The following is a 288,358-nucleotide window of genomic DNA, read 5'->3' as shown; positions in this document are numbered from 1 at the left end:
CCTGATTGAAGTGTATTTAAACAAACCAGTGCATTTGAAGCAAAAAAGAAGCATGTAATGTGTGAATGTGATAACTGTGTATCACACACACACACACACACACACACACACACACACACACACACACTCATCAGGGAGCCATGATTTTCTACAGCTCTCTGTTGGGTGCACAGGGTGTGGATGATAATCTTGAGTTTGCCTCTACATAAATGTATGAAATGGTCCAGATATTCCCCTAAACCTGGATGATGATGATGATGTCAACAACAGAAATTCAGATTTTGAAATGTCTGTCACTCATGTTTCAATGCAATTGTGCCAGCCTGAAGGATGCAGAGATTTTAAATTGCTCAGCATCTGTGGTTCTGTTATCTTATATCACTAGCATGATCAATGTGATATCTGCGATTTCATTTTCATTGCCTCCTCAGAACGTGCCTGCTTGTAAAATATTTCCTAGAAAAACACATACATTACAGATCTTATCAAGAGTGGCTGTTGACATGCAATGAGAAAGTCTTATTTTCCCCATCAGTATAGTCAAGCAGAAACTGACTCAAATTAGGAAAAATATGGATTTGGATCTGATCTAATATGGATTTGGATCTGATCTAATATGGATTTTGGATCTGATCAAATATCAATTTGGATCTGATCATATATATTGATTTGGATCTGATCTAACATATTCCAGAACTGATATATGTTGATCCTACAGGAAAACTGGTATAAAATTATGATGCAATAGTATCTTGCACAAATAGAAATCTGCTTGTTCTGCGAGGCTTTCCCATTCCCCCCTATCCACAGTGTCCTCTTGTGCTCCCCAAAATGTCTCCTGAAAGTCAGGAGATCTTCTGGAAGGGGATAGGCCATAGGGGGGAAACCCAAATATCAGTCATGAGCATCTTGTGTGAATGGAGCTCTGTTCATGGAAAGTGCCTCCACTTTGGAGGCTCCAGGGTGGTTTTTCTAGCAATCTCTCTCCTCCACTGCAGTCCATCCCACTGCCTTCCAGAAGATAAATTTTTCATGGGGTTTCAGAGGCTGCTGTGGGGAGGTTGGGGCAGAAAATCTCCATTGCACAAATGGATGTCCACTTGCACAATTCTAGATTCAGCCCACTGCTCAGACTGGATCACGCACAATACTGGAAATGTAATAAAGTGCCAGGAAGTTGTATGTGCACATGGTTGTACTCTAAAGCAGAGAAAACCATAGGGGGTTCAGGTTGTTATTGCTGTAATATGATATCTATTGGGAAATGAATATTCAGTGCATCCTATGGTGATGGATTCTGTGGTATCCTCCTGAATTACCTGGGGAGTCTAACTGAATGAAGTATGTGATATATTTGTGACAAATTCTGTGCTGCATCAATATAGCAATAATATACAACAAGGAAGTTTAGGTTACAAAAAGACCAAAAAAAATATTACATATTCTTTTGTGTAATGTACCCTTTGCATATAAAAGCAGCTGAATTCTTGGCTGTTCAGGGGTTATCCTTTGACAGCATTAAATGCATTTGAGAAGCATGGGTCTTGTAGTGTCTCATTTTAATGATACACCCGTGCCTCTGTAGCACCAAAGGACATTAATAAGGCTAATAAAAAGTACTTTCAAATGCTTCCATTTCACTGTAATAAAATGATATTATTTCAACACTTCTCTGTGTTATCAACCCTTCAGTGAAACTTGTGTTTCTGTCACAGCATTAAACTGTCATTAGTAACCGGTGATAACTGAAACCACAAGCCATAACTACAATGTATCAACACTTTAATGACTGCTGGCCAATTTTCTAGGCTGAAAAATGCTGCTTATTTATTCACTGCTATCAGAGAGCAGCTGTAAGATGAAGAATGGGAACACACACACACACACACACATAGGACAGGCACTTCTGATGCTGTACAGACCTAAAATGGACCTGCTTGCTCTGACGGAGTTCCTTGAGAATCATAGCACCTCTTCCCAGTAAGTAGCTATAATATTACTGTTACTTCTGAATGATTTCTGCTTCCTGGCTGCAAACGTATAGGAAATATTCATAAAATAAAGATATTTGTAGTATGAAAAACAATTGGTCAACCAAGATACACACAGCAAAATTTATTCTAAGCTATTGCACAGGCCTGGGGTGCAGATCCACCCCTAAACAGTTGAGGAATTCACCCTCATTTAGCTGAACTCCCCCTGACTGCACTTAATAACTCTCATTTTCACCTTATATCAGTGTTTACTTTTTTGGTGAGAGTTCCATGTATCACTTCTTACAAGTTCTGTTCAGGAATGGGGGGAGGCACTCTATATAGTACTTGTGTACAGCACTTCTGGAAGACCTGCCACCAGCACTGACATGCTGAGAAGCCTCGCCCTCCCTGTGCTCTTCCCACTTATGGCATTTGTCTTAAAGGTTGAGGGCAAGGCCATGCTGGGTGTTTCTGTGAACAGCAGGCTGATAAGGAGATCTAATAATGCAGGGGTTCCCAACCAGTGGTACAGGTACCACTGGTGGTCTTTTGAAGATTCCCAAGTGGTACTCATCAGATATCCAAGATTCCCAAGTGGTATTCATCAGAGATTGAGCTCCCTGCCCCTGTACACTGCCCCATGTCTCCTCAGAGGTGCACCTAGGTAATTTTGGAGCCTGGACCTAAATGCCTTTGGAGGCCCCCTCCCCCCTGCAAATTAAGCATCCTCATGCTCCACTGGGTGACCACACCACCCAGGACAGACTAAAGAGGATTTGGGGGCTCCCACGGGCTGTGGAGGCCCTGGACTTTGGCCCCGAAGTCCAGGGATAAGAGAACCTCTGTGTCTCCTCCAGAGTTCTCTGCTGCCCCCCACATTTCCTCTGGAGTCCTCCTCTGCCTTCACATCTGGTCCGAAATCCTTCTGACATAGCTTGGCCAATTGTCAGCTCTGTCAGTGAGCATGAACAGCCAGCTTGGCAGTGGATGGGCTGGCTGACTTAGCAGCAGAGCGGCCTGAAGCATATCACAGGTGCTTGTGTGTATGTTTGCTGCCACTTCTTTCCTTCAAGGCTCGTTGCTCTTCCTTGTCCCTGTGTCATCCGGTGCCAACCTCCTTCCTCCTTTTCTCCTCTCCTGCATGTGCATGTGTGTGTGCCCCCACTTGCTGCCACACCACTCCTTTCCAAGGTTCCTTCCCTCTTCAAGGCTTTCTCATTCCTGCTTCCTCTCTGCACCCTCCTCCTTGTCTGCTCTCCCTCTGCTTTTGTTGAAAAGTGGTATGTAAATATTCATAGACTAGTAGTCTTTGGTTGTGGGTGGGTGGAGAGTAATCTTGGTTGGGGGAGCCTTTAGTAACTCCCTTGCTACAAGCAGATAATTACATTGATTATGGCTGTGTTGTTTTATTTGGGTGGAAGCGGGGAATAGCTGTCACCCTAACTGTAACATTCAAATTTCTGTGCATTTTGTGTGTGTGTGTGTGTGTGTGCGCGCGCACTTCTGCAGCATAAGTGGTATGCTTGTTTAAAAAGGTTGCGGACCCCTGTAATAATGGGGAGAGAGAAAATAACAAAGGAGGGAGGGGAAAACAAGAAAGACCAAGAAAAATAGTCATTCAAAGAATGAGACAGAGTAAGGGAAGGCTCGAATACACTTTTTTGGATAATGGTATGATGACTGAAAGGAAACAGTATTCATCTTTATTTTCTGTTTTATTTTCTCTTCTCTAAGAAACAGCCTACTTCCTCACTAAACTCCGTAGGCCCAACTGCACAAAAAACTTCATTTTCACCACACTTTAAAAAAAAATTGTACTTCATTAAGTGTGTCCAGGTGCCCGTTAGAAAATGCCTTCATACACACGCATGTGGAGAAAGAGGGAGAGAGAGAGAGAGTCTATTTTTAGCTTCTGATACTTAGTCTTCTTAATCTTCTGCACCCTTGCATCCTCCACCCCATAACTTCCATCACTTCTCTGGGAGTCTTTTGGTATGTAGGCCCAGCTTGTGAACTTTTCTTCCATCCGACCTGACTTTTCATTTGCCTCACAAAATTCATTCTTACAGAGTCTCCCTACATTTTTAGTGTTGAGCACCAACAAATATGACTAAGAAGCTTATTCCATAAGAACAGGGCCATGTGGTCCAGCATGGGCCCCCCATGCCCTTTAATCCAACCCTATCTAAAGCTCTCCCACTGGAGACTTTCTGTGTACCTATGCAGAGTATGACAGACACTTGTCCTAGAAGTAGTTGATATTTTTGCATATTCTCTCCTGAATACTTATGCTAACAAAATACTTCATAATGATAGACAGAAAGATAGCATGGAGTAGGCTTTTTGCATTCTAATGCCCAGGGATGAAGAAATGTTGCCTCAGTTTATCAGCCAGACACAATATTTTACTCATCAAGCTTTTTTAGTATATTGCTCATCAGGACTTTTTTCACTCGTCAGGCATAATTTTTCACTTGTCACAGACTAGTAGACTAGTGAATTTCTGCAGCCCTGCTAATGCCCATCCTTTGGAATAATCCGTTCAGGAAGGCTCATTGTGCCCTATCTCTTTATGTCTTTCACAAACAGGTAAAGAAATAACTTGTTCTCAGGGGCACTCAGGTTATCAATATTATTATCTTCATAGTGAAAGGACAGACTTGAGGCCAAGAAGTTTTTGCTTTGTTGCTAATTTTTCATTATTTAAGCTTTCTTTTCCTTAAATATCCCTTTCTTTCTGCTTATGTTCATTTTGTTTCTCATTTTGTTATGTTTGTTTTCATGATTCCCATTAGTTAGGTGTTTTTGGTTTTAGTTTTGGTTTTTGCTTGTGGAGATAACAGTGACAACTGCAAATTGATGGCCACCATTTTGGTTTGCCCATAATGCTCCAGATGCAACATTATTCCAAGGCATTGAGGGAGGGGTTGTGACTGTCATAAAAAATGGCATTTACACTGGCTCTCACTGGCAGCTGCTAATTGTTCCACAGTGCCCTGGAATGACACTGTGGGAAAGGTAAGCCCTTCCTGGCCACTGAGAAAAGTAAAATCCCCACATGAATGGGAATGAATGGGATTTCAAAATGAATTGTACCTCACAATTCATTTCACAATGAAGAAATATTGACCTAAAGTGGGCATATTTAGTTCAATGTTTTATTTTCCCCCAAACAAAGGCACAGCCCAACAGAGGTGAGATTTCCTAGCTCACACTTTAGCCACTATATTGCACCAGCTCACTCATGCCTTATAGTACTTCTGCTCCCATTGCCTTTTTGCTGCATCAGAGCAACGCCCAGCCCATGCTAATAATTAGCTTTAAATACCAACCCACAGTGCAACAGCTTTCCTTTTGGCCAGCCCCTTCCATGCCAACAATTAGCCATGGTTAGCCTCCAATGCACATCCATGTGGGGATGTCTCTGTATGGTGCACCATTCATGTGCAGCCCACATGCAGAAAATTGCTTGTGTGCAATCACATGGTTCTTCCATGGTTCACCATGTCACCCCAAACCACTATAAAAAGGAGCTGGCACTGCTGAAAGTTGATGAACACTTATGATGAGCAATTTCATATGCATGTCATCCACTTTCCATGTGGAGCTGCTCCTCTGGTGGCTTCCAGAGGGAGCAGCTTCTACTGAATTGGAACATTAGCTTAGTATGGTCTACAGCAGTATTGTCTGTTCCACTTTGGCCCTTGAGCTGTTTTTGGACTATAACTCCCAGGATTCCCAGCCACAGTGGCCAATAGCCAAGGATCATGGCAGTTGTAGGCCAACATCGGCAGGAGGGCCGATGTTGAGCAGCCCTGGTCTACGCTGATAGGCAGTGATTCTCCAGGGTTTGAAACAGGGGTCTTTCTCCCAAGTCTTACCTGGAAATGTCAGTGACTGAACCTGAGACGACGACTACCAAGAATATATTAATATACTGTTCTTCAACCAAAGTTCTCAAAGTGGTTTACATAGAAAAATAAATAATACCTGAATACATAAATAAGGTAGTCCCCAAAGGGCTCACAATCTGAAAAGAAACACAAGGTAGGCACCAGCAACAGCCACTGGAGGGATGTTGTGCTGGGGTTGGATGGGGCCAGTTGCTCTCCCCTGCTAAATACAAGAGAATCACCACTTTAAAAGTTGTCTGTTTGCTCAGTTAGCAGGGGGTCTTCATGTAAAGCAGGGGCTCCACCACTGAGTCACTGCCCATGCCCCAGTGGTGGCTTCATTTAGAGGGGCCCCTAGGTGGCTTTTTGCTTGTATTATTTAGACTTAACATGGCTGCACAATTGAGATTCTTTAAATGTATTATTAATAAATAATAAAGAGCTGTAAATACATTCAGAGGTGGGCTGATGATAAAGATGCCAACCCATAGATGCAGCACTTCCATTAATTTTTGAGTGAAAGACTGAAACAAAAAGGCCTACTGAAATGTCAGATAGGATGGGAAGTCTCAGAGCGGGCGATTACATTTCACAATGAATTTTGTTTTTTCTTCGGAGAAACAGTTATAGCAATTTTATTCTCATGTTTTCCTCTAGAAAAATAAATTATAACAAATCTTCTACATTCAGATCATTTTTCTTTTCATATGCCTTTCCAATTTGATAATATTGGGAATAACACTTCATATTAAATTTCTTTTTGTGTCTACTCCATAATAATCAGCAGCACTAGGGTTCCTGATGATATGCTCCAGAGCTCTGGGAAGCCGACCTTGACCATGATATAGCTCTGGGCACTGTGTTTAACTGACTGGGTCTGCCAGTCACAGAAGGGCTGTGAGCGTTCTCATGTCAACTCTGTTTTATGTAGAATGGCCACGAGGTCCAAATGTGCTACCAATGCACTCACTTGGAGAAACACTGAACTGCCATGTTCTTTACTACATTTCATAGGTAATCTATACAAGCAAATACATGATTTGTTGAATTTACTCTTGCTGAATTGTACCTCCCTACATGATAGATAGTCAGATAGACAGAGTTGGTTCTCAGGATCCCCACAATGCCAGGGAATCAGGAAATTAACAAGACATGCAAGCTTCTGATTTCTGATTGTAAGAACCCTGAAGTTTGGCAATGGCATTTAATTAGGATCAGTAATCTAGGGTTTGATCTAAGGCTACTGATCCTGGTTAAATGCCAGATTGGCACGGTGCCAACCTGACATTGCCAAAAACTTCTAGCATTGTTGGGCTCCTGAGAATCAGCCAGTATGCCGACAGACATTAGGTTCTTGGAGATGCCTAGACCAGCCTTCTCTGACTCGCAATTCTTCAAGTTTTCAAGGCATGTTTTTTCATGGGGGAACATGCAAGCATATGATCCTCACCACCACCTAATCTGAAGTGGTACAGTACAGTAACAGTCTTACCACCTGTTTAGAACAGATTTTTTTTTTTGCGGGGGGGGGGGGAGTAACAGTTTTCTGATCCTTATGAATGTACAGTTGTCCAGCCTCCAATAGTAAAACATATTTCCATAATTATTCCATTCTTTTCCAAGAACAAGTCATTGCCCTTAAAAGTTATGGGGACTCAGTCATGGGGTCAGTAGCCCTTAAAGGTTATGGGGACTCTTATCTTTATATGGAGCTCCTTTGCTTACAAAGGTTTCCCCCCTTCTCACTTTAATAAAAGGGAACATTTGTGTGGACAAAGACACACCCTTTCCATGGGTCACAATCAAGAAAACATGATAAAAAATAAAACAGAAAGCAAAGAATGAGGGTTCCTATTAACAGATGAAGCCTGCGCGTTAGCAGAACTTGCCTGAACAGAATTTCATATCAGGAGCAAAATTTAGCACTTGGGGATCTTCTCCTTTCCCCTCCCCCCTCATTTTTTTTAAAGCAAGCTTCTTCCTATACACTATGGAGGTGATGCTTGGTGGGCTCACAGGAGCCAAAGGTGGACTTGCTATGGTTTAGGGTTAGGTCTTCAGTGCTTTGCTTGCCGTTCCTGATGGTTTGGTTAAAGCAAAATAAAATATGAAAATAAAAAGTTATATCCCCATTGTCTCAATCTGTATCATCAAAAGGTTTGCTGCTTTTTCTTATTGATTTCTCTGCTGCGGCTCTATTTCACTGATGTGTGTTATTGGTGGATATGTTTTTAGTCTCTGTGAGTTTTTAAACTGTTAATCTAGTTGAACATATACTGCCATAAGAACATAGGAAGGGCCATAGTGAGTCAGGCGCAAGGCCTATCTAGTCCAGCATCCTGTTTCCCACAGTGATCCACCAGATGCCTCTGGAAAGCCCATGACCAGAAGATGAAATTGTGCCCCATATCCTGCTACTGCTCCCTGCAACTGGCAATCAGAGTTCTCCTGCCTCTAAACCTGGAGGGAGTCTATAGCCATCAAAATATGCATAGAAATAATAGTCCAGAAATATAAAAAGATATCCAGCATATTTAATTCAGCTTTTTCTTGTCTTTTTTTTGGTTCAGAATTTGAGGCTTTTTTCTTTTTAAATCTCAGCATGTTCCATACTAGTGATGCAGCCCTTGAAAGCTGCTAATGTGTAGTCTAATTTAAATGAAAGGGTTAAATACAGAGTGTATCTCCTTGTTTTAAAACAGAAAAGATTATTTCCCCCCATATATTAGCAGAGCTCCTCTTCCTTCATGATCCCCATCTTAGCCAATAGTACAGCCGTTCTGCTAAAAGTGCTGCCTCTTGTTTCAAGTTTTGATGTGGTGGTTAACATCTTTGCAGGAAATGGTTTGCCTTTCCCACCCCACCCTTTCCTGCATCATTCGCAGTTATCTTCAGAGTCCTGAAGAATGGCTACCTGGCTGCCCTTTGGTACATCTATAGTTTTAGCTCTCTGAAATAGTTATCTGAACTGAATATGGCTTTCAGAATCTGAGTCATCTGGCAGGGCAACATGTGAAACCACCTGCTAAAAGTCCTCACATTCATATGTGAAAAATAACTGTATTAGGCAGACTGAGAAGTTGACAAGTATGTGTACTTTTATCTGTACTTATGGTTTTCTTAGCCCACATTTCTTATAAAGTAGAATGTGGTCTACAGATGCTCGTATTTATATCTGTTAGCTTCCAAACCTCTAGGGCTAACCTCACCTCTCTGGGCAGTTGGTGGGGTGGTAGGTGTCACTCATATTAAAGCCGTGTGTTATTCTCTCTCATGCTTGCTGCTTTTAGCCTGGTCACTGAGTGGTCCTGAGTAATTGTGCTTGGGATTTTGTGCAGGTGGTGCCCAGGCCTAGAGCAGTAGAAAAGAAGTTGTTCTAGTAAGAATGAATCTTCCTACTTTCCTTTCACTATCCCTACAACTGGAGTAGATTTAGTCCAAATTGGTTCGGCAGTTCACAAGATAGCCCACTTCCACCTTAAACATTTATGTGTCTGCCATCTTGAATTGGGATAGGTGACATCATCGCAACCTATATCATTGAGGTGTCCCTATATGTCCCTACAGCTATAGCAAATTTGGTCTAAATCGGTTAGGGAATTAACAAGTTAGCCCACTTCCACCTCAAATGTTTACATGGCCACCATCTTGAATTGGGATGGATGACATCATCACAAATGACACCGTTGAGGTGTCCCTTTGTGTCACTCAACTCAACTGCAGCAAATTTGCATCATATTGGTAAAGGCATTGAGAAGCTGAGGGGGGAACACACACACACACACACACACACACACACACACACACACACACACACACAGAGAGAGAGAGGCTATTCTGAGATTAGGCAAAATCAGGCTAGGAGAGCCTAGCCTGATTTCGCCTGATTGTGTGAGCTACCGGGCTCTCAGGCAAGCCTGGTGGCTTCCAGGTGGTTAACCCGCCTAACTACCCCTCCCCTTAAACCGGGTTTGCAGAGCAAGTGCTCCGCAAACCGGTTTTCAAAATCGTGAGTAGCCGCACAGCTACTCATGAGTAGACCCCCAGCCGGGAGGCTTTAAAGCAGCCTCCTGGCTTGGGGGGGTCTCTCCAGTATGCCCTGCGCACTCGTGCACTACGTCACAGAGCTGGCAGTTGTGTGGGCAGCCGCTGCGGCTACCCAGAGCAGACTGTCTGCTTGTCTGCAAGAAGAGTGGGCTTAGCCCGTTCTCCTCGCAACCCCCCTAAAGGCTCTTCTCACCGATCGTGAGAAGAGCATCATACTCTGTCTGAACCCACCTTGAGGGGTCTTCCAAGCCCAATGACAAGGGGGCCCAAGAATCAGCAGCAGACTTGGGGGTTGAGGATTGGGGGACACTAGCACCTGCAGAGGCTCTGGAACTCCCTTCAGAGCAATCCTCAGAAGAAAACCCTCTTCCAGGGACTTCCCAAGACCCCCCAGGTACCTACCATGGGGAGGACACTGTGGAGCCGCTGCCTCCAACTCCAACCAGCCCCTCTAAGGAAACCCCTTGCTCCACAGCCACCCCATCCCTCCAAGTCCAGCCAAGAACAGGTGTGTGCCCACAGCCCCCCAGATCCATTGTTGGAACTCCCTGACACAGTGGCATGCCCATGCCCGCGAGGAACTCAACCAATGGTGCAGGAGTGCTCACCTGGCAACTAGAACACAAGAAACTAAGGGGGTCTCCTTGGGAGGAGCAACCATAGCTGGATTCCTCATGAGCAAGGACCGTTTGCACTCAGTCTCCAGGAACAGGGTGTGGTGGCCCTTTCCAAACAGTATTTAGGTCACTTCCTTTCCTAGCTGAGTTGCTGGTAATAACTGCTCAAACAGGTCTGAACCTGGTGAGGTTTCACACCAGCTGCAGCCCAGGATTCCTGCTGCTGCCTGCCCTGGATGATCCTACCCTGCTCCTTAGATTCTGCCAAAGTGACCACTTAATTGGGACTCTTGCCTGTAAAACCTTGCTGGAACTTATGCTCCTGGGGGGCTCAACATCACTGCCAACCCTGTGGAACTGCCACCTACTGATGGGTGAGCACTTCTGTGTTGGGTGCATGGCAGACACACAGATGGACACAGACACAGACATATACAATGCTGGATGATCTCTTAAGAATGTTCCTGCACCAAGGACACCTTCAGAGACCCTCCTTCAGCTGCCCCTGGCTTCAGAGGTGAAGCAGAAAGTGATCAGGGAGAGGGCCTTCTCAGGTGTGGCACCCCATGTGTCAGGAGCAGCTGACAAGCCAGGGTGGGGGTGTCAAAAGAGGCACAACTCCACCTCCTTCTAGGAGCTCAGATTGCTCCACTCTCTCCCACCCCACCTTAGTGTAGGGGTGTGCCAAACCAGTTTTAACTGAACCAGGTTCAATTCAAGCCAGTATGAGTTCAGATTGGACCAAGCCATGTTCGAAATAGACCTGGTTCAAGGGCTATGCTTGTAAAGGGGAATCCAGTGAGGATTCCCCTTTACAAACAAAGGGGTGGGATAAAATGTTGTCAGGGCGGTTGGCGGGGGACAGCGAGAGGACACTTTATTGGCTTCTCTGGTGGTGGCACAACAGCTCCTCTAAGCCCCACTGGCGCTCCCCCCCAAATAGTGTGGGCTGGTGGCAGCCCAGTTCCAGTTCCAGCCTCCACACATGCATTGAGGTCATTTGCATGACTACACAAATATGGTCATGCAAATGGCACCCACGTATGCACAGTGGTCACACAAATGGCCTCCATGCAGAGGCCAGAACTGGGCTGCTGTTGGCCCACATTGATGGGGGGAAGAGCCTGCAGGGCTTAGAGGAGGAGCCACTGTGCCTCTGCTGCTGCAGAAGCCAGTGTCCCCTCACTGCCTAGCCCCCGGCCACCCTTACAACATTTTTAAAAGATTCATCCACCGCTTTGCTTGTAAAGGGGAATCCTCACCAGATTACCTTTTACAAGCATAGCCCTTGAACGAGGACATAAGAACAGCTCTGTTTGATCAGGCCTGGGGCCCATTTAGTCTAGCATCCTGTTTTGCACAGTGGCCCACCAGATGCCTCTGAGAAGGCCACTAGCAAGAGCTGACGGCATGCCATCTCTCTTGCTGTTGTTCCCCTGCAACAGAAGACTTTCCAGAAGCTTTTACAACTACTGTTGTAACAGAGTGAAACTACAAAACTGCCAACAGAGGCAACAGCAAAGAGCACCAAGTAAAACTGGGGGGGGGGGGGGTTGCGGGGGGGAAGGGGGGACCATGCAGCAGTACAGCTGAACCAATTTCACCCTGAACACTTGTCCAGTTGCACTAAACCTACTCAAGCCTCGTCCTCCTCTCCTTCCTCTTCAAATTCTCCTTGCTCATCTGCAGTAGCATCTTGATATTTAGAGGCATCTTGCCTCTGAGGCTGGAGATGACCCACAGCCATCAGACTGGTAGCCATTGATAGACCTGTCCTCCATGAATTTGTCTAAGCCCCCTTTTAAAGCCATCCAAGCTAGTGGCCATCACCACATCCCATGACAGATGGGATGAAAAAATACTTGTGGAATTACTTCCTGTGTGAAAAAGTACTTCCTTTTGTCAGTCCTAAATTTCCTGGTCTTCTGTTTCATGGGACGACCCTTCTTCTAGTATTGTGAGAGTGGGAGAAATTTTTCTCTGTATCCATTCTCTATACTCCATGCATAATTTTATACACTTATATCATGTCTTCCCATAGTCGCCCCAAATGCTTTAGCCTTGCTTCATAAGGAAGGTGCTCCAGGCCCCTGCTCATTAGGGAAGTGCACAAAACCAGCTTGGCCTGTTTGGTTCAAATTCTAACCAGCTTCAAACTGGGGTGGAGGGGTTTGTTTTGCTCAAACCCCCCTTCGGTTCAAATTCGAACCCAGTTCGAACCAGTTTTGGAGGGTTCACCATAGGCTATAATGGGGAGTCAAACTGGCCCATTATAGCCTATGTAGAGCACCTAGGGGCACAAAAGTGGGGTGGGTGGTAGGCACCCACCAAATCCCAGGGTAATCAGACACTTCTCTGGTTATTGGTGAATTTTTGAAGATATTTTTATTTGCCATAGGGAATAATGGGGATTCATGGCAGCCCCACCCCACCCCTTTGGGGGGTGTCAGGGCACCCCAAAGTGGGTCTCTGGGCATGGCAGGGCCAGCCTCAACTCTCTCAAGCCACTCCCAAGTGGATAGGATTTATTGTTATTTGTTTATGAATTTTTAAAGAATTAATTTCAGGCTCCATAGGAAACCATTGCTGAGCCTTTTTCATTCATAAGAACACACTTACTACTATGACCTTAAATTAACTAGGTCAGTAGGTGAAAGGTCTAGCAGTGTGTGTGTGTGTGTGTGTGTGTGTGTGTGTGTGTGTGCATTCATTTATAACTATTCAAACTGATTTGGGAACTTCTGTTGAAAAGTGATATGTAAATATTCATCGTATTCATATTCGCATTTTTATTTTCAATCCCCTTCCTAATTATGCCTAGTATGGAATTTGCATTTTTCACATCTTTCAACAAGCTGTTCACCATGACCCCAAGATCTTGACAGTCACTGACAGCTCAGACCTCATCAGTGTATATACAGAGTTGGAGTTTTTTTGCACCAATATGAATCACTACTTTACACTTGCTTACATTGAACCATATTTGCCATTTTGTCACCCACTCACCCAATTTAGAGAGATCCTTTTGGAGCTCCTCACAATCAGTTTTGGATTTCACTACCCTAAATAGTTTAGTGTCATCTGCAAATTTGACCACTTTGCTGGTTGCCCCAACTTCTAGATTATTTATGTACATATTAAAGAGCACTGGTCCCATCATAAATCCCTGCGGGACCCCACTTCTTACTTCCCTCCATTGTGAAAACTGTCCACTTATTCCTACCCTCTGTTTCCTGTCCTTCAACTAGTTACCAATCCACAATTGAACCTCTTGCCTTGTCCCATGACTGCTAAGTTTATTCAGGAGTCTTGGGTATGGAACTTTGTCAAAAGATTTTTGGAAGTCTAAATATACTATGTCAACCAGATCACCTTTATCCACATGCTTGTTGACACTCTCAAAGAACTCCAAAAGGCAAGACTTTCCCTTGCAGAAGCCATGCTGGTTCTCCTTCACCAAGGCCTGCTCTTCTATGTGATCAACAATTTTGTGCTTAAGTATACATCAATTTACTCGGCACAAAAGTTAAGCTAACTGACCTGTAGTTTCCCAGATCCCCCTGGATCCCTTTTTGAAAAGCAGAGTTAATTCGCTACTTTCCAGTCCTCTGGTGCAGAGCCTGATTGTAGGGATAAGTTACATATTTTTGCTAGGAGATCAGCAATTTCACATCTGAGTTCCTTCAGAACTCTTGGGTGGATGCCATCTTGCCCTGGCAATTTGTTAATTTTTAGTTTTGCAAGACAGTTTAAAACATCCTCTCTCGTCACCTCAGATTGGCCCAGTTCTTCAGTCTCCAAGCCTGAAAATCTCAGTTCCAGAATAGGTCAGTATCCTCCACCGTGAAGACAGATGCAAAGAACTCATTCAGCTTCTCTGCAATCTTCTTATCCTTCTTAATAACGCTGCTTATGCCCTCATCACCTAAGTGTCCAACCAAACCTGCCTCCCTGGCAGATTTTCGACTTCTGATATATTTAAAGAAATTTTTATTATTCCTCATGACACTTCTAGCTATGTGCTCTGACCCAGTTCTACTGAATGGCCTGGACCACTGGCTAGTTCGATCTAACCAGCTCGTGGACTGATGGTTTGATGGTTCAAATTCAATTCGAATTTGAACCGAATTGCCTGAACCAGTTCTGTGCACACCCTGACCTTAGTGTTAATGAGAGCCTGTGCTGCCTGCAGGCTGGCCATTGGTCAGCCTGAAGATTTGCATAGGCTGGTTAACCATTGACCAGCCTGCAAAGCTCTACCTGATCAATGGCCAGTCTGTAGGTTGCATTGCTCTCATTAATGCTAGAGTACCTTGGGATGGGAGAGAAGAGCAAACAGAGCTCCAAGAAGAAGAGGCAGCTGTGCCTCCTTTGGCCCCCCCTCCCCGGCTCATTAGGATGAGTGGCTCCTTCTGTGTATGGAATTCCCACCCTGTGGGGTCCTGCTTGGTATCAGTGTTGTTGCCCTTCAATGCAGGGCCAGCCATAGAATAAAAAGCATCCTGGGCAAGGTATCCCTTTGATGCCCCCCCCCCCCGGCTAGTTTATCAAGGAAGAGGGAACATCTTGGGCAAGGCAGTGACTGTGTTTGGGCTTCTGCCCCACCTTTTCTCCAGGTGTGTGCCATCTACCCTCAGCCTCTGCTGCTTTAAAGCTGAGGCTGGGCCAGGGACTGAGGAAGGGAAAAGGGAACATCTTGGGCAAGGCAGTGACTGTGTTTGGGCTTCTGCCCCACCTTTTCTCCAGGTGCGTCCCATCTACCCTCAGCCTCTGCTGCTTTAAAGCTGGGGCTGGGCCAGGGGCATGAGCCTCTTGGCGTGCGCCGAAGGGCGAGGGCACAAGGGCTCTCATCCTTGTGGCTCTCAGCCGTGGGGCGAGATGCCTGGGGCCCTGAAGACCTTTTCCTCCTGCCTTGAAGATCCGTCTTCCTCCAAGCAAGAAGTCAGCAGAGACTGTATAAGTCTGGTCTTGGTTTTAAATTAAGCCAAGAAGCTGTGGTGGGTTAGTCTGGGGGGATGTGTCTGGGAGAGCGAAAAAGTGGGTCTGGAGTGGGGGCAGCAATATCACGGGTAGTGGGCAGAGGGAGTTGGGCAGGCCATTACAGGGGAAAACGGTCCAGGCAATTGAGGCCTGTTCCTTTTTCCGGCCCTTCTCCCAACCCTCTGACCCTAGGGAGCTCTGTGAACACTCCTTCGAGGATTAGGGTGCTGCTGCTGAATGCCAGGTCAGTTAACGCAAAAACATCTCTCATCCATGATTTGATTGTGGATGAGCGTGCTGACCTGGTATGCGTGACGGAGACCTGGTTGGATGCGCTGAGCGGGGTTGGTCTCTCTCAGCTTTGTCCTCCAGGTTTCCAGATCGTGCAGCAGCCCCGCCTCGAGGGTCGGGGAGGAGGCGTTGCGGTCATCTTTCGAGAGACCATCCCCGTTTCCAGGTGCCCGGTCAGGCAATCTCAGAATTTTGAGTGTTTGTCCTTGAGGGTGGGCCTCCGAGATAGGCTGGGGATTTTGCTGGTGTACCAACCACCCCGCTGCACTTCAGTCTCCCTACCTGAGCTGGCGGGGGTGGTCTCGGAGGTGGCCTTGGGTTCCCCCAGGCTTATTGTCTTGGGGGATTTCAATGATCACGCTGAGGCCCCCCAGTGGGTGCGGCTCAGGATTTCATGGCCTCCATGGCAACCATGGGCCTGTCTCAATTGGTATCGGGCCCTACCCACGTGGCGGGACACACTCTGGATCTGGTTTTTGCCGACCGGGAAATAAATGATCTGGAGGTGGGGGAATTTGAGACCACTCCCTTGTCATGGACAGATCATCACCTGGTGGGGTTTAGTTTGACTGCTCCGTCTACCCTCTGCAGGGGTGGTGGGCCGATTAAGATGGTCCGCCCCCAGAGGCTTATGGATCCGCTTGGATTTCAGATGGCCCTAGGGGAGTTTCCAGTGTCCAGAGCTGGTGACCCTGTCGAGGCCTTGGTTGATCTCTAAAATGGAGAGATGGCCCGGGCTGTTGACAAGGTTGCCCCCAAGCGCCCTCTCCAGCTTGGTGGAGCCCGTTCTGCTCCTTGGTTTTCCTTGGAGCTTAGGGCGATGAAGCAACTCGGACGACGGCTAGAACGACGCTGGAGGAAGAGTCGTCACGAATCCGACCGAACACGGGCTAGAGCCCATTTTAGGGACTACTCTGTGGCGGTGGGGGCGGCGAAGAAATGCTTTTTCTCTGCCTCCATTGCATCTGCTCAGTGCAGACAAACAGAGCTGTTTCGTGTGGTGAAAACCTTGCTCCACACATCCCCCCAGACAATGGGGGAGGAGCCATCTACAGCTCTTTGTGATCGGTTTGCCTGTCGCTTTGCAGATAAAGTCGCTTGCATCCGTGCTGACCTGGACTCCAGAGTTTTGGCAGTTCCGGCAGACGTGCCTTTGGTACCATCTGGTCCCGTTGTGTTGGATTCTTTTCGGTTGGTGCGGCCTGAGGATGTGGACAAGATCCTGGGCAGTGTGCAGGCGACTTCGTGCGCTCTTGACCCTTGCCCTTCATGGCTAATAAAAGCTGCCAGGGAGGGGACAGGTAGATGGTTGGAGGTGATCGTTAATGCTTCATTAAGGGAGGGCAGGATGCCATTGTGCCTTAAGGAGGCGGTGGTAAGACCTCTATTAAAAAAGCCCTCCCTTGATCTCTCCAACCTGGACAACTATAGACCTGTGTCTAACCTCCCCTTTTTGGGCAAGGTGATAGAGCGTGTGGTGGCGTCCCAGCTGCAGAGGGTCTTGGATGATACAGATTATCTGGACCCTTTTCAATCTGGCTTCCGCCCTGGATATGGGACTGAGACTGCCTTGGTCGCTCTAGTGGATGACCTACGCCGGGAACTAGACGGGGCAGTGCGTCCCTGTTGGTTCTGCTGGACCTCTCAGCGGCGTTCGATACCATCGACCATGGTATCCTTCTGGGCCGCCTCTCGAGTATGGGAATCGGAGGCACTGCGTTGCAGTGGTTTCGGTCCTTTCTTGAGGGGAGGGTTCAGAAGGTGGTGCTGGGGGACTACTGCTCGGCCCCGTGGCCGTTGGCCTGTGGGGTCCCGCAGGGATCGGTCTTGTCCCCCATGCTGTTTAACATCTACATGAAGCCGCTGGGAGAGGACATCCGGAGATTTGGACTGAGTTGTCAGCAATATGCGGATGACACTCAGCTCTATCTCTCCTTGTCATCTGATCCTAGGGAGGCGGTGGATGTCCTTAATCGGGGGCTGGAGGCCGTGATGGGTTGGATGTGGGGTAACAAACTGAAATTGAATCCGGATAAGACGGAGGTACTGTTGGTCAGTAGGAGAGCCAATCGGGATGAGGAGATTCTACCGCTTCTGGATGGGGTTGGACTCCCCTTGAAGGAGCAAGTACGCAGCTTGGGGGTACTACTGGACCCGGCTCTGCTTTTGGAAGCTCAGGTGGAGGCGGTGGCCAGGGGTGCCTTTGCACAGCTTCGGCTGGTGCGCCAGCTGCGTCCCTTTCTCGAGAAGGCAGATCTGGCCACGGTTACCCACGCCTTAGTCACGTTGCGGCTGGATTACTGTAACGCGCTCTACGTGGGGCTGCCCTTGAAGAATGTCTGGAAACTGCAGCTAGTGCAAAACGCGGCAGCAAGGGTTTTATCCGGAGCTGCCCGTTGGGAACATATCACCTCCATTTTGAAAGAGCTGCACTGGCTGCCGGTTCGTTTCCGGGTCCAATTCAAGGTGCTGGTTTTGACCTTTAAAGCCCTAAACGGTTTGGGCCCGGGGTATTTGAGGGTCCGCCTGCTCCCAAGGGTTGCTGCCCGCTTGACAAGGACATCTGAGGGGGCCCTGCTCCGGGTGCCGACAATGAGGGAGGCCCGGCTGTCGTGCACTCGGGACAGGGCCTTCTCTGTTGCTGCCCCCAGACTCTGGAATGCTCTCCCAGTGGCCATTCGTTCCTTGGACTCCATCACGGCTTTTAGAAAGCTTTTAAAGACTTGGCTTTTTACCCAGGCTTTTACATGATCGTTTTCTACTGCGGCTTCTCTGTGTTTTTATTTGTTGTATTTGTTGTATTGTTTTTATGCCTGTTTTTATATGTTTTTATATTTTTAACATGATGTTTTTATTGTCTTTTTATTGTATGTTTTTAACTTTTGTAAACCGCCTTGGGGTTATCTTTTTAACGAAAGGCGGTATATAAATGCAAAAATAAATAAAATAAATAAATAAAATAAAATGTTGCCAAGTTGCGTGGCTTCTATAAGCTCTGTGCCCCCTTCAGGTAGGCATCCTGGGCAACCGCGCGGCTTACCCATCCCTAAGACTGGCCTGGCCCTGCCTTCAGGGGCCAAAGAAAGACCCTTTTATTCTCCCAGGTTAGAAACAGTTGCTTTCTGTTTTAATCTGTTGTGCCTGTCTTTGTGGTGGTGTTGTCCCCCCACCCCATTCTTATTAATTTCATGGGCCAACATCTAGACTAGCCCTGTGGGCTGCAGAAGTGCTGACTACCATTGTGCTGTCACATGAGTGGGGTAAGGGGCAGGTTTTTATGATCTCCCCTTCCCTCCAAAGTCCATTGTGTGTCACAGAAATAGTCCCTGAGGATCATACGACTCGAAGGGAATGTCTCTGATGCTGGACTCTCTTTGGCCAAGCTGCTCAGGAGAGCAAAGGTGTCAAGGATAGTGACGTAATAGCCCAACCTTGGGTTGCCAAGTCTGACTGAAGCTATTCCTGGATCACTTTTCACAGTCCCCCTCCCCATTTTTTTTAAAAAAAGATTAAGCCATTGAAACCTGCAAAACTGCTTTCAATAGTCAATAGGATATTTCTGTCAAGTCCTGGAGATCCAGACCAGTTTGGGGGGCTGGCAACCATAGTGCCTAGTCTGAAGAAGCTCACCACTTCTGTTTGAAGACAGTAAATCCATTTTTGCTGCTACAGAATAACCAGGAGCTTTCCCAGACAGCAGGCTTTACCACGGATTTTTTTGCAAGACTTTATTGTGAGTTCAAAGTTGCCCAAAAAATCTGATGAAAAAGTGGGTTTTATTACACTGGATATAAATTGGGCTTCACTCTAACATGCAATGGAAAACCTGAATTGTTTGTGAAGTGCTCCCTGATAGCTCACAGGGACTTTGGGGTAAATTTGGCCGATATGTGATTGTACACCTCCATTCCAGTGGAGATGCAAACTAAAATCCCGATGTGAAAATCTTCCTGGCTACTTAAACAAAATAAAATAAGAAGTAAGATGAAGTGTGATTAATAAGTTCATGGTAGTGACTTCCTCATGAAACTAGTAGCTTTCGTTGGACTTCTGTATATGCCAAAGGGTACAGATCCCCTTTTTTCCAGCTGAGATCCAGAAATAGAATGATTAAATACTAACAGGCAGTTCTCCTCATTCAGGGTCTTTCTCCCGTTTTTTGCCTGGACATGAGGTTCTTGGCAACTAGATATTCTAAAAATGAATTAAATAAAATTAAAATGACAGGAGGGAGGGAGGACTTTTGCATTTTTAAAAGCTAAGCCCTATTCAGTCAGTACATTGCATACACTTGTCTATATACATGTATATGCTTTTGTGTGAATGACTTGTACCTGTGTTCATTCAAAAACTGAACCGTAATACAAGCTCCCTCAAATGCAGGGCACAGACAGGAAGTGTCCTACTGTGCATGTGTTGAATATATAATGCGTACAGATCTGATACAGACTGTACATGAATTGAACATGGGCCACTGTGTGAAAGAGCATGCTGGACTAGATTGTCCTTGGGCCTGATCCAGCAGGGCTGTACTTATGTTCTTAACATAAAGTGTGAATAGCCCCCCCCCCAACAATACAGTTGGAAAAAGGTAACCCTCAAAGCTTGAGGCATTTATACCATTGCCAGAGCCTCTGCCAGTGAATAGGGGTGTGCACGAACCACAGTCTTGCTTGTGTGCACAACAGGGTCTGAATTGGTATGGCACTGCAGGGAGGGGAATAGGAACTTTAAGAAAGAGGAGATCATGTCCTTACATGCTCTCCACCACCCCATGCAACTTCCTGCTGGGGCAGCACTCACCCCAAGTACCCCCACATGGCACCAGCACAGACATGGCATCTGTGCATGTGTGGGTGCCATTTGTGTGGTCATCACTTGGGCAGAGTGCTGCCTCCGCAGGAGGCTGTGTGGGGCGGTGGATATCTGTATACACCTGCTCTCCTCTTTCTTAAAAGCTTTTGTTCCCCCTCCCCGCAGCACCAAACCGGTGCTTGAACTGCGGTTCATACACACTCCTACCAATGAGCCCTTCAACCTCATTAGTTCTCATGCAGCAAATCAGCAAATCATGTTCTTTGCCAAGAACATGAAGAAATCCATTCAAATTAAGATTATGATGCTGTTAGTCACTCCATTGCAAAGTTTCCGTTAAAAGATGAGAGGATGTTGTTGGTCCATATCCTCAAAACAACGTTCTGCACTGGCTGATCGCAAGGCCTGTAGAGATGCTAGCACATTTTCATGATCAAAACAAAATGTTCTGAAGTGCAAAGGGATAGTGTAAAGAGACAAAACATAGCAGTTGCAGATGCACATTTACAGAGTGTGTGATGACAGTAGATCTGCAAGGGTGAGTGGGCAGGAGCTAGCTTAGTCACTCCTAAATATTTGCCATGCTGAGGAGCTTTGTTTAGGCTTTCTGGAAGCCTTTTAGTTTAGGGGGAAAACACAACCAAACTGCATTACTCTTATCCCAAGTCCCACATGTGCTCCCATAGGTATGTGGAGCTCTTGCATGCCTGGTCAGCAGAGGCACAGATTCACTTGCACACAAAAACAAATGTACATTCAATGGTTGCTCCTTTCGATTGACAGTGTAGCCTTTGCAGGGCACGGCACAGCAGGGAAAGGGTGGTCTGTAAATGCACCAGAACTCTGACATCACTGATTTGAGGGCATCTGTATGCTTATACAGTAGTACGGCTAGGAGATTAAAATTGGCATGAAAGTATATTCTAAGTTTTGTTTCCTACTGCAGACGTGGTTGGGGCAGCCATACTCAAGAATTTTCTGAGGAAGAAAAATGAAAGGGGAAATGAGAATAAGAAAGAGAGAGAGAGGGAGGGGAGGCGGAGGGAGGGAGAGGGAAAATAAGAATGAAGGCAGGGGCATCATTAGGGGTGGCCCATGGGGTACAGGTCCCCAATTAATTGCATAGAGCCTCAAATCTCATCAACCCAGGGCAAAATATTTTTCTCAGCCTGTCAGATTTCTCTACCTGCTAATGTTTTATGATGGCCAGGAATGTAACTTTCTATTACCCCATCAGGTTTTCTTACCCAGTAATGTTTTCTGATGGGCAAGAACATACTTCTTCATCACCCTCTCAGGTTTCAATACCAGGGTAAACGTTTCTGATGGGTAATAAGAACATCGGAAGGTGCCTTCTACAAAGTCAGACCATTGGTCCATCTAATTCAATATTAAGGCTCTACACACGATCCCTAGGCAGAGCCAAAAGGGGGTTTGCGGGGAGAGTGGGCTTGACCCACTTTCCCCACAGACAAGCAGGGAGTCCTCCCTGGTTGGCCGGATTGGCCACTCAGACAATTACTGGCTCTGTCATGGACAGGAGCGCTCCTAGGTAATTTTGATGCCTGGACCTGAAGGGCTTCAGAGCCCCCCCCCCCGTGGGTTAAAATTAAAAGGGGGGGTTAGTCCAGGGGGGCCTCCTGCCTGACATCACCCCACCCTGCCACTGCCCTTCAAAAATTCAAACCATGCCATGTGCACGGGGTGTGTGGGAGTGAGCCGAGCCCGGGGGGGAGGGGCTCCGAGTTCTACTGGGAGTTCTACTTTGGAGAGAGTGCTGATAATTCTCAGAGTTTTTAATCTTTTTGAGTTTCTCATTGATCCCTCTGGGGAAAGGATCAGATGTGGCCCATGTTCGGTTCTTGCCCACAGGACCCCTCAGAGCTTGTTACACCACAGGCTGTTAGGCTGCTCTTATCACTGCATTGGTGCTTCCCTGCTCTGGATGCAAACTATTCTTTAGTTAGTTTAGTAGGCTTGTATATGTAAGATTTGTGGCTTCCACTCAGCTACAACCAATCTATTTAATTCTCAGTTATTTGATGGATATTCATTTTATTACATTTATCTGGCTAGAACCAGTTTACTGAAATCAATAAGGGAAGATAAAAACCCATGAGCATTCCCAGAGGCTTTGATTCAAACCTTGCATTCCTTTCCTTTAAGAAAGGAAAGAAAAACACTTTGGCTTGCCATTAATGGATTATTGGTGTGGTTCTGCAGAAAAGGCATTTTCTCTTTAGGTTATTGTTTCTATATAGATTATTAGAATTATTAGAACTCTTGAGCATCATGTATTTAAATTGTTAATTAATCAAGTCTGTATTGCTAAGGACCTGATTCAAGACTTTCAAATACCTCTATAATTCTAATCATGTGAGTAGTTATGCTAAGCATGTATAAAAGAATTGTCAAGAAAAATACGGCTGCTTCCCACCCTCCCTTAAAATTATGGGATACTGAGTTCATTGGAAACATTTATGAGCAAATAAGCAAGTCATCTATTTTAGCACCTTTCTTTCATTGCACTTCATTAATCAACATTTAATTTTTTTTTTGTTATAAATCCATGTTGTTTACTGAAATTTTTATGCATCCAAGTGCCCCAATATAAGATATAATTATAATTATCTTATCTATTTTATCTTATCTTATACATTAGTATACCCTATTGACTTACAAGGCTGGTTTTCCAATGAGTATTTTAGTGTTCATGCTTAAAACTTAGAATTTTCTAAACTTCTTCTATACAATAAATTCACGGAAAATAAAATAATTATCTGAAATATTTAAGCATATGGATTTAAAATATTCTGGTCTGTACTTGCTAATCTTTAGGTTCACCGTTAATGTCAGGTAATTCATTACCAACTTGCTATAGAATAAATAAAGGGTGGTCTATATTGAATGTTTTCCCCATTCAAATGAGTCACAAAAGAGGTCAATCCTTCTCCAAAGACACCTTCTAGTCTTCCATCTTCTGCAGCTTGTACTTGAACAGTCTATTTTATGCTACTTGCTCATACTCCGAGGAGTGCTCTGAGATGCTGCCACTGCCGCAGTATTAGCCGGGGGGTTGGTGGGAGGATGATGGGACTGCGCCACTGCACTACCAGAATGGGACTTGGAGTGGCCGCTGGGCTCGACCTCTCAGCCCCCCCCAGCCCTTGAGAACTGTGAGGAGCTTCCTTGCAGTTCTCAGAAGTTCTGGCACTCCATTCCTCGCGAGACCTGCGAAGAAGTTCCTTGCCGTTCTCAAGGGCCGCTGGGCCGAGAGGTCGAGCCCAGCGGCCACTCTGCTCTGCCACACACAGCAAGGCCACAGCAGTGCGGCCCCATCATACCCACTCCCCGTCCCCACTCTCGCCTGGCCCACATCCACTACTGAGGCGTTGGCCTGCGCAGATGGCCGCCGCTAGCACTACTTATTTTGGAGGCTCCCCCAGGCAGTGAAGGACCGGGTGAGATCCCCATGGCCCAGTCCTAAGATCGCCTCTGGTCACAGAGCCAGTTGGGGTGGTGGGGTTTGGGGGCCTCCCAGCCCCTAGAAGTTCCATCAATTGTGGGGAGCCTCCCAACGCCAGGAGGCTTGTTGTCACTTCCCAGTGATGAGGCTACTCGTGAGTCGCTGTGGCATGGATCCATGCTGTGGCAACACACAATATTTCAACTGGGATTTTTGGCACTCTTGCACCCGAAACCCGGCTTAAGCGGCGGGATTCATAAGTGGGCTTGCCACCGAACCGCTGCCAGAAGCTGCGCAGCTCCCATTGCTGCACAGGAGCAGCAGGAATCAGGCGGGGCTCCCTTAGCCCAGGTTCTTCTGCTCATGAGAATAGCCTCATTGTCTACACAGACCAGCAGCGGCTTCTCCAAGGTTACAGGCAGGAGTCTCTCTCAGCCCTATCTTGAAGAAGCCAGGGAGGGAACCTGGAACCTTCAACATGCAGAAGCTCTTCCCAGAGCAGCCCCATCCCAGTGCTCACGCATGTAGGCTCCCGTTCAAAGGCAAATTGCAAACCAGATAGACCCTGCTTAGCAAAGGGGATAATTATTGCTAGCCACCTAATGGCGCAGCAGGGAAGTAACTTGCCTAGGGAGCAAGAGGTTTTGCTGGTTCAAATGCTTATATCAGGCAGCAGTGATATAGGAAGATGCTGAAAAGCATCATCTCATACTGCACAGGAGATGGCAATGACCATGACTTTTCAGTACTCTGGTAGATGAGTGTACTTTCTAGTAATGTTCTGATGGACTGGCTCATAATTTTTCATTGCTCTCTCAGGGTAAGGACACTGGCTACAAATGGAGAGACACTGAGCATGCTTTTTTCTTGCCAGTTCTCCAGGTACTTTACAGCACTTCAAATTTCCCTTAATAAACACCACTGTAGTCATACTGTAGAGGGAACTCTTTGTATTTCAGCGTTATTTGGGTGCCAAATAACATAAGCAGCATAATCTGATGCTTTTCTGTAGAATTTGGAATTTGTTTCAGTTTTGAAGAAGGTAATAAAATCTGACAGGAATTGTGGGCAGAAAAAAAGAAAGCCACTTCCTTCAGTCAGTCATACTGAGCATGCTCCACTGCAGTTGAGCATTCTCAGTCGCACAGGGTAAGAAAATCTGACGGGCTAAGGAAAGATTTCACTACACCGGCTTTGCATCAGCCACCTCTGTGACCTCTTCCAGAAAGGAAGTGCAGCAGTAGAGGCACCTGCACAGAGCACAGGAGAGAGCACGTAGCCCTCCCCCCAGCTCTCTCTGCTGCTTTCACCCTCTTAGTTGCTGTATTATTATATTAGATTTTTTTTTAAGCATACGTAATTATTCTTGGAGGGGATATGATTAATTATCAAAAGGGAGGCTGTGCGCCCAGGCCCCAAATCTTGTACGTGAACTAGCCATGTCCCTGAATGACAGACAGGAAACAAGAAAAATGGAGATGTCTTGCATAGAATGGGAGAGATTAAGGGAAGGTTCCTGTATACTCTTTGTATACAATTATGAAGACTGGAGATAACAGTATTCATCTCTATTGTCTGTTTCTTTTTCTCTTTCTTTCCCTCCTCTTTCTTTTTCAGAAACAACCAATTTCATTAAAGTCCATAGGCTCCACTGCACAAAAACGTCATTTCTACTGCACTTTTTTTTTGCACTTCACAAAATGTGTCCAGCTGCGCGCTAGAATGAATCTTGATGAGTACTGTCCTATGAGATAATGCTGGTGGCCTTGGGCTCATGGTCTATTGAACCCATCAATGCCTCTGAGAGACCATTCCAAACAATATATTCGTATTAATTATTTAAGTGGTGTTATTACCCACCGGGCTGTACAACCTTGCTCACCCTTTACAACTCTCAGGGATGGGGCTGTAGGTCAATAGGAAAGCACCTGCTTTGTATATGGGAGGTGCTAGGTTCAATCCCTCACCTTTTCAGGTAGGGCTGGGAAAGAGCACTGACTGAAACCCTGGAGAGCTGCTGCCGCCAGTCAGGGGACAGGTCTAGATGGATCAATTGTCAGATTCCATGTAAGGCAGACTCTTGTTGTATGCTGTAAGGTAAAGTTATGCTGTCAAGTCAATATTGACTCCTGGCGACCACAGAGCCACGTCTTTGGTAGAATACAGGAGGAGGTTACCATTGCCATCTCCCGCGCAGTATGAGATGATGCCTTTCAGCATCTTCCTAGATCGCTACTGACCGATATAGGTGTTTCCCATAGTCTGGGGAACATACCAGTGGGGATTTGAACCAGCAACCTCTTGCTCCCTAGATAAGTTACTTCCACACTGCGCCATTAGGTGACTTCATGCTGTAAAGTAGGCTAGGGTTTCTTAACCTTGGGCCCCCAGATGTTGTTCGACTACAACTCCCATCATCCCCAGCTACAAAGACCAAGTTGCTCAGTTAGCAGGGGTTTTTCTTCCACACGTTTATTGCTTTTGTATCCCCCCCGCCCCCTGCAAGCTTATTGCTTGCCGCTAGATAGCCCCCAGTGGCTTTAATAACTGGGGGGCTGTGCTGCCCCCCTCATAGCCCCAAGCTGTACCTCTTCTTTGCTGCTGCTGCCTCAATTTTTATTTTTATTTTTATTTGCAGGCGGGTGTGTTGTGACTTCTGTCTGGTGCCCAGGCTCTCTATGACTGTCTACCTTCCCCCCTCCAGGTTCTTATTTGTTCTGATTATTTGGTTGGATGGGTGCCTGACTGGTGCCCAACTCCCCTCTCCCCAACTATTGAGTCTGAGTCAGGCCCGTAGGGAGAGCAGTGGCAGCCCATGCCCCCCACGGCCCTGCCCCCTGTGTTTGACATCAAATGCAGGGAGCAGGGTTTTGCTCAGAAAAGGGGTTTCTATTCAGATTCCCAGCCAGTGCTGTGTTCCAAGCACAGCTGGTAGTGGCTCTCTCTGCTTTAAAAGGCAGGGAGATGCATTCCCAGCAAGGCTGGAAAGCCGGCGTTTTGAGCCACTTGGCCCAGTTAAGCTGCCAAGATGGGGTTTGCGAGGAGAGTGGGTTTAGCCCACTTTCCTCGCAGATGACCCGTCAGTCGGCTGCAGGCAGCCAAACCGGCCACCCAGACGACTGCCGGCTCCAGGGGCGTAACGATAGGGGGGCAGGGGTGCACGTGCCCCGGGCACCACCCCGGCGGGTCACGTGGGGGGCGCTAAAAAGTGGCTTTCCCCCATCCCCCCTGGATTGCCCGCCGAGTGTGGCGGCGTGCGTGCGGCGGTGATTTGGCGGTGGCGTGCGGCGGCGGGTCGCCCGCGGCCCACCGAGTGCAGCAGTGGCTGGCTGGTGGCTGGCGTGGCAACGATGGGCTGTAGCGCGGCCCGAGCGGTGGCGGCAGATCTCCCGCCTGCGCAGTTGGGAAGCGACGCCAGGCCAGGAGGCAGGCTCGGCGTCGCTCTGGGGCCTGCACTTTGTCCTCGGCGGGTGATCCGCTGCCGCCGCTCGGGCCACGCTACAGCCCATCGCCGCCACGCCAGCCACCAGCCAGCCACCGCCGCACTTGGCGGGCCGTGGCCCGAGCGGCGGTTTTGCTGGATCTCAGATTGACAAAGACAGAACATGGGTGTCTTCCTTCCATCCTTGAATTGTAATTTGGTCTGTTTGTGAGTTGGTGTTGTGTCAAGAATTGGACAGTGGCAGCTCAGCTCTCTCTCTCTCTCTCTCTGTAATATTTTATTGGTGATTGCTGTAAGATGAGCTCCATATCTGGCCTTAAGAGTAACTTGTGCTTCACCCACTGCTCTGGTCTGCTCTGCAATCTGCAGTCTGCACTGCAAAGCTACTCAGTCAAACTGTGGCTGAAGGTCTCATTGTAGTTGAGCTTATGGCTAGCTTGCTGGTTGCTAAGGGTGCTGCTGTGGCAGCTGTTGAAATGCTGAAGTAAGGAATCCTAATTGTGTGTGAGAGAGCAACTTGTACTAATGATGCTACTGAAGTACAGGCACTGTGGCTGGCAGTGGATTCTGGGTCAGTGATTCTTTTTTTTTTTTTTTGCCATCTTTGGACTGAGTGTTTGGCAAAACCTGTTCTGTGTTGGGAAGGACTGTGTGTGCTGTTTGTGTTCTACAGTGTTGTTTTTTAATGCACAGTTGCAAAAGATGAGCTGTGTAGTGCACTCTTCTTGTTTTGCTCACAGGGAACCATGGGGAACTCAAATCACCCCATTTTCCCCATGGGTAGGGACACCAAAGTGGGTTGTATGGTAGGGCATGATAGGTGCTACCTAACACCCAGCCCACAAAAGAAATGTGCAAGTGCGCAATTTTTTATTTTTTTAAAACCTAAACCCCCATAGGATCCTATGGGATTCCCCCCACCCCAGAAAGTTTAAACAACTTTTTAAATTGCTGCTTGCCCATTAATTTTGTGAGTTGGAAGGCAGGTATTACCCATTACGTCCTACCACCCAACCCATTTTGGTGTCCCTAGGACCTACTCACGGGGAACAATGGGGTGATATGAGTTCTTCATTCTTCCCTACGGATAAATTATGATTTTTTCATGAATTTCCAATTTGGTTTGTCGAACTGGCCGGCGATGGCTGGCCTGTTCAACCAATCAATTAGATATTTTGCTCTTCAATTTGAGGTAGAATAGAAACATTAAAAAATGATTCATGCACATCTCTAGAAATAAATACATACATAGAATAAAATACTGTTGTAACATGACACAAGCAGGGATGATTTGAACACTAAGCAATCATGTTTGTGTGGCTTTCTTTTAAGGCTAAAGGTATTCCATAGTTTGATGTGAGATGCTATGATCATAGTAGTTCTCTATGATCAAATACTATGCTATTTGAGAGCCCCGGATATCATTTTCAAGATATTTGATGTTCTCATAGACACAATTACTGGTGGCAAAATAAAAATAAGCTCTTTATAGAAGTAGCAAATCACCCACTTTAGTTGGTGCAGGCATTGCTCCACTTCCTTAATTATACATTTGTTGATTGAAATGTACACACCCACACCCACACACACACCCACACCCACCCACCCACCCACCCACACACACACACACACACACACACAAAACCACCACCAGCCGAAAAGGAAATAGGCACATACTATTTTTCTAGTGAGGTTTTGAAAACAGAGCAATAAACGTTTGAACCCACAACTTTGTAAAGAAAATGAAGATGTTTAAATAATAAATGGGAAACTTTGCCAGCATTTCAAAAGAACATTTGATAAGTGCTGCAAGAATGAATATGTGATTATGGGAACATTCCAGGTTGCTTAGACATATACATTGCTACGGAACTATGCAAATGCTCCCATAGAGACAATGAAAGAAAGTTCCTGTTTACTGTGCAGAAACCCAATTAGAAATTGTGTCAATATTATTATGCCTTATGTTCAGAATCCCTCAGATATTTTGCCACCATGCAAACCTCTTTACAAAGGCTGCAGTTGTACCTATTTACCAGGGAGAGTCCCTATTTTCTAGAACCTGCCCTTGGTAAATCACTGTATTGTTGCCTTTTGGGGATGCCTTGTTCAATTTTTTTCACATGGATTGCTAGACCTGTCATTCTTCAGGATTCAGCTCCCTTCCCAGGATTTCTAGAAAGAAATTGAATTTTAATTGGGTGGGTGGATCACTAAAGCACTATGCAATGTACAGCATATAGTAGGTAGAATCCAATCTTCCTCGGTGTCTAATAGTGGCTGGGGGGCTCAGGCAGTAATCCCTGGGATGAGAATTGGCTGTTGCAAGTGTATCCCTGTTATTATCTGCAAAATGTGGTAGGGCATTTCCGCTCAAAATGCCACCTTAGGGTGAAATTAGGTAGCAAAGAAGCATGGTTTCGCCACTGTGGCCCTTTGAACATTGTGGCATTGAATAGTCTGGCTTTAAGACTTGTTGCACCAACAAAGGAATGCTTGCTTGAGATGTGTGGAGCAGGGCAGGGGCGTAAACTTATTTGGGGTAGTGGGGCTCAAGCCCCCTCCAGGCTGCCGGGGGGGGGGCCTCAAGCCCTCCTCCTGATTTCCTGGGGGAGGCAATTCCCCTCTCCTGTCAGGAGGTTTTTCACACATGGCTTTATGCCTCAGGGTATCTGAGGAGAGAATCTACTTCGCAGCTGCTTCGAAGCAGTTTAATTGAGGGGATTAGATGGACCGTTCACAGCCATCGGCTCCCCGCTTCAAGCCCTGCAATCTTTCTCCTTGTGCATTCTCACTGACGGCTCTGGGTTTTTTCTCCATTTCTGGCATGACTGGGCTGGGGGTGGGTGATGTTTGGAGAAGCCGGTGGTGCTCCTGGAGTCTCTCTGGTCCGGCAGGTGAGGCGGGGGTGTTGGTGGGGAGTGATAGCGTGGACGGGGAGGGGGGTGCCTGGCAGGGAGGGCATGCCCGGGACCCCCAACAGCAAGGGAGGACAGCTGCAGAAGTTTCTCTGCTTCAGCTTGGCACTCCTCTGCTGCTACTGTGGCTGCATCCCTGCGCTTCTTGCTCGGTGTAGGGAGTCAGTCCCCAGCATCCTCCTGGTTGGTGTGCCCCAGTGGTGAGTTTTATTGCTGCTGCTGCCGCTCTGCATCCCATGATTCGACACAGCCGGCGGCCAGAAAAACAAAACAGGCACACACTACAGGGGAGAGCAAGGAAGGGAAGGCAGGCAGGCAGGCAGGCAGGCAGGTGGGCGGGACACAGGGAGGTCTTCACAGCCCAGAGGCACTTTGCTCCAAAGGCATTCCGCCACCCCCCTCCGCCAAGGGCAAGCAGGCAAAGCAGTCACATGGCAGCAGCAGGGCTGGTTCTGCTCCACACAGTAGTCCAGAGATGCGGGCAGTCAACTTGCTGACCCTCCAAGACAGCAGGAAGCTGTGAGGAGTATCAGCAGATACTCCACTCACATCAGAGACAGAGGAGGAGGTGAGAGAGCTTGACAGCTGGTTATGGAAGAACAGAGTTTCACCAATCTGCCACAACCCCTTCCCCCCAGCGCTTGCTATTGCAAATCATTCAGAGCAGATCATAACGTGAATTACTGCCAATGGCCAATCCTTCTCCTTCTCATCAAAGGAGAAGTCAATTCAAGAAAGCATTCAAGAAAGCTCAGGTTTTCAAAGAAAAGCTGCTGCAAATAGAGGTTTGTTTGTTTTTTACCCCGGACATAATTCAGGTCAAGCTAGAATGCATAGTAATTTTTAACAGTAATTTGGAGAAAAGCAGAGTCAGTTGTGTACTGGTGTGATAGCTCACAGGGACTACGGGGTAAAGCCAGCTGATATGTGGACTCGCAGCCTCCATTCAGGAAGGGATGCGGGCTAAACGCCATGCGTGGAAAACCTCCAGGTAGCATCAGCAAGCTCTCATGCTCAAGTTCATCAGTCAGTTGAACAACATAGTGAGTCCTGTGTTGTCTATGTAGCAGCTCAGAAAATTCTTAGGAGGTATGGCGGCCTCTCGGGGCCCTTTCACTCTATAATTCTCTGATTAGAAGTAGTATAACAAGGAGAAAAGCTAGTGGGGCTCTATGCATGCAGGTGCTTTGCCCAGAGCGAACCCCTCCCCCAAAGGGAATATCTTAGAGTGCTCACATGTCGTCTCCCATTCAAATGCAAACTAGGGTGGACCCTCTTAGCAAAGGGGAGAATTCATGCTTGCTACCACAAGACCTCTCCTCCCATGTGCCCCGTGCCCTCCCTCTGGGAAATTGAGACATCTACGCCCCTGGAGCAAGGGATTCCCCTTATGCTCATGGATTCTTTCCTTCCCTTGTCAGCTATACAAATACGGCAAAGATAATACTGCTTTCTAACAAAAGTTCCCAAAGCAGTGTACGTAGATATAAATAAAAATGGCTCCATATCCCCAAAGGGCTTACAATCTAAAAAAGAGACATAAGGTAGACACCAGCAACAGTCACTGGAGGGATGTTGTGCTGGGGTTGGATAGGGCCAGTTGCTCTCCCTCTGTTCAATAAAGAGGATCACCACTTTAAAAAGGTGCCTCTTTGTTCAGTTAGCAGGGGACTGGATTCCTATTTTGAGCCATTTCCCTTGGAATGTACCTGGGAATGCAGCTAGAAGTTCTTGAAGAACCACACTCAGTCAGCAGCCAGGATTATCTATTCCCAAGCAACACAATTTAAGATCAGCATAAATCATAGAAAAATGGAAGCAGAGTGTTCACAGCATGTTCTCCTGAAGAGTTAACATTTTCAAGTAATGAGCATTTTTAAAAGTCACAACATCAACATAAAATGGTGTCAAACAGCTGTTGTAATGCTCAACATCCATTTTATGAAGACTCAACTACTAAACAGCAATCAGAATGACATCCCTTAGGAAGCATTAAGGGGCCCATGTGTAGAGCAATTTTGGAACTGCAAAACAACAAAACCAAACAAGGCCATAATATGGATGCGACATTCCTCTTAGCTGTATTCTTCTAGCTCCATCTAGTGGCCAAATTCAATAGTATTCTTTGCAAGATGCGGCAAACAAAATGATAAGGCTAGATGGAGCCAACAGTTAAGTACTTTTTAGTCAATTGATTAGATGTGTGAGTTAACATGTACTTAGATCTCTCCTGTTGAAAACCATGGAGCTCAATAGTGTGTAACACTGGTTAGATCACAGCCACTGAGTTGTGTTTGTTCTTCAGAATGTACTGAGTGACAAGAGTTCTAGTTTACCAGATATGCTAACTGGACATCGAATCCATTGTGGATAATCTCTTTGCTCTTTTCGCTGAAATGTATATGTAAATTCTAGCCGTGAAATGCCAAAATGCCTTAGCAGTATCACAGCTACAGAAAGGAACTGCCAAGACTCATTGTTTATATAATAATAGACTTCTAACATCAGAAAATACTTGAAGGTCATGGAGCCCAATCCTCACTTAATAATGCATAGGCCATTTCAAAGACTACCGTGGTCGCATAACACGACCAACCTCCACGCCAAAAAACCCCTCTATTCTTTATGGCAGTGCTCCATAAGGAAGCAGGAGTGCCTAAAACACCTTTACTGCCTATGCCTGCTTCAAAGTGTGTGAAATCCACATACCAGCACCAGCACTTTCAAGAGGTGTGCAATGTTGGTGTGAAAGTGCTGCATGCATTGGGGGGACTCACAAGGCTGATTTAGACATGATGTTGTACATGTATTTGGGTGTCTATACACATGTACATGTTTGTGTGAATGACTGCACATGTGTTCAACTTAAAAGTGCACCTGGGTACAAACCCCTTCAAATGCATGGTACAGATAGGGGCTTGCATACTCTTCAGTATGCATGGCAGTTCTGAAAATATTGGAACTGGATTCTTGGGGCCCTTGGGGTGTTGAATGTCAGGTCAGAGTTGGATTTCTGGCTGAAAATCCAATTTAACATTGGATTGTCCCCCATAGAGGTCAATGTGGAAATGGGGGGGGGATAAGGAGGGGAAAGGGCTGGGCCTAGGACTTTGAAGTTCAGCAGAGGTGAGGTGTAGGATGGGCAGACTCTGTGTACTGAATGTGAAATGAATTGGACAATCCTGCTATTTAAAATGATTTTTTAAATGAGGTATTCTTGCCCTAGTGCACCATTCTGGCAATGTTAGAATGGTTATCTTGGTAACCTGTAATTCACCTCTGCTGAATTTTGAAGTCCTAGACCCACCCAGCCCTTTATTTCCCCTGAATTTTTCCCCATTTCCCCATTGACCTCTATGGGGAACAATCCAATTTTCTTTGGGTTGCAAAATGGCAGTTGGAGCCATTTTGTGCTTCAACAGTCAACATGAATTCCAATATGGATTCCGACATGAATTCTGGCAATTCTGATCTGATATCAGGAACTTGGTATTGGATTGGAATATGGCTGATTTACCGATTGCAGCGATGTAGGATCAATTCTGATACTGCTGATCCAACTTTGCACAGGCCTACTGAGCAGTACCTTGTTGATCCAAGAGTAGGATGCATATGATGGTTCTGTCCTTTTCAAAAGCCTGTGAGTGCATCATCACTGAAGTAATGATGCAGTCCTTAAGTGCCACAGAGGTTCTCCATGTTTAGTAGCACCTAGATGGGTTTTGGAGAAGGAGGGAACCAGCACATGCTTTCTGGTCTTGGATCAGCTAGTAACTGCACAGTATGTAAGCCAGGAAGTGTACTGCTGAACATGCATTGAACATACAGTAACCTGTTAATGAATTTACATGTGCACAGATGTGCATACACTGTACATAGATCATCTACTGCTCCCACACTTCTAGAAAATAGCACAAGCAGTGATTAAGTGGGGAGGGTCCCATTCATGCTGGGAGGGGTCTGAGCTAAAAAAAGGCCTTTTAGGACCCATCATTGGGGATGCAATAGGGGCTATAGAGTAACCACTCTGATCTGGAAGGAGTCTTCTAAAATTTGAATGTCTTCCAAATGAACCAAGCCCACATGTTCCGCAGCCATATGGCAATGGAATAAAAGCTGCTTGTGCAGCAGACCTGGCATGGAGTGGGAGGAGGCATTATTTTTGCATTTCTCTCCTCTCTGCAAAAGCCCTTTCCACTTGTATAATCTGTTCCTGAGGGTTGCACAGCAAGGGGAAGGCTTTTGCAGAAAGGGGAGAGTCGTGAAAATATGTCCCCCTCCATGCCCAGTGCAAGAAACCTTCCGCAAAGGGATGCTGAAGACTTCCTACAGACCTACCATCTTCTCCCATCTCTGTGCAGCTGCACATCATGCTAGCCCATGTTTTTAAAGGGTCCATCATTATTAGCAATAATAAGGATATCTGGCACCTCATGAGAGAATTCTATATTATTCTCTGGCCCTTTAAATACATTGGCTGACATACTGCTCAATGTTACGCATGTAGGAGAACCTAAGTTTTGCACACATGCAAAAATTGTTGAGTGCTGCAATAGTACTGACATGATATATAAAATTTATTTATTTATTTATTTACGACCCATGGTCAGCTTACAAATCAACTAGAAATAGTAGAATAAAAAGAATCCTACAAGAGGTTAACAGTTGCTAGAAAATAATAAAACATCAATCACATACAATACCAATCAAAGACTTAACTGGCAATTGCTAACAATAAAATATAAATATAAACTAAAAATTCAGGAAGAACATACGCATGAAATAAAAAACTGGCGTAACCACACAGCATTAGAACAAAACTTCGCCACCTTATATGTAATAGATGGAGACTGATCTGCCAGAAGTTAAGAAACACAAGAATCTTCTGAGCATCCTGGAAAGGGTGTCAGACAAGGAGATATCAGGGAGCGTCTTAACTCTCTGTAAAACAGGCAACAGAGCAATACATGTTGGATAGTTTCAATCTCCCTATAACCACAAGGGCAGATAGATAGATATAGATATAGATATAGATATAGATATAGATATAGATATAGATATAGATATATATATATATATATATATATATATATATATATATATACATATATATATATATATATCTCCTAGGTATACTCTTTATTCTCCCCACCAGCACAGTCGACAGGAGCAGGTCATACCTTGCTCTAAAGAAAGCCCTCAGATAGCGTGAGTTCTTGGACCCCTGACAGCAATGCATAAACCCAGCCTCCTTCTCGAACATTCAGGGATCATGGAAAGCTCGTGTTGATTTTCAGTATCCAGGATTTTCTGCTTCAGATTTTCTGCTGGTAGAGCTTGATTATGGCACAACAAAACCAGGTAATCCATGGAGAATCCCAATGGAAGAATTTTAGCATGGATTGCTTGGGCCCAAGAAGGTTGAAAACTATCAGCCAAAATCGCCAGAATCCATCCTTGAGGAAAGAAGTTTATCCTAAGCCAAAATGCTAGGATCAACATCCAGGCTCTAGGCTCAATTCTCAGAACACCCAGATCAAATCTCAACATCACAGAAGGAGCACATCTTGGTGCTCTTAGTATTGCCCTAAGAAATTTATTTTGCATGGCTTCCAGGGGTTTATAAGAAGGATAGGGGCCTACTGTGTGCCATGCAGTAACTGACTCCTAGTTTTGGCTGCAAACAGCTTGAGAGCTGCCGGTGACATATACATACAGTATAATGGCCGTACTGTTGCACAGCTCTATTTGCACAATTTTTGTGCTTCCACAACAGCTGTCTTGTTCAACTTTATTCCATTGCACAGTGTAACATTGCACAGTATGGCAACTGTTGCTCATGGAAGTGTTTTTTTGTTATCACATTTGTTTCATCCGCAGTTACAGTATAATCGTCACTGCTACCAGCAGTTAATAGAGTCTGTGATCCAAGAGCAATAGCAATTTAAAATGCTCTGGGTTTTTTTTTTTAATGCACGCGATGTTACCATATTTGTATGTTTAACATTTTATGAATATTGCTTGTTGAAATATGGATAAAAGATTTCTTCAGAGTTCAAGTATGCTCTTTGAACTCAAATTCTTTTAAATCTTTATGAAGAAGTGAATGCCTTTTTGCATTACAAGTCTCAAACAGGATATCTCCCATTATTTGGGCTGGAGCACGAAAATAAAACCAAAATGAAACTAGAGAGGCAAAATCAAAGCACAGTTAGAAGGGGGGATTACACAGGGAGGTAGGACCCTGTGGGAGTTACTAGAAAGCAGGGAGGTGGGAACATGAAGAAAAGCTGCTGTTTGATCACACAAGTACTCACAGAACGAAAATGATAAGGAAAAAGATAGCCAAGAAAGAAGCAGTCCCATGAAGTTAATCAGTGACACTACAAATGGGGGGAGGGTAGTAAGAAACTGGGCTTTTTAGGGGAACTGGATGTTCCATCACTCATGTGTTTATGGCCTGGAAACACTCTGAAATCTCAGAATATAAGAAGTCCATTCCTGGATCAGCTGATCCATTGAGTCCAGAAGTGCACGACTTTGGTCCTCTACTCGTTGTTTGGCTATACCTCTCATCATCCCCAGCCATGGTGGCCAATCATCTGGAATGATGGGAGCTGTAGTAACAGCCAGAGGACTGAAGTTGTGCAGCCCTGATCTAGTACAAATCCTGTTTCCAGCAATGAACAGCCTGATGGCTCCATGAAGTCTAGAATCAAGGCACGAAGGCAACAACCCTCTTCCATAGTTTATCCCCAGAAGCTGGTATGAAGAAATCTACAGTCCTTGAATATGGAGGACCCATTTTGCTATCAGTGCTATAATACCCATGAAGAGCCCTATATGCCATACATTGGTCTAACCCGCTTTCAAAGCCATTGACATGTATGACTACCTCTACATCCTGTGGTGATGCATTCCATAAGTTAACTATATGTTCTGTTGAATTCAAGAGGGAATAGTTATATTAGTCTGTTACTACAAGAACAAGGAGACTTGAGACACCTAAAATGAGGCTATCATTAGACCATACCTGGAGCGGGGGGAACCTACATTGGACCTCTCAGAGTTATGCAGTCTATAGGCCCATCTCTCCCATGGTTGGACAAGGTGATTGAGAGGGTGGCAGCCTCTCAGCTCAAGACAGTCTTGGAGGAAACGGATTATTTAGACCCATTCCAAACTGGCTTTCAGGCGGCCTATGAGGTTGCCTTGGTCAGCTTGATGGATGATCCCCAACTGGGTATTGACAGAGAGAATGTGACACTGCTGATCTTTTTGTTAGGGGTGTGCATGGAACCATCTGGCCCAGTTTGGTTCGAGGCCAGAATGGCCTTGAATGGAACCAGACCAGTTCAGTCCGGCCCCCATCGCGCCCCGCCCCCGGTCAGGTCCAGCACAGGTCCGTGAACTTTTTTTAAAAAATTAAAATTAAAAGTAACTACCTGTAGCCCCTTTGGGGGGCTTGCTGTAGCCGTGGGGGGGAGGGGGTTCCACGAGGGTTCCCTCTCTCCCCACCGGCCTCCCTCATCACCGCTACGGCCAGGTAAAGGTAGTCTTTTTTGGCCCTTTCAGGCCTCCGTAAAGTGAGCGGTGGCCATTTTGGCTGCAGCGGTGCATGCGCAGATGCCCTCTGTGAGGCCCAGGCCCAGGCCTCACAGAGGGCATTTGTGCATGCACAGCAGCCCAAATGGCCACTGCTCACTTTACGGAGGTCTGAAAGGGCCAAAAAGACTACCTTTACCTGGCTGCGGCGGTGATGAGGGAGGCCGGCAGGGGGAGAGGGAACCCTCGTGGACACCTCCCCCCCCTGCTGCTACAGCAAGGTCCCCAAAGGGGCTGCAGGTAGTTACTTTTAATTTTAAATTTTAAAAAAAGTTTGTGGACCTGTGCCAGACTGGACCGGTGGTTCAGTTCGGTTCTGGTCTGGACGGAACTGGGTGTGTGTGTTCGGTTGGATCACGAATCGTGTGTTCGGTTCGATCATGAATCCCCGGACCGAATCTTCGGACCGCGGACCGCTTCAGACCTCACATCCCTACTTTTTGTATCTCTTGGTGGCTTTAAATACTATCAACTATGGTATCCTTCTGGGTCATCTGAGGGAGATGGGATTGTGTGCCACTGTTTTCCAGTGGTTCCGTTCTTACCTCTTTGGTAGATTCCAGATGGTGTTGCTTAGATGCAACTGTTGCTCTGCAAAGTGAGGATCAAAGTATGGAGTTCCACAAGCCTCCATATTGTCTCCCATGCATTTTAACAGCTACATGAAAGTGCTGGGAGAGATAATCAGAAAGTTTGGTGCAGGGTGTTTTTAATATGCAGATGTCACATGAATCTATTTCTGCATATCAGCCTCATCAGGAAATGGCATAACTTCCCTAAATGCCTGCTTGGAGGTGGTACTGGGATGGAGAGCTTCTCCATCTCTGATAGCTTTTAAAAAAACCTTTAAGACACACCTGTTTTATCAGACTTTCAACTAAAATTTATTTTAAAATTTAATTGTTTTGATTTTGTGAAATTGTTTTAATTGTCTTTATTCTGTTTTATATTTGTTGTATCTGGACTACATACATTGGCAACCTATATCAGACGGTATACAAATATGATAAATAAAATAAAAAGATTAACAATTGTATTGTGGCATCAGCTTTTGTGGGTCAGAGTCCACTTCATTAGAGACATGAAGCACTTACTGAAGTAGGCAGGGATGCATTAAGTGACTTCCTTTCATCCATTCTGTAGGCAGGGCTGCACATTACTGTGTAGAACTTGCATCCTCATGTTGGTTTCTGCTGGCAGCCCCATGATGTGAACTCTCTTCATATAAAATCTCAAGCAGATGCATGAGGGGACAGCAAAATTGCATCCGATAGCCACACCGCTGCCACTGAAATGACCCCCTGGCTACAGCATGATTCATGCTGGCACAAGGCAAGTCAAATACATGGGTGGCAGATGCTTCAAGGGTGTGGCTAGCTGGCATGCTACCAGTGCAGGGCTCTTGAGTCCCAGTCCTTGAAATGAGGACAGTGTCAAGATAAGGGGCCACACAGGGCAAAAAGCCACAAATAACAAAAATCCCCTGTGTCAGACAAAAAAAGTATGTGTCTGAAGAATACTACTAGAATCTGTGCATCTGTAGGGTACAAAGTTGTGCACATGTACCCAATATTGGGAAATTGGTTGCCCCTGAAAATACCATACACCATATAGTATGAACAAGGACATTTACTGCATAAACCAAAACCAAATAAAAAATGGTTACAACACTGTAAAGAATAATGGTAATGTATATAAGCTCCCAATGAAAATCCTAATAATAACCAATAATAAAAATGAAACAATGAATGAATAAATTAATAAATGATGAACAAAAACCATATGTACACATATATCAGAATAAATATGTTTTTGAATTCTGACGAAATGATACCCAAGGCTAATGTTCATGAATGTCCATACTAACTAGTATAAATAATCAAAGATGAACGCATGCTGAATGAATGGCATCTTCAAACAAATCACGTTGTACTGTGTCCAGATATCTGCTCCACCGATGTGGGTGTAATGAGATATCAGATGTGGAAACGCCAACCAATGCCTCAGATGTTGGCAGATGGCAGTAGATGAAAGTGCCAAAATTAGTGCCCGACAGGCACCCGGGACGGGACAGCCAGGAGGATAATCTATTGGAGATGGAGTTCCAGTGCATAGACCTTTTGCACCAACTATCCTAATGACCACTAGGGGCATTGGGAGTAGAGGTAGTCCCTTTAGTGAGGGTCCATTTACCTGTCCCTGCTTTGCCTCTACTCTATGACCCCTGCTTTGACTCCTCAGGTATTTCCTTTAGCGAGTCAGTTCTACTTCCTTTCTCCTTGGAGAGTAGATGGGAGCATATCTCTCTCTCTCTCTCTCTCCCTCTCCCTCTCCCTCTCCCCCCCCCCCTCTCTTTCATAGTTAGGATAGGTCTTCCCTATCTCAAATGTACTTAACCTAATAAATCCTGTTCAGTGTATACTGCACTACAATCTCCATGCTAATTCTTGACTAACTGCAACAATAAGGCTCTGCACTGCTTCATAACTGGAGTGGGCAGCTTCCGCTTGGTGCTTTGCTGAACAACCACAAATTACAGAATAATCCACTACAAATTTCCCCTTTGTGCTGGCACTTTGTGTAATACAAGCATTCCTGGTTGATGCTGTTGCATTGTTGATATAAATCCAAGGATGCATATTGATTCTTTTCTTAATATACTAACAACACTAACAACTTTCATTAACACTAATGGGATGTGTCCGTGCACATCAATCAGGATACATCTTCCTGAGGGAAAATGATAGGGGCTCATTACTGAAGAGAAAAATAAAATGTGTCAATAAAGCATTTTAGGGATAGCACTGGGTATGAGAAAGGCAACCAATCATTTGCTTCCTATCCTAAGCCCGCATTTGCCAATTTTTACTTCCACAAATAGCAAATAAAAGCTGTCAATAAAATAATTATTTAACTAGCTTAGCTTGTACAGAGCATCTGCACGCTAGTAACTGATTATTCCCCTCACCCCCCCCAGCCCCCTAACCCGAGAGACCTCCCCACCTTCACCCGAGCCCTTCACCATGGCTGCTTGTTCCGCTCGGGACACTGACACAGGCTCAGGCCCAGGCCCATCCCTCACCTGCTTGCCTCCTCCTGCCAATGGCCTCGGTTAACCATGCCCTTCCTCACTGCCGCTGTCGCCATGGTCACTCATTCACCTCAGGCCACTGACAGGCCCAGGTCCGTTCCTCATCTGCCTGCCATTCCTCTGCCAATGGCCTTAGTAGCCCTGAGCAGCAGCGGCAGGGGCAGCAGTTGACTGGGCCCTTCCTCATGGCCGCTGCCATGGCCTCTTGCATGGAACAGGGACTTCGCTGCCTGAGCAGCCTGCTGCCCTCAGTAGCCCCGCCCACACAGACCCCAATTGTGCCTCCATTGTCACTGCTAATTGGTTAAGCACTGCATGGGCAGGGCTTCCCATGTACAACCTAAGACTCTCTCTCTCTCTCTCTCTCTGAATTATAAATAATAATTGTCAATAAATTTCACTTTTGATCTGGATTTGCACTGCAGGTTTTTGCTTGGGCAAACAACAACAACAACAAAACAACCCCCTGCAGGAATGTTATGGTGTTAAGACTGGTAAAATTACTCAGGACAGGAGGAGCTCACACAATCCTAGATTGCCAACAAATTTTGCCTAAAGCACAGTTTTGTGGAAAATGTAAAAGATCCTGACTTGGTGAACTGTATCAGGAATTCGGAGGGAAACAAAAAATAATATTGAATGAACGAGATTAGTGAAATGTCTTGGTGTAAAAAGCTCAAATGCCACATTACAGCGGAGCATCAAAGTTGCACAGAATTTGTCTTACTTGATATTCTCTCTTAGCCAGTTCCTTACTCGGTCTGTGCTCAATACCTCAGGAAATCCTTATAGGCAGCTGGGTAGTACAGGGTGAAATGAAACCAACATATTGCATGATTATGGATGAAAACCCCAGTATGAGCAAGCAAGCAACCAACCACAAAAGCAGAACTCTCCTGGAACATGTGTGTTCCAGGTTTCATACAGACACCACCTGGAAGTATCAGATGTTTGTAGAAAGAACAAACACAAATCTTTCAATGATGGCTTCTATAATTCTGAGGTAATTTTAAGTTTGAAGTAACCTTTTGACGACTAAGTGTAAACCACAAACCCTAATTTGAAGTTCTGCTGCATAAGTGTGTGTGTGTGTGTGTGTGTGTGAGAGAGAGAGAGAGAATTAATGTTCCAGGCATACAAATGCAACACATTTTTTCCAAATAAAACATGAACTAACTAAAAGATGTGAGCTTGAGATCACTACAGCAGGGGTATTTTTACAATGACCAGCCTTAACATCAGGAAACAATGAGTTTTTATATGAATTAAACCACAAACATCTGCATTTGACTAACTTAACGGTCTTGCTTAAATACAGAACAATAGGGAAATTTATAGTCAAGACCAAAACCACAAGCTGCCATTGTTTATGGTGGATAATGACCCAGAGTACAGAAACCGTTACATATCGCTCTAGATACAAATATGTCTGTTGCTTATTTTTATGCAAAATTTAGACAGCTAGAAATCCTGCCTCCCATGCATCCCAGTCACATATTTTCCCCATCCTATGCACACTTTCAGTTTTGAAGATTCTCTTGTGCCAGCTTGTTTCACAGTTAAACTATTCAGCCTGAAATTGTTCAGTGCTGCTCTTGAGCATGGATAATGTCTCAAGCAGCGGTGGATCTTATTTATTGGCAAAGTGGGTGGCACACACCTTAAATTACTCAATCAGCCATGTTGTCTCTGCCTCTATTTTGTGTGCCTACTGCCTCCCTCTGTTCTTCTCTACTGCTCTTGCCTGCAGCCTGCTGCTGCTGCTTTAAGAGTTGTGAGGATGGTCAACAGTTGCACAGAACAAATGAAAAGCTCCAGAACTTTCAAAATATTAATATTAATAAGGCAGGAGCCAATAAGCATACTCACTTGTGTTTCCATGTGGCTTTCCATGTAGGTGTGGTGTAGAGAAGAAATTGATTCTGTTGGAAGGAAAATAATTTTAAAAATCAAGTTTGCTATGTAGAGAGCTAATCAGGTTTTTCTCTGGATTGAGGCCAGTATCTGTAATATTAATATGCCCACTGGCAGTTATGGTTCTTTGGGTAAGGATTAAGGAAGCGGTCTCTAAATATTTGTTGCTTGCTAGGATGGACACTAGGCTAAGTGGTGGGCACCCAAGGCAGGCAGGGAGTGGCACCCAGCATGGAGTAGGGAGAGGGTGTCCCCTTTTATCTTTGCTTCCCATGGTATCCTCTAAGTTTCAGGAGATGGTTCATAACTGCAGCAAGCATTATTGAAAAGCTTGTGATTTTTCTATTACTTATGTATGCACTTTTGAAATAAGCAGGCAGAGCTGCCCTTGTAACTATATGCATATACTATATGTATATGCAACTATTGTAACTATATGCAGTATGCATTTGTTCTCCACTTTCATAGCTGGTCTCTGCTTTACCTGTGGCTTATATAGATTTATTTGCTTTTACTTGTATAGCCTGTGCTTCCACCAAGAAGCCCAGAATGGTGAACATGGTTATATTTCTCATCCCAATAGCCGTATGAGGAAGGTTATGCTGAGAGATAAGTGACTGTCCCAGAGTCACCCGGTGAGTTTCATGGCTGAATGGGGATTTGAACTTGGATTTCCCCAGTCTATTCCAGCACAGTAACTATTATACCACTCTGGCTCAGAGTTCTTCTTGTTGTGCCACCCCCCACCCACAAGTTGAGACCGGGTTCCCCCGCTCTCCTGGCTTGGACTCTATCCTGGACTCTGTCCAGATCCACATACACGTGGAACCGAAGGAGGACTTGCATACATTGGCGATGCCTTGCAACTCGTGACTAACTCAGATGGACACTTATTTTCTTATGGCTGTTTTGACCTGCATGTATGTATGTACGTATGTATGTAACCTCCCGCTTCGGGAACGTGATCTATAGCATATCTGCATGCTAAACGAACCATGTCAGCACAGTGGCTGACCACGCCAGGAACTCCTGCTGACAACACCCCTGGAGGACCCCCTGGACCTGGAGAAGACCCTCCGCCGTCAAGGACCCACGCCCAGAGGCTGCAATTGGCAGAAGAAGACTGGCACGGCCCTGCCGGCCACAAGCAAGGTGAGGCTGGGATTCGTCCCTCCCTTGGACCTTTTGGACATTCCTCTCACTGAACTCCTTTAACCGGACTCTACCCAAACCCGTAAGGACTTGTGTACAGTGATGTATTCTCTCTGCCTTTGCAACCACACATTCGTTAGTACGCAGCCGTGTTTTATCGGGAAACTCTATTCACTATTGCTTTTGTAAACCATATGTTAAACATTCTCTAATAAAAGTCAATTCCTTTTTGAAATAATCAGGCAGACAGAGCTGCCCTGATGACTTCAGAATGCATTTACTCTCCACAGAAGCAGCCTTATGTAGCAGGTCTGTGCTTTACTTGTGGCTTGTACAGTGTGTGTGTGTGTGCGCTTGCTTGCTTGCTTGCTTGTGTTTTGATCCTGCTGTGTTAGACACAAATCTATGTACTGCTGTAGTCCTGTTAAGCACTATAAAGTAATTGATGTTTCCCATATTTCTCTGTATTGCTGATAAGCAAGTGAGATATGTGCGCTTGTGTGTGTTTGATCCCAGTCATTAGATACAAGTCTACACTTTGCCAGTTATTGCTAAGGCACCTGCCTAGTCCTGGCTCCACCTCTGCAACTGCCCACAATTGGCTTTGCCTCCTGCAGTGCCCACAGTTGGCTCCACCTCTCACTTCCTGTGGCTCCACCCATCACCTGCCCTGCCTAGCACGCCCCTCACCCCAGTCCCAGGAACCACCAGCTGCCACTGGCCTCAAGAACAGATTGCCTGGCCATCTTTCGATAATTGCTATGTTAAAATATCTCACTGTGGCTGAAACTATTTTAGAGAATTCACAGTTTAAGTATGAGCTTGCCTAAAAGAGTCTCCTGAAAGGCTCAGAGCACAAGCAAGCCGTAATTAGGTCTTTGTTTAAGTACAGAAGCCAAACAGTAGTGAGATCAGTTTTATTCATTCCCTCATTTTATTCATGCCCCAAAGCTCTCTTTTTTCCACTTGCCTCAAAATCACATTTAATTATTGTCTGGCTTCCAGCACTAGCCAGTGAGATGGTTCTTTTGTTGAAGGCCCCCCTCTGCTGCTACTGCAGAACAATCAAGGAGGGGAAAGCAGACCTTTACTGGTAATTGCTGGGAGGTGGAAGAAGGGGTGTGTCTCTGTCAATGCTCTGCAAGCGCACAGTTCCTGACTGGCAATTGGCCCCTTCTGTCTCTAGAAGTTAAATCTCTGAGGAGAAAGCAGATGTGGCTTCTCACCTCTTGCATGATAATGCACTCACTCACTGCCTCTTGAATGACAATACACAGTTACACATGGGCACTAAGATACTGCCATCTAATGACACAGCGGGGAAATGACTTGATTATCAAGCCAGAGGTTGCCAGTTCGAATCCCTGCTGGTATGTTTCCCAGACTATGGGAAACACCTCTATCGGGCAGGCAGCAGCGATATAGGAAGATGCTGAAAGGAATTATCTCATACTGCGTGGGAGGAGGCCATGGTAAACCCCTCCTGTATTCTACCAAAGACAACCACGGGGCTCTGTGGTCTTCAGGAGTCAGCACCGACTTGACTGCACACTTCACCTTTATGAAGATACTATGTATAGTGCACAATCTGTTATTTCAAAACTGGTGAGGTTCCTCTTGAATGGTGGATAACAAATTATATGGCAATTATATGTTCTGAGCATGTGTTTCTCCATAAGAATGTGCGCCCCCATGGGCTTTAAAGTAGCGTAGGACAGGCAGTTGCAAAATAAATGATTGAAGGAAGCAGAGAAAAGCCCACTTTAACAATGCGGCACAGTGGAGGAGGCCCAGGCAGGGCCTGTGTGAGAAGACCCACGAGTGTCCCTATTTTTGTCTGTGCAATGTTGGAGGGCAATAGACAGCTTTTGATAATTTGACATTTATTTAGTACATTTCTATCGTGCCCTATACCAAAGGGTCCCTGGGTGGTTCATAATCTAAAAACCATTAAAACATTAACACAATTTAAAAATACAAATAAAAACTCTAAAACCTGAAGCTTAAATTTAAATTTTTTTAAATAAAAATTATAAATTAAAAGCCTGGCTGAACAGGTATGTTTTTAGGCATGCCTCCTCTTAGTTTGGAGCAGGGCACCTTTTGCCCTTCTACGATGCCCCTGGAAGAGTCAATTCTGCTTATTCTGAATTAGCTGGCCAGATGATTACAAAACATTGTATAAACTACTCTGCTAATTAAACTAGGCTGTATTTACATCTGGGAGGTTTGTGAGGTGTTTTAAACAGGAATTCTGTGGTATGCATATTTTCTCATTTAAAGGACTGTGCTTGTTCCTTCTCTGTAGCATATGGTACACTCAGGATTTATTGTGGGGCATAAAGGTTTTTGCATTCATTTATATTCAGAGTGCCTATCTGGAGTGACGTGCATGGACACTTTGCTATTCAGGACACCAGAATAATGTATCTATCCCACGCTCCTGTCTCTATAAAAACCCTCATACCCTGACACACTATCATTTTATTGTGTAGATGCAATGAATGGTGTTCTATTACATGCTCCAATTCTAACATGTGTACCCCAATAAAATGAATATATCACTATGGTTGACAGCTTGTTCTCTGCTTGATAACCATTGAATTGCTCTCCATTAAACAGGCAGCTATAATGACTCCCGGTGCGGCACAAATCAAGTGAACTCCTCAGGACTGACTTCTGCGTCACCATGCACTGGATTGGACTATCCAACATGTTGTGCAATCAGGCACCTTGAGAAGAACTGGAAAGCTAAAGCACATTCCAACCTGTGCTCAAAATACAGCCAAGATGGCATGATATTTTTACACCCTTTTGGAAGTTACTAAGAAAGACAAAGAGCTGCAGTACATGAGCAGCAGCCCCATGTCACATGTCTGTTGCTGGGCTGTGCATACTGGCCTGGTTTACACAATCATTCAAATCTAGTTTTAATGCGGGTTACCAACAAGCAGAACTAATCTGGATGCTACCCAGTGATTTGAGGAAAATTAGCTTCTTCTGTTATTCAGTGCTGTTGTTTTTCCTGCTTGCTGTTGCTGTCCTCATCCTGGATTAGTTATATGGGTTAACCATTCAAGGATCCTATCATGAACATGACACTGCCAGATTTGCCTGTACAATGACATTGCTGAGGGCAAAGTGGGGACAGTTGAGAGGAAAATCAATCCTTTCTGAACCATTCACATGAATCTTCTCAGCCAATCAGGGATCACATAGAACTCCCCTTCTCAGTATCTGGCATTCAGGAGGGGTACTGCTGGGTGAACTTCTTCCCAGCTCTGATCAGTTGCTACTTCAGTGCCTTTTCTTTGTTGAAATTCATCTTATGTCTACAAACAATGACATCATCCTCTAATCAGAGACATTGCCTTCACCCTGAATTAGCATTGTTTGTCTTCAGTGGCATCATCATATAGTCAAACCTGACTACTGGAAGACATGACTGTTCCTAAGAAGAAGAACAGATTTAAAATGAAAAACAGTGGCAATGCTGCAGCCAACTGGAGTTGCAAACAGGCTGTGACAAGGTGCAAACAAGGTGAACAAGAAACGCTTCTGAGTATTTTCAAAGCAGTTAATTCTCCCCCAGTCCTTGTACCAAAAGAGTTTATCAATGAACATTCATTCCAACCCTGATAATGGGTATTCAGCTACAACATTTATATCATTTTCTTGCACAACCACAGAGGAGTCTGTATAGTTTAGGTGAGTGGGTTTTCAGCTTTCTATACTTATAACCCCTTAAAATTCTATTCATCTTAAAATCAAGACAATACCCCTCCCGACAATATGAGCATCTTCTGCACTCATGCTTACAACTGCAAAAGTCACGGGAGAAGGATCCACCCTGCACTGTCACTCACCCACTCCAGCCAGCCCATTCACACTTACAGCTCCATTCGTCTAAAGTGGGAGGGACCTCAAGTGGTGGTGGCTAGTAGGGATGTGCATGAGCCGATTCAGCAGCGCCACTGGGAAGTGCAAAACTGGCTCAAGCACGGGCGTTCAGAGCAGCTCGACGAGGCAGGGAGCAGTTCTCTTCAACGCAAGTAAGCCATGGGTGTGCATGCATGCCAGACATGTGCATGCCAATGCCAAGCAGAGGCTGCAAGGAACATCCCCTGCTAACTGGGCAAAGAGGAACCTTTTACCGTGGTGATTCTCTTTATTTAGCAGGGGGAGAGTAACTGGCCCTATCCACCCCCAGCACAGTACCTCCAGTGACTGTTGCTGGGGTCTATCTTTTGGGTTTTTTTTTTAGAATGTGAGCCCTGTGGGGACAGGGAGCCATCTTCTTTATTTATTATTTCTCTGTGTAAACCAGCCGGAGTCATTTTTGGAAGGGCGGTATAGAAATCAAATTAATAATAATAATAACAACAGCAGCAGCACTGCAGCCCGCATGGCCATTTGGAGATAAGGCGCCGCCAGCGGAAAAGTGGTGGGGCAGGGATGAGCAGGTAAGGAGCTCCTTACATGCTTTTAAAAAGCCTGGCGGAAACCACTCCCCACCCTGCCAGTCGGTGCACAAACGACTCGTGCACATCCCTAACGGTTAGAACTTCCATGAACTGTAATCTGAGGCTGAGTTAGGGTTGAATTATAGCAGTTTTTAAACTTTGCTCTGGATCACATGCCACACACTGTATGGTCTCAAAAGGCTTTTAAATATCTCCTTTTGGCAGTTTAGATTATGTCAAAATTTCTAGAATATTGCAAGAGTATGCCAGTAGCCTCTTCAGTGAAAATCCATTAGGTTTTCCTAAAGTTACAAGGTTTCAAAGTTCGTATTTGGAATAATTCAATTAACTGAGGGCACAATCTTGCAGGGCATGTCTTGTTTGTCTGATTGAAGTTTCCAAGGTGGAACTAGCTTCCTAGTACAATAATGTCTGCCACTAGAGTGACTAACGTGTAGCACTGTCTGCACTAGTAAATGCGGAAGGAAAGCTATTGCATACCTCTGTTTTTGTCTGTGATGTGCTCCTGCACAACTTACATGTATTGTGCTGCAATATGTATGAGAAGAGAGCTGGTCTTATGGTAGCAAGCATGGCTTGTTCCCTTTGCTAAGCAGGGTCTGCCCTGTTTGCATTTGAATGAGAGACTACATGTGAGCACTCTAAGAAAATTCCCTTAGGGGATGGAGCCAATTTGAGAATAGTACCTGCATGCTTGCATGCTATCTGGCATCTCCATGATAGGGCTGAGAGAGATTCCTGCCCGCAACCTTGGGGAAGCTGCTGCCTGTCTGTGAAGACAATACTGAGCTAGATAGACCAATGGTCTGACTCAGTGTATGGCAGCTTCCTATGTCTCCTTGTATCTGTTGCTGCATGTGTTTGTTTGTTTTTAAGGTCCATGGGGTGATTTTGCACAGTACACAGTATGGTGTTTGTGTGGCACACAAGTTTCTGTATGACATATCCTTGGCATGTTCCAGCATAGTGGCGTGGCACTTTTTGCACGTGATGTGATGCCCTGCTTTTGTGTGGCATGCTGCTGCATGCTGTGGCACATTTCCAGGAGAGGTGCTAAGACATGCACGGTATGTCATGGTGTGCACTGACATATGGAAGTGAGCATTTACACATGTGGCAAACCATACGTATGTGATTTGCATATTCTGGTGTCTGCATGTAGTTAATAATGGCACCTGTTATTATGCAGTGCATCCATGTGTGTGCAGCATCACGTGGCATGTTGCCACACTAATTTGTACTTGCCATGCTGAATCTAGGATCAATACAATATCAGTGTTTAATAGGTGACATACTTTCAGGTTCAGCCCATGCACTATGCGGTCCTCTACTTTCACCTGGAGTAGCAATCATGGAAGGATGCAGGTGGTGCTCCTAGGGATAGATGAGGCAGGGACCAGATGGTTCCCTTCAAAATTCAGAAAATGTTCCGTTGCTGCTGCTCCACCATCTGCACCACTGCCCTGCTCTGTGCAGAGTCCACCCTCGCCTCATGCCACACCCCTGCAATTCAGCTGGCTGATGCACATGCGCAGCAGCCATTTGAGAGACCACTTGGTAAAAAACTTTGCAGGACGGGTTCCACAAATGGCTGCTGTGCATGTGTACCGGCAAGCTGAGTGGCAGGGCATGGAGCTGGGCAGTGGCACAGGGTGGCAGTACATCTTACAAGTTTTTAAAGCGATCATGGTGCAGTATGTAATGTATGCCTTGCTTTTTGGTGCACACATGAATGGGTAAGCACACTAACTCTTATCTGAAACCAGAAGTGTTTTGATCCTTCAGTCTGCAAAAAGAATGTGTACAATATAGACTGTCGAGGAAACCATCCTGTCGATCCTAAAGCATTACAGTGAACTTCCATGTGTACACAAGCAAACCAAGGGAAGTTTGCTACCCCCAGGCTACCCTATGAACTTTCGTTCCATGGCATCTGTTTTCCAGTTTCTGATTGTGACTTGGGAAATCAGTGCTATGATGCTTTGCGCCCAGAAGCGGGGCTCGGTTAGGAATCACCGTCATAGATGCAATCCAGGTACAGAGCCAAACCCAATTGCAAAAGCACTGTGGCATCAAAAAAGTTAACCTCTCTGTCAGAGGCAGCATTTCAAGCCATTTCACCAATGCCTGCAGGACAAGAGAAATGTTTTACACATAAAGGCATTTATTGCCGCTCTCGCTCCATTCATACTTGAAGCAAAAATAAAAAATAAAAATAGCTGTTTTCACATCAATCCACTTAAGGGCTAGGGCTACAGGAAAACAAAGTGTGTGTGTTCTGTCGGCTGAGCCATGCGATCTCGAACAGCAATGGGGTGGTGGGAAAACCACACACGCTTGTGCAATAACAGAGGACAGAATCCGAACTCTGTTGATATAATTGGCAAGCACCTGCACTGCACCAGGGAGCAGTTGGCAGGAGAAAGAGGTCAGTTAGATAAGTCTTGTGAGTGTTTTGCACTACAGGCAGAGACATTTCAACAACCATTTCAAAAAAACTACTATAGGCTTTCGTAATAGACACTCTATATAATTTTGTTGTTCCTATATTAAAGGCAACATTAGTTTGCATGTCATTCTGATGTGTTCAGAAGAAATAATAGTCATGATTACGGCATTCTTGACTGCCAGGCAGTTCAGCCCTACATGTCTCCAGGGTTTTAATATTTGTAATTTAATGCAGTTCAACAAGGCAATGAAGATGAAAGCGAGAAAGCTAATAGAACACAGAGTGAGTGGTTTGGAAGTGCATATGAAAGTGGTGCTCCGTTGGTCAGGTAAGTTCCTCTGTTAAGCCGCAGAAAATGGGTTCTATTTCTAGTGCTGGAACTCCATAAATCAGAAGCCCTATTCGGACACTACGTTGTGTATGTGTACTGGTATCTGCAACATGCAACATGTATATGTGTCAATGTCTGCACATGAGTTCATTTTAAGTGTTAAGAGAAAAGGGCTGCTTTCATTCCACTTCCAGGTTTAAGCACATCTTGTAAAGACACATTCTTCGTCTTGTGCCACTATATACAATAGCTATAGGACAACTCGCATCTTCTAATGGAAGGGTGCAATACAGAGAGGGCCATGCGACTAATTCAAACTCTATGCCAGCCACTGTGCCATGGTCACTTGCCATGGAGAATGACCTGAAAGTCATGAAGCAATCCCATGGCTGACGCAGAGGGTGTAAGCTGCCTGGTTGGGGAACCACCTGGAAACCAAAAAGCCCTAAATGGCTTGGGGCCAGCCCAGGTTCTTCAAGGACCACTTCCTCCCCCATCAGCCTGCCTGAGCACAGTGCTCTGCCTCCGAGGTCCTTCTGCAGTCTCTCTGTCATTGGGGCTGAAATGACAGTTTGTCGCTGGTATTGTCCAGTGGTGACTGGAAGAGGACAGGCACTGCCATGAAGCAGCACGAAGCAGGCTGCTTTAGGGAACAGCTTTCAGGGAATTCATCACACTTGCTTGTAAGTGGAACAAGTAACCTGTGTAGATAGAAAGGGAATCAAGTGGAAAGTCTTTGTTTCACATTTGTTCCCCTAAGCAGACATACAAGAAGGGAGGGTGATTTAATAGTAAATGAAGAAAAGGGGAGACATTTGAAAGAAGGGTGGGATTTAAAGAGAAAGAAAGTGGAACCTGGGAATGTACACAGGAAGCTGCCTTATACCAAGTCAGTTCCTTTGTCCATCTAGCTTAGTAGCCCTGCTAACTGAGCAAAGGTATACACCTTTTAAAGTGGCGATTCTCCTAAATCTAGCAGTGGGAGAGCAACCGGGCTGGCCCTATCCAACCCCAGCACAGCATCCCTCCAGTGGCTGTTGCTGGTGTCTGTCTTATGTTTCTTTTTAAGATTATGAGCCCTTTGGGGACAGGGAACTATCTTAATTAATTATGTATTATTTATTTTTCTATGTAAACTGCTTTGAGAACTTTGGTTGAAGATTGGTATAGTAGTAGTAGGTAGTAGTAGTAGCAGAGGCGGCAGCAGCAGCAAGCAGCAGCAGCAGCAGTATTAGTAGTGTCTACATTGACTGGCAACAGCAGCTCTCCAAGATTTCAGTCAGGAATCTTTCCCAGCCCTACCAGGAGATGCCAAGGAATGAAACTGGAAGTCTAGGGCCTTCTACATGCAAAGCAGGTGCTCTGCCACTGAGCTTTGTCCCCATTCCCATCCCAAGAGAAAGGGGAAGGAAGGGACGGGTGCCACATGGCAGTCCAGCCCAAGAAAATCTTCGTCTGAGACTAGACTGGAGACAGGGTCTTATCTGGGTGATGCCCTGGCTTGGAATTCTTCCCAGGGAGTCAATGGCTGGTCTTAAACTTCTAAAGACAGGTCTTTAAAATTTTAGACACCAGGCAAAAATCTTTTTATTTGCCCAGTTATTTCACTTGATTTTAATTCTAATTGTTTTTCCTTTGCCAGGTATGTATGTATGTATTCAATTTCTATACCGCCCTTCCAAAAATGTCTCGGCGCAGTTTACACAGAGAAATAACAAATAAATATGAGGGATCCCTGTCTCCAAAGGGCTCACAAACTAAAAAGAAACATAAGATAGACACTAGCAACAGTCACTGGAGGTACTGTTGTGCTGGGGGTGGATGGATAGGGCCAGTTACTCTCCCCCAGCTAAATAAAAGAGAACTACCACGCGTTAAAAGTTGCCTCTTTGCCAAGTTAGCAGGGGTGATGTTAGTGATGTTTAGTGATGTTATTAACTGTTCTATGGGTTTTCTGTGTGGTTTAAAATTATGCTGCAAGCCAATCTGGGAATGCCAGGGCTGAAGAGTAGGGTGTTAAATATTTCTTTAAAATATTGGTCTGTTAACAGATAATTCTCATTGATCAAAAGGATCAGGGTCATTGAAAAAAGAAAGCCCTTTCTGAGGAAGCATCAAAATAATGATACTTGTAAGATGAAGTCTACATTTATCTAAACGTTGTGAATCAATGTGGCCTCCAGAGGAGCATGTACTTTCAAGCTGTTCAGTTCAAAGCTGCTAAACGATCATCTCCACAATAAAGCATCAGGGCACATGCCATGTGCAACCAAGATAGAGCTGTAAGCGCCTGCTCTATCATTTCCAGCATCTGATAGCTTTATATCTTCTCAGGGCCATGTTCCAATATAAACTGAATAGTCTGCAAACAAGAACTAAAAAAGCCACAGTCAGTTTGTATATTATATGTTTTAATGTTCACTGGATTTCTCTTGCAAATCCCTTTGGCAGTCTTTCTGGACCAGATCCCAATGATGACACACATTCTGTTGCTCACAAATGCATATGACTCAGTGGAAGCATTTGCTCTGAATGGCAAACTGCATGGATGATCCAGAAATGCATATGAACCCATCCCATTGCTGACCTTGCAACCATAATTCCTCTCTCTTGTTAGTGCATATTTCCTCTCTTTCCTGTCCTTACCTTTTCTTAACTGATCCAGGGAAATGGTCAAATAATGTCGTTTCCTGATCATTGCAGTCAAAGTGAAAGGTATGGTATCCCAAGCATACTTTTCTGTGCATAAAGACCACCTTTCCCCATAGCTTCTCTTAAGGAGGGTGATTTTGGTTGTACAATGCATATTGAAAGTCAAGTCAGCAACCTGCAGACCAGTCTTGTTAGTCTCCAAGGCTCTGAGATTGAAGAGTGTGCTACTTAGCATAGATGTGTAATTGTGGTTGCCAACCCTCCAAGATTCTCCTGGAGTTTCCAGGAACTGGCATCAATCTCCAGGCGACTACTGAAAGCACTCCTGGAGATCTTAATGACTTCATATTGGATTAATCAAATGATTTTTGTGGGGGGTGGGGTTTGGCTGACAGAGTTGGACAAGCTGACCAGGGATGGCTAAATCTAGACTGACAATGCTTCTGGGAATCTGTTCACTGTGTAGATCTTTTCCTCTGATTATCTTCTAGATCAGCCATTATGTGCTGCTACTGCTGTCACCCATTGATCCAGCTGGTTGTTATTTGCAGTTTATGAAACCACACAGCCAAGATTTGGGGACACCATTTGCAGTGACAAGTTTGCCAACAGGTATCCCAAAGGAAGCTTCTCTGCCTTGTAAGATTTGCATGGTAGGAAAACATTCAACAGAGACTTCTTAGCCACTATGGCACAGCTCTGCGCTGTGGCAACTCGTGAAAAGACCAGGGGCGTAACGATAGGGGGGGGCAGGGGCGGCATGTGCCCCAGGCGCCACCCCAGCGGGTCATGAGGGGGGGCGCCAAAAAGTGGCTTCCCCCCGCCCCCCTGGATCGCCCCGAGTGGTGGCGGGCAGGCAGCGATGTGGCGGTGGTGAGCGGCGGGTCGCCTGCCGAGTGCGGCGGTGGCTGGCGGCGATGGGCTGCCTGTAGCGCGGCCCGAGTGGTGGTGGATCGCCCGCCAAGGAGTTCAGGAAGAGCGATGCTGAGCCTGCCTTCTGGCCCGGTGTCACTTCCCAACTGCGCAGGCACGCCTGCGCAGTTTACAGAATGAACTGCACAGGTGCGCCTGCACAGTTGGGAAGCAACGCCAGGCCAGAAGGCAGGCTCGGCGTCGCTCTGCTTGAACTCCTTGGCGGGCGATCCGCCGCCGCTCGGGCCGCGCTACAGCCCATCGCCGCCAGCCAGCCACCGCCGCACTCGACGGGTGACCCTGGCCAGTAGGGTGAAGAACTCCGCGGACATCCACATCTGGAGGGACAGCACCGTCACGCTGTGGGCGGACAGCAGGGCTCCGAGGAACCCGCCAGGAACAGGTTGAGTCAGCTGACGCCTAGCGAGGCTCAGCCTCAGTCCTGGATGTCTTGGCATCATCACCTAGTATCGCCGCCTCCTCCTCCTCCTCCTCCTCCTCCTCCTCTCTGTCTCCTCGTTGCTTTCTTTCTATAGGGAACGAAGGCTCCCTTCGCAGCGCCCCCCTCATCCCACCCCCGCCACCCCGCACTTGTCTCCATGTCTCCCGTTCCTGGAGTCGGCACGGTGCAAATCCCCATGCGAGGTTGGGGGAAAGGGTTGTATCTCCCAACTTTCGCTTTCTTTTCTCCCTGCCCCCGTGTCTTCACTATTTATATGGATGGGGGCTGGCTCCTTTTGCCACAGGATGACGATATTCTCCCTGACCCACAGTACAAAAACCCTTCTGTTCATCTTGTTTACCCAGCAGCCCGATTTTCCCCATAAACTATTCTATCTATATTAAGAGAGACAGCTATTTAGTACACTGTTTCCTTATAATGTCTTGTGTCTTCCTTGTGAATATGGTATCTTTTTTTGGTTTTGCTGGGTTTGACTACAGCGTTCTCATTTGTATCACCATACCTGTCAAAATCTTTCCTGCCTCCCCTTGCTGCATTACGGCTGATGTATAGGCCAGCCGTTCTGAGTCTGCAGGGTAGTTTAATTATATTTGAGCAGTTGCCCTGGTTTGTGTGAGAGGGATAGAAGATCTTTTAAAAAAAATATATGGCTAGAGTATTTTCCTTTTTAATATTGCAACATGGATGACTGTATCTGATCTAGAAAACAGCACTGGACAGCTGGAAGATGTGTGTTTGTGTATTTACCAGAATTTCTTCAGCTCCTTCTGCACAACATAATTTTCCCTTAATGTTTCTTAAAACAACTATCCATAAAGTATAATGTCGTATGTATCATCATTCATTGCATCATAATTCTGATGTTTGAGATACAAGCCAACTTCACAGGGTTGTTGTGCGGAAAAAACACATGTGTGTCAGTCAGATGTATGTTGGGGGCGGCGGCGGGGGGGCGCAATTTCAGTGCTTGCCCCGGGCGCCGTTTTCCCTAGTTATGCCTCTGGAAAAGACCCCCAACTGGGAGGCTGCAGCAAGCTTTCCAGCATCGGGGGTCCCCCCAGAATGCGCAGGGCTTGCTGGGACCCCAATCCCTGACACCCCTATTGGCTTCGTGACAGAGCCGGTAATCAAGTGGGCAGCCAATCTGGCTGCACAGGGAGGGCTTGATGTTTGTGTGTGGAGAGAGCAGGCCCCATCCAGCTCTCCACACTGCTCGTGTGGGGATTACTTATTGTGAGTATCTCCCAGCCAGACTCCTCTGCTTTACCTGCCTACTCTAAGTCCAGCAGCTGAGCAGAATAGTGAACACATGTTTGCTCCATAACTCCATTTCTACAAGCGCTAGAGCTTAGATCTTTCTGTTAATAAACAAAAGTTTGGAATCCTGGCAAATCTGGGCAGGCTAAGTGATCTGGGTAAATTGTTTACAATCCGGGCACTACCTGGAAATCTGGGGGAGATGGCAACCTTACTTACATGGAATGTTAATGCTGTGAAATTAGCTGGAGCCAATCAAAAGCAATACTAAAGCAAAATAAACAATATTCTAAACAATGATTCACTGGTTTGTCAAGTTCAGGGCAGTGTTCTCTAATTTTTTTTCATCTGTGCGTGTTTTGTTCTGGGTGGCAGTATTGAAGCAGTGGTGCACATGTGTATTCCGAGTGGGGACTTCCTGATTGAACCTGAGTGGGATCTAAAATTAATTGAGCGGGCATTAGAAAACATGTGAGCACACACGCACGTGCATGCCATAGAGGAAACATTGGTCCTTCTACAGAACACAAAGAGAGTGCTTGCAGAGTTATTTGTAGTTTGAGAGACAGAGCGATTTATGTTTCCCTTATGTTCTCTCAAGAACCACAAGTTCCTTGCGCATTTAAGTGGGCCCCTAGTGGGAGAGACAAAGCACCCTATAATAAGAGACATTGCTTCCAGGGCAGTGGGAGCCACCAGCATAGTGCTGTGGGTAGGATATACAGGCCCAAAAATGAGTGGGGTGAGTTGGGCCCACTCTACAGATTGCTCAGAGAATAACTGACACACAGGGACTGGGAATAGTGCGTGGAAGGAAGGGACATTTCTTCACCCACACAGGCATTTGACATTATAGTTAACAGAGACGCATGCCATACATAAATATAAATCAGGCAGCCAGAAATGTAAGGCACTTAAGCAAAGGGAACTAAAAGAAGCTTGACTGATCAATCCTTCAATTATTCAAAACATTCAAGAACTTTCATGGGGAGCCAGCGGGGAGGGAGAAAGTCCGTGTTACAAGCTGGTAACAGGCCAAGAGAATTGGTGCAAGAGCATTTCTTAGGAGAACATACAATAACCAAATATTTAAAACAGATTCCAGAAAAGAAATCCATTGCATGTATATATGAATGTGGATCCAAAGCCAGTCAGTGGCATGGTTTCCCAATGTGTCCTGCAGAACAGGGTTACACTGACATCTAGTGGAGATGCAGTTAACTTTTGTGAGATCCCAAAGAAATCTACAATTGTTCAGCGAAAAGCAAAAAACAAAACAAAAACCACATCAATGGAAGATATTCATTCAGAGAAATCAGCATTTGAAATCTGAAAAAACGGCTCAATCTACAGTAGTTCTTACCTTGAGCTAAATGTCCTGTGGGGGTGGGAGTCCATTTGCTGAGCCAATCCTGAAACTCATGCCTTCTCCTGCATGAACCTGCCAAGGTTTTAATATAATCTTTGGTGACTTTTCTCCCTGCTCCCCTACCTTCTGAAGGGAGACAGTGGCTGAAGAAAGGGAGTTTCCCATTGTGTTGCTCCAACTGTGGAGTACAGTCCCCATAAAGGCTTGCCCGACACCAACCCTGATGTCTTTTCGGCCCCAAACTCCTTTCTATTGACCTAGCCCCTTTAATGTTAATTTTTTACACTTGTTATAAGGCTGGGGTTTTATTGCTTTGCTGCAGGGGTTCCCAACCTGTGATACTTCAGGTGTTGTTGAACTACAGTTCCCATCATCCCCAGCTACAATTTATTGTGGCTGAGGAGGATGAGAGCGGCAGCTCATCAACATCTGGATGACCACAGCTTGGGAACCCTTGCTTTACTGTGCTGATGCTGTTGTCTCTCACTTACTGATCATGTTATATATGTTTTTGATGGTAGATCATAGGCTTTGCACTGAAGAGAGGGGTATAAAAATGTATGAATAAAAGTGGACAGAGTAGTGGATGAGGCCAGGGGAAACCTAGATTTAAGCCCTGACTCAATCATAAAGCTCACACTATGTGGCTTGAACAGCCACTAGGGATGTGCACGGAACCGGAGGGGACCAGTTTGATGGTGGTGGGGAAAGGCTTTAAGGGCAGGGAAGGATGCACTTACCCCAACCCTGCCACATTTCTCCCACTGGGGCGCGATTTCCTAAAAGCCCATTGGGGCAGTAGCATACCGCCCTGCCGCCCCATCCCGACGTCCGGATATGACCGGAAGTACTAGTTATGCCTGCGTGTGCTGCGTGCACACACTCGACATACACGAGTGTGAGTGTGACATGCACATGCGTACGCACAGACACCACTAGTACTTCTGGTCATATCTGGACAACATCGTGATGGGGCGGCTGGGAGGTATGCTGCTACCTGATGGGCTTTTAGGGAATCGTGCACCAGCAGGGGGAAGTGCATCCTGCCCCGCCCTTAAAGCCACCCCCACCATCAAAGCTGGCCAGGGTTCGAGCCTATTCGTGCACATCCCTAACAGCCACCTAATGGTGTGGAGGGGAAATGACTTGCCTAGTGAGCAAGAGGCTGCTGGTTCGAATTCCTGCTGGTATGTTTCCCAGAATATGGGAAACACCTATATCGGGAAGCAGCGATATAGGAAGTTGCTGAAAGGCATCATCTCATACTGCACAGGAGATGGCAATGGTAAACCCCTCCTGTATTCTACCAAAGACAACCACAGGGCTCTGTGGTCTCCAGGAGTCAACACCAACTTGAGGGCAGAACTTTACCTCTATGTGGCCTTGAGCACTTTCCATTTCTCAGCAGGGATGCTGTGTGAGGATTGTATGGTGTAACCTCAAGTAGGCTGCCTTGAGCTCCTTGAAAGAAAGGCAGCATATAAATGAGTGGGGAATGATTACTGCCGGCACCTTGGGTCAGCTTCCTCCTTTTGATCTCTGCTAAGAATAAAAACTAGTAATATAATAATGCAGGAGCTTAGCATCAGATATTGTTAGGAAAACAGTGCACTTCTGACTGACTTCCACCTGACATTTCCGGTGGAAGTTGTCTCACAAATCCAAATGAGAACATGAGCAAGAAGAAGTTTGATGAGATGTCATTGCCCATAGAGCGCAAACTCTCTCTTAGGAGCAAACTCACTTCTTTTGGGACAGGGATTAAAGTCCTTTATGCTTTTTTGTATAATGTGTCTATATACTTGCTCCCCCCCCCACTTCATAAGTTACATATTGGGGCTGTTCACACAAGCAGCCCTACCTGGGCTTGCATAGCCCTACCTGGGTAGGGCTGTTTGTGTGGAGCACCAGGATCAGCCACGATTGGCTGCGTGCAACCTCTTACCTCAATCCCCAGTGTCATGTGGCAGCACGGACTGCCTGAAGCCCCACTTGGGCTGCTGGCAGCTAGTCCTATCATAGAGTCCAGGGGAAGGAGTGTCCCAGCCTCTAGAGAAGAGAGTCTCAGCAAGGGTCTCCAGATGTTATTGGACTTCAACTCCCATAATCCCCAGGCCCAGTGGCCTTTGGCTGGGAATTATGGGAGCTGGAGTACAATAACATCTGGGGACCCACCACTGAGAATACCTGCTCTAGAGCAGGGGTGTCAAACTGTGGCCCTCCAGCTGTTGTTGGCCTACAACTCCCATCATCCCCAGTCACCATGGCCAGTAGCCAGGGATGATGGGAGTTGTCGGCCATCAACATCTGGAGGGCCTCAGTTTGACACCCCTGCTCTAGAGTATCCCTAATGCACAGCACTGCTTGTGCAGTGCATTATGGGATATCCGGAGTCCAGACTTCCTTCCCCCAGCCTGGGAATTGCTACACTGCTTGCAAAAATGCTGATCGTATTGGTGCCTGAGTGACAGCGCCTGTGGACAACCAGCAATCGTGTGGGGGGAAGGTAGGTGGATCCTGCCTTCTCTCCAGCCCCAGTGTTGTGGTTGCATGGACAACCATATTGAATTGCACAATAAAATGATATTTGCGGCTCCTTCTTCCCTTTTAAAATACATCTGGTACTCTTCTCTGCTTTTCTCTGGTGATGTTAATTTTGCTGCTATATTCTATAAATTGTAAAAAAATGGAAGTTCAGGTCTGGTTCTCACAATCAAAGCAATGTGCACTTACTGGCAAATCCCAGACTGCCAAGCTGGTTGTGAGCTCCTGTGGAGCATCTTATGTGGGCTGCAAAAGAGCTCCCAATCCCAGATTTTCACTGTAAACAACCAACATTTTACTGGGATTGACTGACAGAGTTCCAATCTGAGATTAACAACTCTGGTTAAATGTTGGTTGGTCAGGCTGCGAATTTGGGATTGGGAGTTTTTTTAGTAGCCCACACTACACACAGCGCACATAGCTCAGTGACCTGGGATTGGCCAGTAAGCACACCACACACTGCTTTGATTGTGAGAACCAGCCCTTAATTTCAAAAATAAAAATAAAATAACTTATGATCACTACCAGTTTGAAAGAACAACTCCCTGTATTCATTCCAGGCCTTTGTGAAGACAACATTGGCCAAGAGGCTGTGCAATATTTGAAGAGGATGTCCACAGTATCAACTATACCATATGTAATACCAGTGCAAATAATGCTATTAGTAATGGGCTCTGTCTATTCTGTTTAACAAAGATGATTTGAATATACAGAAATCAAAGCTTTGATAGGTCTTCCACCATGAAAAGGAAACCATGCCAGTTTACTCACAAGTCACCCCACTGACTTCTGCCAGTCTTACCTGCTTCGTCTGGGTTGAATGTGAAAGCATTTTCCAGATTTGCAATCTTCATGTGCCTACAACTTCCACTGGAAAGGTACAGCAAATAGCCAGAAGTGCACTTTTGATGAAATCATGCCAATTTGCTTGTTGGTTTCAGTAAGTCTTACCTGCTTTGTGTGGGCTGTATGTGTCTTCCAGGTGAATTGAAAACCTATATGCACACAACATCCACTGGAAATAAGAAGCCGATAGCCAGAAATGCACTATTTGTACCTTACCCACACTCCCTGCAGTAGAAATCACACTCTCTATATTTTTCTCTTCCTGATGCATTGTAAAAAGCTAACGTCCCCAAGTATTAATACATGGAGAATGATCCCATGTCCTATGATATGCTCCAGATAGCAGCAGCAGAGGTCACAAAACCCGATTCATTTATTTAGAGATATAATTCTTTATGGTGTAAGACAAGTGTTCTTCCACTACAAGTAGCTACTTTTGTCTGCTGAAAAGATATTGTGGAACTATTCAATTCAACCACTCTTTATTGACCTAATTTCTCTTTCCCCTTATCGTTGACAAGTTCCTCTGATAAATAATGAATTGTTCATGTCTTATTCATTTACTTTTTTTTATGTCCCGTTCATGCATTTTACAATAAAGATTTTCTACTAAACTCAAGAGTTCCCTTGCCTCTCCACTGATGAGGCAGTCCTGAAAAGGGAGCCAAGGCAATACTAAGACCATGCAAAATTGTCTGGAACATTTAACACCTTGAGTTCATGTTTGAATAGCAATATGTCTTGTGTGAATATAGATGGAAGCAAACACTATTTTGACAACTGCTTCCATTTGTACCAGTTGCATATGTGGTATCAGCCACAAGGCCATGAAAATAACCCGCAAAAGAGCATTTTGCAGATCTTTATTTACATCCTTAAACATAACAATATTTCCCCCCCTCCTGCAATACACTAAGGACAATAATCCAAAGGAAAATAATGTTTGCTATCTTCACTCCTCTCCGCCGAGAAAAATCCACTCTAAGAGCCCTCTTCAGTCATTGCACCAGCATTCAGATGTCTGTACACTTGTACATGTTTTTTGTGTGAACGACAGTACCTGTGTCAGTTCAAAAAGTGAACCCTGGTTCAGACTCCTCAAGCGTATGGTATAGATAGGAAGTGTACAGCTGAACCCGCATTCAATGGAACATGTAAATAACTGTGCCTGTGTACAGCTCTATACCTGTGTACACTGCAGAATCATTGTATGAGGGTTGAACATAACATGTGAATAGGGCTAAGAAGGTGAAATTTTATTCTCCACCAAGTGGCAGCAGTTAGGGTTGTTTTTCCATTCCAGAACAAATGGGAACCAACACAAATTGAGCCAGTTTTCATGGCCATTTTAAACCCATATTTGTACTTGTCAATGCTATTTCCCAGGACACATGAGTTAAAATGAATTCAGATCCTATGAATGGATTCTGAAATAAATGGGTAGAAGTGGAGGCTAAATGAACAAAAGGGAATTCTGAAAATGAATGGGACTCCCAAATGGAAGAGGTTTAGAGTACACACCCATAGCAGTCATTTTATAGTACGGGAACAGTTCCAGGTATATAAGGTGCAATGTAGTGGAAGTCAGGCACAGGAAAGTGCTGATCTAAATGTGCATTCTGCAACCTGGTGCAGTCCTCTCATGCAACTGTACCACTTCAGATTTCATGTGTCTGTATATGTGTCAGGGAACTTACACATAGAAGTCTGAAAAGCATTTGTGTAAGAAGTGACCCCATGTTAAAACTAGGCTCCAGGATAGAATTTTCCAATTCAGAGAGAAGGCTAGACTTCTCTTAGGCTAGACTTGATACATGGTGGAATTTTGACAAGGGGGCACATCCAAACAAGCAAGCACCCCCGCTGCAAATAGAGCAAGCCCCCCCCCCACAATAGTTATTTGAGAGGACTGTACCATATCAGATAATACAACTTTGAATTTAAGACTTATGGAAAATTAAGCACTTAAATGTATGTGTAAGTTTATTGGTTTCAGCAAATGTAAGGACATTCCAATAAGCTTTATGATTTGGAAGCAGCAGTCGTTTTCTGGGTGCAGTCTAGAGGAACTGAAAATTTTTGACTTTGAATCAGGATCGTTTTAGCAGCCAAACATTCTGTTAGTTGAAGCAAAAATATACTGAGTCAGCACAGTGGTCGATTTCGTCTACTCTGAGCTGCAACAGTTCCCTAAGGCCTCAAGCAGAGGCCTTTCCCAGTCTTTCCTCCTGAACACCTAAGGTCTTTCCTGCCTATAGCCATACTGCTTGTGGTATTACTGGGAACTACTTGGAAACCACATTTAGCTTTTGTGTGGTACAAACAGGAATAATGTGGCTTGGACTGGTTTATTTATTGTACGTATCCCTCACCGCATGGCCCAGCAGGCCCTGAGAACTTTAAAAAGAAAGTGTTGTGTGTGCACAAGGTCAATGTGGCATGCAGTACACTCGAACTGTGGGTAACTGAAAACAGCGCAACACACCCGTCCACCTCATGCAACCAACAGTCCTGTTACTACCGGCCCATCCTAATCACGTGGGGAGGAATGTGGGCCTGCATGTTTCCCACACCCACCCAGTGTGCAGCCCCACTGCTGCCTAACAGCGCAGGGGCAGTTTGTCTGAAATGAATGAATCGATTTCCCCACATGATTCGGTGATGGCAGGATGGCACACCAGCTGAGGGAAACCATGTGTGTACTCACTCCTGCTCCACCCCATGCGATTAGGAGGGGCCAGCAGCTATACCACAAAAACCAGTTCTAAGGGTTGCATGGACTGCATTTCTTCAGATTACAGAAAGGAGACTTGCAGTTTTGAATGCTCTGCTAGATTACAATCTCCTCTCACCTTCGCCACCAGCACAGGAAGCAAAGAGGCAAGACTAGAGCATCTCTCTTCAATGTGCACAGCTGTGCACATAGGGATAGCCCTGTGAAGAAATGCCCACCTCAAGGATGCCCCAAGCCCCTTCCCTGAATTCTCAGCTACCACTTTAAAGAGTTTTACTTACAAAGATGTCAGGAAAAAATGCTCAGACAGAATTCTACCCAATAACTGAGTTAGGAGTTGACTTCCTCTTGCCTTCCATTTGTTCTAGCCAATAAATCCAAAGGGATGACTGAAAAGCATGAGACAGCTATTTTTAAATGGTCTTACTTACTTACTTTATTTATTTAAACTTCTATATACTGCCTCTTCCAAAGATTCTAGGCGGTGAACAACAGAAATACCAACAACAAACAATTAAAACACAATTATTAAAGGGCAAATGCCTGGCAAAACAGTTGTGTCTTAAGAAGGGCTTTACAAGCAGCCAGGGAGGGGGCTGAACGAATCTGGGGGGTGGAGGAAGAGTGTTCCAAAGAAGAGAGGCGGCCACAGAGAAGGCTCTCCTATGGGCCCAGGCACCACGTGCTACACCAGGGTCCGGGACACTGAGGGCCAGCTGAGAAGACCTTACAGGACGGCATACAACTGGCCGAGAGAGGTGATCCCAGAGATATACAGGTGCTAAGCCCATAAGGGTTTTGTAGCTGAGAACCAGCATCTTGAATTGAACCTGGAAGTGAACAGGCAACCAGAGCAGCTACCGTAAAAGAGGTGTGACACTATAAAATCTATGGCCACCCATGAGGAGGCAGGATGCTTCATTCCGGACTAGTTGAAGATTCCGAATCATTTTCAAAGGCAACCCTAGGTAGAGCGCATTACAATAATCCAAATGAGAGGTAACACAGGCATGAGTTACTGTTGCCAGGGCCTGCCGGTTAAGGAAAGGCCATAACTGGTGAACCAGCCGAAGCTGGGCAAAGGCACCCCTGGCCATGGCCTCCACCTGCTGTTCAAGCAAGAGCCGCGAGTCCAGGAGGACCCCCAGATCACAAACTGTCTCTCTCAAGGGAGGTGCAACCCCATCAAGAGATAAACTCACACACGGCAATTGGCCAGATTGCAAACTGAACAAGAGCAACTTGGTTCTGGAGGGATTGAGCCTGAGCTTGTTTTGGCCCATCCAGGTCCTGACAGCCTCTAGGCACTGAGCCAGCACACGAATGGCATCTCCTGTTTGGCCAGGGGTAGAGATATAAAGCTGAGTATCCTCAGCATATTGATGAAAACTTACCCCAAACCGATGGATCATCAAGCCCAGCGGCTTCATGTTAAAGAGAAGGGGAGCAAGAACTGAGCCTTGTGGTACCCCACAAGAAAGGGGCCAGGGTGCAGAACAGTCACCCGCAATCAACACAGGCTTTCATGTTCTTACTATTAATGAAATCTTCAAATGTAACTGTATTGTGTTTTTCTACATTAATTCCTGCCTCTTTCCCACCCACTCAGGCCCTTCACTACAAGATTTCTGCCTATAAGCCTGCTGTGCTGCATTTGTATCTGCAGTGAGATCTGATGATGATGATTTTTTTAACATGGGGGAGCATTCCTTTGGCTGCCAACTGGAATGGCAGTCCACTGTACCTCTTCATTCTGGGGTTTTTGTAGACTCCTCCTTAGAGTGAGGAGGACCACAGTGGCTCTCTACTGTTACAGTGAAGTCCAGTTTTGGTTCATAGCAGGGGGCTGGAGAGGAGCCCAAAGGGACCAATAGAACAGTGGGCCGAAGAAGCTGTGACTGCAACTTCCCACAGCCTTGGAAGGTACACAACATCTGGCAACCCAACTATTGTCCAGGCCACCAATACAGCTCAAAATAGCTGGCACTGGACTTCAGATGTCCAGTAGATCTCCATTAACAAGGGGCCAGCACCAGTGGCCTTCATGGAATATTTTTTTATTTAAAATATTTCTATATTGCCCAAAACTTGCATCTCTAGGCGGTTTACAATTAATAGCCTCCTAGAATGTGCAGAGTCACTGAGGGGTTCTTAATCCACCTGGGATCACACAGAAATGCAGGTTTATGAAGCAGCATATCCACATGGTGGAGCTGGGAGCCTTGTGGCTGCCATAATTGGGGTGATTGTGGCAGCACAAGAAAGGGCGGCTGCCATAGAACATGTTGTGGGAATAAATTGCTTATGTCTGCCCTCTAGAGGGAGGTGATGGTTCACACCATCTGCACCTCCTTGCCAATCCCAGCCAAGTCATGAGACCACTAGTGCTTCATTTGTTCCCAGAGGTCATTGTGTGGAAGTCACCAGCTCTATGAACAGGCCCCAAAGTCTCACTTACATAGACCCGTGAAGTCAAGTCATTGTGACTCTTGGATGAAGCTGCACGCTGATGTCAATATCAACCACATTTATCTGGACTTCTCATTATCCAAATATTGTGGGCTGATTTACACCATATATGAGGTCCTGTGGAGAAGGAGCGTGTATGTGTTTATCTCTCCTCCATCTAGTATGCTGTCCCACTGCTAAATTACTGGTGGGGTGGGGTGGTTTGAATGAATACAGTAATAGAATGGTGCATCCAGTGTGGGAGGAGAGATGTATGCACACACTCCTTCTCCTCCACTCAATTAGGACAAGCTAGTGCAGTGATTCTCAAACTTGGGTCCTCAGGTGTTATTGGACTTCAACTCCCATAATCCCCAACCAAAGGCCACTGAGGCTGGGGATTATGGGAGTTGAAGTCCAATAACACCTGAGGACCCAAGTTTGAGAATCCCTGAGCTAGTGGATATATCCAAATATTATATTAGAACAAGCTGGTGGATATCCAAACTAGCCATGTGTGTCATTTTTTAGAACTAGGCCACAGATGAGTCTGTGACCTTACTGTCTGTTCCTTAAATGACAAAGCAGGGTGATGCACAGCTATACATTTCTGATTCCGTTTCAATGTGGTAATTAAAGAGATGTCACAGGGGCCCCTTGAGTAAAACCAGAGATGAGAAAATTTCCACCAATAACCCCACAGAAACAGGTACACATTCTCATTTAACAACTAATTGATTTATTTAACAATACAAATTTCTTTCTACTGCTTCGGTGTAAGCAGAAAAAAGTGGAGGAACAAAATTATTATTATTTTTTAGTTTAAATGTTTACACAAAAAAACCCAACATCTTACTTCAGTAAATATAAAATGTACAGACAAAAAAACTACATTAAAAAGAACAAAGTTGTGACAAACCGATGACAGGAAGGGAATTCAGAATCAATAATCAAATGTTTAGTAAAGAAGGTAGCAGGGGCAATATTGAGAAGGCATCCCACTGATATACCAAAGTTTCTGAAAGTTGAGGTGCAATAGGAAATTAAGTACAATAAAAACAAGAATAAGATTTTTAATTATACTATATATTTTGTGATATAAATATTTGAAAGCTTTGTAGGTCACATATTTAATATGTGAAATATACATTTTGCCCCTTACTGTAAATTTGTAGGAGTGTTGAACATGCAAAATATGGATGCATTTTATCAGTGTATGGTAACCAGTGAGGTCTTTGGAGTCTCTCTCCATGCTTTAGTTGCCTGGAAGTTGTCATTCCTTAATTCTTATAAACACAGGGTTAAATCTAGAAAGCGTGAATGCACTGTACCCTCTACTCATTTTTCTGAGACTTGCCAAGATCCACCAGCTGACATCCTAATACTGCATGGATGCAGACAAAGAATGCCTGCCTGCAGCTGCTGCACTCTCATTTTAGCAGCATGTGTGGTTATGTGCAGGGAATGCAATTTTCACCAATCTCCTCTTGACCCAGAAGCACTCTGTGCAACCAGCGAATATGTCCCTGAAGGCCACAAAGCCCTCAGGGATATATTTGCAGGTTTCACAGAGTGCTTTTGGGAAAAGGGGAGATCGCCAAAAATCAATCCCTCCTGTATGCAACCTCCCCCACTGCTGAAGCGAGTGCGCAGCCTCGGGGTTGGTGGTGTATCCATTGGCTGCACATAGGCAGCATTAGGATGTCAGCCACTGAAATTAATGAAGGGTGCAAAAGTGTCCTACATATACATCTATCATGCTTTCCCAAGTACATTATATTATCTCATTACAAAACTAGATGTATGCCTAGTTCTCACCAAGGTGGTAAATCTTTACCTGTGCTACAGACTATATGTAGGACCTCTTATGAGTGAATGTTCCTCCATTAAAAAGGAGCTCCCTGTTCATAGAAAAGCAGGATGCCCGGGAAAAAAGTTTGGCCTAGCCTCCTCCCTGACAACTAGCTAAGGAGCTTTGCATTCAATCAAGAGAGTACCCAACTGCAGTTCAAACCAGACACAGGTTTATCAACTCTGTGAGAAATAGGCAGTAATGAGAAACGAGGTGTACAGCACAATGTTTGCATCTACCAGTTGACTATTAAAGTGTTTGCTGTACCAGACAGAACCCATATTTTTCACTGACTTCAATCTCAGGGTCTGAAATAGAACACAAGGCTAACAAACCCATCGCCAATTACCAGTGAAGATTTGGCTGAGAGATCAATGAATAACTTGTCATCTGACTCTCAAAATCTGTATGTGTATGTAACATTGCTTTAGATGTCATATTCTGGAGCTCTCTTCAGAAGTTAGCTTTCCCATGTTCATTGAGCACATGGAGTTGAGAGTGCAGCCCATGCTAACCAGCCACACCCCCACACTGACTGGCCACATCCTCCAGGCACTCACATGTTGTGTTTATGTTTGCAAGACAGTGCTGGATATAGGGAGGGTTTCTCAGGGGTGGTCCGTTCATGAGGAGAGGTGGCCACTTCAGATGGCGCATTATTGTGGCATCAGCGGGGTGGCAAGATACTGCCATCAGAGTAGCTCTTTGGGAGTGACATGACCACTCTTCCCTCTAACAGGGATTCCCAGATGTTGTTCACTACAACTCCCAGCATCCCCAGCTGCAGTGGCCTTTGGCTGGAGATTCTGGGAGTTGTAGTCAACAACACCCAGGAATCCCTGTTGGGGGAAACAAAGAGCACTTCTCACACTCCCTGCAAAGCTTGCAGGAAGCACAGAGCAAGACTAGGATGCTGCTGGCAACCTTCTCTCCCCCCCACCCTCATGCCATTTTCAAAGCTTGCAAAGGTTGGTTTTGAAAGAGCACTGGCACCCACCGGTCAGCAATTGGGTGCCTTGCCTCAGGTGCCACAATACCTTGGGCCACCCCTGGGGTTTCTGCTGGCACAGGAACCCTCCCTGCATTCAGCAGTAACCTGCATAGAGACAAATGTTAAACTGCTGCACACCTTTGGGTATGGCCAGTAACCACGGTGGTGTGGCTAGCTGGTCTGCTCCCATTCCTTCCCCCATGTATTCAATGAACACAAGGACAATAACCTCTGAATAGGTCTTGGAGGTAATAATCTAAGGCATTGTGGAGCTTCTATATTCAGACAATACTTTAGATATTAAAAATACTGAAATTCTACCATCAATAAATTTAAAGCACAGAACTGTTTGACAGAAGTGCTCAGAAATGTCCAGAAATGCACAGCTGATTTGGTAGGTTAGGAGGACCTAAGCATCAGCAAATTAGTCATAAGAAATCCTTTCCCCCCTCAGCTTTGTCAGTACAACTGTAATAAGGAACAGAAAATTGCTACAGATCAAGTACCCGGAATTCATGCCTCTGTCTTGGGCCCAATTCATACATTATCCTGCTCGGTCGATGGCTTGTATTGGTAATATATAGTTGTTTTGGTCACAAGGAGAACTTCCATGCCAGTCGTTCTCTTTTCATGCTCTGGTCCATGCATTCAATCAACATGAGAGGAGCAGGACTGGATCTTGCCATCTGTGCATTGTGCAGAATATGAGAAAGTGCTTTCTGAACTTTCACCTGTACACACGCAGGGTCTGTACTCACGGTTGGGAATCCTGGTCATGTCATGGTTCCTAACTGTGCGTATAGGCCCTACCAACATAGAGAATTCTTTCTCACATGCCATTCAGTGTCCAGAGACAGTAGCCACATGCAGACCGGGGGACAGGACCAGTGCCCCAGTTCCCACTTCCTTCCAATACACATTGACTGAATGCTAGTGTCTGCTACCCTAATGCCAGGGGAACATTGATGTGAAAAATATCTATCAGAGCCAAACTATTCAAGGGATCTAAACAGTCATATATTACCTGCGTGGTGGTGGAGTTAATCATGGATGGAGAAGGGGGTTTGCAGTGGTAACTGCACTGCAAAACTAATGTATGAGTCAGACAGACGAAGGACACGATCCACTGGGAAATCCTCAAGCAATTCCCATTGAAATGAATTGGAGCTATGCAAGAGTAGTACCCTTGTGGAAATCCAAATCACTTCATTGGGGCTTTGCACAGGAGACCTTCCCATTGGATTGTGTTCAGAATTACTAGTCCATTATACTTGTGTTTCACTTATAAAAGTGCATTTTGCCTCAACAGCGTTTTCCATCTTTTTCTTTTAAAAAATATTACAGTTCCAGATTATAGTACGATTCTTATTCCACTTTGAGATAAACTGGTAAACAGAGCACACAATCATGCTGCTTTGGAAGACAGTTTAGCGTGATTAAATAGGTTGCTATTTTAAACCTAAATCTAAAACCCTGAACTGCCTGCAACCTGATAAGTTAAAAAAAAGTACTGGCAAACTCCATAGCAACTTTTATGGAAACTAAGTTGCACCTGTAGCTTTTGAAGATTTCTTCATTTTATCTTGCAAAAGCTAGCTAATTTATGGTAAATGGAGTGGGGAGGGGATTAATCAAGTGAAAAATACAAAAAGGAAACCATGTAGGTAGTTTGTTAATTCACAATGGCCCTGCCACCTTTCCCACTCCGCCTGCAAGCAACTGGTCCTTCATTGGCCTTGTCAACATTGGGTGAATGCAGATGGCCGTTGACCAAGTGGTAACTAACTCCAGTGTGGATGTAACCACTTGACCAGCTTGCCATGCAAATCATCCTGCCAAAGGAGGAGAAGCATCTCACCACTCTCTTATTCCTCTGGATTTCAGATTAGGTGTAGAAGTGTGGTAAGGCACCCACCATGTATTAGAAAGGCAGAAAGATCGAACATAAATGCTTTTAATAATAACTTCTTAATAATAAAATAGCAAGGTTCTATTTCTCCTCACCATTTGACATGACAACAGGGGACGGATGGCTCATCAAGTGATCATCAGACTGGCACTGTGGTGAGCTGTCATTTAGCAAAGGTGGTCTGTATTCACCCATTGTGCCAAGCATAGCTGAACCTAAACAGCTAAAGATTAAGCATCAGTTGCTCCTCAGCATCCTTCAGGTAAGAATCAAATTGCATGTTATGTTAAACTCTTCATTGAGAACAATATGCTTACATTTTCTTTGGTAAATGGCATTTTCAGGGAAGTGGGGACTGCACTGGAACTGCCGTGTGTGTGTGTCTGGGGGGTGGGGGGGTGGGCTTAAACTTTTGCCCTTGCAGAGTCCTGACCTGGATTGGGTTTGTCCTCCCTCTCCCTATGGCTGCTAATATGGCCACTGGGAGGTTTTCTCCGGATAGCACGGGAGACCCAATTCAGATCAGGACCATGGCAGGGGCAAAAACTCTGCTCCTCCCTGCTTCCATGCCATGGTCCCAATCCTGATCTCTCCCTCACAGATGCTATTTATCAAAGAAAAACTGAACATGTCATATCCAACAATGCCCATAGTTAGACCTCAAAACTGAGAGGGGATATTCTATTGGTCTGAGGCAAACTACAAGTCTGAACAAGACCTACAGGTCTCATGATCTTCCTGCCTTAGGCTCGACCTGCATACAAAGTGCGCTCCATCTCTTTTCTACTGCAGTATGTTCCAACTGTAATGCAAAATATGAAAACAAAGAAGCTATTCCTTGGGGAACATGTTTATTGTGTTTGAGATGATACACTGGATGCTCTCTGAGCTACAAGGTGGTGGTGATGGGAAGGGAGGGGATCAAAGGAAACCCTTTCATTACAAACTGACAAAGGTAAAAGTTTAAAACAGTTTTCACAACAGCATGTACCACATATTGGAAATAGATCTGGGCTTAATACAAATGACATAATTCCTAGTAATCTACAGCTACCTTTAATAACTTCATACAGATAATGAATTAGGCTAAAATGCACTATAATATTTGGTTGACTTCAGGAACGGTATCCTTAGTTACATCACAAAATACATTTTGATATCCCAAAGAAGCAAGACTTGCAAGTAGGCATTTTAAACATAACTAATCTACAGCTACAAAGTTCTACTCTTGATAGCATTTACCTTTCTTTTGGGGGGCAGGGGGTAAGGGAAGGGGAAGGGGGGAGGGAAAGCAGAATCCCAATCTTCAAAAGGATAAAAGCAGAGAGTAGAATCAGTATAACATATACACAGAAGTCCGTATTGTAAAGGCTATAAAGATTGGTTGCACACTGCAAAGCTGCATCCCCGCACCTTCGCACTGCACAAAGTAGTCATGTCACTTATGTTGCGTATCTCTTGGTCCACTGTCTGGCTATCCTGTCATGTTCTGCTCTGTTGGTCAGGTACTGAGTGGCTATGCTTCCCACCAGAGGATCAGCTGCAAGAGTTTGGCAGAGAACAACAGGGAAAAGGGAGGAAGGAGACGGTACGTTAAGAGCCATCCTAAAAACAGACACATCGACAGTCTGTTCTGGTAAAGAAACATTTGACATTCAAGATCTGCAGGAGACCACCTCTTTCCACTCTGATTCCTAAGCCTACTAACTAGGAAGAGCTAAGCCCTATCCAGACATTATGTTGTTTCTGTATTCAGATGTCTGTGCACATACAGGTTTTTGTGTGAATGTGTGTAATTGCTTTCATTTTCAAAGTGAATCTGGATACAGGTCCCTCAAATGCATGGGTCAGACAGGAAGTGTACTGCTGTACTTGTGTTCAACATAACATTTGAGTAACTGTAGCTGCATACAGATCTGTACCTGTGTACACCCTACACAGATTGGACAAGCGTTGAGCATAATGTATGAACTGGGTTCCTAGTCTACACAGAGAGCAGATCACATGATAAACCCGTTCCTGGATTGTGCCATTCTGACTGCAGGTGAGAGTGGAGCTAGATCTAGTGTGGTTGTTGCAGTATCAAACTAGGAGAAGGGAGACCTGGGTCCTAAGCCCATTGGATGATCTTAGGCCAATCACTAGCACTAGCACTCAGCCTAGTCTACCTCATAAGGTGATTGTGAGTATGAAAAGGGGAGTGGGAATAGAAGCACATACATCACTGAGCTCTTTGGAGGAGGAGTGGGATGAAATGTGATAAAACTACACATTTCATGCATGTATATGTGATGGGGGCGGGGGACAGCTTTGAGAAAGGGATTTGGCCAAGTCTGTGGGGGTGGGGTGGGGAGCTGTATAACCCTTTCCCTGTCCCAGCTGCTCCCCACACGTTTTTGCCTCCAAACATGCATTTGGAGCCCAGTGAGGAGTTTGTGGTGGGTGGGAGGGAGAAGACAATTTGAAAGAAGCAAGTGGCAGGTGGAGAAAGGGTTAAGCCCCATCTTCACCTTCTCTGCTCAAATCTCCTTTCTTGAAGTTGCTTTACCCTAGGAAAAGGGTAAAGCCGCACCCCATCAATCATCTCTCATGATAAAATGCTCACCCCTATATAAAAACCCAACTCTGTACACATGTCGACAAGGAGGAGTCTGGCCTACCGTTCTCCCTGACAAAGGAAAATGTCCTAGGAGCAGGGATTTTCCTTTTCCTTGGGAGAGCATTTAAACATGACCCCTCAATCAGATTTATGGTGTGAGCTACTGCTTGTTGTAGATTCACCCCAAGTCCTACGGATTTAAGGGGATCTTCTTTCCAAGCAGGTGTACTTAATACTGCAGCCATGACCACACAGCAGTCACTTTGAAAGAGAAAGTGCACATGTCAGAATGAATTGAACACAGGCATTTCGTCAGTTTAGCCTCTCTTTATGTTTGAAGCAGTTACATTTGTTCCAGAGCTCACAGACAGCTATGTTCAGGGGTTTCTGTATTTTCCTGGAGACAAACCATACCAAAGTCAACTAAAGGACCTGTACTATTTCCTTCTTGGCAAAGATGTCAGTTTTATATTCCAATAATTATATAGCAGCAGCAAGAGTGTTACTAACATATTTATTAAACTCTGGGTGGGAGATGGGGGGAATCCAAATCTTTGCTGGACGACTGCTTCATTGCTGGAAGTTCTTTCCATCAGCGGAAGGAGAACTGCACTACAATTATGAATATTTATATACTGCATTTCAACAGAAATTTCCAGAGTAGTTTACATAGAGAATCAATTAATCAATCAGGATGGTTCCTTGTCCCTAAAAGGCTTACAATCTAAAAAAATAAAATTAAGAAGGGACATAAGACACCAGCAACAGCCCCTGGAGGGATGCTGTGCTGGGGTTGGATAGGGCTAGTTGCTTCCCCCTTGCCAAATAAAGAGAATCACCACTTCCTCTTTGCTCAGCTGGGAGCTGACTAACACACTAACAAAAGCAGCCCTTTCGCAAATGGAAAGGATCCTTGTGTCAGTGCACCTCTCTTTGTATTGATGGAAGGAACGTCCAGTGATAAAGTGGTGCTCTGCCAATGCTGCCCAACAGGTTTACATTTCAAGATGTCACATATTTTTAGGCTTTTGCATTTCATATGCATTTGCAGCCTTCCACCTCACAGACATTTCAGAATATTCATCTGACATTTGTGTGATTTTCAGCACAGGTTTCATACAAAGCTGCCTTATAACAAGTGAGACCATTGGTCCATATAGATTAGAATTGTCGACATTGACTGGCAGCAATTCCCCAGGTTTTCAAACAGGGTTTTCCCCCAGCTTGCCGCATCTTGAGATCCCAGATACTGAACCTGCAATTTCCTGCATGAAAAGCAGATGCTTACATTGGGCTCCCTACAAGATAGCTTTGCTGAGTGCCTCCAAAGCAGGGCTTGAGGTGAGAGGCTGATTTCTTTCCTCAGCGGATGGATCCCTCACTCACTCTGCACTAGAAAGGAGCAGAACATTCCCCGTTGGTATGTTCCGAGCTTGGAATGGGCCGTTGCAGGTGTTCCGAGCTCAGAATAGAATACCCCTAAAAAGAGGGTCCTGTTCCATTTGGAATGTTCAAGCCAATTCCATTCGAAATGCTCTGAGTGTTCCAGCTCTTTTTAAAAAATGCACGGAGGCCATTTGCCAAGTATTCTGAGCTGTTTTTGTGACTTAAATATGCCTGTGCCATTCACCACTGATGGCAGTGAAGGTATATCCTGCCATTTATGAACAGTGTGAAACACCCACTGGACTATGGCAAAGCCCAAGGTGTTTATAGGCTTACAGATTATCTGAACAAAAGTGTGAATTTTCTTCATCCATGCTTGATCTGACATATGCCAGTTTTATGTATTTGTTTACACAATCAATATGCTTGCACATTTTAAAATGACTATGTGTAAGAATTGTTGCACAATTAATAGCTCCTATTTAAAAAAAGAAAAAAAGATCATTGCCTTACCAGGATTGCAGTCTGTCAAGAGGGAACAAATAGACAGCAAAACCTTTGAAATAGTCAAAGCAGGACTCCAGTTGTCTTTCAGAATATCCAGACAGATGACTCCCTGACTATTGATGTTGCAGTGATAGATCCTAGTACGGAATGTAACCTAAAGGTAGAAGTGCAAAAGATGGCGGCGGGGAGAGGAATCATTACATGTTCATGCATAGCTTGTTACCACTCTTTTGAAACTGGTTTTGAATTATTCACACTCAGTAGGATAATTTTGCTATGGAGTCCTTTCATTTTTGTTTCTCATTCTGTAAGACTCATCTGAAAAAGTGACCTCCTCCTCTCCACTCCCTCATAAGCAGCTTTCTTATTCCTGTCTGTCATGTAGGTCTCAAAGTTAGAAGCTTTATTGTGGCTTTTTTGCTGGCATACCTCCATTATGTACTCCCTCTTTTAAAACACCCCAAAAACCGAGGAATATTTTACATTGTTTTCCTGTACTTGGGAGTTAAGAAGAAAAGACTATATAGCTGTTGCTCCTTCCATTAACATTAGAGCAGTTGAAGAAGGAGGAAGTCAAAACATCTTGCCCATATACTGTTATATCTTTGTTACATTAAGGCATATTGCCAATATAGATGCCTAACCCAAAATCATGTCCAATGCAGGTCAGGACCATAATGACATTTTTGCATTTAATGTCTATTTAAAAAGTTATTAAAAATGACATTTAAGTGTTCTCAACCGATTTGTAAGAAGTGAATCCCAAAGTTTCTGTAGAGCATATATTGGTTCAGATGTAAAGGCATACAAGTTAGTGGGCAGTCCCAGAAAGCAGTACCTGAGCATTTCTCTAGGCCACACTTGTTAGATGGGCCCCTCTTCCACCCCCACCCCAACAAAACAGTCTTGGCCGTTCTGAAAAACTGGAGGACTGACTGGTTTCTTTTATCTACTTCAGATCCCTTTGTTTACATTTCTGGCTGTCTGATTTCTATTTACAGTAAGACCTGGCCATGTGGCAAGTAATTATACACAAATGACCAATTCCCTTTAGATGCTGCTCCCTGTTCCTGGGACCTAGTTTCAATTCTTCTATGTATTCTGGAGACTAATTTGCTCACATGTATTTGGGCTTGACTGTCAGCACCAGTAGCACTCACAGCCACTGCCCTTGCGGCCTCAATGTCCCTGATTATTATGGTGCTTGTCCCTCCCTCCTGTTAACACATCCTGTTGGCTCGTCTTGACAGAGCATATCATGCAGTGTGTCACACAATAAATACATCTCTCTTTCCCTCAAGCTACAAGTCTTAGAGTTTCCTGTAGAAGCTCTTTCTGATCTGGAGGAGGGCCTGGACCAGCAGCTCACCATATAGGATGTTGCTTATTCTGTATAGCACTGCTTCAGATTGGCTCCAACAAATCTCACAAGATCTTACAAGATACAGGGGAATTCAGCAGAAGAAGCCTCAGACATGAAAAGCCTCAACTTTTCCCTCATATTAATAGGTTTGCAGTTGATGCTGGGTGCCCTAGACCTCCAGACTAGGAGTCTGCACAGAACCGGCTGGTCCGGTCTAGTTCGAGTCCAAACTGGACCCGAACCAGACCAGACCAGACCAGTTTGGTCCGACACCCCCTCGAACCCCACCCCGTTCAGTCTGGGGGGGTTTTTTCCACAAACATAACAATTTTTTATTTTTTAAAAAAACTTACCCCTCTGGGGGTTGTGTCCATGGAGGCACGCAGGCAGAGGCCCATTGCGCAGGTGTGGCAGCCTCTAAAATGGCCACCGTGCTGGGGGAAATGGGCCGATTTTGGAAGGAAGGGAGGCTGTCGGGGCTGCACAACTGCTGTGCTCCAGCTGTTGTTGGATTACAACTCCCATCATCCCTAACTAGTGGCCATGGTGGCTAGGGGTGATGGGAGTTGTAGTCCATATGGTAGTCCAACATACAAGGGGTGAAAGTTGTACAGCTCTGCACTGAGGCACCACCTTGGAACAAGTGATCAGAGTCGTCGTATCTCCAATGACCACAAAAAGAGTGTGTGAATAGGGGGATATGTCAAAGTTTCTGCCAAACCTGGGGTGCCTAAAATATTACAAACAGAATGTGCTTTTCAGCAGTGAAATGTCCAGAGCCACAATTTTCTTGAAAGTCTTTCAAACAGACTTTCCATTTCAAATAGAATAAAGGGGGGTGTTCATCTTCAAAACATTTGAAAAATGCTACATTCTCCCAACCATCTTATTAGCTAGAACTGTAATGTGCGAAGCATTTATGCTTTAATTTGTGTCATCATGCTACTTTAATTGATTTTAATGCTAATATTCTGTACGTATACAGCTCAAGCTTAAATGTATTAATTACAAGAATAACATTTTGTGCACAAAGTGCAATATACATCTTAATGGCACTACCAAAAAATCCCCAAAACCCTTTTGTATGTTTAAGAAAAATGCCTTGTAAAGAGAAAAGTCCTAACTCTACAGAATTTCCTCTCCAAATTCAAGAGCCAGGTGTAGGCTCTTGGAGAACTGTGAGAATATGCATTATAATCATCTTTTACACTGCACTGCAAAGCTAAGGAAGAAAAGATTCACTGAGAAACAGAGGTGCTGCAAGCATTCTAGGAGGGGGTACTCAGAAAAGCTAGCACCTCTGCTTGAAAGCTTGTGAGCAGTACTAGGCTGAATGCAGTCCTACTCAAGCAAGGCTGCATCCAACCTGATTCTGAAAGCCACATCCAACTCTGCCACACCAGCGCATCCTTCTTCCCTATGACCCCTAGCAAGATATTTTGGGCAGAGGAAGGGGGGATAGACAAGGGGGTAGTGGTTGTGTCAAGTCCCTCTGCCTCCTTTTCCTCATGTCCCAAGCAATATTGCCTCTAACAGGGATTCCTAGATGTTGTTGACTACAACTCCCAGAATCCCCAGCTGCAGTGGCTTTTGTTTGGGGATTCTGGGAGTGCTGGACTAGGACCGGGGAGACCCGAGTTCAAATCCCCATTCAGCCATGAAACTAGCTGGGTGACTCTGGGCCAGTCACTTCTCTCTCAGCCTAACCTACTTCACAGGGTTGTTGTGAAAGAGAAACTCAAGTATGTAGTACACTGCTCTGGGCTCCTTGGAGGAAGAGCAGGATATAAAAATGTAAATAAAATAAAATAAAATAAAATAAAATAAAATAAAATAAATCTGGGAATCCCTGTTAGAGGGATTGTGTTCTAAGGTCCCTAGAAACTTACTTAGGGCAGGGGGAAGGAGAGAGAGCAGTGATGGATCCTCTAGGCTCCATTGGAGCACCTTTTTCTTGCAAGAAGCTGGACTGAAACTAAAAATCCCAGCATCCCTGATGGGAAAATGCTTTTCACACTGATTCTTTCCCAAGCAGTTGGAGATATGGGGGCCCTGGGGGAGGGGCTGTGGTTCAAAGGAAAAAGTCAAAACCCTACCAGGCAGGCATGCCCAGCCCTTGGCATGACTAAAAAAGCCCTTTGGAGCCCAGCCAGAATGCACCATTTGTCTGAGTCTTTCCCCCCAGCCCATCTTGTGCCTGGTCTATCATTTGATTTCAGCAGCACATGTTCAACAGAGTAACTAGTTTAGTAAACCTAAAATTTGGCCTATTTGTTCAAGAGCGGATTTGGAATCTTCTTCAGCAAACATCTGCTACACAGCTGCAATTTCTGAACCAGTGTTGATGCTGGCATAAATATCCACATCATATGAACAATAATGTTATGCCTTGGACAATTTTAAGTATGATATTCAGCATACTTTTTTCTAAGGAACTGGGTCAAACAAATAGGTGCCATAGGCTCTTTAAATAGCAAGTGTAGGTGGCCCTAGTTTTTTTTACGGGGGTTCCGTTCTCATCTATAGGCATGAATATGGAAGCCACGGATAATGAATCCTTGAGTCAATGGGAGTTGGGGAAGAAAAAAGGGCAGTTCCTTATTTTCCAGGTTCCAGCAATGCCCCCCTGCCCCTGATAGTAAAATATTCACCTTTTTTAAAATGAGCAACATGGCTCTCTGCTGTAAAATGGCAGTCAGCAATGACATCAGAAGCCATTTCCGGATCATTCCAGCCACTCAAATCTGGCTGGGTGAGGCTTTGAGGGCTGATTCAATCTGGAGGAGATATGGCTCAATTTGGCCAATGAAGCTGTCATTCTGAACTGGCATACCGATTCAGTCTGAATTGAAACAACGATGGCCAAACTGGGTTCACTCTCTTTGGAAGCAATTCAATTGATTTGCCCCCCTCCCCCATGCCCAGACAAGACACAGGCTAACTCAATTTTAATTTTTATCCATGCCTAGCAAAGTAGCTGCATCTTCTACAGTGTCATTTTAAAATGATTCCTGCAAGCAGTGGTTTTTTTAAAAAAAAATTCTCTGCAGTCCTGGGAAAGGTGCAAGGTTTTCTGGGAACTATAGCCTACAGGAGTTGGGGAAGGGTGGCAAGGCTGGGGGAGGAGCCAACATTTCAGCACCTAATTTGATCAAAATGAAGTGGGCACTCGATCCACCCATAGCATAGGGAAATTTTTTAAAAATCATTAATGGGATCTTGCTTCAGTGGATAATAAGAACAGGCAGGCTCAGGCCAACACCCCCCCCCCAAATTTCCAAACTGGGGTACAGTAATATCAGTATAAATGTAAGAGAAGAATCCCCAGTAGGACAAGTACCTGATCAAGCAAGCAAATCTGGGACTAGCTTGATATATTATCTAGGCATGTGTTGTATGGTCTGAAGTGTGTGTCAGAGCGAGAGTGAGAGATGTGACCAAGTTAGGAAACCAACTAAGGCGGCAAGAGGCAAAAGCTAAGCTACTCATGTAAAGGAGAAAAGGAACAGGGAGAATGAGCAGACTAATTATGAAATAAGCTAGCCATGGGGAGAGGACATGATCGAGGTTGTGTAATGGACCAGGGTGGGACAACATCAGACGTGTACAGTGGACCAAGCCTACGAAGACTCCTCTGGAGCTATTACTAGCAGCTATATAAAGGAACCAAGAGGGATTAAACTATGGAAGATGAGTTTTTGGGACAGTTACAGACAGTTACATGTTTCCACACCTTCAAGTGAAGATTATCTCCCTAAATGCAAGGACTTCAAACTCTGGCCAGCACTTTGTTTAGAGTAGATTGATGCAGTGTGTAAGTCTAGCATAAGTTTGTGTTAGCTGATAACTATAGGTTGGAAACCACATTAACATACAATAGGGTGTGTGCGAGTGTGCATCAGAGATATACATTCTGTTGTTACTGCATGATGGAACACTGAAATGTTATGCATGAACAGTTAATTGGTTTGCAGCAAAACAAAATGAACTGAGTATGTGCATTCAACACCCCAGGTGTGGTCTGGCATTTCCTTCTCTCAGGTGAAAGATCCCTAGTTGAAGTCAATATATGAGAGTAGAGTTACACTACTCTCATAGTATAAGAGAGTATAATATAAATGCTGCATGAAACCTAACACCCCAAATCTCAAATTGGGGAACCCCCTGAAGAATCAAAACAGCTCCCAAATCAAACAGAGGCTGCTTTGCACAGCATTGTTAAAAACCACTGGAATCATTATGGCATAGTTGTCTATGACTCTGCTCAACATTTCATGAAATATCAGATTGTACTGAATATATCAATTTACTAATTCTGCTCAACATTTCATGAAATATCAGATTGTAATGAATATATCAATTTACTAATTGCTTAGTTCATGCCCTCTTAATTTGTGGGTGCTTTATAGTCTGCTCACACCGGTACTTCTGTTTAGGTCACTTGAATATTGCTAATAAAATGTGATCACGGTTGGCATGGTATTTCTCAGCAGCAGTTTTATTTCCATTGGGAAAGAAAAAAACTCCTGTTTTTCCCCAATGGGAATAAATGATTTTCAGTTAAAGGCATTATTGCTTCTTATTGCAAAACTGTTCTGTGAATATATATCACCACCCCTGCTATATGAGCAAAAGAGGCATCTTTTAAAGTGATAATTCTCTTATATTTAGCAGGGGGAGATCAACTGGCCCTATCCAGCCCCAGCACAGTACCTCCAGTGGCTGTTGTTGGTATCTGCCTCAAGTTTCTTTTAGATTGTGAGCCTTTTGGGGACAGGGGACCATTTTACTTATGTGTTATTTATTTTTCATTGTAAACCACTTTGTGAACTTTGGGTGATGAGTGGTATATAAATATCCGTAGTACTAGTAGTATTTAACAGGGGGAGAGCAACTGGCTCTGTTCAACCCCAGCACAGCACAGCATCTCTCCAGTGGTCGTTGCTGGTGTCTACCTTATGTCAATTAAGATTGTGAGCCATTTTGGGACAGGGGACCATCTTATATTATTTTTCTATATAAAAATTGAAATTTTTTTTCCTATTTAGAATTTTTTCTCTATTGAGAACTTTTGTTGAAAAGTGGTACATGTGGACCTTGTAACTCACCATCCCAACAACTTCAGTTTCGCGTATCTGCGATCGGATAATGGAGACTCAACCCTTTACAAAAGGGTTAAAATCAATGTATCCACGGTTCCTAGGCGACTACATTAAAATCAATGTATCCATGGTTCCTAGGTGGCTGGAAATGACCTTCAAGGTCATTTCCGGCCACCATTTTGTTGAAAGGAACCATTTTGTGCTCTTTTGTGTAAAAAAACAATCCCACAATTTTTCACGGAACATTGGCCAAATTGGGGGATGTGGGGAGACCTGAGGAGCATGGTACCTTCCTTCCTTTTTCTTATCTGCCTTTTAAAGCATTTTTTGGTCCTTTTTGCCCTCCAGGAACCTAACCTCCCCAATTCCTAATGACTTCAGGACTCATTATCTGCGGTTCTGTTATTCGCGGTTGTAGTTGAGAATTGCAGTAGATAATAGTTACTTCTATTTTAATTCAATTGCTGTCACATAAGAAGTGGCCCAGCAATTCACTTTTCATGCATGGATAAACTCACAATCTCCAGGAATTGGGTCAAGTCTTCCCCTTGCTCACTCTGAAAATGAAAATATTTTACTTGTATCACTGTACTGCCCTCAGTTGCTGGAGTTGTGCTCCAGTTTGCCAGACCAAGAGAGAAAGAACTGTGCAAAGCACAGCGCTAATTTGTTTTGAGTTTTTTTTTAAAAAAAAGTACAGTTTCTGGGGATTTCTGAATCTGGGAATTTTCCTGCTTTGCTCAGTTAAATTGTCTACATGATCATAACTCATCTAATTCATCTGCTGATTTTCAATTTCCATTTGAAGGTTTAGGATTAGGCTTCTTTTAAATATGCAAATTATATCACTGAAAAAATGTTTCAGAAATGTTAGTTAATATATTAATATGTTAGGGCAGAACCCACGAGTGTGGGCACATGTAGAGTGGGCCACTAAATATCACTAAGGGATGCTCACATGGATCTCTCATTCCATACAGTGTGCCCTCCAATGCACTTAGCATTATGTTCACCTAGATGAGGTCTAGTGGGAAAAGGGGAGGCAAAGGGATCTTTTCAGCCCCATGGGGATACTTTCGTGTGTGTGTGTGTGTGTGTGTGTGTGTGTGTGTGTGTGTGTGTGTTGTACACATGCATGCAAAGGGAATGGAACATAGGAATCTGCCTTACACCCAATCATAAGTTGGCCCATCTAGATAACAAAACAAATATTTATATATCGCTTTTCAACAAACATTTCCAAAGCAGTTTACATAGAGAAATAATAAATAAATAATAAGATGGCTCCCTGTCCCCAAAGGGCTCACAGTCTAAGAAGAAACACAAGATAGACACCAGCAACAGTCACGGGAGGTACTGTGCTGGGGGTGGATAGGGCCAGTTACTCTCCCCCTGCTAAATAAAGGGAATCACCATGTTAAAAAGTTTTCTTTGCCCAGTTTTGCCTCTTTGCCCAGTTAGTATTGGATAAGTATTGTCTACAATGACTGGTAGTGGATCGCCAAGGTTTCAGGCCGGAGTCTTTCCCAATCCTATTTGGAGATGCTGGGGATGGAACGTGGGACTTCCTGCATACAACGTAGATGCTCTACCACTGAGCTATGGCCCCACAGTTTTTCCTCATTATTTCTAGAAAACAAGAGTTCAAAATTGGTAAAAAGTGGTAGCTACAGGAACCTGAAACAAAACTCCTTTCCCCAGGAAATTGCCACTGCTGGGTGTAGCTCTGTACCACACTGAACGTATGTTAATTTGGATTCTTGGGATCTCTATTACAGCTTGACACAACTGCAATTCTACTTGTGATCCTAGGCTATGCATGATATTTAAAATGGTGTTAACATGGAATTGTCCCTTGCTAAACTCTCTGATTTTCAAAGTACAAGCACCTTGTGACCCTTTGTTCTGTTTTTAAAAAGAGACAGTTTAAGACACATACACTGTGAGCCCTTTTGAAAGGTCACTCATTTCTTTTGAGGCTTATACAAATATATAAGAGAGTCACATCCTTACCTTTGGTGGTTTAAATGGATAATCGGACGAAAATGTGATATCCAGAAAAAAGACGCCACCTTCGTATACAGAACCTGGGGGACCAAGGATAGTAGATCTCCATTCATAAATGTTATCACCTTTAGGCCCAGCACTATTGAAATGAGAGAGAGGGGGAAAGAGAAAATAAGCTGGAGGCTTTGTGAGCATTTAGAGTCATTACTCACTCATTTTTATTTCTTTTGAATGGCATCTGGTGCTTATATATGGCTTGGCATTTATATGTGCTTGCGATGAATGAAGAAACTGCACATCAGCTGTGCTGCTGTCAGTGCTTTCAACACAAGACTCATCTTTGTCTTTTGTAATGTTTAGCTGTGTAGCCTTTTGTCTGCCACTCTTTCCAGTGCATGGGCGTGAATGGAAAATAAAATAAAATAAAATAATGCTACAGTCCACACAGATTAGACAGTTAAGACCATTCAACTGCCCCTCCCTCCAAGAAGCCCAGGGCAATGTACATAAGATCATCTCATTTTATCCCCCACCGGCCTATGAAGAAGATTGGGGTAGGAGACAGTGATCAGCCTAGCACAAGGCATCCAGTAAGCTTCAAGACTGAATGGGGATTTGAATCCAGCTCTCAACAACAACAATGTTTATATACCACTTCTCAACAAAAGTTTCCAAAGCCATTTACATAAAGAATGAACGAATGAATGAATGATGGATCCCTGTCCCCAAAGGGCTCACAATCTAAAAAGAAACATAAGATAGACACCAGCAACAGTCACTGGAGGTACTGTGCTAGGGGTGGATAGGGCCAGTTACTCACCCCCTGCTAAATAAAGAGAATCACCATGTTAAAAGTATGTATCTTGCCCAGTTAGCAGGTGTTAACTCCAGTTCTAGTCCAACACTCTGCTCTCTGTCCAGTACAGTACGCCTGTGCTGGGTTGTATCCAGTCAGTGCAATCCAAACACTACTGGAGCCAATGGCAAAACTCTTTCTAAACTACAAATGCATGTTTGAATGAGAGTTGCTTCTCCATGATAACATATTCTCCTTGATTGCACATGAGTCAATAAAATCACTGCTTATGAGTGCTCTGTGCAGTCAGTGCCGAGTAACTTCCTAGAATCCTAAATTTCCAGACACTTCTTGAAGAGCCTAACATTCTTCACTTGCTTCCAGGAAAACCTTTCTGACCTTCAGAATGAAGCTGTGAAAGAGTGGTATTCTGAAGCTACCATAGTACAGAATATAACATTATCTGAAGGTGAGAACTTGGTAGAAATGTATGTTTTAATATAGATCTGGAGGTAATTTTGGATCCCTAGTGTTAGTATACAGCTGGTCATTTCTCTAGATTCAGAGTTATTCAAGGGACCCTCCTATTAGGGATGTGCACGGAACCGGCGGGGGCTGGCAGGGTCCAAAGGTGGGGGGGATAACTTTAATGGTGGGGGAGGGTGGACTCACCCCGCTGCCGCGTTTCCCCTGCTGGCACTCGCTAAAAAAACAGTACACGAGGTAGCAGCATACCTCCCTGCCGACCCATCCTCTCCTTGGACCGAAAGTAAGTGGAAGTAGCCCATGCACATCAGCGCACATGCACATCACGCACATGCCCAACGTGCGTGCGAGTGAGCCCGATGTGCACACGCACTACTTCAACTTACTTCTGATCCGAGGAGAGGTTGGGGTGGAAGGGATGTACAATGCTGCCCCGCTGGACCGGTTTTTTTTAGCAAGCGCCGGTGGGGGAAGTAAATGCACCCTCCCCTGCCCTTAAAGTTACCCCCCCCCTTCCAAACCACCAGGTGTTCGAACCTGGTTCATGCGCATCCCTGCCTCCTATGTTTATTCTCAGGAAATCAATTTTACAGCATTATAACAAAGCACCAGCAACGACATCACCATTACGCTAAACTTTGGCCTCCTTGAAAGGTCAATTTTGACACAGGAATGGCTTCTTTAAAAATATGTCTGTAAAGACTTTGAAACTATGCTTAACGTTGTAAGCAAATGTCTCACTAGGACAGGAAAATATATTTTCATTTTTCTGACTTTATTACATTTCCCCCCAGATATAGCTCACCCCTGCACAGCCCCAAAGCCATTTTGGGATAAGGCCCAAAACCACTTTGGGATAAGGCCTTTAAAAACTATTTATCAGATTTTAGATGGAAACACCAAGACAAACGTATGAAACTGCCCATTTACATACATTTTAATTTTCAGAAACAAGTCAGTTTTACAGCTATAGAATTAGAATTTCTCAGTTCCAGAAGGGATTTAGGTAAACTCCAGCGAACCGTACTATGCTAATAGTGATAACATACCCTCTAACATTTTGCAGAAGGAAACAAGGCTACACTTGTAACAATTCTAACACCAAGGATTACCAACTATAACCAAGAGGCAAAAATAGGGACAGTGGTTTGCCAGGGGCAAATTCCAGAAAATAAGGACTATAACTGCCATAGAGGGACTGTTGAAGCCCATGCAACAGGCCTATGTGAAGCTTCAGGGGCCTATTTGGCTTTGGCCTGCTTCAGCCTGAAGTGAAGCACCATCTGGCTGGGACTGAAGGGAAGCAAATTGGAATGAACACTTTTGCTCTGGAAGCTTTGCTCTCACCCCCAAAACGACTTATGAGGACCAGGCAGGGGCAGGGCGCAAGCCACTTTTATCTCTCTTTGCTCCCAGCTGCAAGAGAGCAAGCAGGAGCTTTTTCTTTCCTTTTCTTTTTAAAATGACCTTCCCTACATTTTCCTGGAGTCCTAGGAACAGTGTGGGTGTTTCTATGAAATGTATAGCTGCAGCTTCATTCTATTCATTCGTTTTCCCATTCATAACCCGCTCTTCGTCTGAGGAGCTCAGAGCGGCAGAAAAGACTACAAATCTCAGGAGCACCTGAGCTACTTTCAGGACTCCAGGAGAATGGGGGAATGGGTTATTTTAAAAGCCAAGCCACAGAAAGTGACTGCCTGCTCCCCCACAGCTGGGTGAAAGTAGGTAATAGGAGCTTTTCTTGCCCCCCCCTCCTGGCCCCCATAAGTATTTCAAGGGATAGAAACCAAAATGAAGCTTTGGGGGAGCTGAAGGGTTTGGCCCGAAGTGAAGCAGGGGCCCCTCCACAGGCCCTTCAATGCCACGAAGCGAAGACTGCTCTGGAGCGCTGAGGTGGCCTCCCAAAGTGGCGCTCCCTTGCACAGGTCTACTATGCAGTGAAACAGAAGGAGAGAAGAACGATTCATACACGGCTGAATGAGGAGGGAAACAAGAATACAATTTCTCCCCTTTAAAGCCATTGTTTCATGAATGCCCCCTCTTGATCTGGGTCTAGGAGGACAAAGGAGAGGATAAGGCACAAATAGGTCCTTCCACCACACCCTGTTCTACAGTTCTAGTCTACATGCACTCAGCAAGTGGTTCTTTTGTGGACTGCAGCAATATTTAGAGTATACATTGAAATATATCTGGCAATATTTCAAACCATCAACACTTAAAAACAAACAAACAAACCGTGTTCCATACAACAGAGGTGATGCAAATAAATATCAGGAAAATTAAGAATGAGAGGAGACTACAAGGCCCAAGTTCACAGGGACCTGGAAAAGTCACTGCATTAAATTCTTCTTCTATTTGCTAAAGGATCACAACAGCATTTAAACATAATAATAATCTGGCGCAATCATGAAAATATGTTAAAAAACATGTATAGACCATCAGGTGTTCAAATTAACTCTTGACATCCATTAAGCACATATCGTTTAATTAGCATTAAGCTTGGAAGCTGAATTTCTCTGGAACAATTCAATTTTGGCACAGGTTTCCTTAATGGCTATTTTATAGCTTAATGCAGAGGTTAGTGCTCCTATATCATCTGTCAGCTACCTTTCCTTCAAACACCTCTAATAGCTGGATGCAATTCAATCAGTCTAATGAAACAGCTGAATTGACTTAGTAACATATTTCAGCCAAATTAATCAGTCACAATTAAGGTTACAGCCTCTAGCCGTATGCCAAACTACCAGGTAATCACTCAAAGAGTCAGAACAAGGGCATCTATCAATTAAATAGTCAAGAATCTAAGAGCAATAACTCCTAAGTTACTATTTACAACCATCTACTACATTACTATTAGTGCCACTTAAAATTATAAGGGTTGTTCATAAAGAAGGGGAGGGATTTTACTGTACAATTTCAAATGTTCTGGCTGTGTAGAGGGCATTTTCTGACTGTGTAGAGGGCTTAGGCCTGAGGTATTTAAGAGAACGCCTTCTTCTTCGCAAGCCCCATTGTGAATTAAGATCATCTAGGGAGGTCCGCCTACAGCTACCACCAGCTCATCCTGTGGCAACTCAGGGTTGGGCCTTCTCTGTAGTTGCTCTGAGACTTTGGAACTCACTGCCTGTCAGCTTCAACATTCCTGGCAGCCATTAGAAACAAGCTCTAGATGCACCTAACAGGTTCTTTGCTAATTTTTAAAAAGCAGGTCTTAAAATGTTTGTATTTTTTTAATTTTTCTGTTTTTAAATTTTGTATTTTAATGTTGTAGGCTGCCTTGGGACATACTGTATTTACCTGAATCCAAGACTAGGTTTTTTCCAAGTTTTTTGATATTAGAAATCGGGAGGTCATCTTAAATTCAGAGTCCTGTTCCTTTTGAGTAAATACTGGTATAACCTGCATTTAACCTCTACTTTTTAAGAGGGGTTAAGGTCTTTTACTCAGTGGTGTCTTCGAGTCAGGTTTAGGTGGTATAGGAAAATGTTAGTTAGTTATACAAACAAAATTTTCTCCACATATTTGGGTAGTTTCAGAAAGGGTGACTAGGAGTGGCAATACTCTTCCTCACTTCAAGTGGTGAGATTCAAGTGGCATTGAGTTGTTTGAAAGGATCCATCCTAGGATGGTCTCTGATGCTCTAAAGGAGTTTATCTAATTTTGTATTCTGGAGTGCCCTGGTTTCTTTGAAACTTCTCAGGGTTATTCAGTAATAACAAGAGTCATGGTAGACAAAACTATCAATCTTCCTCTGAAATAAACAGCTGTAGAGGAGTGTACGGTGTATTTTAAGGCACCTTTACATTTATGAGGGGCAACAGTGAGGCCTGGCTAGGGCCCTGTTGGAAATGTGTGTGCATCCCAGGATTCTATGCAATGCACAGCAGTAACATGGCAGACAAGCTGATGTGGAAAGCGGTCTCTGAAGACAGAACGTCTGAAAAGCACTACCTTGAAACTGGTAGAACATTATAGTCCACTAGCACACTGATCCATTCAGACACCACTATGTCATGTACGTCCTATTTGTATAATGTATATCTTGCTTCTGCTCTCTAGTTTGGGAAGCTCAAAGTGACCGTTCAAGTCGCTAGATTCCTAGAAATACTCCATAGTTTAGAGCAGCTGAATTCTCACATTCAAACGATTATCCTATAGAACCACTTATTCTGTAAAGGCCTGCTCAAATAGGAAACCAGAGACAGGAGAGCTATACCTATCTGATCCAAAAAATAAATAAATAAGAGGAATTGTATCCAAGGCGCTTTATAAAGCCACTTTTATTCAAAACTAAGCTTTAAGGTAAAGTCTTCTTTGGGGATACTTTCCTTCTTTAGCTCTTTCAGGCTCTCTTTTCTAATATTCTCCTCTTAGAAAAATCAGCAATAGTCTAAAATCATACTCTGGATCAAACTACACCTTTGGGGTAAATTGTCTTTGCTAAACATGTGAAGTCACACAGTAGTAGTTTATATGGTTGTTATTTACCTCTGGATCTAAGTATTGATTCATGGAGCCTAAGGTCCTGTGAGATTTCTTCTACCAGGAAGATGATTCCTATGCTGTCTCTGCCTGCTTGTCCCTGCTGTGTCTCAGATTGGTGGGGAGGGAGTCCAATATCATCCTGGTCCTCCTCCATCCCCTGGCCACTGTTGCTCCAGCTGAGTTCCTCTCCCCTGGAGCTTCAGCTGTCACTCTAGTAGCCTCCTTCACTTCCATGGTGCTGTTTGCCTCTCCCTTAAATAGCCCTGTGCACTGACTGCAGACATGAGACGGTGCTGCTTGCCCTGCCACAGGAGAAACCTGACCCCCTGTTGGCCTGTGTTTCCCCTGCCTAATCCCTTGGTGGCTGCATCAGCTGTTGGTTCTTCACCCCAGATGCCATTGGGAAACTGTTGGGCATGCTCACTGAGGGGCATGTGTGTTTGCTCACCCTCACTCCTGGTTCACTCCCCTGGTGAGTGCTCCTCCCCTAACAGCTCCCTGGGTGCTTTCCAGACTAGCTGCTCAACAGCAGCAAAATGCCTCCATTCAGGCAAGTTGCACTGAAAATGTAAACAGCAGGGGGAGCAGTCTCGCAGCAACTAACAACCCGAAAAACCAGCAACTTGCTTACGCTGGGTATATGATGTCCTAGCTCTATATCACAGCGATTAAATTCGAGACAGGGCATTGGCAATGTGAACGGCACCCTGCTGTCCACGTAGGGACTGCGGTGTCACAATGCAGGAAGTGTGGAAGCACACTTCCGAGATCCGACGTGACCCCATTTCAGGGTCTAATCTGGAAAGTGCCCTGGAGGGGGATATACCCCAGTCTTGACAACTTTTTTCAGATGTTCATTAAATATGCGGAGGGGAGTGGAATGGGGATGATACTGCCCATGCTCCCAGCTTCCATGCCTGGATAGAGCATATGCACAACTTGTAAACATGGAGGCTCTGTTTGCACAATCAGGAATCTCATATTTCTTAAGAGTTGTATGCACAGGGGCTCCATTCAGACCTTGAAATGGACATACACAAATGGGGGAGGGCCTTGCTGCCACTAACACTACAAAAACTGAGCACATTGAGTCTGCCATCTATCTGGAACAGAATTCACAAGATTAAGATCTGGCTGAAACGGTGACAGGCTACGTTCCTATTCTGCTGAAGAATACGAATACCATGAATATTTATATAGTGCTTTTCAACCAAAGTTGCTAAAGCGGTTTACATATATACTAGCTGAGTGTTTCTCAACGTATTTGGAGTCATGGACCGGTACATTATTCATGTGCAGTTTCCCAGCCCAGCAGTTAGTAAGGGCATCGCCCCCAACCCCGGCACCCCACCCAAAAAAACCAATATCGGGCTGCTCTCCAGAGTTCATTTCTGGGCAGCCCACACGGCTGGATAATGTTCATTTCGAGGAAGTGAAATGAAAATTATCCAGCAACAAGGGCTGCCTGGAAATGAACTCCAGAGAGCACCTGCTGGCCCCCGCCGGCCCAAAATTGTTTTTTTGTGGGGGTGACTTTTATTAGTGATGCCTCATGGACTGGTACCCAACACCTTGCAGACCGCCAACACTGTACTAGCTTAACTCATGCAGATTGCTCCCTTCACCCCCTTCCACAGCCCCCCTCACCTCAGAGATCTCTCCATCCTCACCAGAGCTGCACTCCTGCTTCTCCTCCATCTCATTACTTTCTCACCCCTCTTGGTCACTCCTCCATCCCTTTACTTCAACGCCCTCACCCCTCTTGGTTGTCGCTGCAGTGTTGCTGGCGCCTGCTGGACGGGCCTTCTCCATTGCTGCCCCGAGGCTTTGGAACACACTCCCTGCTGAAATAAGAGCCTCCCCATCTCTAACAACTTTTAAAAGGGCAGTTAAGACACATTTGTTCACCCAGGCTTTTAATTAGATATTGTTTTAATTGTGTTTTAATAGTTTTAACTTTTTAAAATTTTAATTGTTGAAATACTTTAATCTTTTTATTGGTTGTTTTTATTTTCCTATAAACCACCCAGAGAACTTGCATTTTGGGCGGTACAGAAATATGCTAAATAAATAAATAAATAAATAATTGGCCAAGCTGCAGCCCCCTATCCCCGGAGATCTCCCCACTGTCACCCAAACCCCGCTCCTGCTCTTCCCTACATCAGCAGCAGCAGCAACAGTTGTTGACTAGGCCCTTCCTCACTGCCGCCACAGCCACTCGTTCCCCTCAGGCCGCTGACAGGCCAATCCCTGTCCCTTGCCTGCCTGCCTCCCTCCACCAATGGCCTTGGTAGCACCCAACAGCAGCAGTGGTCGACCGTCCCCTTCCTTCCTGCCGCTGCTACCATGGCCGCTCATTCCCCTCAGGCCACTGATAGGCTCGAGCCTGTCCCTCGCCCTTCCTTCTTTCTCTCTTTCCCTCTCTTCTTTTTTTCTTTTCTTTCTCTCTCTTCTCCACTCGCTCTTCCCTTGTCTTTCTTCCCCTCCCTTCTTTTTTCTTTCTTTCTTTCCTCCCCATCCCTCATCCTTCCTTCTTTCTCTCTTCCCCTCCCTTCTTTCTGTCTCCCTCCCTCCCTGAATTAACAGATCTTGTTCATCTTGTTTTCTCATCTAATTCACACAATGGCAGCCTCCGTCTCTGGAAGAGGCTCTTTCCTCCCTCACGACCCCATTCTCTGCAGACCCCTGCCCACTATCCTTTTATATATATATTCCTCTAGGACCAGGGGGTGACTCGGGGCCAGTCAAGTATCTCTTAGCCCAACCTATCTCTCAGGGTTGTTGTGAGGAGAAACTTAAGTATGTAGTACACCGCTCTGGGCTCCTTGCAGGAACAGCAGGATATAAATGTTAAAAACAACAACAACTGTTGCATCCCAACTGACCTTAACCATCACAGGCTCCTCCTCCCTATCTGCATATGGAATCCCCACCACCCAATCACCATGGTGCTTCTGCTCTCACAGGCTCCTCCCCCCTATCTGCATATGGAATCTCCACTGCTCAATCACCATGGTGCTTCTGCTCGCAAACTCTTTTGAGAACTGCCACACATGGGATTAGCTATGGGTACTAGGAGTGTGCAAAACAGCTTGACGTTCGAGAGGTTCAAAGTAAGCCGGTTTGGTTCGATGGTCTGCACCACCCCCTATTCAGTCCGACCCTGGACCGAACGAACACACACACACACACACACACACACACACACACACACAGTTTGGGGGTTTGCAAATTTTTTCTAACTATAAAAAATTTTTTTTAAGGAACTTACCCTCTCTGAGGGAGTTGTTGGAGGTGGCACGGGGGTCGTTTGGTTGGGCCTTCCCCCTCAGTGCAGCAGCCATTTTGGAAGCCTGCGCAATTGGCCTCTGAGAGGCCTGATAAGTGCCTTAATTTTTTTTGTACAGTTAGAAAAAAGGTCCACAAACCCCACTGGACTGAACCAAAGGAGGGGGGCGGTTTGAGAGGGTGCTGGGCCGAATTGGTCCAGTCTGGTTCGAGTCCAGTCCGGACTCGAACCGAGCCAGCCGGTTCTGTGCACATCCCTAACAGGTACACCTTAAAGAATTACATATATACTAGCCGAGTCGGGCACAGAGCATCTGCACCTCCACCGGCCTGGCCAGACTGCTTCTCCCACCCCCCCCGGCTTCTTTTCCTCCTGCCCACCTGTGGTTTCTGGCTCCTTTTGCCCACCCACCCGCCAATTCTCAGTGGCCAGGCCAGCCTGCCACCTGTTGCTCCCGGCAGCCAGCCTGGCCCACTGCTGCTTCTGCCCACCCACTCGTCTGCGTTTTCTGGCATTTCTGGTGTTTCCTCCTCCTTCCACCCGCCCTCCAACCAATTCCCGGCAGCCGGGCCAGCCGGCTGTCGCCTGCTCCTGCCGGCTGTCTGCCCACTGGCAGCTGGCATCCCTATTTTCTCCCATCCCCATTGCTAATGGGCAGCTGCTTGCGAACTCTTGCGAGAGCTGCCACACATGACGGGTACGCCTAGGAGAAATAAATATATAAATATACTCCCTGTCTCCAAAGGGCTCACAATCTAAAAAAGAAACATAAGATAGACACCAGCAGCAGCCACTGGAGGGATACTGTGCTGGGGATGGATAAGGCCAGTTAAGAGGCTTCATATTTTATTTTATTCTTACTCCTACTGCACTTGGAGGTGCACATTCTTAGTGAGTAGCTCCATCCTGAGGCAGTCTCTGTGTGAGAGCCCTTCCTTGCTTTTTTGGAAGTGTTTGCTCAGCATTAGAGATGAGTCCGGACCAGTTCGGAGGCCATTGCAAAGGCCTCCGAACTGTCCGGACCGGTCTGTCCCCTGGCCGGTTCGGGTGGGGGGTCTCCCTTTAAGGGCGGGGAGGGTTTACTTACCCCTCCCGCCGCTTTGCCCCCTCCAGCGCCCGTATTCTTAGTAGAAGCCGCCCCTTCTGCCTCCTCCAGTGCCAATGCCGCCTGGGCGCGCGCGCGGCTTTGCTTTAAAAAGTTCCTTTTGCTGGCGCTGAGGGATTAAACACCAAACAGAAGCCGGCAGAGCACCGCGCCGGCCGGCGGCTCCCCCATGCTCAGCCGCCCAGCAGCCACTGAGAACGCCCAGCGAGGACGCGCCGTCGCCATCGCCGATGCGCCGCGGCCCCCAGGCAACCCTAACTTCCGGCTTCCATGCGACTTCCCCCAGCATACAGAGTGGCTGCATTCTGCCACTCTGTATGCGGGGGGGAAGTCGCATGGAGGCCGGAAGTGAGGGTTGCCTGGGGGCCACGGCGCGTCGGCGATGGCGATGGCGCGTCCTCGCTGGGCGTTCTCAGTGGCTGCTGGGCGGCTGAGCATGGGGGAGCCGCCGGCCGGCGCGGTGCTCTGCCGGCTTCTGTTTGGTGTTTAATCCCTCAGCGCCAGCAAAAGGAACTTTTTAAAGCAAAGCCGCGCGCGCGCCCAGGCGGCATTGGCACTGGAGGAGGCAGAAGGGGCGGCTTCTACTAAGAATACGGGCGCTGGAGGGGGCAAAGCGGCGGGAGGGGTAAGTAAACCCTCCCCGCCCTTAAAGGGAGACCCCCCTTCAGTGCCGGTCCGGACCGCTCCGGACCATGCACATCCCTACTCAGCATCCAGAATTTGTTCACTAGGGCTTGCAGTATACTCATCCTTCTTCCCCGGACTGTTTTGATATATGTGCATTTGTAAATATTTGTACAGTTGTTGATTTACGTGGGACTACTATTTGCTTGTAGATCTAGCATGTCAACAGATATTAATTACTCTCTGCAGCTGATTGTATGTTTCATTGAGGCTCTTCTCTCTCTCTTGCCTCTGTGATTATTCTTGAGACTCTTTGTGGCTTCCTCTTCTGTCTATCATATTTACAGACACCACTAGACACTGTTAAGAAGGGTATATGATCTCGGAATTCTCCCCAAAGTAAGTCCCTAGGATTGTACAGATACAGTATATATAACAGTTAAGTGGAATATATGGCTACTTATTCTACAACCATGCTTACCAAAGAAAATGCACAAGGAATGCGGAATGAAGAATCAGCAGGGACTTTTCAGTCCCAGAAGTCCCCCTACACTCTCCTGTCCTGGGTCACACCCCTGGAGTAAGGCCAGGATGAATGATACTGGAAGGGCTCTAAGGAGAGGGTAGGGAGGCATGCCACTGGATTCTCTGCTGCATGGATGGTATATGGTCCAAATGCTCTACAATATCACTGATGAAGCTGCAGCCCTTCTTTAATCCAGCAGCACTGGGTGCTTGATGTCATTGGCTGGCTTACCACCTACATGTGCTGAATGAACAGTTTCTTGTTACAACACAGGCTTGTGCAAAAGGAAACCTGGTTTAAAAAAATATATAGAAATACTGTCTTTGGAAGAGGCTTATCAGTCTGGAATGTGTCCTACTGGAGAAGAAGTGGATTCCTTTGCAGAATCCATATGTACTTGAAGGTTCAAGATTTTTTGAAAACGCTCTTGGTCAGAAATAATACTTTGTCCTCGACTGTCTTAGGAACATTGATAATGCTAGATAAGACAAAAAGTGATACTAGTCCAGCATCTGGAACAGTAGCTAGCCAGAACAAGTAGGACATGATGGTAATAGCCAACCCTTGTTGCTTATCCCCAACATCTATGGAATAATCAAAAATATACTGCCTATGAACATAGAGACTCTATTGATTATTAGGGGTGTGCAATTTGGATTTTTGGTGTTTTGATTCGGATCCGAGACAAAACACCCCTGATTTGTTTTTGGGTCCGAACCTGACCCATCCAAATCACCCCAGATTCGATTCGGATCCGAATTAATCCAAATCCAAATCCAAATCGATTCGGATCAAAAAAATGGGTCCCAGGGCCAAAAGAGTGGGGTGGGGTGGTAGCGCCTAATGGGTGGAGGCTACCACCCAAATTGAAGAAGAATTGGGCAAAGGGCTGATGTTTGGTGAATTTTTGAAGTTTTAGTGTATTTGATAGCAAATGAGAGTGGATTCATGGTTAGTATTGAAAATCTCATTTGCTACCAGAGAATCTACACTCAGAACATCTCACAAACAACAGAACCCTGTACCCCATGCGTTAGAAACCTATGGGGGTGGCTGGCCCTCTGTTCACTATACTGCCACTCGCTCTGGGCCACCCGCGTGCCCAACAAGTGCAATAGTAGGGCTGCTGAAACCTACATGATTCCCTATGGAGAAAAACAAAGATGTGTAAACTTCAACAAATCACCAAAAATCAGCCCTCTGCCCAAATCCTTTGAAAAAATTCTGGTTGCTTCCTTGTCCCCCTTGGGCACTACCACCAATCCCACACCACTCTAAGCCACCCTTTCCCCCCTGACGTGAAGTGATACACCTCCATTATACCTTATGAGGAAAAACCTTAAAGATGCATAAACTCCAACAATTCACCAAAAATTAGCCCTTTGCCCAATCCACCTGCAATTTGGGTGGTAGCTCCACCCATTAGACACTACCACCCCACCCTACACTTCCACCCCAGATCCCACTTTATGCCCCAAATCTGCTCCAAAGACACGAAAACTTCAACAATTCACCAAAAATCAGCCCTCTGCCAAATTCCTCTGCAATTTGGGTGGTAGCCTCTACCCATTAGGCACTTAACTTAAACTGAGTAGTACCCCACTGCCTTGCGGGTGGATGTGGGGTGTAGTTGGCACATGACAGTTGACAGCTGGCGCTGTCAAAAAGACAGTCAAAATGAATAGAAAAAATTAAGGTGTGTACTGAATCCTCATAAGGATTCATTGAGTGAAAGTTTTTATACAGCAAAGAATCCAAACACTTGAAAAATAGTGACCACACATTTTGCTCCATAACTCCACATAAGGGCTCAAGCTTAGCTTTTTTTTTTTTTTAATGAAAGCTGGGAATTATTAGGAGGGATCCACAAAACATGAATTGATCCGAATCAGGCGTGATTCAATTTGTACCCAAATCCAGCCAATGGACCACAGAGATGATTTGTTTTGTCTCCGAATCACCCGAATCAATTTGCACATCCCTATTGATTATGGCTAATAGCAATGGATAGACAATGAAGCTCTTTACACGATCTGTATGAAGAGCTTCAGGTGGGTCTGTGAGGAGAGTGGGTTAACTTACCTCTCCCTGCAATCGCCTAGCCTTCCCTGGGTGGCTGGATTGGCTGCCTGGATGATTACTGGCTCTGTCTCGGAGCTGGTAGGTTTGGGGGCCTCTCATCTCCCAGAAGCTCTATAATGCATCATGCCAGAGTGCAGTACATTATGGGGAGCCTCCCAACTCCCCATAATGCCGGTTGGGAGGCTACTTGTGTGTCAGTGCTGTGCGAAGCCATGCGGCAGTGACACACAATCAATTAGCCCAGTTTTTCGGCGCACTCACACCCCAAACCCAGGTTAAGCAGTGGGCTACTTTACGGGGCTTGCTGCCATGTGCCGTCGAAATCTGTGTGGCTCCCAGTGGTTCTTGATTGATTGATTGATTGATTAAGTGCCATCAAGTTGGTGACGACTCTTAGCAACCATATAGATAGATTCTCTCCAGGATGGTCTGTCTTCAACTTGGCCTTTAAGGTCTCTCAGTGGTGCATTCATTGCTGTCATGATCAAGTCCATCCATCTTGCTGCTGGTCGTCCTCTTTTTCTTCTCTTTCCTTCAACTTTCCCCAGCATTATGGACTTCTCAAGGGAGCTGGATCTTCACATAATGTGTCCGAAGTATGATAGTTTGAGCCTGGTCATTTGTGCCTTGAGTGAAAATTCTGGATTGATTTGTTCTATGACCCATTTGTTTGTTTTTTCCTGGCTGTGCATGGTATCCACAAAAGTCTTCTCCAGCACCAAAGTTCAAAAGCTTCCCTAGCCCAGTTTTCTCTGTGTGTGTGAATAGCTTTCCTCTCTAATACTGTGGTGGCCATCACAACTTCCTGAGCGATGCAAAATGTTACAAAGCAAAGCCTTTGGGGATTTTCCACCCTGCCCTTTTCCTCTCAACCTTTTTCTTCCCTCCCCCACACCGAACATCTAGCCTGAAAAGTTTAGTTGGACATGAAAGCTTGCTGACTACTTTGTGACATTTTAGCTGGTCCTGACAATAGGTATTATGCTGCTGCTGCTATCTGGATTTGTTCCAGCTTGTCTACCAGCAGTTGTTGGCTCCTGTGGCACTGAATTCCATAAATTAATGAAAAGGGGCTTTAAAAGCACATTGTTTGAGGATCAGTTGGATCCCATTAATATGATACTGAGAATTAAGAAAGTGAGATGGATCAAGACCTTTCCTTCTTGTTGAAGATTGGAGTTACCTGTGTCTGTTGTAAGTTTAGAAAAAGGTGTGTATGTGTGTGCACGCATGTAAGTGTACTGTAGATAGTGGGATGTGCAATTCGATTAGCGAGCAAATCAATCAGTGATGAATTGTGGGTTATTTGCGGATTTGCCCATAAATCAACTCACCTCTTGAATGAAGGGGCTAATTTGAGGGTGAATCAAATCACCCCCGATTCATCGTGAGTCGATTTGTGTGATTCACACTGCGGGTGCCATTTTGCTTCCATGTTTTTCAATTGCTGATTGATTTTCTGGCACTGACTTCTGACTGGCTTGAGATCTCCCTGCATCTTGATTGGCTTGTTCTGATTCAAATTAAGTGTTTGCATGGGCAATTATGCCCCCATTGGCTGGGAAGAGGGAGCAGGGACGGGGCCCAAAGGAGGGATTTTCAAAATGTATTTAAGGGGCTGCTTGAAGCAGAAAGATCCTCAGGAGAGAAGGTTCAGAGAGAGACTGTAGCAGCACTTGAAAGTAGAGTGGTGGTGGTCTGGGCTTGCCTGCCTGTCCTAGAGAGTGGAGAAATAAACAGTGTGCACTTGCTGGGCTTATCTGCAGTGCCAATAACTGCTTTATTTATTTTCCCATCTTTTTTAAAAAAATCACACCAGCAGCACCAGTGGCTTTAACTGGGTTCGGCTTGGAATTGTATTTTAAAATAGTACCAGCAGCCTAGTGGCTTAACTGCGTGCTGCCGTTTGGAATTTTTTTCTTTCTGTGGTCTCCCGCCGCCCCGCCCACAAGCTTATTGCTTGTAGCTAGCCCTCAGTGGCTTTAATAACTGGGGTGAAGGGCTGGTTTTTTCCTCCTCTTGTAGCCCCAAGCTGCACCTCTTCTTTGCTGCTGCAAAGGGATTTTGGACTGAATTTTTATTTTTATTTTTTTGCAGCCTGACGTGCTGTGACTTCTGTCTGGTGCTCAGCCTGCCCAGGTTCCCTCTGACTGTTTCCCTGTTTTTTGAGGTTCTTTTTTGCTCTAATTGTTTGGGTGGGTGGGTGCATGACTGGTGCCCACCTCCCCTCCCACTAGCTGTTGAGTCCCAGTATCGGCTTGGCCCAAGAGTGCCTCCGAGAGCAACACCTGGCAGACTCCAGCCAAAGACGCTGCTGGAAGCCCTGAGTCAAAGAGTCCAGAAGATGAGAGACCCCCGCCCTGGAGCTTAGGGTTATTTAAATAAGGCCTAGTTTGGGGAAGGGAAGGGATTAGGCGACAAGACTGTAGGACAGGAGGTTTGGGTTAGAGAGAAGCCAAAGTAATCCCCCTCCCTTCTTTGCCTTCCCTTCACCTAGACCTGATCCCATAAAGCCTGCTTCTTTATTTGGTTAAAAAAAATAAATTAAAAAAAATTCTAGCCTCTGTGTGTGCACCACAGTGCTATAGATAGACCACCCCAACCCCACACCCCCTTAAAGGCACTTCTTCCCCTGTCATCAGAATTAGGGCTTAATTTTTTTTAAAAAATGTCTGGGGTGTGTGCGTGTGAAGCAGAGCCTGGGGTGTTGCTGCTGGTCATGGTGGGTGATGGGTAGAGGGGCTTACTCCCCAAGTTTTTCCCACTGTTGATGTGCACAGGGCAGGCTCACCTATCTGGAAAAGCCTGGCCCTGCAGTGCAGTCGCCTCTGGTGGCTGAGGTGGGAGTAGCGGGGAGGTCCTCCGCTGTCAGAGAAGATGCTCTTTCTGTGGCAGTGGAGGCAGAAGTGTCAATGGCTGCTAACCCAGCCAGATCGCTGTCTCCATCCTCCCCAGTCCATTGGCAGTGTGACCCTGCCGTCCAGGAAGAGCAGGAGGAAGGCATTCTGGTTGTTCCCAGACCTTCTCAACTCTGGATGGAAGGCAGTGGTGGTAGTGACCCCCAGAACGAACCAGCAACCTGAGTAGTATGACCACCTGGACCGAGAGCAGCATGGTGAGGGACCACTTTGTGCTCTGCCCTGGTGACCCACAACATGCTGTCTGCATCCACTTCAGGACACAGGTCAGCAGGGGCAAGATCCCTAAGTGTCTTGGGATGGCGATTCTGCAGAGCCTGCAACAGAATCAACTGGTGGTCCCTGCTCCTGCTGGCAGCAATAGGCCCAGTGTGTCCTCAGATAATGGCAAAGGCTCCTCCTCCCAAGTAGGGAAAATGCAGTGTGTGCAGTCAGTGGGCAAGTGGTCTGGTCACCCAGAGCCTCATCTTATAACCCGGGCCACTGGGAAGATGATCGCTTTGGACGACCAACCATTCCAGTTGGTGCACAATGCCAGCTTCTGCTGGCTGCTCTGGCTGCTTGCTCCTGACTACACGATCACCTCATGCATCGCCTTCAGCAGGTGGGTGATGCCCTCCCAGTACCTGGTGTGCAGCGAGGCTGTGTTGGAGTTACTGCGGAAAGCAGCACCTGACACCAGCGTGCATTTCACTGCGGATCTGTAGGATAGTCCCAGTGGGAGGCTCGCTGCTTTCCTGTCCCTCAAGGTGTGGTGGTGAAGGCAGGAAAGTGAGGGGACAGCTGCTGGTGGCCATGTGGCCAGCCTCTTCCATGCAGCAAAGCACAGGTTAAACACTTGTTAAAGATCACCCACTTGCTCATTTCTTTTGTGCATTGGGTAGTAGGTAGCACCCATCATGCTCTACCACACAACCCACTTTGGTCAGTCAGTCAGTCAGTCATGTTTATTTACGGTCATAGACCAAAATTCAACCCACTTTGGTGTTTCTAGGACCTACCCATGGGGAACAATGGGGTGATTCAAGTTCCCCATTGTTCCCTATGGGTGAATCACAAATTTTTCACGAATGTTCAATTTGATTCATTGAACCCGCCAGCTATGGCTGGCCAGTTCAACAAATTGATTATTTCCTCTTTTTTTGTTCAACTTGGGGTTGAATTGAATAAGAAAAAACAATTTGTGCATACCTGTAGTAGATAGCAGAAGGCTCTGTGTGGGAGGAGAAGGACTGATGTATATTGTTTTCTATTGATTTTATAGTTCTTTCCCCCAATTCATATATTTTATTGTATGACTATAGACTGCAACAATGTAAGACAAAAATATTAACATAAACTTATTTAGACATTAATACAACAATCACATTCAATTATGTACTAATCATATACATAATGATATATATTTTGGTTACTATCTGATGTTGTAATTATCTGCCACTTTGAACATCCCATAGTGGGGATGGCGAGACAGGATATATATATATTTAAAAATAAGTATCTACATATTTTGACACAAAGGATTGATGAATTTTATGTATCTATAGTCAGGCATCGAGATGCTTATTTTTGGGATTGGCTAGAAGACTGGGGCACAGGCCAAAAGTATAAACCACCCAGTACCACACATGTTAACTTGAATACCCTATTAAATACTTGTCTGCTGTATGTCATCTTCAATAATGAGACTTTAAATCCAAATACATTTTTATTATCACATAATAGTCGGATTAGGTTAAAAAAAGGGAAAAGAAAGAAGATGTAATTTAGCCTGTGACCTGACATGAAGTTCAAGGCTGTAATAGCAATTACTATTATGAGAGCCGGTCTGCATCCATAGAACAGTCACCCTCTGAGCAGATGTGAATCCCCAAGACTGCACTGATTGCTGGCCAAATTCTACCTTGCAAGGCTGCTTCAGATGCTGAGACTGAACTTCCCTGAAAGCTGTGGCAGATTGTTACACATGATTGCATGGACATCTCTTTCATGGTGGGCTGGTGCAAACAAATGCTTACCTACCCTGCCGCCCCCTGCCAAAAAATCATAATTAAGAGACAGAAAAGCCATGGGTTGTGCACTTCCTCTCCACAGACCATGCTTAACGGTGATTAAGAGTAAGCCAGCATAACATGTGTACTTCTGCTGGGAGGCGACGGCCAGTCATGGCTTCTCAGAGCACATACATGCAATGAAAAAGACGCATGCAATGACAATCTACAAGCAGCATTTTCCATATTCTCCATGCAGGAAAATCATACATGCCATATCCTAAACTGACACAAGATACTTTAATAGGAGCTGCCACATAAAGCCATGGGCAAACAGAGCAGGAAAATTATCCCACATGAAAAGGCTAACATGGATGGTTCCTATAAAGGACCCACAGCATGGGGTCAGCATGGTCTGAGGGTACATAATGCAGCAGCCTTGAGGATGCTAAGCAGGTCGGGGTCTGGTGCAGTCTTGAACCCCCCCAAATTGAACTACCCGTACAGTTTTTGTGTTGTTGTTGTTTTCAAACCCTTAACTACACCCAGGAGGTTGACCCTTGCTGTTGTTGGCATTCACAGGACTTCAAAAAAGGTTCGCTGGGCCTCTGTGGGCAGTGGTGGCCTCAGCTGTGCTTGAAGTGCTGATAATGTTCTTGGTGGCTGGATCCTACTAGTCATTCTTTCCCCTCTAGAATGTGCCGGGAAATGACTCTACAATACCTGTAGGGACAATTTGTAAGGTCATTTCTTGATGCGTTTTGCGGTGGGGAGAGCTGACTGGCAGGAGTGGGGGGAAGGTGACAGGGGCAGCCCCAAGTATTGCAGTGCCTGAGGTGAGGTGCAAAATGCTGCCTTGCCCCCATGTCCCTGGTCCCTAAGGGCCAGCCCCTTTCCAAAGAAAACCTTGCAAGTTTTGAGTGCTGCACAGCGGCCAGAGAGGAAGGGAGGTTACTAGCAGTCTCCTCTTCTCTCCTTGTGGCTTCATACAAACTTCAAGAAGTGTGAAGAGAGGAGCTCCTTGCAAAGTCTCCAAGGGCCAGACTGGTCCCAAAGAGCTGCTATGATGGCAATGGCAGAGTACTAATAATCTGCCACCTGAGGCGATTACCTCACTTTGCCTCAGGTAAGAGTGACCCCCTGAGGAACATTATCAGCACCAAGTCTGGCTGAAACCATCACTTCTCACAAGGCACAGTGAAAAGAAGTTTTAAAAAAGAAATCTGCTCCATCAGTGCTATACACTGACATAAATTCCAGGTCGCCACTGGCAACCAGGTGAGTGCTTAAGGACAAGATTGGCCTAATCAATACCTGGAAGGGAGACTGTGCTTACTGCAACAGTCTCCTAGGCTTACTGCAAGATACTACTGAAGAAAGGCCAGCTATAAATAAATAAAACTGTAAATTAACTCCTCACAAAATCAATCAGGATTCCTGAGGTGATCAGTAAGCACAGGGCCATTGCCAATCCATTTGCTATTACACATTTTATCAAGTCCCTTCCCACAAAAGGTTCACCAAAAAATGAAGAGCTTTAACAGAACTGGTTGAAAGACAGGAAGCGGAGGCAGGCACAAATTGTCAACTCTGTTATATCAACATACTGGCTCGACTCTACTTTGCTCACTAAGGCAAGCAAAAGCAACTGGCTGCCACCCCACAACCCACTGACAACACTGAGGTGCTTAACAGCAATATGTGCAGACCCTAGTGATGTTGTGGTCCCCATACCATTCAATATGGTACAAAAACCTTCACTTTCATTTGGCAAACCTTTTCAAATATTAAGATAACTGGAATATAATGTCAGACATCCCCTGAAATTAGACAGCAATATGACTGTTAATTACTAGGAGATCACTTCTGGCTGGGAAAGAAATTCAATTCATTCTCTCTCTCTCTCTCTCTCTCTCTCTCTCTCTCTCTCTCTCACACACACACACACACACACACACACACACACACACACACACACACACACCAGCAGAGGGTGTGCCTGACCCATGAGCTAAAAGATGAGAAATCTATGGTGGTCGCCCCAAGGAATGATGAATCTTGTTTCAGTGAAGGCCAGAGGCTGATGTTATCTCTGGACCTTAGCCCAGCTAGATTACACTGAGTGCTATGCTTTTAAGGAGGAATTTTTGTAGGAAACTGTGCTGGTGTTACTCTTTTAAGCCAGCAAAACTGTTGAAAGATGAAGAAGATGTGATATTTTGGGATGTGCAATCCACTCTAATAGCCTACTTAAGATAAAAGTTGCCTTTACATCAGGGCATAAAGGAAAACACATGGCTGAAGACATCTGTGCACATAGTAAAGGGAGAAAAAATAAACATGAATTCTTTCACATATGCCATTCCTTAGCGGATGACAGAGTTGCCTCACAACCAGAAGTCTCCCTCGACTCCGTTTAGCTTATCTACCTTCTTGTTTGTCAGTTGTTGACTTGAATCCTGCTGTAAGGACAAATGTATATACAACTACTTAGTTAGGCGCACACCCTGTCCAATGTTCACCAAGAAAATCACCACAGTGTAATGTAGGAAGTCCAAATTGCTGGAACAAATGCAACCAAGCCTGCAGTCATCTGAACATACCATAACAGTGCATTCCCCACCCGCAAAGAGCCTTCAACATACCACAGAGCATTAGTTTTCAAACTGCATCCTTAGGGAACCTTAAGGAACCTGGGTTTCCTATGAAGCTCTTCTGGGGTTCTGTGACAAGGAGATTCGTAAAGGTGGACCAGGTGCACAAAAGAGAGCTCATCCACCATTACTAAACTTATTTGGCAATGGGTAGCTGCTGAGGAGTGTTAAGACATGTTCCAAGTTTGTGCTCAGTTAGTGTGAGGCGACAGCTAGGCCCCCTTCGAACAGGGGAGTACTGTCCCCAGGGAGTACAGCCCCCAGGGAGTCCTCGGAGTCCTCCTGCCTTCCCACACTACAGTTGTGCGGCTCTGCTCATAAGCAGTCACTGAAATTAACAGGGCAAATTTACTTCAAATGGGAGTAACTTCCAAACTTTTGTTTCAGTGGGAGCCCTCGTGAGTAACTTAATCTGGACAAAAGCCAATGACTGGAGCAGTCTGTCTCATAACTCTAACTTCTAAATTCACAAAATGAGGTACCGGAGCTGAAGGTTTGCGACAGAAGGGGTACACTTGTTTTTTTGTTTATTTTTAAAGGTTGGGATCCCCTGTCCTACAACATGACCCAGAATCCTCTGCAATGTTCAGAGACTTTTCTCTGGTAGATAAACTGATGTAGAAAACGTGTAAAAAGCACATTTGAAATCAACTGCTAACGTGAACCAATTGTGAACTGCCCCGAGACTTTGGTTTGGGGCGGTATATAAATGTGTGTGTGTGTGTGTGTGTGTGTGTGTGTGTGTGTACGGTGGTCCCTTGACTTACGAACTACTCGACATAAGTATTTTTCGAGTTACAAACGGCAGTTTTAGATCCGGTTTTAGATGCGGTTTTTTCGACTTACAAATTTTTAGATGGGGTTTCCTCGACTTACGAATTTTACATGCGGTTTCCTTGACTTGCCTGCCTGTTTACTGCCTGTTTATTCTTGAAAAGAAATGTTCCTGTGCAGTTTGCAAGCCTTACTGGGGGTCTGGGTCTTTTTTCTAGGCTCCGGAACGCATTAATCCGTTCCCAATGCATTCCTATGGGAAACCGCTTTTCGACTTACGAACTTTTCGACTTACAAATGTGCATTCGGAACGGATTAATTTCGTAAGTAGAGGGACCACTGTATATGTATGTGTGTTTGTATGTATGTGTGTGTGTGTGTGTGTGTGTGTGTGTGTGTATATATATATATATATATATATATATATATATATATATAAATAAAAATAACGGAGTATTATGTTGCTTTACTGAAAAAGCCAAGAACAACAAAGTCCTACTCCAACGTTATGATGGCTTAATGGTGCCTGCAACCAGTACTTTGTAAACTCAACAGTTACTCTGCTACTCTGCTGTTAGGTAATGGATATAATTTGTAGACATCCACTTTTGTTTGGATGCTGGATGCAATAATTGCTTTTCAAAATGTGTATACTAAAGTATATGTTTAACAATCTAGATTTCAAACACCAGTATTACAAATTTCCAACGATATAGGGCTGCTTCTTTAAAAATAACACTTACCAGTTCTTTCTACAGCTGGTGCTGTCTATTTAAGTCACAGCTCAAACATCAGCCAAACGTGAATAATTATTTAGTATTTCTGAATCATTCACACACACACAGTGTTGGCATATGGAATGCTGTTTGACACACTGCAGTGACTGTATATGCCGTTAAGCTCAAAAAGTCTAGATGTTGCTGCGGGGGGTGGGGGGGATTCTATATCTTCACCTTATTTATCTGCTGTTCATACAGTTTTTGTAATGAAGTGGCAGAATACCTACACCCAGCAAAGCACATGAGGAAAAAATGGGAAGAATTTTCATGACTTTTTGAACAATCAACACTGCTGTTTCGTTCATTTTTTTTACAAAAAAGAAACCATTATATATTTGATAGCTCTGTAACCATTTGGTACAGCTAACATTACCTATAGAGCTACCAAAAGCAATCTATTTTTGTGAAAGGCACACACTGCTACACATCGAGCAGGATTCTCATATCACTAATTTAGTCCATTCTTATAGTGCTAGGACCATCATTCAATAACATGATAATTCTTGGTCTATGCAGTTCAAGACATTGCATCTGCTGTATATGGAATACATTAGGCAGCACAAGGATTTAAAAAAGAGGTCAAGAACCATATTATTTACTGACAACATATTTTCTTCATTTATTAAACTATTTATATCCTGCCTTTGGCCCCCAAAGGGGTCCCTTGGGAGGCTTACAAAACATTTGTTAAAATAAAACTAATTAAATATGCAATAAGCCAGGCAATGATAACTATAAGAACAGCAGCTAAAAATAATAAAAAAGGAAAAGAGGTGTGAGGGAGAGAAAGATCAACCCAATTAAAAAAATTAAATTGGCCCTGGTGAAGGGGCCAGCCGGATCTCCCATGGTCAGGAGATCCATAGCCTGGGTGCCACAACTGAAAAGGCCCTGTCCCATAATCCTGCCAATCATATCTGTGTGCAGCAAAATATACAGGATATTTAAACCAATATTCAGTGCAGGTGCAATTTAACTGCAACCTGTGGGTAGAGAAGGCCGTACGTGTGGGCGGGGGGGGGGCAAAGGGCAGTGGTGGCCCTCAGCATAGTTCATTTAGGCCTACAGCACTCTTCCTCAACCACAATAACACTGGTGATGGAAACTAGTTCTCTGTATCCAGTCCTTGGATCTGCATACACGATTTTCAGCACTGCATCAGGAATTTGTTAGGTACTGAGCTATCAAGTTGGGGGTGGAAGAAGGAGGCAAGGCAGAGGAGAAGCACAATAAAAACAGTCTGTGGCACAAAATGTCCTGTCCACAAGAGGTAAACCCACAAGGCATAAAAAGGTGTCTGCAAGGACGACACCAATAGGGCACAGAATAACACCAATGAGGATGACACCAATGAGGCACAGAATTTGACCAAGGCCTAAAAATGTTCCTAGGCCCAGAATACTTGGGCTCCACCCCACACCTGGAGAGTGTAGAGTCTTACAGGGGCAGCCTTCCGATCTGGGCCTTCTTCCTCTTTCCATCAAGTGTTCCTTTCCTATAAGGGTACAGGGCAGCAGGTGTGGAAGCTACCTTATACTGAGTCACACCACTGGTCCATCTAGCTCACTACTGTCTACAATGATTGGCAGTGGCTCTCCAAGGTTTCAGGCAGGAGACTTTCCCAGCCCTACCTGCAGAAATCAGGGGGTGAACCTGGGAGCTTCTGCATGAGAACAAATGTTCTATCACTGTGCTATGGCCCCATCCCCTAGCAGAGAGAGCTCACATACTAGTCACCCATTCAAATACAAACCAGGGCAGACCCTGCTTAGAAAAGGGGACAAGTCAAGCTTGCTACTGCAAGACCAGCTTTCCTCTCCTACTCTTCAGTCCCCCTATTCCTTCTCAAATCATGATCAGTACAAAGCTAATAGTATTTTGTACCTGTTCTAGGCAGGCATAGACACAAATTCATAGCAGTACGTCATCACTTCATAGTTTATCTCTGGATTGGGGCCTGTGTACCAAAAAGTGTGGATTTTGGAATAACAGTTGTGAGAGTCCAATAGGGCCATGTTTCAGGCACGATTAAGCTCCATTATTAAATGGAGACCCATGCTACTTTTGACTGACTTCTACCAAAACAACATACTTTTAGACCACATAGATTATTTGGCAATACTCCATTGCTAATGGCCAAAATCTATTGGCTATTACCAATGGCCCCTCCAGGTGACTGCTACATGAGGATAGGCTGTGCTGGGGCCTGGGCAGGGCCCTGAATGTTTGCTTCTGCTCCATCCTCTCCAGGTGACTCCTACATGAGAACCGGCTGTACCAGGGGCATGAGCCGAAGGGCGAGGCTTGACTGTTGTGCATGTGGGATAGGGCCTTCTCAGTTATTGCCCCCCAACTTTGGAATGCTCTCCTGGTGGGCATCCGTTCCTCCGTCTCCATCAAAGTTTTTAGGAAACAAGAAAAATCTTGGCTTTTTACCCAGGCTTTTATATGAGTGCTGTTTTTGTTGCTGCTGCTCTGTTTTTATGGTCTCATTGTGTACATATATTTTAATTTTTAATTAGATTTGTATTTTTATATTCCAATTTAATATGTTTATTTTATAACTGTTTTATACTGTTTAAATGTTTTGTAAACCACCTTGAGATTGTTTTAATGAAAGGTGGTATAAAAATCTAACAATAAACTAACTAAACAAACTCCAAGGCAACACTGCTTTATTCTGGCACAGTCTCATATATTCCTACAGAGTGCTACAGGGCGTGTCAATGAATTTGGTTGCAACAATTCAATAGTCTAGCTCCTGGGCAAAAACAGTTGACTCAAACACCAAATAACCTAATAGCGATTCCACAAAGAAGCTTCTACATCATTAAACCAATGTAATAACCACAATGAGTTCCTGGCACTGTTATTTTAAATTCCGTTCACTTTCCACATCAAAACGCTTGCCACAGCAATTGCTGTGGTTTCATAGCAATAGGTTTATGGTTACTTGGCTCTTAATAAAATTGCATGTACACCCACTGCCATTTGATGAGAATAGGAATCAATTACCAAAGCACTGAGGAATAAGAATATCAGATGCATACTCAACAATGGCATGAAACTGTTACATAGGCAAGGTCCTCAAAAGCAGTTTGGGGCACTTGGGATGAAAATGGCCTTGATCCAAAGAGTTACGTCTTCCCCCCACCTTTGAATATTTCACTGCTATATCACAAACTATCTATCTGTGTGGTCACTAAGAGTCAACACCAACGTGACAGCACTTAATCAATTGATCCATATCACAAACTGGGAGTTGGAAAAATCAGGACTAGATTTTCAGGGAAGAGGAAGGAGTCCATGCTCTCTAATGTGTTCTCCTGCAAATGTCCAACTAGAGGAAAAGAAAAGAAAAATCTATCCTTTTCTAAGGGACAATATGGGGAAGGGAAGGATGAGGCAGCAAAAGTGGAAACAGCAGCAGGACGGAATGCTCTTGCTGCTCCATTTGTGCGTCTGCACATGTGTGCATAAATGTCTGTCTCCTATCATCCCCAGTGTGGTTTGGGCATCAGGAGGACACATGGCTCTACTGTGTGTGCCAGCAACATTCTGCCTCCCTCCTGCTTGTGCTGCTGTGCTGGCCTCAGCCAGCATTAGGACAACAAGTCGGCAGATTCACAGCAGGTGCTGGATGAGTCGGTTTAATGCTCAGTGTTCCGCCTCTCCCTTCCATTCTGATGTTGCCAGGCAATGCCAGAGAGAAAACAAGAGCAAAGCAAGTGGATAAAATGCCTTCAGAGGAAGCCAAATTAACTGAGTAGAGTAGCAAGATTGTTCTTGTGGGTGGGATCATGTGAACTCTGTGTTGCTGTTTGGAAAATTAGGTTCTGTGGAGTAAGGTTCCCCAGCCCAGAGAGGGAAAGGGAGATACCCCCCCCCCAACAATTCTGAATCAACTCTTCTTCATTTTTCCCAAGGATGATTAAATAAAGGAAACAAACAAACCCTCCAGGAACAGAGCTGCTACTGGGAATGTGGGTTGGAACAGAAATCTACAGTAGAATTCTTTTGCAGAGGGAAAGACTGTGTTCACTAGCCTTTCAGCCCTGGTGATAAGAAACAGATTTTTGCCTGACTGTGGCACAAATGAAGCCCCCTGTCTCTGCAACTACCAAAATAAAATAAAATAAAATAAAATTGTAGAGCATGCCTATGGAAAGACAGCTGGAGAGTCAGGGGAGGGGAAGAGTAATCTTTTAACTGTGAAGAGCAGTTGGGGGTGGGGGTGGGGAGAGAGGAGGTGGGGAGAGAGGACTGGATTTTGAGAAAAGGGGTGGGTCTGCTTTCCTAGTTACGCATGGGGAAGTGGGGGCAGAGCGTAATTTCTAGAAAAGATGAGCAGGAACTTAGGCTTGTGCAGCAGCAATGCCATCTATTCTATAAGCCCCACTCCTTCATCCTGTTTAGGGAAGGGCAGGCTGCACCAGCTCAAAGGAAAGGGAAACACTCTGCCTTCTGAATGTGCTCAGAGGCAGTTTTAGTATATTTCTACTGGCTAACAGAAATTAATCATTGGCTTCCAGGCCCCAAATTAACCATTGGCAAGTCCCAAGAGTTACTGGAATGTGTGTGTGTGTGTGGGGGGGGGGTCAGGCACATATTAAGCCTAATCACATGAGCAGCCTAACCCAGGCTAGGGAAGCCCAGCTTGGGTTGGGTTGCTCATGTGCAGCACTGGGAGCCTGATCCCAGCATGGCCCAACCTTTAGCCAGGGTTAATGGCGCAAGCGTGCCCTTTACCCTGGTGCTGGGGTTGTATGTATGTTCAGGTTGCATGTAGCATGTGTGTGTATGCTGGAGCACTTGGCTTTAGGGGAAATCCTTCAATTCACCGCGTTGCTCATGCAGTGCATGCAGTGCACATTGCTCATGAGCACTGTGTTGCCCAGTGTGTTGCTCATCTGTTGCTCAGTGCATGTTGCTCAGTTCACGTTGTTCATGCGCATTGCTCATGCAGTGCATGAAGTGCTTTTTGGGATTCCTTTCCTGACAGGCCTCACTTTAAAAGGTGACTCTGCCTAATTTGCAGGTGTTAGCAGATGTTTAATAATGCATGCTGGAAGAATCTCACTGCAACATAAAAATTAAAGCAGATCTATTCAGCACTGATATAGAGACGCCTTGCCAGAAAGCCAGATGCTATTAAATTCATACTACAATCACAACCAGAGAGGTTTTAGACATCCAGTGCATTTCCCCCTCTCAGTTAAAAAATAAAAATAAAACTTATGTCAACATAAAGCAAACCAATCTCACATGTTCTTTCAAGAGTTCTTTGAAATTCTTTCCTCCAACCTCAGTTCATCGCTCCATTAAAGTTCAAGCATGAATTTTAGGGGGGAAAGCCCACTCTATCAAAATAAATGGAGGAAGTAAAAAATAATAATTGAATTGGATGGGTTTTCCTAAGCTTAATTCAACAAAGAACTTTCTAAGTAATAAAAGTTTAAAAGGCCACAAATGGTCACTTGAACAAAGAGCAAAACTGCACTTCATCGTTTGTTCTCTCAACCAGAGGCACTCTTATCCCCAGACCTTGGGGCACTGGCCTGTGCCCTCCTGCCTCAGCGGGGGGGCCTCCTGCCGCCACCCCACACCCGCCCTGACACCACTACTCCTCCCTACAGCAACTATGCTGGCGGTGGGGAATCTTCCTCAGAAAATGTCCACCAGAAACCAAGCCTCCCCAAGGTGCTAGCGAAACCTCTAAAGAAGAGTTTCTTCCCCCTCCACTGCACATGCAAGGTGGGGGGGGGGCACACTGCTAATTCAAAAGTGCCAGGGAAGTTGGAAGGGAGGTGAGTTCAAATCGGAGGCTTGGGTTGCCCACACAGCACGATGAGCCTGCAGTAGACCTGAGGGGGGGCAGAATTCAGACTGCCGTGACCGGGTGGGAGAGGCCACTTTGGAATTCTCCCCAACGGAAAAGATCTCATGTGAGTGGAGAAAAAAGCTGGAAAGGTCCAGACCAATCCCCAATGTGTGCTAGTTTGCAGGGCGTTTTAAATGTAAAGGAGCATTCGGAAACAGCAGTATCCTCTATTCTCCTTCCCACCCGCTGCAGTAGTCTGCGGTCCCTGCTCTGCCACCTCAATCCTCGGCCTGAGCCAAGTTCCCAAGGGTGTTCAACTCACACGCCGGAGTGCAGCAGTGCCAGAGGTGAGACCCAGAGGCTAGCAAGGCTCCCTACGCCCAGCCCTCAAGGAAGGCGGAGTGCATGTGGCTCCTCTCGTGTCCTTGCCCGTTAGGCCGTCCCCTTTTTTGCCTTCTTTCTCCCTCCCCACGACTTCTGCCCGCATACGGCAGCCCTTCAGAGGCATTAGGGCTCCCACAGCCCTCCCAGTGGCGGGGGAGCTCCAAAACCCTTCAGGTCCAAGCGCCTAGGTGCGCCACTGCTCTCAACCATGGGGAAAAGGAGCAGACACTTTGACAAAACTTGCCATCCAGAAGCTTAATCACAACCCCACAATTTCAACATGGATTCAGCCCCTACACCGCATGCCCCCCTGCAATGGACACTTAAGCATACTGTGTACAGTTCAGCCAAAGGTTTAGCACTTTTACAAGTGCCACTGATTTCAATGGGAAAGATTTAAGCACATGCTCAATGCTGTACTGCTGGAATCATTAGGATTAAACAGGGCTTAACTTTGTTCTTCCACTTAAACATATTTAAGTGAGAATCTATGTAAATCTTTGAATTGCTTATCTCTGCCCTCTTTTGAGGGCAAGTACTTAAATAAACGAAAAGTCTGCTATGCAGTCCATCACATGCTTGGTGGTTTATACATCCTCCACTTTCTTCCTCTTTAACAGTTCTTTTCTCTTTTTTGTTTACAAATCACATACATTACGGCATACAGATTTTTGGGCTGGAAATAGTGCCTCCCCTTCAAACTATAAGAATAGGATGAGTGACATTTTTTGAAGCAGCCTTTTGAAAGAAAATGCTATATCTTCTGGCAGTGGGGAGAGAGGGATTCTGAAAGTTAAGTTGAAATGCTTGACTAACCAGCAGAAGGTTGCCAGTTCAAATCCCTACTGGTACTATATCAGGCAGCAGAGATATAGGAAGATACTGAAAGGCATCATCTGATACTGCGCGAGAGGAGGCAATGGTAAACCCCTCCTGTATTCTACCAAAGAAAAACCACAGGGCTCTATGGGCGCCAGGAGTAGAAATCTACTTGATGGCACACTTTACCTTTACATTTTATTTATATGCTGTATTTTGATATAGTTTGGATATTTATTGTTTTAATTGTGTTCATTTATGCATATATTATTTTATGTTTTTGCCAAAGTCAGTGGAAAATATGGAGATAAAGCTAAACTAAACTAAAAACCCAAAACCGAACCAGCCAATGGTTTTCCTCATAGGAACTATCTATTTCCATTTGAAAAGGACTGTACCTTATATAGAGACAGCCAGTTCCATGAACATGATTGTTGTAGAAAGTGCCACTGTGAAAGTGGCTGATGGCACCTTTGGGGGGTGTATCCTTTTACAGGCTGCTTCTCACAGAGGTTGCTCCACACAATTTCATATGCAAGAGGGACTGTATGGGGGTGGGAGAAACAAGTGGACCGTTCCTATGGCTCTGTGAAATCACGGAGATTAAATCAGACATATGTTCAAACATGAAGAGATAACAACTGGCAACTGCTGCCATTCAGCGTAACCCTTAATGAACTAGATGGTCTGACTCCGTACAAAGGCAGCTCACCGATGCTGTGACAAACTGGACCTGTTCATCAATAACATTTGTTACAGCATTAAGGAGCAATCTGCAGTCCCTAAATATCAATTGGAGAATAACATCAGTGTCACAGTATGCAACATTAACATAGCCAAGGTATCTTTCATCAGACAATATGGTCCCAGTGAAATATAAAAGCAGATCCTCAATCTTACGATAGTAGCATTGTTTAAATAAGATCCTTGCCATCCTGTTTCTCTTAAACAAAAATCTCACCTGCAAAACTTAGAGATCTAGGTTATCACAGCTGTTTTGTTTGTTGACGAGAAAACTAAAATTGTCAATCTTCACTGCCACCTAAAATTCCACCCTAAGCGAATGGCTCACAGCCATCATAGCATGCTGAAGGAGTGCCAGTTTCTATAGCCAATGATGCAACCAGGATTGAGCATGGCTTGCTGTGTTTAGGAGACAACAAAGAAAGGTTCCCAACTACAAAACAATCTTTATTAAGGTTGCTTCACGCACTATCCATTTCCTATGTGGAAAGCATTTACATACAGGGAATCACATGTGACTGGAACATTAGCATCCACTTGTTACATGTGAAACTGGTGCACAAGAATTTACATATAGGCTACACAACATCTATGATGTAGAAAATACTAAACATGTAAGTTGCCTCAATGCTCTCAAGATGGAGTTAATCCTGTCCCAATTCTGCAAACTGAATGAAGGGGGTATTCAGCACACTTAGGTAGTTCACACATAATTTTTATCATTTGATGACTGCCGTGATATCTTATTTATTCATTTATTATTATTCATTTATTAAAACATTTTTATACCGCCCAAAACTTATGTCTCTGGGCGGTTTACAACAGAATAAAAACAAAGTAAAACATTCGTTAAGACAAAAATGAGGGGTGGGGGGAACACAGACATTACAACAATTTAAAAATTTTAAAATAATATTTTAAAACAGCATTAAAACCATTAAAACAACATTAATTAAAAGCCTGGGTGAAGAGATGTGTTTTTAAAGACTTTTAAAAAGCTGTCAGAGATGGGGAGGCTCTTATTTCATTAGGGAGCGCATTCCAAAGCTTCGGGGCAGCAGAGGAGAAGGCCCGTCCCTGAGTGGCCACCAGACAAGCCGGTGGCAGCTGCAGACGGACCTCTCCAGCAGATCTCAGTGGGCGGTGGGGTTCATGCTGAAGAAGGCATTCTCTTAAATACCCAGGGCCCAAACTGGTTAGGGCTTTATAGGTTATACCCAGCACCTTGTACTTTGCCCGGAAATATATCGGCAGCCAGTGTAGCTCCTTCAATACAGGAGTTATATGGTCTCTCCGAGATGAGTTATATGGTCTCTCCATCTTGTATGTATGTGAATAGTTAATCACAGATGTAACACCTCTGATGAAATTTTTATAGTACGGTCCATAACAGTACAGCTCATGTAACTTGTTCACACATTCACCTACAAGCCATTGAGCTGACAGCAACCAAATGTGGAGAAAAATCAAGTGATATACTCATTTCAACCAGTCCTTGGTCTGGCTAACATTAATCTCGAAATGCCTCTGTTACCAGACCCACTTGCTTCACCATTTGGGGGGATACTTCAGTGTACTTCCTAAACTCAAGCCTCAGCTATTTTCTGTCTCTATGATTGCTTGGAAGAAAAATGCTGACTACAATCTAGGTAAATCGTCGTCCTGACAAGGGGTTATCCTAAAAAGGCAATACTCAGGTCCATTTGCAAAAGACCTGCCACAAACCCAAGGAAATACCCTTGCTGATTGCATTATGGAATAAGCAGGTGAAATACAGAACAGACCCACCTGAATGATAAGGAACAAAATAGAAAGGAATGCCAGCTCTCTTCTCTCTGTACTAGTTTGATAAGAGTTCCCAAAGTTCGGCCAAGCTCTGCTCAAATCTTCCTCCCCATCATTATCAGAACAAAGACGAGTGTGCGCGTCGCGAAGGGAGCATGCGCGCCGATAGCTCTACTCTCTTTAACCCTTAAGGAACAACGATGGGGGCAGGGGCGGCAGGGAGGAACTCTGCCGCCCCAAGAAGATTTTTCAAAGGACCAGCGCCGGAGGGGGAAGAGCAGCGGCGCGGGGGGGTGTTAAGTACTACCACCACCCCCCGCTTAAAGTAACAGTGCCCCGCCACTCCGAACCTCCAGACCGCCGGACTTCCGAACCAGTCCGGAGGGCTTTTCCATTGCGCCAGACCAAAACCATGCACACTACTACTGTGAGGTGGCAGACTCCCAAAGTGAGATTGGGAGGAGAAAGTCCTTCCATATCCCACAAGGCATTGCACAAGCAGCAGAGAGGCAGGCTGTGGAAGTGCAGCAGTGCTCCTCTCTCTGGCCTCACTTTCCACTGAACTCTATGGCCACCACTTCCAGCAGCCATTTTATCCATTTTATCTGACACGGTGTTCCAGACGACCACAAAGTGAGGTAGGACGGGCTCCGTTTTTCTCTTACCTTTTTTTGTAAGAATCTTGGGTAGCAGATCTGCCCTATCCAACTCTGGACCAGTTGGGTAGGGAGGCCTCCTGCTAACCCAGACAACATGAGCTGCCTAGATTAAATCTCCCCTAACCAGGTAGCTCAAAATCTCCCCTACCCAGGTAGCTCATGTTGTGAGAATGGTCTCATACTGACCAAAATCAATTCAGATCAGCTTAGATGTTTAAAGATGGAATCTGCCACATGTTAAGGTGTCCTACATTAGGTACACCAAAGAACAACTCAAGACAAATGGCTAATTTCTATGGTAAAAATGCATGTCTGAGTGAGAAAAAGAGGAATTTGCACTCTCCTAGTTCAGAATCACTGGGAGTCCCCATGTGTCATAATGACTTCAGTGTAGGAGGTTGGCTGGCCTTACCTTCCAGATGACAAATACTTATAGAGTAATTTCTCAACAAGGTGCAGAAAGAGATTGGGTGAATACACAAGTCATCATAGAGCTGTTTGAGCCAAGAGAAATAGAATAGGCCACATAAATATTGAACAGCATCCAGAATAAGTTAGTCATGACTAAATATCATTGAAATTAATGGGACTTAAGTTAATCATGGATTTCAATGGTTCTGTCATGGCTAACTAGTGTTGCCCACTGATTACAAAAAGACAGCCTTCAACTATCTTTGTGAAGTGTTCCTGATGCCAAGCCAGGGTCTTGCAATTTTAAAATGGGTTCACCTTAATCAGACCAGAAAGGCTTTAGTTACAGGAACAGAAATTGGTTCATTTTTTGCCAGTGAAGTGCTTCCTGGCACTTCAAAACATTACCTGACTGGCAAATAATGGGAAGAGATAAACCTCTCCAAAGGTCTGCTCATTTATTTTTTCTTTTCATAAAGAATACAATACAGGGATACATACTTTGCAAATGAATTTTCCTATTTGTCTATAAGAACAGACAAAAATGAAACTTTGTGGGAGACAACAGCCCACCTAACTTCCTCATTTTGAGGTACCTAAGCATATCTTCTTGTCAACTGGTAAATAGGGGAAAAAAATTAAAATAGAAACCATCAACATCGAAGTGAACACAAATTGAATGTGAGGTTAGCAGAAGCATTTAGATTTCAATATCATCACGCAATAACAAGAGATCGCTCCAGAAAAAACCTCAGAAAATGAACACCTCTCAAATGCAATTTGCACTTCAAAATATTAAAGACTAGCAGTACATCTGGATTTTTAGCCAAACGTTAAAACACTAGAGTTTTCAACAGTAGCCAATCATCATTATGCACAGTAAATCAAAGGCTCTAATGCACCATGAAGTTATAGAGGCTATTCTCACGACCACTGGAAAGTGGGCTAAGGGAGCCCAGCCCGCTTTCCAGTGGTTGTGAGAACCACCGGGCTTGCGGGCAAGCCTAGTGGCTAGCCCACTTAATTCCCCCTCCTCTAAAATGAGGTTAGCAGAGTGAGCGCTCCACTAACCCCGTTTTCGTGATCGTGAGTCACTGTGGCACAGCTCCGCACTGTAGCGACTCATGAGGAGACCCCCGACTGGGAGGCAACAAGAAGTCTCCTGGCATCGGGGGTTTCCCCAGAATGCCCCGCGCGACCTGGGACTTCTGGGGGCTGGGCAGCCTCTGATCCTGGCTGCCCCTACTGTCTCCGTGACAGAGCACCATCATAAGTAATCATGTAATAGATATATTTTTAATTAATGTGCTCGCAAGAGGGAGGTAAAAGAGCAGTTTGGAATTTCAACTTCAAACATTAGGATTTCAGTAAGATATTAATTTCAAACATTATTCATGTTACTAGCCGACCCCGCACAGAGCATCTGTGAGCTTTTTGGGGCCGGCGGTTACCTCTCCCCTCCCCCCACCTTCTGCCCTAGTCTCCGCTTCCTGACCACAACCAGCCCGTGCCGGGCCCAGCCGCATCTCCTTCCCACCGCCACTTCTGCCCCCACCACTTTCTTTCCCCCCTCCTGGGCCTGCTCTGCAGCGTGGCTCCGCTGCCCGCCTCTCACCCCCGCAGGCTGCCGGGTCCATTTGGCGCGGTGCGGCCTCTCCGCCACTTCACAGCTGCTGGGTCCTGCAGCTGTGCCTTGGCACGGGCTGGATTCCAGGCGGCCCAGCTGCCTCCTCACCCCCCCACCTCGGGCCTGCAAGTGCCGCCGCCAGCTGAGCCCATCGCTGCCGCCTCGCCACCGCGACGACCAATCCTCCTGGGTGCACCTCAGCCTATCAGGCGCCTCCGCCGCCTAGCCAATCAGCTGGGGACGGGACGCAGATTCTAAAGGCGCACCCAGGAGGATTAAATATATAGATTGAATAATGACCATACTGTATATGATAACTTTATAAAATAGTAAATTTGAATCTGAGAAAGATATTCTGCTTTTCTTGGGCATTATGTCATTTTGGAATTATTGATCTGATTATTTAGTGTTAAAAATACACTGAAAACAAGAATGGTTAAAATGTGTTTATAGTCAGAATTTATTCGAAAAACTACTATCTATCTATTTTAATTTCAACTAAGCATATTCTGGTGTAAAAGGTGGTGCATTCGGCTAATTTCAGAAGCAGGGTTGCATATGCAAAATTTGATAACTGTAGGTAATTGGGAAGTATGACTTTATTTCCCACAAACATACATACACATTCTTTAAAATATATAATAGAGGTGCTCCAACACTGAGCTATGGCCCCTCCCTTATAGTTATCCTCCCCCCCCCCGCCCCACAATTCAGAAGGATAGCAAACAAAACAGACAGAAAGCAGGCACAACAATAATGAAGCAACTGGTTGTTGTATTAAAATAATACTGGCCGACATACTGCACAAAGTTATTTGCACATTGCAATGTAATGTTTGTGCAGTTGTGAAAGTGCGCTCTTGTGAGAGCACAAAAATTGTGAAAATGTAGTTGTGTGACAGTATGTCCATTATTTCCAATAGCTGTACTATTGCACAACTATCTTTAGACAATTTTTGTGCTTGTGCAAGAGCAGACTTGCACAACTGTGCAGACATTACATTATGGCATGTATGTAGCATTGCACAGTATCTGTCAGCCACTATATGAATGATGCTGACTATATCAAGTGATCAGACTTCAGTTCTTGTTTGAAGTTGATCTACAACATAACACTTTAGGGCAGACAAAAACCATATGTAATGTATTTGCAGCCCAGTTCCTCTTTCTGGCCCAGCTTTCTGCATTATTTCTAGATGCCTTGTGAAAAGAAGATATACCAGTAGTAGAAAACCTTGCATGCTAGCACTGTTGTAAATAATTGCTCAAAAAAATATGAGCATGTCTCCAGTGCTGCTATTCACATTCCCACTTTGGCTTTAATTAATCAAGTGGATGCATACAAAACATTTCCTTTTAAACAGGAAAATTGTGGTGTGAGAATATCCCACATCACTGCAAACGTCTTAATCTGTGTGGTGTAGACTAAAGGAATCATACTGAGTTCCTTAATTCCATAGCACTCACAAGGATAAATACAGGCTTATATGCAAACTGAATTATCTTCCTAGACAATGTTATTGTAACAAATAATTCTACAAGAATTATCAGGTTATAATTGTGTAATTAGACACACTGGCCTGATTTAGACATCATGCAGAGGTAAGATTGAATCCTTGTTTCATATGGTGTCCCCAGGCTTTGGGTGTATGAGTTCCTCACCTTTGCTCAGAAGGAGAGGAAGGATTCTGCTTTCAGTCCTGCCTTAGAACAAGTTGGGATCTGATGTAATGTCTGAACAGGGTGATCCTGGCTTATTCTAGCCAATTTCTAAATAAACCAGGATCTGAAGCTCAAATCCTGAAACTGATTGTAAAAGTACAGATTTCACCCCCACCAAGTATTATGCAATGATTCACTTAATAATGCCAAATTACCAGGCTGAAAGCAAGATGAAATAATCTTGGGGCTTCGTGTGTGTGTGTGTGTGTGTGTGTTTGCGGGGGGAGGGGGTAATATTTCCTAAACACATCAACAAAACACTCAGTGACTGCCACATGCACACACATTTTTCTTCATTAATAATTTGATTAGTTGGAAGATTTTAGGAAATTCACTCATTTTATGACATGACTGAGTACACCTTTCAGTTTTTATTGTGACTCAAAATTCCAGTAATTTACAAAATGTCTGGAGTTACAAGTTGAACAACATGCATATAGACCAGATCCAAAGAACGTGGAGACTCGCTTTGCATAGCCAGGGAGTATTGTATTGTGTTTCTAGAACAACAGACTTTCAGGTCACATGACAAACCTTTTTTGAAACTGAGAGGGTCTTTAAAAACAGTTTGAAATGTGGTGGAGGAGTCTATTATTCAAAGTGGGGTGGGAGGAAGAGTCAAACATTCAATTGGGCCCCTCAAAAGTACACCCTGAAGTTTCAGATTGTATATTAACTATATAAAATAATTATTAATACTTAGTACTTTACATATGCCATTTGCTACTGTAAGAAACCCTTGAAAACAAAAACATATTTTTAAAAAGCTGCCTGGTTTAATTGTACACATATAGTAAAATAAGTGCTTGACAGACACTGAAGTGATTCTCACAATCACCGAGAGCAGGTGAGCGGGAGAGCTTACCTTCCCCAGAGACAATCCACAGCTTAGTGGTGGGAGTGTGCTCTGTGCTCCCACATGAGCAGCCCTGCTCCATGAAGCAGTTCCGGCCTCCGGGCATCCTACAATGCTCCCCCAACAGATGAGCACTCTATGCACCCGTCTCTGTGTCTCCTCGGGCTGAACTCAGGCCAAGAAGACACATGAAACATGGCAGCCGCATTAGGAGGGTTAGGCGAGCACGGAGTGTCAGGATCTGTGGGGATCCTGCTGCTTTTTACAACCAGCCTAACCCAGGCTGGGCTGCCCCAGGTTGGTTTAGGCTGGTCATGAGAACAGCCTCATTGACTGATAGATATCAACAGACATTGCATTATAAATGGCTAACTTCTTACTCATTTGGTTTTTTAAAAATCATACCGAGACAGATTCCGTGTTACAGTTACAGATTCAGTGTTGCTGAAATCAAAACCATTGGTGAATCCGCTACAGTCCTACCAGAGTGCACTTAATGCTACGTATTCAGAATTCTGCACCAAGAAAGTGTTAATCCAGTGGCCTGAAGAATTTAGGCAAATAAATGTATTTACATGTTGTTTATTTTGCACAATTTGTCTGCTTCCACTACTCAGAGTGAGTGGGGCAAAAAGCAATGCAGAATACTACAGCCTCGTGCCACAACCACTGGAAAACTTACTCATCACCACCGTTCAACCCTGCCTTCTACACTGACCATGTACTAATACATAGCACACAGCATGGATACAATTAAATCAAGACATGAGATTAGATATTTCTAGTATTCTCTGTCATTTTATTGCCTGACGAAAACCTACCAGAAGGTAGGGAAAAGCTAATACCTGCATAGGATGTCAACTTTGCAGCATGCTGCCAAAGCAAAGAACTTTCTATCTTCAAGAATGATTGGAACCAGCTCCTAAACAGATCTTGGGTAAAGACAAATTATTAGTTTCCTGATCTGGTCATAAAATATTCACATGGTCTCATAACCAATGGCCTCTTTCCAGTTTCCTGATGGCAATGGATTTTCCCAACAATGGGTGAGCCTGTTTAGAAGGATGGAGAAGGAAAATTGAGTAGAGGGAGCTGAAATTTCTCTGCCTCAGAACAAATATAAAGCACTTAATTAAAAATTCAGGCACTCTAGCATGGACCCCTGCTTATTCTACTGCAGTGGAATAAGCAGGCATCATACTACTAGCTCGCTCCATGATTTCTTGCCATTCTAAATGTATAGGTTTTGAGTGCGTGATATGAATGATGTGCATACAAGGACAAACATTATTTCCCCCTCTGCTTCCACTTCAGTGACTCCTTGCACTGAAGCATAAAATGCCTTTTCAAAAACCTTTTAAATAGATATAGATATAGATATATAGAGCAGGGAATAAAACTGGGGTCACAAGCCCACACTCTATTTTTATTTGAATGGTGTATGCCGCCTTTCTGTCCAAACCCGCCAGCCAGGGTGGCTTGCACCCAAAATGAAATCTCAATGAAACCACAGCAATACTTTCAGTTCTTCACTGAATGTGACTATATGCAGGGCTGCCTTATTCTTCCAAATACTCCTATAATTACTGTTCAGTTGGGAGTGGGCAGTGTCACTATAGTTTCACAGAGTGTGACCCGTTTTGCAATAATGCTCTGGGATCTGGGCAGGGGGTGGACATGACTACCTCCAGCCAATCAAAAGTTTCTGCTGTTGACTGATTTCTTCAAGTTTGCCAATGCAGAAGGACTGGTACATTTGAACTTAATGGGTGGGAGTGCTTTTCAGCCAGCCCCACTGCTTTATACATGTTATGTCCGCTTTTGGCCTATGTTTATCTGGAAGTATGTATGCTTAAGACTGCAGTGCTTAAATAACAATAACTCCTTCACTCTCCTCTTTTCCTATTAGGAGCTGTTTTCTCCTGGGTCAGACTACTATGTTCAAATCCAACCGAGTACTATATCCTCCAGCTGGTCATATTTCTCTTAAAAGGGGCGGGGGGGGGGAGCAGGGGCTTCTTCCAAATCTGTAACCTGACAGCCATGAACCAGAGATGACAGGGACCTCCAACATGCAAAGCAGGTATTCAGCCACCAAGCTGTGCCTCCTTCTTGTGTTCTGGGTCCAATTCCCTCACTGTTGTCAGACTCTTAACCTACTACACAATATCAATATTGGTGCATAGTGGAAAATAGATGGAGACAAGTTAGTTATGACTACAAGAAGCCCCCAACTTACAAATGGGTTGTGATCCAAAAGTTCATAAATCAGATATTCATAACTCGAAATGCAAACTGCTCCAAGAGCAATGACTTGTTTGTATGCGTGGGTTGGCATTTGCAAGTTGGGGACCTACTAATATGTTATGGAGCTTTGTTTGTAAGTCAGATGTTTGTAACTCGGGGAGTGCCTGTAATTAAGTCCCATTCATTTCAAAAGGACTTAGACAGGATTCCTTTTCCCCAGATACAACCCAGTATTTTATAGAACTTTTCCTGCTCACAGCACAAATTTTCTCTCAAGCACTGAACATATTTTAGCACATGTGTGCATGTTTGCACATATTCATGCGCACACTCTCCAGATGCCCCAGCTTCATTCTGCAGTTCTCTAGCTCTCGTCCTTTATAGGTTCAAGGAATGAGCAATTAATTTTGTTTAAAAGATCAGTACGGTACCTTTAAAGTTTGGTTTATTTAAAAACAAATAGTGAAAACTGTTCTTAGGGAACAACTACAAAAGGCCTAATTGATGAGAGGCACTTGGTTTTGGAGGTTACCTTTTAAGCTTATTTTTTATGGTTTATATTATTGATTTTTATTTACATAGCATGCTGAAATAAAATAGTAAAATTAAATATAAACATGTTACCACAGCAGGCCTATACTCCAATATATACAGTAATCTTCAGGAATGGAACCGCTCATTATCCGCAGGCGTTCCATTCCTGCAGATTACCGGGTAATGAAACCGTGGACAGTGAGGCAATGAAGTCAATAGGATCACAGGGGTTAGGTTCTTAGACTTCAAAAGCAATCACTAAAAAGATCATGGAAATGGGACCAAAAGCCCCATGAAAATGGGCCAAATAAAGTGCCCTACTGTGCTCTGTGGGCCTTCCTGAGTCAAGAGATGTCCCCCAGAGCCCCAAAGTCCCCAAAATTCCACGAAAAACCACAGTGGTGTGTTGTTTTTTAATCAATTGCAGGTGGGGGGTTTTGGTGGTTTTTTTAGGAGCCACAAAATGGCTTCTGCGCTCAAAATAGTGGCCAGAAAGTACCTCCGAGGTAATTTCTGGCCAATCCCAACCCAGAGATATGTGTGTTTCACTCTTTTTGTTTAGTTCCCACCACCCTCACATATGCCAAGGTTGGGTATCTATTACCCGACTCCGGGTACAAGAATCCATAGATTATGACTCTGTGGATAAAGAGTTTCTCCTTTATACTGAACTGAGGCAACTGTAAAAAATCATGGAGTATATATGTATCTCTATCTTCCTTGTAGAAAGCTGTTCATGCCCCCATAGGAAGAATTCCTGTCCTAATGGTTTGACGTCTAGATAGGGGCTGACCAGAGGCTGACCTTAATTCATGTTGGACATTGTAGATCAAACCACTATAATGCCTTATCAAAACCATAATCTTGAAAGAAAACAGTCATTAAATGCAGATGGCTCCATTTCCCTTTAGGGTTACATATTAGCATTGTAGCTCAGTCCAGAAAATCCAAGGTCAAAACTGGATCCCTAAAACATGCACTCACTTTCCCTTAACAATGCAATATAATTAAAAACAGGAGATCAGTGGGAAATCAGCATAGAGATGCAAGTCCATTATAATATGTAATAAAGCAAAAGACAACTCTTTAGCCTTCTTTAGACATATGTGTGGGAGCATGGGGGCCTTTTCTCTATAACATGACCCCATGCAGCTGGGGAGTGATGTGAATATAACAACCATATGGACAGGGTTAATTGCTTGGGTCTTTCCTACCCAGTCAGAACCCTGCTGGAAGGAAGAGCAACAGGATGGAAAGGACCCATGTGATGAGGAAAGGGTCCACATGGTTTTATTGCATTCATGTGTTTATTTACTGCATTTATATACTTCCTTTCTGCCTTACAGTGTGGTTTATAATATTAAAACAAACCAGCAAATACATTACAGAAGATTTAAAAAGTAAGTGTTCTCTCAAGCCATTTGTGGTCTTTTCAGGAGCTGAGGACAAGTTCTCCTTGGTCTGAGCTCCCCCCACCTTTAAAAAACAACAACTTTTCCTCGGTGCAAGCATGTCTGTCAATAGCCCCTGAGAAGGTGGGGAAGGGGCTGCTCCAACAGTCCTCTCAGAGCTGGTAGTATGAATTGTCTGGTTTGAGTGCCTCTTCAGCTTTCACCTCAGAGCTCGGAGATCTTCATTAGCCCCTGGTTATTACATTCAAAAACAAAGTGTGTGTGATCACACCTTGGGGAAGTATCGTGTGTATGTGTGTGTGTGTGCGCGTGAGAGAGTACGCACACACACACACACACACACACACACACACACACAGCCCCCTATAGAACACCATCACTGGTTCAAGTTCAAGTTGCCTGGAGAAAGGACCAGCTTGGACAAGTGCAAACCGATACACACAATAAGATCAGGGATGTGTCAAGAGTGAGCCCACCCTGATGTCACAAAGGAAAGTCTCAATGTGCTCTCAGGGCATCCCTTAATTGTGTGAGGGAGGGTTTGTGCGTGTAGAGGGGTGATTTAGACGAATGCCCCTTCATGTGATTAAGGGATGCCCTGAGAACGTGTACCTGACCTTATCGTGTGTGCCAACCAGTGATCAGATCCACCAACAGCTGCCCTTATTCAATAAAGAGGAGCAACTCCTATACAGGAGGACTCCCTAACAATTGAAGGCTCGGTTTCTCTGATCTGAAATATGTAGGCCATCAATGTAAGCATACTTTCTGGGGAAATCCCAAAGAAATCAATGAAACTTACTTCTAAGTCAACATAGTTAGGACTAAACTATTAAGCTAATGCCTCATGTCCGTGTTCTGGAACTTTTGTGGGCTTCTTAAAAATCCCACCCTTATTTGGGAAAATACAATTTTTAAAAATTGAACACAGATCTTACACTCTGTATTAAAAGAAAAAGAGAAAAAGAAGCCTGGAAAGAACAAAGCTCCAGCTATTAACACTTGCAATGTACGTGAAGTTTTCTTTTGGGTTTGACTAAAAACTGCTCACAAATCCAGATTTATGTATACTTTTATTAATCTTTTAATATACTCTGTGGGTATTGCTTAAAATAACAAATGAGTTGAACCGTAGGAAGGAATGCCAACAATGCTTTTAAATCACTTTAAATGCCTAACAGATTATATGGGCATTTTTAGAAAAACAAACCAACCTACGATTGAATGTGTTTATATAGGGCTTTTAAAAAAGAACTGGTAATCTCCTCCATGGAAGAAGCATGTCCTGGAAGAGCTGTCCACATTGTTACAAGAGAAGGTTAAATCATCTCATTACCATTAGATGAACTATCACCTCTTAATTCATTTCTATGAGAGCTCAATCTATACATCGCACTGAACAAGGTATAGACTGAGGTGGTATTCTTCTAGACTGTACCACTTCAGACTACAAATGCAAAATTAGCCCATTACAGAGAAACACATAATACAGCCATGCCCTTAATGTACTAGTTTACTACATGCAATAATTTATTTATTTTTTTAAAAAAACATACCCCCCAACCAGTTGCAGGTACTGTACTTTGCTGGTGGGATATACTGAGGTAATGTTCAGAAGTTTACCTTGAATCTGGTTCATACATTTTTTTGCAGAAAAAACACGCTCATGTGAGTGTTCTACTCCCATGAACAGAGATACAGAAGAAAGGTAATCCTACTCACTGAGAAACTGCATGGTGCAATTTTCCAATTCATAGCTGCAGAGGTGCTCTTACCTCTGGAAGTCGGGGCCAAAGTCCAGGGCCTCACAGTCCCTGGGATCCCCCAAATCCTCTAGACTGTCCTGGGTGGTGTGGTTGGTGCTGGCCTGCATTGTGTGATTATGGGATTATGATCTGTGTTGGGCACTTTAGAGACGGGGTGGGGGGTGGGGGAGTAGGGAAAGAAATATGTGGGATGTTAAGTTGCATGTTTAAATGTTTCTACTACTGCATATTTGTATAAATATACCCCATGTGTTAAAAACTACTGTCACGGTATGTGTGTTTCTGTAGGGGGATGATGCTTAACTTGCAGTGGGAGGGGGGCCTCCAGCAGGGGTGGGGGCTCCAAAGGCCTTTAGGTCCAGGCTCCAAAAGTACCTAAGTGCACCCCTGCATAGCTGCATCCTCTGCTCAAGAGCGGCTGTTCCTGTGAACACTGCTTGTTCATGCATATGTCTGAGCTGGATTTTGACTGATGGACCAACTCCTAGCCTGCCCCACATCTCAAAAACATGAAAGGGCTATTCATATGTTTCACTGTACAGTGAGGAACTAACTTGCCTAGGGAGCAAGCGGTTGCTGGTTCAAATCCTCGCTGGTATGTTTCCTAGACTACGGGAAACACCTATATCGGGCAGCAGCGATATAGGGAGATGCTGAAAGGCATCATCTCATACTGCACGGGAGGTGGCAATGGTAAAAGCTAAAGTGTGCCGTTGAGTCGGTGTCGACTCCTGGCGACCAAAGAGCCCCTGTGGCTGTCGACCCCTCCTGTATTCTACCAAAGAAAACCACATGGCTCTGTGGTCGCCAGGAGTTGACACCGACTCGATGGCACAACTTTATTCTACATTCATAGAGGCATCTGTGTGCATGTATGTATTTTTGTGGGAATGATTGTACATGTGTTCATTTTGTAAGTCAACGGGGGATTGGATTCCTAGAAAATGCAGCATACAGATCATGTGCACTGCTGTACATGTGATAATGTAATATGTGAATAATTGTATGCACAAATAGGTCAATCACCCTACATAAATTGTTCAAGTGTTGATTGCAACATTTTTAACAAGATTGTAGAATGGCTCTAGCAGAATATTTTAGATGCAATAATAGTGAATTCTTCTTGCTATAAATGCTTTACACAATGATTTTTTCTTTCTTGAAAAAAGGTGTATTCCTAAGGCTACAGTGGTTTCTGGAGAAGCTCAGAGGAAAGCCACCAGGGACTATCTATCTAGCCATCTGTCTTTTTGCAAACTTGTAATCCTGAGCAGCTTTAGACTCTGCCTTGTTAAGTCTTTATGTTATATGGGTTCAGGAAAATGCCGCATTGAGAAGCAAGCTGTGTAAATATTCCAATCTGTATTTACATTCAGTAATGGTGCCCTTGCCTTCTGCAGAGCAACAGACACTTGCCAGATTTCTAATAGGCATGTGAGGACAGTTTGACACTGAAGAGTGCCTTTTGCCATATGTCAGAGCAGAGGTAAATTCAGCATGTGGTTTTTCCAATGACATCATCCATTTACTTGTGGCAAATGTTCTGTCATCCTTTTAACTGGGTTATAACATTTCTCGCTGGCAATGTTTTTGCTTGCATTGGTTCAAAATGGAAATTTTGGCAATATTGTGGTAAATTCTACCTAGACAAGTATCCTACTAGTGGCTACCAAACCAACCAAAAGGAAATTATGGCCCATAAATATCCAACAGGACCTTTATTCGGGCATTCTAATTCTGCAGACACTGTACCCAGGTACAATGTCCACAGGAACATACCAGCCCCCCCAACCCCACCTGCTCACTCCTTTGTCTTAAGAGGCAAATATTGTACTTATGGGAAGATTCAGAACACTGGCCTATCAGTGTTGTGAATCAAAGTGAGAATTTCTCCCTAAGTTTGTCTCTTCAGACAGTGGGGTGGTTCAGGCTGTTCTGGTTTACTTCTACAAACTACATTACCTATCTTACACGTACGTGCTGGTCCTGGAAAATTCCTTCAAACAGCGCTGACTTTTGCTGTTTGAGGCAAATGGCAATGTTCCACTCATTGCTGTCTCAGATGCTGCCCCCTTTCTATCAACCTCAACTCCTTGGGCACACCACCACTGCTGTCTGCTTGCATGGCACATGGCAGCATGGAACAGGCCTCTGGCAGCGGCAGCTCATTTCTCCTCTGCACTGCTGTGCCAACACTAGCTCTGTCCCTTCCTCTCTCTCCCACTGTCTCTTCCTTTGAGCATCAAACATGTGTGTAGACAATGCAGCTGTGATGAGCAGAAAGGGGGAAGTGTCTGGGCTCGTGATGGGGGGGGCACCAAGAGGGGTGGAGATCAAAGATGGGGCAGTGCAGCAGAGTTGAAGCAGGAGCAGCTGTAGCTGGAAGGCCAAGTGACACCCACAGTAGGGTGAGGGGTGGGATGCCCACACTAGCTGCTTTGTGGCGCGCTCACTGCCTGAGACCGTCACCTGACCTCACCTGACCTGACCTCCTGCCTGCGAATGAGGTTAGAGTTGACGGCTCCTGGGCTCCTCCACTCTCACACATGGAGAAAAGGGAATTCAGGTGCAGGCTAGAGAAGTTTTCTTAGATCAATGGAGAAGAGATGAAACCTATATTCTCCTCCACCTCCCTCCCTTAATTCTGTCTAGTAGGAAGGGTGGATATGTCAAAGCTCGGAGGTTTCTGGACACTAGTTAGAGAGCAGGAACTTAGCAAGGTGTCAAGAAGTGCTGTCCAGCTCCAGCAATTATGGAATCAGGTTTTACAGGCATTGCATTTAGCTAACTAGAAAGGTAGAGATCTTGCCAGATGAAATACAAGTCCTTGATCCGAGTGTGATCTCCGTTCCATCATATTTTAAAACTACTGGTGTTTGCAGCACTTCCTGCATCAAATTTCCAACTTCTTTAGACCAAAATTTGGCTAGTCTTATTAAAGTAGCTCTCTTTGGTTTTTTCCCCTTCAGGATTATCCATTTTAGGGTTAGACATATGACCAGTTAAAATATATCTGCTCAGCAATATTTGCTCAATTATTTTAAGTTTTGATTTGGTGGAACTGCAACAAGGTGAGAGACCTATGCTAATCACAAAAACACCTCACCAAATCAAGGAAAAACTACACGTTGCAATGGAGCTCTGTAGTAGGAGCTCCTGATAATTTTTTCTTCTTGGAAAAGCATCTGTAAGGGGTTCCAATTTGGGTCAGGGCCATGGCACAGGGGAAAGTTGGTCTAACCTCTTCCCTGTACACGGATTCCTTAACTTAAATCAACATCCCAACACCACTATTAACTGCGGAGCGGAAAATGTATGGACATAATTTGTGTCCCTCAGTTTCCCTCTCTGCAGCTACTAGCCTCTGCAGGGAGGATTTGGACTGGGCTCTGTGGGCGCCAGGAGTCAAAATCAACTTGACGGCACACTTTACCATGATATGGAGAGGAAAGGTTGGAGGCCTCTCCACCCACACTCCTGATTTTCCCGTTTGGTGCCTATTTCCCCCCAAAACCAAAAACCTCATTTGGGAATGCCAAACATGAATCTCCAACATAATAGACTTGTTCATACAACCTTGAATGGGGTAGTTTGGGAGCCTCCAATCCTAGTTTGGGAGCTTCCCAGGATCCCAATTAGTGCGTCTGCAAGGGTGAAAAAAAGCCAGAGGCTTTTTCCAAAACAGTCTGCTAAGTAGCCACTGGGTCAGAGGGATTTTCCACCTACCTCATTCAGCAGTTGGGTACAGCTGCTAGGATGGAGGAAGCTGTCTGACCCAGCTGCTACTTAGCAGTTGATTATGGAAGAAGCTGCCAAACTTCTTACTCCTTCACAGACAATCACAAATTGGGAGAGTGTGTGGCTCCTGAACTAGAGCTGGAGGCTTCTTCTACCCTATCCCCAGACATGTGAACAAGCCAAATGTGTCACTTGGCTCTCAGTTAACTGCTAGTATTAACCAATGAAATTAAAGTCAAACTACTGTCGTCATCCATCATTATTGCTATTAGTACGAGGAATTCAATGAACACATTGTATTTGGTATCACCTCAATGGGAAAAATAAAAAAAATTAAAACAGCAGTATGGTTCAGTACGTGTTGGTCAGAACCAATATGGCGTTGTAGCAAACTTTCGCACCAATTGCCAGATGTATACCCAATTTTTTCTTTCTTTCATTGAGGCATGTCCTTACAAGATCCAGTGAGAAACCTCGTCCACTCTGAAATTCCTACAGGTCCTATGGCCACAGAATGGACTAATTCTTTAGAACAAAATCAGGGGCAGTCACAAAATATGCAAAATGCACCAGGGGCGGGAGCTGTGCCTTCATTTACATCTTTTATGGCTGTTTACAAATTCTGTAGCCATAGAAGTAGTGAATCACAGCACAGCACTCAAAGAGAGAGGAAGCTACTCCATTGCTGAGACAATGAAAGGACTCTCTCTCTGTGCTGAAAGTTGCAGCCCAACAAAGAAAGAGAGGAAATTGTCCTACTGTTGCCCAGGCAAAACAAAACGTGTTCCCTTCCACCTGCCTCCACTAGCAGCATGATTCTGCCCTCTGCTAAGCGCTGTCTGAATGAGACAGGAATTACCAACACACACACCTATCTCCACACATCGGCCCAACACAGCTAGTCAGAGTTGCACTTGTGCAGGTAACTATACATTGACACAATACACGTGCTCCAGGTCAGTTCCACTGATGCAACTGTGGGGTACAAATTCCTAAATCCATACATAACACAGAACTGCAGTTTGTTCTACAGTGAAAGTATAAGCTTACATTCTCTTCTTCTTGCATGCAAGAGAGGAGGGGAGGTGCACATACAAACATCTGATTGATGCAAACATTAACAACTGTAAATGCAATTTACAGTGGTCCCTCGACTTACGAACTACTCGACATAAGTATTTTTCGAGTTACAAACGGCAGTTTTAGATCCGGTTTTAGATGCGGTTTTTTCGACTTACAAATTTTTAGATGGGGTTTCCTCGACTTACGAATTTTACATGCGGTTTCCTTGACTTGCCTGCCTGTTTACTGCCTGTTTATTCTTGAAAAGAAATGTTCCTGTGCAGTTTGCAAGCCGTACTGGGGGTCTGGGTCTTTTTTTCTAGGCTCCGGAACGCATTAATCCGTTCCCAATGCATTCCTATGGGAAACCGCTTTTCGACTTACGAACTTTTCGACTTACAAATGTGCATTCGGAACGGATTAATTTCGTAAGTAGAGGGACCACTGTAATTGTTTTAAACTGTAGAACACATCCTCAATATTGAAAAAAGATTGTGCTTTGAGACCCGGGTGCTTTTAATTTATTTATGCTACATGTAAGGGAACATAAACTTTACATAAGGAATACTTTTTTGAACACACAGGCACAAGAAAGGAAACTTTATTTGAACTGCAAAGGGTAGCAGCACATCAATATTGAAGAAAACATTTTAAATTGCCAAATTGCAAAGTGGAATCATTCCCATCTTATTGCTTAAACTGTGACTAAACATTTGTCTTAAAGAGCACTTCAAAAACAAACTAACCAAAAACCCATCAGAATTGCCACTGGAGAGCGTTTTGGATAGATTTTAAATATATATATGCAATCTTGCATGTAAATATGAAGTTATGTATGAATCTGCACAGAGTAACAATCACTTAACTATTCATTCGATCATGAAAACACCCTAGTTGTGCCAGGAAACATCTGTTACCCTGTAATAAAACTGACCAGAGCCAAACAGTTTGAAATGCTTGCTGCTGCTTAGATAGCAATCAGTTCATGGCCAACTAGCATATAATGAGCTTGCCTAGAATTATGACCTTCACAATTGCAGGCCGCATAAGACAAATTAAAAAAAACTAGTTGGCCAGGGCACAGAACATCTGAGCCTTAGTTCTCCCTTTTTTTCTCCCCTGCCTCCCCCGCTCGTTCTTGGCTCTCCCCCGTTCTCGGCCCCCGGCCACTTTCTCCCCCACCGGCCGCCACTGCTTTCTCCCCCCCCCCGCCACCACCACTTTCTCTCCCACCCCCAGCAGCCGCCACTTTGTATCTCCCCTGCCACCACTGCTTTCTCTCCCCCAACCCAGCTGCCGCTGCTTTCTCACCCCCTGGCCACAGACGCTTTTCCTTCACCGCTTTCACTCCTTGCCGGCCACTGCCACTTTTTCCCACCCCCCAGCCACCACTGCTGCTTTCTCTCCTCCTCTTGGCAGCTTGCTTGTGAACTCTTGCAAGAGTTGCCATGCACGGGAGTAGCCATGGGTACACCTTAGCGAATACACACACACACACACACACACACTTTTTAGCCTACTTTCTAGTAGGCTTATGAGATCACCCGGCAATCTGTGTGTGTGTCTGTGCATCCGTGTATGTGTCCGTCCATGTGTCCCCAGCACCATCAACTTCGCAACACCTGGACCAATATGAACCAAATCGGGTACAGTTGTAGGGACACATAGGGATGCCCTAATGGCATGGTGTGTGAAGATGTCATGCTGGTGGATGCATAAATTTTTGAGGGGCAAGTGGGCTAACTTGTGAACCGCTTAGCCAATTTGAACTAAATTTGCTACAGCTGTAGGGACACATAGGGATGCCCTAATGGCATGGTGTGTGATGACATCATCCACTCAAATTCAAAATGGCAGCGGCACGTACATCTGAGGCACAAGCAGGCTAGTTTGTGGACTGCCTAGCCTATTTGAACCAAATTGGGTACAGTTGCAGTGAGTGACACATAGAGACACCTCAATGGCATAATTTGTGATGATGTTATCCATACCTATTCAAGATGGTGAACGTGTACACTTTGGAGGTGCAAACTGGCTAACTTGTGAACCGCTTAACCGATTTGAACCAAATTTGCTACAACTGTAGGGACACATAGGGACACCTCAACGGCATAGATTGTGACAAAGTCATCCAACCCAACCCAAGATGGTGGACTTGTGAACTTTTGAGGCACAAGTGAACTAACTTGAGGACTGTTTAACCAATTTGAACCAAATTTGGTACAGTTGTAGTGAGTGACACAGAGGGACACCTCAATGGTGTAGTCTGTAATGATGTCATCCACCCTGATACAAGATGGCGGACAAATGAACATTTGAGGTACAAGAGATCTAACTTGTGGACCTCAATTTGAACTACACTTAGTCCAGTTGTAGAGACAGTAAAAGGAAGGTAGGCTGATTAGTTCTTACTAGAACTCATTTGTTTTTATTGAAGCATAAAAACCAATGCAGAAATCTCTCTACCATGACACATATCATGTAGGTTTAATGGTATGGAGTGAGATCTGCCATGCCCCTCCTTTTGCCTTTATTTCCAGATGGAATGGCCTAGGAGAAGAGATCAGAGTTAAGTCTATCTTGGCTACTACCCATGATAGCTTAACAGGATCTCCATAACCTGAGGTGGTTAACCTCTTGAGCATCAAAAGCTGGGGGACACAACATGGAGACAAGTGACTTCACTTTCTGCCTGTACAAGTCCAGAGCCATCTGGCTAGGGAGTGTTTTTATGCAAGGCCTGGCCAATCCAGGGACTTCATACCACCTGCCAATCACAGGAGTTGATGTTATCCCCATTGTACAGTCCAGGGACATAGGAAGGTTGGTGGTGGCCTCTCTGCCATGCAGCCCCTGCCATGACCTTATCTCCCACCACTGCCACCCACCCAATGCCTACCTGTTGGGTAGGACAACAGGCAAGTGCTTTTGAGTTTCAACATGGATCATGCCACTTGCATGGGTTCAACTTGGGGGTGTGGGCAGCATCAAAGCACAGACACACTGTCCCCTCCCAGTCAACAAGCAGTTCATTCATCGGCTAAGTGCCCAGGTGGGACAGCTCTCCCCTCCCAGCTCTATAGTGCCTATGTCACTGGTACAGCCCTTCACTGTCTGAAGAGTATCCTGAGAACTAAGTGCACACAGGCCAAGAAAGTTCATTAAGCTAGGCCCCATCCTCGGACCCTAAGGTTTCCAGTTCAAACCTCAGGGTTCCTGACAATCAATAAGGCTTTTATATCAGTGTTCCCTCTAAGGCATGTGTACGTGTGCACACTCACACTTTTTTTGATGTCCGCTCAGTTAATTTTAGATCCCGCTCAGGTTGAATCAGGAATGCCCCACTCTGAATGCATGTGCGCGCACATTGCCTTAATACTACCACCCAGAACAAAATTCATTCCACAGATAGATGAAAAAAAATATATAGAGAACACTGCTTAATATCTCTCACCCACTCAAAATAGTTGTTCTACATAAACAAGCCTTTGAGTCATAGGAACATAGGAAGCTGCCATATACTGAGTCAGACCACTGGTCTATCTAGCTCAGTATTGTCTTCACAGAATGGCAGCGGCTTCTCCAAGGTTGCAGGCAGGAATCCCTATCTTGGAGAAGCCAGAGAGGGAACTTGAAACCTTCTGCTCTTCCCAGAGCGGCTTCATCCCCTGAGAGGAATATCTTGCAGTGCTCACACATCAAGTCTCCCATTCATATGCAACCAGGGCAGACCCTGCTTAGCTATGGGGACAAGTCATGCTTGCTACCACAAGACCAGCTCTGGACAATCAGAATTTAGGGCTGGAACATTTCATTGAAATACAGCAGGTGAATAAGTAAAAACAGAACAGCTTAACTCACAATCTAAATTGCTCTATATATTTTATTGCCATTGAAGGAAAAGTGTGCCAACTGATTTAAATTACAGGGCAATTAAAAAGTGGGGGGAATGAATTTTGCTTCCTCCTGCAGACTTCATTGCCCCTAGTCAGAAATGTCATTTAAAAAGCAGGTGAAAACACAATGCAGGGGAGCAGACATGTGCACAAAACGGATGTTGTGTTCTATTCTGAGCCTGGAAAAGAATACAAAATCCCTGGGATGTTCCAAGGAATGCCCCTGTTCTGACTCGGAACGTTCCAAAAACCATTTTGGACTCCCAAATGGCGCTTTTCTGACCTCTGCACATGTATGGCACCATTTGCATGATGGTGCCCTGTGATCGCATGCACAGAGGCCAGAAGAGCGCCATTCTGGAGTCCAAAATAGTGCTCAGAACATTTCAAGTGTTCTGAGTCGGAATGGGGTGTTCCGACGGGGCATTTGATGGGGCGTTCTGATAGAACGGGGCATTTGAAGGGCATTCTGTTCCAATCTCGGAACACTTGAAATGGCCTGGTTGGAGGCTGGAAGGTTCCGACCACGAACCATTCTGCATATCCCACAGGGAAACAAATCCACATCTGTCTAATACACTTTGTAAATGGGATTTAGCTAAAATGCTCATTCATCATCACTCTTAATTCCCCCCCCCCCAAACTTGGTGCTAATGTTTTTGAAAAATGTAAGTAATTTCCTGAAGGAAGTTTGTTCATCTTTCAACAAACTAAAACCATTAACCATGACTAGTCCGATGAACACTAAAGAATAAGACTGTACAGGAAAACGTGGCCCACCAGCCACAACCTCCTGCATAATGAGCAAAATTTTTGGCTATCTATCCTTTCTCATATTAGAACTTTACATGACAATAGGCCACTTCAGATGAACACAGCCCTGGGCATACAATAACATTGAAACCATGCTGAGAATGTGCCCAACCTGACATCACTGATGGACATGCTTATGCAATCTCAGCATGTTTGTCAGTGATGGCACATAATCAGTGTGGACCTGACGTTATCACATGTCCAGGGCTGTGTTTCTGAACTGGCTCAGTAAGAGCCTTAATGAGAAAAAATCCCTCTCTTCCGAAGTGCAAAAGTCACCCAACACAGGTGAACATCTGTTAACCTGCTAACTGGGCAAACCCCTGCTAACTGGGAAAAGAGGCACCCTTTTAACATGGTGATTCTCTTTTATTTAGCAGGGGGAGAGTAACTGGCCCTATCTATCCCCAGCACAGTATCTCCAGTGACTGTTGCTGGTGTCTATCATACATTTATTTTTAGACTGCGAGCCCTTTGGGGACAGGGATCCATCTTATTTATTTGTTTGTTATTTCTCTATGTAAACTGCTTTGGAAACTTTTGTTGAAGAGCAGTATATAAATATTTGTTGTTGTTGTTTACAAATCCAAACCAAAATAAAAGGTAAAGGAAGCCGATAATTCACAAACAGTGATGAATGTTTTATTGGTGATAATTATTGGTGATAATTCACATTGGCTTGGCATATTGGCAACTTCCATCTGAATTTACCATCAACCCTCTCCCTTCACCCAAGCTCTCCAGCAAGCCTGAGTGGATTCAGATAACCAAATAAACCATGGTTTATTCAGCTGTCATCATGACCTAAGCTCTCCCTCCCCTTATCTCATTCATTTATGCACCACAGGAATCAGCGTTCTGCAACTCACCTGAACCCAGAGCTCTGCTTTAGCTGTGGTTCACAAACTACAATTAAATCAGCATCTGAAACCAAGACTGAACTCCGGTTTCAACATGGTAAACCACCATTAACACACAGTTCCAGGTCTGGACAAGTCATGGAGCCAAGTGGAGAGCAGGGGAGGAGGAAGGGGTGAAGGCATGCAAGTGAGTGAATAAACTATTTATTTAAAATATGTATATCCTTCTTTTCTGTTCCATCCAAGGAGCCATCAAGATGGCTCACACAATTGTACAATAAAACACAAATAAAAATTTAAAAGGAATAAAAGTATAAGTCACTAAAACAAAAGAAGTTATCAACAAATCAAAAAGTCGTTTATTCTTTTCTCTGAACCATCCCCTCAAGACCCGTCCATGCCGGAAAGCTTGGGGGAGAGACCGAGTATTCCCTCAATCATGCTGACACTGGGAGAAGCTGAAATTTTTAAGAAGAAACTCCTAGGGGGCAATTCTCATGATCAACAAAAATCGGGCTAGCAGAGGCTAGCCCGATTTTTGTTGACCGTAAGAACCACGGGGCTCGCAGTCGAGCCCGGTGGTTCTTAAGTGGGTAACCTGCTCGAGAACCCCTGCTAAAAAGCAGGTTTGCGGAGCGAGCGCTCCAGCAAACCTGCTTTTTAGGATCGTGAGTAGCCACGGCGCGCCTTCATGCCGCGCCTACTCATGAGTAGACCCCCAACCGGGAGGCGAAAAGCCACCTCCCGGCTCCAGGGGTCTCCCCAGTATGCCCTGCGCATTCGCGCAGGGCATGCTGGGCTTGCGGGGGCCACTCAGCCCCCGCTCCCCCCACCCGGCTCCGTCACTGAGCTGGCCATTGTGTGGGCGGCCGATCTGGCCGCCCAGGGCTCCCTGCCCGCTCGTGAGTGGGGAGAGCGGGCTTAGCCCGCTCTTCCCACTCACTGCCCCAAACCGGGTCTCACTAATCGTGAGACCCGGTCCCTATTGTTTCTTACCTTCTCCAAACTACAGTGCAAGCAAAAGCAAGGGGAAGGAGATGTGTGCTGCTGGATGTGCCAGAGGGCCAGTGCCCTTGAGAGAGTGTTTTGAGACATTTGCACACCCACACTCTGAAAAGTAACTTCCCCAGGATAGAAATGTGTTTTACTATTCCTTTACTTTATAGCACAATCTACTTTTCCACATTAAAGACACCTGCCATTCATTTCCACAGCATGCAGGAAGAACTTGCCATGGAGCTCTGCCTCCAGCATGAGATGACAATGACCACGTCTGCTGCTAAACCATTCACTCTGTCTGTCATAGAGTGGATGATAAAGAGAGGAAACGGGGTGGGGAGAGCTTGTTGCACCCATACAATCAATGCTGGAAAAGAACACCAATAAGGTGACACATTATATACTTAGGGAGGGTGATATCTGCAAATCTCTGTCTTTAGTTACTGTGTTTCTTTGAGCAATTCAGAGCAAGGGAGATAATCCAGCTGTTTTGACCGACCAAGATACTGTACTAAGAGTATATTTAAACTAGTAATGTCACTGAGCTTTATTCTGGGCAGATCGGAAGCTGAACTTGGCAGTTTTGTCATGCTCTCCTGCAATGCGACCTGGGGAGAAACATAATTTTAATCCATGCTGGAGAGAAATATAAGCCCTGTCTAACCCTCATCCCCTACTTACCTTTCTAATGACTCCAACGATGGTGGCAAGAGACATGCCTTTCCCCTATATACACCTGGCATGGAGTTATCACAGTGTGCCAGATGCAAGAAGAGCTGGGAACTGTAGTCTTTCTGGCTCTTCTCCTATGGGTCGGTAGTGCTGGAAATACTACAGTTTCTAGCCTTTCTTGTGCCTGGCACAATGTGATACCATGCCAAGCACGGGCATGGGGAATGGAAAGAAACGACACTGGAGCCATAAGAAAAGAAAGTAAAGTGGAGGTGGGAAAGCAGCTTGGGAAGGAATGGGGAGAATTTCCGGGAGGCTATGGGAGAGATTGGACAGGAACCTGTCACACTGCCAATGAGATCACTGAGGATGTGACAGGATCTGAGCAGACACAGAAATGGGGGTGAAAACAACTATTTTCTTAGTTGGGGTTTGTGTGTACTTCATTCTTTCTGACTCCATTTTTGAACCTGACAGGGTGGAGGTAGCCCATCATTTATTCAAGTGTACACAAAAAATACACATCAGAAATACACTGTATTGTAATACCCAGTGTGCAATATCACATCAGAATGCAGGTGCTGGGATGTTTGGATGCTCCCACATAACAGAATTCCCCAGCAGTGGAAACTTCACATGTCAACAAGATTAGGCATGAACATTCCAGCTTTCTACTGCAGGGGAATTCTCATATGCAGAAGCATTAAAACACGTGTTTCTCCACACCTGCAATCGGAATTAGTACACAGTCACTCCAGAACAGCAGCATGTCCAATTTCTGCATGCTTGAAATGACCCCGGCATAAAATCTTCCATAAAGCTCAAAAGCGAATATGGCAGGCTAAGGTCTTTTCAAGCTGTGTAGCCCGGAAGCAGCAGCAATTAAAAATGCTTTTCTAACCCTGAACATGGCACAGAATTGTCAGCATGTGATAAATGTTGGATTTGAAGAAAAGTGCCAGTATGACACACTCTGCCACAGCTAACCAGATGACAGTGAAAAGCCAAACTCTGAAACAGAGGAAAAACAAAGCTGAACATGATTTAGACAAAAACTGATGCTCAATTCAAATATGGCTTACCAGAATATGTGTTCAAGTTCAATGATGTTTTAAAACATCTCAGGCCAAGGAGATGTGAAAATATCATGAGGTTAATTTGCTGTTCTTTCAAGCAAAAAGAGCAAATCTTATTGTTTGGATTTTCAGTAAACAGATTACACTGTCACAGACAGATGCCACGACTATGTTTCAGATGCTTGTCACACTTTAGGTGGCACATTATGCCAGCAATGATCTCACAGTCCTTTTCAGCACTAGTTCAAATAAACTCTCCAGCACGGAGAGTTTAGCAAGGATTTGTGATTTAAATCATTATTTAGGTCATCAAGGGGGGAAAGGCTTATTTAAATCATTGCTCTAAATCATTTTCCAATTTTATAATTCATAACATTCTGAAACAAGCATAGAAGATGATTGCTGTAATCAGGGGTCAAGAAATGTTGGCTCTGTTCACCAGTCAGACAAAATATTTTTATTTGTTGAGCTGTATTGATACATGACTCATCAGGATTTTTTCTGCTCGCCAGGCATCATTTTTCACTCGTCACGGACAAGTAGACTAGTGGATTTCCTGAGCCCTGGTGGTAATGATTAAAATACAGTGGAAAATATCTAGATTAAGTGAGTAATGGTTAAGTCTCACTGAAAATAATAAGACTGAAATCAATCATGTCTAACTTGTCTCATTGATTTCAATGGAGCTTGGCCATTACTAACTAGCATGGATGCTGCCTATGGTCTAGTATCTAAACAGAGCCCTTTTTTCCTACTTGGGAGCATAATTAGATCTATGAAGGCCTAGAAAATAACCAGAGACATTTGAGATGGTGGGATGGGGGTTCCCCCCACCCTTTTCGCCCCCTCAAGGCCAGAGACAGGAAAGAGGAAACTGGGGAGAGCTCATATGAAATTGTTTTTTCTTAGAATGATGCATAAAATTCTGTAAAGGGCATGTTTTAAAATATCACTTCTGCCCATTGCTTTTTCAAACTGCTAATAACTGTAATATAAAGATGTTTTATACGAGATAATGAAAAAAACAGATAATTACCATTCTAATTCTGCGTAATATAGAGTCATATATAACTTTCAAATCCCAGATGTATTTTGGACTTTGCCCTTCATAAGACACACTGTCATCTTTACTAGATAAATATACAGACCTAGGGCCTTTCTTTGCATGTGGACTGTTGCCTGCTTTCCTCTGGACTATGGATGTGCAGAGTGTTTCCAGCAAGAAACATTCCAACTTAAAATAGGGCATTTTGAGCATTTCTAGTTCGAAACACAATGTCCTTCAAATGAAGGGCTGTTTCGAGCTTGGAATGGAACAACCCCATTCCAAGTTGGAATGTTTTGATTGTTCCGAGTACCATTTTGGAGGTCTGTTTTTTCCTTGCTGACTGGTTTTGGCACTGGCTTCCTGTAGGCTTGTGATCTCCTTGCTTCGTGGTTGGCTTGTTGTCATACAAACCAACTTGATCTGTATGACAGCAAGCCAACGAAGAAGCAAGGAGATCGCAAGTCAATCAGAAGCCAGTGCCAAAGTTGGTCAGCAAGGGGAAAACAGGCCTTCAAAATGGTGCTTGGAACACCTGAAATGTTCTGTGCTCATTCCGTCGGAACAACTGGCATGACTGGTTGTTCCGACAGAATGTTCTGGGCATTTGTGTTCCATTCTAAACTTAGAACGGGTCGCAAATCCCATTCCATGCACATCCTTAGTCTGGGCTGCCTTCGTCTTTGATCTGGAAAGTGGTCGATTTACTATCCTCCTGGTTGGGCTCCTTTTCATCTTGGAAATATTCTCTCATCTCAAAGAACTGCAACACAAATTTCACCCTCCCTAAAGGGAAAAAGCAGCCTATTGCCCTGCCTGCTTGTGTGAAGAGAGTTAAAAGAAAATCAAAGCCACAAGAGGCAAGTCTGGGTAGCAAGGTCTCAGGAGTAATCTGAATATTTAAACTCAGAATCTGCTTCTTCCTGGTCCCATCCCATTCCACCTTTACACCAAGATCCATAGAAGGACGTATATAAACTGCACCTTACATACCAGATATGTCCATATATCTCAAGTTGCAGCAGTTTGTAATACTACACAGCATAGTACATAGGACAGCAGATTTCTAGTACTACATAGGTTTGTAATGATTGTTTAGTATACTTAATGACATTTAAAAATTTAAATAGCTTGGTTTTATTCTTAAACAGAAACATCATGTGCTATATAAGCCATATATAGTTGATTTTGTGTCTTTAAAATAGTGGAGCTCTTCTCACGATCACTGAAAAGAGCTCCAGAGCGGTCTGTGGATTTTACTTACCCTCCCCACAGACAATCTCCTACCCTTCCCTGAGTAGGCAGATCACAACTGCCAGACAACCACCGGCTCCTGCCAGTAGCTCCAGGGGTCGGTGTGCACGGAAGCCCCACCCACCTGAGCACTGATAATACACTGCGTGAGTGTGCAGCGCATTACAGGAATACCCCCTCCCCAAGTGTGCTAACTGCAGCTGACACATGTTCAGAAAAATGAAGGTAAGGGTGCGCTTGTTCCCTTAACCTCATTTTAATGGGAGGCTACTTAGGCGGGTTTGCTGCCGTGTAGCCACTGGGATTGGGCCCGATCACGGTGGTTCACATGCGTGTGCAAGACCTGGCTGGTCTCCCTTAGCCCAGTTTTGCACGCACATGTGAATTACCACAGTACATTAAGTTTGAATAAGATAAAAGGTAAGTATTGTATATATTTTAATTGTTACAAAAATTTCTCACATTAAATGCCTTTTCCTCCCACGGCTCCAAGCATAATACAAAATATGTGGTCATGCAGGCACAGCCTTTTGCATTACAGAATTGCATCTCTTTAGAGACAAGGGTCTCTAAAGTCTTCTGTGAGACTTCTGTCTGGCTGTGAGACCAACTGTGAGACTTCTGTCAGGCTGGGCCTGTACACTTACAAGGATACTAAGGAGGACTGCTTACTTGAAGACAAAGGCCACAATCAAGAAGAGTTAGGTGCACTTCAGCCCACTGAAATCAATGGATTTAAGCATACTTAACTTGGTTCTGGATCATGACCAAAGTGCCCACTCTTTTCAGAAGCCGGGGCTCATAATTACGGGCCAAAACAATATTCCTTCATGAGCTAGAAAGTAAGATTCCACATTCCTTGGTAGACTGAGACATATACGGCAATAATTTGCTGCAATAAATATGACACATAACCTATTGATCCTAAGGCTGCCCAATTGACAACCTGCATTATTGTTTTTATTTAACTGTCTCCGCTCTGCAAGGGGCAGGAGGAAGGTAGTGCTTCGCTGCCACTGTTGAGCAGCATCTGAGGCAGGGGGTGGTAGGAATGTGCATAGAACTGGCTCCCTTCAAGCCAATGGTGGGGTTGGGGTGGATGGGAGAGGGTGCACACACACCCCTGCAGTGCTTCCCCCTACGGCATTCTGTGAATAAATAGTCTTGCAGGGAGGCAGCATATCTCCTTACCGCCTTGTTTTTTACTGACCAGAAGTGACCGGAAGTGCGGTGCACGCATGCATGTGTTGCGGGCGTCTCTCTCTCTCTCTCACACACACACACATGATGTGCACGCTGGTGACACATGCACCACACTTCCAGTCAGTAAAACAACAGAGTGGCAAGGATGTACGCGGCTGTCCCGCCGACTATTTATCCATAGAACGCCGGAGCGGGAAGCACGGTGAGTGTGTGTAAGTGCACCCTCCCCCATCCTTAAAGCCACTCCCACGTACGAACTGGCGGGGGGGGGTGATTGGCACAACCCTCCAGCGGGAGATTCTAGACAGCAGTCGAGGCAGGGGTCAATGGAAGGTAAGAAAGTAGGGCCCCTATCTGCCTCGGCTGTTGACCAGCAGTGATACTCAAGCACTCCTCTCCAACTCCACATCTCACCTGTTGCCTCAGCTATGTTACAGATAAAACGATCCCCTAAGCTGCTGATCTGGCCACCCTAGTGTTTCTGTACCTGGTATGGTTGACCTCAAAGGTCAGACATTTTCAAGTGGAGAGTTTAGCATATTTGTATGCATTAAAACAAGACTGCACTCAAACCAGGTTATCTTTTTAAGAGACAATTAATATGACAGTTTCTTGTAAACATTAAACATATGATATAATGTGTTTTTATCCAACCCTATTCTTCAGACATAGACACATCATTTATGATACTGCTGGCTATGCAAAACATGTCACGAATCCCACAATAATCCTTTTATCCATTTGAGACCCCAAAGCATTCAAATATTGAAATGTCCCGCATAAGTATGATGAATAGTGAAGAAGTATGAATCTTAACTTCACCATCACCATACCCACTCCTCCAGCCCTTAATGAATCCACTTAATAAAATTTTAACCAACCTTCTCAACAACCAGTACAGTATCCATAAGGAATAATCCTCCTTTCACCATTCTGTGAGATACTCATTGACTCATTTAACTTTAAACATATGCAGAATGCTCAAGTTTCTGCATTTCATCTAACATTCTGCAATCTGACATCCCTCTCAGCCACACATTCTTCCTGTGCTAAAAACAGAGCTACCATTTTGGTGTTATCAGCAACTCAGTCCAGCATTGCTAACTTGCCTCTCTCGTGTCAATCTTTGCACCAAACTTTCTCTTAGATTCATGGCTCTCTGCCCAAGTGATTTTCTTTTTCTTCATAGAATAGTTATACATAATGTTAAATCAGGCAGCAGTGTTTCAACTACATAATAAATATTTAAAATATACTTCAAGTGTACTATGTGTTCATTCTTTGCTCCTTTCAAGCCCTGTTTGGTCATGCTGGAACTGTATGGTGCATTGATAAAACCTCACCCCATGCTGACGCCCTCTGTAACCCCACATCCACACTGTCCACAAGTACAGTGTCTGAGGTGGGCTCTAGAGCAGAGGTTCTCAATGTTGGGTCCCCAGATATTTTTGGACTTCAACTCCCATAATCCTCAGCCCCAGTGGCCTTTGGTTGGGGATTATGGGAGTTGAAGTCCAATAACATCTGGGGACCCAACATTGAGAATCCCTGCTCTAGAGCATGTTGGCATGAGGACTTTCTGGTGCACTCTTATGGACGTTGTCCCCAGGGACAGCCACGTCTGCATTTGCAGCCTGACTGACGTTTGCATTTCCTAGCTTCTCATTTTCCCCAAATGCTATAAACCTACTATTTCTCTTGCTATGTCCTTTAGATCTTAGGGAAGAGGACAGGAACCACAGGAAGGAGACAGCTGTTTCTGTTTTTAAACTGGAAATGGTTTCTTTTTAGATTGTGAGCCCTTTGGGGACAGAGTTCCATCTTATTTATTTGTTTGTTTTTTCTCCGTGTAAACCGCCCTGAGCCATTTCTGGAAGGGTGGTATAGAAATCGAATGAATGAATGAATGAATGAATGAAATGTTAGTAAGAGTACATTACAAGTTCACCTACACCAAGTACTATCCAGAAGCATCTTTGGAAAACAAACAATGTACAATACAAAATTCTAACATTTACAAACAAGAGGAACTCATAGGAACTCATAGGTAGGAGTAATCTTTCTTGCTTTAATCACTAACCCTTCCTGGAATCCATGTTGCAAAGAGGAGGGATGGGAAAGGTGCAGTAGAGTCTAAAATGGTATCTAACATTAGGAATGCTGGTTTGACGCTTTCCTGGAAGTCACTCTCCCCTCAGTAGAGAGATGCTCTGATTCCACTTTAGAAAAATCCAATTTCTTCACTGTAGGCTGCCACCAGCTGAAGACCAATTCTCAACTTCCTTAGATGTTGCCACAACAGAAGATGACTTCTCTCAGCAGCTGCAAGTAATCTTGAGCAGTGTGGAATTAATTGGCAACACTATTGTTTGTTGGGAGCCAGTATCAACCAGGTCAAAGACAGAGGTAGTTGAAGGCTTTGCTGGCTCTTTGGTCTGAAGCTAGGTGGCCAGATTTGGCTTTTTAAAAGCCACATTCTGGCTTACAGCCCATTTGACCCACGAGTAAGAGAAGGAGGGTTTCCCCTGAAATTCCACCCAAGTCCAGGGGTGGTGGTGTTAAACTATGTTCATAATTGGGTGATGGCAGCAGCAAATAAGTTACTAAGTACTGGAAAGTTTTGGGGAACAGCCTTTGTTCAGAAGGCATGGGGATGATTCAGCATTTTTCTTCCCCTCATGTGAGCTTGCTCTGAGAGTAAGGCTGGGTTAAATCCACTACAGTGGCGTTGCAGGGTTTTCTGTTTCTTCTTCTGAGTCAGCATCCCAAGTCTGGGGTACTTGGTCCAGGAGAACCAGGTCCACAACATCCAGAGATGTAGATTTCTGAGGAGGGCTGATTGGTTTCGATGTATCAGAAGGATGTGGTTTACCAGGTGCAGCAGTCTGCTTTGGCTCCATTCCTAGAGACACAGAAGCAGGCTGTGATACCCGCTTTTCAGCCATGCTTTTCCAACAGCACTTCATAAATGCACTGGGGTATTTGATTACATTCAAAAAGTGCTGGATCAGTGGCTTGACTTCTGGTTTGGGAGATCAACCATTAAAGAGCATAATCCTTCCATCTTTATAATTGTTAAATTGTGTTGCAAGTGTGAAAATTATATGCCCTGAAATGTTTATAGAACATAGTGTAAAGAACAATTCAGGCGAGAAAGAAAAAAACTTGGGCCAAATTTTAAACAGGTTTTGGGTTTAGATTCTCAAAAGAGGAGGAGCAGAAGGAGAAAGGGTCCCCTGTACATTTAGCTCTGCCTTACAAATGTCTTCAGATGCACATTAGTAAAATGTGGCTGTGATGTTAATATAGCTCCAAGCTATAGTAATCAAGTCCTTGCTTGCAGTTGGTAACCTGCTGCTAATGTATATATGAAGTTGTCTTTAAGATATAGGGTTAGAAGTGAGGGGTTCAGATAGTTTTATGTACTTTTTAACCATACATGTGGTAGCATGTTGTATGTAATGGAGAACCCCCAACTGGTACCCCAGTAAAAATTAAACTTGAGCAGTTGGGGAGATGGATATATTCTTGGGATAGCCTGCCGGTATGTTTTCAGTGTATCTTCATTTTGAATTCTGTATTAGTTTATCACTTTGCTTGCTGGATAAGGAGAATCACTATTTAGGCTCTCAATTTTTTCACAGTGATTTTCACCAGTTCTGTTTGGTGAGAAGATGCTTGTATTTCATGGCTGGTTAGCTTGCTTTGCAGCAGTTGGATCAAAAACCAAGTTAACTTCTTCACAAAGGACCCTGGGAATTGTATTTTTAGGAAGGTGTTTAGAAATCTCACACTAAAGTACAATTTTCTAGGTTTCCTGGCAAAGGTTTTGTTTTAATTGTAAACTGCCCTGAGCCATTTTGGAAGGGCGGTATAAAAATCAAATGAATGAATGAATGAATGAATGAATGAATGAATACCTTGGGTTCATCCTAAACAGGGTGCTGCTCTTTTAAATGCTGAAGAAAAAGAGCTGGGGACCTCTTGTCACACAAGTAATGCTTCCTGCAAGGTGACCTGGAATGTCTGCAACATGGGGATTGGGACAGCAAAAGGGATCTGGGGTGGCAGTCTCTAGAGCAGCACTCCTACGGCCACAGTGATGGTAGTAATGCTTATCCACCCTATAGTGTAGTTTATAGTAGCAATGATCAAAAAGGGTATTTAAGAGAGCGCCTCCTTTGTCATGAACCCTGCTGCCTGTTACAATCTTCTGGAGAGCTCCGGTTATAGCTGCCATAGACTCATTTGGTGGCAACCCAGGACCGGGCCTTCTCTGTGGCTGCCCCGGGGCTTTGGAATATGCTCCCTGCTGAAATAAGAGAATCTCCTTCTTTGTTTGTTTTCAGGAAGACCTTCAAGACTCATCTGTTTTCACAGGCTTTTAATTAGAATTTAATAATTGTTTTATAACAATTAAATAACAATTTAATAATTGTTTTATGCTAATGTTTTTAGTTCTGTTTTATGCTACTGTTTTAATTGTTTCAGATATTTTAATATTGCTGATTTTTAAATATGGTTTTAAATTTTGTACACTACCTAAAGTTGTACATATCAGGTGGTAAAAAATATGATAGATAGATAGATAGATAGATAGATAGATAGATAGATAGATAGATATCTGAAGAATAGGAAGGGTGAGTGTAATCATCCCTTTAATGTCTGCTATAGTACCTCTCCGATTGGGGAGAATCAGCATAGTGATCATGCCTGTACCAACGCTCAGAAGGAGGGGTGTAAACTTTCTGTATTGACAGGCTGGAATAATCAGAATCCACCTCACAGTCAGAATGATAAACATCTAGGTCTTCCTCCACTTCAACGAGCTCATCGGGCTCAATTTCTATGTCAGGCAGAGGCAATTTGCTCAGTACAGTGGAAGGCTCCAAGAGGGTCTCTGAAGGCAACATGTGCTTGGTTTTCTTCAGTACTTTTTTTGGCTTCATTGCAGAAGCCTGAGATAACTTGTCAACCACTTTGTGAGGGGTGTTGACGGAACCAAAGGAGTTGTTGTGGTATGACAGAACCAAAGGACGCAACTTCTTTTTCTTTTTTGGTGGGGTGTGTCCCATGTTGTGGGAAGTTTCTTCTTTTTCTGCAATGACGAGGGCACTACAGACAGCCCCATCATATTCGAAGTATGCTCTGGTCCTGCCAGTCCTGCAGCAGCCAGAATTACTTGACCGACAAGCCAAGGCAGCGGAAGAAACCACAGAAAGAGCATGAGGTCGAGCTAGAGAGCGGGGAACAAGTCTCAGCTCCAAGGTCCAAGGCTCACAGTCTCTGAAGATTGCCCGAGGCTCACAGTCTTTGAAGATTCAAGACCCACTGTTATTTATGTATTTATCATATTTATATACCACCTGATATATATATCTCCATACAAACCAGACATTCAGAAAGAGGAGATAATTACTTGGATTTCTGATGAGACAAGAACAAAAAAAAAATGGCCAAGTCAAAACAAAACAAAAACAAATATTTTGAAACGCAAATACTACTATGATCAGCCAGCTTTGCCCTATTTCTGTTATATAAACTCTAATGGTCTGGTTCACACAATTGTCAGAATCTGAGCAAAGGTAACCAAGATTAGCATGAGCATGTGAACCCAGACCAAAATTACTGATGTCAGCTTGTGTCCCAAGATGAATCCAAGATTCCTGCATTGGTGTGGGTTAGAAACATAGGAAGAAACATAGGAAGCTGCCATATACTGAGTCAGACCATTGGCCTATCTAGCTCAGTATTGTCTTCACAGACTGGCAGTGGCTTCTCCAAGGTTGCAGGCAGGAATTTCTCTCAGCCCTATCTTGGAGAAGTCAGGGAGGGAACTTGGAACCTAGATGCTCTTCCCAGAGCGGCTCCATCCCCTGAGGGGAATATCTTACAGTGCTCACAATTCTAGTCTCCCATTCATATGCAACCAGGGTGGACCCTGCTTAGCTAAGGGGACTAGTCATGCTTGCTACCACAAGACCAGCTCTCCTCGCCTAATCTTCACAAGCTAATCTAAGTTACCAACTTTAAATCTAGATCTGAAACAAACCTAGATTTGATCAATTTTTTTTAGTGAAGCAATGCAGTTAATATAGTACAATAATATATTGTACAGTATTTTATTGCTGTTAGTCACCTTGGACTATTTTTGGTGAATGACAGGATATAAAATGATGGCAATAAATAAAAGAGATTTGTGTGTCTTCATGCACATGGTAAAAACCCACCTGAGAAGTGGGTGAAGATTGCCAAATTCCCAGTTCATGTTATTCAGTATTTGCTAGAAATGCTATCTCCCCTTCACATTTTATATGTTTACCACATGGAATAACTGATGCAACCAGGGTGCTGCCTGAAGCACACAGTGGCCTTAGAAGATTCTAGCAGAGAGACCTGAAGAGAAGAATCCAAAGCCTCATGTCATATATTAATTATTCTGAGGCTAGTCTCAACCCTCTAATGCTTATGGAGATTAACAGCTAGATGGGCTGCACGGGAAAACTCAGAATGCAAAGACTGATAAAACAAGCAAGCAACAAACTTACAGTATGAAATGTGTTTAATTCATCTTTCTAATTTAAAAAAAAAATCTGTTTTTTTTTTGTTTTTTTAAACCCAAAGCCAGTAGATACCAAGCAGCAGGTCTTAAATTTTAAATCTGGATTACTTCTTCTCCTCCCCCTGCAAACATTTTTGAAAAAGAAATTCTATCAAATGACTCCAGAGCTTTTCTTTTCAGTGCAGTTCTGCTGAGCACAACTATCCTTCCTCTTTAAAAATTGGAAACCAAGAAAAGGGGAGGGGGGTGGCGAGGGAGAGAGGAAGAAGCTGTCTCCATATTGCTTGTAATCTAAGCTAGACTGGTGGCACGGGGTTGGCTTCACATCTCTAAGGAGACAGACCAGCTGTCTCGCTTCTTCAAAACCCTGCTAATAATGGCTGGGCCATGCAATTCCACTGAGAGCAAGAGGCAGAGCTGCCCTTCTACCACAAGAAGGTTTAGAAGAGCCACTTTTTAAAAAGGTGATGATCATGCCTGAGTGATCTAGCCTTCTTTGAGGGTTTTTTCCCTTGCCATTTTTATCAATGCACCTTTCTTGGTTCATCGACATTTTATTTGAAAAAGGAAATGCCTGCTTTGTTTTAAAAAGTGAATTTCAACCCCAATTACCTCACTGGAAGTGAAGAATAAACCATGCACAGGGTGACTGTGGGGTGGTCCATACCATGGAGGAGTCCAGCAGCAACAGCACATGCAACTATATGACACAACCTGGGCAACCATATCACACACCACAGGCAGCAATTCTGCAGTTGTGGTCTTGAAAGCCTACAGAGGAACAAACTGCTGAACGTGGATAATACAGACGACCATCTCACCAAATAAAATACTGTCGCAGCCTCTGAATACCAATTGCTGGGCAGCTGGAAATCAGGGGAGGGCTATTGCCTTCATTCCCTGCTTATGGGCTTCCCAGAGGCATCTGGTTGGAAAACAGGTTGTTTGACAAGACAGGTCTTTGGTCTGATCTAGCAAGCAGGATTCTTCTTAAGTGCTAACCGACCACTGTGTGCATGTGGCTTGGTAAACTTACTGGCTGTTTTATCCTCTTAAGCTGCAACAAGCATAAAGCGTTGCTAACTGGACAAAGAGGCGCCTTTTGAAGTGATGGCTCTCTTACAGTTAACAGGGGGAGAGCCACTCTTCCACCCAGTCCAGCATCCCTCCCAGCGGCTGTGGCTGAGCAACCACCACCACCACCACTACTACCACCAGGGCTGCTGTGGACGTTGACCTACAACTCCCATAATCCCTGGCTATGGGTCACTATGGCTGGGAATTATGGAAGTTGTAGTAAAAAAAAAAAAAAATAGCTGGAGGGCCAAAGTTGAGCAGCCCTGTGAGCCCTTTGGGGACAGGGAACCACCTCATTTATTTCTATGTATTTTTCTGTGTAAACCACTTTGAGAACTTTTTTTTTTTTTTTGAAAAGTGGTATCTAAATAGTCATAGTCCTCACCACTTGACGAGACAATGCAGATGAGAACTTCCATCCAGTGGATGTAGGCATGGAATGATAAATGGTCACCCCTACTCTCCCTCTGTTACATGCCAGGAAGGGCACAGTCAGGCTTTTAAGTAGCACTAGCCTGAGCATCTTGATGAGCGTCATCCATAGCTGATGCAGCAGGAAATTCATGAAACTAGTGTGCCCGGGCGCAGAACATCTGCGTCTCCAGGCCGAGTGCCACAGCCGTGGTCGGGCGCCGCTGCGGCCGGGCCGAGTCCCGCTTACAAACCATGGCCGGGCCCACCGCCACCACCACCGTGCTACTGGGCCGGGCCGCCCCCGCCCCGCCGCACCACCACCACCACGCTGTCAGGCCGGGCCGCCTCCACCGCCTCACATCTGCAGCTGGGTTGGGGCCTGCCACTGCAGCCTGGCCCGCGCCGCGGCTTGGCCTGCCACCTTGCCTCCGCCGCGGCCTGGCCCACCGCCTTGCCTCCGCAGCCGCCCAGCCAGCCAATTCTCCTGGGTGCGCCAGGACTAATCAGGCGCCCCCGCAGCCCAGCCAATCAGCTGGGCTGCCGGGACGCACGTTCGAAAGGCACACCTAGGAGAATTATATATATAGATACTCCCCCATAACTGAGACAAAATTCCACTGTCATGAGCATTACACACACAAAATTGGTTGTGTGTATGGTGACAAATGAATTAGTAATTCAGAGACTTAAAATGATACTTCTTCAGACAAGGTGGCAAATTTATATTCCAAAAGTATGTTTTGCCCATTTCCTTCATAGCCAGTTTACATCTCTGTGCCTTTTAGGACTACACTACACATTGCCTTTTTAATATGTATGTGAAAAGTGTTTTACGTGTCAGCCTTGCAAATAAATCCTCAAGAGTTACCAGCTCACTTCCCAATGCTTGTGTGAATTAAAAATAAAAATGTTAAAATCCTTTAATCTCATCATTAAAAGTCAAGACTATAAATGTAGTTGTTCTTGGATTAAAGGATTTTGAAAGAAAAAATGAACCAAAAAGGAATATGAATATATATATGTATATATATATATATATATGTATGTATATACTGTATATATATATATGGTTTTTTTAATCTTGAGCCTCCAAAAGATAAAAGGCAAAAATAAAACAAATTTCTATGTTTTTTGCACAAACTGAGATGAACTCTGCACACAACTCTGCGCACAAGTATCAGTGTGTATTTAGTGGGACTTATTCCCAAGCCAGCAAACAGCAGGAATCTTCCATGGCAAAAATGAAAGCATGGACTCAGTCATACATGCAGATGTACTGAAAGATGACTGAGTGCTGAACTGAGCATGTGCAATGGATTGCTTTAGTTTTTAAAGAGCCAGACCCGCACCAAAGATACGCTGCAAAGGGAAGTCTCTTGATTGTCTGTGGTTGCCTGGATGCAATTTATACTGTGGGCAATTAAGCTGCCTCAGGAGTACTAATAGTGAGGGACAAGATACACATTTTAAAAAATAAATAAATAACATCTTGGGCAATTAGTCAAGTGGTAATTTGAAAGCCTGGTACATACAAGTGATGCATTCAACAAAGGCATGTAATATGCAGTACATGTGCTGAGAGCCAGAATTGGCCATGGCGCCCTATGGCCTGAGCCACCTTAAGTGGCGCAGCGGGGAAATGCTTGACTAAAAAAAAAGGTTGCTGGTTTGAATCCCCACTGGTAGTAGTGAGATCGGAATCAGGCAGTAGTGACATAGGAAGATGCTGAAAGGCATCATCTCATACTGCGCGGGAGGGAGGAGGCAATGGTAAACCCTGCTTGCATTCTACCAAAGAAAACCACAGGGTTCTGTGGGTGCCAGGAGTCAAAATCGACTTGATGGCATACTTTACCTTTTTACCCTATGGTCTGTGCAGCACATACCTAACCACTGATTTCCTGCAAAATGTGGTTTGCAAAACCAGGAGCCAATCTCAGGAGCACACCCTCCCTTCTCCTTTATACAAATTTCTTCCTCCCTTCACCTTGTCAGCTTTAGCCACAGTTGAGCATTACACTTGTGTTAATACTAACCCAGGTTCTTAACTTCAGAGTTTGAAACCAGAGTACACAAAGGGTTTGCAAATCCCAGTTAAGAGAGCCCTTTCTCACAACCAGTGAGAAAGAGCAATAGGGTTAGCGGGGAGGAAGCCCTGAAGAGCCTACCCTCCCCACACACAAGCAGTTTCTAGTCCTTGGTCAGGCGGATCGCCCACCCAGACAAGCACCAGCCACTACCGGTAGCTCCAAGGGTCAGGGTGCTGGGATGCATCACCCTGCCCCCCCCGGAGCTCCAGTAATGCACCATGCAAGTGTGTGGTGCATTATGGGGATCCCCCCTCCCCTCCTTGAGAGTGCCACATTTTGCTAACCACGGATACTTGCAGCCATGGCTGACAGACGTGCAAAAAAACGAAGTTAAGAGAGTGCTTGCTCCCTTAACCTCGTTTTAGAGGGAGGCTCTGTTGGTGGATTTGGTGCCAAGGTGCCCCCAGGGTCAGGCCCTATCCCGGTGGTACACACGCGAAAAACCGGGCTGGGTTTCCTTAGCCCAGTTTTGCACGTGTGTGTGAATAGCCTCAGAATCTAGTTAGCATAAACCACAGTTAAAGCAATCAAGGGAAGGGGACGCGGACGCTTTATACCGGAGAAGAGAGGAATGAAGGGGGACAGGGCGACATTCCTGAGGCTGGGATTTGCTGATTTGCAAACCATAGTTTGCCATATTAATTCTTCACCAGATTACAGTAGAAAATACGCGCTCATCACTATATAATGTCCTAACTACACAGAAGGATTGATCACAATTATCACAGTTTATATTACATTACGTGGGAGGCATACTTTTTACAAGGCTCATGAATGAAAAGTACCACATTCGGAGCCCTTGTACTTCCTTCGCTGCTAACCACTACTTCACTTACAGAATGCTAACGAAGTTTCCCACTTTTCCTTCTCCTTTCCTCAGGAGCTTTTGACATCTGAGTTACTACCCTTCTGAATGTTAAGCCCTTCGGCACTTAGGATGACAAAAAGAAGGGTGCTCACTACACTTTAATTTTACAGTTCCATTAAAATATGACCTGCAAACAAAAGGGAACTTTAGTACTTAGTGCTGAATGGCCCCAAGTTAAATGGGCAAGGAAAGCATTTGGTCCACTGTGTAGGTGAAAAGTTAGCCATCCCTGTTCCCACCATGCCAATAACATGATGAAGGCTAAATTTTTTCACAGTTCTGCTAGGGGAATAAAATAAATATACTCTGCGCAAAAGGCTAACAGTGTTATGTTACAGCAATCTAAGTCCCCAGACGCCCATTTATTGTAAGAAAGAAATTTAATTCCTATTAAATATATGGAAAGGAAAGTCAGCTTTAAAAGAGCAGGGGGTGGAACTGAGGCTGGGAAGATGAAGAAACGGAACGGCTTCCAAAACACAGTATAATAGTTCAGAAACCAAACTGGGAAACAGGGTTTTCTTATTTTTGGCCTTTGCTTTAACTCATCTGTTTGGTATTCTCTGTTTGTCATACATCTCCCTTTAATAAATATCTAATACTGAGCTATCACATGAAATTTAGTATCCATATTCAGGATGCAGTTCCGTGTTTCCAGTTCAAAAACCAGCTCAATCCCAACACCCATTTTCAACTTGGCGGGGAAAAAAGTCATAAAATGTGGTAACGGCCTTGCAGACATGAATATCTTGTTGAAAGCCAGCATGCTCATTTTGGACACCACATTACATTTCATGTTCAATCCCCGTCTTAATACCCTCCTTTCATTCACACACACTTACACACACACACTTACACACACACACACACACACACACACACACACACTTACTTCTAAAGGGGCCAGGAAAAAATTGATGGGGCCACAGCTCAGTGGCAGAGCGTCTGTTATGTATGTATGTATTTACATCCCGCTCTTCCTCCAAGGAGCTCAGAGTGGTGTACGTGGTTATTTTTATCCTCACAACAACCCTGTGAGATAGGTTGGGCTGAGAGATACGTGACTGGCACAGAGACACCGAGTGATTTTCATGGCTGAATGGGAATTTGAACTCGGGTCTAGTCCAACACTCTAACCACTACGCTATGCTGGCTTTCTTTGCATGCAGAAAGTCCCAGAAAGTCCCTGGCATCTTCAGGCAGCGATGGGAAAGAGTCTGTCTGAAACCCTGGGGAGCCATTGCCAGTCAGAGTAGACAGTATGAGCTGGATGGACCAAAGGTCGGACTGGGTGTAAGGCAGCTCCCACTGTTGCTATGGCATTATTGCCCGAACAAGACCTGAGCAGCTCTAATCCCTGTTGAGGGTTCTTCTGCTTTAACAGAGGAAAGAACAATTAAGCCTCTACCAAAAAACAAAACAAAAACCTTCTGAACACTTCATTTATCCAAATTCACAAATTAATGTACAAAAATAGAACCTTTATCTTCTGTGTATTCCACTGCTTTGGCAAACACAATTTCTCTACTGTATTAGTTGCGAGCTCTTTTTTAAAATATAGGTTTTTTTAAAAGAAAGAAAGAAAGCTGTTGCCCATCTTTATTTTTAAAACATTGCTGTTGGAGGAAAAAATAAGTGTAATTTGCACTGACAGGCTAAAAGCATTAAGTTGTAGAATACGGATTTGCTTGATTTCCTGAAACGGTACTCCAGGAATCCGCTGAATAAATTGCTACAGAAATCCTCAAATATACCAAGTGTACGATGTCTGCTTCCAAGCATTCATAAAGCTACCTCTTAAGTCAGAATTGCTGTAAGTGGCAACGAAGCAAAAGACAAAACACAAAAATCCAATAACCGAGGAAATAAGACCAAGGCAATTATCTGGGAGACGATGGCTTAAATTCCATCTCTTCTTACCTGGGCTTAAGTGCCATTGAACAAACTTCCGAGTAAACAGACATCGGATTGGGCTGCACATTAGCAGAAATTCTTATTGCACATGAATGCCAGAAGATGATACTGAGAATTAATGATTAACCATAAGCTCAAACCGCTCAGGAATGTACATAATTAATTGGTTAATTGTCCAAATGCAGAATCAAATGCAAGGCATAGAATTTCGGTATCCAGAGCACCGTAGCTTCATTTTTAAATGGCGAAACAAAAAACAACACCCACACTCATCAATCTCTAGCTCTCAAAACTGCCAACAGAAGCTGGGGAAAACATGGGTGGTTTTCCATAAAGATTCAAAGGGAAGAACTCACCAATAAGTCAGGTGTTGGTGCCCACCCCTTGTCTTTCTGCCATGTGAGCTATTCCTTACTAAGAATTTCTTTCTCCGGCCACTATCTATACTTTGACTTTCCATCCTTGGCCTCTGATTTCCCCGAATCGCTAAATTTCATTCTTTGACGCAAAATAACTACGCAGAGAACATATACACAACTTATATGTGTGGGTCTGAGCACGAAATGAGGACATCCTTGTTGCAGAATATAGATTTCCTGTGAAGGCAGAATTAACTACACCCAAAGTAGTTTGTAAAGGAAGCAACTCAGATACACCAAGGTTTCAATTAAGACTGCAATGATTTTTTCAGGATTAAACTTGTTGCAGAGGCCAAACTGTTTCCTGAAAAAAGCCTCTCAACGTACCTTTTCTGTGGTGGTTTGTGGCTGTTTGCAGCCATTGCTCCTCTAGTCTGCAGCTGCTTCAGTGACATTTTTGAGGGTGTCTTCATGGAGTAAACTCAGGCAGTCGTGGACTGCATAGCAAATGCAATGACATGACCAATCAGACCTGACTAGATGATGACAATGCTGAGGGCAAAACCAATTTAAACAGAGGGCAATAATTTCTGCAACACATTGCTCTCACTCTGAATAGGTGAACACCTTTGACTATTTTCAACATTATCCCTCAGCATTAAAAATAACCAAAGAGGTGGTTGCTCTTTGTTGCTGCCAGAAAGTATTCATGAAAAGCACCCCCTCTGTTTTGTCTCAGCCCTAGCTTCAATATTTGAAAATGTCATGAAAATGGTTGTAATACACGCCAGCATTGAAAAAATGCAGGATGCAGTGAGAAGGGAGGAGCGGGCCTCAAAGGAACATTCAGCCTCCAGGCCTCTCAGAGTCTCAAAAAGAGCCTGTTCCTAGCAGAAGCACACATCTGTCCACCTGGGAAAAGAAAGAATATACCAGGTCCCCACCAGATTGTTCTCAAAGGACAAGGTCAAGGGTCCAAGTACGTACACATGCTCTGTGAAGCAATTTTACTTAAAACACCTAAACAAAGCACCAATGTGGGTAGTGGGGAATGGAGAGAAGAAGAGACATCTCAGGTTAGACTCACTGCCTGTTCAGGGAGGTGGATGTATTCAGTCAAAGACCAGTGCCATTGGTGAGTTTTAATTAACTGCCAGATACACAACTCAGAAGTATAAATCAATCAGCTCTGCTTCCTCCTTATGAGGACATGGAATTTCGGGGCTACATTCCAGATTCATGGAGGTAAGAAGCCAAAGCCAAAATTATAAGCAGAGAGACTGCTCTTTTCAGTGGGCCATCTATATATATAACTAGCCATTTTCAGCCCGTTAGATTAACAGGCGCTAGTAGACCGCCCCCGCCCCCCGTCTCCCGCGGGGCCGAGTGCGGCCGCCAGCGGGTCCAGTCCTTCCCAGTCCATGGTGTCCACCGCCATCGGGGCCAGTCGCCCCGCCGCGGCCACAGCCACCTTTTGCTGAGGCCGCGGCTCCGCGGCTGCCTCGCTCGTACTCCCGCGGCGGTGGCGGCCACCATCAGGGCCAGTCGCCCCGCCGCCTCACCCGCACTCTCGCCGTGGCGGCCGCCGCCATCGGGGCCAGTCGCCCCGCCGTGGCCACCGCCGCCTCGCCCGCACTCTCCTCCCGGCATTGGTGGCGGCTGCTTCTCCTCCTCCCGGCCCCAACATGGCCACCATGTCCCTGCGGCCGTATCTTTCGCGGCCGTATCTTTCTCGGCCGATCTGGGCAAGCGCTCCACGCATGCCCAGAACGGCCGAGAAAGACACGGGCCGCAAAGACAAGGGATCACGCTTTAGCTCTTTATTATAGAGGATTCTCCTGGGTGTGCCTTGGAATGTGCGCCCCAGTGCCCAGCTGACTGGCTAGGCGGCGGACGGGCCTGATTGGCTGAGGCGCACCCAGGAAGATTGGTTGCCACGGCAGCAGCAGGCCTGGCTGTAGAGGCAGCAGCGGGCCCAGCCCAGCCTTGGAGGCAAGGCCCGGGGTGGGGGGGGGGAGAAAGTTGGGGGGGCAGAAGTGGTGGTGGGGAAAAGAGGTGGCTGGGCCTGAAAGTGGAGACTGTGGCAGAAGGGGGGGGGGAATAGGTAACTTCCAGCCCCAAAGAGCGCACAGATGCTCTGTGCGGGGCCGGCTAGTTTAACTCTAAATGTGCTGACATCTGTTTTGTCCAGCTGTTGTCAGCTATGTATTTTAGGCTACAAAAGGTTCAAGAAAACTGGCAAAACCTGATGTTTAATCCTCCATCAGTCTCCAACCTATGTCTATGATAACTATGTTAACCCCTGCTAATTGAGCAAAGAGACACCTTTAAAAGTGGTGATTCTCTTATATTTAGCAGGGGGAGAGCAACTGGCCCTATCCAGCCACAGCATAGCATCCCTCCAGTGGCTGTTGCTGGGATCTGCCTTGTGTTTCTTTTAGATTGTGAGCCCTTTGGGAACAGGGGACCATTTTATTTATTTTTCTTTGTAAACTGCTTTGTGAACTTTGGTTGAAGAGCGGCATATAAATATTCATAGCAGAAGTACTAATAGTATGCTCAAGAAATAGCAGATGATGCAGAAGCGGAGTTCTGCCGGGAGCAGGGGTCTTATGGCACAATCCTGGGAAATGCTCAGCCTATCATCATTTACCACCAGAATCTGAAACTCCTCAGGGACCACCAAAAGAGGTGCTGAGAAGGATGACTATCATCAGGTTTCATGACCACCACCTTGTCCAAATATTGTGTCCCTGTTGACACAAGGGTGTATCACACACCAGAATGAAATGGGACCCAACAGAGAGAAGAGTGGCTTTCAAGGCCAAGATGAAGAGCTCCACAGAGAAAAAACAAGAAAAGCAATACTGTGAGGCTGTTCACCAAGCAGTCCTACCAGGACTTGTGCAACCCTCCCGGGATAGGGCTGGTGTTATGAAGCGCCGCGATCGTGACTGAACCTGGTGTTGGCCCGCCAGGTAGCTCAGCATTTTTACCCAGGCTTCTACCTGGGTAAAAGGGCACAAATGCACACTTCTACCCAGGTCCCTGGTCATGTGTCTGCTTGGGCTGCAGAGCACCCGGCTGAGGGGGGATCCCTCAATGCATCGTGCTCCTCGTGCGGTGCACATTTAGGGGTATCTGGAGGCCAGGCTGTGTTCCACTGGCCTCCAGAACACTGTGCTGCCGGGAGCAGCGTGGCTCGTGTCAGTGCGTAAGCCGTATGTTCCACAGCAGTACATAATCGTCTTGCGGGGAGGTAAGATCGAACTTGCCGTCCCCCTGCACACTCCCCGCCCCTACCTTTGTGCCTGCTACTACAGTATAGTCCAGGGGAAGGAGGCCTTTGGCACTCTAGCTATTGTTGAACTACAACTTTAATCTTGGGGATGATGGGAGTCCAACAACCACTGGCTTGCCAAAGGCTGCCTACCCCTACTGTAGATTTCCTGTCCTTAAGAACTACTGTCAGCAAGAAAAAGACCTACGTAGACTCTGCTGTCAGCCACCACGGAAATGGAAGAGTTGTTAAATATCTACTGAAATGCCCATTATACACACATCAGTGTAAAGCGATGAGGAGGGATAAGCCTTACATGGATGTTGGAAGGGATAGGTAATGGTGCAGAGACTGGCTAAACTGGTGGTTTCACAGACCCTGGTTGGACAAGTTGACTCAAACATCACCCCTCTTAAAGAGAGACACGGCATAATTCAGCCTCGCTCAATTTGTATTCGCTTCTGGAAGAAGGCAGTATGACTCTTCTCCCAGATGGAAGCAAAGGGGGAACACTTCCAACAAGTGCACGTGCCTTGCCATTCCCGATGCTACTGCCCCTGCTTCTTGGGGATGTGGGGAAGACAAATTTCCACTCACACATTTTTCCAGATTTTTTTGGGGGGGCACCCCTCATCAAGTCAGACCAGTAAATCAGTGGATAATAAGTAGGGACATTTCTCTGGGTGTGCTAAGAAGTAGTAAATGTTAATATTTTTTTCAGTGCCTTAATTTTTATATATAACTGTTTAAATCTGTTATATTGTCAAGATGCCATGGTAAGATATTTTCAAGTGTTCCAAAATAAATAATTTCCAAGTGAACTCCAATTTGTTTGGAATGTAACATTTAAACCACATTAAGTGTATTTATTGATTTCCCCTCCTCCTAATCAAATATTTCAGTTCAACTACTTAGCTACTTGGAAAATGCTGAAATATTTATAGAGCATGCGGAATTAATATAGTATGGTTTTTATTGTGTTTAACTAAATATATAGAGCAAGTAAGATGCCAAATCAGATCACAATCTATTTAGAGTATCAGGAAATTTTGCACGGGTAAATTTTCTGAGAAGGAAATCTTATACAAATGTTGTGCAAATGAGGAAAAAAATTGCATGGGAAGTTTTTTCCAGAAAACAATCCAATTCAGCGTTTTCTGGAAAATCTGCACTACTGCTGCTCACTGACCTGGACTGGCTGTGTCATCATTTGCTTTTGCTGCAGTTGTTTTCTCCTAAGCACATAGAGAGCCCATTCTCACAATTGAGTGAGAAGGGCTACTGGGCAGGTGCTGGGGAAGGCTGCATAAGCTTACCTTTTCTGCAGATGAACACTCCTCTATTGCTGGGCACGCTCACTGAATACCCAGACAATCCTCCACTGCCTCCGGCAGCACAGAGGGCGGGACACATAGTCCCGGCCCCTGGAAATACCATAATGCACTGCACCAGTGTGCAATGTATTGTGGGCATCCCTGCAGTGCCAGCTAACAGCAGCCAACACTGCACACAATTTTTTTTAAAAAACGGGGAGCGCTCAGGCCACCTTAAGTGGTGCAGCGGGATAATGCTTCACTAACAAGCAGGAGGTTGCCGGTTCAAATCCCTGTTGGTACTATATTGGGCAGCAGCGATTTAGGAAGACGCTGAAAGGCACCATCTCATACTGCGTGGGAAGAGGCAATGGTAAACCCCTCCTGTATTCTACCAAAGAAAACCACAGGGCTCTGTGGGCACCAGGAGTTGAAATCGAGTTGACGCTCACTCCCTTAGCCTCATATAGGGGGTGAGTTTCACAATGAGGTTAGGTGGTGTTTGCCCGCTGAGGTCAGGCCTGATCCCAGTGGTTCTCACACACAGCCTAACCTGGGCTGGGCATCCCTAGCCACACATAAACTGTTTCTGGCTCTGTTACAGCAAGACCACAGGCTGACTGCAGAAGATGGTACATCTCCCACAGCCCAACCCATTCTAATGGACAGGAGGTGAGGGAGTGAGGGTATGTTTTAGAACGGAAGAGTGAAATGTGACCGTGGAAAATCCAAGGCAATAAGGAAGCAGAGTGTGTGTTTCTAGATCAAGCAGTCCTTGACCAGTTTTCTTTGGTTTTGAGAGCCAGACCAAAAATTTAGAAGTCAGACAATGGTCACTGGACAAAATTACCAGACTGAGTGATGGATATTGTGGGGGCAGGGGGAGAGGTCAAATAGACTTCTCATTATACCCTATACAGGTAACACACTAACAACAGAAGCAGGGCTGCCTGGGACAAATAAAGATTTTCTTAAATAACTCTACCTCTGAATATCCTAGCCTAGGCATGGCTCTCTTGCACCATGGCTCCCTGGCACCTGGGATTTGTGAAGCCCTGGATTAAGGTTCTACAGGCTCAGCGGAGAGATAAGTGGAAAAAGGCACAACCTCCCAAGAACTCCACCAAGAACTAATTCATTTTTAACCACTTTGCTGAGCTTTAGCAAATCAGTCCTCCTGAACTTCTAATGTAATAAAGCTTCATTCTTACACACTCAATTTTCAACTTGCTTTGTGGCTGACAGACTGTTTCTGGAAGGGGCTTGATTATTCCATGAGGTTGGAGTTTGCTCATATGAAGCAGATATTCTCTACGCTTTGTGACCTTCAACCAGCAGCTACTGGCTGTTCAGAGGCATGGTGGGCCATTGCCATCCTTGCTTTATCTGTAGGGTTTGCATCTCCCCAAAACAACCACTCTAGATTCATTAGTGTTTCTATAACCGGACCCCATTCCATCAGGCTTTCTCAAAGCTGAGGCTAATTTACAATTTCCTATCTGTCCCTCTTGCTAGAACAATGGGCAAAATTCACACCATCTTTAAAGTGTACCATGGTCCCCACTTCAAAGGATTTATATGAGTGTCTGGGGAGGGCAGCTAAAATACAATCCTGCTCCATGGCTCAGGCCAAGGCTCCAGAACTAGCCCATACGGACAAGACAATAAATCTTCTAGCCCTTCGCTACTTGCAGTTTTTTAAGAATTGTAAAACTTCTGACAAGGATACTGGGAATTCAGGAGGAGAAGAGCCAGACAAACTGGACACCCAGCACTTCACATAATGTTTGCAATCACGTGTTCCAAAGAGCTGAGTTTAGTCAGGCAGAAACACAGGCATGAGAAAGTAACCTTTTTGAGTTACAAACAGTCACACTGTACAACAATTGAGATTTGTGTAGAACCTTCCAGGATAAAAGAGTTATTGATTACTAAGTTGCAGTGCTTCATAAACAGCAATCCAATGATGGCTAGCAGTGCTGCTTTTCATCTTCATCTTCAGACATCGGATATACTCTGCCCCTCACCTTCAGACAACCCCCCCCCACACACACACACACTCTTCTACTTAGGTGGTGGCCAAAAAGGAAGGGGGAGAAAAAGGAGTTAAAACAAATAGCCTGGGGTTTCAAGGGAGGAAGTTCGTTTCATAATCCCATCTGCTTCAATTAATAACACTTAGTCTTCAGCTATTTCTCGAAATCTGTTTACCACAGAAACACATTTAACATATAATAATGACCTTAAAGAAAACTGAGAGAAAGTCTAAGGCTAACAGTCCACACTGAGAATTTTATTTTTACAGAAAACATACTCCCCTTTCCCCCAATAGGGCCAGAAAGACAGAATCCTGTGGCTAAACTGTGGTGTAGTGGCGGGTGTGTTGGACTAGGACTGGGGGCCACAGATTCAAATCAGCAGTGCCCTCTGGCTGGTCCCAAAGGGGCAGGAGGTGGGCCCAGCCCTGCTGAAGCGGCTGCAAGTATAGGATCATAAAGGGTGCTTTGCAGAGTGGCACATTCACATATGGAAGCCCCTGTAGCCACAGCTCTCTATTGTTTCCAGGCCTGCTAGTTCCCAGCAGCTGCTGTAAAATGGTAAGTGGCCAATGGGAACTGACCACACAAACAGAAAAGCGAGGTAGGACACCTCTCCTCTCCTCCTTCCTTGGTTAAGAGCAGGGTATAAAAGTTGGGCTACTTTGCTTTGAGCAACCTGGGTTGGAGGGGTTGTCATGAGTTCATTCAACCACGCAAACCAGGGTACAAGAAGACCTCCCCCTCGATGTGGATAGTTGTGTGGACAGGTCTACTTTCTATCATATATCTATGGGCAGCATGTTTGAGCTATGCACTAAAACTGAGAGTAAATTTGAGTTCTGTTGCATTATAGGACAATAATGCCAGGGATAAATACACTCCATCACACATCACTCTTGTAGGACTGGGGCACATTTATGCCGTCTTTCCTGCACATGTGCCTTGCTGGACGGGAACCCCTAGATACAAAGCAGATGGGCAACTGGATGGCCATTGACACTGTAATGGGCAAACAGATGTGATGTGCTATATACATCCTGCACATTCCTGATGGGTCTGTGTGTTCACATCTACATTAAAATACGGTCAGCTACATGACCACACACACACCCATATTCTGTCTGGACCACTAAGCTGCACAAAACATCTTGCTGTGTGTGCCTCCATATAGCAGGAACAATAAATTGAGGGTTCACCATTTCTCCCATGGCCAGGATGCAGAGGGTGGAAGAGAAGTGGCAACATCTCCCAAATGCTTGTAAAACTCAGTCAAATGGAACCACAATTAATGTAGTGAAACTGTTGACATGAGGCTACATGTGGGACCCAGTGAAGCTGGATACATAAGGAGAGATAACTAGAGATACCTCTCTATGCGCTAGCTACATGTCACAAAGCAAAGCAAGAGAAACTGTGTGCCTCACAAATGTGAAATGCATTCTTCAAATGAGAAATTACAGGCAGAGTGCAGAGCTTTAATCATCCAAGCCTTTGAGGGGGGAAAGGTGTCAGCAACGTTGTTTAGCGCTGACATTAATTTTCCAAGATGAATGCAAGGGGCCCAAAGCTTACCTCTCCCCACAGGCAAAAAAAGAAAGAAAGAGAAAAGGGGGGTGGGAATCTACCTTAAATGACCAAGTGCTGCAACTGTAGGAGATCATCCAATAAGAGAGCATACATTCTTAGGCACAGGGTTGGTTTACATTTGAAACATTTTCAAAATATTGTTTTAGCTGGGTGTAATAGACCACTGTAAGATCTGACACATAGCAAACACAGGGCTTCAATTAAGCACCTGGCAAGCAGCCAGGCACAGATAAAGGCCCAGCCTGTCACTCGCTAGACAATATATATGGCTATTTTGGCAGCCAAAATTGAATGTGATAATTGAGCCATGACGTATTAAAAAGACACATGCTTTCAGGAGAAAAGCATTCTAGAGTTCTCAAACTAGATGGCACTTTTAGCCAAGGCACTACACAACTGAACAAAGATGCTAAAATAATGCAATTCCATTGTCTATATTTCTGTAGTAGCTTTAAAAAAATAAAATCTTATGGATTGTACAATCTTGGAGAAAATCCTGTGAACCCCCAGATTTTTATTTTAAAGAAATTAAGGTTTCTAGTCCATCTCATTGAGAACATAAAGGATGATGCAACCTTATATGCTAAGAAAGGGATTAAAGCCAAAATAACAAATACCAAAAATGTTCTCAAAATTACATGTCATGGACTTAGAAATTATGTTTTTTTGTGGGCCAGCTGACGGAAGCTTTTTAATATTTAATGTTGTTATTTTTATTTTTAAAAGCATTTATTTATTCATTCAATTTATATTCCGCCCTTCCTAAAGTGTCTCAGGATGGTCTACATTTAAAACAAAAACATATAATACTAGATATAAAAAGCCAGGGTCAAAAAATGGGTCTTTAAGGCTCTCCTGAAGGCCTCCAGGGAAGATAATCTTCTTCTATCCATGGGGAGCACGTTCTTGGCATTAGCTACATTCATTCAAATTACATACACATTGAGGCCATTCACACAAGCTAAAAAGGTGTTCTTCCCAAATTTGGAAGCTGTGTATTTTTCCAATTTTCAGTTGTGTAGATGCAAACAACTAGGTAGGAGGAATAGAGTTGCCATGCCTCCCAGAATTTCAGGTTTCACCCAGATTTTAAGCATCTCACCCAGATTGCTTAGCCCACCCAAATTCACCCAGATTTCAGATTTCTTTCTTTTTTAAAAAAAAAAAAAGCTTAGCTCTAGCCCTTGTAGAAACAGAATTATGCAGCAAAACGTACAGTCACTATTCTGCTCAAAAATTATTTTCAAGCCAATGTACATAATATGCAAATTAGGTACCCAGATTTGGAAAGCCAGAATATGGCAACCCTAGGGAAAAGTGATTGTGTGAAAGCAAAATAGGAGGGAAAGCTACCCAGGTTTCCCTCCTACTTTACTTCCACACAATCACTTCTCCTGCCTTCTACCTAGTTGTTTGCATCCACACAAATGGAAACTGGGAGCACACACAGCTCCCAAACCTGGGTAGAACACAGTTTCCACTTGTGTGAATATGACCTCATTTTGTTTGCAGCATGAAACTTGTGCTCCAGATCATAAAAGGTATCCAGCAAACTCTCAGTGCTGACCCAGTTGCTCAAAAACATGTTCTTTTTTCTCAAGTGCACTGGGAACCAATCTTGCATTGTTCCAGCAGTAAGGCAAAGCTGCAGAGACTAAGCCCTCCTTAACAGGTGCCTCATTTCCCCCGTACACATCTGTACTAAAGAGTAAACTACATATTATACACACATGCAAGAATTACGCTTCAATTCCCGCCCCCGCCCCCCATGAAAAGCTACCTTGGAAGCCTGAAGTGGGGTGGTAGGGGTGAGTCTGTTCAACCCGTTCCCCTCTGGCTGTCCATCCATTTGAAAAATTCCCTGACCTCTGTGGATCTGAAAAATCCACCACTTCCCCCGCAGTTCCAGATACTTGTTTATGGGGGAGCACAGAAGAAAAAGCAGATTGGGGATGATTTTGAGTAGAAAAATGGACAGCAGCACCTCTGCTCAAAACTGCATCCTCCTTGGAGGAGAACTAGTCTTCTGGAAGCAAGCATGAATTGTCTCCTTTGCTAAGCAGGGTCTGTTCTGGTATGCATTTGAATGGCAGACTACATGTGTGAGCACTGTAAAATATTCCCCTTAGGGGATGGAGCTGCTCTGAGAAGAGCACCTGCATGCTGGTATGCAGAAGGTTCCAAGTTCCCTCCCTGGCATCTCCAAGATAGGGCTGAGACAGATTCCTGCCTTCAACCTTGGAGAAGCTGCTGCCAGTCTGTGTAGACAATATCAAGCTAGATGGAACAATAGTCTGACTCAGTATAAGGCAGCTTCCTATGTTCCTAAGTAACTGTTAATATTTTTTTTAAAGAGTTTTCTTACACACATATTTATTATTACATTTAATTTAATGTTTAAACTTCAGCCTCCTGAAATTACTTTTCATTTAAAAAATTTTAAAAAACAGAGGAGCTTCATTACACACACTTATACGTAACGTGTAAGTTTTCCCTTAGTCCTCACAGAATTCAGGCTTAGAATTCTACATGATGGTGAAACTGTTCATAAGAAAACCATGCATTCTGTTTGTTAATATTAATATTAACCCATTAGATTGGCTCACAGACAGAACATATCACCTAGTCCACTTTGAGAAAATAGCTGCATGGAAAACACAACATCCCTCAGCTTTTATTGTGAATGCTGTTCTGAGAGCACACCGTCTCCCGGCATGGTTTTATTAAATAATTCAAGGATACGATAATGAACGAATGTGCTAGATAAACACAGGGTTTTAAGTTAACACCAAATAGTTATGTAAAGACTCACTGTTATTGGGATTAGTCAAATTTGCCTGCTGAGACTGATGAGGTTCCTTCTGGAATAAACAGCTCCGAAGAGGCTGATATTCACATCCCAATAGCCAATTTAATGTAAAATAGGCTATAAAGTATGATATGTTAGCTATATTAAAGACACAGTGAGTGGGGGGAAAGATAGGAAGGCAGAAGCACTGGCTAAACCCAACGCTGCACTAGAAGTCTAGGATTGTGTAAATTCAAAAGGGGACTCAGATCAACCATCTGAATTAGTGAATAATGAAATAAGGCAATTTCATTGAAAGTGTGAATAGTCCTTTGAACGTTTAGACATGTCACAGACGTGCAAGATTCACATGCAGATCACTCCTAGAAAAGAGATATCAAATATGTCTGTGGTGTGTCAGCGCACTCCAACTACATTAAAAATGTCAGTCTATTGTAGTTTCACAATGCCAGTCGTCTCCTACAAATATTCATAAATCATAAAACCTTTCCAAACATTCATACATCATAAATACATCATCATACATCGTATTCATACATCATAAAACCTTTCCAAACATTTCAACAATGAAATCCTGACTCTGCAGAAACAGGAATAAACTTTTTGCCCATGTCAGTCACTCCGTGGCACAAGGACTACAGACAGTACACTGTCTCAACATACTGTAGCTATGAGCCTTCTAACATTGGGCTGGATCCAGAGAAGAGCGACTGGAGTTCTACGCACAGAATAGCGCTCTCAAGCCCCCTCCTACTTCAGCCCCCTGCTATCCCTAAACATCTGCTCTTCAAGTTAGAGGATCCTTCAGAATAGTGCAAGATGGAGTACAGAAGGTTGCAGCAGGAGGGGGGAACAGGGGCAATCAGGGGAGACCTTTCACAAGCACGTTGGAGTCCAACTCATCATATTTAATATGCAGATATCACTAGAGCTGTGGGTACACTGCCTTACATACAGACTAAGTTACTCTAAAAGGACTGCTTCATTTCAATAGGATTACTCAGGAGTCATTCAGTCTGATGACAGCCACTGTGCTTCAGAAAATGTAAATAAAACCTCACTGTTGCATTTGAAATAAATTATATAAGGGGGCTTGTTGTGTGTGCCATCATACGTATAAATGGAGAGATCTTACTTCAAATAAATGTATTGCCTACATGTTGTCATGTGTTCGCTTGTGAGAGCAAGAAATGAAATCTGACTAGCCTGGCTGCAGTGACCAGTCAGTACAGCTCTCCCTGCAGCATTGCTACTTGCACATGCTATCAGTTTTTTGAAAGGCTTTTAAAGAATAATAATAATAATAATTAAAAATTAAAGAGCAAGATGTCCACTTACGCCAGTAGGTTTTAAAATAAATATGCAACTGTTTGATAGAGAAGTCATTTGTAAGCAGCTTTCTAAAAAAGCAAAGAAAGAGAATCCACAAGCATGACAGCATCTCTGAGGAAATGGTGGATGGCAACCAAGAGGGACAGATGTTTATGATGCTACCTAAGATGAATGTCACACTGAATTCACTAGTTCAAACAGCTTTCATCCAGAAGCACAGAGCACACAGAAACCATGGCAAAGCTATTTACTCTCTTGGCATCCAAGTCCATGTGAGGCTGTTAAAATACACACAGAAACCTCTTCCGCTGTCAGCAAAGGACCAAACAGCTAACTCCAAGCATTGCATCCGATTAAGGGAAGCCTGGAAACATTTTTGGTGTTACTCCGTAGTCTCCTCAAGGAAATGCTGAGCTCTGAACTGCTGGCATTTGAGCAACAGCTGGGGGTTGGGGCTTCAAATCTGTACATGGAAACTAAAGCAACTACAGCCAGGGCCCACAAAATTAATGAAAAAGGCCCAGGCGCTATTAGGAATATGCGAAAATGAAAACAAGGACTTAACAGGAACCAGGAAACATACAACTTGCTGCTCAAAAATTATAATATTTTGAATTTCTCCCAGATGGAAAATCTAGCTGTGAAGAGTGTATTCACAGTAGGGTAGGAATTCATTTTTGAAGTCTGATGTTCAGAAAGAGCACAATGGCAAGAAATACACACTTTCACAAAAAACTATAAATAAATGTACACTATAAAGAGTAATATGCCCAGCTGTGGAAAGTAGACAAAACGAGACTAGGAAACTGGCTGACAATCTCGCTAATAGAATGTGTATGTAAGGAGGCTGTGTGGGGACACACCAGGAGCCCTAACACAACCCCCCAGGCCCTTCTGCATGCACGCTGTTTCTTCACATTGGGCTAATGCTTCCAAGCGCTGTGGCAACACTCTGCAAGACTGGAAACACATTGCTGATTGTTGACTCTCACTGTCAACATTACTGACTATCCTTGCTAATCCCTAATGGGCCACTTGGACTTTACTGTTGTGACTCTTCCAGTCAATGAGGTCATTCTCACAACCAGCCCTACCCAAATAGGGCAGCGCTAGCCCAGGTAGGGCCAGTCGTGAGAACCACCAGGATCAGTCCTGATCCCAGAGCCCCTCTGCTAGATAGTTCGGGTTTTAAACCCAGGCTAAAAGTGAGGTAGGAGGATGTGCATGTGCCTCCTACCTCACTTCCCGGCCATGTACACCATTGGGGCTCTAAAAGCAGCTGCTGAGAGCAGTGGCCATAAAGCCCCTAGTGCAGTTCGGCCAAGAAGAGGAGCCGGGCTGCACTGCAACAAGCTGCCTCTCCACTGCCCACGTGGGGCACTGTGGGATGCAGGAGGACTTCCTCCTCCTGATCCTATCTCAGGCAACTGCCACAGCACCATTCATGTGGGCCCACGAGCAGCAGTGCCCAAAAGCAACAACACTCATATGAGGGAAGGTAGCAGGATCCTACCTTCCCCCTCAGCCTTCCCCAGCGCAAGCCCCAGAGGTCGTGTGAATAACCTTAATATTTGGGCCAACTCAAAATGGGAGCAATAGGCACCACAGCATCCCAACCCCAGAAACAAATACAGTGCTAATCTTAGTAATTCTAATAGTTATAGAGTGGATTCTCTCACAGTATGTCTATTAACTCAGGACAGCCTATTCATTTGCACACTGTTATGAAAAGGAATTGGTAAATTAATCAATCATAGGTTAACCACCCCACTTAATCACTGTAGCTGAAGAAGAACCCAGAGGCAGGATACTTGCAAAGCAGACCCCTCAGCAGGCCACACAACCCTGCCAGCTTCTTCCTGCCTGTTCAAAATCAAAAGGGACAATAAATTAAAGATGGCTTGCCTTTGCAATCTGCATCCAAATTTAGCAAATATTTTGTTTTCAAGATGACTTTATAACAGCAGCCTGCAAAACATGTGATCCATTGAACCAAATGAAGTCTATTTGCCATGTTTAGGTAGTCCATGAGACACACCAATTAATCTCCTGTTCTTGCTTCAGTTTAAGATTACACAACCGGTGGTGGAAGTGGGTATCAAGCACCTGGTGGGCCAGAGTAGATGGTTAGTGGACTACTGTATTTACCTCAATCCAAGACTAGGTTTTTTCCTCCCGAAGTTATTAACGACTAGATCCACACTTGTAATCATTTCAAAAAAATAAATAAATTCATATTAGGCATTTGCAATTTTTACACACACACACACACACACACACACACACACACACACACACACACTTACTTTCATTGTTTTAAATAAACTGAGGGCCGATTTGAATGATACTTTATCAACCAGCCCTAGAATATGTTATAAGGATGTGTGTGCACCATGTACACACAGAGTCTTCCCTTTCCTGGTGCACTGGGTGCCTTTTCCGTAATTGCACGGGGACAGTTCAACTGAATAACAAACTGCCCGCACTCACAATTAAGGAAAAGGCACCCAACATGCCAGGAGGAAGAAAGGACATGAGCACGCACAGCATGCACATATCCTCATAGTGCATTCTAGGGCTGGTGGATGAAGTATAGTTAACCAGCCCTGTCTGAACACTTGATAAAAGTTAAGGCCACAAACCAAATTCTATGTTGCTTTTGCTTATGGTTTAAATATAGTTAAGTTAATTGTCCTTCGTTACTATACTCGGAAGCCAATTCCAGGCAGGCACGGGTTGATATCAGAGTGATCAAATTTTGAATTCAAAAGTGCTTGTGCCTGGGTGGGGTTAGGGGCAGACTTTGGGAGTTCAGAGATGATGCTCAGCAGAGACAAATAGCAAACATGTTACATCATCCAAAGTGTACTACTCTACTTTGGAAGATTCTTAAAGGTAAAGTGTGCCGCCGAGTCGGTGTTGATTCCTGGCGGCCACAGAACCCCGTGGTTGTCTTTGATAGAATACAGGAGGGGTTTACCATTGCCATCTCCCAGCAAAGTATGAGATGATGCCTTTCAGCTTCTATCCTATATCACCTGCTGCCCGATATAGGTGTTTCTGGGAAACATACCAGCAGGGATTCAAACCAGCAACCTCTGGCTTGCTAATCCAGTCATTTCCCCGCTGTGCCATTAGGTGGCTATGTAAAAGGTTCTCACAAAGCTTCAAGTCATTTGATGCCAGGCCCACAGTTCTACCTAAATACAATACACGACTGAAAGAAGCAGGAACAAAATGTGACTATAGAGCAAGCCTGCACAACATAAAGCCCGGGGGCCAGATTTGGCCCACAGGAGCTATTTCACTGGCCCCCAGGTATCCTGCAGCAACACAGGATCTGGAAACTACCTTATAGCGCCATACTATGCATGTTTTCTCATAAATATGTTCCATGGTGTGCCCAGTGAGGCTTACTCCCATGTATGCATGCCTAGGATTGCAGCCTGAAAGCAATGACAATTTAGGGAGAGGAGAGGACTTGGCATTTGTTTGGGGCTGGCATGCACTCCAGGGGCCCCACTCCAGGGACCCCACTGATTGAGCAGGGACAGGACCTATTCTCTGGCCACTATCTTTGGTTGAAACTACGGGTCCACTGACAGGGGAAATAGATCCACAAGTAGCTAATAATATTTTTAATTTTAATGTAATGTGCTCAAATTGACTTTGGCCCCTGCACGCCAAGTTGTGGATGGTTCCGGCCCACTAGAGCATTTGCGTGGTGCAGCCCTGCTATAGAGCCTGAGAGGACAGAGGCTGATGAGCCAAGCCACACACTATGAGGTGAATAACAAGGTTACACAGATGAGGTGTGTAGTGTCTTCACACAAGTGTAGAAAACTCATTGAATTTTATACAGACACACAGAATTCTGTACTCTAAGAATCTAAACTTTCAATTTTTTTTTAAAGTTTTCCTATCGCTAGGAGGTAGGCCACAAGTTTAAAGGTATATGGACAATGTCTGCTGAAAGGTTTGTGGTAACTGGGACAAGCCTTTGGGGCTCTGTATTGCTCCTCTCCCTTTTCTCATAACCAGCAGATGCCAATTACGCAAACATAATCCAATAAATGCAATTTTGCTTGATGTCTATATTTTATATACCACCACTGTCAGTTGCCCTGGTGATGAATTTGGGAGGGAGGTTAGTGCAGAGTGCACACAGACCTGCACATGGGTGGTATATTAAGGAATGGAGACATTCTAGGCATAGGCATAGTCTTTATTTCAGTCTTCGACCAGCGTGAAGACATTCTGGAAGATATTTGTCCCATTCTGCAGATGGGGAATACCGAGGCCCTGCAAGTTCAGCCAATGAATCAATGTCAGAGAATACTTCAGCACATATAAAAGTTCTGGCTCACAGACAGAACTGGAGAAAGAATTGTTTCCCCCAAGCTCATTCCCGATTCCCTAAAGACTTCTGCAGCTGCCTGTCCATCCCTTCCGCAGCGGCCTGGGAGAGACAAGCAACTGTATTTCTCAGCCTCCTTCCCCACCGCTCCTTGTATTAATACACTGGTCTGCCTTACAAGATTGTTGTAAAGAGCAGAGAGATAATGTACACAAGGCCCTTTGAACCCTAAAACCCTATAACAATACTAAGTACTATTAGTGGGCCCCTATGCCTTCCTCTTGTCTGATATTCAGCCTACCTAGGAATGCATTTGTCAGCCACTGCCACAGAAATGATTATGTAAGACTACAGCTATTACAGCAAACTCAACATCTATTTTGGATTAAATATAACTTAACAGCCAAAGAAACAAGGCAGTGCGTCAGCCTAATTCTGCATTACAATTCTGCCTGAAGGTGATACAAGTAAACTGCAGTCCTTTAATGTCTTGATATCAAACATTTTTCAACTTTCTGCTGACTGAAACAGCAGGAAGTGTAAACAATTTAAGACCACTAGCTCACTCCCCCCCCCCCATTTTGGTTAAATACACACCAGGGGAAAAATTTAACATAAAATCCTACTCTTTATCAACGTGGAGTTCTGTAGAGTGGAATACTGTACAGTCACAAAGACACCAGGCACAAAAGCCTGCGCCTGATACACATTTCTGTTGCAGATTCCAACATTTTAAAGTCCTATTGAACATTATGTTCAACACTCATACAACTGTACGGAGTACACATGTTCAGATCTGTAACACAGGTACAGTCATTCACACATTACAGGTTGAATATCCCTTATCCGGACTGCTTGGCAGCAGAAGTGTTCTGGATTTCAGATTTTTCTGGATTTCAGAATATTTGCATAATGAGATATCTTGGGCATGGGATCCAGAGCGCCAAAACAGACGCCAACAGAACAGGCACCAAACTGAGCAGGGAGTGGAGGAGGGGGGCTTTCCCTTTTCCCTCTAGCGCCAAAGCGAGAACATCAAAAACATAAAAAACAGAGCCGCAACTAGAGAGAACTACAGACAAAACCCCTGTCACTAACAGCCTTCTGAAATCAGTAAGTTTTGAGTGCAGGTTTAAAAGCAGCAAAATTGGGAATCTGCAAGCGAGTGAGCTGAGGCTTATTGTTTTTGTTACAGCGTGGTGTCCGGATATCGGAGCATTCCAGATTTTGGATGTCCGGATAAGGGATACTCAACCTGTATGTTGAAGGCAGGTAAGCAGTACGCTTCCTATCTGCACCACACATTTGAGGGGCCTGTACCCAGACTCACTTTTAAAATCAACACAAGAGCAGTCATTCCCACGAGTGTACAGACATCCATACACTCATACTGCAGAATCTCTGCATAGGGCTTTATAATAACTGTAATCCTCTTTGTTTGCTTTTTCTCCATTAGTCCCACAGATAAGTAAGAAGCCTCAACATTTTTTCCCCCCTGCATCTACTGGCAGCCTGAAATAGTATCAAAGTAGCAGAGAACTGGCAAGATACATCATCTGGAAACCAGTCTGTGGTGAGCAAATATTGCCCCCAAGTGACCCATGAAAAGTAGCTTCTTTTTTGCTGTTCCAGACTATCAATGTATGAGCAAGTGGAATTCAAAAATATGCTCCTGGACTACTAGCCCAATTACTTTCAAACTCCTAATACACAGACATAGATCTGTAGAGGAGGCAGCAGAATGATAATTCAAATATATGTTCCTTTCAAGAAACAAATGGATTCACTGTACAAATGGATTTCTCTGCCACAGAACCATGTGCACCTGCCCTGTGAGATGCATGTGGTTGTACGCAACGTTCAAGGCCAAGGCGAGTTCACAAGGGACATTGGGCAGTCCTGGTGGCGCTCCTTGCTGCTCCCTAAAAAGCCCTTGAGCACTCTTCTGCATCTGCACAATCTTGGGAAACAGTAGTAGTGGTGAGCAAGCTGTTTTTCAGAAAAGATTGGCCACCCAGCACTCTTCTTCTAATTGATTTATTGAATTTGTAGCCTCCTTTTCAGCCAAGACTGGCTGTCAAAGCAGATTACAATTAAAACCATACAAAGATGCAATATTCCAAAGATGGAATGCAAACAGGGATTTGGGGGGGGGGAGAGGGGTACATCACTTGGTGATGCAGTCCAAGTGCCCAGTTCCTCCCTCCAGAGGGAGGGAGAAGTAGGAAGTTCGGGGGCTAGATGATGGTAAAGATGCTAACTCACATAGCAGCCCTACCTTTAATCATGGAGAAATTCTGATAAATGTCCAAGGAACCCCATATCCCCTGGAAGACACTTTGATATAGCCAAAGAAATAGGGATGCGTGGAACATTCTGCCTCAGAAGAGGCCATTTTGAGCATTCCAAGCTCGAAACAGACCCTCCTTTAAAAAGTGTATCTGTTTCGACCACAGAGTAGAACAACCTGTTCTGAGTGTGACTTTGGAATGCAAAATGGCACTCTTCTGGCCTCTGTGCACATGAGGCATCCATTTGCATGATCCACACCACCACACAAATGGCCACCGTGCATGTGCAGAGGCCAGGAGAGCGCCATTTTGGAACCTAAAATGGAACCCAGAACATTTCATTCCAAACGGAGTCATTCCGTCAGAACAACCAGCTCACCCAGTTGTTCCAACAGAACGCTCCTTGGAATTCGCGTTCTGTTCCAAGTGCAGAACAGTTCACAAAATTCATTTCATGCATACCTCTACAAAGAAAAAGAAATAGGGAGTACAGAAAATGCTCAGATCCCATGTTTCCAACACTAACTGATCCAAATAAAAGGTACCTCACCTGCAATTTTACACTAAAAAAATAAATCCCCAAAATCTAGTTACTAGAATGGTTCTTTTAGATGCATTATTTGGATGTTTCATGTTCAAGTGAACCAAGTCCAGATGCATTTCAACTCAGCTGCTACAATCCAGAGACCAAAGTTGAAATTGTCAGTCAATCAGAAAGGATGAAAAGAACTTGATGGCATCTTTATATATAATTATCCAAGATGTACCCATGGCTAATCCCATGCGTAGCAGTTCTCGCGAGAGTCTGTGAGCAGCTGCCAGAGGGTTAGCAATGGGGGAGAAAACAGTGATGGTGGCCGGCAGTGGGCTGGAGGAAGCAGCAGGCCCGCCAGCCAGCCAGCGAGAAAAAGCATGGCCAGCCGGCAGGAGGAAACAGCAGGCCGGAGGAGGAGGCGGGCCCACCAGCCAGCTGGTGAGAGAAAACACAACCAGCTGGTGGGAGGAAGCGGCAGGCCGGCCAGCTGGAGGAAGTGTGGCCGGCTGGCGGGAGGAAGCAGTGGGCCCACCAGACGGCCAGCAAGAGGAAATGTGGCCGTTCGGGTGAGAAGACACGGTTGCAACTGGGAGTGGGTGGGTGATGCCGGGCCGGCCAGTCAGTGGAGGTTTGGCTGGCCGAACCAGCCAGTGGGAGGGTGGGTGGTTGCGTGGCTGGCTGGCCAGCCAGCCAGGAAAATAAGCGGGGGTGGGGGGAGAGAAAATGTGGGGCTGCCTTTGTACATAGTCTAGAAACTGCAGTTGGTACAGTATGCGGCAACCAGGTTGGTCTCTGGGTCATCTTGGAGAGATCATATTACTCCAAGATTAAAAGAATTACACTGGCTACCAAAAAGGTTCCGGGCAAAATACAAGGTGCTGGTTATAACCTACAAAGCCCTAAACAGCTTAGGCCCTGGGTATTTAAGAGAGTGTCTTCTTCACTATGAGCTCCATGGCCCATTGAGATCATCCAGGGAGATTTGTCTGTAGTTGCCACCAGCTGGCAGCTGGTGACTACACAGAGACGAGCCTTATCTGTTGCCTTCCTGAGACTCTGGAATGTACTCCATCCTGAAATAAGAGCCTCCCCATTTCTGACAACTTTTAGAGAGTCTCTAAAAACACATTTATTTACCCAAGTTTTTTAACTAGACTTGTGGTTTTAAATTGTTTTAAGGTTTTAATTTCTGTTTTGTTTTATTTTGCTGCAAACCCCCAGGAGATGGAAGTTTGGGCCGGTGTATAAACATAATAAACATCTAGAGACTTTTCAAAAGTTGTCAGAGATGGGGAGTCTCTAAGTTCAGAACAGGGCACATTCCAGAGTCTCAGGGCAGCAACAGAAAAGGCCTGTCTCTGTGTAGCCACCAGACAAGATGGTGAGAACTGCAGAAGAACCTTTCCCGATGATCTCAATGGGCGATGGGGCTCATAGTGAACAAGACGTTGAGGCTATTCACACGATGGGAGAAAATTGGGCTAGCGGAGGCTAGCCCAATTTTCTTCCATTGTGAGAACCACCGGGCTCGGCTGTGAGCCCGGTGGTTCTTAAGCGGGTCACCCACTTAAGCAGTCCAGTGCTTAAGCTGGGTTTACAGAGCAGAGAGCTCTGCAAGCCCAGTTTTGGCCAATGTGAGTAGCCACAGCACAGCTCCGCGTCAGGGCTCCTCACAAGGAGACCCCCGGAGGGTCTCTTCTAGTATGCCCTGCACACTCCCTCAGGGTATGCTGGAGCTTTAGGGGGCCGCGCGGCCCCCAATCCTCCCAGCCCCTGCCGGCTCCGTAACAGAGCCGGCAGTCGTGTGGGTGGCCATTTCGGCCACCCAGAGCAGCCTGCCTGCTTGTGTGCGGGGAGAGTGGGCTAAGCCTGCTCTCCTCACTAACGCTCCCAGGCGGCTCTCACTGATCGTGTGAACCGCCTCCCTCTCTTAAATACCCTGGGCCTAAGCTGTTTAGGGCTTTATTTTAGGTAACTGAAATTCAGTAGGGGGGGTGGGGAAAGGAAATATAAAATCATGTTACAACTGTGTGTCTTCAGTGACATGTTTGGCTTTTTTAAAGAAAGTAGGTGAAAAACGCATATATGTATAGATGTGTACAAATGAAAAGTGCAAAACCTGTTCTTTGGCAGAGAAAATCTCCGGGCATCATCTCCTATCGTTATACTTCGGAAGCATTCCATGTAAAGTTCATTGCCCAAGGAAATGTGTCTTTTTCACTGAGTCTGTGTAATCTGCGATACAGATATAAAGCTATATTCAAGCAAGTAGTTGGTTCTGCTACCTCCCTCGAAGGCTGCATTTGCCAGGCAGAAAGCAACAGTGTCCAACACACCACTATCCTTCAATCACTTGGATTCAACAAGGGGATTCAACGCCATGAGCTGCCCTTTTTCCTTTGCCTAGGGATTTTATTTCAGCAACAAAGACCTCATCGTCACTTTCCCTTCAGAGCAAACTAAAGCTGGGAATCAGTCAAGCAAGGCCTCAGCACAGGGAGCTCCCACCAAATAAATCAAAGAGGTTTTGTGTGCTCATGAGATTGCCCCTTTAGTGTACATATTCTTGTCTCCCACTGTACACCCCGTGATCTTTATGAACGTTAGTCTCAATGAGATAGAGGGGGAGAGAGCCATCTGATAATCATTCACTTAATCAAAAGCTCCAGAAGGCACTCCACTTCCAAGTGTGAACCAACGCAGAGCATTTATTTCTTGCTGTTATCAGGATTCATAGTTCTAATAATTTATTTCCGCCCTCCCTCCCCAACACATTTTAAATCCAAATTCAGCAAACAAAAGATAAATCTCCTTTCCATCACTTACTGTGGTCTCCAGACAGGAAAAGAGCAAGCCAACAAGCAACAACAAAAAGAATATGAATTCAAAATGTGCCGCAAATGCATGGAAGAATAATTTTATTTTGATGTCTAGTCAGCCTGTAAATTAAGCTGCTTGTGAAAAAGAAGACCTAAAGAGGAGTGCCCTTTCAATTGAGCTGATTACCTTCTCAACCTGGAAGTGCTTAACTGTTTCTTTCAGTCTCAGTGATTTCAATGGGACTTCAGCAAGCCTAACTCTAACAAACTAAACTGAAATGAAAAATAATCATTGTTCAGATACTTGAAGGTAATACTAAAGAACTATCTGTGCTCATACATATATAGGTTCTTACCCCTCCCCCCACATCCTGCTATAACATCTGATCAAAACAGGCAATTATAAGCTTGTGTTGTGCTTTTTAAAAAAAACCCTACAACACCTGTTTGAACAGAGACCACAGAGATACAGAAAAAATGAACATACCTGCATAACTGGGTGTTGAATGGGTCTCTTGCATTCCAAGACATTCACAGGCAGTCTACAGCAAGCCACAACCCTTTCAAAGTCACCAGCCAATCAGGTACGGGCGACAGCTGATGCTGCAGGATCGCCAAGAAACTGAGCTTGAATCATAAAGTCCCTGTTTGGCATCCCTGCTGTGAACTAGGTGACCTTAGAGAAGTTACTCCCTCTCAGTCTCAGCCCTACCCCCATCTGCAGTATTGGCAGAATGAGTCTTTCCAACCTCACAGGATATGTGTGAAAATGCAAAGTCTTATTATGACCTCTCCATTCTTCATCCTCAAAGTTAACCCAAAACATGAAAGTAAAACCCAGCTATTGATTTTAATGTACAGCAACCCATTTTAAATGGAAATAAAAGTGAGCTACTCTGCAAGGCCGTTGTGAAGACAGATGCATAGAAGACAGCGAGCAGGGTCTCACGATCAGTGAGACCCAGTTTGGTGGGGCGAGCGGGGAGAGCAGGCTAAGCCAGCTCTCCCCGCAGACGATCACAGAGGGAGCCCTGGGTGGCCGGATCGGCCGCCCACACGATTGCCGGCTCCATGACGGAGCCGGCGGGGTCTGGGGAGCTCGGGGGCCACATGGCCCCCGCAAGCTCCAGTATGCCCTGTGCAAGGGCAGCTCAAATTGCGCTAGGCTCCCCTAGCCTGATCTTGGCTGATCGTGAGAAAAGCGCCAGCATGAGACTACAAAGGAGCTACCATAATCAGTTAGACCAATGGTCCATCTAATTTAATGAGCCTGCACAATTTCTGTAGCTAGGTAATAGAATCCAAATGTTTCTGGTTGCATATCTTTATATTTACAAGTAACCATTTAGAAGTAACCAAAGGTATTTAGGCACAAATGTGTGTATGTGTGTCCTAATTAAAAAGGGGTTTAAACCCAACTCATACTTCTACGAATGGAAGCAGTTCTGTTCCCCCGAGGTGTGGGGGATGGTTTTTGCAGCAATAGCCACTGGGAGGGATAGTTATGCTGGGCAGAATAGGAACATCCACTTCCCCCTGCCCCCCACTAAAGGTACAGGTAAAGAACCACAACTTTAAAAGGTGGCACTTTGCCCAGTTAGCACAGATCATTCTTCTTTTGCTCAAAGAAAAGCAAAAGGCATTTGGTGAATATCTAGGCAGAGCTGCCAATATAAGAAGCCCTAGAATATATTTCTGGATAGGGCCCCTAATACCTTTTCATCACGTCTAAATGTTGTAGCCTAGTAAAAAAACAACAACCCAAAACTTAAGGGGTTTAGTATCAGGACTGACATCCACAAGACATAACTAGTGTATTACATTATATGCAACAGTAATTTATTCAGTTACACACCTAAATAGTCCGGGGAGATTCTTGTGCAAGCTTACTGTAACATACATGAAATGTAGATTTCAATCAAGCTTGCAAGGGAAATAAAGGGACAGGTATTAAACAGGTATCTGGAAGAAGCATTTAAAATGCTAAACTAGCATAGCATTTTTCATTCTTCTGGACAGCAAGATCCAACTTAGATAGCACAGTGATTTAAAGTTTATGCCTGTTGTTACCCTCAGTCCCTCCTTTGTTAAGAAGGGAGCAACAATCACCAACCTCCCAGTCTTGCTGTAAAGGAGAGTAAATATAAGGGTTACACTTCAATTGCTCTGCCTATAAAAGAGCCAGTTCTCCCATCAAAAGCAAGCAAACGAGAGAATATTTGTTTTGCTCTCCTCCCAGACATGGGATGAGAATAAGGGGGGAAAGGCTAGCTTATGCCAGTATAACAATGTTCTCTGTGTACAACGCAAATGGCTGGGTTAAGACATAATGCAAAACCAGTTAACAACTCATATCATGGTTTCAGCTTCCGGACAAATAGGAAAACCATGGTTAAAAGCTACTTGTCTGCTTTGTTTCTTTCTGCTCAGGATTCAGCTGCTCAGGATTCAGCGTGTTGCAGGGTGGATTTGATTTAAATCAAACTGATTTAAATCACGATTTAAATCACTAGCAGGGTGGATAAAAATAAAAAAAATCCGATTTAAATCAAAAAAATCTGATTTAAATAAAAAAATCAGATTTTTTTTATTTAAATCGGATTTTTTTGATTTAAATCGGATTTTTTTATTTTTATCCACCCTGCTAGTGATTTAAATCGTGATTTAAATCAGTTTGATTTAAATCAAATCCACCCAGTCGTGTTGCCTTTTGGGGAGCCTCGCAATGCCGGGAGGCTTGTTGGGAGGCTATTCGTGTTGGGAGGCTTTTCATGAGGCAGTGCAGTGCGGTGCCGTGCAACACCGACACACAATCGTTTACCCAACTTTTTGGGTACTCCTGCTCAAGAGACTCACTGCCATGCCACCAGGAGCTGTGCGGTTCCCATAGCCCAGTTTTGGATGGCTGTGAGAATAGCCTCCAAGATGAATTAATTCAGGTGTTAAACAAGCCATGGTTTAGTAGAACAAAGCATGGTTTTGTGTCATGACTGTACACAGCCCCACTCCTCAAACATTTGCACTGCGCCTGTTCAGACTATGGGACTAATCACACGAGCACCAGTGCAGGCGGGCGGGCAGAGGAAGGTTTCAATCAACCTACCTTCCCCCAGACGATCATGCTGGATCCTTTGGGCATGCAGGCCACGCTCTCACACAACCTGCGCTGCCAGGAGCAGCACAGAGCAAAAGAGGCTGGGACTCATTTTCCCAGCCTCCGCATATCCGATAAGGCACCACTTAGTAGTGCCTTGGGGGAATTTTGTAATGCCTTGGGGGAATTCCTCCATCTGACAGGCACTCTAGGCGCCAATCTCTTTGGCTCCATGGAGCTGAGGAGACACACAAGCCCAGCAGCAGGGTTAAGGGAGCGCTTGCTCCCTTAACCTTGGCTATGAGCCGGGCTTCAGAGCACGGTTAGGCTGGGTTGGAGTGCCGGAATCCCGGAATGACCTCACACAATCAAAAACTGTGATTGTTCTCTTCCTTGTAGGGAGCAACCAAACTCATTTTTAAAAAGTGGCTTAGAATGGCTTTTTGCTTCTCTGCATGGCGAGTATGTGAACCTCAGGCCTTCTCTTTAAGCACCATCTAAAAAGCTTTGCAAATACAAGTCAAGTCATCTTAACTAAATCATTGAACTTTTTCAGGTCAAGCCTTTAATGGAAACGATATACAATTATATACACAATATCTGAATATATATCTGAAAATGTTTTTTGTTCTGGAGCCTGAACATGGCTAACAATATCAGCAATAAAAACAGTAATAACATATAAAGAAATACAGCCAACCTGTCTATAACACAAAAGCTCAAGACAGCTAATACTACAGAACTTAATGGATCCCATAGTCCGAGTGCTTGTTGGATAAGCCATGTCTTCACTGCTTGTCGAAAATGCAAGCAGCAAAGGTGCTGGGCAGGCCTTTCTGGGAAGGACATTCCACAGCTTAGGTACCCCAACTGAGAAAGCCCTGCCTTGTGTTTCTATTTGCTATGCCTCAGATGGCAAATGGAACAGGTGCTGGGAGAGAAACAGTGCTGGGAGAGAACCAGCATGGCTTCCGCAAAGGTAAATCTTGCCTCACCAACCTTTTGGAGTTCTTTGAGAGTGTCAACAAGTGTGTGGATCAAGGTGATCCAGTTGACGTAGTATACCTGGACTTCCAAAAAGCTTTCGACAAAGTTCCTCATCAAAGACTCCTGAGGAAAATTAGCAGTCATGGGACAAGAGGACAAGTACATGTGTGGATTGCTAACTGGTTGAAAGACAGGAAACAGAGAGTAGATATAAATGGAGAGTTTTCACAATGGAGGGAAGTAAGAAGTGGGGTCCCCCAGGGATCTGTACTGGGCCCGGTGCTTTTTAATTTATTCATAAATGATCTAGAAGCAGGGGTAAGCAGCGAGGTGGCCAAATTTGCAGATGATACCAAACTCTTTCGGGTAGTGAAATCCAAAATGGATTGTGAGGAGCTCCAAAAGGATCTCTCCAAACTAGGTGAGTGGGCGACAAAGTGGCACATGCGCTTCTATGTTGGCAAGTGTAAAGTGATGCACATTGGGATGAAAAACCCCAGCTTCAAGTATATGATAATGTGATCTGAGCTGTCAGTGACTGACCAGGACAAGAATCTTGGGGTCGTGGTGGAAGGATCTTGGGGTCGTTAAAAGTGTTGACTCAATATGCGGCAGCTGTGAAAAAGGCCAATTTCATGCTAGGGATCATTAGGAAGGGGACTGAAAATAAAACTGCTAATATTTTGATGCCCTTATACAAAACTATGGTGCGGCCACACCTGGAGTACTGCATACAATTCTGGTCAACACATCTAAAAAAGGACACTGTAGAACTGGAAAAGGTGCAGAAGAGAGCAACCAAGATGATCAGGGGCCTAGAGCACCTTTCTTATGAGGCAAGGCTACAACACCTGGGGCTATTTAGTTTAGAAAAAAGACGACTGAATCATGCTTGGTGTGGAGAAAGTGGATAGAGAGAAATTCTTCTCCCTCTCACATAACACTAGAAACAGGGGCCATCCCATGAAACTAATTTCCAGGAAATCTAGGACCAGCAAATGGAAGTACTTTTTCATAGAACACATAATCCACTCGTGGAATTTTCTGCCACAAGATGTGGTGACAGCCAACAACCTAGATGGCTTTAAGAGGGGTTTGGATAACTTCAAGGAGGAGAGGTCTATCATTGGTTACTAGTTGGAGGGCCACAGACCACCTCCAGCCTGAAAGGCAGGATGCCTCTGAATACTAGTTGCAGGGGAGTAACAGCAGGAGAGAAGGCATGTCCTCAACTCCTGCCTGTAGCTTCCAGCGGCATGTGGTGGGCCACTGTGTGAAACAGAATGCTGGACTAGATGGGCCTTGGGCCTAGGGGTGTGCACAAAACCGGCTGGCCCTTATGTACTTATGGCTTCCAATCTAAGTGCATAGGCAGGTTCATATGGAAGAAGGTGATCCTTTAGAGAGGTGGGTCCTAGACTGTTTAGGGCCTTAATGGTAAAGACCAGCACTTTTAATTGGACCCAATCATCCGCCAGTCACTTTACACTAACATCCACCTCCTCTATGTTCCATCCTCCATGAGAGGGTCAAAACTTCCATGGGGCTGATGTAGGAGCCTTTTCTCACGATCAGAGAGAAAGGGCTCCGATCTGCAGTGAAAGAAGTCTTAAATTGCTTACTTCCCTGGAAGATGATCGAGGGCTCCTTCCTGTTGATTGCTGGCTCTTGTCGGCTGTGTGGAGGGTAGAGACATGCATGGAACCGGTCCAGTGCTCCTTTTCTGGAGCGCCGAACCAGTTCCGTGGACCAGCGCCCAAGCTGGTTTGAACACGGGATGGGGGTGGGTGGGTTTCCCCTTAAGAAGCAGGCTCCAAAAGCAGGTTTGCAAAACAGCAGCATCCCTCTCTGCGCTCCGTTCTGCGTTGCCACGAAAATGGCCGACGCGTGTGTGCGTGCGTGCCGTGCACATGTCGGCAATTTGCACGGTGATGCAGAGCAGGGCACAAAGAGAGATGCTGCTGTCCCATGCACCTGCTTTTGGAGAGAGGGCCAGAGGGGGAAAAGTGGTGAGGCGGAGGCTGGCAGGCAGGCAGCGCCTTCCCTGCCTCTTAAAGGAACCCCGCAGCCTGCCGAGGAGTTCATGGAACTGGTTCTGTGCACATCCCTAGGGGAGGGTCAGGGGCTAGGATGCATTCCCAGCTCCAAGAACTCCTATAATGCACTGCAGCTGGGAGGCTGCTTGCATGTTGGTGCCGTGTGGAGCTGAGTGGCACCAACATATGAGCACTAAAATCGGTTTAAGGGTGCCCTTGTTAAGCCGCAGGCTCCCTCAATGGGTCTGCCGCTGCACTGCCACCTGGAGCTGCGGGGCTCCCTGTGGTTCACACTCGCCGGCAAAACTGGTCTGGGCTTCTTTAGCCCAGTTTTGCCTGGTCGTGTGAATAGCCCCCAAGCCTCTTATTTATTTCTCATATTTTTATACCACCTGATATGTACATCTCTAGGCAGTGTACAAATTTTAATATTAAAAATAAAAAATAGAAACCATATAAAACAAAGTATTAAAATTTAATTAAAAGTTTGCAAGAACAGGAGAGTCTTGAGGTTCTTCCTGAAAACAGAGAAGGAGATGCTCTTATTTCATCAGGGAGCATATTCCAAAGCCCTGGGGCAGCCACAGAGAAAGCCCAGTCCTGAGTCGCCACCAGATGAGCTGGTGGCACCCGTAACCGGACCTCTCCAGAAAGTCGTTAAGAGGTGGCAGGGTTCATGACAAAGGAGGCACTCTCTTAAATAGCCTGGGCCCAAGCCATTAAGGGTTTTATAGGTAACCAGCAGTTTGTATTTCACACAGAAACATATCAGCAGCCAGTGCAGTTCTTTTAACACCGGTGTTATATGTTCCCTTCATGTTGTCCCAGAGACCAATCTGGCTGCTGCATTCTGTACCAATTGTAGTTTCCGGACTATGTACAAAGGCAGCCCCACATAGAGCGCATTACTGAAGACAAACTTGGAGGTTACCAGCATATGCATCACTGTTTTAAGGTCATTCACCTCTAGAAATTGACGTACTGACATATCAGCCAAAGCTGATAAAAAGCACTCCTGGCCACTGCCTCAACCTGAGAAACCAGGGGGAACTTTGGGTCCAGGGGCACTCCCAAGCTACGTACTTGGTCTTTCAGGGGGAGTGTAACCCCATCCAGAACAGGCAGATCTAAACCATCTCTCAGGTCCCGACCTCCTACAGTCAGTACCTCCGTGTTATATGGATTCAACCTCAGTTTGTTATCCCTCATCCAGCCCATTACCACCTCCAGACAGGCATTTAGGGAACATATACCATTTCCTGATGAAGTCGACATGAAGAAATAAATCTGGGTGTCATCAGCATATTGGTAACACCCAGCACCAAACCTCCTGATGATCTCTCCCACCGCTGTCGTGTTAAAGAGCACTGGAGACAGTATGGAGCCTTGTGGAACTCCATAATTCAGTTCTCTCTTTGCAGAGCAACAGTCTCCAAGTGACACCATCTGGAATCTACCAGAGAGGTAGGAGTGGATCCATTGTAAAACAGTGCCACCCAATCCCACCTCCCTCAGGAGGTCCAGAAGGATACCATGGTCGATGGTATCGAAAGCCACTGAGAGATTCAAAGAGATCAGCAGAGTCACACTCCCTCTGTCAATAGCCAGTTGGAGATCATCCATCTCCAACCTTAAGTCAACCTAAGCAATGATTTGGATCTTCATCATCACCCTATGAACATATATACTTATATATTCCATTTTAATTAATTGCTCTCATTGGCAGTTCCTGATGTTCCCACCACCCACCCATTTATCATCCTTTTTCTGAGAGTGTTGCAAAGCCCTAAACAAACTAAAGGCTTAAAATGCTAAACACACACAACTTAATGAAGACAGTTGCAGGATCACCATTTTTTTTTAAACTCACATCAAAGATCCTCACACATCAAAATCCAATCTGGATTTTTAAAAAGTTTGTCTTATTTTGAACTAAACTATCTTGGAGAAAATGTGCTCTAATCATCCCTAAGTGAGAAGCAACCTCCTGAACTTCAAGCTCTGTCAAGTCTACTAAATTAATAACACTCTTAAGATTCTATCGGACAACTAATTGTCTCAGAATTCTATTGTGTTTAGTGTCTTGCACCACAGCTACTAGCATTAAGTATTAGTTACCCTGAAGGACCAAAAGGTGACAGAAAGGGAGGCATAATTACTGAAATAAAAGAACAGAATCGTTGCAATGGCTGCTGTACTAAATGGCATCATGCTTTTTTTTTTAAGCTTACTGCTTCAAAATTAAATCATTGGTTCCCTCCCCAATACAGCAATAAATCACTTACTAATAATAGCTATGGGTAAATAAAGGTTGTCATTAGTTAAACACATCTTTAAATGGCCGCAACTCATTGATTTGCCTTCCAAAAAGATTAACGATGAAGAAAGCAGCAGTCAGAACAGACAGTCCTGCCACCAGAATTGGCCAGCTAAATGCTTCCTCAAACTCTCTTCCAAACGATTGTTCAGCTGGCTGCAGGAATAAACCACAGGCCCAGGTCCGGCACTCTGTCTCCTGTACCAGGCAGCCAGGTGCCCCAAAGAAAGCCACAGGCCCCCCAGCAATCCCCTTCCCCTTCTTCTTCCTGCTTCCTTCACCACTCAGAAAGCATTCTGCAAGCCTTGCTTTTGCTGCACATTGTTGCCCAGTGTTCACTAACCCAGAAGACGCACTTTTCTTTAAAAAAAATTCTGACAGACACACACACACCCATTCCCTGGTGGTCTAATCACCTCATCCTTTCTCAGGGAGCTGTGTTTTCTCTGCTGCTTTTCCAGGACAAAGTGCTATGCAATAAAGCCAGTCAGACAGCATTTTCACAAGAGCCGAAGAGAGATAAACATGAAGCCCTTTGCCTCGTCAAAGCATAAATGGCACCCTTTAGAGACAGCTCCTGGAGTCAGGAATCAGCACGGACGAGAATAAGCTACTATGACAGCTGACAGCATTATATGACAGTATGTCCAAAAAAAGAGAGGTAGTGTTAATAACCCTTCCTCTGTAGCCCTGTTCAGGCGTTCTGCAACCAGGCACACTGTAAGCCACCAACCCCATCACAGGGAGGATCTCTCCCCAGGTACAGGCTTTGTCTCTGCAGACAAATGTTGTACTTGTGGTCAGTAGGGGCAGGGGAGAGCAGGGCTACAGATCTCATCAGCCAAGGGGACAGGGCTTGCTGGGCATTGTAACCATGGACACCGTATTCACCAAACTACCTGAATCATGCCTGAATGGGGCTCCTCTCTAGCCTTATTCAGATATTGAGGCTATTCACACGCCCATGCAAAACCAGACTGAGGGAGCCTAACCCGGATTTGTGTGTGTGTGTGTGTGTGTGTGTGTGTGTGTGTGTGTGTGAGAGAGAGAGAGAGAGAGAGAGAGAGAGAGAGAGAGAGAGAGAGAGAACCACCGGGACTGGGCCCGATTCCGGCATCAACACAGTGGCAAACCCGCCTATGTAGCCACCCTTCCCTATTTTCTTGATCGTGTGGCGGCCAAGGCTGCTTGCAACCACGGGGAGCCCATGTGGAAGCTGAGGCAGCCACACTACAGGGAGCCCAGGGAGGGGAGGAGGGGTTCCCATGAGTCTGGTAGTTCCAGGGACTGGGGCGGCACATCCTGGTCCCCAATCCTCCCTGCTGCCTTGGTGTGCAGGCAATCAGCTTGGCGCATGGGGAGCACATCCAGCAACGCAAGCAGGATCGTCTATGCGGAGGATAAGTTTAACCCACTTTCCCTGCAGCCCGCTCTGTAGGGGTGTGCATGGTCTGGAGTCCCCCCCTGGTCCAGCACGGGGGGGCTGTTACTTTAAGGGGGGTAGTACTCCCCCCCCGCTGCTCTTCCCCCTCCAGCGCTGGTCCTTTGAAAAATCTTCTTGGGGTGGCAGAGTTCCTCCCTTCCGCCCCCGTCGTTGTTCCTAAAGGGTTAAAGAGACGAGTGCTAGCGGTGCGCATGCGCCCTGCGCGGCAGCATCAGAGACAAGCGCGCGCCGCACAGGGCGCATCCGGTCCAGTGGTCTTTTAAATTGTGCCCGGACCGAACCGTGCACACTCCTACCACTCTGGAGCCCTTCTCCGTAATCGTGCGAAGTGGCTCATTATGTTGCATAAGTGTACAGATGTCTGTACACCCAATAGATGTTTTTTTGTGTCAATTACTGAACCTGCATTCATTTAAAAAGTGAACCTGGGTATAGGCCCCTGAAACGCATGGAACAGACAGGAAGCGTACTGCTATACCTGTGTTCAACATAACATGTGAATGGCTCTACCTGTGTGTACTGTGCTCTCATTGTATGAACGTTCAACATAATGTCTGAATAGGGTGTGTGTGTGTCTGTGTCTGTGTCTGTGTCTAGAGTGCTGGACAGGCACCAGGAAGACAGGAGCTCAGGTCCCTGTTCAGCCATGAAACTCACTGGGAGATTCTGGGTCAGTCCCTTATCTCTCAGTCCAATCTACCTCACCTGGTTGTTGTGGGGATAAACATAACCATGTACACCACTCTGGGCTCCTTTAAAAAATAAAATAAAATAAAAATACTAGTAATGGTAATAGTAGTGCTAGCTTGGGGGGGGGGTGTGGTTGGCAGGCAGTTAGCTCATTGCCATTCATTTCAAGGGGCAAAAGGAAATGAGTTAGGATAATAAACCATCCGCTGAGCACCTCCAAAGTCTCCTCTTTTCATCCCCCCCGTCTCTCTCTCTCACCCTCTCTCCCTCTCTCTCTCACACACACACACACATACAGACACACATGCACAACACAAAAACCTAAAGAAACCAACTATATTGATACACTGGTAAACTCCAGGAAAAACTGGAGTTTTTAAGATGGCAGAAGAGAAAAAAGCTAACAGAGTTAGCTTAAATATCAGAGTTGTCCAAGCAACAGCATTATTTTGAACTGTTTCTCCCTAGCAGTGAAGGCGGTGAGGGAAAGTTTCAACCCATTTCAAAAGGAAGGAAATTCCACACTGCCAAACATAATTCAACGAATCTTCTTGTATCTATAGCCAAATTGCCATTTTTTCTTTCTTTCTTAGATAGCACTATAAGTTGCCTTCAAATGAAAAGTTCGTCCTCTGTTGTAGGACTCTTGCACTTAAGAGGAAGCTGACACAGAAAGCAAATAACAAGTAAGCAGCTTTTAAATGATGGTTGTTCTTTTTAAATACACATTAGTGTAAATGATAAGGAACAGGCTAAGCCTCCCTGAATTTTCAGTGCCCCATACCTAACAAATACCAGCCAACATGACCCTATTCAGGAGAATGGGAAAATAGGGGCATGTTGGCAGGTATGGAGATATGGAGTACAGGATGAGAAAGGCCAAGAGAAGAGATAACCAAGTAGGCCTACTTCAGGTGTCAGAACAGTGATTACAGCAAAGCAGTCCCCCCCACTCTCCTCTTTCCCACAGCTAATTTACTACCCTACTTCCTGCTACTGTTTCCAGCAAGAGGTTCTGAAGAATACAGAAAACTTATCCTGAGAACCTCTTTGCTTGTTTTAAGCTAATGAAGCTCTGCACAGAATCCATGTGAAGAGCTCCAGATGGGTCTGTGGGGCGAGCGGGTTTCCCCGACCCTCCCCGCAGACGATCTCTTACTGTTCCCTGGGTGGGAGGAGTGCCCGCCCAGACGAGGGGCGACTCTCCTGCAGGCCACCCATGGCTCGCCCGGCAGCAGACTAGCACTGCTGCAGCCCTGGGCAGTCGGATCTGCCGCCCACACGACTGCCGGCTCCGTCACGGCTCCGCTGCAGGGATCAGGGGCCGCGTGGCCCCAGAAGTTCTAGGGTGTCCCGTGCAAGCGCTCGGGGCATGCTGGAGAGACCCCCAAGCCCGGGAGGCTGTTTGCAGCCTCCCGGCCAGGGGTCTCCTCGTGTGATGCCATGGTGCGGAGCCGCGGCGCAGCAATACACGACCACAAAATCCGGGTTAGCGGAGTGCTCGCCCCGCTAACCTGGGCTATGGGGAGGGGTAGGTAAGCGGGTGACCCGCTTTGGGGAAACCGGGCTTGCCTGCGAGCCCAGTGGTTCCCACGATCCGTGAACAGCGGGATAAGCTCCCTTAGCCCACTTTCCACTGATCGTGAGAATCGCCTCAATGGCTGTCATCTAAACTAAGATACTCAATAGTACTATCAGGAGTTATAATTAAGAATGACTTAATTTCAATAGGACATCCACTGAATAATTTAGTCAGGATGTCAGCCGCTATATTTTTTATTTATATAGGAATACAGGTGGCCCTCGTTATCTGCTGACATGACTGGGTCTTAAGAGACCCACTTTCATTATCCATGGATAGAAAAAATAGGTGAAATTCGCCAATCTGTGGTTCTGAGTGGCCAGAAATGACCTGGGAATGACTTTTGGTGTCATTTCTGGCCATTTTCCAGCAGAGTACCATTTTGTTGCTCTTTTTTAAGAAAAGAAAAAAATGGTAAACATTCGATCATGTTCTGGATTTTGCGGGGGAGGCATTGCTGGAGATCTGGAGAATAAGGTACTGCCCTTTTCTTCTCTTATTTCTACCCTGCTTGCTTTATTTGCTGGGGCGTAGGTTCCTATGGTGGGGTTGGGTTCTAATTCCCAGTGACTCAAGGTTTCATTATTCATGGTTTCCGTATTCTTGCCTATAGGCGAGAATGGAATCCCTGAGAATAACGGGGGCCACCTTTTTATTGCTAAGGTCCTTCCATATCTCAAGCACATTAAAATCTCAACTAAGCCCTTTTCCTCTTCCTATGTCATGTGTCTACACATTTCTGGAGTTTCCGGAATAAGAAATAAAATAATTATGGGGTGAGCATTAGCAGCACTTTATGCTCACATTTACAGGCCTGACCAAGTCACATACTGATTGTTCAATCACACTTAGAAACTGTGATGAAAAAGATTTAATGGAGCCCTGTGGGTCTTTAGGACTTTAGCCAGACACCTGCTAGAGGGACTACTGGAACCCAATTCAGGCATTTGTCAGAGGTGTGCCCTGCAGAAGTGCAAGTGGTTTCATCCTTCAGAACTTGCAGTTTGTCACCTCAGGCAAGTTTTCCCTGCTTGCACATGACATCAGAAGCAGGGAATCAGAAGTGCAAAACTTCATCTGAACATTTAAATTATCAATGCATCACAAAGCATTGCTTTTGTTTGCTCACATACATGAGCCTTGGTTTTAATATAGTGCAATGTCAAGGTTTCATGCTTAGGACCCTCTGACATAAATGTGAATTCAGAGGTCACGATCTTCTGAGCTCTGCAAACCTGCATCCTCCATTTGGCTCTCTGTTGGGGTTGAGCTGTGATTACAATGAACTGGATATTGCTCTTGAGAAATATGCTTCTCTTTAGAGTGAGGAATTATAATGTTCTTGGATGCAGCTTAGATTCTTACATTTAGACGGCAAGTTAAATTAAGGATCGTGTTTTAAAAGTAAAGCAAAGTCCCACAGAAAAAGATCAATGTGCAATTTTTTTTAGCAAATCTAAAAATCCCCACCCTAATGCATCTGTCTTATGACATCACCACCATGGTAATCACCTTCTAGGGTACAGAGTTAAATCATTTAAATAATACTTATTTTACATGTTCAGAGGTTATCAGCTAAACTATCAAGAAAATCCCATCATCCCTTTACATATAAACTATGTTCCACTAAAAACACTAATAGCATATACTACAAACCCAATAATTTATCAGCTCAGTCTGAAAGGTATTTCAGTTTCCTAGGCACCAGCATCAAGTTTTAAGACAACCTAGTACCCAAGATCTCCAGTTTGACTTTGTTCCCACACAGCTCAGGGAAGCTACCTCAAAACCAGTACTCAAGAATCAGGATAGGGAAAAGGATCTCTAATTTTTTTCATCTATGTGTGGAATGAGTTTTGTTCTGGGCGGCAGTATCGAGGCAGTGTGTGTGTGCAAATGCATTCAGAGTAGAGCCTTCCTAATTCAACCTGAATGGGATCTAAAATCAACTGTGTGCACACATTTTTAAAAGTTTGTGTGCGCGCGCACATGTGCACACCTTGGAGGGAACACTGCTTATCACACAAAATTTTTAAATATTCAAAATCAATTTGAACTGGCAATGACATTCTAATGCTATCGTGTTCAAAGCTGCTTTGTAATGGTAGTACAATTTGCTTTCTGCACACATTATCCAGAATTGCAAATGTAAAGAAATCAGAAAAAATATTTTTAACAAAACAAAAACAAAAACCCCACCCCTCTTCAGCAGTTGTACTCTTTGGTACCAAACCTGAACTCTGTTTCTCAATGGTTAAGACACTAAAACCTACAGTTAGGAACATACACATGGATTTAGATAGACTCAGCCCTTTAACCTGACTTTAAATAGCTTTGGGATTTGGGGTCACTGTATTGCCTATTATATGCTTCCCCTCAACCCATACCTCCATGGGAACACTAATATAACAAATGTACAGTGTACACAGGTACAGATCTGGGTACAGTTATTCATAGGTACAGTTATTCACACATTGTGCTGAACAAGAATAGCATACACTTCCTATCTGCATTCTGCGTTTCAGGGGGCCTGTTCCCAGATTCACATTTAAAAATGAATGCACGTACAAGCATTCACACAAAAAACATGTAGAACTATACAGACATCTGTAGACTCATACAACATAATGTCTGAATAGAGCCTTTGAATTAAAGTATTCTGGCAAATGTCAGAGTGGCTAAGCCAGGGAATGGCTACGGCTACAGAACAGTGCCACCATCCAACAGTGGTGGCTGGTGCAGGTGCCGCTGGTGGCGGGGGGAGGCCCCTTTAACTCTAAATTACTAGGTACTTACCTCTACTCCCACCACACCTGAAAGCTGTTGTGAGCAGCAGCGTGCCACCCAGCACCTGCTGCAGCAGAGGGTCAGCTCCACCACTCAGCTGGCCTCTGCACATGCGTGGAGGCCATTTGCGTGGCCAGCTGAGCGGCAGAGCCCATTCTCTGCCACAGCGAGTACTGGGCAGTGCGCCGCTGCTCACAACAGCTTTCAGGTGTGGCGGGAGGAGATAGCAGGGGGTGGGGGAGCAGAGGTCGCGCAGCCCCTGCAAGCCCCAGTATGCCCTGCGCAAGCGCGCAGGGCATACTGGGGAGACCCGTGTTGCTGAGAGGTGGTTTTTTGCCTCCCGGCCAGGGGGGTCTACTCGTGAGTAGGTGTGGCACGAAGGCGCGACGCGAAGGCGCGGCTACTCACAATCATAAAAAGCAGGTTTGCTGGAGCGCTCGCTCCGCAAACCTGCTTTTTACCAGGGGTTCTCGAGCAGGTTACCCGCTCAAGAACCACCGGGCTCGGCTGTGAGCCCGGTGGTTCTTACAGTCAACAAAAATCAGGCTAGCCTCTGCTAGCCCAATTTTTGTTGATTGTGAGAATCGCCCCACTATGTCTTTTAAGATAGAATTTTCTTTCCCTGAAGGAGGGATCCAATCTAGCCTAAGGATGCTGCTCAATTGGTATGTGCAGAAAGGCTATTTCACACATTATCCAGGTTTACCATTAAGCATATAGGCAACAGGAAGTTGCAGCCAATCGCAGCTACCTGATGAGTGTACCTGTCTAATTCATGTGTTTCCAAACATATGCCTGGCTCATTCAGAGTGGACTGCAGCCAGACAGAGGCAGTCAGAAGGATGGCTGGAAGGAAGATGGCTGTGGGGGTAAGGAGTTCTTATCTGGCTTCTACGCTCCACTCTCCTCTGGGTGGGGAAGGGTCTGGCCAAGGCTTTTTCTTTGTTCTTGTCCTCCTTGCTGAAGCCTGTTTGCTATCAGGGGCTGAACTCACTCTAATTGTGTCCAGATATACTCTGCACCTGGCCAAACTGCCCGATTGCTGTGGGTGTGAGACACACCCATTGGGCTTCTGAGATCTTGGCCTTTATTAGAGTGGACTGCAGCCAGGGGCACAGGCCGCCTGCAGGCGGCCGCCAAAGCCAGCCGCCAAAGGGGGCCAGCCTTTGGAGGCGGCCTTCGGAGGTGGGGCTGGGGGCTGGGGCCAACATACTAACTTGAACAGCTAGAGAGGATTCTTGCTCATTTCACTGTTGGTGAGATTGGGTCGAACTAGTTATGTGTTTGGGTCATAGGAAGATAGGAACATAGGAAACTTCCATATACTGAGTCAGACCATTGGTCTATCTAGCTCAGTATTGTCTTCACAGACTGGCAGTGGCGTCTCCAAGGTTGCAGGCAGGAATCTCTCTCAGCCCTATCTTGGAGAAGCTGGGGAGAGAACTTGAAACCGTCTGCTCTTCCCAGAACAGCTTTATCCCCTGAGGGGAATCTCTTCCAGTGCTCACACATCAAGTCTCCCATTCATATGCAACCAGGGCAGACCCTGCTTACCTATGGGGACAAGTCATGTTTGCTACCACAAGACCAGCTCTCCTCTCCTAACTTATCCATCTTATTTATGTATTAATCTTATTTAGTCCATCTTATTTATGTATTATTTCTCTGTGTAAACCGCCCTGAGCCATTTTTGGAAGGGCGGTATAGAAATCTAATAAATAAATAAATAATCTAGAGATGGGGAGACCGGGGGCACATTGGTTGAATGTGGGGCGGCTATTCCGGTGGTCGTGGGGAATAGAAGAAGTAACGTTTGCAGGTCAGCAGGCCGTTCCAGGGGAAGGGTAGTCAGAAATTTAATAGCTGTCTCCCCTTCCGGTTGTCCTGCCAGCTCTATGACCCCAGGGAGCACTGCCAACAACCCACATAGCCTTACCTTGCTCCTCTGCAATGCCACGTCGGTCCAAAATAAACCCGAGGTCATCCATGATTTGATTATGGATGAAGGGGCTGACCTGGTGTGTATCACCAAGACTTGGTTGGGGAAGGCTTGTGGTCCAGTCTGGTCCCAGCTTCTTACTCCAGGGTATTCTGTAGAGGAGCAGGTGAAGGGACATGGGCGGGGAGGTGGAGTGGCTGTGGTCTATAAGGATAACATCTCCCTTACCAGGGTCCCTGTCGAAGTATCTGACCATATTGAATGTGTGTACCTAAGTTTGGGGACCAGGGATAGATTGAGACTTCTGTTGGCGTGCCGATCGCCCCGCTGCCCGACGGAATCCCTTACTGAGCTCACTGACTTGGTCGCAGAACTTGCGTTGGAGTCTCACAGACTTTTGGTGCTGGGGGACTTCAATGTTCACTTTGGGACCAATTTGTCCGGGGCAGCTCAGGAGTTCATAGCAGCCATGACAACTATGGGCCTATCCCAAGTGGTCTCCGGACCAACGCACACTGCAGGTCACACACTTGATTTGGTCTTTTACTGTGATCAGGGTGGTGTTCCGTGGGTGGGGACTCCTGTTATTTCCCCATTGTCATGGATGGACCACCATCTGGTTAAGGTTAGGCTTACAACCACTTTCCATCTCTGCAGGGGCGAGGGGCCTATTAGAATGGTCTGCCCAAAGAGGTTATTGGATCCAATAGGAATCCAAGAAGCCTTGGAGAGATTTAATGTTGGCTCTGCCGGTGATCCTGTTGATGCCCTGGTGTAAAACTGGAATAACATGCTCACCAGGGCAGTAGACACGATTGGTCCTAAGCGTCCCCTCTGACCCGCTTCAAAACTGGCCCCTTGGTATACAGAAGATCTACGAGGGCAGAAGCAGCAAGGCAGGCGACTGGAGCATAAGTGGAGAAAGACTCGACTCGAATCCAACAAATTATGACATAGAGCACCTTTAAAGATCTATGTTCAGGCAATATGTGCGGCAAAGAAGCGGTTCTTTTCTGCCTGTATTGCATCTGCGAGTTCATGTCCAGCGGAGTTGTTCAGGGTTGTGAGAAGGCTAGTAAGTGCCCCCCCCCCCGAATCAGAATTTGGAGCCATCAGTTACCTGCTGTGATGTGTTCAAACAGTTTTTTGCAGATAAAATCTCTCGGATTCAGGCCGACTTAGATGGAGACTCCACAATTAATTTGATGTCTGAACTGCAGGTGTCCGGCAACTCCTCTTATGTGATTCGACTGGATCGGTTTCAGTTTGTGACTCCTGAGGACGTGGACAAGCTGCTTGCAATGGTGAGGCCTACCACTTGTTCTCTTGAACTTTGTCCAACATGGCTTGTTCTGTCTAGCAGGGAGGCTGTTGTGGGAGGCCTGGTAGAAATCATAAATGCTTCTCTGAGGGAGGGCAGGATGCCTCCCTGTCTTAAGGAGGCAATTATTAGACCTCTTCTTAAGAAGCCTGCATTAAATCCCTCAGAGTTGAGCAACTATAGGCCTGATTCCAACCTCCCATGGTTGGGCAAGGTAATTGAGAAGGGGGTGGCCTCTCAGCTCCAGGCGGTCTTGGAGGAAACTGATTATCTAGACCCATTTCAAACTGGCTTTTGGGCGGGCTATGGGGTGGAGACTGCCCTGGTCGGCCTGATGGATGATCTCCAATCGGGAATTGACAGAGGAAGTGTGACTCTGTTGGTCCTTTTAGATCTCTCGGTGGCTTTCGATACTATTGACCATAGTATCCTTCTGAAACGTGTGAGGGGGTGGGGGGTGGGGGCACTGTTCTACAGTGGTTCTGCTCCTACCTCTCGGACAGATTCCAGCTGGTGTCAATTGGAGACTGTTGCTCTTCAAAATCTGAGCGTAAGTATGGTGTCCCTCAAGGCTCCATACTTTCTCCAATGCTCTTTAACTTCTACACAAAACCGCTGGGAGAGATCATCAGGGGATTTGGAGCGGGGTGTTATCAGTATGCTGATGACACCCAAATCTATTTCTCCATGTCAACTTCTTCAGGAGATAGCATAACTTCCCTAAATGCTTGGCTGGAAGCAGTAATGGGAGGGATGAGGGAGAATAAACTGAAACTGAATCCAGATAAGACGGAGGTACTTATTATGCGGGGTCAGAACTCCAAAGATGATTTTGATCTCCCTGTTCTAGATAGGGTCACACTTCCCCCAAAAGGAACAGGTTCGCAGTCTGGGAGTACTTCTGGATCCACCCCTCTCCCTGGTTTCTCAGGTTGAGGCGGTGGCCAGGGGTGCTTTCTATCAGCTTTAGCTGATATGCCAGCTGCATCCATTTCTTGAGATGAACCACCTCAAAACAGTGGTACATCTGTTGGTAACCTCCAGACTTGACTTCTGCAATGTGCTCTATGTGGGGCTGCCTTTGTACATAGTCTGGAAGCTTCAGTTGGTACAGAATGCGGCGGCCAGGTTGGTCTCTGGGTCATCTCGGAGAGACCACATCACTCCTTTGTTGATAGAGTTAGACTGGCTGCCAATAGGATTCCGGGCAAAATACAAAGTGCTTGTCATAACTTATAAAGCCCCAAATGGCTTAGGCCCTGGGTATCTAAGAGAACTTCTTCATTATGATCCCCACTGCCCATTGAGGTCGTCCAGAGAGGTCCGTCTCCAGTTGCCGCCAGCTCGGCTGGTGGCCACACGAGGACGGGCTTTCTCGGTTGCTGCCCCGAGACTGTGGAATGCGCTCCCTAGTGAGATACGATCCTTCCCATCTCTGACAATTTTTAGAAAGCATTTGAAAACCCACCTCTTCACCCAAGCCTTTTCTGTTCTTTAAAATTTTAAGGTTTTAATTTGTGGTGATTTTTAAATTGTTAAATTGTTTTAAGTTTTTGTATATATTTTAACTTGTTTTATACTATTGTTAACCGCCCAGAGATGAAAGTTTGGGGTGGTGTACAAATGTAATTAATTAACTCACTCACTCACTCACTCACACTCTGTATTTTTGGGAGTACACTGAAAACATCTTAGGTAGATATTTTTTTAAAATGTTGTGTGAAATGGCCCCCTTATCTCCAAGCATCAACTGTAAACATAATGCATCTGATGACAGATGAAGCATCCATTATATGGGAATGCTAAGTGTGCGTGTGGACAACACAGAAGCTTGGAAGATAACACGGAAATTAAAATCTGGCAGAAGTTTTGCCAACTGGGGAAGTGGGGTGGGGGGTGCTATGTGTAAATATAGCTCTAGCTCTGACAAAGAAATAAATGTCAGATACATGCAAGCACAATTGTCAGAGACCACTGAATATTCACATTCATCAGATAATGGGTGTTAAATGTAATTGTATTAAGGAACAAGCAGTGATGTTTGCAATGCTCATAGTCAATGAGGAAAGCTAACATTTGTTGCACGGCAAATTATCCTCAATTACATTTACTAGATTTACCCTAATTATACATATAAACAAAATAAGGCACAGCAACCCTAAAGTAATTCAGTCATTTCCTTTACACATTGGTATCATTCTGGCACAAGAACAAGTCAAGCTTCCTTTTACCATTTGTGATTACTTTTAGCATGGACAACGAAAAATCACACTTGGCAGGTACTAACTGTTGGCTTGAGAATCCTTCCTGCCTTGAAATGCTGCAGCTTTAAACAATGGAGAGGCAGGTTTTCCATTCAGAGCAGAACACATGGTTCCAGGACCTGAAGCAAAGCCCTCGCATTTTGCATTTTTTTAGTAGAAAAGTTCAATGAGGAGCAATTTTTTAATGTGGACCCCATTTTTCAGGACCAAGAACTAACAGTCATGTTTCAGTTAGGTCCTCATTATCATCATCAAGAAGAGTGGACAATTCAAAACCAAAAAGTATGCCACAGAGGTGCTTTCCCCTCTTTTTTGGAGAATTATGTTAATGCAACAGACAAGAAAAGGTAAGACAACTCTCTCTCTCACTGCTCTAACCTCAGGGCATTTTCACAAGTGATGCTAAAAGGGCCTTTTAAGTCTGGAATGTATCACTTGTGACTATTGTTAATGCAAGACAAAAAGCAGAGAGAGTTATTCCCCCCCTTCAATCAAATGTAAATGCTAATCTAATGCAGTTTTTCATTCCATTTGCAGAGGCAGAACATGCAAAAACTGGCAAGTGTCACTTGAGGAATCAGACTCACAATGCTGCATCCCCTTGCTTAGGACCACTAAGAACTGGTGCAGCACAGCAGCCAAGGACCAAACACAGAATGGCTATGAACCAAACCAGGCATGACATAGGGGGAGATCCATGACTAACATCTGAATCAGGACTACAGCATGTGGGAAGGAGTATACCTCCTCAGAGGATGCCTCTGGATACCAGTTGCAGGGGAGCAACAGCAGGAGAGGGGGCATGCCCTCAACTCCTGCCTGTAGGCTCCCAGTGGCATCTGGTGAGCCACTGTGTGAAACAGGATGCTGGACTGGATGGTCCTTGGGCCTGATCCAGCAGGGCTGTCCTTCTGCCCTTAACCCTGGGCTTCACAAATCCCAAGCGCCAGGGAGCCGTCATGGTGCCTAGAAATTTAACTGTGGCCCTAAACTACGATTTCAGAGGTATTTAATAAAATTTGTCCTCGCAGCTTCTTTCTGCAAAATAAAAAGAATGTTGGGAATTCCATCTGCAGAACTTGCACATCACTGCTCTGCACCAAGAGTATGAGCAGTGAGCCCAGATGCTAAACATCATATGTGCTTCAAATAACACCTCAGCCCCCACCTTACCAGGAAGAGCCCAGCCAGGATTCTCTCCATCTCAATCTCCTGCCTGCAATAGGAGGAGAATACTGATGGCCTGCCTTCACCGCTGTAAGGACTGTGAAGTTGTTGCAAGGATTAATGGGATACTGTAATACCTGCAAAGCACTCTGAACATTTAAACAGCACTATGCAAATGAAATGATGATGATGATTTATTTACATCATATGCTGCATTTTGGAAATGAATTCCAAGGTACAAAATAGATCATAAATTACACAAGCGATCTGCAGGTATAATTTGTGGCTTTTGCCAAAGTCCACATCAGGAAGGGCTTCCCAGTCATCGTTCATGTGTATTCTGCAAGCAAAAATGGCTATTTACTCACAAATGCCTTTCTCTCCGCTACTTTCAAAGACCAACAGAGCTGCACAAATGAGGTCACTATTGATGACCATGAATTGCTGACCTCCTGCCTAAGCCCTGAGTGACATAAGACAAGCTCCCCAAGTTATCTGCAGGTTACTGAAAACTCAGAGAAGAGCTGGCCTCTCACCAGGGGCCAGCTCTAGGATTTTTTTGGGGGGGGGGTGTTTCCTTGGGAGGGGGGGGTTTCACAAGGATGACACCTTTAACTAGAAGAGGTGGGACACACAAGCCAAAAATTCTTTAACACACTGCCTCCTGCTCAGATGCCTCCTGTTGCAGGGGAGGAGTGGGACACATCCTGCCAAATCTCCAACCTTGCACAAGCCAAGACATTGCTTACCCTTGTGCCCTGAACTGGGAGTTCAAGCAGCAGCAACATATACTGCCTGTGTCCCCTTCCCAAGTCCCCTTCCCTCCTATGCACACACTTGCCATCATGAACAGGACTGTGGGTGTGCTGCACAATTAGGGTAGGGAGGAGTAGGGGAGCACTCCAGAGGACAAAAAGCAGGGGGAGGGGGGTGATAAATACACAGGAGAAGTTGCCCATTTCAAAACTCAGCCATTAATTTAAAAGGCAGAGGAGCAATCTTCAGGTTACAGCCTGGCAGGCCTGATCTCAGCAATCCTTACAAAAACACTCCAAAGTTGTAAAGATGTTGTTGTTGTTATTCCTATATTGATGGTGAGGAGAAGGGGGCTGAGATAGCAGTGGCTTGCCTAAAGCCTGTCCGAATGACCATGGCTGAGCTGATATTAGAACCCAGGATCTCCTAGCTCATACCTTGCTCTCTTCACCAATGCCCTCAAGCATTTGTGAATTTCCCCCTTAAAAATCGATCATATACCATCACACTTTGCCATTTCACTTGAAGGATACCAGACCGTGAATCTGTAGCAACTACACAACACCGCCAAAATAACTCAACCCTTAAGCACAACCTATTTGACCATGCTGCAGAAGAACCACAGCACAAAGATTCCAAGGGCATTTGACCTTCACTACAAAAGTCAATGATTTTATCATCAGTTCCTAGCTTTTTATTCCTGTTGTGAAATAGATTTTTATTCCTGTTGTGAAAAACAAAATGATGACAATTACATTTGTACCAAACTGTTGTTTTTTAAATGCACACGGCCACCAAAACTTACTCCTGCTTTGACAGTTATTTCCCTGGAATTCATTAAATAGCAAACCTTCCCAGAAAAGTCTAATATTCCCACACACAGGCAATGCTCCCATTACAAATGGGCTCTGTAAACTGAAATACCTCCGCAGCAGAAAAACCATAGAACAAATTCATTAAGAGTAAGAGTCCATAGATACATCATGCGCAGCCCAGAATAGCTTTATTTACCAAATTTCAACACTGATTATCTTACAGCCCATCATCATTTTTGCTTAATACATCCACACCATAACTGACACATTTTTCAACAAGTTGGAAAGGACTGAGCTGTTCATTTAGCTCTTGCATAGTTCTCATGTTAAAAGAGTGAATCACCCTTTTACGCTAACTCATAATTTTTCTTTTCTAAAAAATACCCTCTCTCCCAGAGCCATACAGTGTTTTCACAATATCTACTTATCACAGCACACCTGTCTACCCAGGAGACAAACTCCAAATATATAACACTCTAACTTTCTTTTTAAGAGCACGGCACCTTCACAAGAATGAGCAAAATATTGGTTTCATTTCCAAATCTGATACACAATTTCATAAGCCTCAACACTTCTAAGCTAATAAGTCACAACTGTAATAACTATCTAGCTTACACAAACATACACAGGAAAACACTTATCAACAAAGGCTACTATTTTCAGCAAATGTGACGCCTACACGGTGTATCTGACAATCAAAGCTTCATGGTACATTCTATCAAGCATCTCGCTACACTTGTTCCATTTGCCTTACACAATTCCTGCTTTATCTTAAATCCACTTACAAACATTACATCGCAGCACATCTGTTATGCTGAGCTCCATTCATATTAACTTTTCCTCTATCAGCATCCCCACATTTCATAAGTTATGTTGTTGTTGGTGGTGGTTTTTTTCCCCTACCTGCAGTTAGGAGGTGGGTCCAGGGTTATTTCGGCTAGCTCCTTCTGAATTCTGTTGGCAAAATGAGAACAGACACAAAGCATTTGAGATAGTCTACGGAATAAATCAGGGAATTACACTGCCCTCTACCACCATGCAGTTAAATGCAAGATTGGTTTTGCCTTCAGTAATGCTAACATGGCTGCTTCCTCTTTGTTCTCAGAGGCATAACCCAAATCCCATAACAGAAAAACTTTGCAGCTTTTCCCCCGAGCTCTTACAGTAAATAGACAGGACATTTACACCTCAGGCTGGTAGGAATCCCCAAACAGCTCTCAGAAAAGTGAGTCTGAGGGATTTCCAGCTACTTTGTATATGAGATTTTTTCTTTTTAATCTTATATGCAAATGAGGCTAGGAAGGGAGGGGAGGGGAGGGGAAGGAGGAAATGCAAGCATATTTGAGAATGACTTGATACCAACAAAACCGGAGCTGTAGCCAAGGCAGCTACATAGTAAACAACTACACGTTTTTGGCAATGTTTTACCTGCTGCTGATAGTGAATTTGAGCATTTGAATCAAGTCTGTAAATGAATACGCAGTCAGGTAGCAGGAGCTAAACCCAGAAGTAACTTTATGTTTATTTTTCCTTCTGTTCTTTCCTCTCCACTAAACCATGAATTATTTTTTATTTGTCAGAAACCTTGTAGAATAAAACAAATACTGATGCCTCAATTATAGTTCCATCTCAGATGGAGTCTCTGGACAGTGGCTATAAAGATGTTGGTCTTGAAAAAGAACATATTTCATTGGTTTCATCACAGCTTACTTGAAGTTATCAACAAAATTACAGCTTTGTCATTTTGCTATGGGAACAAATTATTCTTTTTGTTTTATTTTTTGCAGGTAATTTTACAAAACTTCAGGCAATCTGAGGAGTATCAACAGAACATCTGTAACAATGACAAATGCTTTAGATGAAATTTAGGTACTCTGGATTTGCACCCTACAAGAAGGCACATGAGACATCAAGCCAAACATCACAAAAGATTAAGGCTTTACAAGATCAAACTTGGTAGAAGAAATAGATACATAGATTATAGTGGATCAAATATACATTTGATATATGCTGCAAAGTGTTATTTTCAAAAACCTTGTAAACCACTCACAAAGGTTATCTTAAATACATTAGAAGTTATATTTTTAAAAAAACCCCACCCCCCTATCATTTTTCTGACTAGAAAATCTACTATGAGCACCTTTATTTAAAGCTTCTGTTCAATTTACCATTTTCAGTTTTTAAAAAGCATATGTTAAAAGCTAGCAAGCCCCCACTAAAGTAATTTTTGTAGTACTTAAGCTGCAGTACAAAATGTCTGGCAGCAGCACAATTTCCCCCCACAAATACAGCGTCCCACTAAAGTCAGTGGCAAAACTCTCACTGATCTGAATGAAGTTGAAGGGCATATATATATATATATATATATATATATATATATATATATATCTGTTTGACAGATATGATACTGGATAATGTAACATGGATCCCTAGCATCAGTGAACTTCAGGGAAAGGATTACTCAGTTATACCTAAAGAGGCACAGATCAAGGCATTTTAAAGGTTTGTCCAGTTCAGAAGAAAATTAACAGTGCATGTACATCTTGAAAGCTAAACTGCCTGAAAATGTATATGCAGATCCTGATCACACAGAGGGGCAATCTATGAAAGGTTCCTCAAGTTTTTTTAAACTTCAAAGATACAAGGACAGTCACTAGTCTCTAGTCTGAATGTACAGATCTCTCAGAGGTAAGAGACATTCAAGTTAACACTTTTGCTTGCATTCAGCAACAACAAACACCATTTGTTTAATATTTACATTTACATAAACTGGCAAGTATTGAAGTCTAAAAAGGGGGCAACCATAAAAAACAACATTTTGTGTGAAGCATTAGTTGTACATAGTACCCAACAAAAAATCAACTAAAACAGAGGCAAAAAGATACAATATAGCCTATGCCCTACCACCCCCACAAAAGAGCTAAAGGACACAGACCTAGGTGTGAACTATATAGGCGGATGCAGGAATCACTTCCAAGGGCACCACATCACCAGCATGAAGGAAGAGTCAATTTACACTTCAAAAATCTACACTTCCCAAAACAAGTGGCTGGATGCAAAGTCCAGCACATGGCAAAGCAGTCACGTGACTCTTTCCCCAGCCTGCAGCTCAACTCACAGAAACTGTACCCAGTTTGCCGATGTGTAATCATGGGTTCAACCCAACTGCTTACCCAGCAGTGCTGAACTCTGCCTGAATCCATTCAACCCACATCCTCAAGATGGCAACTCAGCAGTGTGAACAGGCCCTAAACAATTCTCTCACAATGAATTCGTAGGAGATGTTAAAGGATTCGACTACTGAGTATACCTTCAGAAACTTATCATGAGTTTTGTCCTTGCCAAAGTGAAGGGCATCTGGGCATTCCATAAGTGCCTCTCCAAAGAAGAAACTTGCCCCATCCCTAAAAAAAAATTATATCCGTGTTCTTAGAGCTATTACCTTTTAGCACTAGTGGACAGCTTAGCAGTAGTTTTGCTGGAGAGTTTGGTATTTTTCTTCTGCTGGGTTGCAGAAGGCTTTCTTTCTTCTTGCTCCTCAGGTTCAGGTGCTGGTGGGTCTCTCTGATCTGCATCTGAACTACCACTGCTGGTACTTGGACTTTCATCATCTGACCTTTGTCTGTCACTGGACATCTTGGAAAACTTTGGGGAGAAGGAGCAAAAATAAAACAAGAGATGGGACAAAGGAAGTCAATTAAGTCAGCAAAGTGCTATTAAGTCTCTGCCCTATCACCCTATACAGAATTCAGCACCCCTCAAAGTGGTCATGCTGATTTTAATGGAGAAAGAACATCCCCGCTCCAGGCTGTAGAAGAGCAACAGTTCCAACATTTACAGGTTTGGCTTTCTAAAGAGATTTCAATAATGTTGAAAATAGGTATTTTCCCCTACAAATCTCCCTCACATTCCCCTCCTCCCCAGTTCTTCAGACAGTACGTCAATTGTCTACTTTGTTTGAAGGCATGAGACAGATTTAGCAGAGTGCTCGGGCAATGAGCATTAATAACTTATGACACGTTGTAAATAGCAAGGCTTGCCAAAAATTGTTGTTGGGTTTTTTAAAGTCACTAATACCCTGTAAATATTTACACAGGAGCAGAAAGGGTCAAGGCAGCCACATCCCCCCCCCCCCGCCTTTCTCCCCCAGACAATATATTGCCAATAATAACACTTGAGCTGCTACACCAATTGGGGGCCAATTTTTTTTAAACCCCCTCCCTCTTATCTCCCTGCATTTAAAGAGCTGGAGCGGGTTTTCTATTTCAGACTCCAATGCTCTTCTCCCACGATCCAGAAAGCAGCGAGCTCGGGTTCTATTTACACGGCCAGCAGCAAGAATTTAATTTGGCCACCACCGAGCAGGGCTGGAAAGGGGGAAGGGGGAGGGGGGGAGAGAAGAGAAGAAGCATAATTCAAACTGCACCTTCTGCAAAGCTTTCAACGCCACCGAGTCTTGATCAGTTTCTACAAAACAGACCGACATTTTTTTTTCCTTCCCCCTCTAAAAAAAGAGCCAGGAAGGCTCAAACTGGAAGCTTTAAATATTTGTATTACATTAATAATTATTATTTTAAAAGATGGTCCTCGTAGGGAATTGCAGCAGGGCAGAAATTGCAGCTTTGCTCTCTCCCCCTCTCTCGCGCACACACTGAGTCGTTGTCGTCGCCCCCCCCCCCCCCCGCCGGCTTGGCTTTGTGGGGAGAGCCGAGCTCCCAGCCAGGAGGGTATGGAGGGCTGTTATGGTAGGAAGCTTTCCACCACGATCAGCGTGGTGTGTGTGCACCAAGTGAGGCGTGAACTCAAGTCCCGGCTCCTCTGGCTCTCCTGGCCACCGCCAGGCAGCAAGCGCTGAAAACAAGAACAAAGCTCCCTCTACCAATCTCCCCCCCCCCCTTTTCCTCCTCCTATCTCCTCCTCCCCCCACCAAGCTCGCCCAGGCTCCTGCTGCAGCCACCTAACCCGTTTCTCCTTTACCTTCGCAGGCGTCCTGTCCCGATGTTAGATCGGAGGGGAGGGATGGAGGGGGGGAGGGAAGGGGATAAAATGTCCTTGGAGGGGATGGAAGCAGCCGGGGGGAAATAAAGCAGCAGAGGAGGCTCTGTGGCCGGGCAGTGTGGAACATTGAGAGTCGGAGCGGGGGGGGTGGGGTGGGGGGAGAGTGAGTGAGAGAGAAAGGGGAGGTGCAGTGCGCCTCGATGGCCGGAGGGTGGCGCTGCCGATGCCTCCCTTTCCCCCCCTCCTCCTCCTCCAAGCGAGCTCCCGCGGCGGGGCAGGGGGGTAACGTAGAGTGGGGATCGCGAGCTCCCCCCCCCTCCGGGAAGCAGGTCGGATGGAACGAGGGAAGAATCGAACGTTCTACCGCCTCCGCCCCCTTGTGTCGCTACGTTCGGCTGCAGAACGTTGCAGTCAGCAAAGTTCCAAACGAAGGAGGAGGGAGGGAGGGGGCGGTAGGGAAGGGGGATGGCGCTCGCTCCCTTTACGCGCCTGGCAGAGCGCGCCCCCCTGTGGGCTGGGGCGCGCGCACGCGCTGTCTCTACCTTTGCAGGGTGCGTGCTTTCCCCGGTGCTGGCCAAGGACAAAGAGTTTGCGCTAGTATAGACCCCAAGTTTGCACCCTCGTTGTTGCTTAAGCAATGCGTTCTGTACTCTATCACCCCCCAGTTATCCCAGTGCATCACCTTTTCCCCGCTTCATGGGTAGCCGGCGGCGGCAGCTACTCAAAGGGAGAGCCATTGATGGGGGAGAGCGAGCGAGCAGTGGAATCGAGAATCTGCTGGTGTGAGCTGACAGCTGTCTTGCAGTTGTGATGAAACTGACTTGGAAGGAATTAGCTCTGTTACATTCTGTGCCCCTCTAACACACCCAACTGCTCTTTATAAGTCTAGAGTGGGGACAATTGTTAATATAGTTATCTGATCATAACAACACAACAACAACAAAGTTGACCAAGGAATACTGGATTGCCCCAACAAGAGGTGAGCTCTGAAAAAGCACTCCATCCTGAAAAGTGCTATCATTCAGAGATGACCCATAGGAACTCCAGTCAAACTGCTTCTTCAGTTGAATTCTTCCTGCATTATGGGCCAAAGCTGGGCCCCTATGCTTCCTTGCTGAAGGTGATGCATGGTAGAGTTGGTGAGATTTGTTCGGAACAACAGTCTGGGGGAAACACTATAATCTATTACTGGTTTTGCAGTTCAGGAATAGATGCCCATTAAATAGGAGTGGTCTGTCAAGTCTATCTCACAACGTAATATTGCTAGAGATCAACCTGTCCTGAACTCAGAGCCTGATTCATTTATTTAACCAAGACTGACCACTTCTACATGAAGAAGGTTTGCCCTTTTTCTTACTATTGTTGTCGTTCTGCTTCACCAATCTCTGCTTAACATGGCCCAACAACATCTTCCCCCAGAACTGAGCCTATGATTTAAAACCAAGCCTTACATTTCAGCTGTTCCATCTTCGGCCTGTTCTGTCGAGCTGAGGGCACAGAAGAGACTGCATCACTTCAAAGGATCACATTTTTGAGTTCTCCTCCCTTGAAAGCTTGAAAAAACGCTATGCAAATAGAAAACCAGCACAGCAGCACCACTTTCTCCTTGGTGCATTAGTTGTCTACTGGCAAGGAGAGTAAAAAACAAACAATCATAGGGGCAACATTATTATTATTATTATTACATTTATATCCCGCTCTTCCTCCAAGGAGCCCAGAGCGGTGTACTACATACTTGAGTTTCTCTTTCACAACAGCCCTGTGAAGTAGGTTAGGCTGAGAGAGAAGTGACTGGCCCAGAGTCACCCAGCTAGTTTCATGGCTGAATGGGGATTTGAACTCGGGTCTCCCCAGTCCTAGTTCAGCACTCTAACCACTACACCACGCTGGCTCCTACGTTCAAGTGGTGTCTCTCTCCTGCACAGTGCAAACGGCCAGCTTAGCATTCTACCATCACATCCCCACTGCTTATTCTGCAGGATGTGTGGTGGACCAAATCCACTGACACCTGAGCTCCATTTTCTATTAGAAAAGCAGAATCTCTCATTTCCACTTAAACACTTAAAAAAAAAAAAAAAAGCTTCATCTTTCTTTCCCTGCCCCACCAACAAGTTTCTTGCATGCAGTGGCTGTTCAACTAATGGTTGACGTATGCATCTGACACCTGTGTGCAGGACATTTTAAACCATAGATCTCCAGCCTGCAGCATGGGTGCCACAAGTGGCGCACAGAGAGAATTTATGGCCTCTCTAGGCAGGAAGAGAGGAGCCGATGGGCCTGGCAATGGCACAGCCTACAGGGCTGCACAACTTTGTCCCTCCAGCTGTGGTTGGACTGCAGCTCTCGTCATCCCAGACTATTGGCCATGGTGGCCGAGGATGATGGGAGGTGTAGCCCAACCACAGCGGGAGGTCCCAAGTTGAGCAGCCCTGATAAGGAGGCAGGCTCGCAGCTCCTGCCTGCCTCTCCAGTGCTGTGCGGCTCTGTAGTTCTCTAGAGGCAAAAGCAGGCAAGACACGAGAATTATGTACTGTCGTCTGGACTGGCACTTTCTAGAGTGGGGCTTTTGACTTCACTTGACTTGGCCCCAAGACAGCCCTGAAACAGGAGCAGGTGGTAGGGGTGAGCAAGCCAGCTCAGGTCAAGCCAGCTCGGCTCGACAGGTTCATGGACAAACTGGACTTGGCTGATCCAAGTTTGAGCCAGGCCAGGCCCAGCTCGAGAGCTATACTGAGGAAGTGAGCCGGCTCAGAGCTATACTGCTAAAGGGGAAATCCAGTGAGGATTCCTCTTTACCAGTACAGGCAGGGGCAGGGAAAGTTTCCTAAGTATAGAGGGGGTAGGACAGCCTCTGCACATTGCAGAGGTCAGTAAAATGGCGCTGTGTTCAGAGGCCCGAACCGTGCTAGAAAAGGCCCAAATCTGGCTTCCAACAGCTCAGGCTACAGCAGGGAGGCCGGTGGAGAGGGGAGCCACTGCCACCCCGTCACCCCCCAGTGGCCACCGCCACTGCAGCCACGGCTCATACCTGTAAGTGCATATTTACTGTACTGGTGGTAAAGGGGAATCTTCACCGGATTCCCCTTTACCAGTATAGCTTCGAGCCAGTCAAGCCGTCCCAATTTGAACTCGAACCGGGTCTGGCTCAACCAGGCCAATACCAAGCCGAACCAGCAAATCCAGTTTTGTGCACACTCCTAGCAGAGGGCATGAAAGTAATTGTTGACTGATCCAGACACTGCCTGAGCCACTGAATTTGCAGATGTTGAGTTGGTCTTGCATCAATTATCCGGGCAGAGGTCATGTTTTCAGTCCACAATTTCCTTAAAAGCTTTTAAACTGCTGCACAGAGCTGGAGGCCAAGATACGTAGTAACTTCCTTTCAATCTCCAGCTTTAAACCTGACCCATTGTGGTCTCCTCACCCAGTTTTGTCCTCTTCGTCTTCGTTCACTGGTATTTCTGCCTGTAGAGGTGGGTATTCTCCTGCAGCATTCTGTGGATGAGAGAATCCTTGGCTATGTCTGAACAAGATGATGAACTCCTATGATGCACGTACACACACACACACACACACACACACACACACACACACACACACACACACACCCCTGTGCCTCTGTAGCTATTTGAGGGCTATTATTTGTCAAAGCTTATGGAAACAAGGCTCAGGAATTGCTAATCGCCTATCTGAATCCCCTATCTGGAGGCAACAATCTCTTCTTATGAGATCAAGGGATAAATTCACTCTTGGCCCCAGTGTGGAGGGCTATAGGCCACCTCCAGCCTCAAAGGCAGGATGCCTCTGAGTACCAGTTGCAGGGGAGTAACAGGCATGCCCTCAACTCCTGCCTATAGGCTTCCCAGTGACATCTGGTGGGCCACTGTGTGAAACAGGATGCTGGACTAGATGGGCCTTGGGCCTGATCCAGCAGGGCTGTTCTTATGTTCTTGTGTGTGTGGATTGTATAAAAGGGATGGTGCAAGAAGTGAACTCTTCACCATGCAAGGAACACTCAGTGTGAACCAAGACTTACTTATTCATTTTTTGGACCTGCCTGTGTAGTACACTCACACCACCCCTTTTTTGAAGGGGTTGGATTGTGTGAGTGAGGCCTACAGTGTACACATGTCACATGTAGGCCCTAGCTCACACAACTGTTTGACATGTGTGGATTGGTGGGGACGAAAAGGTTTATCAGGCTTTTCACTACCAATGGTGCAGCAGGGAAGTAACTTGCCTAGGGAGCAAGAGGTTACCGGTTTGAATCCCTGCTGGTATGTTTCCTAGACTACATCGGGCAGCAGCAATATAGGAAGATGCTGAAAGGCATCATCTCATACTGTGTGGGAGATGGCAATGGTAAACCTCTCCTGAATTCTAACAAGGAAAACCACATTTATTTATTTATTTAACGTATTTCTGTACCTCCCAAAACTCATGTCTCTGGGTGGTTTACAACAAGCAAACAATTACAATTGTTTGCTTGTTGTCCACACAATTACAACAGGCGGTTTACACATGGTTCTGTGATCGCCAGGAGTTGACACTGACTCGACAGCACAACTTTACTTTACACCTAGGGAAGGTTCACACGGTCAGTCTAATGTCCGTGACACATGAATCTAGACATTCCCAAAGCACACACTCCCATAGAGCAAGTCAGAATTTCCCCCCAGTCTCCAGTTGGCAATGCTCCAACCTGACATGAAGCCAATATTGTCAAACTGAGTTCAAAACTAAGATTACAGATCTTGGCTTCATATCAGGTTGGTGCATCAGAGGAGGTTTCTGAGTTTATGCATTTGGTCTACAGGAGTGTGCATGCTGCGAGAATTCCTAGATTCCCACAGAGCCAACATAAGATTGTGTGAAGAGCCCTACTGGATTACCGGATCACACATTTTCATCATGAGACTCCGGTTTTGGAGGGCCAATTTCACTGCCTCCCTACTTCCTCCATCCAAAACTGAGTGTACACTGCTGGCACACTACTCTACTTCCTCCAGCTGGTCTGGACGAGGTGGGGGGGGAGATATGTGGTAGCTGGAGTTTTGCAGCAGTGTATTTGGTCGTAGCAATATTATTTTACCATAAGACGTGTTCCACTCTTAATTCTGAAGTGCCGTTGTCCCACTGGTAACATTGGGGGGAAACACCTTCCAAACAATTAGGAACATTTTTCCCTGCCCCCCCCCACCACCACTTTCCCCATCCCTTTGTTTCAGGACTCTGCCCCAGTACCAGAAGGTTCTCATCATTCAATAGTAGGCAACTGTGACATCATCACATCCCACCTCCTGAATGTCAGTTTTTGGAATGCCTAACCTGAAAACTCTATGCACACAGCAGGGTTCAGTATAAATTGTTCTGTTGCTGCCACATATCCTTACTGAGACGATGTTCATATTTGCTGCCTTTCTTCGCGGAGCTGCATCTTTGTACCCATCAGAGATCACAAATCTGGTGTCGGGGAATAAAAATGAAGTGAATCAGGAGCCCCTGATCTTACCATCTCTTGTTGACTTTTTGCATTTAGTTAAGTCTCTACCTGCAAATAGATCAAGGGTTGGAGTGAATTCAGGGGCTGTGATTTCAAGAAAACTGGTTAGGTAAACAGGCCCCAATAGAGAGCAGACCCCCGCACATGAATCAGGGTAAAGAGATCTGCTTCAGGTGTATTGTACTGTAAACCAGTTCTCAGGGGTGTAGCTATAATTGAGTGGCTGGGTTCAAAGAACCCAGGCCCTTCAGTTCCTGAGGGCCTACTCCCTATTTTCTTCATTATCTCTGAGGGGCCACAGAGCGGAATGGACACAGGCCCCCCTCTCCTCTAGCTATGCCCTTGCCAGTTTTCAAGGTCAGCACACGTAGATGCCCTGCAGAAGAAGGAAATTGAAATGTCACCGTACGGCTCCCTTACAAATAAAAAAAGAAGGGGGCAACTGGGGGTGTGATTTCACTGGTGGGGGGTGGGAAAGAGGGGATTGTGGGTGCTATGGGCTCTGCTTCAGGTTCTGTGGGCCAGCACTGCTCCAGCATAGATATACTGTGAGTTACGTTATTCTTATTCCCATTTCCGGAAGTAGGAATTGGAACTCAAGTGCCATACAGCAAGAGCCAAAAGCTGAACCGGGATTTTAACCAAGGTCTCCTAAGTCCAAGGACAACAGTGCCCTGCTGCAATAAATTAATGTGGATGAAATATTAATTTTGATAATGAAGTAATGGGAAATAACTATCATTCTGAAAGTATGGCTAATCAATTATGGAGCAATAAGGAAATGTGCAGTTTGTGCTGGGTGGTGGTGGGGAATCAAGAGATGTCACCAAGAGAATTGTGCTATTAGTCATGATGGAAAGTCATTTCCTTCCTTACTAGCCATGCATTCAGCATTCTGATTATCACTGCTTCAGTGTAGCCGAATCATAAGTGTCTGTCATATATCTGTTTTAAAACTGTGTGACAATATTTAGAATTGCCCTTGGTTCTTTTTGTTATTCTTCTTCTGCCCTTATTCCTCTGTCCTTCCCAGCCCCCCAGAAAAGATACAGCTTCTTATGTAAATGTCTACATGCTGTTGTCAGCCCCTTAGTTGGAAATTTAAAAATCCAACATAACATTATGATGGCGATTCACTAGTTTACAAAATTGAAACTGTTATAAAGTTTGCTCTGGAAAAAGGAAGAATGAAATTGACACCTAGCATTTGTTAGACAGGGTATACATAAATAAAACAATTGTTTCGACTTTATTAAAGAAGACATCAAGTGCAACAACTGAAACTGTACTCCACAAGTTTTTTTTAAGCCATTGGCTTCAGTGAAATAACAGCCATACTTGCAAAGGACTTGGCTTCAGTCTTGATGGATGATAAACAACATTTGTCAGCGAGGAGGGGGCTGAATTAATATTGATAAAATCTCTTGCGTTTGAGCCGACTTGGACTCCACAGTTATGGCAGGGCCAACTGCAGAGGTGTCCAGCATCTCCTCTGTTTCAATTAGAATGGATCAGTTTCCATTTGTGACTCCTGAGGATGTTGACAAAGGTGTTCGGCCTACCACTTGTCCTTTGGATCTATGTCCAATGTGGCTTATCACATCTAGCAGGGGGGCTGTTAGAAATGGCCTAGTTGACATCATAAATGCCTCACTGATGGAGGGCAGGATGCCTCAATGTTTGAAGGAGGCAGTTGTGAGACCTTTGCATAAGAAGCTTGCCCTAGAGCCCTCAGTGATGGATAATTATATGCCAGTCTCCAACTCCCTTGGGTGGGCAAGGTAATTGAGAGGTGGGTGGCTGATCAGCTCCAGGCAGTTTTGGATGATACTGATTATCTAAATCCATTTCAAACTGGCTTTAGAGTGGGTTATGGGGTGGACACAGCCTTGGTCAGCCTGATGGATGATCTCTACCAAGGAATTGATAGAGGGAGTGTGACTCTGTTGGTTCTTTTGGACTTTTCTGTGGCTTTTGATACTATCGACCATGGTATCCTTCTGGATCACTTGGGGGATTTGGGAATAGGTAGCACTGCTTTGCAGTGGTTCTGTTCCTATCTCTCTGGTAGATTCCAGAGAGCATCGCTTGGAGATAGTTGCTCTCTGAAATGAGAGCTATTGTATGGTGTCCCTCAGGGCTCAATCCTATGTCCGATGCTTTTTAACATCTACATGAAACTGCTGGGTTAGGTCATCAGGAGATTTGGAGCAGAGTGTTATCAATATGTTGATGACACCCAAATCTATTTCTCCATGACATCTTCATCAGGAAATGGCATAGCCCCCCTAAATGCCGTCCTACAGGCAGTAATGGACTGGATGAGGGATAATAAATTGAAGCTGAATCCAAGCAAGATGGAGGTACTCACGGTAAGGGTCATGATTCAAGTGATGTGATAGATCTTTATGTTCTGGATAGGGTTGCACTCACCCCAGAGGAACAGGTACATAGCTTGGGAGTGCTTTTGAACTCTGGCCTTACTCTGGTTTCTCAGGCTATGGCCAGGAGTGCTTTCTATCAACTTTGGTTGATACAACAGCTATGTCAGTTCCTTGAAGATAATGATCTCAGAACTGTAGTGCACTTGCTGCTAACCTCTATTCTTGACTACTGCAATGCACTCTACGTGGGACTACCTTTGTATATAGTTTGGAAACTTCAGTTGGCTCAAAATGCAGCAGCTACATTGGTCTGCGGGGTGTCTCGGAGAGACAATATTATGCCTATTTTAAAGCAACTGCATTGGCTGCCAATAGGTTTATGGGCAAAATAGAAAGTGCTGGTAATTACCTTTAAAGCCCTAAATGGCTTAGGACTGGGTTACTTGGGAGAGCGTCGTCTTCTGCATGATGCCCACCACACATTAACATCATCGAGCGAGGTCTGATTCCGTATACTGCCAGCTCGACTGGCAGCAACTCAGGAGAAGGACTTCTCTGTGGTCGCCCCTGGGCTGTGCAGTGCACTCCCTATAGCTTAGCATGGCTTAACATCTTTACCAGCTGTAGTGATCAGCCACCCCTCCCCCTAAAGAGGTAACAGGAAGTGAACCCTGTCCTGACTGACAGGCTGGTGAACTTCAGGGCTCAGCCAATCAGCACATGCCATAAAATTCAAAAAGGAGGGGAAATAATCACTGTAAACTGAATGCCTGGAAAAACAGAATGACACTCTTAGCCAACTGTCAAAAAACCATCAACAGGGGAACCAGGCAGGCCTAGTAAGAGAGGGTATTTCACAACCCAGGTGATACAGTCAAAAGGTTCAGCCATGTGTCTGCCTGCCAGAGTGAAGGCGTTATTCTTCCCACCCTGAGCATTCAGAACAAGATAGGATATGCTACCAAAGTTTAAAGGCTGTTTTAAAGCAGATCTTTTACTTTATCTTCAAACAAGTTTCTTCAAAACTTGAAGAAAGATTAATGACATTTTCAGGATTTCTGTGCATGGCTGGTCCCCAAATTTTGTGCAAAGGCAGAATTCAGACATCTGAGGAATTCCAAAGAAAGCCCCAAAAGAATAAGTCAGACTAGCATAAGTAATGGAGAGGGGCTCACACATCCCTAGATATAATAAACTCAAATATATGCACAAAACATCATTTGATGCATTATTCCAGAACTGGGTCTACCTGTTGGTCATTTTCCACATTATTTATGAAACAAGAATATAAATTCATGAACTCAGTTTTGCCACTACCGATAATGCTTAAGCAAAGGCTCAGCCTAAATCATTAAGCCAGACCTGTAACTAAATTCTTGAAAGATTTTTATGAATGAATGAATGAATGAATGACTCATGTCCCAGGGTTTGGTCTGGAATGGACATGAAGCCACCACCCATGCAGAAACTAAGCTGCTCTAAGCCTGGTGAGGGCCTGATGGCCACCTGCAAACCCCATGTAGGCAGTCCTGAGTACCACCATCCATGGGAGAAAGGTGGGGTATAAATGCAATTAATAAATTCCCCGAAAGGGTATTAGCTTTTAATAACTTAGGCATGGCTCAGTTAATGAATGAACTGGGAGACTTACCATTTTCCCAATCTAGGCTAAAGAGATATCTATAGCCTCAAGTCACCCAAACCTCCAGCATTGCTTTCAATAAACTCTTGGAGATTAATGCCAGTTCCTGGAGACTGTTGGAGCTAGGATCCTGGCAGCATCAGCTCTCAGCTGCAATGAGCCGAGCCCGGTGGTTCTCACGATTGCAGAAAATGCAAGGCTAGCCCGATTTTCTGCAATCGTGTGAATAGCCTCACAGTCTCACTCTGTCCTCACTCCATGCATTCACTAAATGCTATCTGAAGCTGGGAATAGTTAATACCCTGTTTCAAAAGCCCCGCCCCACCCCCAGTGTGCAAGTAGCGTGCACACAAAAAAGTAGGGTTTCATCCAAACAAAGGTAATTACTACTACTACTACTACTACTACTACTACTACAACATTTATATACCGCTTGTCAACCAGAGTTCTCAAAGTGGTTTACACAGAAAAATAAATAATACATCAAGGAGATGGTCCCCTGTCCCCAAAGGGCTCACAATCTAAAAAGAAACATAAGGCATATACCAGCAACAGCCACTGGAGGGATGCCGTGCTGGGGTTGGATAGGGCCAGTTGCTCTCCCCTTGCTAAATATCAAGAGAGTCACCACGTTGAAAGATGCCTCTTTGCTTAGTTAGCAGGGATTATTTGATCTATTTGATCTAGCAGGGGTAATTGATCTATTGCTGATGGTAGAAACCTTTTATTTTTCCAAGAAAACACTAGTTTTAGGGTATCTTCCAGTATACCACTTTCCCTAGCAGAAACAAGGTCTTGGCCTTCTATTTAGGAGCCTTTGTTAGTGGTGCTCATTCACAGGTGGTGCCAAGTTGCTGGGGGTCCTACTGGGGCAAAGGCCTGAACTGCACCCCTCACAGTACTACTGTGGCCCCATCCTCTCCATGGTGCTCTATGGGGTTTTGACACGATTGTTGGGGGGGGGGTTTAGTCACAAACTGCCTGAGGATGTGGATCAAAAGGTGGGGTAAACATATTTTAAATACAATTTTAAAAATAAAATTGTGGTAAAGAAAGAACTTAAAAGAAACAGGGACTACTTAAATGGGTAGAATCTGACACAGGGTTTATTAAAAGTTTGATATCATATATGGGCAGTCTCTTTAAAAAAGAAAAAGAAGAAGCCCTAATGACTTTTCAGTGCCTGGACTTCATCCCTTTCAGTGACATAAAAAAGCCTGAGAGTGTAAACTGTGGTTGAAAAGTTATAAACTATTAGTCACAGTGGGTGACTGAAGTTCACACAAATGAAAAGCGTACTGTAAATTTACTGAGAGGGTCCAGCCTGGAGAAATAGTAAAGGTTTGTTTGTATCTTCTTCTTCTTCTTCTTCTTCTTCTTCTTCTTCTTCTTCTTCTTCTTCTTCTTCTTCTTCTTCTTCTTCTTCTTCTTCTTCTTCTTCTTCTTCTTAATAGTACACTACAGAGATTTCTCAGCTCACCACTACAGGCAAACGGCCCCCGAGACATGCCGCAGAAAATGCCTAGCATAAACAGTATCTAGAATGATGAGCAGCCTGGGCATAATTAGCAAGAGAGACACAGGACAATATCAGAAACCTATCAGTCAGCAGTGTGAGCTTTTCGTTAAGCTGCTGCTGATGGTGCCAAATGAGACTTGGGAGATTAGGGCGAACTCTGAATGTCAGGACTAAGCATTTGGAATTGTATTTGATCAAAGGTGAAAATTAATGATGCAACTAGTGTTGAAATGAAAACTGCTTTTTCTGTGTAGCAAATCAAATCTAGCAGCCCCCCTCAACTTAGGAAGGGAGAACATGACATTTGTCCATAATTAAAGGGTTCCCAGAATAGAAAAAAAAAGTAGCTGTAAAACTCAAAGCATTGAAATCGATAATTACTGAGTTAACTATATTTAGGAAAAGGAAGGATCCATCTTAGGCCATGTGACGCTCTCTTAGTAAACTGACAGTATGCTATTCAGGGTTGGTGTTACGGATCAGCATTGTTGGGTAGCAGCCAGGGATCCCAGGGCCCTCAGAAGATCCACTTGGAGCCTTCATGTGCTGGTGGCAGAATGACTCTTTGGGGGGGTCTAAATGGCCCCCATTTGGCAAGCCCCATTTTTAAGGCACATCATTAAACAAAGTTGATTGCCGTTATCTATGGAACAGAACCTCATAGTAGTCTATATGCAAATTAGTTCTGACAACTTGTTCAACCTCAGAGCAACTTTACACAAGACAGAAGTCACTCCCTTGTGTGAAACTGTGCACATTCTCTTTGTGGTCTGACATGTGATGCAAGTTCAAACATCTATTTTAGCACCCCCCCCCCCGCCCCGCTCCCCGATTCGGTCTGCCTCCTCCCTTTCAGCCTTTAAGATCTTATTGAAGAACTGTCTTTCCCACCAGGCAGTTGCCCTTTAAATCTCTCTTCCTCTCTCTTTAAAAATTTTAAATCTCAGATGCTGTTCTTGTCTGTATACCGCCCTGAGTCTGTAGATTGGGCAGTATATTCAATCTCTAAATTAAATAAATAAATAAATAAATAAGTGGAGTGGGAATATATTGCTAACCAAGGCTTCCTGTATGCATTGAAATAGACACATGTGCATTCATCACATGGGATTAATTATTAGGGATGTGCATTTCAAAACATTTTGACTCGAAATGGGTAGTTTCAAGTGTTTCAAGCTCAAAATGGAACACCCTTTAAATAAAGGGTCTGTTTTGAGCTCAGAGAAGACCAGCCCCATTTTGACTGAAACATTTTGACGTTTCGAGCACCATTTGGAGGCCTGTTTTTCCCTTGCTAATTGGTTTTCTGGCACTGGGTTCTGATTGGCTTGTGATCTCCTTGCTTCTTGGTTGGTCAAATGTTGACATGGATAACTGTACCCTCATTAGCTGTTGGGGGGGGGAGGGAGGAGGGGAAATTTCAAAATGAATTCAAAGGGACTAGGAGGCAGAGAGAGCCCTTATACTGTGCCTTTCTTAAAGTAATCAGGAGGAGAGGAGGAAGGAATCAAGGAAGATTTTAATTTGTGGTTTTCTTTCCTCAGCACTGAGTATAATATGCGGTGCTATTGCTGCTATAACTATCTGGTTTTGCTGGATCTCAGATTGATAAAGGCAGAACTTGGGTGCCTGCCTGCCTTGAGTTGTGCTTTGTTTTGTTTGTGAGGTAGTATTGTGGTGAGAATTTGACAGTAGCAGCTCTCACTCTCTCTGTGTAATATTTCTTGGTGATTGCTATGATGAGCTCCATGTCTGGCCTTGAGACTAACTTGTGCTTCACTCACTGCTCCGGTCTGCTCTACAATCTGCATTCTGCATTGCAAGGTGTACTCAGTCAAAAAATGTGGCTGAAGTTGCTCTAGTTGAGCTTATGATTATGCTTGCTGCTAAGGGTGCTGCTGTGGTAGCTGTTGCAATGCTAGGAAGTAAGGAGTCATAATTGTGGGTGAGAGAACAACTTGTGCCAATGATGTGACTGCAGCGCAGGCACTGTGGCTGGCAGTGGATCAGTGGTTCTCTTTTTGGCCATTTTTGGAACGCGTTTGAATTGTGTGTTCTGTTTTGGGAAGGGCAGATTCCCTTTTATTGTATGCTTCTGCAGTATTTTTCAAGGCAGGGTTTCAAAAGGCATTGCAAATTGCAATGCAAAACTTATGTGCAGTGCACTCTGTGAGTGCAGTTTGTTCCAGCCATAGGGAACAATGGGGAAACTCAAAACACTCTATTGTTCCCCATGGGTAGCTCCTAGGGACACCAAAGTGGGTTATGTGGTTGGACATGATTGGTGCTACCTGCCAGCCAACCCACAAAAGAAATGGGCAAGCGGGCGATTTTTAACATATATTTAACCTTTCCCCCAAATGCCCATAGGATCTTATGGGGGTATAGGGAAAAGTTTAAAAAATGTTAAAAAATTGCCCACTTGCCCATTTCTTTTGTGGGTTGGCTGGCAGGTAGCATCAATAATGTCCTATCACACAATCCATTTTGATGTCCCTAGGTTTCCCCATTGTACCCTATGGCACAAACACTTCAAACTTTTTGAGTTTGTTTCATCAAAACAGCCAGCTCAACCACTGTTTTCAATGAAACATTTTGGCTGTTTGCATTTAGTATGAAGCTCAAAACAGAATGCAAAATCCATTTCGTGCACATCCCTATTAATTATACCTGCGAGTCCTGCAATTTCCCACACAGAAGTTTCCAGGTTTTGTATGTTAACCTTGAATTTATGCTTGGCAAAGCAATAATTGGAGCATTCCATCACAATCCATCTTTGGGGTAAGGGGGGTTCTTACACAACTTTATCACATGCACATTCAGTCTGGGCTACTAGGAAGAGACAGCACGATTGAATCTAAACCATAAATGAGTAGTGTGTATTGGCCCTAAAAGAGTGTTAACTGTAAATATTTATTCCATCAAATTCTCCAGTTCCTGTCATGCATATCCATTAAATTAACCAAGATCCAAAGTCTGCTGACTGCAGTGAAGATTCATTTAGATATGCCTTGAAAAGGAAAGATTGTGTCATCGGTGTCGACTCCTAGCAATCACATTCCATGTGATTTCCCTGGTAGAATACAGGCTTGGTTTACCAGTGCCTCCTCCCGCGTAGTATGAGATGATGCCTTCAGCACCTTCCTATATCACTGCTGCCTAATATAGGTGACTACAGCTATATTTACCAGGCACAGTCTACTAGGAAGCACACTGGCGGGGATTTAAACTAACAGCCACTTGCACTCTAGGCAAGCTGATTCCCTGCTGCCCCACCACAGCTAATAGATATGCCTTAAATGTTCCTAAATGTTTATTAAACAATACTATGTGTGGGAGTAAAAAGTATAGACCATAGGTATCAGCCAGCATCTGTTAGATGCCCTGCCTCAGCCGATTCTAGTATTTTTGGTGTTACATTTTTCTTCAACAGAAGTTCGTTCAGCGTAGGAGAGACAGGGTTCTGGTTTGGATGGTAGATGATATCCAGACAAAGTTACTTGTGTGTTATTCCATTGAAATTAATGAGATGAGTTAGTCATGACTAACTTGTCCCATAATTTAAATGAGATTACTTGTGAGTAATAAGCCAAGCAGCCATTTCCTTTAAAAAACACTATGAGAGAATGAACCAATCGTATAAACCAATCGTATTCTAAGCTTCAGCTATTGTGACACACAGCTCTGTATCCTGGCTGAAGCAACCAGGGCCAGGTATCCACCTGTTTCCCACAATCTATAACAAGAAGCTCCTTGCATAGTTGAGAGGCTACTCTAGAGCATTGATGCAGAAGAGCTAATGGTTGGTTCCCCAGCTCAAGGGGCCAATTATGGCTTGCAGTGCTGGAGCAAGAGTCTGTGAGGTCCTCTTGTAATGTGGACTCTGTATACCCAATGCTATGCTCTATTGATCTGAAGCATGCCTGGATTGATACCCTAGTCTTAGACTCAAACTGCACATTATACTACACACATTATTTGTCTCTGTGTGCATGCTTCATTTCCTAAGCTGTGCGGTGGGTAGGGGGCTGATCTGTATAAGGACCATGGGGGCAGGCAGGGCACAAATGGCAGCACTAGAAGCCATGAGGGGCAATCTGTATTGGGACCTGTATTTTACACAGTGGCCCACCAGATGCTAAGGATGTGCAAACAGGTTTGACGTCAAACGTGTTCAACATCAAACCTGTTGGGTTCGACAGTTCGGGGTCAAAACAAACCACCCCCTGAAACAACCCCGGACGAAACCTCCTGCCCCAACCCCCGACCATTCAGGGGGATTGTGAGTCAAAATAATAATAATTAGTACTTACCCGCTCTGGGGGATTTCTCCGAGGCCATGGGTGTGTGTGTCTGCGGAGGTTCGCCCTCACCCATCAACCTTCCTCATGCCAAAAATCTCCTGGTTTGGGTGTTCTTTCACCCTTTCCAGGCCTTTCTCCCAGTGTGGTGGCCATTTTGGTGGCTGCCACACATGTGCAATGGGCCCGTGTGTGGCAGGGTCAGGACTCAAGCCATGCTGAGGCCGATTGTGCATGCAATTACCCTGGAGTGGGTAAATACTTTAAAAAATAATAATTGACTCGTGAACCTCCCCGCCAAACCAAACCAAACCAGGCAGTGATTGATGGGGGGCAAAACTGAACTGTCCTGGCATGGGTCAGTTCTGGTTCAAACTCAAACTGAACTGGGCCAGTTGGTTTTTTGCAAACCCCTACCAGATGCCTCTGGGAGCCCACAGGCAAGAAGTGAGGGCATGACCTATCTCCTGCTGTTGCTCCCCTGCAACTGGTATTGAGAGGCATCATGCCTCTGAGGCTGGAGGTGGCCCACAGCCACCAGACTAGTAGCCATTGATAGGCCTGTCCTCCATGTATTTGTTTATTAAAGTCATCCAAGCTGGTGGCCATCACCACATCCTATGGCAAGGAATTCCATAGATTAACTATGTGCTGTGTGAAAAATACTTCCTCTTGTCGGTCCTAAATTTCCCAACCTTCAGTTTCATGGGATGACTCCTGGTTCTAGTGGTGTGTGTGTGTGTGTGTGTGTGTGTGTGTGAGAGAGAGAGAGAGATTTCTTTCTTTCTGTCCACTCTCTCTACTCCATGAATAATTTTATATACCTCAGTCATCTCGCTCCTTAGACACCTCTTTTCCAAAGTAAAAGGCCCCAGATACTGTGACCTTGCCTCAGAAGGAAGCTGTACCAGGCTCTTGATCATCTTGGTTGCTCTCTTCTGCACCTTTTCCAGTTCTAGAATATCCTTCTTAAGATATGGTGACCAAAACTGTACGCAGTACTCCAGATGTGGCCGCATCATAGATTTGTACAAGGGCATGACAATATTAGTATTTTTATTTTCAACCCCCTTCCTAATGATCTGTAGTATGGAATTTGCCTTTTTCACTGCTGCATCAAAACTTTCAATGAACTGTCCACCATAACTCCAAGACCTCTCTCCTGGTCAGTCACTGACAGGTCAGATTCCATCAGCATATATGTGAAGTTGGGGCCTTTTGCCCCAATATGTATCACTTCACACTTGCTTACACTGATCTGCATTTGCCATTTTATCACCCACTCACTCAATATGGAGAGATCTGCTTAGAGCTCCTCCTCACAATCTGTTTTGGATTTCACTACCCTAAATAGTTTAGTGTTACATGCAAATTTGGCCACTTCTCTGCTTACCCCAATTTCTAGATCATTTATGAACAAGTTAAAGAGCACTGGTCCCAGGAATGATCCCTGGGGGAATGAACTTCCTACTTTCCTCCACTGTGAAAAATGTCCTTTTATTCCTACCCTCTGTTTCCTGTCCTACAGCTAATCCACAATTGGACCTCTTCTCTTATCCCATTACTGCTAAGTTTACTCAAGAGCCTTTGGTTTGGAACTTTATCAAAAGATTTTTGGAAGTCCAAGTATACTATGGCAACCAGATCACCTTTATCCACATGCCTGTTGACACTCTCAAAAGGTTAGTAAGGCAAGACTTGCCCTTGCTGAAGCCATGCTGGTTCTCCTTCAACAAGGCCTGTTCTTCTATATGTGTAATTCTTCTGTATGTGTAACAATCTTGTCCTTAAGTATGCTTTCTATCAATTTACCAGGCACAGAAGTTAATATAACTGGCCTGTAGTTTCTCAGATCCTCCCGGATCCTGTTTTGAAAATCTGAGTTACATTAGCTGCTTTCCAGTCCTCTGGTACAGAGTCTGATTGTAGGGACAAGTTACATATTTTTGCTAGGAGATCAGCAATTTCACATTTGAGTTCCTTTAGAGCTCTAGTGTGGATGCCATCTGGCCATGGCAATTTGTTAATTTTTAGTTTTTCAAGATGGTTTAGAACATCTTCCCTTGTCACCTCAAATTGGCCCAGTTCTTCAGCCTCTAAACGTGAGAAGCTCAGTTCTGGTGAGGGTATATGTTCTGTATCCTCTGCCATGAAGACAGATGCAAAGAACTCATTCAGCTTCTCTGCAATCTCCTTATCCTCCTTAATAATCCCGTTCACGTTCTCATCATCTAAGCGGCCTGGACCTAAAGGTCTTTGGAGCTCCCACCCTGCAAATTAAGCATCATCATGCTCGGCCAGGCAACCTCACCACCCCAGACAGACTAAAGAGGATTTGAGAGCCCCCAGGGACTGTGGAGGTCTTGGTCTTAGCCTGGAAGTCCAGGGTAAGAGCACCTCTGGGCCAACTGCTTCCCAGGCAGGTTTTCTATTTCTGATATATTTAAAGAAGTTTTTGTTATTTCCCCTTGACACTTCTAGCTATATGATCTTCATATTATCTTTTCCCATCCCTTATTGTCTCCTTGCATTTCTTTTGCCAGAGTTTATGTCCCTTCTTTTTCTCTTCATTTAGGCAGGACTTCCATTTTCTGAAGGAAGTCTTCTTCCCTTTTATAGCATTGCTGACTCTGCGTGTTAGCCATGCTCATTTCCTCCTGAACTTGGTGGTACCTTTCCTCCTTCTTGGTATACATTCCAACTGAGTGTCTAGTATTGAGGTTTTAAATAAATTCCACGCTTTCTGGAGTGATTTGACCCTCCTGACCTTTCTTTTCAACTTCCTTTTTCCTAGTCATTTTTGAGAACTTTCCTCTTCTGAAGTCCAATGCATCTGTGTTGGACTTCCTTGACAATTCTCTACTCACACTTGATGTAACATGTCATTTGGCCCTTAGCATCACAGGTCTGAAAACAATTTTCACATTCTTTTTCAAATACCCTTGTGGAGATGGGCATAGCCAGCGGAGATCATAGATTCAATAAATCCTGCTTTTAAAAGTTCTGAAGAGACAAAGAATTGGCATTTTTCATTCTGGGGATCATTCCCAAATGTGATTCCAGGACACAGAAAACATGATGTGCAAATGCCTTGTCTATGAACCTTGTCTATGTGTAATGCCTTGTCTATGCATTACAGAGAGCCCAGGATTCCTAAAGAAGCACAGTCCATTTATTACACATTCCAAAATAAAAATGTCTGATGCTTCTAGACATTGATAATACATCTAGGAAAATGTAACCTGTGGATATCACACAGTGAGCCTGGCAAACAAATCACTAAATCAAAACAGATCATGTTAAATCAAAAGTTTCATTATACTAGTACGGCATTATTGATAGTATTATGAACATATACGTATTTAGATTTGGGCCACTTCTGACATGACATTTTCCATTCAGAAGGTAGCTTTTGGAATGGCTCCCACGGGTGTTAAAGTAACTCGCCATAATTGGTTATCGGCTTAGCTTGCTTAAAGGCAGTCATGTGAACTGGATAGGTTTGCCATCCAGTTTCCTCATGCATACATCCACAGCAGTAATTCCAGAAGCCAACCCATGAATGCACACTTTACATCACAACTCGTTCTTGGAGTAGAGAACAATTGAAGCTGTTCTTCTTTTCGCTGCAAGCTGTACGGAATTGCTCCATTAGCTCAGCTGATAAGGCTTTGAGGAAAAATGTAAATACATGACTGCTCTCTGTGTATATTTGAGTTTGCTTAGTCTAGACAAAAGAAGACGGGACGAGTAATGTTGACAGTTTCCAATATTTAAAAGGATGTCACGGGGGGAGGGAGGGAGGGGACTTTGTGTAATGTGTCCATGGAGAATAAGGGCAAGAAGCTGATGCTCCAACAAAACCAAGCACTTCTAAGTCTGAAATTTCATGGGGGGAATTATTAAACCTTTCAAACTATAACAGGCAGCTCTGCAATAGAACACGTCGCTAAAAAAAAAAAAGTAAAATCTTCCTTTCAAATCTGCAAGGGATGTTCTACATTTTGGATGTTTTACAAGTTGATTATGCTGTTGCTGAACAGGTGATTAAACTAGATCGCCACCTGAGTTCCTTTTAGCCATAAAAGCCAAGTTAGCCTTAGATGAGAAAGTAAAAGAAATATGCATTGGCTTTCATAGACGGACACTATATCCAGTAGGCGAAATTCTTCTTTCCATAAGAAAGTTGAATCTCCACTTCTCTATTAGGCCACTCTTGGCTAACAGAAGACCATGGAGCGATTCTCACGATCACTGAGCATGGAACATAGGAAGGAACATAGGAAGCTGCCATATACTGAGTCAGACCATTGGTCTATCTAGCTCAGTATTGTCTACACAGACTGGCAGCGGCTTCTCCAAGGTTGCAGGCAGGAATCTCTCTCCACCCCATCTTGGAGAAGCCAGGGAGGGAACTTGAAACCTTCTGCTCTTCCCAGAGTGGCTCCATCCCCTGAGAGGAATATCTTACAGTGCTCACATTTCTTGTCTCCCTTTCATATGCAACTACGGCAGACCCTGCTTAGCTAAGGGGACAAGTCATGCGTGCGAGCACAAGACCAGTTCTCCTCTGCGTAGGTGCATGGGGAGTGGGCAGGGGAGGCTCCAAAGAGCTTACCTTCCGGGCAAATGATCAAAGGATTGGTGGTGGGAGTGCATTCCATGCTCCCTCACGAGCAGCCCTGTTCTGTGAAGCATGGAGCAGGGCAGAGATATGTTTTTCTGGCCCCTGGAGATCCCACAATACACACTGTGAGTGCGACACTGGCACACGATCAGGTAAACAGGGTTAAGGGAGCACTCACTCCCTTAACCTTCCTTAAGAGGTGTGCTCCCTAGGCGAGTTTGCTGCAGGGACGCCACCGAGAGCTCCTAGTGAGAACAGCCTCAGTGTGGTTACTGAGACATTTTGTTCTTCACAATTAAAGTAGGCACTGCCAGCACATGAGTGACAACAAACATTAACATTAACAAACACCTTCCCAAAGACAACGGTCAGGTAACAATAATATAGCCCACTTCTGACAGACACCTCTAGTTTGGGTGTGATCCTTCCTGACCTAATAAAATCAGTAAAACCCCTGAATTCATTGCATTCCATTCATTGGCCAGTCCTTTACAGTGTGACTAATGACTTCTTCTCATGGCAATGCTTAGCATTTATATCACACATCACAGTTTCATAGTGTTATACTTTTGTATTTTATCTCACACTTTGAAGTATTATCACAATAATCCTTATAGCAACTGTGTAAAGCAACCACTTCAGAAGGACACTTGTGTTAGTCTGTTGCAATAAGAGCAACAGTCTTGTGGCCACTTGAATAACAAATGCATTTGAGCATTAGGCTTTCATGGACTACAGTCCACCTGATAAGATGCATAAATTGTTATTGTCAGATGGAAGGTGGATAGATAGATAGATAGATGTAGATAGAGCATAGGTATCAAGAAAAAGGAAAAATATACACACTGTATAAACAGTGGAAGTGAACTGCAAGAGGATGTTGCATCTGTGACCATTATTTCACTTATTTTACCCAGAATGCCTTGCAATGGTGCTGCATCCGAGGGCATATGGATAATTAAATGGTCAACACAAGAGATAAGATGGCTGTGTAGCAGAGCTCCCACTGGGAGCTACAAGTAAAAGTAAGACACACTTTTTGTTCCTTGCTTCAAACAAAATAAAAAGTGAAGTGAACAAACAAAAACTAACCAAAATTAAAATAAAATAAAAAATAGACAGAAATATAGTAAATGAAAATTTAAAAAATACAAAGAAAATAGAAAGCAAATGGTTTTTCTCTATTAAGATAGAGCATACCTCTATCTTAATTCACATGACACATTCCTAAAACACCCATCCAAAACACTAGTGAGCATTTGCTGAAACCTTAATAAGGTGAAGGCTCTCCTCTTCGGAAACACTTTAAGATCCAATAAATATTTCTCCCCGTTTAATAAACAGATATGGCACATTGTTGCCCTTGTGCTATAAAATTCTAATGCTACTATTGGTAATGACAGTTACAAAATATACAGGGTGATGGACAGAAAAATCAATGAGACATTTCCGGAGTCACTGATAATGAAATGTGGGTTTCATGTCAGGCTCGTTTCCCCTTTAATTTAATGGAGGCGACTAATCTGCTCGTGCATTCCTTTGCTTGTATGGATCAGCTTCTTCTGTTGAAACTAATGAAGGCTGTTGAGAGACTAGGTGCTCCATGAAAATATTCACAAGTCAAGTAAGGAAGGAAGGATAGAATACCGTGTGTGTGTTCATTTCTTATATACTTCAAAAGGGAACAAAGTCAGCTAGATGTTGTCAAGTAACTTAATTTTCAAGGATAAAATGAATCCACTAAATGGGCGGCTTCACAGATGTAACAACGTTGGCAAGTAAGCAGGAAGGAACTGTGGTTCCTGGTGAGTGTATGTTCCCGGCATGAGCCAGTACTTCAATTCTTTTCCATGTCATCCAAACCCGGAAATGTCAGGTCAGGTTGCCAGCGTTGGATCCTCTCCACTACCTGATGTTTGTAGCTCAGATTTGAAGTTGGACCCTGAATGTTGGGTGGTGGAAGGGATCTGACACGGGCAACCTGACCTTTCTAGGTTTGGATGACATTAAAAAACATGCTTTCTGGTAGGGGTGTGCACAAAACCGGTTTCCTGGTCCATTTCGAATCTGAACCGGACTCAAAATAAACTGGGCAAATTTGGTTTTGTGCTCCCGAACAACACCCCGCCCCCCGACTTGGCTTGTGAAATATAAATATTTTTTATTTATTGGGGGTGGGTTCTAAAGTGGAAAACAAATATTTTTTACACTCACCGTCAGGTCAGGCAGGCAGCCTGGGGGATTTCTGCCACAGCTGTGGGAGAGGTCTTCAACATTTCCCTCCCCTGCCGGCCTTCCACCAGTCTTCTAAGGGCTGTTTTGGTCCATTTGGGGTCTGTTCCAGCCCTTTCTCTGGTGGTGGTGGCCATTTTGGAGTTTGCCACGCATGCGCCTTGGTCATTTGTGTGACTTGTGCATGCACCCCCAGGCCATTTGAATGGCTGGGTCATGATCCAACAGCCTCCAAAATGGCCACCATCACCAGAGAATATTTATTTATTTATTCTTACATTTATATCCCGCTCTTCCTCCAAGGAGCCCAAAGTAGTGTACATGGTTCTGTTTATTCTCACATAAATATCTATGTGGGAGCAGAGCCTCATTTTGCAACTGTTTGTTAGTTTAGAGATCTCATGGAGATCTTTTACAGTCTATTGTGTAAATCTTTTCCAATCTGTGGAGTATTGATGCAAGGAAAACCATAATGGTCTCTTTGAAGTTTTCACACTTGTTCATATTAATCCATGGTTTGTGTATACAAAGTGTGTGTCAAGATTAGGGGGAAGTTACATTTTTAAAAAGATGCATGTGCAGCAGTTTATTTTGAACTTCTGTAATTATCTTTTAAAATTTTGCTTTTTAGGGTAGACAAACATAATTAATGTTAACACTGAAATCATTTCCATCATCATATAAACATAAACCATGACATAATTTTCTTTCTTCCTTTCTAGAATTAAATTTCTGAAACATAGGGTTTAATTGGCAGAGCACTTACAGCACATTTTTGCATTAAGTAAGCTTTAATACGGTGTTATAAACTTTGGCATGGAATGTTCTAAAGTGGAAATTTTAACTGTCTTTGCCTATTGCCGAGGTCATCAGCAATGTGTCTATAAGACAGAATCTTATTAGGATCCTGAAAACATTTATTCCTGATTCATATTCAACTATGTCATGATGCAAAATAATAATAATTAAAAAAGTCTTCAGGCCACCGATTTTGGGAAAACAATAATTGTTTGACATCTGAACCTTAAAACAAATTCCATTAAGTGTTTAGAAAGAGCTCTTTACATTTCAGGAATGTTCTAATGAACATATAGGAAGATCAGCTTTTGCACTGGTGTATTTCTCTTAAATGATGTCCTTACCTGAGGGAAGGAATTTTCAACCATATAGAACTGACTAGTTGGGTGGATTCAGAATAGTGTGGAACCGTGGTTTGTTCTGTCTAATTGTGGATAGTTAATGGCCAGATTAAAACGTAATGGCGGTTAAATGTGGCCGAGGTTCTAACTTCATTACGCCCAGGCTCGGACTGGCTTACCGAGAAAGCAGGGCATTTTCCCGGTACACCCTCACCTGGTGCACCCTGCTGTGCTCGCTGGGCTCTCCCTGTGCCAGCTGCCTGGCTCCCCTTTCCCCCTCTCCCTGTCCAGAGAGCCCCACCTCCTCTCCTTCCGATTGGTTGTGAGAAGTAGTCTCAGACTGCCCTTAGGGCAACAGGGCACATTCCCGGTGTGCCCCACCCACCCCTCCCCACCTGGTGCACCCCACCCCTGCGCCCCAACTCCCACCCTTAAGTACCCATTCTGCTCAAAACCTGGCCCCTCCCCACATACATTCCACCACCCTCTCAGTGCCCCCAGTCCGGCCCTGCGCCCAAATGCACAAAACCATGGTTATGGGCTGAAAGTGACCTCTGGTTTGCCTCACCAAACTCCCATTTGAACCTTTGGTTATCTCTAAGGTTTGCCGCTGAGACCTGAGGTTTGGCCACCAAGGTGTTAGATCTGAGTGATGACTGTGCTATAACCGTGATTTTGCGCCAATTTGCAAACTTCAGTCATAGAGGGAGAAGTACAGACCCACCTGAGAACATGGCTGCTCCATGCTTTTGGCACTTCTTGCTGGCAGCCTCTTGGGAAAACCAGCCCCACCCCTCTTGTCACCTATGCAGTTAAGGAGTTGCCAGGCTACAGGGTTGCCACCATGCCCCATCCCAGACTCACCAGCCTGTGAAGCTGCACAGATCTGCAGGGGCAGGAACCTTGGAGAGTGCTGTCCCAGTCTCGGCTACTGTCGCCAAGCTGCTGTCAAACCCTGAGTCCTGCCAGCCCACACACACATGTGGAGATGTGCGCCCCTGCCTGTGGCCCTGAAGATGTCCTGGGCAGCTGGAAACTGGGGATCTCCTCTCCTGGGAATCCCCTCATCAGGATATCTGCATATGGCACCAGGCCAGACCGGACCTGGGAAATTTGAATATGTCTAAAGGTGCCCGATCCTTGTGTCCCTACCATCCATGCAAGCAGGTGTGCTCTGGCAAAGGGCCCCTCATTGCAGGGATAGCCAGCATGAACAGGACATCCCCTCTCCATGTGCTTTGTGGATGGCAACTGTTGAGAGGTGTACCTGGGAGACAGCTTTCCATATCTTGGGGACCATGGCCAAGCTGCTTCAAAAACATGCCACCTGCCACCCTGCCAGCCCATGTGGAGATGTGTGCCCCTGCCTGAGCACTAGGGCAGCTAGAAACCGGGGATCTCCTCTCCTGCCAATCCCTGTCCCAGGGGATCTGCTTATGGTGGCAAGCCGGGCTGGACCCAGGAATTTAGAATGGGTTTCAGGGTCCATGCTGCAGCCTGATGTCCACAAGGTCCATGCAAATGGTTTGGGTGCGAGTACTATTGGCAGGGTTTGAATGGCAGCCCCCAGAAGGGATTCCTGAGCAGCCAAGTTCTAGTCTTTTCACAGAAAGGTTGAAGGGGGGGGTCCTGCCCCTTCCCCTTTGGGGGGTTCATGCCCCCCTCCAGGCTTATTCATGAGCAAGGCCAGTCACCAGGGTCAATCTTGTGTAAACTGAGATCCTTTTTCAAGGATACAGTCATCTGACCCAGGGCTCATTGGCCAGGTATGAGAGGGAAGGGCCACGGGGACACCCCCAGACAACAATTTGTCCTTGTATGTTGCTTTCAGGGTATGGGGCTACTTGTGGGGGCAACGGTGCCATTGCTGGCAGAAGAAACACTGGCATTGTGGGGCATTTCAAGAGCTTGAAATGCCCTTAACCTGTCCTGGGCGGGCAGAGCACTCTGAAAATGCACGATCGTGCCAGGCTCAGCCCCTTCAAGATCATGGCCAATTGCAGCCAACCTACTGCCATGGTGATGCCTTCCCGACAGTCTGTCCATGGAGCTGGCTGGGATTGACCTCGGAGGCAGAGCAGCAGGGAGAGGCTCCCCTCTCCTGCAACTTGAGTTTGGTGGGCTGCAGTTTGGTGAACATCTGCGGTGCAATTAGGAGCTCCAAATCGAAACCTTGGCCACCTTTAACCATGGTTAGCCATTACATCTGAATGTGGCCTATTTGCTTTCATGCTGGTCAACAAGATTCCAGACTCTGGACTCCTCTCCCGGTGGCTATTCACTCCTCAGTTTCCATCACAGCTTTTAGAAAAAATGTAACATCTTGGCTTTTTGCCCAGGCATTTATTTGATTCTCTGCTGCTGCTCTTTATAATCTTTATTGCTTTTATGCTTTTTGTTTTAAATTTTTAAATCAGATTTGTTTAATATATTTTTTCCCCACTTAACGTTTTAATTGTGTCTTTTTAACCCTCTTGTGTTAAATTTTTTTGCTGTAAACCGCCTTGGGATTGCTTTAATGAAAGGCGGTATATAAATTTAACAATAAAAATAAATAAATAAATAAAACCATGGTTTAGTTCAGGCAAACCACAATATGAATCCAAGATTTGAAGTTTGTCTGTCCTAATCATGTGATGTCTGAACATAAAATCATATGTTCACCTTTGTTTCAATAGCTCCACCCTGACAAGGCTCTTGCATACAGAGAGAGATAAGCCTAGATCGTGAGAGGTAAGGATCAGTGTTGGAACACAAACAAACCAAGGCTTAGCAATTATCTGCAGCACCAAACCTTAGTTAAATAAATCATTGTTCTGTGTGATGACTTAACCCATCCATAGTATGAGACTGAACTAGGGGTGTGCATTTTGGAATCTTCTTGTTTTGATTTGTATCTGAATCGAAACACCCCCATTTTGTTTTGTACCCAAATTTTCTGAATCCGAATCAGCCCTGTTTTGTTTTGTAGCCAAATTTTCTGAATCCAAATCGATTTGGATTTTTAAAAAGGGTCCCAGGGCAAAAAGAGTGGGTGGTGGTGGTAGTGTCCAATGGGTGGAAGCTACCACCCAAATTTCAAAGGAATTAGGCAAAGGGCTGATTTTTTTGTGAATTTTTTAAGTTTACACATCTTTAAGAATTTTCCCATAGGGAATAATGGGGGATTCCAGCAAATGTATCACATCAAATCAAGGGGAAAGGGATGACCCAGAGCGGAGTGTGGTGGGTGGTAGTGCCTAATGGGGGCAAGGAAACTTCCAGAATTATCTCAAAAGAATTAGGAACATAGGAAACTGCCATATACTGAGTCAGACCATTAGTCTATCTAGCTCAGTATTATCTTCACAGACTGGCAGCCGCTTCTCCAAGGTTGCAGGCAGGAATCTTTCTCAGCCCTATCTTGGAGAAGCCAGGGAGGGAACTTGAAACATTCTGCTCTTCCCAGAGCGGCTTCATCCCCTGAGGGGAATATCTTGCAGTGCTCACACATCAAGTTTCCCATTCATATGCAACCAGGGCAGATCCTGCTTAGCTATGAAGACAAGTCATGCTCAACCACAAGACCAGTTCTCCTCTCCATTGGGCAAAGGGCTGATCTTTTGTGAATTGTTGAAGTTTACGTGTCTTTTAAGATTTCTCCCATAGGGAATAATGGAGGTTTCAGCAGCCCCATAATTCCACTTGGGGGGCACTGGGGTTTCCCAGAGCGAGGGGTTGTGTAGTGCACATGGGTGCCAACCACCTCCATACCCACAAGCCCTTGGGGTACTGGGTTTTGTGTTTCTGAGGTGTTCATTGTAGATTCTCTGGTAGCATATGAGATTTTCAGTGAAAAACAAGAATCCACTCTCATATGCTACCAGAGAATCTACACTCAGAACACCAAGAAACAACAGAACCCAGCACCCCATGGGTTAGCAACCCTTCCCCTGGCCAATGTGGGGTCATAAAGAGTGGCAAGAAGCAAAAGAGCCAATGGGGAACAAGGAGGGAATTGTCAGCAGGTCAGCCCATGATTTAGGTCACTGATCAGAAGGCTGGAAGGGTGGGAAATTCAAAGAGATGTCAAACACAAAATGGAGACTGACTCAGAGATCACCACAAAATGGAGGTCCGAAATAACAAAACATTTTGTAGACGAAACAGGGACGTTTTGTTTTGTATACAAAACTTTTGGATCTGGAAAATGGGTGTTTTGTCTTGTCTACAAAACATCCGAAACAGGCTGTTTTGGGTACAAAACGTTTTGTATCCGAGAGGTTTCGCACATCCCTAGACTGAACCCATCCATAGTATGTGTTTTTTTTAGCCTACTTTCCAGTAGGCTTAAAAAAATCACCCCACATTCCATGTGCGTGTCTGTCCAGGCATCCATCCATGTGTCTGTGTGTTCCCCACCCCCGCCAATCAACTTTGCAATGCCTGGACCAATATGAGTCAAATCAGGTACAGTTGTAGGGACACAGAGGGACACCTCAATGGTGTAGTTTGTGATGATGTCATCCACCCCAGTTCAAGATGGTGGATGCATGAATATTTGAGATATATTTGAAATATATTTTCTTTACAAAAGAAAAATCAAGCATGCCAGAGCCAGTGACATGAATTCCATCTACGTTGGCCTTTAGGCAAGCAGTGAAAAAAGTCATCTGTCTAAGTAAGCCTTTATTTTGCTGTTTCATCCTGGTTTTTTCTTTATTTTGCTGTTTCATCCTAGTTTTGCCTTCTCTGTAATAAAGATTCTTTACTTCAGAAAATGTTTTACATCCTTTTTTAATGGAGGAGCCTGCTTTCTGAAAAGGACTTCATGACAAGATTAACAAGGGAATCCAGAACCTTGCCTGAGGCAAAGAGGCTAGTCCCAGATCTTAAAGCAGTTCTTCCTTACAGATGGTATTTACTTTGGGGCATTCCAGTGACTTTACTAACAATTTGGTGGTGGTATTTATGGAGAAAAAGTCTTTGCTAACAGCTTAAATGCTCAACAGGCATGGACTGAATGTTCTGCTCTGATGCACAGGCTCTCAGTTTAAAGGCAGCAAATAAAGAGGGAAAGGTGGCAAACTCTTACAAAGACACCGCATCCAGGGGCATAACTACAACAGGGCAACGGGAGTCAGTTGTCTGGGGCCCACTGCCTTGGGGGCCCCCCAGAGGCAAGTCACGTGACTGACTCCCCCAGCCACGCACCCACCCAGGTTGTATGATGTATCCTTCAGTTGTATGATGCCCATTTTAAAATCTTGTCTCTGGGCCCACTCCAACCTTGCTACGCCCCGACCACATCCTTGCAGACTGGGTGAAGGTACTAAACTCACTCCACCCAAGATAGTTGTAACTCTTACCTGTTTGACAGACCTGTTCCTCAAGGCAGCTTAGCAACCCACAGTTCTTACTGAGGGCCAGCCCTAGCATAAATAGCACTCTGGGCAAGGAGATGGTCTTGTGGTAGCAAGTCTGATTTTGCTCAGTAGGGTCTGCCCTGGTTTGTATTTGGAGGAGTGACAACATCCAAATGCAAACTTATCTGTTTGGCCTGGCCTTCCAGGGTTTTTAAACTGTTGTAAACTATTTTAAATTGTTTTAAATGTTTACCCTGGTTTCCCAGGGGTTTTTTTTTAAACTGTTTTAATGTTTAATTGGTTTTATTCTGTTTTTATAGTTTTGATTTTAATTGTTAACTGGTTTTAATTGTTTTTATTCTGTTGTAAACCGTCTTGAGCCATTTTGGAAGGGCGGTATATAAATGAAATAAATAAATAATAAATAAATAACGTGAGTGCTGTCTGCAATCACATATAAATATTCCCCTTAGGGGTTGGGGTTGTAGCTCAGTGCTAGAGCATTTGCTTGCATGCAGAAGACCCCAGACTCACTCCCTGGTATTTCCAGGTAAGACTGGGAAAGATTCCTGCCTTCAACCTTGGAGAAGCCGCTGCCACTCAGTGTGGACAGTACTGAACTGGATGGACCAATGTCTGACTCAGTATCAGGCAGCTTCCCGCCACCCCATGGTTAGTTTATCAGGGTTACCAAGATGTGTGGTCTGTGCAGGTTTGTAGTGTAAGAGGTAAAATCTTGTAGTGTAAGAGGTCTTAAGAGCAATACACTCCTCTGGGTGGGTGACATGAGCAGCAAGTGACTTAGGAAGCTCTGTAGTAACCAATAGGTCTAATAAAACCAGACAAAATGGTTTCCAAGTCCTAAGCCTGATGTTTCTGCAGGAGATTCTCTAATCAGTCAAGCCTTGAGAAAGAACTGGAAATAATGAAATCTAAGTGCACAGTTAAGCACAGTTTAACCCTAGCAGTGGATGCAACTCTGGGCTTTAGATCAAATATTCCTCATTCAAAGCAGAACTGAGAAGTGGGAAAGAAGGAAAGCAATTTAGTCAGGAGAGTGAGAAAGAGAAGAGAATATAGATTGCAAACCAACCTTTAGAGGACTCAGGAAGAAAATTAGAAATTAATTACTATCCCTACTGTAGGTTATTAATTCTTGTAAGAAATTTTAATATTCTGCTAAAGGACATCACTATAGGAACCTGAAAAGCAGGATCAAACAAGCCAGTTGAAAACAAATTATTATGTATCTTATTCATACTAGTTGACCTTAGGCAATTCAATCTGTTCATCGTCTTTACAAAAGTTGTTCACATGTGCTCTTTACCGAGGAGTACACTATCCGGTTCACTCTAATATTTATTTGTCAGCCCTAAAGAGATGCAAACGCATCCTTAACCTCAAGTGCAAAATTGTCTTCAGCACCAACTCTGGCTGTCCACAGCATGGCCACAGTGTCTGGGGGACAGGAACAGAAAACAGTCAACCAGAAAATCCACTTTAAGTCAGGTGTGAAGATATTTGCATGCATTTGAAATTTGGTGTTAATGCAGCTGATTTAAAAATGAAGGAGCACTGATGTGTTTGGGGGTCATGGGGGGGGAGGAGGGAGGGAGGGAGTGTGAAAAGCTGCAGATGACTGAAGTAGACTAGCAGTGGCAATGAGTGAAACATCTAGACCGTAGTTTCCTGTCCGCTCCCTTTCCCATGGAACTCTGGCTCTGTGCTTGACATTGCTGAAGTTCCCTGGCACACAACTCCATTTAGTAAAGTTCTTTGCCAAAATCTTGTGTTTCCCATGCATTGTATGTCATCTGTGTAAACTGTGGTGTCAGCTTCTAACTCCTTAAAAATGGCAGTATTATCATCAGCAGCAAAACTCTGATCCTCAAGGTCCTTACTTTCACTACCCCACTAACTGTGCAAAAGACCCACCTTTAAAGTGGTGGCTCTCTTACAGTTCACAGGGGGAGTGCAACTCTGTCCCTGTTCAGCTCAGCACACTACCCCTCCCAGTGGCTGTTGCTGGTATTTCCCTTGTAGTTCTTTTTAGTTTGTGAGCCCCTTTAAGCACCTGCAAAGATCTTTTCATTCCTTTTGCTATGTAAACTGCTTTGAGAACTTTTTTTTTGTTGAAAAGCAGTATATAAATATTTCAGATGATGAGGATGATTGTGATGATTATGTAATTAATAATAATAATAATAATAATAATAATAATAATAATGAATGACTTGCATTGCTGTTGGCTTTGCAAAGTGCACTAACAATGCACTAACAATGAAGTGTCTTTACAATGGCTTTGCCATCCCTTATATATTAGAATCCTGTGATCTCTGCTTGCTACATTTCTTCTCCATTTACATGTTTAATTGCATCTTGGCACTCCCAGCCAAATGTAGCCATTCACATTGTTTTGATGACTAATTTTCATACTGAGAAAGAATGAAAAGAAAGAAAGAGATGTAAATCTTATTGCCACTGTGCTTCTTTCTTTTCATAACATACTTTGTGGTTTGCGACTCAATAAGTCTTAAATTAATGTTACACTAACATGTTTGTATATTGTTGGTTTTTTAAAAGGCATTTCCTTATGGTACAATATGTAGCTATGAAAACTGGAGTCAGTAAATATGTTCAGATGTTTCAAGGGAGAACGGAGGAAAAAGTAAACCATTTTACACACACACTCCAGATGAAAAATACCCATCCACCCATCCCCAGTCAAAGATGAGTATATTTTATTGTGCTGGAAACAGATGTGGGTCCCAGGCTCCAGTCAAAGTTGAAACCCATCTTTCAAAGCCGTTACATGTCAATTCTTAAAGGAAACATTCTTTTCGGATGTTTTGCCTGGATCTAAGCAAGTTTACAGAAAACTAGATCTTCCACATCTTTTTCTAATGGACATATTTGTCTTCATTCCTTTATAAGATTACCAGGCTTAATTTCAATTATGTATTATGTTGCCTCATCTCATGGATGATCCACTTGCTGGACAAGTGATTCTCACTTCCTACACCAAACAGATGCATATGAGGGGGACATTGCTTCTGTGCTGCTTCATGTGGGTGGAAAGTATCTTTTCTAGCAAAAAGCAACACAAAAGAAATATGGGACATAGCAACCACCATAACACTTATTATGAGAGAACTTGTGATGGCCAAAGGACAAATCAGTTTTTAGAAAAATGGACAGTATTTGTAATGTTTTGGAATAATAAATATCAGGACGACACTCAAACATCTGTCCCCTCCCCCACTTTTTATAGTGGCTAACATGCTGCACAAGGGGAAAAGGCAGCTTGAACACCACCTGCGCCCCTGCGTGCTTGTAAGCCCTGCTGATAGGGCTGTGCTGCAGAGTAGCTCTGCTCCATCATAATGGCTCCATGCACACAATTGCTTGATGTGATACGAATGGGAAACAGTGGGCATTGCATCATGCTCCTGTACACACTGAGCCCTTATGATGGCGTGAGGCTGCTGTCATGCAGTGCAATCCCATCGGTGGGGCAGGGACACAAGCAGTGCTTAAGCTGCCCTTGCAGAATGTGGGCCAATAATTCTAATGGCCACCATGCTAAGCTTTTTACTTTTTTTGCAAATCAAAAAAAAGAAAGATGACCCCTTCTCCAGAACACTTTTGCAATGCAGAAAAGCCGCTATGAACCCCAACAATTATATGCAAGCATATTTGGGGGTGGGGCATGTGGGAATTGGAATGCTTGCTAAGAAGAAATGTCCCACAAATCAATATTCAGCTCCTACCAAGTTGTGGGGGAAAGCAAAGCCCAGGAAGTAACACAAGGCTGGGAAAAGTGAGGTGAGGTGAGGGAAAGGCAGTGGCATATCTACAGCAAGGAGGCTCAGCAAAATATCTCATAGTGCTTCTCAGATTAAAGAGCCACCATCACCACTATCAGGTATACTTTGGGTAAAAGGAAGTGGGTGGCAAGCCAGGGCTCAAGGGCTCATGAGTAAAGAGTTATGGAGTTCAATAGCAGGAATGGGAGGCTCATGGGCTGCAGGGAGATTGTCAATCCGCATTGTGCCCCAGGTGACATCATCTGGCATGTCACAACATTTCTGGATAGGAACGTAGGAAGCTGCCATATACTGAGTCAGACCATTGGTCTATCTAGCTCAGTATTGTCTTCACAGACTGGCAGCAGCTTCTCCAAGATTGAAAAGAAGAAAAGAACTAAATTCTAAAATACTAACAGTAGAATGCGAACACTAAAAATGATAAGGCTCCTTGTAAAAGACTTTCCAACACCAGCGCAATCAAGAGTTAGGGTTTAGAAATATGTTGCTCTCCAGATAGCGAATGGAAATGACTCCCGTACATTTATCAATATGCAACAGGTCAACTGGGGTAAACCAGAATCAAGAAGTCCTGCAGCAATTCACCGAAAGGAGGAAGAGCCCTTCGTTTTGACCACTGCGACTGTTATTGCAGCCCTTTTCTTCTTTAAGAGAGAATTATCATTTCTTTCCATTTCCAGCATATCCTGATCAGAATTAAATGTAGGTTCAGTTTTGTGCCTGATGTAGGCATTGATTAGCGCTTTCTTGGCAACAACACTATCACGGTCAAACCATTTCTTAGATGAATAATTATGCCAGTCGGATGGACCTCTCATTTGTTCAACAAACGGCTGAAGTTTCTGCATGAGCGCCTTATATAATTCCATTACATTTTTGTCGAAGAAGATGGCTCTATGCATCTCTCTAGAATGACCATGCATGAGACATTGCTATCAACTGACATGCCCATTGGCAACCAACTCATACACTTGACCATTCCACTTAACCCTCAAGGGGCCAACACCGTAAACCAATCTGAGGATGCCAGCATGGCCCCTTCAGGGCACCATCGAGTAGACTACAACAAAGTACCAAGGGTGGATGGTCACTTTCAGGCCTAACCATAATCTGGCAAAATTACAGATGTTATCTTTCAAGACTCGAGGGGGTAAAAATGATACAACCTCTGAATCCGGGGGCCAACGATGAAAATGTGTAAATAAAATCATATCATTAGGGCCTGGCCCATTCTAGCATTTCAGTCACTCCCTATAACAACAAAAGCCAGGGGATATGTTTTTAAGCAGCGCTCAACATACTGTTCCAGGTCGTTCCACAGACATTTAATTTGTAAGTAGAGGCACTGTGGAGCATCTTAAGTGAAATTTCCCAAATGTGCAGTATTGTTCTCTAATTCTACCACAAGGAATGTTAAAGCATTGTTAGTTTTTAATTTTCTAGGCCTCTTGAAACCACATTAAGGCGCCAGCTGACTATATATATTTATATTTTGGTGGGGGACATTTGATTTCTTTTTTTACTAAGCAAATTTGTATACAGTGTCTATGAACGCTTGAATAGTTTCATTGGCTAAGGAGGCCAATATATTTTCCCATTCAATTCCTGCAGCATGACATTTTTCCTGAAAAAGGAGAGGAAGAAAAGCTTTACAAGAAATATGCACTAACAAATCCAAGACATTGTACCTAAAACATTATGGCTTAGGCAGTTCTCAAGGAGAGTTTCTCCAAAGTTTTAAAGCTGAACACAGTGCAGACAGAGAGTGTCTCTTCATGATTTTGCGTTGCCATAGCAATGCTATAATAGTGTCTTCTTATACAAAGATGCCTAAATGTGCTTGAGAAAAGTTATACAATAATTAAATATAATGCGGTCTTCGGTGCCAAGACTAAAAATTGAAAATCTGAGCTACACGAGATGTCAGTTTTCAAGGAAGCCCTTTAACAGAGCCGTTCCCCACCCTCCATAGTCTGCTTTCATCTGCCATGAAATTATGTAATACGCTGATGGAGATTTTTCTAGATTTCAGAGAAAGGAGCTTTTGTCTACAGCCCCTCAAGACTTCACTTTATTTTGAGTGAAGTATTCTGTATTAATAGACTCCTCCTTATTATACATGCTCGAATAGTTTCACTACTTCTTTTGTTGCCTGGTTGCTTCATGTTTGTCCATATCTAAGTTAAAATGAAGTCCGTGCTATCTCTACTGGTGGATCTGCCTATTTATTTTTGGACAATTTGAAAGATACTATGAGATCATGCAGACTTCATTAGAAAGATTTTAGAATTATGTTGTATAGAGCTGCTTTTTGTGGGTGGGTGTGGAAATAAAAAGATTGCTCATACGACCCAGGATGGCAGGGCGGGGAGGGCTGGGGGGAAGGCTGGAGCACCCTTACCTTCCCCCCAGATGATCTCCTCTCTTCTTTGGGCCATGTGGCTCGTGTGGCTCACACACCCACAAGAGCCATGCTACCCAGAGCCGCGTGGCCATCTGGAGGTTGTGAGAATGCAATCCGGCTTCCAGAAATCCCTCAATGCACCACGCAAAGAGTGTAGTATATTGGGGGATTTCCCTGCAAGCCGTGTGCTCTAGCGACTCAGCTTTATGGCTGCTTGGGCTGCAGGCAGCCGGAGCAGACACACGACCAGGTACTCATGCCCTCTGGCCTTGGTAATAGCCCAGGGTAATAGCCCAGGGACCAAATGCAGACTACCCAGCAGGGCGGCACTGGGATGGAGCCCCATCAATCCCAATATGGGCACTCCACATGAGAAGCCTCGCCCGGGTAGGGCTGTGCAAGCCCAGATAGGGCTGCTCATGCGAACAGCCTCTACGACTTTTGCCATACTCCCAATACAGACCTCTCTACACTCCTTGACACCTGAAGCGAGTACAAATAAATTTTTCTCAGTGATTTTAATTGAAGGGGAGCTCCTCCTACCACTATAAGAGTGATCTTGACTATTTTTGTGTGGGGGGGGGAAACCTTCATTGTGGGAGCTATTTTCCACCACATTTGCCTCTGTGCAGTGCTGCACTTTCCCTAGCAAGGGGGTGGTGGTGGTACAGTTCAAGAGAAAGAGAGATCTGTTGACCCTGGTGCCATCTTGGGAGGCACACATGGAGCCCTGGAAAGTGTTTTACTTCCCACTACTTTCCCCATGCAGCTCCTTCCCTTAAATAAGCCTCTCCGGTGGTATGTGAAGTACAGCACTGTGAGGTGGAAAAAATTAATGCAATTAACTTTTTTTTAAAAAAAGTCAGATTAAAAACCACAATTATCAGGTTCGAATTAAAACAGAAAATTATAAAAAGCTAAAGAAGCTAAAGAACCTACCAGATATAACAATAATGGAGCATTAAAAGGCCTCCTTTAAAAAGTGTGTGACCACGCCCAAGTACCCCCATGCGGTGCCAGCATGCACATGGCATGCACTACGCCATGCTGACCATGTAAATGGTGCCCTCGCGGGGTTACTTGGGCCAAGTGCTACCCCAGCAGCAAGCTGCATGGGGTGGCGGAGAGAAGGCAACGACCTGCTCTTCTCTTTCTTAAAGCACCTGCTCCCTGCTCCCCTCCCTGCGGTGCCTAGCCAGTTCAGCACTGAACCGGTGCTCAAACCATGATTTGTGCGCAGACCCCTAGTTGATGGGAGCTACCACTGGTGCATCTTCATTTTGAGTCCTAACTTTGCTCACCTCTGGAGACAGCCGTTGTCTCCTGGCTGAATCCTGGGGCAAAAGGGGCTGCTGGAGAGGCCAAATGTGGCTCCCCATTCATTGGTTACCATGACTGCCCCTTTCCCCACATAGGAACATAGGAAACATAGGAAACTGCCATATACTGAGTCAGACCATTGGTCTATCTAGCTCAGTATTGTCTTCACAGACTGGCAGCGGCTTCTCCATGGTTGCAGGCTGGAATCTCTCTCAGTCCTATCTTGGGGAAGCCAGGGAGGGAACTTGGAACCTTCTGCTCTTCCCAGAGCAGCTCCATCCCCTGGGGGGAATATCTTACAGTGCTCATACTTCTAGTCTCCCATTCAAATGCAACCACCCCCGCTTAGCTAAGGGGACAAGTCATGCTTGCTACCAGAAGACCAGCTCACACATCGTCTCCCATTCATATGCAACCAGGGCAGACCCTGCTTAGCTATGGGGACAAGTCATGCTTGCTACCACAAGACCAGCTCTCCTCTCCTCCACATATCAGAGAGGAGTTTTGAACCACCTGTTAAGAGAATATAAAAATAAGTGGCAGGAGAACAAAATGTGGCAAAACACAAAATATCCTTCATGGGAGCTTCCATGACTTTTTCTTCTCATTTGTTCTCAGCATGTTCCCCCAGTTCAGATGCTTCCTGGGCCATCTTTCTTCATGTTAATATCCTATTTATAGCAGGGGGAGCCATTTTTGATGCAGCTGTTGTTAAACAGTTGAGGGTCAGAAGCCCTTGCCAATCTATGGCCGATCTACCAGAGATCTACCAGGAGATCCCGATTTACCTTCTACTTGCCCCAGAATTAGTTAACCATCAGTCTATGTAATCACATGAGCACCAGGTCCAAAAATGTACTAAATAAATGGCTCACCTGTTTCGGATGAGGGGTGCCAACCACAGCCATACTGATCACAAACCATGACAGTAAAGCTTATTAACAGAAGCAAGGGAAGATTTCTGAGAAATCTTCCAAGTGTTTGAAAATGCATGTGTGAGTTTGGCTTAAGCCTCCATGAAGGGAGGGGAAAGAGCACCAGAGGTGCACATGCCCAGTAGTTCCACTGTGTGAGGTGAATAACAGGGATGTTTTTCTAAAACAAGCAGCTGAGAGACACAAAAAGATTACTTTCTATGCCTCTTTGAAGGACCTGAACCATTTAATACAGGTCAGTGGGAAATAAAAGAGGGATTATTTGAGCTTTATTTGTGTGTGTGCGCGCACTTGCGAGTGCATGCATATGTGTATGCAAGTGTTATTACACCTTTTCACACTTCATTCATTCATTCATTCATTCATTCATTCAATTTTTATACTCCCCTTCCAAAATTGCTCAGGATGGTTTACAATTAAAACAAAACCATTAAAATCAGTTAACAATTAAAACAAAAATGATAAAACTGTATAAAACAACAATTAACAATTAAAACATCATAAAAAGCAATTAAACAATCACAACAATTAAAAAACCCTGAAAACCAGCTTACAACATTAAAACCAATTACAACTATTTAAAAACTCTGGAAGGCCAGGCAAAACAGATAGGTTTTAAGGGCTCTCCTGAAGGCCAGTAAAGAATAGGGTTGTGCGTTTTGTTTTTTCCCCTGTTTTGTTTTTGGCCCAAATCCGAAACACCCCTGTTTTGTTCTTTGTTCGAAATCAGCCAATTCAAAACACCCCAATTTTGTTCTTTGTTTGAAATTGCAAAATCCGAATCCGAAACGCTTTGGATTTTGAAAAATGGCCCCAGGGAAAAACTAGTGGGTGGGGATGTTAGTGCCCAATGGGTGGAAATTACCACCCAAATTTCAGAGGAATTGGGCAAAGGGCTGATTTTTGGTGAATTTTTGAAGTATAGGATTTTTCCCATAGGGAAGAATGGAGGTTTCAGCAAAAGTATAGCTTCATGTTGGGGGGAAAGGGGTGGCCCAGAGCAAAGTAGGGTGGGTGGTAGTGCCCAGTGGGGGCAAGGAAGCTGCCAGAATTATTTCAAAGGAATTAGGCAGAGGGCTGATTTTTAAAGATGTAATGGAGTTTGCACGTCTGTAAAGTTCTTCCCCATAGGGAATGATGGACCTCCATAATTCCTGCCCCATAACTGCACTTGGGGGGCACCAGGGTGGCCCAGAGCAAGTGGTGGTGTAGAGCACATAGGGTGCCAACCACCCCCATGGGTTGCTAACCCATGGGGTACTGGGTTCTGTTGTTTCTGAGATGTTTGAGTGTAGATTCAGATTCTCTGGTAGCATGTGAGAGTGGATTCATGGTTTGTCATTGAAAATCTCATATGCTACCAGAGAATCTATACTCAGAACACCTCAGAAACAACAGAACCCAGCACCCCATGGGTCAGCAACCCATGGGGGTGTTTGGCACCCTGTGTGAACTACATCAACACTCGCTCCCAGCTACCCCAGTGCCCCCCAGGTGGAGTTATGGGTCTGCTGAAACCTCCATTATTCCCTAGGGGATAAAAACCTTAAAGAAGCGTAAACTTCAACAATGCCTAAGAAATCAGCCCTTTGCCCTATTCCTTTGGAATCTGGGTTGTGGCAGGCACCCCTTGGGGCACTACCACCTGAACCACTCTTCTGCCCCTCAGGCCCCATTTCTGCCCTCAATCTGCCCCAAAGACATGTCAACTTCAGAAATTCTTTAAAAATCAGCCCTTTGCCCTATTCCTTTGGAATCTGGGTGGCAGCAGGCACCCATTGGGGCACTACCACCTGAACCACTCTTCTGCCCCCAAAGCCCCCTTTCTGCCCCGAATCCACCCCAAATAACATCAATATCACACATTAACAACAGCAGAGCTTTGGAAAAAATCAGGCAGATTTCAAAAGGTCATGCACATGCACATCCCTCCCACTCAAAATGCAATTGATCTATACACAACAGTGTGAAACAACAACAATGAAATGCACACTGCCCCACTGGGCAATGAGGGTAAAATTTACCCTTAAATTTGCTTAAAAGGAATAAGGAGGCAATTGCCAGCAGATCAGCCCATGCTTTCGCTGGCCAATCTGTGGGCTGGAAGGGCTGGAAATTCAAACAGATGTCAAAACTCAAAATGGAGACTGAGGGAGAAAGACTTTTCGCAATTGCAAAATGGAGTTCCAAAACAGCCAAAACAACAAAACGTTTTGTATCCGAAACAGGGACGTTTTGTTTTGGATACAAAATTTTCTGTTTTGAGCATTGGGTGTTTTGTTTTGGCTACAAAACAGCCGAAACGGCCTGTTTTGTGCACAAAACATTTTGTATCCAAAATGAAACACACATCCCTAGTAAAGAATTCAAATTGCAGATTTCTGCCGGGAGTGCATTCCACAGCCCAGGAGCAGCTATAGAGAAGTCCTGCCTCTGAACTGCCACCAGAGGAACCGGTGGTAACTGGAGATGGACCTCCTCAAATGACCTTAATGTGTGGTGAGGATCATGCAGAAGAAGGCACACTCTAAGATAACTCAGACCTAAGCTATTCAGCGCTTTAAAGGTAATGACCAGTATTTTATATTTTGCCCAGAAACATATTGTCAGCCAGTTCAGTCCTTCCACTTCCGCTCTAGTCACCTACCCAACCACTTCAGCCCCCACAACTCCTCAGTATACCAAGGGGCCATTCTTGAAGCAGATCGGAAGGGACACTTAGGAGCAATCATGTCTGCTGTCCTGATGAGTTCCCTGTTCCAGGTTACCACCAGGGCATTGACAGAATCACCAGCCGCACCAACATCAAGATCCTCCAAGGCCTTTTGAAATCCTTCTGGGTCCAGCAGCCTTTCTGGATGGACCATCCTAATAGGTCCACCACCCCTGCATGGGTGGATTGCGGCTGTGAAACCAACTTTAACCAGGTAGTGGTCCGTCCATAACAATGGGGAAACCACTGGATCCCCCACCCACGGAACACCCCCCTGATATGAACAAAAGACCAAATCAAGTGTGTGACCAGCAACGTGAGTTGGTTCAGAAACTAATTGGGATATGCCCATAGTTGTCATGGCCGCTATGAACTCCTGAGCCGCACCAGACAAGCCAGCCCCAAAGTGGATATTGAAGTCCCCCAGCACTAAAAGTCTAGGAGACTCCAACACCAACTCCACGACCAGCTCCGTCAGCTCATTTAGGGAGTCAGTTGGGCAGCGGGGTGGATGGTACACCAACAGAATCCCCAATCTATCCCTAGTTCCCAGCCTCAAAAATATGCACTTAGAATAATTCAGCTGTCTCACAGGGGCCCTGGTAAGGGAAATGGTATTCTTATGGACCACAGCCACTCCACACACACACACCCCACTTCCCCTGGCCTGCTCCACGACAGAGTAACCTGGTGGGAGAAGCTGAGCCCACACTGGACCACTCACCTCCCCCAACCAGGTCTCAGTTATATATGCCAGGTCAGCTCCCTCATCCACAATCAAATAATGGACAATTTGGGTCTTATTCTGAACTGACCTGGCATTACAGAAGAGCAAGGCCAGACTCTGTGGGTCGCTGGAGCTGTTCCCCATGGCCTGAGAGTTGACAGAGCAGTTGGAAGTGGAAACAGTTACGAAATTACTGATTTCCCTTCCCCTGTAACGGCCAGCTGCTCTGCCAGCGCCAATTTTTCTTTCCCCACCACTACAGTAATAACTGCCCAGTAAGAACTGCCAGGCACACCCGCAGCACCATCCCACTCAAGAGAGCCCAAACACATATCTGCCAATAGGCCTGGCACAAACCAGCTCCCTGGCCCTCTGCCCCACCCTCAAAGGTCACAAGGGATCTTGAGCCAAAGAGCCTGGCTCTCACCCTCATTAACCCCTGAGGTGGCTCATCCAAGGGGGTGACCCTGCCGGTGGCAGGCTCGCCACCACAGGAAGCATTCCTATAAAGCCCAAAGCTGAGCAGGTGACCCGAGGAGCAGCTGAGTCACTCAGGAGCTGGTCCCAATCCTGCCCACACTCCCCACCGATGTTAACCCGAGGCTGCAGCCCCACAGGGGAAGCAGAACCAGGCAGGCAACAGCAGAAGGAAACCCAGCACCCACCTGGCCTCTCACCCCAGGCAGCACTGGGTGGGAAGCGGGTGGACTCTCCCTCTCCCTCTCTGCTGGGCTTCTACAATTATTTGTGGCAGATTTTTTACTTTCTGGCATTCAAAGGAAAAAGAAAGATTTGCAAGTTTGGACTTTCCCCCATTCCTGAAGGAAGTCTGCATCATAAAGAAGTGGACATTTCCCTAGACTGTAGTCAATGAAAGGGGAACCTATTGCTTCTTTTAGCTAATATATGGCCCTATTTTTTAATATATGTCATATGTCAATCAGCAATCTCTGGTTTGTAAGGTATTTTGTGCTAAGATTGCCTGTAAATTTCTTTAACATGCGTCCCTGAGTTGTCCTGAATAAAAGCCCCATACCGTGATTGACTACAAATGCTTTTTTCTGTTAAGCTTGCTTCTTTGTCTGTTCCAGGCAATGCTCAGATTCGTAATTCTCATAATGACAGTGAAATGCATTCTTCAGTTGAAGCTAAACAGCTTCCACTCAGCAGAATCCAACTGCATCCTACGTGTATTCTTTCCACACTGGTGTATGTAATCCCCATCCTGTAACATAATTAACTCCTAATTCAGTCTTGAATGCTGTGACTTCAACATCCTCCACTTACTCAGTAGGAGTTGCACAGCTGTGTCCTCAGTCAGAATGATTATGGGCAAGGGACTAATGCAGCAAACACTCTTTGTACCAGAGGGAGAGCACGCCAATGGAAAACTTGCAGAAAGAATGCAATACATTTACCCAATAGCTCACTGAATAGGTGGCTTATTCACCAGCATATATACTACTGTTTTAAGGTCATTTACCTCCAGAAATTGATGCAGCTGACGTTATCAGCCAAAGCTGATCAAAAACCGTTTCTGGCCACTGCCACAACCTGAGAAACCAGAGAGAGTTTTGGATCCCGGAGCACTCCCAAGCTACATACCTGATCTTTCAGGGGAGTGTAACCCCATGCAGAACAGACAGGCAGATAGGGGTGTGCATGGACCAGAAGTGGCAAATGAACCAGTTCAACTGCTCCATTAATTGGTTTGTGGAAATGAGCAGCCTGGCCGGTTGTTCGAACTGCTCAAACTGGCCCAGTTCATGGCAGACTGGTTCAATCGTGAACCAGTCCATGCACACCCCTTCAGGCAGATCCATACACACCCCTACAGGCAGTTCTGTACACACCCCTACAGGCTGTATAGAGCCTTATGGAACTCCATACAGTAACTCTCACTTTGCAGAGCCACAGTCTCCAAGTGATACCATCTGGAATCTACCCAAGAAGTAGGAACAGAACTACTGTAGAACAGTGCCACCTAATCCTACCTCCCTCAGGCAACCCAGAAGGATACCATGGTTGATGGTATTGAAAGCCGCCTAGAGATCCAAAAGGATCAGCAGATTCACACTCCCTGTCAGTACCTAATTGGAGAGCATCCATCAGACCAACCAAGGCAGTCTCAACCCCATAGCCCACCCAAAAGCCAGTTTGAAGTGGGCCTAGATAATCAGTTTCCTCCAGGACTTTCTGGAATGGAGAGGCCACCACCCTCTTAATCACCTTGCAGAACCATGGGAGATTACAAATGGGCCTATAGTTGCCTAACTCTGAGTGGTCCAATGTAGGTTTTTTTCAAGTATGGTCTAATGCTAGCCTCCTTAAGACAATGAGGCAGCCTATTCTCCCTCAGAGAAGCATTTATGATGTTTACTAGACCCTCTCCTACAATCTGATTGTTAGATAAAATAAGCCAAGTTGCACAAGGGTCAAGAGAGTAGGTGCTCGGACGCACTGTCCAAAACAGCTTGTCAACATTCCCACATCATCCTTGTCCACAAACTGAAAGTGATCTATTCTGACCACATAAGAGGAGTTGCTGGATACCTCTATAAAAGACCCTGCCCTTATTGTAGAATCCAGTTTGGCCTGAATATTATTTTGTCTGTGAAAAAAAAATCATTAAAAGCATCACAGTGGAAAACTGATGGTTCTAAATTTGGGTTCAAGGGGCAGGGGTTTCGTGTGGTGCATTGTGGGATAAGTGGAGGCCAGAAGAACATGTCCCGGCCTCCACACAGAGCAGTAAGGATCTTCTGGGCACACAGCAGTACACAGAAGATTCGGCAGCAGATGAAACCCTGCCTCCCACCCCCATGCTCCCCAACCTGTCATGTGAATAACCTTAGAGTCTTATGATAGCTTAAAGCTTATACAACAAGAAATGTCGTCTAAGTAGACACAAGACGGTTTCTTGTTTTTGCCGCTACAGACTGACACAGCTGGAAGTCTTCTGACACAATTTGCCTGATGTGTGAATAATTGTCTGTGTCATTAAACTGTGGTTAAACTGTCCTACAGTTATTTGGATATTGAACCAAATGCATTTCTTTAATTAACAACCAAGTGTCCGAGAAACGTGTACAGTAAGAAAGAGAATATTTGTATTACTGGATGGCAATATATTATGCAAGGTGAAATGATGAAATTAATTATGCCACACAATGATTGGCGATTGTAATCATAAATTACATGTCTGTGTAATGAACATGCACCATCTTTCTTTTAAAAATAAGGAGCATCCAATTAAAACAAATATGTATCTCTTGTCAAATGCATATTGCAGAAGAACTCTTGGATAATATTGCCATGTCTGGATCTGTTTTTATCAAATGGATTCTGCATCCATTCAATATTTATACAAGCACATTTTCTTCCAACACAGGAGTCATATTCTCCCAAAACACCAGAATCTAGAGCTGTGATGCTGCAAGCAGAGGCGTATCTAGGGAAAATAGTGCCTAGGGCAAGCACTGAAATTGCGCCCCCTGTCCAAACATCTGACACCCATCTTTCAGATAACTTTACCATCATATCAGCTGAAAAATACAAGTTAAGCTCATTAATCTTTTAATATTTCAAAAACTATTTAGCAGGGGATGTTGCCAGACCAAAATATGCTGGGGCTCATGAAATACCCAAATACTATGTGGAGGTGTACTTGGAAAACTAAACAGAAGTGCCTGTCTAATTCTCTGCTGTAGCATCACTATTACATAAGTTTTAAAAATAAATGGGGAATTTGATTTTTCCCAGATACTCTGAAAATAATTAAAGGATATGCAGAGTAAACTGTGTCACTGCTTGGAATATATTCTAGTATTTCAGAAAGAGAGTTAAAATGAGAGTAAGAGAGCAAGAAACACCCAGTGGGCCTTAATACTAAGGATTTCACACTGATTCATAGACAAACTCACCAAATAGCCATATTATTAAGACATCACATTTAACTCACTTATCACAAGAAGCAAAGTAAGAGCAAATGAATACAATCCTAGCTCATAAGCTTCAGCTCAGTATTCACAAGCCTTCATTCTCTGTACATAGTGCCAAACTGAATATGTGTACAGTGACATATTATATTAAATTAAAAGAAATTGTTTACCTGTAGCCCCTTTGGGGGGCTTCTGAAAGGCTGTGGGGGGTCTTAAAAGGTTCCCCCTCCCCCCGCTGGCCTCTAGGGCCTCGTGTGGTGGCATGTGTGGTGGCCATTTTAAAAAATAATAATATTTTTTAAAAATGGCCGCCGAACACAAAATGGCCACCACACATGCTTAAATGGCCTCTGGGAGGCTTGGCATGGCCTAGGGCAGGGTTTCTCAATGTGTTGGTCCCCAGATGTTATTGGACTTCAACTCCCATAATCCCCAGCCCCAGTGGCCTTTTGCTGGGAATTATGGGAGTTGAAGTCCAATTACATCTGGGTACCCACACATTGAGAATCCCTGGCCTAGGGCCTCACAGAGGCCATTTGTGCATGTGCAGTGGCCATTTTGTTTCCGGCAATCTTTTTTTTTTTTTTAAATTAATTTTTTAAAAAAGGTGCCCCCCTTCAAGTGGCACCTGGGGCACGTGCCCTGCCTGCCCCACTCTAGGTACACCACTGGCTGCAAGGACAGAGTGCTGTATAGACATAGTCAAAGCATATATTTGTAAATGCAGCAATACTGTGGATCTATATGGCTCCAGCATTTGTGATGTGATATACATTTTTGGATGACTGGGTACATTCTAAAGTTTGTAGTTGAACATTGATTCCCAGAGGCTTTGGAGTTTCAAAAGCCACTCTTATATGTGCATCAACTCTTGTTTAATACTTGAAGCAGTAGTGTGAAAAAATAACCGCCTGCACTAAACAGAATAGCAGATATCTGTATCATACATTTTGAAAGCACTGAAATGAACAGCTGACTTTTTGACTAAATTACTCAACAGAAGTCCCATTGCAATTAATAGGAAAAGTTAGTCATGACTAACTTGTCCTTCAATGGGGCTGTTTAAATTTTGGTTGAAACAGAAAACATAGTTATTTAGCTTTAACTACTACTCTTGGATGTGCATATGTTCTAGGAAACTGCTAAAAGCAGGATATTGCATACCTGACAAATTCCCCAATCAGCCCAATCCAAACAGTACAGTTTCACTCTTTCAGAGGACCTGAAAGTACCTTTAAAACATTAGCGTAATTAAAGCTGGTTTACAGTTCTGTCTACAATGAATTTGGATAACATGGATAACCAAAGTTTAAACAGAGGTTTTAAAGTAACATCCTTCTATCTAACTTTAATATCACAATCAGTATGTGGAGGATCACATGTAATTAACCATATCATTGCAATATATTACTCAAGTATACCATTCCAGGAGCGAAGAGCCCTTGGTATAATTTGCTATATATCGTAAAATACTGTATACATTGTTGGTAAAAAGGTATATAGACTGAAATTCTCTTGAGCCGAAGGAAAAATGGCAGATTAATAATTAATGTACATGTATAAGTAGGTATTTAAAATCTATATCAGGCTGAGATATAATCTGCATATTTCCCCAAAGACCAATTCCAATTCCGGAATAGTACAGCAAACCCCCAGCAATTTTAGAACACCACTCTGAGGACTTGCCATCTACCCTCAGAACTATCACTAGGCAGACAACACAGAGCTCAGGAGGAGAGGGCAGCATCAGGAAACAGCGCAGAGAAAGCCTCGTCCCCTTGACAAAATTGACAACTTTGACCTTCTGAGACCACTTCCAGGGCAAGGTGTATTTCCCCACAAGCGGACCTTAAGGGCAGGTAACCACTGGTGGAGTTGCCACCAAAGGGATGATACATCACAAGGGTGCCCAGCTACTTTTCCCTGTTAGAGGGACACCACCTGTGGCTTATTTATATTTAAATATCCAAAACCTTCAGTTTAAGAGGAGATTTAAGGTGCTTACAATTTTCGCTCATGCTCTAAAAAGTATGGAAATTGCAAGATAAGATTATTACCTTAATTTCTGCATGGGAGCTGACATCCTGACTAATGAAGCACCAGTGTAACAGCAGAAACACTGGAACTTCTGAAAACTTCAACTGACCTAGCTCTACTGCTGGCTCAGCGGTGGGGGCAGATGTCAACAACCTCTCCTCCTGCAGGAAGCACTCTGTGCCACCCAAAAATATGTCCCTGAAGGCCACAGATAATGCACCTTACGTACAACTGTACAAGCAAATAGGAAAACAAAAACCCATAGAAAGAAAGGTAGGGGAAAGGAACAGTCAGGAACACAGGAAGCTTGTTGAACTTGTTAACTACACAAGTGCCAGAGTTCTCATATGCTCTCCTCAAGCTCACCAGAACTTGCCAGGATTTGCCCCTCCCAACTGGGGATGTGCAAATTGGCTTGAGGTCGAGCCAGTTTGCCATTGAACCAGGCCGGCTCAAGGGCTCGCCTCGCCCTTGAGCTGGACCTGGCCCGTTTCAGCTCACCCTTGAGCTGAACTTCCCAGTCTGGCTCCAAGCCAGTTCAGACGTTCTAAGGTTAAAAAAAAAAAATTAGGACTCACCACTAGGTCCAGGGATGCTGCTGCAGCTGTGGGAGCATCTCTGCCATTTTCCCCTCCACCCACTGGCCTTCCCCCACTCTTCAAAGGGCTGTTTTGGCCCATTTGTGGGCCATTCTGGCCATTCCTCTGGTGGTGGTGGCCATTTTGGAGGCTGCCACACTCCACATTTTTGGAGGCTGCCCTGGCCCCCAGGCCACACAAATAGCCAAGACAAATGTGCGGCAGCCTCCAAAATGGCCACCATGACCAAAGAAAGGGCCATAACACCCTGAAAATGGACTGAAATGGCCCTTTGAAGAGTGGGGGAAGGCCGGTGAGAGAAGGGAGATGGCAGAGACACCCCCCCCAAGCCATGGCAGCACCCCAGCATTGAGTCCTAAATTTTTTTAAAAACCTTAGAACCTCGAAACTGGCTCAGATTTGATCAAGCTGGGAGTCTGTTCAGGGGCGTGGGGCACAAAACCGAACATGTCCGATTTGGTTTGAGTCCACTTTGGTCTTGAACCCAATCAGCAAATTGGATTTGTGCACACCCCTGCTCCCAACTCTGGCTTCAGACCCTTCAGCATTATGATCTGCAGCCTTAGATGATTACCTTATGATGATGGGGAGTTTGAATGTAATAACTTGGGAAATACTTGATGGATACTTTCCAACAAGCACACGGCACTAGTCCTGGGCATGGACCTGAATTTTTGGATAAAATGAAAGGAGAAGGGTTTGTTTTTTTTAAAGGTACATTATCTGTGGTGGGAAGACATTGCCAACACTCAAACTACCTCTTTTTAGACGTTTATTTTAAAATTGCTATGTTTCAGCACTTAATGGATCTTGTCAAATTTGGAAGGGTGGTGATGCTTGTCACCTAGCTGATGTCTGCAAAATTTCAGTGGGTGAGAAATGTTGGATGGATATTATAGACATATTGAGGAATAGCATGTTCAGGGCTTATAATGGTGGAAACCTATTTTTACACCTCACCTTAACTATACAGGCAGTTACTACCATGCTTGTATAATTTCATGATCTGACAATGTTTTTTATGGATGCGGTACACTGCCTTGGGGTCTAAGGACAAAAGGCAGTATATCAGTGCAATGCAATGCAATGTGATGAATGAACAAATGAATAAACAATAATATTCCTCTCTATTTGTTCCTGATTTTTCATTTTAGAGTTTTAGAGTTATGAGACAGATGAGGAGGAGCAAATCCCTCTATTAGCAAAGAGGCATTTCTTTCTATAATCTTTTGAGTCAACTCTGACACTCCAGTAGGTAGCTTTGGATGGGCAGCAACATTGTCGATTACACAGCAGGCTGTTGATGGGAACAGTGCAAAGACTGGATAAGAAGTGCTAACTGGAGAGCAAACCCAGGCTTGTCAGTTACTATGGGAGATAAAAACTGTGGACAGAAAAGCTGGATGCTCATAAAGTACCAAAATCTATGATAGGCAGAGACACTATTTTAAGCCGAGAGAGTGAATTTGGCGGGAGCAAGATACACAGCAAGATACAAAGGGCTACTCTTGGATATATTCAAGATCTGCAGTGCTATTCTAAGAATGTTTACTCAGATGTAAACCCTACTGTGCTCAACAGGCATTATTCCCAGGAAAGCATGCATAGAATTGTAGTCCAAATGGCCAAAGAACTGAGTCAGTTTTTTTGGTTATTAAAACCGTTATTGATTTCCTTCCAATCTATACCATAAAACCATAATTGCAAAGAGCAACAGATGCAGTAATGAAACTGCCAATGTAACCCCAACCTCTTCTCCCCCTTCCCCACAATCATAACAATAATTTATTCTCCCTCCACTAGCCCATCTTCACTAAATCCCCCTTCCTAGTTGATCTGTGTTTGTTACACTATCAAGGAGAAAACAATTAAGAAGAAAGAATAGGGATGTGCAAAAATCATTTTGACGGGGTGGGGAGTGGCTCCTTTAAGCACAAGTAAGCCAGTCCTTACCTGCTCCTCTGCCACCCCACCACATTTCCTGGTGCGGTGCTGCACCACTCAGAAGCCTGTGTATGGTTGCGTCCATGTGTGTCCCATGCAGCATGGTGGTCAGATACACATGGCCACCATGCATGCATGGCATCCATGTGGATCCCGTCATCACGTGCAGGCTGCTGGGTGCTGTGCTGCAGCCGGACATGGACTTCTGAGTGGCACAGTGCCACACCAGGAAATGTGATGGGGTGGCAGAGGAACAGGTAAGGACTGGCTTTACTCATGCTGAAAGGTATCACTCCCCACCCTGCCAAAACGATTTGGTGGGCTGCGCCAATGTGATTCAGTGCATCCCTACTGGACACACCAAATCAATTCGTGCATATCTCAAAGAAAGAAATTAAGTGGTGGTTACATTTGTCTATTTTAAGAGAACTGTAGTAATGCCAACACATTGAACAGTCATCTTTTTCGCATGCATATTTAGCATGCAAAAATAGTTAGAACTCTCATTCACAGTGCAATTCTATGCACACTTACCTGAGAGGAAGCCCATTGCATACAGTGAGATTTACTTGGGAATAAACATGCATAGGATTGCATTCTCAGTATGTAAAACCAGTGAGAGTCACAAATACAGGCACGCCTAAGGAAACTGCTCCACTCCTTCACTAAATGGCACCAAGGTAGCCAAACTATAATCTGCAATGGAGTCATTCATGTACAGTTAATTAAATTTAAAATGGCCCATGAACTGACATTGTTTTTAAACAAATGCCTAAAAAACAATAACCAACCCCCCTATAAGATCCTGTCCTGCAACAAGAAAACAACCTGACACAAGAAGCAGTAACAAATTCCTAACAGTATGCAAGAATTAATAGAAACCATTCCGATTCTAACTCTAAACAAGTCTTCCCTTCTCTCAACATGGGAAATAGCACATTAAAAGTCCCTAGAGAAAACAAGTTTGCTTAACATAGATGTTTCTTCTCAGACAAGCCAAGTTTGTTTCAATAAATTCTTGTACACCCACAGGAGTTTGTTGCTACTTATAAGCTTAGTCAGTAAGCATGTTTATGACTGCATCCCAAACCGTTGATTTAAACATATTTCTTGGCAAATAAACCTTGTTCAGTTGAATGAAACATATTCTCAGTCTCGATTGTTTAGGAATTTGGACTTACATGGAAGTCAGCCCCACTAATTGTTGGAAGCGAAGGACTCTGTGCTGCCTCATGCCTCAGTGACAGAGGGGGAGAGACTAGTGAGTCAGAGGGCTAGAGGGGTCAAGACATTGGTCATTCCTTCTCTCTACTGCTCTGACACTATCCCTTTGATATGTAGATTGCTACTCTCAGGGACTTCCTTCCTGCCTGCCTCTCTTCCACTTGTCTCTCTTCCTTCTTCTTCTCCCTATCACACATGCTCGCCTCTCTCTCTGCACCATGTGTGCGGAGATGCAAACAGCATCTCTCTGCATCCAGCTAGATAGATAGATTCTATCTCTCCACTTTCCTATCTAGAATGGAGTTCTCCAATAAAGATCCCTTATAGTGATTAGAAACTATGAACTGGCTCCGAATTTCTTTTGCTCTCAGCAAACATGCATGCCTGGGCAGACTCTGCTGTGTTTTGCATCTGTGCACTCTGCTGTAATAAAAGGGTATCTCTTACCAGAGAGAATTCCCAACACTGATGTTATCCTGAATCCTTCTAAACTTTTGTGCGTGCAGCTGGGGAAGGAGATGGTAGAATGATGGACCAGACAAGATTCTGAGGGCATCAGACACCACATGATTCTCAGTTAAATTTATTCCTCTTCCTAATTTGGGGTTACAACAGTCTTCAACGGGTCTGCTCAACTTTGTCCCCCCAGCTGTTTTTTGACTACAACTCCCATAATCCCCAGCCACAGTGGCCAATAGCCAGGGATTATGGGAGTTATAGGCCAACATCTGCAGGAGGGCCGAAGTTGAGCAGGCCTTGACTTCACTGAAATGTCACACAAAATACAGCGCTTCCGTGTGAACCTTTCCCAATAGATTTAGAGATTTAACCTTTTTAGCCTTTTCTTAAACAATCTACATAGACCGATTTTTGAAACACTATAATGTTTGTGTGTGTGTGATTTATAAAGCTGACTGCTTCTTGCCAATGCCAATTTTTTGATCTAAATCTCTGTATTTCCCTCTCATCAAGGAGAGAGGGAATCTTCCATTTCAGCCACCCTATCCTTCAGCAGAGTAATCTGTGTTATAAAACCCTTCAATTTGGGATCTATCATCTTTTCCAGAGCATTAATAGCTTTTGCCAGGGAATAGAAGAGATATCCGAAAGCATGACAAATTACTTCTCTAAGCAGAGAGATATGCTAGTGTCAAAAGGGAAGGGGTAAGGTGTAGCCTGTTTTCCTAAAGTGCCTGCCAGAGAACTTCGGATAATGTCAAATGGACTGGGATTCTTTGCTTTCTGACTGTTCCTGAAAAATGCAGCTTTAAATTAATGCTCTTTTGCTTGCCTAGGAGTGGAAGAGAGCACCAAGAAAATACTATATATATAAGCAATGCTCAAGAACCTCAGTCAGAGATAAGGTCCCTCGTGTTCTACATACTTTGCATAGAAACAGTTTAGCATCTAAGAGCCAATCAAAACCAATAAGAGGGGCTTTAGGAGGGCAACATTGTATTAGGTATCCGGGGCACGCACAAATGTAGACATAGCAATCAACAATCAAACAGAAGTGATGCATTAGTGATGACACACAGCTTTGGCGGCATGGAGCAACCTCCACTTTCGGAAGCTGAATGGATGGGCTCTTGGCTGACTTGGAGGCAGCAAGAACGCATCCCACTTGGATGGGTGACTTGCCGTGCAGTATGTTGGCCACTGAGTCTAAGAGTCATATTATTATGTTTAGATATCAATACTTGTCAGTGGTAAAATTTTTAGAAAACCATAAAAGCTTCCTAAAAATATGTTAAATAATATAACATTTGATAATATAAATGATATAAAATTTGAAAATTTGAAGATTGAATTTGATTATCTATATAGGTAAGTAGAACTTTTAAAAATGCAGGGGGAGGGGGAGTGCAATGGGGAGGGGGAGCAAAGGGGAGGGGGGAGGGCAAGAGGGAGGGGGAGGGGGAAGGTGGGGGGAGGGGGAGGGGATGGGGAGGGCAAGAAGGAGGGGGAAGGGGAGGGGAGGGCAAGAGGGAGGGGGAGGGGGAGGGTGGGCAAGAGGGAGGGGGAGGGCAAGAGGGAGTGGGAGGGGGGAGGGGAGGGGAGGGCAAGAGGCAGTGGGGCAGGGGGAGCGCAGGAGAGAGGAGCAGGGGGAGGGGAGGGAGGGCAGGAGAGACTGGGGCAGGAGAGTGAGAGGGAGGGGAGGGAGAGAGAGAGGTGTGAGAGGGGGAGGGAGGGCAAGAGAGAGTGGGGTGGGAGGGAGGGGAAGAGAGGCAAGAGTGTGGGGCAGAAGGGAGGGAGGGAGAGTGGGGCAGGAGAGAGAAGGGATCAGCCAGCCCCCAAGAGTGCACAGATGCTCTGTGCGGGTTGGCTAGTATATATATAAATTCTCTAAGGCATAACCATGGCTAATCCTGTGTGTGGCAGCTCTTGCGAGATTTCCTGGCAGGGAAGAACAGAGCAGAGCACAGCAGGCGGAGCCTCTCTTTGAGCCAGCTTGCCAAGGAGAGAGGGAGGTCGAGGAGGAGGCAGTGGCACCACTGCAAGCCAGTGGGAGACAGCACATCAGCTCCAACCAACCACCTCCTTGTGAGGACGAGCTAGCTGGTAGCGGCGGGGGCGGGGGGAGAACAAACTGGCCAAAGGGATGTGGGGAAGGGGGAGTGAACAAACTAGCTGAAGAGATGTGGGGGAAGAATGAACCGATGGGATGTGGGGAGTGGGAGAATGAACTGGTTGAAGGGATGAGGAGAACAGCTGAAGGGATGGAGATGAAATTAAGATGGGGCAGGGAGCCAGATCAGTTGCAGGGTGGGGTGGGGGAGAGGAGTACTAGGGGATGTTGCTGGTATCTACCTTATGTTTCTTTTTTAGATTGTGAGCCCTTTGGGGACAAGGAGTTATTATTTATTTTATTTTATTTTATTTTATTTTATTTTATTCATATCTGTGCAAACCGCTTTGGGAACTTTGGTTACAACAACAATCTTTATTACAGTCACAAACCGACAAAGTTTACAAACAGAAGCCCAACAAAATAATCCTACATAACCTACAAGGTTATGATGCCATAGCAATTCCGGTGGTGGTAGGGAATAGAAGAAGAAACGTTGGCAGGTCAGCAGGCTGTTCCAAGGGAAGGGTAGTCAGAAATCTAATAGCTGTCCCCCTTTCCGGCTGTCCTGCCAGCTCTTTGACCTCGGGGAGCACTGCCAACATCCCACATAACCTTACCTTGCTCCTCTGCAATGCCAGGTCAGTCCAAAATAAATCAGAACTCATCCATGATTTGATCATGGATGAAGGGGCCAACCTGATGTGTATTACTGAGACTTGGTTGGGGGAGGCTAGTTAACTTTATTATTTCAGTGGTTAATAAAAGAAGCCCATTTGTTAACCTAATTAAGGTTAAGGAAATAGAATTAATCATAAATAATAATTTATTAAGGAAATCAAATTAATCATAAATAATAATAATAATTATTATCAACTGTATCCTTTTCTTCTGCATTTTTATAACAAGTTAACTTGATCATAAACACCACTCTTCAGATTTGAAAGTGGAGTTGACTTTTTCATTGGAGTTTTTCATTGACTTTTTCATTTTTTAGTATAGTTGACTTTTTCATTGCCAGTTCTGCAGAGGATGGCTGTAGCTAAAAGTAATCACTTCTCAGTACATACTGTCTTATATAGCAAAAAAGAAATATGTTGGCATTATGTGGCATCTTATGCACTGTTATAACATTAATCTCCGGTTACTTCTTTCCAAAAATTCTCAATAGCGGAGCAAGACCAAAATACACGAAATACACCAACCCCAGCCCCTCCTATCTCTAACACCTATTGTCAAATAGGCCTGGGTCATGCCAGGACTCTCAGAGCCCAATTGTGCAGGTGCGGTGGCATCCAAAATGGCTGCACCGAAGTTTGAAGGCCAGAATGGGCCGAAAAACTGGTTGAACAGGCCGCTGGCGGTGAAAACACAGGCCAGCAGGAGGGGGAGCCTCCGCAGACCCCACCCCTGCCGCCCCAAGGAACTCCACTGAAGGGGTCATGGTAATAATCATCATCATCATCATCATCAACACCTGTCTGACTGTATAAACAAGAAATAATAATAATAATGGGGGAGGGACACGAACCCACCCCAGACTGAACTGAGCTGGGGGGTGGGGGTTTGAGAGGGTGCCAGACTGAACTGGCCCAGTCAGGTTCAAGTCCATTCCAGACTCGAACTGAACTGGGCCAGCCAGTTCCATGCACATCCCTACTAAATAGTGATGATTGTACTCATTGTACATTGCAAGGAAAAGAGTGTGAGTGTGATATTATTCTGCATGAAATGTATCCAACCTGTTCAAAACCATTCCAAAGTGTCTGAACCACTTTCTGAGCCACTTTTTAAAGTTGATGGCTGACATCCTGCCTAAGTTACCCATTGTGACATTTTAAATAAGTTTTTTGCAGATAAAATCTCTCGTAGTCAAGCTGAACTAGACCTTACAGTTACTTCAGAGTCTATTGCAGAGGTGTCCAACAGCTCCTATTGTGTGGTTAAATTAGATCAATTTCAGTTTGTGACTCCCGAGGATGTGGACAAGATACTTGGGACACTGTGCCTTACCACTTGTTCTCTCAACCCTTGCCCAACATGGCTGATACGATCTAGCAGCAAAGTTATTGGAGAGGGCCTTGTTACGATCATTAATGCTTCTCTGAGGGAGGGCAGGATGCCTCCTTGTCTCAAGGATGCAATTATTAGACCACTCTTGAAAAGGCCTGCATTGGATCCCTCAGAATTGGCCAGTTATGTTAGGAACATAGGAAACTGTCAGACCATTGGTCTATCTAGCTCAGTATTGTCTTCACAGACTGGCAGCGGCTTCTCCGAGGTTGCAGGCAGGAATCTTTCTCAGCCCTATCTTGGAGAAGCCAGGGAGGGAACTTGGAACCTAGATGCTCTTCCCAGAGCAGCTCCATCCCCTGAGGGGAATATCTTGCACTGCTCACACATCAAGTCTCCCATTCATATGCAACCAGGGCAGACCCTGTTTAGCTATGGGGACCAGTCATGCTTGTTACCACAAGACCAGTTCTTCTCTCCAACCTCCCATGGTTGGTTGGTTGGTTAGTTCTGTCTCCAACCTCCCATGGTTGGGCAAGGTGATCAAGAGGTTGGTGGCGTCTCAGCTCCAGACTGTCTTGGAGGAAGCAGATTATCTGGATCCATTTCAAACTGGCTTTTGGGCAAGCTCTGGGGTTGAAATAGCCTTGGTTGGCCTGTTGGATGATCTCCAATTAGAAATTGACAGGGGGAGTGTGACTCGGTTGAGCCTTTTGAATCTCTTGGTGGCTTTTGATACCATCAACCATGGTATCCTTCTGGGGCACCTGAAGGGGCTGGGAGTGAGAGGCACGGCTTTGCAGTGATTCCACTCCCACCTCTCGAGTAGGTTCCAGATGGTGTTGCTTGGAGACTGTTGCTCTTCAAAACAAGAGCTCCGGTACGGAATACAGCAAGGTTCCATACTGTCTCAAATGTTTTTTAACATCTACATGAAACCACTGGGAGAGATCATCAGGGGATTTGGTGCAGGTGGGTGTTATCAGTATGCTGATGACACCCCAATCTATTTCTCCATGTCAGCTTCATAAGGAAATGGCCTAACCTCCCCAAATGCCTGCCTGGAGACAGTAATGAGGAAGAACAAACTGAGGCTGAATCCAAGCAAGACAGAGGTACTCATTGTGGGAGGTCAAGACTTAGGAAGTGGTTTAAATCTGCCTGTTCTGGATGGGGTTGTACTCCCCTCAAAAGATCAGGTGCACAGTCTTGGCGTACTTCTGGACCCAAACTTCTCCCTGATTTCTCAGGTTGAGGCAGTGGCCAGGAGCGCTATCAGCTTCGGCTGATTCGCCAGCTATGCCCATTTCTGGAGATAAACGACCCTAAAACAGTGGTGCATATGCTGGTAACATCCAGACTTGACTATTGCAAAGTGCTCTTCGATGGGCTACTGCAGTTAGTACAGAATGAAGCAGCCAGGTTGGTCTCCGGGGTTGCCAAAAATGATAATATTACACCCATTTTAAAAGGACTACACTGGCTGTCAAGAAGTTTCCAGGCAAAATACAAAGTCCTGGTTATTACCTATAAAGTCCTAAATGGCTTGGGTCCGAGGTATTTAAGAGAGTGCCTTCTTCTTCATCAACCCCACCACCTGTTAAGATCATCTGAGGAGGTCCAGTTGCAGTTGCCACAGGCTTGGTTGATGGAGACTCAAAACTGGGCCTTTTCTAGAGTTGCCCTGGGACTCTGGAACACGCTTCCTATCGAAATTAGAGTTTCCCCTTCTCTGAATGTTTTCAAGAAGGACCTAAAAACATACCTGTTTAGTCGGGCTTTTAGTTTATAGTTTTAAAGCTTTGATTTTAGAGTTTTTATTGTATTTTAAATTGTTTTAATTATATTAATGTTTTAATGGTTTTATATTGTGAACCGCCCAGGGACTTTTTTGTATGGGGCAGTATATAAATGTAAAAGTAAAGTGTGCCGTCGAGTTGGTGTCAACTCCTGGCAACCACAGAGCCCTGTGGTTGTCTTTTGTAGACTACAGGAGGGGTTTACCATTGCCTCCTCCTGCACAGTATGAGATGATGCCTTTCAGTATCTTCCTATAACGCTGCTGCCCAATGTAGGTGCTTCCCATAGTCTGGGAAACATATAGTTGTGGATTCAAACCAGCAACCTCTGGCTTGCTAGTCAGATCATTTCCCCGCTGCACCAAATATTAATAATAGATAGATAGATAGATAGATAGATATGCTAGAGGTGGTCCTACTGAAATTCAGTAGTCCTGAACTGGAGAGTTTAAAAATACTGATGAACCAGAGCAGGAACCAAAATCCAATTCTTTAATGGTTCTTCTCCTGGTCCTGAAGAAAACAAGTAGAACACATTGACTGTTCCCAAAATGGGATGTGTCTGTGTGCACAATCAGAGTATGCATCCTTCCATAAATCTAGAACAGGGTTTCCCAGCTTGTGGTACTTCATATATTGCTGAACTACAACTCCCATCACCCCTAGCAACAATTAATTGTGGCTGGGAATGATGGGAGTTGAAGTTCAGCAACACCTGGAGTACCACAGATTGGAAACTCCTGATCTAAAAGAAAAAATCCAAGTAATCACACCTTGCAGCAGGCTGTGCAGGGATAGGTGCAAATGACTGAAATGTAAAAGGAAATGCAATATATCATCCTGCTTCTTTGTGGGATGGATTAAGGTTTTCAAGCAGTTGGTCACAAATTGCAACTCAGTCAAGATATCACTGGGTTGGAAAGGATCTGAATTTTATCTCATCCAGTCCCTTCCTCTGAATAGGTTATTTCCCCCTCAACATCTTACAGTTATTGATGGTATGCCTCAATTCTGATTGGCTTCCTTAAAACAATGCTTTGTAATCACTTTGCCCAATGGACAATGGTGCAAGGTATCATTTGTTCTGCAAAGCAGAATTATTTTCCTACTTTCTTTAAGCCATGGTAAAGACATTCAGAAGGCAAATAAACCCTTCTCTCTGTCATTGTCTGTAACTAAATGCTCAAGACAGAAAAAAAGCTCCAGAAATATCCACAAAGAAGCTCCTTAAGAGCAACAAAGACATGAACAAAACATACATACCGTGGCAACAGAAAACAAATTGCCAGCTATTGTAAATCCTATTATTTTCTCAATGCGTCTAAATACTGTACTACCAGGACTCCCACTGACTTTACCAGCATGGAAATATAATATTATTGTGAACATATTTTCAAAATAATACAGAAGGCACTGGAGTCAAAGTAATTTTCTGTGCTATATTGAGTATTATGAACCTAGGAAGGTTTTCTCCTACTTTTGGAGTCAAAGTGTATAACTTGTTTTGAACTTTGCATTTGACTGTAATACATAAAATGCTTTGGGAGGGTTGTTTACTTTGAGTTTTAAATTAATCTATTATTTTTCTCAGATGGTTTCCATTAGATCAGTGGATGCAGTGGAACAATGTACTGTAACGTCATGGCAGAGGCCACGATCCAGAGAAGTGATTGTGCAACTTTGTCCCACTTCTGGCTGTGGAAGGCAAAGATCCACTAATACAAGAGTGGTTCTATGGAAGGGCTGTACAGCTTCAGCTTCCCAGCTGCTGTTGCACTACAACTCCCAAAATCCCCAACCGCAGTGACCAATAGTGAGGGCTAATGGGAGTTGTTGTCCAACAACAACTGGAAGGCCAAAGTGTGCAGCCCTGTTCTATAGCCAAGAAAGAGAATTCAGCTGGATCATCATACTCACCTGATGGATTGTCTCTGAAAGTCTTCGAAAAGCCTCAGCTCATGGCGGTTTCTCTGGATACCTATATTCTATTTAACATCAATTGAAAATGGCAGCTGCATGTCTTGTTCCACCATCTGCCTCCATGTCAAGTAGAATGTAGGCATGTCTTAACATCACAATTTTCTAGGTTCCCACTCTTTCTTCACATCACTGGCTGCCAGTGGTGGGGGTGAGGAAACAGAGAATGATATGAAGATGTCATGATGCAAGGTCAGTTCTACAGGAGGAGGGCCAAGTCACTCCAGAAAGCATGGGACTTAATTCAAACCACAATAATAGAAAGCTCAGCTGGAATGTATACCGAGAAGGAGGAAAGGTACCACTACCACCAAGTTCAGGAGGATGCCAGCATGGCTAACAAGTAGAGTCAGGGAACCTATGAAAGGTCCTCTGCCACCTGACATTTTCAGCCCAACTGTAAATGTTGGCTGCAGAAACCGGGAGAAGGCGGTGGAGGAAACTCGACATTGTCCGCCCAATATCAGCAGCTTCAGATGGCACAGAAGAGGTGGAAGTACCAGGAGTGGGAATTCACCCAAGCCAGCAGTTTGCTCCTACTTACTTGCCACCATTACATGTGGCGCCACCCAGTGTAATACTTTCCTTTATTGTTTGAACTCACATGATCACTTCTTTTTCCCTTCAAGGGTCAAATATATCCCTTGCTTCAAACTCTGCTGGCTGACAGTGAGCTGGGTCTCACGATCAGTGAGAAGGACGCGATGTCTGGATAAAACAAACCAGTCAATAACACCTGTCTGACTGTGTAAACAAGAAATAATAATAAATGCCCTGCACGCTTGCGCAGGGCATGCTGGATCTTCCGGGGGCCAATCAGCCCCCACCGGCTCTGTCATGGAGTCGGTAATCATGTGGGCGGCTGATTCGGCGGCCCAGGGCTCCCTCCCTGCTCATGTGTAGGGAGAGCAGTGTATCTGATAACAGGTATAGCCCAGGTGTTTATGGCTTGCATGATGTTCCCGCCATTAAGTTTGGACTTGGGGATTTTTCTAACTCTCCTGATGTATTCACTTCCAATCTTTCTTTTAACTTCAGTGTGTGCGATGTTATCAGCCTGGAGAATGCCCAAGTATTTGTAAGGTTCTTTCTCTTCCAGGTTCTTGATCTTGCTTCCATCGGGCAGTTCTATTCCTTCTGTTTTTCTTATTTTCCCTCTGTTCATTATTAATGCAGCACACTTGTCTAGTCCAAACTCCATTGCTATATCGCTACTGAATATACGGACAGTGTTTAGCAGTGATTCGATTTCTGACTGGGACTTTCCATACAACTTCAGATCGTCCATGTACAGCAGATGGCTGATTTTACTTGATGTTTTAGATGTTTGGTATCCGAGGCCTGTTTTGTTTAGTATTTGTGAAAGCGGGGTCATGGCGATTACGAACAACAGAGGGGATAGTGAGTCCCCTTGGAAAATGCCTCTTCTAATGCTAACCTGTCCAAGTGTCTCGCCATTGATTGTTAACTGTGTACTCCACATGCTCATTGCCTTTTTTATAAATATCTGAATGTTTTTGCTGACACCAGTTGTTTCTAATCATTTTAGTATCCATGTGTGAGGCAATGAATCAAAGGCTTTCTTGTAGTCAATCCATGCAACACTTCGATTGTTTTTTCTTCTCTTGCAATTTTCTAAAATCATTTTGTCAATCAGCAGATGGTCTTTTGTGCCTCTGGTGTTCGGGCAATTTCCTTTCTGTTCAACTGGACACTCTTTGTTAGTTAATAAGTGTTGCATCACTTCATCTGCTATTATTCCAGTTAATAATTTGAACATGGTTGGCAGACAGGTTATCGGTCTATAATTACTTGGAACTGCACCTTTTGCTGGGTCTTTCATGATGAGATGAGTTTTCCCAGTTGTTAGCCATTGTTCAATATCACCGCCTTGCAAAATGTGATTGAAGTGTTTTGATAGTTGTTTATGAAGGCTTGTTAGGTGTTTAAGCCAAAAGCCATGCAGTTCATCGTCGCCTGGCGCAGTCCAATTTTTAATTTTCTTTGCTCTTTCACTTATTAATTCTGGTGTTATTATTAGATCTTGCATTTGTTGGTTACATTTTTGACCTCTTTCATCCAGCCTGCTTTTTTATTATAATCTATTGGATTGTCCCATAATTTCCCCCAGAATTGCACTGTTTCTTCTTTATTTGGTGTTTCTAGGTTTCTTGCAGTTTCTCCTTCTATGCTTTGGTAGAAACGTCTCTGATTCGACTGGAATTGGAGATTCGGCCTGTGTTGTGTGATTCTGGCTTTGTATCTGCTAATCTTCTTTGACACTGCTGTTATTTGCTGCTTGATTATTTCCAGGACTTCTCTAATTTTCCTTGAATCTAGGTGGTATTTTTGGATCAGATACTGTTTGGTGTTTTCATTCTTCAGCTTCTTGTCTTTCATATCTTTCAATTTACTAGCATCTGATCTAAGCCTGGAGATTTTATTTTCTAATCTAATCTTCCATTTAGGTGATGTACTACTTTCTTATTTTACAGGTCCATTGATCTTATATCCGAGCTCTTGTGTTGTTATTGTTGCTGCACTGTACATTAGTTGGTTTGTTTCTTGCAAATTATTGCTTGTTATTTCTGCAAGTGCAGCATTTATATCTTTTAATACCTGAGCAAGTTGTTTTTTGGCAACTGTTTTTAGAGCTGGAAGTCGAACCCTGGTGGTTGTTTGGTTCATGTGCTCAGTTATTTTTTGATTTAGTTCTTGTTGCTTTTCTGTTAAATGGCATTTGGGTTTTTGAGATGAAGGCAAGGGGGAGGTTGCCTGGTTTTGATTTTGAAACAGTTCAGCAACAGAGGCATCCTCGATTTCCAACACCTCCTCCACCTGCACCTGAGCAACTGCTTCAGTTGATGGTAATTCTTCTTCCATATATCTTGAGCCTGTGTTGCTCTTTGCAGTTCTTCCAGCTCAACTCCTGTGAATACTTTATTTCTTATTATGAATCTTCTCTGGTCTGCTAGCCTTTGTTCTGTTATTGCTGTATCTGGATGCTTCTCTTTCCAAATTTGGTACATTCTTTTTAAATAACCTCTTCTAGTTGGACTAGACTTGTAATAGCAGATCATTATTTCCTTGTTGGCATTTTTCGTATATCTTTTTCGGTTAAGCGACGTTTCTTCCAGTAACTTTGCTGTCTTCAGCCCTGGTTGCTCAACTGAAGATCCTGAGTCCTGTTGCCCACTTGCCACCAGATGTCCAGGGACTCCAGCACCTGGCGCGGTCCTTGTTGACCTGGGCAATGACCGATCCGGTATAGATTTATTAAAGTTACGTCTCACCATATTGTTGATGGGAGAGGCACTCTTTGTCTGGCTCCTCTGGTGAGACCTGTCCAGTATGGTTGGACCTCTGGCATAGCTCTCACCTTCCTCAGAGCACGCAAGCCCCACAACCATGCCTCACTGGGGGTTGTTGTTGTTGTTGTTATTATTATTATTATATTTTATATCTCTGGGGGGTCATGTTGGCAAGACCCCCGGAGCCGAGAGGAGGCTTTTTGCCTCCCCTCTGGGGGTCTCCTCATGAGTAGCCGTGGTGCGGAGCCGCGCCGCAGCTACTCACAATTGGGAAGTCCGGGTTTGCAGAGCGTTCACTCCACAAACCCAGGCTAAGGGGAGGGCTACAAAAGTGGGCTAGCTGCTTATTAGACACTGGGCTCACAGGCTCAGGTTTACACAATCAACAAAAATCAGGCTAGGCCTTCCTAGCCCGATTTTTGCTGATCGTGAGAATAGCCCCAAAAAGTGTGTTGGTCAAATCAAACCTCAAATTAAGGTTTCCCCAAAGCCACGGACACCTCCAAAGACTCAAGGCAAAATATCACCACACCTTTTTGCATTTGTGATTACCCAAAAGAATTGTCCAAAAGGTAAGCCTGGAACTTTTTCAAAGTCTTCATTTTAAATAATGGGATCATAAAAAGAAAGCATCAAATACAAAGTAACTATTAGCACAATAAGCAATCTCGAAGTTCACATAAGACTTTCAAATGATGTTTGGAATAGAGCAAACAACAAAAACTGTATATTAAATACAATTCTTAAAGACAGCTAATGTATCAAGCACACTTCAGCAGGTTGGTAATGTTCCTAGCAAACAATGCAAATTCAACAGCATGCATAATGAATTATTCAAAACATAGATGCAGCGTGTGGCTCCCTACCACAAACATACAATATCCCATCATGCCTGGAATGCTAATATCACTGTGAATGCACAGCGCCGGTTTTATAGCACACCTAACTCAAATTTCAAGTGAAATGATTATATATAGTGTGCAAATATTATAACGTACAGTCCAATGTTTGCATAATGGTCCCGTAACAGAAAATCGCAAACAGGGAATAAACAGCCAGAGTTTGACTATCACGGTCTGGATTGCTCCCATTTCACCACAAAAAAAGCAGCCAAGGGTCCTAGCAGTGATTGGGGTAGACGTTCAAAATGTATTTGCCAGAGTGGCCTTTGTATATGTCAGAACTGACTGCCTACTGTTTAGCATCGCAGAAGGTGTGACAAAATAGCAAGGCTATGCTAATCCTTGATATACTCAACATACTGGCAATGCTTCAGATTGGCTGAAATCAGGGGCACATCAGCCTTTTTTGCCACCCATAAGGAAACAGGATTTTTGAAAAAAAAAATGCCGCTGTGTGGTGGCAGCGACAGTAGGTTGTAGGAAGAGAGGTCGAGGGGAAACTTTGCTCAGGGTGCGGCAGCAGCGGCTGCAGCGAGGGTAGGGGTGGGGTGAGGAGAAAGCCCCCCATGATGGTTTTTAAAACAACTGTCAATGTAGCTGTGGGGAGGGGAGGGGAGGAGGGGAGAGTTAACAAATTCTTTACCTTTTACCCAGGGAGGGAGAGCGGGATGGGGTGCGGCGCTGGTGGCGGAGGATGCAGGGAGGGGTGTGTGGAGCAGAGAGTTCCTCTTTTACTAGGATGGGAGCTAGCGAGCTCCTTCCAGCTGCCCTCCCTCCTCCCGAATGACTGCATGGGCCTCTCGCCTCTCTGCTGAGCAGCCTGTTTCCAGCCTTCCCATGTGGAGGAAGCAGAGAGGTGGAACTCGGGAGGCCCGTGCAGTAGTTGGGAGGCAGGAGGGCAGCTGGAAGGAGCTTGCTGCCTCCCATCCCATACTCTCCACTCCTCGCCCCCCTCCCTGCAGCCTCCTCCACCAGCGCCACACCCCATCCCACCCTCCCTCCCTGGGTAAAAGGTAAAGGATTTGTTAAGGGGAACTCTCCCTTCCTCACCCCCCTCCCTGCAGTTACTGCCGCCACCATTAGTGGTGGGTTTTTTTTAAATGCTGGGGGGAGCGACTTTCTCTTCACCCCCACCCCACCCTCACTGCAGCCACTGTCGCCGTCCCCAAAGAGGGGCGGAAGAAATTGAGGAGCAGCAAGCCGCTCCTCAAATTTTGCCACTGGAGGCAGATGCCTCCTCTGCCTCTCCATTAATCCGCCACTGGCTGAAATGCCCCCAAAAGATACAAGAGTTCTTTGTTAGGAATTGTTCCTCAGTCCTAGTTGGTTAATAATCAATTAAACACAGCCTTTGTTATTTATTTATTTATTTATTTATTTATTATTAAAACTTTTATACCACCCTTCCAAAAGGCTCAGGGAGGTTTACATTAAAACACCATTAAAATCAATTAATAATTAAACAAAAATTATAAAGCATAAAACAATGAGTAACAATTAAAAACATCATAAAACAACAATTAAATAATCAAAACAATTTAAAAACAAGTTTTAAAAAGCTGAGAAAGCCTGTTAATCCAGTTACCCTAGTCTTCAGTGGTTCCAGCCTTCCAGCAGCCCCACCACAAGGAAGAGGCTACTGGAAACCTGAACAACCGCTCATACCTTGCTCTGAATTCACAGCTTTGGCAGGGATGCTGCATTGCTTCAGCTTGTCCCATCTGCCTTCCTGATGAGCACTTCCTGCTTCTTTTGTGGTTTCTTTCCTGTCTGTTCTGAATTCTACAGTTCTTGGCCACCTGTCCTGGATTCTATAGTTCTGGTTCTGATCACACTGACTTCCCATGTCCCAGTCTAGTAAAAGCTTTTTCATCACAACAAATGCCCTGATGTTTAAGGAATGGATTTTACATCTCTCTAGTTTGAATCATTGTTTCAGCACACAGTGTTTCTGGTTTCACTGGCCAACTGGTTTCACATGAAAAGGGTAGAAGTGTGAAGTTCTAACCCAGTTGTTGCTAATGGGAGCAGGTTTCTTTTCTTTGACTATATTTCAGAAAGCTGGGCATTTTGTCACATTATGAAAAATAAGTGTACATGTTCTGGCCATGTGTGTCATCATTCGCTAAACCAAATCCTTTACGTTACATATTGCCACATTTCACTCATCCAGAGAGATTTTGACTATTTTGTAGATGTAGGTGATTGGCCTGGTTTTCAGCTGTGTGGAAATGGATTCCAGTCATTAATCCTCGAAAGACACTTTCAGGGTATATGTTTTCCTTCTCCATGTTCACGGTTCAATTGGCTGGCTGTTCTGAGGACTTGGCTGCCCCCCAGTGGCACAGTGGGAAAGGATAAGGGTGTACTGTGTTATGGAAGGAGAATCACAAAGTGTCATGTCCTTAAAAGGAAAGATTGTGCCATCGAGTCAGGGTCTTAAGCCATACATAATAAGTCAGTTATAACCAAAGTGGCTTTACTATTCCAGCATGATCCCTTTTATGAACCCCTTTATTTTTATGGATCCAGCATGACCCTTTTCCTCCCTGAGTATATTCTTCAGAACCGTGCTGGGTGGATTATGCTACTGATTGACTCAAGTGCCTGAGTTCATCTATCAAAGTGCTTATATGCAAAGTGCTTTGAAATTACACATTAATCATATGGCACATGCTAACTGTGTGCAATGCACACACATTCTTTCTAGGCCTATGTGCACACTATTTTACATTTTGGTCCCAGTTCAGAGAAAGATACAGTCCTCCAGACCTCTAGACTTATTCTCAGATCTAGGTCCCATTGAATTCATAGCAACACATAGATCCTATGTGGGCATAGGATTGCAGCTGTGAAACTCAGCCCTATGCATATTCACCTGGATTTATAATACTTGTGCCACAGAAGTCCCTATAAGTCCCAAGTGATCCATAATTTGTTTTAATTAGTTATTAAAGTATAAGTAACACTTACTTAAGTAAGAATGTTGCTATTTACTGTGAAATAATGGCTTGCCATTCAATCATTATGGTGAGCATCCACAGTGCTGGTCACGGGAGAACTTTTGAGGTTGTAGCATACCACTAAATTATGCTGCTTCTGGCAGAAGAGGAAAAATCTGAATACATGTTGCAGAAGGAATTCCCATACTTCTAAAAGTTTTCCAGGCAATGGCTGGTGCATGCACAATTCCTTCTTTTGCCATGGAATATCCCCATCTGCAGACAGCAATGAAAAAGCACCAGCCCCAACAGCAACCAGGGAGGGGTGGTTGTGTTGACTTAGGGAAGTGAGAACAATTCCCTTCCCTCAGTTCACATAAAGACTTGCAAACCCTTCCTCCTGCAGTTTGAACATAGGAACATAGGAAGCTGCCATACACCAAGTCAGACTGTTTGTCCATCTAGCTCAGTATTATCTACACAGACTGGCAGTGGCTTCTCCTAGGTTGCAGGCAGGAATCTCTCTCAGCCCTGTCTTGGAGATGCCAGGGAGAGAATTTGGAACCTTCTGCTCTTCCCAGAGCAGCTCCATCCCCTAAGAGGAATATCTTACAGTGCTCACACATCAAGTCTCCAATTCAAATGCAACCAGGGCAGACCCTGCTTAGCTACGGGGACAAGTCATGCTTGCTACCACAAGACCAGCTCTCCTCTCCTTTGGGGGAAAAGGGTCGCTAAGTTCTCAGAATAGCCAACCACAATCTATTTGGGATGGGGTAGCACTCCCTCTGAAGGTGCTTACAGTATGGGAGAGCTCCTGGACACAACTCTGCTCTTGGATGGTCAGGTGACAGTTGTGCCTTTGCACAGCCTCAGCTGGTGCCCCAGTTGTGGCCTTTTCTAGAGAAGGCAGATCTGGCCTAAGACGTCAATCCTATGCATAGCTGCTTGGGAGTAAGAGCCATTACAATCAGTAGGATTTACTGCTGTGAAAACATGCACAGGATTGGACTGCACAATAATGTTCCCTTTATTTAGTCCACTTTGGGTTCTATTCATCTTTACTCTCTGATCTATTAATGCAACAGTCCATTAATCGAACATCCACCTCCAGCTCCTTTTTGTCCTTACAGAGGAAAGAGCCTGGACTATGTCATCAATTGCCAGGGACAAAAAAGGAGGATACCTCAAAGATGCACAGAAAGTAATTGAATACTCAATACACTGAGAGCACTGCGACTCTTCTTCCCAGGGTGACTTTGATAAAATCCTCAAAGAGAAACCAAAAATGTCTTCCACACTTCCTTCGATTTTGCATTTGTCCAATATCATATGCCCCAAAACGGAAAGGTGGGACACATGAGAGCTCTTTATATACAGTATGGGTGGCTTCACAGAATTGCCACCAAGTCAGTAAGCTGGGAACCAATGGTTCCTGGTGAGTGTATGCTCCTGGCAGGCATGTCATGTGAAGTTGCAAACCACCAGTTCCTTTGCCACATTACCAAGATTCTCCTGACTTTGGCCAACTCTAAAGCTTCATTACAGAAGCTGGTTGGTTCGAACTGGGCTGGTTTGGAACTCTGTTGTTAAAGGGGAATCAGGTGAGGATTCCTCTTTTATTGTAATGGGGGGGGAGGCGGCAGAGGGCTTCTGTAACTGTAGAGCAGGTGGGAGGGGAGTAAAAAGGTACCTTAGAAGTGCCACTGCTAGCAGCTGTGGTGGCAGCAAACATGGGGGAGCAGAAGGGGCAGCGGAAGCTCCCCCATGAGTAGGACCCTTGAGTAGCCTGGGCTGGTTCGGGCCCGGTCCAGGCCTCTGCACAGGGGTGGAGGACACTAAAATGGCCTTCATGCATGTACAGAGGTCATTTGCATGGTCACACAATTTGTGTGGTCACACAAATGGCCTCTGTGCATGTGTGGAAGCCATTTTAGTGACCTCCATACCTGTGCAGAGGCCCAAACTGGGCCTGAACCAGCTGGGCTACTCAGGGGGAAGCTGGCAGGAGTGGGGACGGAGCCGCTGTAGCCTTGCCACCCACCATGACACATTAAATTACTTTTTTTACTCCCCCAGCAGCCTGCTCTAGTTTAACAGAAGTCCCCCGATTCCCTTGCCCTTCACTAGTAAAGGGAACATAGGAAGCTGCCATATATTGAGTCAGACCATAGGTCCTTCTAGCTCAGTATTGTCTACACAGACTGGCTTCTCCAAAGTTGCAAGCGGGCATCTCTCTCAGCCGTATCTTGGAGATGCCAGGGAGGGAACTTGGAACCTTCTGTTCTTCCCAGATTGGCTCCATCCTCTAAGGGGAATATTTTACAGTGCTCATACATCATCTCCCATTGATATGCAACCAGGGCAGACCCTGCTTAGCTAAGGGGACAAGTCATGCTTGCTACTACAAGACCAGCTCACCTCTCCTGAATCTTACCAGATTCACCTTTACCAGTAGGCTTCTGAGCCTTTCGTACTGGGTCCATTCAAGTGACCCGATCAGGTTGGGATGAAATCCAGTTCGGATTCAAGCCAAAGCAGCCTCTCCAGTTTTTTTGCACATCCCTATTCCCTACCCCCCACAAATAATAATCTGTGAAGATTATTAAAACATAGTGTTTTGATGAAAAGAGGTATGAGGCATTACTGATATTTCAGCAGTAACTTCAACTTTTTGCCATCATAAAGAAACGTAAGGGGGAGATTTGTAAACTGATGGCCCTAATTTCGAACTTTAAAGCAGTCATTGGGAGAGACTGTGATTTTGATCAGGACAGTGTCATGGAAGTGGGGAGCTAACTCTCCCCCCATGCTGTTTTATTGATTTAAATTGCCCCCTGAAACTGCTGTTAGCCCCACTGGGGAAGAAAAAGAATAGATAACTGTATTTCCCCCCGCCCCCGTGAAGCTAACAGCAGCTTTGTGGGGGTCAATAGATTGGAAATATAGGTTAAGCACCCCCTCAAAAACATGCACAGCATCGCTGCTCCAGTCGAAACCAGAGCTTCCCACTACTGCTTTGAAGTAAAAAAGAAAAAAATGTCAGGAGATCTGATCTTGGATCTTTCATATCACATCTGTTTTGGACCAGTGATTCAACCCCAAAAAGCATATTTCCAAACACATGTTACATTGTTTGTAAATTTCAGTTTTAGCCGTCCATATTCCAGAGAGTTCCTGCAGTTTCATATTTTATCACTTTTATTTCAGCTCACTTTTCTACACTAGTACTCCCGTCTTGACTGATGAAGACAGCAGAAGCAGTTGAAAAGTCACTTGTAAAAAGAGTTATGTTATCTGTCAGGCTAAAACCTCTAATCTCATCATTTATCACTCATGTATTTCCTATCCAGTAACACAGAGCCGTAAAGTGAATTGCAATCTTTTGAGGAAATGCTCGACTTCAGCTCCTGTTAACCTCCTGTGCAGATATTATCATTTTTATATTTCTGATTCTGAAAAAGAAAATTAAGCCATACTTCCAAAAGTGAACAAATTGTGGTGATATCCTCAGTTTCAACTCCAAAAAATATATTCTGCCACTACTTGTGCAGCAAAGTACAGTATATGGCTAAAGTAAAGCCTCTCGAATGATTTGTTTTAAAAAGGGGTTAAGTATAGTTTTAGATGACTTTTATCCAAATAAAAAAAAGTTCCAGGTTCCATACAATCATGCAGCATGGATTACAGATCATTGAGGCAAAATTGCTCTTTTAGGCCTGTGCTGTGTGAAGAATAAGTGTGAATATCTGTTTGATTTCCCATATTATAGTGAATGGGTTTTCAACAGTTTCATTTCTCAGGAGGAGACCTACACTTCCAGACAATTGGCACCTTTTATTTTTAGCTACAAAAAGGTTTTCAATTTCCGCACAAGAATCCAGTGCAACATAGGAAGCTGCCTTATACCAAGTCAGATCATTGGTCCATCTAGCTCAGTACTGGCTACACTGAGAGGCAGGGGCCTGCCAAGGTTTCAGGCAAGAGTCTTTTCCCAGCCTGACCTTCTGCCTGCAAGCACATACTCTGCCACTGAGCTACAGCTCAGGGAAATATCTTACAACAGATAGCTCTCGCATGTACTCACCCATCCAAATGCATACCAAGATGAACCCTGCTTAGCAAGTGGGGACTATCTATACTCACTACCTTAAGTGGCACAGTGAGGAAATGCTTGACTAACAAACAGAAGGTTGCCGGTTCGAATCCCCGCTGGTATGTTTCCCAGACTATGGGAAACACCTGTATTGGGCAGCAGCGTTATAGGAAGGTACATCATCTCACACTGTGTGGGAGGAAGCAATGGTAAACCCCTCCTGTATTCTACCAAAGGAAACCACAGGGCTCTGTGGGTGCCAGGAGTCAAAATCGACTTGACAGCACACTTTACCTTTTACCACAAGACCACCTCTCCTTCCCATGCCACTGTTTTACTACGTTTTAAAGGTAAAGGTAAAGTGTGCCGCCAAGTCATTTTTTACTCCTGGTGCCCACAGAGCCCTGTGGTTGTCTTTGGTAGAATACAGGAGAGGTTTACCATTGCCATCTCCAGCACAGTGTGAGATGATGCCTTTCAGCATCTTCCTATATTGCTGCTGCCCAATATAGTACCAGCGGGAATTCGAACCAGCAACCTTATGCTTGTTATTCAAGCGTTTCCCTGCTGCGCCATTTAAGGTGACTTTTACTATGTTTTGGGAAACTATTTTTTCTCCAAGTTCCATTACAGGTAAACATCTTTCCAGAATGAAATGCAGTGTTGGAATTACGAATGTTTGAGAAATCATAATGGGAACCCCACCCCCCGCAGCCCTGCTAAAATCTCTTCTGTTTGAATGAAGATCACAGAAATGGGCATTTTACAGTTGTCAGCTTTTTTTACTTGAATGATAAACTGCCTTTTAATAAGTTGATAATAAAATGTAATAATGTCAATATTTGTACCTCTCTGACATATACTGAAGGTAGTGGTGTAGTGGTTAGAGTGCTGGACTAGGACCGGGGAGACCCGAGTTCAAATCCCCATTCAGCCGTGATACTTGCTGGGTGACTCTGGGCTAGTCACTTCTCTCTCAGCCTAACCTACTTCACAAGGTTGTTGTGAAGAGAAACCTAAGTATGTAGTACACTGGCGCTCTGGGTTCCTTGGAGGAAGAGCGGGATATAAAATGTAAAAACAGTTACAGTAGTCCTAAACAGTTTAGGCCCTGGGTATTTAAGGGCACGCCTTCTTCTGCATGAACCCCACCGCCCACTGAGATCTGCTGGAGAGGTCCGTCTGCAGCTGCCACCGGCTCATCTGGTGGCCACTCAGGGACGGGCCTTCTCTGCTGCTGCCCCAAGGCTTTGGAATGCGCTCCCTAGTGAAATAAGAGCCTCCCCATCTCTGACAGCTTTTTAAAAGTCTTTAAAAACACATCTCTTCACCCAGGCTTTTAATTAATGTTGTTTTAATGGTTTTAATGCGGTTTTAAAATATTATTTTAAAATTTTTAAATTGCTGTAATGTGTGTGTGTCCCCCCCGCCCCCCAATTTTTGTCTTAACAAATGTTTTACTTTGTTTTTATTCTGTTGTCAACCGCCCAGAGATGTAAGTTTTGGGCGGTATAAAAACATTTTTTTAAAAAACAAACAAAAAAGAAACAACTTATATTCAAGTTATCTTGAGCTACCATTCCTTGTTGATAGGCAAGGTACTCCCCATTCTGTTGCTGCACTTGTGGCAATGAAGCCTCTGACTGAGCTTTTTGGCTGCGCTTTCGTAAGGGCACGGAGAGTTCCAGCTATTCAAAGAGCCAAGCTGTCATTAACCAAAGGCTCACAGTTTGGAGTCTGAGAGAAGGGACAGCTATCTGCGTGGTTTCCCTAATGTAGTCTGGAAGGAGAAGCTATGTGGGATAGGCTAAGGACTGGAAAGCTAATTGGAAAGAGGCCCAGACTGTAGGGAACCTAAGAGGAAGGGAGCCCACAGATAAGATGGCAGAAGGAGAGGCACAGAGTTAGTAGCTGGAATGAGAGAAGTGAATGGGGGAAGACGAAGATCTGAGGGAAAGGCTTAGGAAAGCTGGACTAAGGAACTACTAGGACTATTGAGTTGTCAGATCTAGAACCGGAGAGTGATCCTGTGCCTTTAATAGTGCACAGAAGGGAGATTTCTGCTGGCTCTTATTTCTACCACCACTGCAGCATTGTGATCTGGCAATTTAAGGGGCCACTCAGGGCAAAGAAGTCGTGAAGAGGATACTGAATTTTATACATGATTTGAACTAGCTAGCAAAATCTTGGCTGCAGATTTGTCTTTTTTTTTTTTTCATTCCTTGTCCTAGTAAACTTCAGAATAAAAGAAAAGAAAAGAAAATACAGAATAAATACAGCAATAGAACACCAGATTTTTTAAAAAGTAAATAAACAAGAAATAAACAAGTCTATCCTTAGATCTCAGCTCCCTGATTAAAATATGGCATCATCAATTAAAATTGGTGTCTACTGATTAACTAAAGCTATAGTTGATTAATCTGTCTTTTTAATTGATTAAATCTTTCAGACTGAATAAATTTTAATGTATGCTTTATAAGAAATAGTACTAATAGCATTTCGCATTGTGCAATCACCCATGCATTGATTGCAGCACTAATGAAAAGTTGTTTAGAGTGTGACGAAGTGCTGGAAGCTGTGGTTAAAAGAAATTTGCCCTGCAGCAAGAATTTGGTACTATGTGGAAGAAAACAGCACTACAACATTATAAAGTATGTGACTTACAGCCGCATCCTCATGGAGGCTGTTCTGGACTGGACTGGGGCAAACAAGCTGAAACTTAATCCAGATAAGATGGAAGTGCTCTGGGTTGGTAGAACTGCTCATCCAAGTAATGAGGTAAATCTGGTCTTGGACGAGGTCACACTCCCTCTGAAAGACAAAGTCCACAGTTTGGGGGTGCTTCTGCACCTGACATTGTCCTTGGAGGTGCAGGTGGTAGCAGTTTGCAGATGCGCCTTTTACCAACTACGGCTGGTACTCCAGCTGCAACCCTACTTGGAGAAGTTGGACCTGACCTCATTGGTAACATCCAGATTGGGCTACTGCAATGCGCTCTACGTGGGGCTGCCCTTGAAGATGTTTCGGATGTTTCAGCTGGTCCCAAATGCTGCTGCAAAATGCTCATGCCAGTTGTTATGTGAGTATCACACCCACCCTGCAGCAACTTCATTGGTTACCAGTCCACTTCTGCGCTAGATTCAAGGTGCTGGTCTTGACATTTAAAGCTCTACATGGCTTGGGGCCGGGGTACCTGTCAGACTGCATTCACCCATATGAACCTGCCAGGGCCCTCCGTTCATCATCACAGGCCCTGCTCATGGCCCCGCCGTTAACAGAGCTCTGGTTGGTGGGGACTAGAGACAGGGCCTTTTCAGTTATGGGCCCTCGGCTTTGGAACTCCCTTCCTGAGCTTCGCCATGCTCCCTCCCTCAGTGTATTTAAAAAAACAACCAAAAAAAATCTTTTTAAAGAGGCTTTTTAATGCTCTATCTTTGGTTATATCTGGTACATTCTTTAGTAGGGATGTGCAAATCGATTTGGGTACAGATAAATTTGTACCCAAATCTAGCTGATTCAGGTGATTTGGAGACAGAAAAAATCACCCCTGTGGGCCATTTTCAGGTCCAAATCAAATTGCGCCAGATTTGATTTGAACTGATTCAAGATTTTGATTCCTCCTATTACTTTTCCCAGATTTCCAGCTTTCATGTAAAGTGGGGGTGGGGAATTAGTGGAATCCCATATGCCAGCTACTCCCCCCCAACTCACAACCACTGAGTACTGTTTATATTTTAGGATTTTTTGAGGAGTTTAGACTCTTTGGTGTGTAATGAATCCCCATAGGAATTCATTATGAGGAAAGGTTATTAGGCACCAAATAATCTAAACACTTAAATATTCCTAATAAATAAACTGAGTACCCCACTGCCTTGCGGGTGGGAGTGGGGTGTAGTTAGCACATGGCAGTTGACAGTTGGCACTATCCAATGACAGTCAAAATGAACAGAAGAAATGAAGGTGTGCAATAAATCCTTATGGTATTCATTATGAGGAAACTTTATTATACATCAAAGAGTAAAAAAACCTTGAAAAATAGTGAAAAAACTATTCTTGAAAACTTGAAAAAACAATTCTACAAGGGCTAGAGCTTAGCTTTTTTTCAAAACAACAACAACAACAAAATTAAAGTTGGGGATCCATCTTAGGGTTAGGCTAGGGCAACTTTGAATCCCAATTATTTCCTAATGTGGAAATATACAAAATAAAAAAGCCAAAATCATAAAAAAGAATCTCTCATTGGGGCAGCCTTTTAAACCTGACCCCAGGCACCCACCACCAGCAGCCATATGTTCCTATCCTGGCACTGTAATGGGGGGGCCCTGCTTATGTTGCCACCTTATGTTGCCGCTCGTGGATATACATCTTGCTTTATTTTCAGGGAGCAAAGCACTATAAAGTCCGCCCTGCAATCTCATGCCCATTTTCTCCTGCTTTCTAGGAAGGGGGAGCAAGGGACAGAGTGGAAAGTGGGAATGCCCCTATACAAGTTTGCCACTTGAAAGGCTGACAGGCTTCAGATGGGATGTGGCGGTGTCCCTGTTGCCAGGCTACTGCATTGCTGAATAGGTGACAGGAGGGGCAGGGCTGGTGTCCAGAGAAGCAGCCAGCCAGAAGCACCGTAGGCACAGAGTGGGTGTGATCCCGGGCAAGGCTGCACTGCCATTCCTATGATTGCAGTTCCAAAACCAGAATGAAACCACAGTTATGGTGGCGTCCAGGTTCGGGCGGAATGCTTCGGCAACCAAACCAGAAGTCGCGGCGGCAAACCTTTGTGCAAAGTGAAGGTTCACATTGAGGTTTGGCGAGCCAAACTGCAGGTCACTTTTTGGCTCAAAACCTCAGTTGCACAAATATGGACGTAATGGAGTTCCAACCTCTGCCCCGTTTAACTTCGGTTATGTCAGAATTCAGCCTCTGTGTCTTTAGTACAGACGAACTGTAAGGACATGGTGAAAGAAAGAAAAACCACCCACAAATATTAATCATGAAGAACTTTTAAAAATGCACCTACTCCAATTATGACACCATGCCATCCATGTTTCTATCTATCTATCTGTCTATCTGTCTATCATATTTATATACCACCTGATATATACATCTCTAGGCAGTGTACACAGTTCAAGTTACACTATAAAAACAAAAACAAACAAAACACTTTTACAGAATAAAATAAATTTAAAACAGTTCACAAAGTAAAACAATTTCACAGAATAAAATAATTAGACAGTTTTAAAATAATTTTAATTAAAAGCCTGAGAAAACAGTTGTGTCTTAATGGTATTTTAAAAAAGCAGTCAGAGATGGAGAAGCTCTTATTTTGACAGGGAGTGCGTTACAAAGCCCTGGGGCAGTCATGGAAAAGGCCTGGCCCTGAGTTGCCACCAGACGAGCTGGTGGCAATTGTAAGCGACCCTCCGCAGAAGATCCTAATAGGCAGCAGGGTTCATAACAAAGACGGCAGTCTCTTAATCACTCTGGACCTAGGCTGTTCAGGACTTTAAAGGTAATGACCAGCACTTTGTATTTTGCTCAGAAACTCAGCAGCCAATGGAGTTCTTTCAGACTATGTGATATATGGTACCTTCAGGTTGTCCCAGAGACCACCCTGGCTGCTGCATTCTGTACCAGCTGTAGTTTCCAGGCTACCTACAAAGGCAGCCCCACATAGAGAGCATTACAGTAGTCAAGCTTCAAGTTCACCCGCATATATATTACTGTTTTATGGTCATTTACCTCCAGAAATGGGCATAGCTGACATTTCAGCTGAAGCCAATAAAAAGCGCTCCTGGCCACTGCCTCAACCTGAGAAACCAGAGAGAGTTTTGGATCAAGGAGCACCCCCAAGCTATGTACCTGATCTTTCAGTGGGTGTGTAATCCCATCAAGAACAAGCAGATCTAAACCATCTCTTGAGTCTTGACCCCACCCATCAATATCTCCTTATTTGGATTCGGTTTCAGTTTTTTTATCCCTCATCCAGCCCATTACCACTTCCAGGCAGGCATTAAGAAAAGTTATGTTATTTACGGATGAAGTTGATAGAAAAAAATAGATTTGGGTGTCATCAGCATCCTGATAACACCCACCTCCAAATCCCCTGATGATCTCTCCCTACAGTTTCATGTAGATGTTAAATAAATAAGTAAATAAATAAATAAGCATTGAGGACAGTATGGAACCTTCTGGAACGCCATACAGTAACTTTCACTTTGTAGAGCAACAGTCTCCATCTGGAATCTACCTGAGAGGTAGGAACAGAACCACTGAAGAACAGTGGCACCTAATCCCATCTCCCTCAGGTAACCCAGGATACCATGGCCAATGGTATCGAAAGCCTCAGAGAAATCCAAAAGGAGCAGCAAGTCACACTCTTTCTGTCAATACCTAATTGGAGATGGTCCATCAGGCCAACCAAGGGAGTCTCAACACCATAGTCCACTCAAAAGCCAGTTTGAAATGGGTCTAGATAAGCTCCTGTCTGGAGCTGAGAGGCCACCACCCTGTCAATCACCTTGCCCAACCATGGGAGATTAGAGACAGGCCTATAGTTGCCTAACTCTGAGGGGTCCAATGTAGATTTCTTTTCAAGTACGGTCTAATGCTAGCCTCCTTAAGAAAAAGAGGGCATCCTACCCTCCCTCAGAGAGGCATTTATTATGTTTACCAGACCCTCTCTGACAATCTGATTGTTAGATAAGATAAGCCAACCTGGGCCATGGTCAAGAGAGCAGATGGTACTTTTAATTGCCAGCGTTGACTGAAGCTGTTTCTGGAGATTTTCCCCCAAAATATTTTTTATCAGATCAAGTGATTAGAATGTCCAGGACTGCTTCCAAGATGCACCTGGAGATTGATGCTGACTGTGGGACACTGGAGATATTATTCATTGCTGGGAAGATGCAACCACCCACTCATGGCAACAGCAGGACCATACGCCGTAGCGTCTTATTTTCCCCTCTCCCTCATTATGCTTACACATGGCCATAAATAGATTCCAGACTGTGAAAGGCAATAGGATGACTCTGAGCACCTCCCTTCTTCCATATCCAGCTCTGCCTCTTATTCTGGATGCATTACTCCATCTGGAAGTGTACATTTCCCATGGACAGACAGGATGCTTTGGATGATGGAAGCTGATTGCAAACAACCCCTCAGGTCACCCACTACCCACCCACCCACACTTCTAGGGTTGCCAACCCTCCAGGAATGGCTTGGAGTCTCTAGCTGTTGGCAAGCATTTCCAGGTGACTTTTTGTTGTGATCAGCCACCCCTCCCCTAAAGAGTTAACTGGAACTGAACCCTGTCCTTACAGATGGGCTGGTGAACTCCAGGTCTCAGCCAATCAGCACACCAGGTGGGTGGGACCTAGAGAGTTGTTGGGAGGAAGAAGGAGTTCTTTGTTTGAAGAAGCTGGCTGGGGGGTACAGAGCAGCACATGTGGCCAGGGAGTATGGCTGCAAGGAGGATGACGGCAGCTCTTGGAAGATAGAACTGCAGGAGCTTGATTCTCAACCAGGGTGGTGAGTTCAAGAAAAGGAAGCCTGGGCATTGGCTTCTGGTAGTCTAGGGAAAGTTTGTTTAGTCAGATTTTGTTTCTTTGGTATGTGTTTTGCATATTCCTGATACTGTTCTATTATTGTTTACCGGTAACATAATTAACCTAAGAAACACTAGCCTTCGCCCATCTAGCAAGGGTGTTGCAAAAGACACTGTAAGCTTTTAATTGTGCATTTGTATTTTCCTACATACCTGTTCCTTGCAACTGGGTTACCATGTTTTTTAAAGCATGTCACCCCAAAATCCCTTGGGTTACTTTTTGAAGTAATCGTGTAACCTACTGAGTATTTTTATCTGTAACTAAAAGCTGGGAAAACCTCAGATGGAAGCAGTCTGTAGGGGGGGAACCCCCAGTTTTTTCTTTTTGTTCTTTTCTTTTACAAGCCTCTTGGAGTGGATTTTTAACTCAGGAGAAGGGGGTGGGCTGAAAGGTATTTGATTCCCCTCCGCCTGGTGCAAACATGCCTCTGGCGGTCAACAGCAGCTATAGGTTTTCTCACCACGTGTAGGCTTTCAATTGGGGGATTTTTGTATACTTTTCCAATAGCAAAAGGAAGAGAGTTTCCCCTGGGAATTCCACCCCAAGTCCAGGGAGGTTCAAGCTCTGTAATAAAGAGGGGTGGCAGCGGCAGCCATTTTTGAACCTACCAAAAATAAAGAGTTTTAGGAGAAGCCTAGTCATGCAGCTCAGCAGGAATGGTTCAGCATTTCTTTCCCTCACGGGGGCTTGCTCTGAGACAAAGGCTATAATCTGTTGCACTCTTGAAAGCCATTCTAGAAATTTGAATGGTTTGAGATTGTGCAAAAACATTGGGAAAATATATGGGCAGGGACATCTCTGGGAATAGCTGCATCAAAGTTGGCAATTCTACGAACTGCAGGATGTTTTATTTCCAGAGCTTGGATAGGGAATCACAGCTGCCCTGTCAGCCTCATGCATGTGCCTGCTTACCTCACTCCCTCCTTGCAGCCTGTGAGACAGAGACACAGAGAACTGAAAGTCAATGCCTGGCTGAGCATGCTAGGAGAAAGTGGGAGGAGCCATGCTGTGATCACATGTGACTGAGTGGGAGGAGGAGCTTTGACCGGACCAGGAAGACACACAGCCCAGAGAGGAAGCCTGCAAGCCTGCTGAGGTTGAGCGAAATGCTAGGAGGTGGTGCAGGCTGTGACTGCATAATCAGTGACTTTTCTTTCTCAGTTCAGCTGCAAAGGAAAGGGAGGGGAACCAGACATGCAGGTATCCATCTGGGTGGCTCACAGGCAGGTCCCATCTGCAGCTTTAATCCTGCTCATACTTTTGTATTCCCTCCCAACACTGCCTTTGTTGACTTGCCCTCAAGCAACGGGATGACGGGAGGGACTGAAGCTCATGCACTCTCCATCTTTCCTGTGCTTGCTCTCATGGGAATTTGAAAGGAGGTGTGGGCACAGTGACCATCACCCTAGGGGGCAGTGCTAAATGACCCTTTGTTTATTGGCAGCCTGAGGATGAATGTCCCTCTGAGTAGATGCACCCTTGCTATGTGGGAGCATTTAAGCTTTAGGTTAAGTGTGCCATTGAGTCGGTGTCGACTCCTGGCACCTACAGAGCCCCAGGATTGTCTTTTGGTAGAATACAGCAGCGGTTTATCTTTGCTTCCTCCTGTGCAATATGAGATGATGCCTTTCAGCATCTTCCTATATCGCTGCTGCCCAATATAGGTATTTCCCATGGTCTGGGAAACATACCACTGGGGATTCGAACTGGCAACCTCTGGGTTAGCAGTCAAGCCATTTCCCTGTTGTGCCATTTAAGCTTTAAATAGCCTTAAAATCGGCCTTTAAGCCCGTTAAGGTTAAAATGACCTGCACAGGCCATTTGGAATGTAAAGGGCCAGCCCCACACCTCTCAGCTGAAAGGCAAGGGGGATGGCCATTTAAGTTCTAAATGGCCCATGCAGGCACTTCTCAGGTCCACATGGGCCAGTTAAGCCTTAAATGGGGTGGGGCCTGAGATGACGTGGGGCTTTGGGCAATTGCTCCAATTTGCCCTTCCCAAAGGTTAGGCCTGCCCTCCAAGATCCAACTTCCTGCAAATTTCAGATCCTCTAGAGAACAAGATAGAATTAAAACTTTTATGTTCTCAAAGATCTGTTTTCCCCAAATAGGAAAGACCTGGAAAGAGGAAAGCAGGAACGGATGTGAATGTAAAAGCAGTAGTACACTGTGCATTAAAACTATTGGGAATTCTTTCTGGTAAGAGAAACCCTTTTTCATTATAGCAGAGTGCACAGAGGCACAACACAGCAGAATTTAGTTAGGCATGCGTGTATGCTGAAAGGAAAGTAACTTGGAGCCAGTTCATAGTTTCAAATCAATATAAGCAGTATTTATTAGAGAACTCCATTCTAGATAGGAAAGTGAGGAGATGGGATCTCTAATCTAGCTAGCTAGTTGGATGCAGATGGATTCTGCATCTCTGCACACACGGTGCAGGGAGAGAGGAGCTTGCATGTTGCAAGGTAGAAGGAAGGGAAGAGAAGGGTGAGAGGAAGGAAGTGGCTGGAAGGAAGGAAATGTCCCTGAGAGTAGCAATCTACATTCCAAAGGGATAGTGTCAGAGCAGTAGAGAAGGGATGACCAGTGTCTTGACCTTCTAGCCCTCTGACTCACTA

The 288,358-nt window shown here is 44.7% G+C and overlaps 1 protein-coding gene across 6 annotated transcripts; it reads right to left on the bottom strand.

Moving 5' to 3' along the window:
- Positions 1-67,418: 67,418 nt before the first annotated feature.
- On the bottom strand, positions 67,419-213,386 carry UBE2E3 (ubiquitin conjugating enzyme E2 E3). 6 transcript variants are annotated; one of them, XM_053269468.1, is made up of 8 exons: positions 213,261-213,386; positions 211,593-211,663; positions 209,620-209,793; positions 206,613-206,815; positions 204,074-204,124; positions 84,419-84,551; positions 75,947-76,094; positions 67,419-72,988 (listed from the first exon to the last, which is right to left on the bottom strand). In XM_053269468.1, exons 4-8 carry the CDS (start codon positions 206,804-206,806, stop codon positions 72,891-72,893), a joined length of 624 nt encoding a protein of 207 aa, XP_053125443.1. In that variant the 5' UTR covers positions 206,807-206,815; positions 209,620-209,793; positions 211,593-211,663; positions 213,261-213,386; the 3' UTR covers positions 67,419-72,890. The 6 variants fall into 6 exon arrangements, with proteins under 6 accessions (XP_053125443.1, XP_053125452.1, XP_053125433.1 ...); XM_053269477.1 differs by having other exon boundaries at positions 209,620-209,655; XM_053269458.1 differs by lacking the exons at positions 209,620-209,793; positions 211,593-211,663; positions 213,261-213,386 and adding an exon at positions 208,148-208,576.
- Between the last annotated feature and the right edge of the window lie 74,972 nt (positions 213,387-288,358).

The sequence above is a fragment of the Hemicordylus capensis genome, chromosome 1 (genome assembly GCF_027244095.1).
Source record: "Hemicordylus capensis ecotype Gifberg chromosome 1, rHemCap1.1.pri, whole genome shotgun sequence".
Classification (NCBI taxonomy): domain Eukaryota; kingdom Metazoa; phylum Chordata; class Lepidosauria; order Squamata; family Cordylidae; genus Hemicordylus; species Hemicordylus capensis.
The sequence above is the reverse complement of the archived record's forward strand: the minus strand, read 5'-3'. Positions and strand labels throughout refer to the sequence as shown.

Excerpts from the sequence above, each read along its gene's own strand:
- UBE2E3 (XM_053269447.1), bottom strand. The coding sequence starts at position 207,656 with ATGTCGGTCTGTTTTGTAGAAACTGATCAAGACTCGGTGGCGTTGAAA. Across the intron at positions 204,125-206,612 it reads CTGTCCACTAGTGCTAAAAG|AATTCAGAAGGAGCTAGCCG; the intron begins GTAATAGCTCTA and ends TTTTGCCAACAG. Across the intron at positions 76,095-84,418 it reads ATCCATTTAAACCACCAAAG|GTTACATTCCGTACTAGGAT; the intron begins GTAAGGATGTGA and ends TTCTACCTTTAG.